The sequence below is a fragment of the Phyllobates terribilis genome, unplaced genomic scaffold (genome assembly GCF_046119375.1).
Source record: "Phyllobates terribilis strain yellow unplaced genomic scaffold, ASM4611937v1 Scaffold_12__6_contigs__length_324123572, whole genome shotgun sequence".
Taxonomy (NCBI): Eukaryota; Metazoa; Chordata; class Amphibia; order Anura; family Dendrobatidae; genus Phyllobates; species Phyllobates terribilis.
In genome coordinates this window covers 305930544-306218901 of record NW_027362772.1, presented here as the reverse complement: position 1 = coordinate 306218901, position 288358 = coordinate 305930544, and the positions used below count along the sequence as shown (strand labels likewise).

General features: G+C 49.5%; 6 protein-coding genes across 12 annotated transcripts in view; 3 read left to right on the top strand and 3 right to left on the bottom strand.

Annotated features, from left to right (window-relative positions):
* NCAPD3 (non-SMC condensin II complex subunit D3) overlaps positions 1 to 4826 on the bottom strand; it is a 17935-nt gene extending 13109 nt beyond the window's left edge. For both annotated transcript variants that reach the window (XM_073657324.1, XM_073657325.1), the window contains exons 1-9: positions 4661 to 4826; positions 2834 to 2988; positions 2513 to 2675; positions 2202 to 2386; positions 1899 to 2066; positions 1665 to 1726; positions 1023 to 1110; positions 623 to 756; positions 226 to 298 (exon numbers count right to left, since the gene is read on the bottom strand). In XM_073657324.1, the coding sequence (XP_073513425.1) occupies positions 226 to 298; positions 623 to 756; positions 1023 to 1110; positions 1665 to 1726; positions 1899 to 2066; positions 2202 to 2386; positions 2513 to 2675; positions 2834 to 2988; positions 4661 to 4727 (1095 nt within the window). In that variant the 5' untranslated portion in view covers positions 4728 to 4826. The remainder of the gene's footprint in view (positions 1 to 225; positions 299 to 622; positions 757 to 1022; positions 1111 to 1664; positions 1727 to 1898; positions 2067 to 2201; positions 2387 to 2512; positions 2676 to 2833; positions 2989 to 4660) is intronic.
* Positions 4827 to 4993: 167 nt separating this feature from the next.
* VPS26B (VPS26 retromer complex component B) lies at positions 4994 to 22729 on the top strand. Its single transcript, XM_073657329.1, has 6 exons — positions 4994 to 5394; positions 11581 to 11737; positions 12062 to 12226; positions 12820 to 12995; positions 13242 to 13384; positions 20111 to 22729. The coding sequence occupies exons 1-6, from the start codon at positions 5172 to 5174 to the stop codon at positions 20255 to 20257; spliced, it is 1011 nt and encodes a 336-aa protein (XP_073513430.1). The 5' UTR covers positions 4994 to 5171; the 3' UTR covers positions 20258 to 22729.
* A 2188-nt stretch (positions 22730 to 24917) lies between these two features.
* On the bottom strand, positions 24918 to 30348 carry THYN1 (thymocyte nuclear protein 1). 2 transcript variants are annotated; one of them, XM_073657331.1, is made up of 8 exons: positions 30276 to 30348; positions 28711 to 28768; positions 28012 to 28184; positions 27551 to 27619; positions 27384 to 27476; positions 26893 to 26988; positions 25234 to 25384; positions 24918 to 25124 (listed from the first exon to the last, which is right to left on the bottom strand). In XM_073657331.1, exons 2-8 carry the CDS (start codon positions 28751 to 28753, stop codon positions 25063 to 25065), a joined length of 687 nt encoding a protein of 228 aa, XP_073513432.1. In that variant the 5' UTR covers positions 28754 to 28768; positions 30276 to 30348; the 3' UTR covers positions 24918 to 25062. The 2 variants fall into 2 exon arrangements, with proteins under 2 accessions (XP_073513432.1, XP_073513431.1); XM_073657330.1 differs by having other exon boundaries at positions 25000 to 25124; positions 30177 to 30289.
* A 61-nt stretch (positions 30349 to 30409) lies between these two features.
* Positions 30410 to 49875, top strand: ACAD8 (acyl-CoA dehydrogenase family member 8). 2 transcript variants are annotated; one of them, XM_073657328.1, is made up of 11 exons: positions 30410 to 30571; positions 30820 to 30920; positions 31100 to 31269; positions 34045 to 34154; positions 36019 to 36095; positions 36340 to 36477; positions 37083 to 37218; positions 44904 to 45001; positions 45083 to 45235; positions 49005 to 49107; positions 49397 to 49875. In XM_073657328.1, exons 1-11 carry the CDS (start codon positions 30466 to 30468, stop codon positions 49447 to 49449), a joined length of 1245 nt encoding a protein of 414 aa, XP_073513429.1. In that variant the 5' UTR covers positions 30410 to 30465; the 3' UTR covers positions 49450 to 49875. The 2 variants fall into 2 exon arrangements, with proteins under 2 accessions (XP_073513429.1, XP_073513428.1); XM_073657327.1 differs by having other exon boundaries at positions 49354 to 49875.
* A 9869-nt stretch (positions 49876 to 59744) lies between these two features.
* GLB1L2 (galactosidase beta 1 like 2) lies at positions 59745 to 86191 on the top strand. 2 transcript variants are annotated; one of them, XM_073657319.1, is made up of 19 exons: positions 59745 to 59890; positions 71283 to 71480; positions 71872 to 71940; positions 72446 to 72541; positions 72828 to 72936; positions 73618 to 73710; positions 74981 to 75062; positions 75192 to 75256; positions 75909 to 75993; positions 76069 to 76206; positions 76529 to 76609; positions 78568 to 78674; positions 78948 to 79094; positions 79452 to 79523; positions 80056 to 80134; positions 80547 to 80634; positions 84572 to 84683; positions 85041 to 85157; positions 85421 to 86191. In XM_073657319.1, the coding sequence occupies exons 1-19, from the start codon at positions 59820 to 59822 to the stop codon at positions 85505 to 85507; spliced, it is 1896 nt and encodes a 631-aa protein (XP_073513420.1). In that variant the 5' UTR covers positions 59745 to 59819; the 3' UTR covers positions 85508 to 86191. The 2 variants fall into 2 exon arrangements, with proteins under 2 accessions (XP_073513420.1, XP_073513421.1); XM_073657320.1 differs by lacking the exon at positions 59745 to 59890 and adding an exon at positions 71061 to 71158.
* B3GAT1 (beta-1,3-glucuronyltransferase 1) lies at positions 86027 to 166548 on the bottom strand. 3 transcript variants are annotated; one of them, XM_073657322.1, is made up of 7 exons: positions 166120 to 166543; positions 110346 to 110479; positions 110090 to 110236; positions 90673 to 91181; positions 89025 to 89321; positions 88642 to 88742; positions 86027 to 87671 (listed from the first exon to the last, which is right to left on the bottom strand). In XM_073657322.1, exons 3-6 carry the CDS (start codon positions 110199 to 110201, stop codon positions 88656 to 88658), a joined length of 1005 nt encoding a protein of 334 aa, XP_073513423.1. In that variant the 5' UTR covers positions 110202 to 110236; positions 110346 to 110479; positions 166120 to 166543; the 3' UTR covers positions 86027 to 87671; positions 88642 to 88655. The 3 variants fall into 3 exon arrangements, with proteins under 3 accessions (XP_073513423.1, XP_073513422.1, XP_073513424.1); XM_073657321.1 differs by having other exon boundaries at positions 110363 to 110479; XM_073657323.1 differs by lacking the exon at positions 110090 to 110236 and having other exon boundaries at positions 110363 to 110479; positions 166120 to 166548.
* Positions 166549 to 288358: the final 121810 nt, after the last annotated feature.

The following is a 288358-nucleotide window of genomic DNA, read 5'->3' as shown; positions in this document are numbered from 1 at the left end:
TGCGGTGACATTGATAACGGGGCGCGGGTGCTGCATCCGGACTATTCCTGGAGGACCAGGAGCCCATGGCTCGTGTTCACACTGAAACACGTCCAAGTGGGTATTCTGCGGCGCCGCACTTCTGCATCTGGAGGCAGCAGCTAAAGATACGTGCCGGACCGTATGCGCCAACGACAGGTGCACAATAAGTGACGTCGTCGGCCATATGTGGACGCCGCGCATTACCTTCACACACATGTGCTGTAACAAGATGTGGAGAACGGGGAACGACGCCTCCTTCAACTCATCCACCAGGAAACTGCGGGAGAAAACAATCAGAAAAGAAATATCAGGACACTGGTCAGACATCGCCATCTGGTGGATGAAAAGCAAAATGCAGATCACTATGTAAATCACGTACGACTGTATAAAACTAGCGTAAGAAATGACGGTTCCAAACTTCAGATGTGACTGTAAATTACCCCAATTACCTGTAACTCCTCTAATGACTTTCTCATTGATTTAAGAAGGGAAGATACAGATATTAATTATAAATATTTGGCATCTATCTTGTGCTTTTCTCTGTTGAATGAGGAGGGATACAAAAAAAAAGTTCTTACACGTCACGGATAAAGATTCTAACCTGACAAATCGGATTGCCTGGTCCCTGGCACCGGTGACTGGAGCGGTGACGCTGAGCAGGGTGGGGTGCGACCCTTCGCCTCCCTTCATCATGAGAATGACGCTCAGCAGCCGCTGGAAAAGACGGCGAAGAGTCTGAAAGGGAAAAAGAAGTAAAAGAGTGTAAAAGGCGACGGCAGCAGGATTGTGAAGAGTCCAGAAGTAGCACGGAACCTAGAAGTGGAGCGGCCGGGCCGTTACTGACGCCTTAGGCGAGGGCCGCCCCGGTCCCAGTACGTGGTGCCGGGTCTGATCCATTGCTGCTCCGTGGTTTCCCCCATCTACACATTTTCCTGTTGCAGCGACTGCAGGAAATAAATCACCGTAGGGAGAAGTTACTGGAAGCAGAAAGTTTCCCGCACCTGATTGCCGTCTCCGTGCAGGGGCAGACACAGCAGCCATAGGCCATGGTACGCCAGCTGCGGCACATACTGCATCCGGGCGGGTGAACTGCAGATACAAGACGTGAAATGTCAGATACAACCTGCACATCTCAAGGAAGGAGCGATTGTTAAATTTTATAGTTTATTGCTCATTGCCAAGGTTACTGGTTTCCTCTGCAGGCTATCAGAGGTGGCCGGGTCCAGTGAAAGGAGCGCAGCACTTACAAGCTCTACAGCAAACTGCTTGTAAGTGCTGATGAGAATCTGTCCGGATCTCGCCATCATTAGTGCCCACGCTCCTCTGATGCTTCCACCATTGGAGAAGACAATACTGACCAGCGATGCTGCCTGATCCTTACTGAATCATTATTGTAAGTTATCCTCTAATTCACCGATTACCGAGAGGACCACCCGAAACCTGGAGAAGGGGGCTCTGCACTGCAGGTCCGACGAGCACAGCCGCCCACCACTTACTGCCTATGTGACTGCTGGAAACACCCAAGTGCAGCGCTCCACTATCTCCGGGAGTCTCGCTGTGCTCAGGACCACCTCCGCTGTCTTCAGGTTTGGTGGGACCCCCAGCAATCAGTAAAATTAAGGGTTAACTGCAGAAAAACTCACCTGGAACTGGAAAAAGCTAAAACTTGTGGGACCGTCTCAAAGCTGGTGAGATTGATGAAGGTCTGCGAAGAAAAGAGGAGGGAGCAGCCGTCACTCATGGGAATGATGGGATTCCCTGACAGGCGCCCGAATCTCAGGAAGGAGCTGTAATAAACGGTCGTGCCCCACTGTGCCCACGCCAGCCTCGCCCTCTGCAGGGTGAGCGACCGCGGGCAGACGGCGGCCGCTCCTCACCTGCATGCAGTACAGCACGCTCTGCGACTGCTCCTTCAGGGAGAACTTCAGCAGGAGACGCAGGAAGTTGTTCAGGAGGAGAATGATGGCGTCTCGGATGTTCTTCAGGTCGTGGGTAGAGAAGAAGACGTCCTCCCCCTCCGGCTCCTCGTCCAAGAAGTCACTTATCTGGCAACACAACATGGAGACGAGAGATCACACGGGTCCGACGGTTCTGCAACTCACTGCCCCGCCGGCCTATCTCACGGCGCCACCCTGCCCGCCCCACGGCACCTCGCCAGCCGGCCCTCTCTCTGGTCATACCTCAGCGTCGTTCCGCCGGGGTGGTCTCGGCCGCTTCCTTCCTCCGCGGTTGCTCCCCTGGGAGCTTTTCGTGGAGTCCTTCTTCCTCTTCCGACTGCTCTCCGGGTCCTGGGGCCAGCACTTCTCCAGGCAGCTCACGCACTTATCAAACAGCACGGTGTGAAACACGCCATTGACAACACTTCCTGCCACAGAAAAGAGCGGCAGCGCCTCCCGCCGTGTTAGTCTGAACAGAACCAGGAGCCCCAAAACTAATAGACCTCGCAGGCTCACAGGGCACTGGGATGATACCGGGGGCAGGGGGCACTCACCTGGGATTTCCAGCAGAAGGAAGTACAACCCGGCCGCAGTGAGGCCCAGAGTCTTCTGCATGGCCCCCGCCGCCTTCTTCTCTGCCGCCTGGATGAAGTGGTAGAGCACGGCCACCAGCGACTGACAGCCGAGGTCGCTCCGCGAGAACAGGACACAGGCGCTCTGCAGGAAGCGACAGCAGTGAGAGGCGCTCTGCGGCAGAGGGCTACACGAGGAGGCGGCCGCGAGAGGGGCTCTGCGGCAGAGCGCTACACGAGGAGGCAGCCGCGAGAGGGGCTCTGCGGCAGAGCGCTACACGAGGCGGCAGCTCAGATCCTCACCAGCGAGTTCTCCTGATCGTCAGATGCAAACGGCAGAAGAGCCTCATACAAGCAATTCAGCACCTCCAGCCCGTTCTCCACAATATCAGACTCCACACGGGGGTCCAGCGGCTCCGTCTCTGTGAAGTCCACGTCCCAGACAGACTCCACCCAGGCTGCAAGAGGAGGAACACCAGCGTAATGTATGTACAGGGCGACAGAATGCTGAGTGCAGCTCTGGAGTATAATACAGGAGGTAACTCAGGATCAGTAATGTAATGTATGTACACAGTGACTGCTCCAGCAGAATAGTGAGTGCAGCTCTAGAGTATAATACAGGATGTAACTCAGGATCAGTAATGTAATGTACACAGTGACTGCACCAGCAGAATAGTGAGTGCAGCTCTGGAGTATAATACAGAAGGTAACTCAGGATCAGTAATGTAATGTATGTACACAGTGACTGCACCAGCAGAATAGTGAGTGCAGCTCTGGAGTATAATACAGGAGGTAACTCAGGATCAGTAATGTAATGTATGTACATAGTGACTGCACCAGCAGAATAGTGAGTGCAGCTCTGGGGTATAATACAGGAGGTAACTCAGGATCAGTAATGTAATGTATGTACACAGTGACTGCACCAGCAGAATAGTGAGTGCAGCTCTGGAGTATAATACAGGATGTAACTCAGGATCAGTAATGTAATGTATGTACACAGTGACTGCACCAGCAGAATAGTGAGTGCAGCTCTGGAGTATAATACAGGAGGTAACTCAGGATCAGTAATGTAATGTATGTACATAGTGACTGCACCAGCAGAATAGTGAGTGCAGCTCTGGGGTATAATACAGGAGGTAACTCAGGATCAGTAATGTAATGTATGTACACAGTGACTGCACCAGCAGAATAGTGAGTGCAGCTCTGGAGTATAATACAGGATGTAACTCAGGATCAGTAATGTAATGTATGTACACAGTGACTGCACCAGCAGAATAGTGAGTGCAGCTCTGGAGTATAATACAGGATGTAACTCAGGATCAGTAATGTAATGTATGTACATAGTGACTGCACCAGCAGAATAGTGAGTGCAGCTCTGGAGTACAATACAGGATGTAACTCAGGATCAGTAATGTAATGTACACAGTGACTGCACCAGCAGAATAGTGAGTGCAGCTCTGGAGTATAATACAGGATGTAACTCAGGATTAGTAATGTAATGTATGTACACAGTGACTGCACCAGCAGAATAGTGAGTGCAGCTCTGGAGTATAATACAGGATGTAACTCAGGATCAGTAATGTAATGTATGTACACAGTGACTGCACCAGCAGAATAGTGAGTGCAGCTCTGGAGTATAATACAGGATGTAACTCAGGATCAGTAATGTAATGTATGTACACAGTGACTGCACCAGCAGAATAGTGAGTGCAGCTCTGGAGTATAATGCAGGATGTAACTCAGGATCAGTAATGTAATGTATGTACACAGTGACTGCACCAGCAGAATAGTGAGTGCAGCTCTGGAGTATAATACAGGAGGTAACTCAGGATCAGTAATGTATGTACACAGTGACTCCACCACCAGAATAGTGAGTGCAGCTCTGGAGTATAATACAGGATGTAACTCAGGATCAGTAATGTATGTACACAGTGACTGCACCAGCAGAATAGTGAGTGCAGCTCTGGAGTATAATACAGGATGTAACTCAGGATCTGTAATGTATGTACACAGTGACTGCACCAGCAGAATAGGGAGTGCAGCTCTGTGGTATAATACTGGACACTATATATGAGCAGCGCTGAGCCTTCAGGCTGGAGCTGCAGTTACACAGTCGCAGGTCGGCCTCACCTTTCCTCAGGCTCTGGAGCCCGCACCGGCCCAGGGCGTCCAGCAGTGCCGCCTCCTTATCCGCCATCTCCCGATACTTTCTGCAGACACCGCCGCTTCTCTGTTAGCTGCTGCCCAGCGCCAAAACCCAACACGAACTTACCAATCAGAAACTGATACGTCATCACTATGCTTCGCCTTCAACCAATGAGAAGCAAGGACTTGAATGGACGCGTATCGGCCATCTCTTTTACTGGCAGAAGCAGCGAGTTAATGAAGGTTGCCCAAAACCAATATGGCATTCCGCATTCTACGTCATTAGCTTGCTGCCTTTGCCTCTGACGCCTGCGCACTTGCTCTGGTTGGCGATACCGGGCTCATATTGGTGTCTGGCAGTACAGTGACGTACGGCGTCATCCAGGCCGAGCTGTGCGCCTGCGCACTGTACTGGACATCAAGGAGCGGAGACCGGGATCTGTGGAGATTCGGTGCTGTCAGCCGCCTGGTTCCGGCCCTCGTCTCCGCCGCAGCCATGAGCTTTTTCGGCTTCGGGCCGGCAGCGGAGCTGGACGTCACGCTGACGGATGCGGAGAGCCGCCGGCGGGTGGAGCACAAGACGGAGGACGGCAAGAAGGAGAAATATTTCCTCTTCTACGACGGAGAGACCGTGTCCGGCCGCGTCACCGTCACCCTGCGGAGCCCGGGCAAGAGGCTGGAGCACCAGGGGCTGAAGATCGAGTTCATCGGGCAGATCGGTGAGGAGGGCGGGGCTGAGCGAGCACTACAAGGCCCAGCAGTGACAGGGGGTGCAGCCGGGGGACCACAGGTGCCAGCAGTGACAGGAGGTGCAGCCTGGGGACTACAAGGCCCAGCAGTGACAGGGGGTGCAGCCGGGGGACCACAGGTGTCAGCAGTGACAGGGGGTGCAGCCAGGGGACCACAGGTGCCAGCAGTGACGGGAGGTGCAGCCGGGGGACCACAGGTGACAGCGGTGATCGGGGGGGCACTACAAGGCCCAGCAGTGACAGTTGATGCAACTGGGGGAGCACAGGTGCCAGCAGTGACAGCGGTGAGCAGGGGGACTACAAGGCCCAGCAGTGACAGGAGATGCAACTGGGGGAGCACAGGTGCCAGCAGTGAGCAGGGGGGACTACAAGGCCTAGCAGTGACAGGAGATGCAGCCGCGGGAGCACAGGTGCCAGCAGTGGCAGGGGGTGCAGCCGCGGGAGCACAGGTGCCAGCAGTGGCAGGGGGTGCAGCCGCGGGAGCACAGGTGCCAGCAGTGGCAGGAGGTGCAGCCGGGGGAGCACAGGTGCCAGCAGTGGCAGGAGGTGCTGCCGGGGGAGCACAGGTGCCAGCAGTGACAGGAGGTGCAGCTGTGGGAGCACAGGTGCCAGCAGTGGCAGGGGGTGCAGCCGGGGGAGCACAGGTGCCAGCAGTGACAGGAGGTGCAGCTGGGGGAGCACAGGTGCCAGCAGTGGCAGGATGTGCAGCCGGGGGAGCACAGGTGCCAGCAGTGGCAGGATGTGCAGCCGGGGGAGCACAGGTGCCAGCAGTGGCAGGGGGTGCAGCCGGGGGAGCACAGGTGCCAGCAGTGGCAGGGGGTGCAGCTGGGAGAGCACAGGTGCAGCAGGGGGAGCACAGGTGCCAGCAGTGGCAGGGGGTGCAGCCGGAGGAGCACAGGTGCCAGCAGTGACAGGAGGTGCAGCCTGGGGACTACAAGGCCCAGCAGTGACAGGGGGTGCAGCCGGGGGACCACAGGTGCCAGCAGTGACAGGGGGTGCAGCCGGGGGACCACAGGTGACAGCGGTGATCGGGGGGACTACAAGGCCCAGCAGTGACAGTTGATGCAACTGGGGGAGCACAGGTGACAGCTGTGAGCAGGGGGGACTACAAGGCCCAGCAGTGACAGGAGATGCAACTGGGGGACCACAGGTGCCAGCAGTGACAGCGGTGAGCAGGGGGGACAACAAGGCCTAGCAGTGACAGGAGATGCAGCCGGGGGAGCACAGGTGCCAGCAGTGGCAGGGGGTGCAGCCTCGGGAGCACAGGTGCCAGCAGTGGCAGGGGGTGCAGCCGGGGGAGCACAGGTGCCAGCAGTGGCTGGGGGTGCAGCCGGGGGAGCACAGGTGCCAGCAGTGGCAGGGTGTGCAGCCTCGGGAGCACAGGTGCCAGCAGTGGCAGGGGGTGCAGCCGGGGGAGCACAGGTGCCAGCAGTGGCTGGGGGTGCAGCTGGGAGAGCACAGGTGCAGCAGGGGGACCACAGGTGCCAGCAGTGGCAGGGGGTGCAGCCGAAGGAGCACAGGTGCCAGCAGTGGCAGGGGGTGCAGCCTCGGGAGCACAGTTGCCAGCAGTAACAGGAGGTGCAGCCGGGGGACTATAAGGCCCAGCAGTGGCAGGAGGTGCAGCTGGGGGAGCACAGGTGCCAGCAGTGGCAAGGGGTGCAGCCGGGGGACCACCAGTGGCAGGGGGTGCAGCCGAGGGACCACAGGTGCCAGCAGTGGCAGGTGGTGCAGCCGGGGGACTACAGGTGCCAGAAGTGACAGGGGGTGCAGCTGGAGGACCACAGGTGCGAGCAGTGACAGGGGTGAGCTGGGGGACTAAAAGGCCCAGCAGTGACAGGGAGTGCAGCTTGGGACCACAGGTGCCAGCCAGCAGTGACAGGGAGTGCAGCTTGGACCACAGGTGCCAGCAGTGACAGGGGTGAGCCATGGGGACTACAAGGCCCAGCAGTGACAGGAGGTGCAGGCGGGGGACCACAGGTGACAGGAAGTGCAAGCCGGGACCAGAGGTGCCAGCAGTGACAGGAGGTGCAGCCGGGGGACTACAAGGCCCAGCAGTGACAGGGGGTGCAGCCGGAGAGGACCACAGGTGCCAGCAGTGACAGGAGGTGAAGCTGGGGGGACCACAGATGCCAGCAGTGACAGGAGGTGAAGCTGGGGGGACCACAGGTGCCAGCAGTGACAGGAGGTGCAGCCAGGGGACCACAGGTGCCAGCAGTGACAGGGGGTGTAGCCGGAGAGGACCACAGGTGCCGGCAGTGACAGGAGGTGCAGCCGGGGGACCACAGGTGCCAGCAGTGACAGGGGGTGTAGCCGGAGAGGACCACAGGTGCCGGCAGTGGCAGGAGGTGCAGCCGGGGGACCACAGGTGCCAGCAGTGACAGGGGGTGTAGCCGGAGAGGACCACAGGTGCCGGCAGTGACAGGAGGTGCAGCCGGGGGACCACAGGTGCCAGCAGTGACAGGGGGTGTAGCCGGAGAGGACCACAGGTGCCGGCAGTGACAGGAGGTGCAGCCGGGGGACCACAGATGGTGCAGACGTTGCGGCCTTATTGGTTGTCAGCCGCTGGTCCTGGTCGTTCTCCGGCCTGTGAGATCTCGGGGGGCTCAGTTTCCGCGTCCCGTGTGGTTCAGGCTCAGTCCCTGTATTATGTGGCACCTCTGCTTGTGGTCAGTGAGTTGACACCTTCCCTCCAGAAGGCTGAGGGTTTGTTACAATGTATTGGGGGCTCCTCCTCTGATTTGTTACAATGTATTGGGGGGCTCCTCCTCTGATTTGTTACAATGTATTGGGGGGCTCCTCCTCTGATTTGTTACAATGTATTGGGGGGCTCCTCCTCTGATTTGTTACAGTGTATCGGTGCAGAGATCAGAGTCCGCACTGGTGGCACAAAGGTCTCCTAGAAGACGCCTGCCGGATCTCGGCCGCCTGTAGGAACAATCACAGCCGAGATTCAGATATCGGGAATGTTGTGACTGATTTCTGAACCCAACCACAACTCCCAGTGAGTCCAGGCTGTCACATGCTGGGAGTTGTAGTTGATTTCTAGATGGCAGCACTGGGTCTCCAGGGTTTGGCCGTCTCTGTACACTTCCGCCGGGCCCCCGGGCTCACAGCGGGCCCCTGTGCTGAGCTCAGGACTGTTTGAGTCCTGTTGATAGAGGAAGACGTCCTGTTATTCTTCGCTGGTAAACATCTCCCACCTCAAAGAGTGACCGTTCCCGGACCCTCGGCCCCCCGCTGGGCGCCCCCTCCTCCACCCGAGAGAAGGGAAGCAGCTGCTGATAAAAGGTCACGGGTGGAATGGACCCGCAGGCCACTACGTCCTCTGCGTCATCCGTCCATCCAGCAGTCTGTGCTCTGCTGCATCTCCTGTGTGGAGCGCTCTGCTCATCCTGAGCTGGCTGATTCAGGAATAGGATACCAGAACTACAGTGAAGACTGACACAAAGTAGAGGAAAAATACTACAGGTGTAGATGGCATTCAGGCTCTATGGAAAGCTGGGTGACACTATGGGCACAGTACGGGCATTCATGAATGGTGTCAGCCAGCTGAGGAGAATACTCCATATATCATGTAGAAGGACTCAGGATAGGAAGTGCAGCCGCTCCTCACATAAATCCCCAGTGTCAGGAGATCAGTATATGGCCCCGGCCCCACTATCAGTATTTGGTCAGTATTCGGTCAGTATTTTTTCTCAGGAGTGAGAGCCAAAACCAGGTGAGGAACAATCAGAGAAAAGGTAGAATAGAAACAAGTCACCAATTCTGCATTTATCACCCACTCCTGGTTTTGGCTCCCACTCCTGAGAAAAAATACTGACCGAATACTGATAGTGGGGCCGTGGCCTTAATCATATATGCAGAAGTGACACCGCTGACAGGAAACACTGAAACCTCCAGCTCTGCTAGTCTGTGTGGCTGCCCTGCAGTCAGTAGTGGATTGCGACTCAAGCAGGATTGGGTATCTCCTCTGCATATTACTCCATGTTAGTGAATAGATGCCTCTTCTCTATCCCTCCTCTTTCTCCTCCTCCCCTTTCTCCTCCTCCTCCCCTTTCTCCTCCTCCTCCCCTTTCTCCTCCTCCTCCCCTTTCTCCTCCTCCTCCTCCTCCCCTTTCTCCTCCTCCTCCTCCCCTTTCTCCTCCTCCTCCTCCTCCTCCCCTTTCTCCTCCTCCTCCCCTTTCTCCTCCTCCTCCTCCTCCCCTTTCTCCTCCTCCTCCCCTTTCTCCTCCTCCTCCTCCCCTTTCTCCTCCTCCTCCCCTTTCTCCTCCTCCTCCTCCTCCCCTTTCTCCTCCTCCTCCTCCCCTTTCTCCTCCTCCTCCTCCTCCCCTTTCTCCTCCTCCTCCTCCTCCCCTTTCTCCTCCTCCTCCTCCTCCTCCCCTTTCTCCTCCTCCTCCTCCTCCTCCTCCTCCTCCCCTTTCTCCTCCTCCTCCTCCTCCTCCTCCTCCTCCCCTTTCTCCTCCTCCTCCTCCTCCTCCCCTTCTCCTCCTCCTCCTCCTCCTCCCCTTCCTCCTCCTCCTCCTCCTCCTCCTCCCCTTTCTCCTCCTCCTCCTCCTCCTCCCCTTTCTCCTCCTCCTCCTCCTCCTCCCCTTTCTCCTCCTCCTCCTCCTCCTCCCCTTTCTCCTCCTCCTCCTCCTCCTCCCCTTTCTCCTCCTCCTCCTCCTCCTCCCCTTTCTCCTCCTCCTCCTCCTCCTCCCCTTTCTCCTCCTCCTCCTCCTCCTCCCCTTTCTCCTCCTCCTCCTCCTCCTCCCTTTCTCCTCCTCCTCCTCCCCTTTCTCCTCCTCCTCCTCCTCCCCTTTCTCCTCCTCCTCCTCCTCCTCCTCCCCTTTCTCCTCCTCCTCCTCCTCCTCCCCTTTCTCCTCCTCCTCCTCCCCTTTCTCCTCCTCCTCCTCCTCCCCTTTCTCTTTCTCCTCCTCCTCCTCCTCCTCCCCTTTCTCCTCCTCCTCCTCCCCTTTCTCCTCCTCCTCCTCCTCCCCTTTCTCCTCCTCCTCCTCCTCCTCCCCTTTCTCCTCCTCCTCCTCCTCCTCCTCCCCTTTCTCCTCCTCCTCCTCCTCCCCTTTCTCCTCCTCCTCCTCCTCCTCCCCTTTCTCCTCCTCCTCCTCCTCCTCCTCTTTCTCCTCCTCCTCCTCCTCCTCCTCCTCCCCTTTCTCCTCCTCCTCCTCCCCTTTCTCCTCCTCCTCCTCCTCCTCCCCTTTCTCCTCCTCCTCCTCCTCCTCCCCTTTCTCCTCCTCCTCCTCCTCCTCCCCTTTCTCCTCCTCCTCCTCCTCCTCCCCTTTCTCCTCCTCCTCCTCCTCCTCCCCTTTCTCCTCCTCCTCCTCCTCCTCCCCTTTCTCCTCCTCCTCCTCCTCCCCTTTCTCCTCCTCCTCCTCCTCCCCTTTCTCCTCCTCCCCTTTCTCCTCCTCCCCTTTCTCCTCCTCCCCTTTCTCCTCCTCCCCTTTCTCCTCCTCCCCTTTCTCCTCCTCCCCTTTCTCCTCCTCCCCTTTCTCCTCCTCCCCTTTCTCCTCCTCCCCTTTCTCCTCCTCCCCTTTCTCCTCCTCCCCTTTCTCCTCCTCCCCTTTCTCCTCCTCCCCTTTCTCCTCCTCCCCTTTCTCCTCCTCCCCTTTCTCCTCCTCCCCTTTCTCCTCCTCCCCTTTCTCCTCCTCCCCTTTCTCCTCCTCCCCTTTCTCCTCCTCCCCTTTCTCCTCCTCCCCTTTCTCCTCCTCCCCTTTCTCCTCCTCCCCTTTCTCCTCCTCCCCTTTCTCCTCCTCCCCTTTCTCCTCCTCCTCCTCCTCCCCCTTTCTCCTCCTCCTCCTCCTCCCCCTTTCTCCTCCTCCTCCTCCTCCCCCTTTCTCCTCCTCCTCCTCCTCCCCCTTTCTCCTCCTCCTCCTCCTCCCCCTTTCTCCTCCTCCTCCTCCTCCCCCTTTCTCCTCCTCCTCCTCCCCCTTTCTCCTCCTCCTCCCCTTTCTCCTCCTCCTCCCCCTTTCTCCTCCTCCTCCCCCTTTCTCCTCCTCCTCCCCCTTTCTCCTCCTCCTCCCCCTTTCTCCTCCTCCTCCCCCTTTCTCCTCCTCCTCCCCCTTTCTCCTCCTCCTCCCCCTTTCTCCTCCTCCTCCCCCTTTCTCCTCCTCCTCCCCCTTTCTCCTCCTCCTCGCCCTCACACTTCTCCCTCTTCCTCCTCAGAGTTGTACTACGACCGGGGGAACCACCACGAGTTTGTGTCGCTGGTGAAGGATCTGGTGCGGCCCGGGGAGCTCTCGCAATCACAGAGTTTTGACTTTGAGTTCACTCACGTGGAGAAGCCGTACGAGTCGTACACGGGGCAGAACGTGAAGCTACGGTACGGGGGGCCGGGAATTCACAAATTAAAGGGGCTGTCCATAAAAAGAAAGAAAAGTTCTGTAACTTTGGATCAACATCTCAGCTTGTTGTCATTGAATGGGAACATTCTTGATTCCATCCAATCCTTCTCACAGCTGAGGGTCTGGTACAGTTGTACCCAGTGTTGTGCTGTCCAGTCCTGACACTTTGTTGCAATGTGTCAGCGCAGGACTGATGATACAGATGGATCCAGAGTGCAGTAATGGCAGCGGGGGCCGGTGGTGCAGGGCGGGCGGGTGCTGTGTATTCTGCCGGTGTCATCTCTGCCGTCTCGTCCGCCCAGGTACTTCCTGCGCGCCACCCTCAGCCGCCGGCTCAATGACGTCGGGAAGGAGCTGGATATCGTGGTCCACACGCTGAGCACCTACCCCGAGATGAACTCTTCCATCAAGATGGAGGTGGGGATCGAGGATTGTCTGCACATCGAGTTCGAGTACAACAAGTCCAAGTAAGTCTGCGCCCCTCGCCCTCCTCGGAGTAACGTCCGCTCATACGGCTTAATCCACAACTTTCCAGACTATTGGAACTTTAGAAATGCCAAATAATCCAGAATCATAGGTGTCACGTGGCATAGCCGCCTCGTACCCCACCCCCCGCGTCAGCACCCCCCCGCGTCAGTGCCCCCCGCATCAGGGGCCGCCTCGCCTATCCCCCCCCACCCTGCCCGTTTCTGTAGTGCTGATGTTTTGCCATTCACCCATGTTCAGACATTTCACAATATTTCGGCTCAGTTTTGCTGCGATGCTCCATCAGTCGGGTGTAACACTTCCTAGACTCCATTCACATGCTGCTTATTTTTGGTGCAGCTTTCACCCTCCGGCCGTATTCACACTACAGTCACATCGCTGTTTATCTCGCTAAGGTGGCCCTGGATATTTTCTGCCGATTCCCGCTGTGTGAAAAGTAAAATGCTGCAGAATTTGGAAACATAAAACCCACCCGAATACGAGACGTGTGACCCCGGCGATGGGCTGCAGCGGTTTTAGCCTCAGTTTTGCGATCAGCGTACGGCAGACGTCTCCACGTTTTCTCCTGTTACAGATATCACCTGAAAGACGTCATCGTGGGGAAAATCTACTTCCTTTTGGTGCGGATCAAGATCAAACACATGGAGATCGACATAATCAAGCGCGAGACCACGGGCACCGGGCCGAACGTTTACCACGAGAACGACACCATCGCCAAGTACGAGATCATGGACGGAGCGCCGGTGCGAGGTACCGTCCCTGCCCGCCGGTGACCACCAGGGTGGCTGCTCATGTGGCACAGACACGTGGGAGGCGGCACCCAGCTTTTCCAAGCTCCTGAACTGCACGTCTGCCCACCGGTAATGAGCTCAGGAGCCTGGAAAAGCTGGGTGACGTGCAAAACCAGCTGCCACCTCTAATATACCCACAGGCCCCTGCAACCATCTTTATTCTCCGGCTGATCAGACTTTCTGCCTCGTCTTCCTCGTCCTGTAGGTGAGTCCATCCCCATCCGGCTGTTCCTGGCGGGATACGAGCTGACCCCAACCATGAGGGACATCAACAAGAAGTTCAGCGTGCGCTATTACCTCAACCTAGTACTGATCGACGAGGAGGAGAGGCGCTACTTCAAACAGCAGGTGAGCGGCGCCCCCCTGTGGTAGGAGTGAGGGGCTGTTCATACATCGCAGGCACACGAGGGACAGAAACCAAAGTGTGAACCGAGGCAGATTTATCTCTTCTCAGTAGCGATGAGCGAGCATGCTCAAGATGATCGGCGCTCGTCGAGTATTTCCGGGTTGCTCGGCGGAAACTCGGGTCCCCTCCCTGCATGTTTGGCGCTCTTTAGAGAGCCAATAAACATGCAGGGATTGCCTGCCACTCACTGTAATGCCGCAGCCATGTTGGTTGTGGCATTACAGTGATTGGCTGGCCGCACAGCGTCATCAGGTCTATATCAGACCTGGCGCCGCCATGCTCGTCACAGTCACTCCGGGTCAGACAGTGTAGGGAGAGGTGCTGCTGAGCTAGGGAAAGATTTGATCGTGTATTAGGTAGTGTAGGGAGAAAAACCGTACATTACACATATCCATCTCAACAAACAGTTCTTCTGAGGACTAATCCATCTGCAGAGATATCAGGCAGGCAGTGTATATAGGCAGGCAGGCAGTGTATATAGCACAAGAGGCTCCATTCCAGTTCTGCCTTCTGCTGCTGTTAGATATTTCTATACAAGGCCCAGGTCTCAGGGGCCAGGAATACTTTTCTTTGGATCTTAATCCTGATTATTTGCTTAAAAAGCAATCCAGAGAACACCATTTTTTCTGCGCCATTTGCTTGTTGGCACTGCAGAATACAGCCAGGTCCTTTCCATATTACAGCGCTAAAAATCCAGCTATTTAAAACTGTGTTTTCTCAGTCACACGGATCACATATAAGTTCGCTCCAAACTCAGTCATTTGTAGTGAGCGTGGAAGATACTGTCCTCCATTTAAAATGGGCAAGGGACAGGGAACTAGACGTGATGGTAATGGGGCATGCAGAGGCCGAGGACAAGGCTGTGGGCAAGCTGAAATTGTGCCACAACAAACACCCACATCTTCTCGCCCGACCTTCCTGTCCCAATTTCTAGGGGACCGCAGCACACCACTATTGAACCCAGAGCAGTGTCAAAAGGTTGTTGGTTGGATAGCGGATAATGCTTCCAGTCACTTAGCCACCACCACCACCCTGTCTTCCACATGGTCAAGTCTCAGTAGCCGTGAGTCTGGACCGCATAGTCCTGATCCTCCTTTCTCCCACCATGCCGAGTATCCAGACACAACTGATCCCACACTTGGACACTCTGAAGAGCTGTTCACTTTTCCATTTATACATTCGGGCCTCTCGCCCGGTTCACTTGAAGCGGGGCAAGAGGAGATCGCGTGTAGCGATGCCCAAATATTTGAGCAGCCACGGTCACACGAAGGTGACGGTGGGGAAGTGTCACAAGAGGTGGACGATGATGAGACACAATTGCCAGAAAGTCAGGAGGGGGACCAGGGTGCGGAAGTGGAAGACGAGGTGGTGGATGATATAGTAACTGACCCAACCTGGCAGGAGGACATGCAGAGCGAGGACAGCAGCACACAGGGGGAGGGAGGCAGAGCACCCCAACAGGCAGGAAGAAGCAGTGTGGTGGCCACAGACAGAAGGCAGGCAACCGTTCCCCATAACACCAACAAGAAGGAAGTTGCCTGTACAACTGTTAGGTCTTCCTGAGTCTGGTTGTTTTTTAAAGAATCTGCCGATAACCCCAAAAAGGCCATTTGCACCACCTGCCAGGCCAGCATCAGCAGGGGTGGCAAAACGACCAGCCTGACCACCACCAGCATGATCAGGCACATGGCAGCAAAGCACTCGACTTTGTGGGCCGAACCCGAGGGTCCAGGAACAGTGTCTGCGGGTGGCACCATTGCTTCCTCCGCTGTTGTGCATGCAAGCCAATCCATGGTGCATGCGAAGACGCCTCCTGCCCTGCACCTGTCGTTGCACACTCTCAAGTAGCAGCATCAGGAAGCACGTCCATGTCCTTGTCCCAGTGCAGCGTTCAGTTGTCCATACCCCAGTCCTTGGAACGCAAGCGCAAATATGCAGCCAACGCCCCACAGGCCACACTACTAAATTCTCACATTTCACGACTGCTTGCGCTCGAAATGTTGCCTTTTAGGCTTGTGGAGACGGAAGCATTCCGCAAACTGATGGCGGCGGCCGTCCCTCGGTACTCGGTCCCCATCTGCCACACTTTCTCCCGGTGTGCCGTCTCCGCATTACACAAGCACGTGTCCCAAAACATTAGCCGTGCTCTCAACAACGCAGTTACCGATAAAGTCCACCTAACCACGGACACATGGACAAGTGCTTGTGGGCAGGGACGGTACATCTCGCTGACGGCACACTAGGTTAACATAGTGGAAGCCGGGACCCAGTCGGACCTTGGGACGGAACACGTCCTCCCGACGCCAAGGATTGCGGGCCCTAGGTCAATCAGGGTTGCCCCCACGGTCTACAGCTCCTGCACATCAGCCTCCTCCTCTTCAGCCTCCATCTCCGAAATGACCACATCAGTCACAAGCTGGAAGCACTGCCTCGGCCAAGCGGCAACAGGCTGTGCTGAAGCTTAGGTGAAAAACCACACAATGCTGAAGAGTTGTGGACAGCTCTGAAAGAGCTCACACCGCTGTACCTACAGCCAGGCATGGTCGTGTGTGACAATGGCCGGAACCTGGTGGCGGCCCTGAGGCGAGGCGAGCTCACACACTTACCATGCCTGGCCCATGTGCTTAACCTCTTGGTTCAGCGGTTTCTCAAATCCTACCCGGAGCTGCCGGATCTTCTTGTTAAAGTACGCCGCCTGTGTGCCCATTTTAGAAAGTCACCTACAGCTTCCGCCGCCCTTGCCATGTTTCAGCAGCATTTGCAGCTTTCCGGCTCACAGACTGGTGTGTGATGTCCCCACGCGTTGGAACTCTACACTGCAGATGTTGGGAAGGATTTGTGAGCACAAGAGGACAGTTTAGTACCAGCATCAACAAGGCCGTCGGTATTCAGTTCAGACTCCACACATAAGACCTCAGGAGTGGACATGGATGTCAGACATATGTACCATCCTCCAAAACTTTGAGGACTCCACCAAGATGGTGAGCGGCAATGACGCCATAATTAGCGTCACCATCCCGCTTCTGTCTTCTGAAACGCTCTCTGCTCACAATCAAAGAGGATGCATTGCAGGCGGGGCATGATGAGATGGAGCAAGGAACCATACAGGGTGATTACACACAACCCAGCCTCATCTCATCCCAACGTGGATTGAGGGACAATGAGGAAGAGGAGGAGGAAAAACAGGAGCTAGTTTCATGCGCTATAGAGGGTACTACCTGCACAGCTGTCATACCGTCTGTTCAGCGTGGATGGCCAGAGGACAGAGAGGAGGAGGAGGAGAGCATGGTCAGTCATCCTCTTGGTGAGGACACGGAAGTCTTGCCTGTTAGTAGTCTGGCATTCATGGCCGAGTTTGTTACGCTGCCTTTCCCATGACCCTCGCGTTCTCAAAATTTTGGGTGACAGTCATTACTGGTTGGTGACACTTCTAGACCCACGCTACAAGGAGAACTTTATATGTCTTATTCCTGAGGCGGACAGGTCTACAAAAATGGGGCAGTACCAGAAAGCCCTTGTTGCAGAACTGTTAAAGAAATTCCCATGTGAAATCGTTGGCGGCAGAGGGCACACTTCGTTGGACAACCAAGGAGTACAGGCGAGAGAGACACAACTTCAATCCAGCAGAGGCAGAAAACACTGTCAAAGTTCTGGGAGAGTTTTCTCAGACCCTCCCATCGCACAGGCCCTGAGGCGCGGAGTACTCTCACAAGGAGTGGAAAGTTTGGGAAGATGCTGAGGGAATACCTTGCCTACCGTACCAACGTCCTCCGTGATTCCGCTGTGCCTTATAATTATTGGGTATCCAAGCTGGATACCTTGAATGAATTGGCTCTCTATGCCTTGGAGGTCCTGGCCTGGCCTGCCGCCAGCGTTTTATCAGAGCGGGTTTTTAGTGCCGCTGGTGGAATTATAACTGATAACCGCATCCGCCTGTCAACTGAAAATGCTGACAGGCTGACTCTTATAAAAATGAACAAGGGCTGGATTGGGCCAGACTTCTCAACACCAACGAATGATAGCAGCGTAACATAAACTCAAATCCAGTGTCTTTTCTTGGGAGGTGTCTTCCCATGCACCTCTTCACACCCACACATGGGTATACGCTTCCTGATTTTGGCTATTTGCTCTTGTCGTCCTCCTTCTCCTCATCCTCCACCACCATATCACCAGGGTGACCGTGGTCCGTGTTGCAACACCCATATAATTTTTTTAAAGGGTGTTTATGATGCCCGTGAAATTTTTTTTTATACAGTATGTTCATGTATACCCCCCAGGGGTAAATGTTTGTCAGCCCATACACTTAGTGCATGGGCATTACAAGTATAGGAGGCCCACTCCTTTCTAATGGGAACATTTTTTTTATGAGGCCCTCCTCCACGTCTCTTCCAAGGGGCATTGAAGTGCCTCCAAATTTTTGGCAGCTCTTGCATTCACTGCATAGGCCAACACTATGGGAGACTCTCTCCTTTCCTAATGGGAATTTGTCATTACTGTTTCCCTGCTCCATGTGTCTTTAAATTCTTAGTGGGGTTTTTCCTAAAATTGGTCAGCCGTTGGACTCACTGCATACCCTATAACTGTATAGCAGACCCTCTCCTTTCTAATGGGAACATGTCGTACCTTGTTACTGTGGCCCTGCTCTATGTGTCTTTAAATTCTTAGTGGGGGTTTTTCCCAAATTTTGGCAGCCCTTGCAGTCACAGCATGGGCATTACCACTATAGGAGACCCGCTCCTTTATAATGGGAACATTTTTTTTTACTGAGACCCTCCTCTATGTCTCTTCAAAGGGGTATTGGGTTGCGTCCAAATTTTTGGCAGCCCTTGCAGTCACTGGATACGCAATAACAGTATAGGAGACCCACTTGTTAATAATGGGAACAACAAAGCATAGCCGGCTGATGGCTCTCTAACAATAGCGAGGGCCGACTGCTGGCCTTTTAAGAACAGTAAGGGCCGTCTGATGTCCCTGTAAAAATAGGCTTTGTGACTTTCCGAGTCCCTCCATCATAAATAAAACAGGATGTGTCTGATGATGTGTCACACACCACATTGCCAGGTAAGGTTGTAAAATGTTAAAATTACATTTCCCGGTGAATGCATTTGTCGTAAAAAAAACAAAAACAATAGGATCTTTCTTTAGTATAAAAAACAGCGTCACCAATTTAACAACAATGTAATCACATTGTTCAACTCCTGCACCTCCTCCTCCATCTCCGAAATGACCACATCAGTCACAAGCTGACAGCACTGCAGCACTGCCTTGGCCAAGTGGCAACAGGCTGTGCTGAAGATAACATGCTTAATTGACAAACCGCCCAGCGCTGCAGAGTTGATGAAAGCTGTAACACAGCAGCTTGATCTGTGGCTCTCACCACTGAACATACAGCCAGGCATGGTCGTGTGTGACAATGGGCGGAACCTGGTGACGGAGAAATGACAGCCAGGATAGATACGGTTTCCCTCTATGCCAGTCCTTTCACTGAGCTAAAGAATATGGCTGTGGTGAAATACAACTCCCACTGAGAAGCTGTTTCAGATTGAAAAACATTGTGCCCACCAGAGGATTTGATTCTGAGGGCTCACCTTTCTCCCCCGCTCAAGAGCCCCATAGCAGCTGCAAAGTTAGTGCTATCATGAACTTTCCTGAGGTGGAAGCCAGGGCCCACCAGAGGATTCTTTGGTGGGACCGTCCAACCCTGCCGAGATGCAGTCCTGGCTAAGAAAAGTGTGTGGAAAGGTTCCCAGACACTCTGGCTGCTTTTTTACTGAGGAGGAAACACACGCAAACACGGGGAGAACATACAAACATACTAAAATGGATTTTCCTGTGAAATATGTTAAGGAACATCCTTTCCAGGGTAAAGACTTGTATATAAGGCAAAATAAATAACCAAAACCAAAAATACTCGTCCACAACTTGGGCTATGTTCACAAGTAGCATTTTTGATGCGTTTTTGCACTTTTGAATTGCTTTCAACCGTGACAAATGCATTCACCGGGAAATGTCAATTTAACATTTTACAACCTTATCTGGCCATGTGCTGTGTGACACATGCATACAGTGCTGAAAAGACATGGGAACAGCATGGGGAAGACCCCTGGAAGCATCTCTGACTCCCAGGTCATTGCCTAAAAGTGTGCCCATCAGAAGTGATCCTTGGCGCATGCGAAGATGCCTCCCGCCATGCATCTGTCGTTGCAGACTTGCAACAATCACCGTCCTTGTCCCAGGGCAGCGTTCAGTTGTCCCTACCCCATTCCTTGGAATGCAAGCGCAAGTATGCAGCCAGCCACCCACCCACCCACAGGCTGCAATACTATACTGCCAAAATTTTGACAGCTGCTTGCACTTGAAATATGGCCTTTTAGGCTCGTGGAGGCGGAAGCTTTTCACAACCTCATGCCGGTGGCGGCCGGGTGTCCATACTCGGTCCCCAGCCGCCACTATATTTCCCGGTATCGCCTCCGCCTTCCACAAGCACGGCTCCTATCTCTGGGGACCCTACTGTGCAGGGGCTGCAGCTCCTCGGCCTCCATCCCCAGCATCGGTCAGACCCCCAATGTGATGGCGTGTGCTGGCGATACACAGCTAGGCGGGACGTCTGCCCCTTGGCCGCACCGGACGGCATACCACTGATCCTTCTCCTCTCCTCTTTCCTCCAGGAGGTCGTGTTATGGCGTAAAGGAGACATCGTGCGGAAGAGCATGTCCCACCAGGCCGCCATCGCCTCGCAGAGATTCGAGGGGACGCACCCCGACAACCGGCCTCAGCTGAGCGGAGCGGCCGCTGGAGACCCGGAGAACGAGTGACGGCCTCATTAGTGACTGCAGAGACTCTCGGAGCCTCCGTCCACCCCCCGGACACTCAAGCCTGCAGAGGGCGAGGCCGGCGGCCTCTTTCCGGGCCACCCGTTCCTCTTGCTGCTACTTGACATTGTGTAATATAGGGGTGGGGGAGGGAGGGGATCGCGCCCCTTAACCCTTTGTGTTTATACTTTTTATGCTCTCATCAGCTTGTCCTTGTCGCACTCGATGCCCCCTCACATGGGGCTGGAGACCCCGAGGGTCGGCCTGTGCACACATATACGCACCCTTCACCCCGTGGTTGTACTTAGTGCTGACCTCCGACTATCGGTGCCCGTATAGGACCCCCGCCCATCCATCCAAGCGCCCCTCACCGGTGTAGCTCTGCCCTGACCACTGGGGGCGTCGTCGCTCAGTTTTACCCCCTCCCTGGAGTCGGACACACGGGACGGACCTCCGTTATATAGACAGTATATACAAAGGAAGGAGGAGATGCATGCTGGGAAGAAGCCTCGCAGGTACGGTAGCTGGACTTTAAAGGGACCGACACACGACGGACTGCAGGGAAGTCACAAATGTTCAGTTGTGGGATTTTCTGTCGCCGGTCACAAGTCGCCCGGACTCGATCTGCCGTAGACGTCACCGCACGAAGTTATCTGCGATTTTTGCAATGTTTTGACCAGTGCCGCAAAAGTTTTTGGTTGCAGGACTTGTCTGAGAATTGCTGCCACGTGACAGAAGTCGCCGCACGGCCGCGGCCATCTCCGAGGAGCGGCTGATGTCAGTCACCAGTGGATGGAGATATCCAGGAGGGGCCATACAGTAGTGAGTGGGGGCCGAGAGGGTCTGCACCGCATATACACCATCAAACTAAAGGACACTTCTGTGGTGGCTGATAACAGAGAGCTGGAGTTTTGGACATTGAGGTTGCAGTGATCACGCGGTGTAATGCTAATAGTCGGCCACCAGTGGGCGCCTTGAGCAGCAAGGTCCCACGGTTGATTGTCACGGCTGTGGTACCCCGCGGGTCGCATCTCCACCCCATTCGCTTGCATTATGCTGCCATTTGCGTCCTGGCCGTATACCGGTGCCCGTATGCCAGCGGTGTGGTGTCATTCGCGGAGGTTCTGAGCCCGGAGTCCTGGTCCATCGTGTGACGGCGCTGGTATCTCATTCATGATCTGGTTTTATATAAGCTAAAAGGGGGGGATCCCATATCCTTAAGTGAATGGCAGTGGGGGGTGGTGGTGACCTATGGGACCCCTGACAGATCCAGAGTGAAGCATAGCCTTTCCGGTTCAGTGCTGCGGTGCCTTCATGGATTTCCGTGCACAATGTGGCCCCGGGAACAGCCGTGCCATCTCTGGGGCCCCGCTGTGCAGGGAATCACTGGCTGAATTGGCACCGCTGTCCCTTTAATCTCTGGGTGGGTGATGGTCCCAGAGATCGGACCCCCACTGTCATAAAGCACTTACTTTATATGATTGACATGCCTCTTTACCAGAACTGGGAGGGGGGGGGGGATATTCTAGAATACGTTGTACAATGTGGAGACCCCCGGTTTCTGTACGGATCCAGACTGTAAACCACAGCCGCCGCCCAGCGACCTGATGCACCGGGATGACCGTCCTATAGGTGTGAAGGAACTGAAGAGGTTAAATTAAAGGGGCACATCCCTTCTGGCTGCACATCCCATTGGTGGAGGGCGTCTGTGTATCGGCTTCTCTTCCCTATAGGACAAGAAGACATCCGGCAGCGCCGTCCTCTGCGCGCTGCAACCACAACGTGCGACCACCGCTTTTCTATACAGTAGGGCATTAATCTGTGTTCTCGATGAAGGTCGGCCGCTCTCCGGACAAGTCTGCGCGAGCAAATGCTGGAATCCCCATGAAATAACCGTTCTGGAGAAGATTTCCATTGTGCCGCTCCTCTGTTGTCCCTCCTGGAAATGGTATAACACATTGTGACAATTTGTCTCCTATAACAGTCGGGGTAAAGTTTCTACTGAGACCACGTAGGGACACGGCCCAGTAACAGTGGGAACGCCCAGCTGGTCATGAATTTCCACGAGGGGTAAAAGAGGATCAACACAGAATTTCCAATTTTTATTTATTTTTTTTAAACGTGGAATATAAGTATTTATTAGATTAGACTGTCGATCATCCTACAGACTTCAATCTCCGCGCGCCACAACACCGCCATCTTTACTTATCCTCCACCTCTCAGTATTCTTTTGTAGCTGCCATTTGTGTTTACAAAAAAAATCTCAACTGAAAAACGTTAATTTTCTTTTCACTTTGACAAATCAAATCCGTTGCGAGGACGGCAATGGACCAAAATAGGGAGAGGAGTGAGCAAAGCCCAGTGTATACAGTATACAGCTGGCACGCCCATCCCACACGTAAGGTAAGGGTTAAAGGCTGCAGTATCAGTATTTTTCGTTTTACGTTAAAATAATAAAAGATGTATAAAAATGTAGTCCCAGTATTTCACGTTTTCCCGGGGTACTGTAATGGGTACGGCCGCTGCCCCTGGTACATGGTATATTGCAGTCTATTTATTAGGTGGGCACTGATGTATTGCACTTTGCACCCATGGCCGTGCCTCTAACCCCACTATTAGATTGTAAGCTCTTGGGAGCCAGGCTGCGGCACTACAGATATGATAAAAACATTTGGATACATTGCAGAGAGGTTAAAGTTCACCCTCAATCCAGAAATCGACCTCCATTCCGACTGCAGTGTTTATTTCCCATGGATCATTGTGTTATAAATGTCTATTTTACATTGTTTTTATTAGTCTCAAATTATATAACAATGTCTCAGAACAAAGAGGGGTGCTCGTTATGTGAAGCGGCCGCTGCTTGGCCGAAGGGGGGCTTCTGGGACGGAGAGGGCACTCCTCGCGCAGAGGGGTGCTCGTTATGTGATGGGAACGCTTATTGTACAGAAGGATTCTCATTGGCTGCAAGGGGTGCACCTTGGGCAGTGGGGTCTCTCCTTGTGCAGGGGGACGCTCCTTGTGCAGGGGGCTGCTCCTGAGGGGTCTCTCCTTGTGCAGGGGGCTGCTCCTGGAGCCGTGGGGTCTCTCCTGCAGGGGGCTGCTCCTGGGGCCGAGGGGTCTCTCCTTGTGCAAGGGGCTGATCCTAGGGGCCGAGGGGTCTCTCCTTGTGCGAGGGGCCCCTCCTGGGGCCGAGGGGTCTCTCCTTGGGCAGGGGTCCGCTTCTGGGGCCTCTCCTTGTGCAGGGGGCCGCTCCTGGGGCAGAGGGCCGCGGGGTCTCTCCTTGTGCAGGGTGCCGCTCCTGCGGCAGAGGGGTCTCTCCTTGGGCAGGGGGCCGCTCCTGGGGCCGAGGGGTCTCTCCTTGGGCAGGGGGCCGCTCCTGGGGCAGAGGGGCCTCTCCTTGGGCAGGGGGCCGCGGGCCGCTCCTGGGGCAGAGGGGCCTCTCCTTGTGCAGGGGGCCGCGGGGTCTCTCCTTGGGGAGGGGGCCACTCCTGGGGCCGAGGGGCCGCTCCTTGAGCAGGGGGCCGTGGGGTCTCTCCTTCTGCAGGGGGCCACTCCTTGAGCAGGGGGCCGCGGGGTCTCTCCTTCTGCAGGGGGCCACTCCTGGGGCCGAGGGGGTCTCTCCTTGTGCTTGGGGCCGCTCCTGGGGCCGAGGGCTCTCTCCTTGTGCAGGGGGCCACTCCTGGGGCCGAGGGGTCTCTCCTTGGCAGGGGGGGGGCGCTTGAGGGGCCTCTCATTGTGCAGGGGGCCGCTGCCAGGGCATCCAATGGCTGGACTACACCAGACCTGGGGTCGCATCTTCACCCTGCACTTATGATCTCACATTTTCTACTTTGATAGATTTGTGCGAATGTCCTGTAACCAGAGAGCAATGCATTGTGGGAGCGCAGGTAAGTTATGGAGCATTTATACCAGTAATCGGCCATTGAGCTTTGTTAGGAAATTCTGCGGTGTTGACGCTCGTTAGTCGGGTGATTTGATCGTTTATACTGGTTGAAAAAAAAAGGTCTCCGCCGATCCCGAGCTTCTGCATCGATCATTCTGTCCCCATCGGTAAACGAGCGCCGACATTTGTGCAGCCGATCGGCGCTCGATAATGGAGCAATGGTGGCTGAAGTCCGCAGCGGATCTGACAACAGCGGAGACCACCCCCCCTATTAACCCCCTATTACCCCAATTCAGTATTGCATTCGAGCTTCTTTTATGGACCTTCTTCTTCGCTTTTGACTCTTCATCACTTTTTGAAGATTTGCACCATTTTTGCGCCATTGTTCTCTAGCACCTTGTGAGGATAAAACTTTCTAACTTTTGTTTTTTGGGCGCAGTTTGTCTATCGTGCGGCGTTTGAAAGGATCGGCCGCTTCTTACTCTATAAAAAGTCACAAAATAAAGCATCTTTGATCTTGGGCCGAGTCCTCAAGCGTTCTGTGCTCATTATAATGAACGCGGTGCAGAATCTGACCAATCAGAACAGTATGGCATCACTAGCAGAGGGAAGGGGGTCTGACGCCCGGCCCCCAGTGTATGGAGTAGGACAGCACAGCTCCATACACCATAGTGGCCGTTATTGGTACTGCATCTCAACTATTGAATGTGATCTGAGCTGCAGTACAGAGAACGGCCACTGCATGGCGCTATGGACATTCAGCCACTGTGTGGGACCCCAGATCTCCATACAGAGCCCCCGCATTTGGGATCTCCACTCATGGACCACAACCACAAAACTAACAAACTTTTAATACTATAGAAAAAGTAGGAAAAAAAAAAGCAAAGAACGTGGTCAGAGCCGCAGCAGCCGGGGGGACGGTCGTTCAGTCCTCGCTGTCCTGCTCCGGGGTCTTCTCTTCCAGGCTCAATATAAAGTCAAACTCTTCTGTAAAGAGGGAAAACTACATTTATTTAAAGCCACGGTGTACCCCAAAGCCCGCAAGTGCCGGCAGGCAGGAAATGGGGGCACATTACAGCCGCGGCTTCTCACCCACCTGGTGTCAGCGGCTGCACGGACAGCCTCGCTCGGGTGAAGAGCGCCGCGGCTCGGAGGGGGCCGCCGTCCACCTTGTGCTTTTGGTGCAGGGTCTTCAGTTCCGCCAGAGAGATGTAACGCTTCAGCATTCGGACGAACTGCACGTCCACCTGTGAGGGGCGGGGGGCACGGATTATGGTTTATCAGAAAGCAGTGCATTGTGGGAAATGACATGACAACCGCCCGGTCAGCTTCTTTCTGAATAGGTGGCGCCACCCCTGTGTACAGTTCACACGATCAGATAAATAATGTGGTTGTCTGTACAGAAGACGATCACGCCGGATCAGGGTCTTTCACACGTCAGTAGCTCCGGTACGAGTGGTGACAGTTTCCACACGTACCGGAGACACTGACGCACTTAGACCCATTAAAATCTATGGGTCTTCGCACATGTCAGTGCGTTTCCATGGACCGTGTGTCCGTGGGCAAAACACGCTGACATGTCTGTTTTTTACCTGCAGCACAGGCCGCAAAACATCCCACACTGACACATGGATGAAATCCGAGTGTCATCAGCGTGACACGTACCGGCGCCTGGGAATCTGTACAGTTGGCTCTGTTCCCAAGCGCCGGTGCTGCAGGCATCTCATCATTGTCCCCTGGCAGTGCTGCGATCAGCGCAAACAAGGGACAATGATGACAGTAGTATTCTGCCCCCTCTGTGACCCTCCAGTGAGCGGGCCCCTGAACTACGCTGAGCTCAGTGAGTGACATGACACCACTCAGTGAGCTCAGTGCAGGTCAGGAGCCTGCTTGCTGCGAGTCATTCTCCTCTGCTCCTCAGTGTGTGCGGCCTGATGGATTACAACGTGGGACACTTATTTCATCTTCGGACAGGTGAGTATAAGGATTTTTTTTTATTTTATTATTTTTACACCAGGACACAGAATACTACTCTCAACATTGTCCCTTGCTCTCGCTGATCGCAGCACTGGCAGGGGACAATGATGAGGGCAGCAATCAGCACCCAGCGCTTGGGAAGAGCGCTAACTACACTGATTCCCAGGCGCCGGTGCATGTGATACTGATGCGGCACACGGGCGTCTCCGGCACTGGTTTTTCCAGTACCGGAAATATCCGGACGTGTGAAAGAGGCCTTAGTTCACCTCTAGGTTGCTAAGAGTGTTACACACCTTGAGCGGAAGGGAGCGTGTGTATACTGACGTTACTCTCTGGTATGCTCGTCACCGACACTCTAGCACGCCAGCCGCATCTGTGTATTTATTTGCAGTCAACAGGAGAGACTGCGTGCAGGTGTGTCAGCCGCAAGCGCGGTCTCCCTTGCTGAGTGAACACTCTAATCCTGCACCGCTCACTATTGTCAAATACACAGCAACTAAGGCCCCTTAGAAAAAGCCGGTATTCCCGTAAAAAAAACGCGCGTCAGGGACATATGTCCCAAATATATACTAGATAGAGAATGAATAGGGTCAGAGCGCCAGTTATTAGATGTTAGTGTACGCCACTGATCATTGCATGCGCTGTGTATTTGACAATAGTGAGCGCTTGGGGGGGGTGACTGAGCTGTAATACCAGACACTACCTCCGATAAGGGGTGGCGCCACACAGTGCAACCCCCATTAACCCCTTAATAGCTGTGATATTGGTGCACACCCACCATGGACCATTTCGGGTTGTCCTTATCGCTGGCGGGATCATAATGCGGATTCTTCGGATCAAACTGTGTGTGGTCGGGGTGGGCTTCCTTCACAACCTAGAGAAAAAAAAAAAAAAGGCATGATGGAAAACCAGTGACGAGCTGCGGTGCCTCGCTCCTGTCACCATCCATCCAAAAACGTGATGGTACCGACCGTTATCTCGCTCCATAGAAAAACAGAAGGTAATTTGTCTTTTTTTTTCAGCCATACCGTTTTGTGTATGCAGCCCCCATGCACAACTATTCATAACCTGATCCTGCAGTCACATGCTTGAGGGGGCAGAGGGAACGGAGTGACGTGGGATCAGACAGACACATAGCTTTGCATAAGAGCTGTGTACATAAAACGGTAAAGTGTTTCTACTGCTGTAATAGGTCAGGCGTCCACTCTGTGATGGGTTATTATGATCCTGACATTATCGGCTCACAGACCCCCCCGCCCGCCAGCCCACCTTGACAATTCCCGCGATGCCGGGCTCCTTGCAGTTGCTGTGATAGAAGAACGCCTCCTGCCCGATCTTCATCGCTCTCATGAAGTTTCTCGCCTGGAGGGATAAAAGTATAAAATAATCAATGATGGACCCGGTTCTGCCGCCGGTTTCATCCGCACGTCCCGGACCTGGTAGTTCCGGACGCCGTCCCAGCTCGCCGTCTGCTTCGGCTGCGCCTTCAAATCCTCTATACCAAACTGGAAAACATAAAAAAAAATGAAAATGTGACCCGTTTTGTACATACAGCTCCTATGCAGAGCTATGTGTCTCCATGGTGACAGACTACAAGCCCCGTGTAGTCTGATCATCCATTCGAACTCTCAACCTAACAATCAAAGGAGGATGCGGGTGATGCTGCAGGATCCAACTACACACAGGATTGGTCTGTAACCATGGAGACACATCAGGTCTGCAGAGGAGCTGTGAACACAAAACGGTTAGGCCTACAAGCCTATTGTACAGTTACTGGGCCCGCACAATGAATGGCCGCAATCATCATGTGACATCACTACCTGGAAGATGATGGGCGAAGACTTTTTTGTTTGTTTCTTTTTGAACCCCCTTTAATTCCCCCTCCCCCGCCCCTGACCTTCATGTCCATGCCCTTCTCCATTCTGCTCTCTGGCTCAGACTTCATCAGCCAGCAGTGATATTCTCCCTTCTGACTGTCAGCAGAGGTGGACGGCCCGACCACTTTCTTTCGAGTCCTCCCAACCTTCTTTGCCCCCGGATCGCCCCCTGGGTCACGTATATCTTTTTCATCTGTGCAGTAATAAAAGATTTTTCTGAAATATTCTGTTTTTCTTACTTTTTGGCTAATTTCTACTTTACATGGCCCAAGAAAAATATAAGGATTCAACTTGGAAACCATCAGCGAGCTGCTGCCGTTTAGTAGTGGTGCTGTGAATGGTGTCTGTTAGTCATAAAGCCAACCCATGGGCTCCACCGAGGGGGTCGCCTGCTCTGGACCCCTCTATAAGTCATGGAGCGCCCCCCTCGGGTGACCCCAGCTGCCCAATATCTAGTCACAACAGCTCCACTCCACGTGAGGATTTTACAGTACAAGAAGCACAATTGTATGAACTATAAAACCCAAATCGGATCCATCAGCAGCTGCTTGTTGATGGTTTCCAGACCCCATAGAGGAAAGCAAAAAGGCAATAAGAAAACACAGCGCCGTGTTGGGCTCTGCAGCCGCCAATGTCGTCCCGGGCACTTCTGTCTGTAGTCCGGACTGGTGACCGGAGCAGCGCCCAGGGGAGAATGGCGGAGCCGAACGCCGACTGACCTGCAGCCGGAGACGCCGCGCGCTTCCTCTTACTCTGACGCATCGGTAACTGTGATTCCTGGATCAGAAAATATGAGAAATGCAAAGAGAAAAGTGACATCAGTTATAACACGGCGGCCAGAGGGGGGCGACGCTGCAACAGCTGCACGGCGGCCAGAGGGGGCGACGCTGCAACAGCTGCACGGCGGCCAGAGGGGGCGACGCTGCAACAGCTGCACGGCGGCCAGAGGGGGCGACGCTGCAACAGCTGCACGGCGGCCAGAGGGGGCGACGCTGCAACAGCTGCACGGCGGCCAGAGGGGGCGACGCTGCAACAGCTGCACGGCGGCCAGAGGGGGCGACGCTGCAACAGCTGCACGGCGGCCAGAGAGGGAGACGCTGCAACCGCTGCACGGCGGCCAGAGAGGGAGACGCTGCAACCGCTGCACGGCGGCCAGAGAGGGAGACGCTGCAACTTCTGCACGGCGGCCAGAGGGGGCGACGCTGCAACCGATGCACGGCGGCCAGAGGGGGCGACGCAGCAAACGGTGCACGGCGGCCAGAGGGGGCGACGCTGCAACCGCTGCACGGCAGGAAATGTGGGGGGGTATACGGCTGGTCTTGTGGGGTGTTCACTGTGTACGGAGTGGTCTTGGGTGGGGCGCTCACACTATAAGGGGGGTCTCGTGGAGCCTTCCCGCTATACGGGGGTGGTCTCGTGGGGCGCTCCCGCTATACGGGGGTGGTCTCGTGGGGCGGTCCCGCTATACGGGGGTGGTCTCGTGGGGCGGTCCCGCTATACGGGGGTGGTCTCGTGGGGCGTTTCCCGCTATACGGGGGTGGTCTCGTGGGGCGTTTCCCGCTATACGGGGGTGGTCTCGTGGGGCGTTTCCCGCTATACGGGGGTGGTCTCGTGGGGCGTTTCCCGCTATACGGGGGTGGTCTCGTGGGGCGTTTCCCGCTATACGGGGGTGGTCTCGTGGGGCGTTTCCCGCTATACGGGGGTGGTCTCGTGGGGCGTTTCCCGCTATACGGGGGTGGTCTCGTGGGGCGTTTCCCGCTATACGGGGGTGGTCTCGTGGGGCGTTCCCGCTATGCGGAGGTGGTCTCGTGGGGCAGTTCCGCTATGCGGGGGGGGGTCTCGTGGGGCGCTCACGCTACACGGGGGGTCTCGTGGGGCCTTCCCGCTATACAGGGGGGGGGGGGGTCTCGTGAGGTGCTCATGCTATACGGAGGGGTCTCGTTGGGCCTGCTATACGGGGGTCTCGTGGGGTCCTATGATGGTGCTGGGGGGCTCAGTGATCCGGGTGGGGGGTGCAGCTTTCCTCTGCTCTCACAGAGGGGCGGCCGGACCGGATCACTGATGGCTGCAGGGGGTGTGAGCGATGTACTGCGGCAGATGGGGAGGGTTAGGCAGGTGCTGAGGGATGTTCTGTGATGTGAAGGACAATAATCTGCTGCTGCAGTGTCTAATGTTACACACTGACAAGGTAAATGATAAGGTCAGGACTACAGCTCCCAGCATGCCCGCTCCTCCGCAGGACAGTGCCGCCGCCGCCGCCGCACGCTTCTCCATTCATAGTTACCTAACAGCGACGGCTCCTTTAAGACGCGCCTCTGAGCCTGGCCAATCAGAATATTATATACCACAGAGCTCCGCCCTCCACTGCGCGGGCTGCTGGGAATTGTAGTTTCCTCGCTTACCTGTACAATTGTGTGTCTCCTGCACATAAACTACATGTTCCGTGATGCCCCGCGGACTGGCCGCGCACAGACATGGCGCTCGGGTGCAGGCTCGGGTCTCTGCTCTCTCGGTCTGTCAGAAATGTTCTCAGCGGGATGAGCGCGGCTCCCAGCAGAGGGACGGCTTCAGCTGTAGATCGTAAGGACATGAAGGGTTAACACAATCGATGGGCGGAACGAGCGGGAGTGTTAGTGCACACGTGACTGATGTCAATCATCGACTGCAGGGAAGGTCATGTGACTAGAATGCTGTAGTCTGATTGGTTAGAATGGAGACCGCTCTGCTCAGGGCTGGGGTTGCCCATGGCAACTAATAATAGCTGTGACATTGTAAGCAGGGCATGCTGGGAGTTGTAGGACTGATGTGATGTTTCCTGTGTTTTGCAGCTTCTATTGGGCTGAGTGAGGAGCAGAAGGAGTTTCAGAAAGTGGCCTTCGACTTTGCCTCCCGAGAGATGTCCCCAAACATGGCGCTGTGGGATGAGAAGGTGAGGAGCGTATGAGAGGCGCCAGCTCCGCGCCGGGATGTGTGTGGTGCAGCGGCTCAGCCCTAATGACGGGCGTGGGCTGAGCTGCAGTACCGCACACTCCCTGCCGACAGCGGCGGCGCTCTACCTGTGCATGTGACCAGAGGCTGATGTCTCATCCTCCTCCTCCTCCCTCACAGGAGATCTTCCCGGTGGAGACCATGCGCAGGGCGGCACAGCTTGGCTTCGGTGGGATCTACACCCGTCCGGATGTGGGAGGATCCGGCCTGTCTCGCCTAGACACCTCCATCATATTCGAGGCGCTGTCTACAGGCTGCGCCAGCACCACGGCGTACATGAGCATCCACAAGTAGGGGGCGCCGCTGTACAAACCGCGCTGCCCCCCCCCCGGCACAGACCGCGCTGCCCCCCCCCCGGCACAGACCGCGCTGCCCCCCGGCACAGACCGCGCTGCCCCCCCCCCCCGGCACAGACCGCGCTGCCCCCCCCCCCCCCGGCACAGACCGCGCTGCCCCTTCCCCGGCACAGACCGCGCTGCCCCCCCCCTGGCACAGACCGCGCTGCCCCCCCCCCGGCACAGACTGCGCTGCCCCCCCCCCCCCGGCACAGACTGCGCTGCCCCCCCCCGGCACAGACTGCGCTGCCCCCCCCCGGCACAGACTGCGCTGCCCCCCCCCGGCACAGACCGCGCTGCCCCCCCCTGGCACAGACCGCGCTGCCCCCCCCCCCTGGCACAGACCGCGCTGCCCCCCCCCCTGGCACAGACCGCGCTGCCCCCCCCCCCGGCACAGACCGCGCTGCCCCCCCCCCGGCACAGACCGCGCTGCCCCCCCCCCGGCACAGACCGCGCTGCCCCCCCCCCGGCACAGACCGCGCTGCCCCCCCCCCGGCACAGACCGCGCTGCCCCCCCCCCGGCACAGACTGCGCTGCCCCCCCCCCGGCACAGACTGCGCTGCCCCCCCCCCGGCACAGACTGCGCTGCCCCCCCCCCGGCACAGACTGCGCTGCCCCCCCCGCCACAGACCGCGCTGCCGCCCACCCGCACAGACCGCGCTGCCGCCCACCCGCACAGACCGCGCTGCCCCCCACCCGCACAGACCGCGCTGCCCCCCACCCGCACAGACCGCGCTGCCCCCCACCCGCGCAGACCGCGCTGCCCCCCCCACAGACCGCACTGCCCCCCGCACAGACCGCGCTGCCCCCCGCACAGTCCGCCCCCCCCAGGCACAGACCGCGCTGCCCCCCCCAGGCACAGACCGCGCTGCCCCCCCCCGGCACAGACCGCGCTGCCCCCCCCGGCACAGACCGCGCTGCCCCCCCCGGCACAGACCGTGCTGCCCCCCCCGGCACAGACCGCGCTGCCCCCCCCGGCACAGACCGCGCTGCCCCCCCCGGCACAGACCGCGCTGCCCCCCCCGGCACAGACCGCGCTGCCCCCCCCGGCACAGACCGCGCTGCCCCCCCCGGCACAGACCGCGCTGCCCCCCCCGGCACAGACCGCGCTGCCCCCCCCGGCACAGACCGCGCTGCCCCCCCCGGCACAGACCGCGCTGCCCCCCCCGGCACAGACCGCGCTGCCCCCCCCGGCACAGACCGCGCTGCCCCCCCCGGCACAGACCGCGCTGCCCCCCCCGGCACAGACCGCGCTGCCCCCCCCGCACAGACCGCGCTGCCCCCCGCACCGACCGCGCTGCCCCCGCACAGACCGCGCTACCGCCCCACCCGCACAGACTGCGCTGCCCCCACCCCCCGCACAGACCGCGTTGCCCCCACCCCCTGCACAGACCGCGCTGCCCCCACCCCCCGCACAGACCGCGCTGCCCCCACCCCCCGCACAGACCGCGCTGCCCCCACCCCCCGCACAGACCGCGCTGCCCCCACCCCCCGCACAGACCGCGCTGCCCCCACCCCCCGCACAGACCGCGCTGCCCCCACCCCCCGCACAGACCGCGCTGCCCCCACCCCCCGCACAGACCGCGCTGCCCCCACCCCCCGCACAGACCGCGCTGCCCCCACCCCCCGCACAGACCGCGCTGCCCCCACCCCCCGCACAGACCGCGCTGCCCCCCCACCCGCACAGACCGCGCTGCCCCCCCACCCGCACAGACCGCGCTGCCCCCCCACCCGCACAGACCGCACTGCCCCCCACCTCGCACAGACCGCGCTGCCCCCCTTCACAGACCGCGCTGCCCCCCCTTCACAGACCGCGCTGCCCCCCCTTCACAGACCGCGCTGCCCCCCCTTCACAGACCGCGCTGCCCCCCCTTCACAGACCGCGCTGCCCCCCCTTCACAGACCGCGCTGCCCCCCCTTCACAGACCGCGCTGCCCCCCTTCACAGACCGCGCTGCCGCCCCACCCGCACAGACCGCGCTGCCGCCCCACCCGCACAGACTGCGCTGCCCCCCACCTCGCACAGACCGCGCTGCCCCCCTTCACAGACCGCGCTGCCGCCCCACCCGCACAGACCGCACTGTCCCCCACCCGCACAGACCGCACTGCCCCCCACCTCGCACAGACCGCGCTGCCCCCCTTCACAGACCGCGCTGCCCCCCCTTCACAGACCGCGCTGCCCCCCCTTCACAGACCGCGCTGCCCCCCCTTCACAGACCGCGCTGCCCCCCCTTCACAGACCGCGCTGCCCCCCCTTCACAGACCGCGCTGCCCCCCCTTCACAGACCGCGCTGCCCCCCCTTCACAGACCGCGCTGCCCCCCCTTCACAGACCGCGCTGCCCCCCCTTCACAGACCGCGCTGCCGCCCCACCCGCACAGACCGCGCTGCCGCCCCACCCGCACAGACTGCGCTGCCCCCCACCTCGCACAGACCGCGCTGCCCCCCACCTCGCACAGACCGCGCTGCCCCCCACCTCGCACAGACCGCGCTGCCCCCCACCTCGCACAGACCGCGCTGCCCCCCCCTTCACAGATCGCGCTGCCGCCCCACCCGCACAGACCGCGCTGCCCCCACCCCCCGCACAGACCGCGCTGCCTCCCCCCGCACAGACCGCGCTGCCCCCCACCCCCCCACACAGACCTGTCAGTCCTGTTGATGCAGGGCTGTGTGTTAGTGGGGTCTTTGTACGGTGGTCTGTGACTCACGCCCATGCTCTCTTCCCCCCTCAGTATGTGTGTTTGGATGATCGACACGTTTGGGGATGACGAGCAGCGGCACCGGCTCTGCCCCGCTCTCTGCAGCATGGAGAAGTTTGCGTCTTACTGTCTGACAGAACCCGGTGAGGCCGATCACAGTGTATGTATCTACACTACAGACCAAAAGTTTGGACACAGCTTCTCATTTAAAGATTTTTCTGTATTTTCATGACTATGAAAATTGTACATTCACACTGAAGGCATCAAAACTATGAATTACCACATGTGGAATTATATACTTAACAAAAAAGTGTGAAACAACTGAAAATATGTCTTATATTCTAGGTTCTTCACAGTAGCCACCTTTTGCTTTGATGACTGCTTTGCACACTCTTGGCATTCTCTTGAGGAGCTTCAAGAGGTAGTCACCGGAAATGGTCTTCCAACAATCTTGAAGCAGTTCCCAGAGATGCTTAGCACTTGTTGGCCCTTTTGCCTTCACTCTGCGGTCCAGCTCACCCCAAACCATCTCGATTGGGTTCAGGTCTGGTGACTGTGGAGGCCAGGTCATCTGGCGTAGCCCCCCATCACTCTCCTTCTTGGTCAAATAGCCCTTACACAGCCTGGAGGTGTTTGGGGTCATTGTCCTGTTGAAAAATAAATGATGGTCCAACTAAACGCAAACCGGATGGAATAGCATGCCGCTGCAAGATGCTGTGGTAGCCATGCTGGTTCAGTATGCCTTCAATTTGGAATAAATCCCCAACAGTGTCACCAGCAAAGCCCCCCCACACCATCACACCTCCTCCTCCATGCTTCACGGTGGGAACCAGGCATGTAGAGTCCATCCGTTCACCTTTTCTGCGTCGCACAAAGACACGGTGGTTGGAACCAAAGATCTCAAATTTGGACTCCTCAGACCAAAGCACAGATTTCCACTGGTCTAATGTCCATTCCTTCTGTTCTTTAGCCCAAACAAGTCTCTTCTGCTTGTTGCCTGTCCTTAGCAGCGGTTTCCTAGCAGCTATTTTACCATGAAGGCCTGCTGCACAAAGTCTCCTCTTAACAGTTGTTGTAGAGATGTGTCTGCTGCTAGAACTCTGTGTGGCATTGACCTGGTCTCTAATCTGAGCTGCTGTTAACCTGCGATTTCTGAGGCTGGTGACTCGGATAAACTTATCCTCAGAAGCAGAGGTGACTCTTGGTCTTCCTTTCCTGGGGCGGTCCTCATGTGAGCCAGTTTCTTTGTAGCGCTTGATGGTTTTTGCAACTGCACTTGGGGACACTTTCAAAGTTTTCCCAATTTTTGAGACTGACTGACCTTCATTTCTTAAAGTAATGATGGCCACTCGTTTTTCTTTACTTAGCTGCTTTTTTCTTGCCATAATACAAATTCTAACAGTCTATTCAGTAGGACTATCAGCTGTGTATCCACCAGACTTCTGCACAACACAACTGATGGTCCCAACCCCATTTATATGGCAAGAAATCCCACTTATTAAACCCGACAGGGCACACCTGTGAAGTGAAAACCATTTCCGGTGACTACCTCTTGAAGCTCATCAAGAGAATGCCAAGAGTGTGCAAAGCAGTCATCAAAGCAAAAGGTGGCTACTTTGAAGAACCTAGAATATAAGACATATTTTCAGTTGTTTCACACTTTTTTGTTAAGTATATAATTCCACATGTGGTAATTCATAGTTCTGCTGCCTTCAGTGTGAATGTACAATTTTCATAATCATGAAAATACAGAAAAATCTTTAAATGAGAAGGTGTGTCCAAACTTTTGGTCTGTACTGTGTATGTGTGTGTGTATGTGTATATATGTATGTGTATATATATATATATATATATATACATACATACATACACATATATATATATATATATATATATATATATATATATATATATATATATATATATATATATATATATATATATATACACACCCTGTACCTGCTCGGGATGACATTACTGACATGCTCCTCTCTGGCTCTTCTGCAGGCAGCGGAAGTGACGCGGCGTCTCTGCTGACATCTGCAAAACGGGATGGCGATCACTACATCCTGAATGGATCTAAGGTGCCAAATGTGACCACGGACCTGTCCAGTAGGGACCCGGGGAGCTGAGATATGTGGGGCTGTTTGTAGCGTCCTCAAACGCACTTGAGTCCTCACTGGTAGATCTATGGCTCACCCTACAAACAGTGCCTTATATCTCAGCTTCCCGGCCACAGTGATGAGGAGGAGGAGGAGGGTTTTCCACTCCAGTCGTCAGGATTTGAGTGGTGTTCAGCTCATTCTCACTCCCATCATCATCCTCCAGGCTTTTATCAGCGGCGGTGGAGACACAGACGTGTATGTAGTGATGTGCAGGACGGGGGGCAGTGGATCGCGGGGCATCTCCTGCCTGGTGGTGGAGAAGGGGACACCAGGGCTCAGCTTTGGAAAGAAAGAAAAAAAGGTGAGGAGGCAAATCAGATCTGAGTGGAAAATAAGGGAGTGTCACCTGGTGCTGATGCTGTGTACTGGTACTGATGCTGTGTACTGGTACTGATGCTGTGTACTGGTACTGTTACTGTGTGACCATGCAATCACCCTCATGACACTCACAGTCATCATCCAATCTGCTGAGCGCAGCACTGACAGTGTAGTCACCCAGCTTTTTGCAGATAAAATCTGCCATTCAGGATCTATATGCAAAATAAGTGAGTGGGACTGTATAGCGTGACCTGGTACTGTGTACTGTTACTGATACCAGTACTGTTACTGTGTGACCATGCAATCACCTGCACAACCTCACGGCACTCACCCTGTGACACCATCATCTACTTAGCACAGCACTGGCAGTGTTGTCCTTCATGGAGTTAAATCTGCCATTCAGGATCTGTAGAAAGCTGGGTGACAGCCCCTGAGTTTCGCGGCCATCTCTGTATATAGACCTGCATTGGATTGGATGTGCTGAGGTATTCCAGTGCTGATTTGTAGGCCATTCCGGGTCTGTGGAAAGCTGAATGTTTCTGGTCTTATCTACTCCTTTGTGACCCGCCCCAATGATTTCTGCTGCAGGTCGGGTGGAACTCGCAGCCAACAAGAGCGGTGATATTTGAGGATTGTGTCGTCCCCGTAACAAACCGGCTCGGTGAGGAAGGCCAAGGATTCGGGATTGCAATGAAAGGACTGAATGGAGGAAGGATAAACATAGGTGAGAGCCGGCAGATCTGTGCGGTGTCGGCTGTAAGGTGGTATCGGTGGCATGCCTATTATTAGTATTATTAATAGTAACTTTGCCATACAGTTGTAGAGATATGGGCCTTTTCATTCAGTGTTAATTTTTATAGTCTTTACACTGGGGCGTGGTTCACAGATCCTCAGGGGCGGGTCTGTAGGATGCTCTTGCAAAGGGGTGTGGTTCACAGATCATCGGGGGCGGGGTCTGTAGATGATCTTGCAAAGGGGCGTGGTTCACATATCCTTGGGAGGCGGGGTCTGTAGATGATCTTGCAAAGGGGCGTGCTTCACATATCCTCGGGGGCGAGGTCTGTAGGATGCTCTTGTAAGGGAGCGTGGTTCACAGATCCTCGGGGGCGGGGTCTGTAGGATGTTCTTGCAAGGGCATGGTTCACAGATCCTCAGGGGTGTGGTCTGTACGACGCTCTTGCAAGGGGGCGTGGTTCACAGATCCTCCGGGGCGGGGTGTGTAGGACGCTCTTGCAAGGGGGCGTGGTTCATAAATCCTCGGGGGCGGGGTGTGTAGAATGCTCTTGCAAGGGGCGTGGTTCACAGATCCTCGGGGGCGGGGTCTGTAGATGCTCTTGCAAGGGGGCGTGGTTCACAGATCCTCGGGGCGGGGGTCTGTAGATGCTGTTCCAAGGGTGCGTGGTTCACAGATCCTCAGGGGCGGGGTATGTAGGACTCTCTTGCAAGGGGCGTGGTTCACAGATCCTCAGGGGTGTGGTCTGTACGACGCTCTTGCAAGGGGGCGTGGTTCACAGATCCTCCGGGGCGGGGTGTGTAGGACGCTCTTGCAAGGGGGCGTGGTTCACAAATCCTCGGGGGGCGTAGGATGCTATTGCAAGGGGGCGTGGTTCACAGATTCTCGTGGGCGTGGTCTGTAGATGCTCTTGCAAAGGGGTGTGGTTCACACATCATCGGGGCGGGGTCTGTAGATGCTCTTGCAAGAGGGCGTGGTTCACAGATCCTCGGGAGGCGGGGTCTGTAGATGCTCTTGCAAAGGGGCGTGGTTCACATATCCTCAGGGGCGAGGTCTGTAGAATGCTCTTGCAAGGGGGCATGGTTCACAGATCCTCGGGGCGGGGTCTGTAGCATGTTCTTGCAAGGGGCGTGGTTCACACATCCTCGGGGCGGGGTGTGTAGGATGCTCTTGCATGGGGACGTGGTTCACATATCCTCGGGGACGGGGTGTGTAGGACGCCCTTGCAAGGGGGCGTGGTTCACAGATCCTCGGGGGCGGGGTCTGTAGATGCTCTTGCAAGGGGGCGTGGTTCACAGATCCTCGGGGGAGGGGTCTGTAGATGCTCTTGCAAGGGGGCGTGGTTCACAGATCCTCGGGGCGGGGGTCTGTAGATGCTGTTCCAAGGGTGCGTGGTTCACAGATCCTCAGGGAGGGGGTATGTAGGACTCTCTTGCAAGGGGCGTGGTTCACAGATCCTCAGGGGTGTGGTCTGTACGACGCTCTTGCAAGGGGGTGTGGTTCACAAATCCTCGGGGGGCGGGGTGCGTAGAATGCTATTGCAAGGGGGCGTGGTTCACAGATTCTCGTGGGCGTGGTCTGTAGGATGCTCTTGCAAGAGGGCGTGGTTCACAGATCCTCAGAGGCGAGTCTAGATGCTCTTGCAAAGGGGTGTGGTTCACACATCATCGGGGCGGGGTCTGTAGATGCTCTTGCAAGAGGGCGTGGTTCACAGATCCTCGGGAGGCGGGGTCTGTAGATGCTCTTGCAAAGGGGCGTGGTTCACATATCCTCAGGGGCGAGGTCTGTAGAATGCTCTTGCAAGGGGGCATGGTTCACAGATCCTCGGGGCGGGGTCTGTAGGATGTTCTTGCAAGGGGCGTGGTTCACAGATCCTCGGGGCGGGGTGTGTAGGATGCTCTTGCAAGGGGGTGTGGTTCACATATCCTCGGGGCGGGGTGTGTAGGATGCTCTTGCATGGGGACGTGGTTCACATATCCTCGGGGACGGGGTGTGTAGGACGCCCTTGCAAGGGGGCGTGGTTCACAGATCCTCGGGGGCGGGGTCTGTAGATGCTCTTGCAAGGGGGCGTGGTTCACAGATCCTCGTGGGCGGGGCTCTGTAGATGCTCTTGCAAGGGGAGTGGTTCACAGATCCTCAGGGGCGGGGTATGTAGGACGCCCTTGCAAGGGGCGTGGTTCACAGATCCTCAGGGGCGGGGTATGTAGGACGCCCTTGCAAGGGGCGTGGTTCACAGATCCTCGGAGGCGGGGTCTGTAAATGCTCTTGCAAGGGGGGTGGTTCACAGATCCTCGGGGGCGGGGCTCTGTAGATGCTCTTGCAAGGGGCGTGGTTCACAGATCCTCGGGGGCGGGGTATGTAGGACTCTTTTGCAAGGGCGTGGTTCACAGATCCTCAGGGGCGTGGTCTGTAGGACGCTCTTGCAAGGGGGCGTGGTTCACAGATCCTCCGGGGCGGGGTGTGTAGGATACTTTTGCAAGGGGGCGTGGTTCACAGATCCTCGGGGGGGGCGCGTCTGTAGGATGCTCTTGCAAGGGGGTGTGGTTCACAGATCCTCGGGGGGGCGGGGTCTGTAGGATGTTCTGTATTATTACCCTGTGAGCACCGTCCCCTTGTAAAGACCATAAGGCTCCAATCTCTGGAACCATATGTCAGGTTTTCAAAAAACAAACAAAAAGCGGAATAATCAGCGGAAAGAAATGAAGAGCATTCGCTGTCCGCTTCTGTCCTGGTGACAGGTCCTCTGTACTGATTGTTGGGAATCCGACATCTACGACCAGCGCAGGTCCTGAGAGTGACAGCCCCGCTGCGACTGCACTCCTGTATCGCCTTATCACCCATGGTTCCTGCATCGCAAACACCATAATGTAGAGACAAGTGTAGACAAACCATTGACTGGAATGGAAAGAAAAAAAAAAACAATTAAGGGGACACCGAGCTGAGGTCCCATCATTTATAAGATCCGTGAGGGTCCCAGAGGTTAGACCACCACTGCAGCACATCCTAATTATATGTCATAATATATGGGAAGAGATGGGAATACCCTGTGAAATCTCAGGCCTTCAGGTGCGCAGACACAGTTTTCAGTGGGGAGAGTGGCGAAAGCTGCAGCCAGACACCACTATCCTCCTCCCTCCTGCCCCTTCGGTTCTCCCTCCTTCCCTGCCCCTTCCATCCTCTCTCCTTCAATGACCCTTCCGTCCTCTCTACCCTCCTTCCCTTCCCCTTCCGTCCCCTCCTCCCTCCTTCTCTGCCCCTTCCGTCCCCTCCTCTCTCCTTCTCTGCCCCTTCCGTCCCCTCCTCTCTCCTTCCCTGCCCCTTCCGTCCCCTCCTCGCCCCTTCCGTCCCCTCCTTTCCCCCTCCATCCCCTCCTCCCTCCTTCCCCTCCTCCCTCCTTCGCTGCCCCTTCCTTTCCCTCCTCCCTCCTTCCTTGCTCCTTCCGTCCCCTCCTTCCTTGCCCCTTCCGTCCCCTCCTCCCTCCTTCCTTGCCCCTTCCGTCCCCTCCTCCCTCCTCCCCTGCCCCTTCCGTCCTCTCTTCCCTCCTTCCTTGCCCCTTCCGTCCTCTCCTCCCTCTTTCCCTGCCCCTTCCGTCCCCTCCTCCCTCCTTCCCTACCCCTTCCGTCCCCTCCTCCCCTGTCCCTTCCGTCCTCCCTTCCCTCCTTCCTTGCCCCTTCCGTCCCCTCTTCCCTCCTTCCTTGCCCCTTCCGTCCTCTCCTCCCTCTTTCCCTGCCCCTTCCGTCCCCTCCTCCCTCCTTCCCTACCCCTTCCGTCCCCTCCTCCCTCCTTCCCTGCCCCTTCCGTCCCCTCCTCCCTCCTTCTTTGCCCCTTCCGTCTCCTCCTCCCTCTTTCTTTGCCCCTTCCGTCTCCTCCTCCCTCTTTCTTTGCCCCTTCCGTCCCCTCCTCCCTCCTTCCCTGCCCCTTCCGTCCCCTCCTCCCTCCTTCTCTGCCCCTTCCGTCCCCTCCTCCCTCCCTCCCTGCCCCTTCCGTCCCCTCCTCCCTCCTTCCCTGCCCCTTCCGTCCCCTCCTCCCTCCTTCCCTGCCCCTTCCGTCCCCTCCCTCCTTCCCTGCCCCTTCCGTCCCCTCCCTCCTTCCCTGCCCCTTCCGTCCCCTCCTCCCTCCTTCCCTGCCCCTTCCGTCCCCTCCTCCCTCCTTCCCTGCCCCTTCCGTCCCCTCCTCCCTCCTTCCCTGCCCCTTCCGTCCCCTCCTCCCTCCTTCCCTGCCCCTTCCGTCCCCTCCTCCCTCCTTCCCTGCCCCTTCCGTCCCCTCCTCCCTCCTTCCCTGCCCCTTCCGTCCCCTCCTCCCTCCTTCCCTGCCCCTTCCGTCCCCTCCTCCCTCCTTCCCTGCCCCTTCCGTCCCCTCCTCCCTCCTTCCCTGCCCCTTCCGTCCCCTCCTCCCTCCTTCCCTGCCCCTTCCGTCCCCTCCTCCCTCCTTCCCTGCCCCTTCCGTCCTCCCTCCTTCCCTGCCCCTTCCGTCCTCCCTCCTTCCCTGCCCCTTCCGTCCTCCCTCCTTCCTTGCCCCTTCCGTCCCCTCCTCCCTCCTTCCCTGCCCCTTCCGTCCCCTCCTCCCTCCTTCCCTGCCCCTTCCGTCCTCCCTCCTTCCCTGCCCCTTCCGTCCTCCCTCCTTCCCTGCCCCTTCCGTCCTCCCTCCTTCCCTGCCCCTTCCGTCCTCCCTCCTTCCTTGCCCCTTCCGTCCCCTCTTCCCTCCTTCCGTCCCCTCTTCCCTCCTTCTTTGCCCCTTCCGTCTCCTCTTCCCTGCCCCTTCCGTCCTCTCCTCCCTCTTTCCCTGCCCCTTCCGTCCCCTTCTCCCTCCTTCCCTGCCCCTTCCGTCCCCTCCTCCCTCCTTCCCTGCCCCTTCCGTCCCCTCCTCCCTCCTTCCCTGCTCCTTCCGTCCCCTCCTTCCCTGCCCCTTCCGTCCTCTCCTCCCCTCCTTCCCTGCCCCTTCCGTCCTCTCCTCCCCTCCTTCCCTGCCCCTTCCGTCCTCTCCTCCCCTCCTTCCCTGCCCCTTCCGTCCTCTCCTCCCCTCCTTCCCTGCCCCTTCCGTCCTCTCCTCCCCTCCTTCCCTGCCCCTTCCGTCCTCTCCTCCCCTCCTTCCCTGCCCCTTCCGTCCTCTCCTCCCCTCCTTCCCTGCCCCTTCCGTCCTCTCCTCCCCTCCTTCCCTGCCCCTTCCGTCCTCTCCTCCCCTCCTTCCCTGCCCCTTCCGTCCTCTCCTCCCCTCCTTCCCTGCCCCTTCCGTCATCTCCTCCCCTCCTTCCCTGCCCCTTCCGTCCTCTACTCCCCTCCTTACCTGCCCCTTCCGTCCTCTCCTCCCCTCCTTCCCTGCCCCTTCCGTCCTCTCCTCCCCTCCTTCCCTGCCCCTTCCGTCCTCTCCTCCCCTCCTTCCCTGCCCCTTCCGTCCTCTCCTCCCCTCCTTGCCTGCCCCTTCCGTCCTCTCCTCCCCTCCTTGCCTGCCCCTTCCGTCCTCTCCTCCCCTCCTTGCCTGCCCCTTCCGTCCTCTCCTCCCCTTTTTCCCTGCCCCTTCCGTCCTCTCCTCCCCTCCTTGCCTGCCCCTTCCGTCCTCTCCTCCCCTCCTTGCCTGCCCCTTCCGTCCTCTCCTCCCCTCCTTGCCTGCCCCTTCCGTCCTCTCCTCCCCTCCTTCCCTGCCCCTTCCGTCCTCTCCTCCCCTCCTTCCCTGCCCCTTCCGTCCTCTCCTCCCCTCCTTCCCTGCTCCTTCCGTCCTCTCCTCCCCTCCTTCCCTGCCCCTTCCGTCCTCTCCTCCCCTCCTTCCCTGCCCCTTCCGTCCTCTCCTCCCCTCCTTCCCTGCCCCTTCCGTCCTCTCCTCCCCTCCTTCCCTGCCCCTTCCGTCCTCTCCTCCCCTCCTTCCCTGCCCCTTCCGTCCTCTCCTCCCCTCCTTCCCTGCCCCTTCCGTCCTCTCCTCCCCTCCTTCCCTGCCCCTTCCGTCCTCTCCTCCCCTCCTTCCCTGCCCCTTCCGTCCTCTCCTCCCCTCCTTCCCTGCCCCTTCCGTCCTCTCCTCCCCTCCTTCCCTGCCCCTTCCGTCCTCTCCTCCCCTCCTTCCCTGCCCCTTCCGTCCTCTCCTCCCCTCCTTCCCTGCCCCTTCCGTCCTCTCCTCCCCTCCTTCCCTGCCCCTTCCGTCCTCTCCTCCCCTCCTTCCCTGCCCCTTCCGTCCTCTCCTCCCCTCCTTCCCTGCCCCTTCCGTCCTCTCCTCCCCTCCTTCCCTGCCCCTTCCGTCCTCTCCTCCCCTCCTTCCCTGCCCCTTCCGTCCTCTCCTCCCCTCCTTCCCTGCCCCTTCCGTCCTCTCCTCCCCTCCTTCCCTGCCCCTTCCGTCCTCTCCTCCCCTCCTTCCCTGCCCCTTCCGTCCTCTCCTCCCCTCCTTCCCTGCCCCTTCCGTCCTCTCCTCCCCTCCTTCCCTGCCCCTTCCGTCCTCTCCTCCCCTCCTTCCCTGCCCCTTCCGTCCTCTCCTCCCCTCCTTCCCTGCCCCTTCCGTCCTCTCCTCCCCTCCTTCCCTGCCCCTTCCGTCCTCTCCTCCCCTCCTTCCCTGCCCCTTACGTCCTCTCCTCCCCTCCTTCCCTGCCCCTTACGTCCTCTCCTCCCCTCCCTCCCTGCCCCTTACGTCCTCTCCTCCCCTCCTTCCTTGCCCCTTACGTCCTCTCCTCCCCTCCTTCCTTGCCCCTTACGTCCCCTCTTCCCTCCTTCCTTGCCCCTTACGTCCCCTCTTCCCTCCTTCCTTGCCCCTTCCGTCCCCTCTTCCCTCCTTCCTTGCCCCTTCCGTCCCCTTTCCCTGCCCCTTCCGTCCTCTCCTCCCCTCCCTCCCTGCCCCTTCCGTCCTCTCCTCCCCTCCCTCCCTGCCCCTTCCGTCCTCTCCTCCCCTTCCGTCCTCTCCTCCCCTTCCGTCCTCTCCTCCCCTTCCGTCCTCTCCTCCCCTTCCGTCCTCTCCTCCCCTTCCGTCCTCTCCTCCCCTTCCGTCCTCTCCTCCCCTTCCGTCCTCTCCTCCCCTTCCGTCCTCTCCTCCCCTTCCGTCCTCTCCTCCCCTTCCGTCCTCTCCTCCCCTTCCGTCCTCTCCTCCCCTTCCGTCCTCTCCTCCCCTTCCGTCCTCTCCTCCCCTTCTGTCCTCTCCTCCCCTTCCGTCCTCTCCTCCTCTCCCTCCCTGCCCCTTCCGTCATCTCCTCCCCTCCCTCCCTACCCCTTCCGTCCTCTCCTCCCCTCCTTCCCTGCCCCTTCCGTCCTCTCCTCCCCTTCCGTCCTCTCCTCCCCTTCCGTCATCTCCTCCCCTTCCGTCCTCTCCTCCCCTTCCGTCCTCTCCTCCCCTTCCGTCCTCTCCTCCCCTTCCGTCCTCTCCTCCCCTTCCGTCCTCTCCTCCCCTTCTGTCCTCTCCTCCCCTTCCGTCCTCTCCTCTCCTCCCCTTCCGTCCTCTCCTCCCCTTCCATCCTCTCCTCCCCTTCCGTCCTCTCCTCCCCTTCCATCCTCTCCTCCCCTTCCGTCCTCTCCTCCCCTTCCGTCCTCTCCTCCCCTCCCCTCCCTCCCTGCCCCTTCCGTCCTCTCCTCCCCTCCCTCCCTACCCCTTCCGTCCTCTCCTCCCTCCTTCCCTGCCATCCTCCTTGTAGTGGGCGGTCAGGTGGACTGCTCGGGTCATCCGTGGCTTCGCCTCTATTCGTGGACTCACTGCAGTCATGTGCTCCTCAGCCTCGTGCTCGCTGGGTGCGGCCCACGCCTCGGTCTTACTGTCCCGCGATCACCTTTCTGTGCGGAAGCAGTTCGGGGAGCCGCTCGCTAATAATCAGGTAACGTCACTGCGTTTACCGGTTACCGGCAGAAATCATCGTCATTCTCGGGTTTCATTGTGCGTCGTTTGTTTCCCTCAGTATCTACAATTCAGATTGGCGGAGATGGCGACGCAGCTGGTTACTGCGCGGCTGATCGTACGCCATGCAGCGCAAGCTCTGCAGGAGGAGCACAGAGACGCCGCAACGCTCTGCGCTATGGCCAAATTGTACGCTACTGACGAATGTTTTAAGGTGAGCGACATAAGAAACTGTAAAACCGTAAAAATACACCCAGAAATGTTATAAAACTCACCAGCGCCCAGACCATCTGGTATGGTCTTCATCTGCTTTATGATTAACTCACATCCTGTATTATCCTCCAGAGCTGCACTCACTATTCTGCTGGTGCAGTCACTGTGTACATACATTACATTACTGATCTTGAGTTACATCCTGTATTATACTCCAGAGCTGCACTCACTATTCTGCTGGTGCAGTCACTGTGTACATACATTACATTACTGATCCTGAGTTACCTCCTGTATTATACTCCAGAGCTGCACTCACTATTCTGCTGGTGCAGTCACTGTGTACACACATTACATTACTGATCCTGAGCTACATTCTGTATTATTCTCCAGAGCTGCACTCACTATTCTGCTGGTGCAGTCACTGTGTACATACATTACATTACTGATCCTGAGTTACATCCTGTATTATACTCCAGAGCGGCACTCACTGTTCTGCTGGTGCAGTCACTGTGTACATACATTACATTACTGATCCTGAGTTACATCCTATACTATACTCCAGAGCTGCACTCACTATTCTGCTGGTGCAGTCACTGTGTACATACATTACATTACTGATCCTGAGTTACATCCTATACTATACTCCAGAGCTGCACTCACTATTCTGCTGGTGCAGTCACTGTGTACATACATTACATTACTGATCCTGAGTTACCTCCTGTATTATACCCCAGAGCTGCACTCACTATTCTGCTGGTGCAGTCACTGTGTACATACATTACATTACTGATCCTGAGTTACATCCTGTATTATACTCCAGAGCTGCACTCACTATTCTGCTGGTGCAGTCACTGTGTACATACATTACTGATCCTGAGTTACCTCCTGTATTATACTCCAGAGCTGCACTCACTATTCTGCTGGTGCAGTCACTGTGTACATACATTACATTACTGATCCTGAGTTACCTCCTGTATTATACTCCAGAGCTGCACTCAATATTCTGCTGGTGCAGTTACTGTGCACATACATTACATTACTGATCCTGAGTTACATCCTGTATTATACTCCAGAGCTGCACTCACTATTCTGCTGGTGCAGTCACTGTGTACATACATTACATTACTGATCCTGAGTTACATCCTGTATTATACTCCAGAGCTGCACTCACTATTCTGGTGCAGTCACTGTGTACATACATTACATTACTGATCCTGAGTTACCTCCTGTATTATACTCCAGAGCTGCACTCACTATTCTGCTGGTGCAGTCACTGTGTACATAAATTACTTATCCTGAGTTACATCCTGTATTATACTCCAGAGCTGCACTCACTATTCTGGTGCAGTCACTGTGTACATACATTACATTACTGATCCTGAGTTACCTCCTGTATTATACTCCAGAGCTGCAATCACTATTCTGCTGGTGCAGTCACTGTGTACATACATTACATTACTGATCCTGAGTTACATCCTGTATTATACTCCAGAGCTGCAATCACTATTCTGCTGGTGCAGTCACTGTGTACATACATTACATTACTGATCCTGAGTTACATCCTGTATTATACTCCAGAGCTGCACTCACTATTCTGCTGGTGCAGTCACTGTGTACATACATTACATTACTGATCCTGAGTTACCTCCTGTATTATACTCCAGAGCTCCACTCACTATTCTGTTGGTGCAGTCACTGTGTACATACATTACATTACTGATCCTGAGTTACCTCCTGTATTATACTCCAGAGCTGCACTCACTATTCTGCTGGTGCAGTCACTGTGTACATACATTACATTACTGATCCTGAGTTACCTCCTGTATTATACTCCAGAGCTCCACTCACTATTCTGCTGGTGCAGTCACTGTGTACATACATTACATTACTGATCCTGAGTTACCTCCTGTATTATACTCCAGAGCTCCACTCACTATTCTGTTGGTGCAGTCACTGTGTTCATACATTACATTACTGATCCTGAGTTACCTCCTGTATTATACTCCAGAGCTGCACTCACTATTCTGCTGGTGCAGTCACTGTGTACATACATTACATTACTGATCCTGAGTTACCTCCTGTATTATACTCCAGAGCTCCACTCACTATTCTGTTGGTGCAGTCACTGTGTACATACATTACATTACTGATCCGGAGTTACATCCTGTATTATACTCCAGAGCTGCACTCACTATTCTGCTGGTGCAGTCACTGTGTACATACATTACATTACTGATCCTGAGTTACATCCTGTATTATACTCCAGAGCTGCACTCACTATTCTGCTGGTGCAGTCACTGTGTACATACATTACATTACTGATCCTGAGTTACCTCCTGTATTATGCTCCAGAGCTGCACTCACTATTCTGCTGGTGCAGTCACTGTGTACATACATTACATTACTGATCCTGAGTTACCTCCTGTATTATACTCCAGAGCTGCACTCACTATTCTGCTGGTGCAGTCACTGTGTACATACATTACATTACTGATCCTGAGTTACCTCCTGTATTATACCCCAGAGCTGCACTCACTATTCTGCTGGTGCAGTCACTGTGTACATACATTACATTACTGATCCTGAGTTACCTCCTGTATTATACTCCAGAGCTGCACTCACTATTCTGCTGGTGCAGTCACTGTGTACATACATTACATTACTGATCCTGAGTTACATCCTGTATTATACTCCAGAGCTGCACTCACTATTCTGCTGGTGCAGTCACTGTGTACATTACATTACTGATCCTGAGTTACCTCCTGTATTATACTCCAGAGCTGCACTCACTATTCTGCTGGTGCAGTCACTGTGTACATACATTACATTACTGATCCTGAGTTACCTCCTGTATTATACCCCAGAGCTGCACTCACTATTCTGCTGGTGCAGTCACTGTGTACATACATTACATTACTGATCCTGAGTTACCTCCTGTATTATACTCCAGAGCTGCACTCACTATTCTGCTGGTGCAGTCACTGTGTACATACATTACATTACTGATCCTGAGTTACATCCTGTATTATACCCCAGAGCTGCACTCACTATTATGCTGGTGCAGTCACTGTGTGCATACATTACATTACTGATCCTGAGTTACATCCTGTATTATACTCCAGAGCGGCATTCACTATTCTGCTGGTGCAGTCACCGTGTACATGCATTACATTACTGATCCTGAGTTACCTCCTGTATTATACTCCAGAGCTGCACTCACTATTCTGCTGGTTCAGTCACTGTGTACATACATTACATTACTGATCCTGAGTTACCTCCTGTATTATCCTCCAGAGCTGCACTCACTATTCTGCTGGTCCAGTCACTGTGTACATACATTACTGATCCTGAGTTACCTCCTGTATTATCCTCCAGAGCTGCACTCACTATTCTGCTGGTCCAGTCACTGTGTACATACATTACTGATCCTGAGTTACATCCTGTATTATCCTCCAGAGCTGCATTCACTATTCTGCTGGTGCAGTCACTGTGTACATACATTACATTACTGATCCTGAGTTACATTCTGTATTATACTCCAGAGCTGCACTCACTATTCTGCTGGTTCAGTCACTGTGTACATACATTACATTACTGATCCTGAGTTATATCCTGTATTATACTCCAGAGCTGCAATCACTATTCTGCTGGTGCAGTCACTGTGTACATACATTACATTACTGATCCTGAGTTATATCCTGTATTCTCCTCCAGAGCTGCGCTCAGTGTTCTGTTGGTTGCATTGCCGTCTGATGCTTTTCTGTCTGCAGGTGTGTAATCAGGCTCTGCAGATGCACGGAGGTTACGGATACCTGAAGGATTACGCCGTTCAGCAGTTTGTTCGGGATATCCGCGTCCATCAGATCCTGGAGGGTGAGTTTTGCAGTGCACATACTGTAATGAACTGCACTACTGCGGCAACCTGATGACATCACGTGAGGTGCAGTGATGTCACTACTTACCTCAGGACGCAGCCATAGATCCGGAGAGCGCTGCTCCGGACAAATCTTAGCAGGATGTGTTGTCTACATGTCGCAGTAGTGCAGCCTCAGGCTTCGGGCCTGTAACTTCTGTAGATAATATCTTCGCACTTACAAATGTTCTTTCCTACAAGCTCAGGACGAGGAGGAGACCATAATAAATGTTTTGTTTCCGGGACCAGGAACCAACGAGGTGATGAGGATGATCGTGGCCAGAAACATATTACAGGGATGAAATCTCCATCATCACATGAGCCTCATTACTGCTGCAGAGCAGCGCTCCTTCACCTCTGCTGCCTGCACCGTCCTGAGGAGCAGCAACCTGGAGCCACCGCAGACTACGGACTTCTCTACTGATTGATTTCTGTTCTGCTGTCTGAATTATATTTATATTCTGTGAATGTAACAAACACAAAGTAGACCTCCATGTCTGCTGTATATACCCTGCTGAAAAAAATACAGGGAACAGAATACAACTCCGAGTAAATGAAACTTCTGTGGAATCAAACCGTCCACTGAGGAAGCAACACTGATTGACAATCAATCTCACCTGCTGTTGTGCAAATGGAATAGACAATAGATGGAAATTATTGGCAATTATCAAGACACCCTCAATAAAGGAGTGGTTCTGCAGGTGGGGACCACAGACCACATCTCAGTACCAATGCTTTCTGGCTGATGTTTTGGTCACTTTTGAATGTTGGTTGTGCTTTCACACTCATGGTAGCATGAGACGGACTCTACAACCCACAGAAGTTGCTCAGGTAGTGCAGCTCATCCAGGATGGCACATCAATGCGAGCTGTGGCAAGAAGGTTTGCTGTGTCTGTCAGCGTAGTGTCCAGAGGTTGGAGGCGCTACCAGGAGACAGGCCAGTACACCAGGAGACGTGAAGGGGGCTGTAGGATGGCAACAACCCAGCAGCAGGACCGTTACCTCCGCCTTTGTGCAAGGAGGAGCACTGCCAGAGCCCTGCAAAATGACCTCCAGCAGGCCACAAATGTGCATGTATCTGCACAAACAGTTAGAAACCGACTCCATGAGGGTGGTATGAGGACCCGACGTCCACAGATGGGGGTTGTGCTCACAGCCCAACACCGTGCAGGACGCTTGGCATTTGCCCCAGAACACCAGGATTGGCAAAGTGGCCACTGGCGCCCTGTGCTCTTCACAGATGAAAGCAGGTTCACACTGAGCACATGTGACAGACGAGACAGAGTCTGGAGACGCCGTGGAGAGCGATCTGCTGCCTGCAACATCCTTCACCATGACCGGTTTGGCAGTGGGTCAGTAATGGTGTGGGGTGGCATTTCTTTGGAGGGCTGCACAGCCCTCCATGTGCTCGCTAGAGGTAGCCTGACTGTCATTAGGTACCGAGATGAGATCCTCAGACCCCTTGTGAGACCATATGCTGGTGCGGTTGGCCCTGGGCTCCTCCTAATGCAGGACAATGCCAGACCTCATGTGGCTGGAGTGTGTCAGCAGTTCCTGCAAGATGAAGGCATTGAAGCTATGGACTGGCCGCCCGTTCCCCAGACCTGAATCCGATTGAGCACATCTGGGACATCGTGTCTTGCTCCATCCACCAACGTCACGTTGCACCACAGACTGTCCAGGAGTTGGCGGATGCTTTAGTCCAGGTCTGGGAGGAGATCCCACAGGAGACCATCTGCAACCTCATCAGGAGCATGCCCAGGCGTTGTAGGGAGGTCATACAGGCAATTGGAGGCCACACACAATACTCAGCCTCATCAGGAGCATGCCCAGGCGGTGTAGGGAGGTCATACAGGCACGTGGAGGCCACACACAATACTCAGCCTCATCAGGAGCATGCCCAGGCGTTGTAGGGAGGTCATACAGGCACGTGGAGGCCACACACAATACTCAGCCTCATCAGGAGCATTCCCAGGCATTGTAGGGAGGTCATACAGGAACGTGGAGGCCACACACAATACTCAGCCTCATCAGGAGCATGCCCAGGCGTTGTAGGGAGGTCATACAGGCACGTGGAGGCCACACACAATACTCAGCCTCATCAGGAGCATGCCCAGGCGTTGTAGGGAGGTCATAGAGGCACGTGGAGGCCACACACAATACTGAGAGTCATCAGGAGCATGCCCAGGCGTTGTAGGGGGGTCATACAGGCACGTGGAGGCCACACACAATACTGAGACTCATCAGGAGCATGCCCAGGCGTTGTAGGGAGGTCATACAGGCACGTGGAGGCCACACACAATACTGAGCCTCATCAGGAGCATGCCCAGGCGTTGTAGGGAGGTCATACAGGCACGTGGAGGCCACACACAATACTCAGCCTCATCAGGAGCATGCCCAGGCGTTGTAGGGAGGTCATACAGGCACGTGGAGGCCACACACAATACTCAGCCTCATCAGGAGCATGCCCAGGCGTTGTAGGGAGGTCATACAGGCACGTGGAGGCCACACACAATACTGAGCCTCATCAGGAGCATGCCCAGGCGTTGTAGGGAGGTCATACAGGCACGTGGAGGCCACACACAATACTGAGCCTCATCAGGAGCATGCCCAGTTGTTGTAGGGAGGTCATACAGGCACGTGGAGGCCACACACAATACTCAGCCTCATCAAGAGCATTCCCAGGCATTGTAGGGAGGTCATACAGGAACGTGGAGGCCACACACAATACTCAGCCTCATCAGGAGCATGCCCAGGCGTTGTAGGGAGGTCATACAGGCACGTGGAGGCCACACACAATATTCAGCCTCATCAGGAGCATGCCCAGGCGTTGTAGGGGGGTCATACAGGCACGTGGAGGCCACACACAATACTGAGACTCATCAGGAGCATGGCCAGGCGTTGTAGGGAGGTCATACAGGCACGTGGAGGCCACACACAATACTCAGCCTCATCAGGAGCATGGCCAGGCGTTGTAGGGAGGACATACAGGCACGTGGAGGCCACACACAATACTCAGCCTCATCAGGAGCATGCCCAGGCGTTGTAGGGAGGTCATACAGGCACGTGGAGGCCACACACAATACTCAGCCTCATCAGGAGCATGCCCAGGCGTTGTAGGGAGGTCATACAGGCACGTGGAGGCCACACACAATACTCAGCCTGATTGTGACTTGTTTTAAGGACATTACATCAAAGTTGGATCAGCCTGTAGTGTGTTTTTGCACTTTAATTTTGGGGGTGACTCCAAATCCAGGCCTCCATTGGTTAATAAATGTGATTTCCATTGATGATTTTTGTGTGATTTTGTTGTCAGCACATTCAACTTTATACAGAACAAAGTATTCAATGAGAAGATTTCATTCATTCAGATCTAGGAGGTGTTATTTCAGTGTTCCCTTTATTTTTTGAGCAGTGTACAATACAGACCAAAAGTTTGGACACACCTTCTCATTTAAAGATTTTTCTGTATTTTCATGACTATGAAAATTGTACATTCACACTGAAGACATCAAAACTATGAATTAACACATGTGGAATTATATACTTAACAAAAAAGTGTGAAACAACTGAAAATATGTCTTATATTCTAGGTTCTTCAAAGTAGCCACCTTTTGCTTTGATGACTGCTTTGCACACTCTTGGCATTCTCTTGATGAGCTTCAAGAGGTAGTCACCGGAAATGGTCTTCACTTCACAGGTGTGCCCTGTCAGGTTTAATAAGTGGCATTTCTTGCCTTATAAATGGGGTTGGGACCATCAGTTGTGTTGTGCAGAAGTCTGTTGGATACACAGCTGATAGTCCTACTGAATAGACTGTTAGAATGTGTATTATGGCAAGAAAAAAGCAGCTAAGTAAAGAAAAACGAGTGGCCATCATTACTTTAAGAAATGAAGGTCAGTCAGTCCGAAAAATTGGGAAAACTTTGAAAGTGTCCCCAAGTGCAGTTGGAAAAACCATCAAGCGCTACAAAGAAACTGGCTCACATGAGGACCGACCCAGGAAAGGAAGACCAAGAGTCACCTCTGCTTCTGAGGATAAGTTTATCCGAGTCACCAGCCTCAGAAATCGCAGGTTAACAGCAGCTCAGATTAGAGACCAGGTCAATGCCACACAGAGTTCTAGCAGCAGACACATCTCTTCAACAACTGTTAAGAGGAGACTTTGTGCAGCAGGCCTTCATGGTAAAATAGCTGCTAGGAAACCACTGCTAAGGACAGGCAACAAGCAGAAGAGACTTGTTTGGGCTAAAGAACACAAGGAATGGACATTAGACCAGTGGAAATCTGTGCTTTGGTCTGATGAGTCCAAATTTGAGATCTTTGGTTCCAACCACCGTGTCTTTGTGAGACGCAGAAAAGGTGAACGGATGGACTCTACATGCCTGGTTCCCACCGTGAAGCATGGAGGAGGAGGTGTGATGGTGTGGGGGGGCTTTGCTGGTGACACTGTTGGGGTTTTAATGAAAATTGAAGGCATACTGAACCAGCATGGCTACCACAGCATCTTGCAGCGGCATGCTATTCCATCCGGTTTGCTTTTAATTGGACCATCATTTATTTTTCAACAGGACAATGACCCCAAACACCTCCAGGCTGTGTAAGGGCTATTTGACCAAGAAGGAGAGTGATGGGGTGCTACGCCAGATGACCTGGCCTCCACAGTCACCAGACCTGAACCCAATCGAGATGGTTTGGGGTGAGCTGGACCGCAGAGTGAAGGCAAAAGGGCCAACAAGTGCTAAGCATCTCTGGGAACTCCTTCAAGATTGTTGGAAGACCATTTCCGGTGACTACCTCTTGAAGCTCATCAAGAGAATGCCAAGAGTGTGCAAAGCAGTCATCAAAGCAAAAGGTGGCTACTTTGAAGAACCTAGAATATAAGACATATTTTCAGTTGTTTCACACTTTTTTGTTAAGTATATAATTCCACATGTGGTAATTCATAGTTTTGATGCCTTCAGTGTGAATGTACAATTTTCATAGTCATGAAAATACAGAAAAATCTTTAAATGAGAAGCTGTGTCCAAACTTTTGGTCTGTACTGTATGTGCACAGTGAGCGCACCAGCAGAATAGTGAGTGCAGCTCTGGAGTATAATACAGGATGTAACTCAGGATCAGTAATATAATGTATGTACAGAGTGACTGCACCAGCAGAATAGTGAGTGCAGCTCTGGAGTATAATACAGGATAAGTGATGTATGTCAGTGACTCCTCCAGTAGAGGCAGATCTTATATACTGTATAGAGGATTATCGGGTGTGTATCAGTTTCCCTGCTCATTAATACGCATACAGCACTACTATTCCCTGCGGAGCTGTCTCTCGGAGCGGTGCTGACCCCTTGTGTTTGGGTGAGATATGGGTGTTGTATCGCGCTCACATAGAGCCGGATCTGCTGCAGGTTGTGGACTGCGGATGCATTATACATTATATTGTTTTATCTGCAGCAGAATGTACAGTGGGTACAAAAAGTACTCAGACCCCTTTACCTTTTTCACTCTTTGTCTCATTGCAGCCATTTGGTAAATTCTAAAAAGTTCATTTTTTCTCATTAAAGTCCACTCTGTTCCCATCTTGACTGAAAAAATCCAGAAATGTAGAAATTTTTCCAAATTTATTAAAAAACAAAAACTGAAATATCTCCTGGTCATAAGTATTCAGACCCTTTGCTCAGACACTCATATTTAAGTCACATGCTGTCCATTTCCTTGTGATCCTCCTTGAGATGGTTCTACTCCTTCATTGGAGTCCAGCTGTGTTTAATTAAACTGATAGGACTTGATTTGGAAAGGCGCACACCTGTCTATATAAGACCTCACAGCTCACAGTGCATGTCAGACCAAATGTGAATCATGAGCTCATAGGAACTGCCCAAGGAGCTCAGAGACAGAATTGTGGCAAGGCACAGATCTGGCCAAGGTTACAAAAGAATTTCTGCATTACTCAAGGTTCCTAAGAGCACAGTGGCCTCCATAATCCTTAAATGGAAGAAGTTTGGGACCACCAGAAGTCTTCCTAGACCTGGCCGTCCAGCCAAACTGAGCAATCGTGGGAGAAGAGCCTTGGTGAGAGAGGTAAAGAAGATCCCCAAGATCACTGTGGCTGATCTCCAGAGATGCAGTAGGGAGATGGGAGAAAGTTCCACAAAGTCAACTATCACTGCAGCCCTCCACCAGTCAGGCCTTTATGGCAGAGTGGCCCGAAGGAAGCCTCTCCTCAGTGCAAGACACATGAAAGCCCGCATAGAGTTTGCTCAAAAACACATGAAGGACTCCCAGACTATGAGAAATAAGATTCTCTGGTCTGATGAGACGAAGATAGAACTTTTTGGTGATAATTCTAAGCGGTATGTGTGGAGAAAACCAGGCACTGCTCATCACCTGCCCAATACAATCCCAACAGTGAAACATGGTGGTGGCAGCATCATGCTATGGGGATGTTTTTCAGCTGCAGGGACAGGACGACTGGTTTCAATTGAAGGAAACATAAATGAGGCCAAGTACAGAGATATCCTGGATGAAAACCTCTTCCAGAGTGCTCTGGACCTCAGACTTGGCTGAAGGTTCACCTTCCAACAAGACAATGACCCTAAGCAGACAGCTAAAATAACAAAGGAGTGGCTTCAGAACAACTCTGTGACCATTCTTGACTGGCCCAGCCAGAGCCCTGACCTCAACCCAATTGAGCATCTCTGGAGAGACCTGAAAATGGCTGTCCACCAACGTTCACCATCCAACCTGAGGGAACTGGAGAGGATCTGCAAGGAAGAACAACAGAGGATCCCCAAATCCAGGTGTGAAAAACTTGTTGCATCATTCCCAAGAAGACTCATGGCTGTACTAGCTCAAAAGGGGGCTGCTACTCAATACTGAGCAAAGGGTCTGAATACTTATGACCATGTGATATTTCAGTTTTTCTTTTTTAATTTGCAAAAATGTCTACATTTCTGTTTTTCTCAGTCAAGATGGGGTGCAGAGTGGACTTTAATCAGAGAAAAAAAGAACTTTTTAGAATTTACCAAATGGCTGCAATGAAACAAAGAGTAAAGAATGTAAAGGGGTCTGAATACTTTTCGTACCCACTGTAGATGAAAACATCGAGCGCTGGAGTCTGAAGCGTCGACATTTGGAAACTTCCCTCCTTCCGCTAGGCAGTATATCAGATATACCAGACGCCGCTGCCGCGCGCCATGTCTCAGCATTTCTCCTCTTCTTGCTATCTGATCTTCTGCGCTCTGGTGGTTTTCCCTCGGTGATCTTGGTCTCTGGAAACCGGTGTCACTTGTTTTCCTGGCACATGCCGGCATCTGAGACTGGAGCTGGCACTGCCGTCTGTGTACTGTGCCTGCTGCGTACCTTAGGGTTAACCCTTTACATTCCTGCCCACCGCTGAGGAATATAATGGCTGCAGTCCTGTGACGCAGCGGGCAGCAGATGCCCCTCTGGATCCATGGAAAGCTGGGTACCTGCACCTGGCGGGTTTATTCTGGCGGACTTTCGTAGGTTGGAAAACTCTTACGTATAATTGCATCATAATCTGCACCATTCTCCGTGACCCTCAAGTGTCTCCTGCGAGTGGTCGAGGGTCCGTGCACGGATTGTCCAGCGGAGCAAGTCTTCATGTGCTCATACAGAAGGATCTGGAACAATCATCCTGGCTTCACAGATTTCCAATTGCAAAAAATAGGGTTGTTTTCAAGTGGATTTTGGCTCTGAATACATGAAAAAATAAAAAGCCTGCACAGGTCGTCAGGGTCTGAAAATAAAAGCATCAAACAAAGAACTTTACGCTGGAACTGTTTTGCTGCACATTACTCCATTTTTTTAAATTAACCCTTGGATGTACTGGTCGGGTGCCTGTGTACGGCACGGGCTCAGGAGATGCTATACATCCAATATTAGCCACTAATAGTAGCGATTGGAGTTAACCCCTTTAAATTCCACAGTCGGTCTCTGACTGCGGCATTTAAGGCGGGTTATTTCATGCATCCGTTGCTCAGCCCCTGCGATGCAATCATGGCGTGCTATTGGCTTGCTATGGTGGCTGGGGGCCTACTAAAAGTCCTTATGGCTGCCCTGTCCTTCATAGGATACTGTGATTTTAGCCATATAGCAGTTTCTTATCACTGGACTGTAATATCACAGGATTATTAAAATAATAAAGAAAAAAAGTCTAAAAATATAAAATAAAGATGTAAGCAATTTCTTCTCGCTGGACTGTAATACCACAGGATTGTTAAAATAATAATAATAAAGGGGAAAAAAGTTTCTAAAAATATAAAATAAAGAAGCAATTTCCTATCACTAGACTGTAATATCACAGGATTATTAAAATAATGGGAAAAAAAGTCAAAATATAAAATAAAGTAATCAATTTCTTATCGCTGGACTGTAATATCACATGATTATTAAAATAATAAAGAAAAAAGGCTAAAAATATAAAATAAAGATGTAATCAATTTCTTCTCGCTGGACTGTAATACCACAGGACTGTTAAAATAATAATAATAAAGGGGAAAAAAAAATTCTAAAAATATAAAATAAAGAAGCAATTTCTTATCACTAGACTGTAATATCACAGGATTATTAAAATAATGGGAAAAAAAGTCAAAATATAAAATAAAGTAAGCAATTTCTTATCGCAACACTAATATCACAGGATTATTAAAATAATAATAAAGGGAAAAAATGTCGAAAAATATAAAATAAAGATGTAAGCAATTTCTCGCTGGACTGTAATACCACAGGATTGTTAAAATAATAATAATAATAAAGCGGAAAAAAAGTCTCTAAAAATATAAAATAAAGAAGCTATTTCTTATTGCTAGACTGTAATATCATAGTATTCTTAAAATAATGAGAAAAAAAAGTCAAAATATAAAATAAAGTAAGCAATTTCTTATCGCGAGACTAATATCACAGGATTATTAAAATAATAATGAAGAGAAAATATGTCTAAAAATATAAAATGAAGATGTAAGCAATTTCTCGCTGGACTGTAATACCACAGGATTGTTAAAATAATAATAATAATAATAAAGGGGAAAAAAAGTCTCTAAAAATAGAAAATAAAGAAGCAATTTCTTATTGCTAGACTGTAATATCACAGTATTCTTAAAATAATGAGAAAAAAAAGTCAAAATATAAAATAAAGTAAGCAATTTCTTATCGCAAGAATAATATCACAGGATTATTAAAATAATAATAAAGGGAAAAAATGTCTAAAAAATATAAAATAAAGATGTAAGCAATTTCTCTCTGGACTGTAATACCACAGGATTGTTAAAATAATAAAGGGGAAAAAGTGTCTAAAAATATAAAATAAAGTAATCAATTTCTTATCGCTAGACTGTAATATCACAGGATTATTAAAAGAGAAAAAAAAATTGTCAAAACAAAATAAAGAATTTCTTATTGCTCTACTGTACTATCACAGGATTAATTAAAATAATAAATAAAAAAAAAGTCTAAAAATATAAAATAAAAAAGTAAGCAATTATTGATGGACTGTAATATGACAGGATTATTAAAATAAAAATAAAGGGCAACAAAAATGTGTCTAAAAATATAAATAAAAGTAAAAATGTTAATCCCCCCTTTAGTAAAGATACTAAAAAAACATAGAGGGACTTTTGCGGATGTTAATCAAATTATAACATTCGTTAACTCGTGCGGTAAAAGACGTAAAGAGAAGAAAAACGGCAGCTTGCCGCGCCATAACACGGCCCTCACACCGTCCACGGGGGGTGTGTGTGTGTGGGGGGGGGAATAAAAACTTTACGGGTGTCGGAAAATGGCGAAAAAAAACAAGTTTATTTTTGGAATATTTGAGTTTTTTCATCACTGACATAAAGAATAAGCTCCATGTTGGGTATCGCCGGAATCGTCCTGCCCTGGAGAATCGCGGCGGCGGCGCAGTTTTGCTGTCAAATGAACAGCGTAAAAATAAAACCCAAAAGACGAAGGCGGAGGGGTGATTTTTTTCACCATTCTGCCGAACTGAGATTTTTTCCTTCCGTTTTTCACTATATTATGTGGTAAAATGAACGGCGTCATTCATAACAACAACGAACCAGGCGCATACGGCAACGGAGACCGGAAAAGGATAAAGGTCTTGGAAGAAAAACGGAAGTGTAAAACTAAAACAAAAATGTCCGTTTGTCACATTATTAGGGGTTCGTATTATGGGAGACCTCCCCGCCTGCTGTTTTCGGGGTCTTTACCCCCTTTGGAGATTTAGATTAGAAAATGTCTAAAATAAAAATGGTCCTTGTTGCCCATAGCGACCAATCACAGCGCAGCTTGCATTTCGTATTCTGCTCTTGAAAGATGTAAGCTGCGCTGTGATTGGCTGATTGACGGATTGGTGGTATAGTCTAGTGACAGGGCGCCGGCAGCTGCAGGGTGAGGCTGCTCCTCTCCGCCACCGGCCGCGGCATTTATAACACTTGGCACAAAGTCCTTTATTGACAATGACAGCTGCAGGCCACATACATCCTTTCAACCAATCAAAGCGGCGCTTTCATCAGAACAGCCAATCACACCTTTCGCTTTGCTTCGAGGGGGACGGACTGATGTATCCAATCAGCAACTGTTGTGAGAGGTCCGCTTGGAGTTGCCATGGTGACCCGGAAGTGGCGGTTTTCGGCGGCGGTGGCGGTGGCGGAGAGATGAGGCGGGAGCAGCGCCGGCGGCTGGGCGTCCTGTGCCTGCTGCTCCTGGCGGCCTTCGTGGTCCTCAGGTAACACGGCTGCCTCTGCTGGGGGTTGTGCTCCGGGCAGTGACAGCAACAACCCCCATCATCAGTCTCCCCACAGGCTCCGGGCAGTGACAGCAACAACCCCCATCATCAGTCTCCCCACAGGCAGTTATGGGGGTCGCAGGAGGCTTTAACCCCTTCATGACCAGTGTGTTTTAGTTGTTTTTTTTTCCCTCCTTTTCTGGAAATTGTGCGGTGATAATGACTCGGATTCTCCAGGTCAGGGCGACTACGGCGACACCAAACTTGTGGGGTTTTAAAGGTGGGGGGGGGGGGCATTTTTATTTTTTTTAATTTATAAAAAAAAAAAAAAAAATTCCTCCTTTTGTCCCCGTAACTTTCTTTGCGGAGCTGAGGTTCTTAGTGATAGGACGGCGTGTAGACTATAGACAGGACCCCCCACCAATCATCTGGAGCTATACGGTTAATCCCCCACAATTTAGGAATTTAGGTTGCCAAATCTGAACTGCTCCTTTTAAATGGTCACTGTCGTCATGACAACCTGCTCCACTGATGTGTTTTGGATTGTTGCTTGCTGTCAGTGAATGTCAATATATGAAAAACCTGTGCAGAACGTGTATTTCTCACAGCTGAGGGTTTGTTACAGTTGTAGTAATGCCGTGCTTGCTGCTCAGTGCATCGGGGACAGAAGACTCCACTCTGGTAGGCGCCCTTCGTCTTGTCAGGTGGTGGGCGCGTCCTCTCTGTTGTTAGTGACATATTGAGCGAGGAGCGCCCGCTCCGGTCACCTGAATTCAGCTCCTCCCCAGATGCGAAGATTCTTGTTAAAACTAATATCAATCCATCCAATCACCGCTGACACGAACAGGACTGGCGGGATCATTTCCGTACGGCTTTTTGTCTGCATTGTGGAGATTTGCAGCGTGAGATTTCCTGCCCCGCCGCCCACCTGTGCAGAAATCAGTGTCCTCTTTCCCTGCACATTTTGTGTTTATGCCGATGTGTAAACAGAGACCTACAGAGCAGAATGGATCCGGCAGTTCGGTCATTCCCAATTTATTCCCCTGATTAGCGGCTGTTACACTGCATGAAAACATGTAATCTAATGTGACCTCACTGGCGGCAGTCCGGTGACCTCACTGGCGGCAGTCCGGTGACCAGTGTACTGTATGTCTTGAATGAGGGTTTATATGTTCTATGAACCCAAATGGATTATGTGGCAGAGAATTGTCCGGACTGGATACAATTGTACCAAACCCTCAGCTGTGAGCAAGACTAAATCAGGACTGTAAGCAGAAAAGTGCTTCTTGACTGACCGCAATCAGAGATCTTGTAATCAGGAATTGATTGGTTGTTTTGGATGACACATGCTCCTGTATCATGGATGAGCCCTCCAGTCCTCCGATATTAGATGATATTGTCTTGTTTAACCCCTTGTGGTGGAGGTTGGATTTTGTGCTGGGCTGGGTCCTTGTATGGGGGAGAGGCTGCCTGTCCTCTGTCCTATGACCCTTCCTGTCACCCCCCCCCCCCCATTATCGCTGTGACCTGTGATCTGTTCCTGCCGGATGCTCTCTGCACCAAAGTGTCATGTAATCCCATGCAAATGTCGCAGGCGGAATTTGCATCTGGTCGATGGTGCAATAGATTTACTCATAGGGCCCCTAAAAGGAGATCTCTAGGATCATAGCCCCACAGACCACCACAGAGACGCAGAGCCACCATGGCCCGTATGCTGCCCGCCCCGATCACGCCGCCCTTTGTTAAAGAAAAAGGTAATTTTTGATATGCTGCAAAATTCACAAGCCGCTTGCACGATTTTGAGGAATTTAGTGCAAAAAACAACAAAAACCACAAGTTCTAAAAAGAAAAGTTACTTAAAAAAAAAGTTCTCTCTGTGGTTTGTTATAAATTATTTCATGGTTGTTTTGCTCCTGGGGGTCTGTGGCATATTGGAAGGTCTGCCTGCGGCCGGCTGCCCGGTGTCACTGTGTTTGTATCCCCACATGCTGCGTATTTTCTCCAGTGCGCGGTGTGGGCTCTGCTGCATCCGTCATCCTTCTCCGCAGAGCGCCCTCCCGGGGGGACACCGGCTGCTGCTTCCACCAGAGACGTTCTCACACCTGCTACCTCCATAATTACATCCCCGGGAATAAGCGTTTTCCCTTCACCCAAGACAGCACAACCTGAGCGAGGATCCGCTCATCCAGTACAGTAAACCCACTGAAATAAAAGGCCGGCACCTCTCCCCTAAATCAGTTTGGTTTTGAGACCTTGGGAGACCTCAAGATGATAGAAGGTCCCAGGCCTGACCCAGTGGCTGGAAGAGCGGTTTACCTGGCCGTGGCACCAGTGTGCTGGGTCCCGGAGGCGTCACCACAGGGCTTGAATGCTGGTGCTGTAGGCGAGCGGCGGAGGCTCCAGGATGATCTCTGTCCGTCATGCCTGCTTGGGTCTGTGCACAGCACGCCACAAGATGGTGCATCCTGACGATGAGCGCGCCAAGTGAAGGGGAACTGGCAGTAGAGGGTTTTGGTCCTCCGAGCCAGCTCAGTTATGCATACAGCCCACGATGATGATGAGCGTGCCGAGTGAAGTGGACTGGACGTGCCACAAGATGACGTGTCCTGATGAATAGTGTGCCGAGTGACCTGAACCGAAAGTGATATCTTCGCTTCCAGTGGAGGCAGAGAGAAGGCTGTGCGGGACGCCTCATTTGAAAATGAGAGTGGACTGCGGTAAGAGCATTCATGCTCCAGCCCTCCCCAACATTACATGGAGAAACCGAACCACGGCAGCAGCAGCGGCAAAGCAGACGCATCAGTAGCAGGCGCAGCAGCGGCAAAGCAGACGCATCAGTAGCAGGCGCAGCAGCGGCAAAGCAGACGCATCAGTAGCAGGCGCAGCAGCGGCAAAGCAGACGCATCAGTAGCAGGCGCAGCAGCGGCAAAGCAGACGCATCAGTAGCAGGCGCAGCAGCGGCAAAGCAGACGCATCAGTAGCAGGCGCAGCAGCGGCAAAGCAGACGCATCAGTAGCAGGCGCAGCAGTAGCAGGCGCAGCAGCGGCAAAGCAGGCGCAGCAGTAGCAGGCGCAGCAGCGGCAAAGCAGGCGCAGCAGTAGCAGGCGCAGCAGCGGCAAAGCAGGCGTAGCAGGTGCAGCAGCGACCTAGCAGGCGCAGCAGTAGCAGACGCAGCAGCGACCTAGCAGGCGCAGCAGTAGCAGACGCAGCAGCGACCTAGCAGGCGCAGCAGCGACCTAGCAGGCGCAGCAGTAGCAGGTGCAGCAGCGACCTAGCAGGCGCAGCAGTAGCAGGCGCAGCAGCGACCTAGCAGGCGCAGCAGTAGCAGGCGCAGCAGCGGCAAAGCAGGCGCAGCAGTAGCAGGTGCAGCAGCGACCTAGCAGGCGCATCAGTAGCAGGCGCAGCAGCGACCTAGCAGGCGCAGCAGTAGCAGGCGCAGCAGTAGCAGGCGCAGCAGCGACCTAGCAGGCGCAGCAGTAGCAGGCGCAGCAGCGACCTAGCAGGCCAGCAGTAGCAGGCGCAGCAGCGGCATAGCAGGCGCATCAGTAGCAGGCGCAGCAGCAGTAGCAGGCGCAGCAGCGGCAAAGCAGACGCAGCAGTAGCAGGCGCAGCAGCGACCTAGCAGGCGCAGCAGTAGCAGGCGCAGCAGCGACCTAGCAGGCCAGCAGTAGCAGGCGCATCAGTAGCAGGCGCATCAGTAGCAGGCGCAGAAGTAGCAGGCGCAGCAGCGACCTAGCAGGCGCAGCAGTAGCAGGCACAGCAGCGGCATAGCAGGCGCATCAGTAGCAGGCGCAGCAGCGACCTAGCAGGCGCAGCAGTAGCAGGCGCAGCAGTGGCATAGCAGGCGCATCAGTAGCAGGCGCAGCAGCGACCTAGCAGGCCAGCAGTAGCAGGCGCAGCAGCGGCATAGCAGGCGCAGCAGTAGCAGGCGCAGCAGCGACCTAGCAGGCGCAGCAGTAGCAGGCGCAGCAGCGGCAAAGCAGGCGCAGCAGTAGCAGGCGCAGCAGCGGCATAGCAGGCGCATCAGTAGCAGGCGCAGCAGCGACCTAGCAGGCCAGCAGTAGCAGGCGCAGCAGCGGCATAGCAGGCGCAGCAGTAGCAGGCGCAGCAGCGGCAAAGCAGGCGCAGCAGTAGCAGGCGCAGCAGCGGCATAGCAGGCGCAGCAGTAGCAGGCGCAGCAGCGGCATAGCAGGCGCATCAGTAGCAGGCGCAGCAGCGACCTAGCAGGCGCAGCAGTAGCAGGCGCAGCAGCGACCTAGCAGGCGCAGCAGTAGCAGGCGCAGCAGCGACCTAGCAGGCCAGCAGTAGCAGGCGCAGCAGTGGCATAGCAGGCGCATCAGTAGCAGGCGCAGCAGCGGCATAGCAGGCGCATCAGTAGCAGGCGCAGCAGCGACCTAGCAGGCGCAGCAGTAGCAGGCGCAGCAGCGACCTAGCAGGCGCAGCAGTAGCAGGCGCAGCAGCAACCTAGCAGGCCAGCAGTAGCAGGCGCAGCAGTGGCATAGCAGGCGCATCAGTAGCAGGCGCAGCAGCGGCATAGCAGGCTCATCCGTAGCAGGCGATGTTTTCACTGTTGTTCACCGGACCAGCACCAGTCTGACTGCTCCATCCATGGGACGACACATGGTGCTAATACAGCACATGGTCTCTGGGAGGCTGCCCTCCGCATCATTACTTGGCTCCTTCGGATGGGGCTAGTCTAGCAATTGAGATGTATCACTCAGGGTGGATGTTTATCCTGAATTCAGAGGGATTACTTTTTTAAATGAAAGTCTGATTCTGTGCCTCGCTGCGCCTCATAGTAAAAGTACTGGTTGCATAACTAGTTAAGGTCTGACAAAACAAAGTTCCGCGACCGTTCACTGCACAGTTGCCAGATTCAGGGGGTTAGTGGCCATCAGATGCTAAATATTAAGACAGCAGGTGATGAGATCCCACCCACCATTACTATGAGACTGAGGGCGGCAGCGTTCCTGGCTGATGCTCGGTGAGATACCTGTTGGACCAGTATTGGATGATGATTGGAGAAGCAGGTGATAGAAGAGCTTCTCCACTCTGACGTAGGAGGCATTAGGTAGCTTTCACACAGCCAGTATGGGTTTGTGCCAAACAAGTGCAGTTTTTTGCTTTCCACAGGTTGCACAGAGGTCATAAACATAAAATCCTGGCCTTTTCCAGGTATTAACTGAACAGAGCAGATCCTGACTACTCATACACGGCTGAGCTAGCCCCAGCGTGATCACACTCAACAGCTGTTGTCCATAGCAACCACTGATACTAGTTCTCTGCACACGTCGCTGTGTAGACTGTGCTCAGGGAAAGTCTCTGGTATGTCTCTCTGTTGAGCTCCAAGACACATCCAGTGTGCTCTGCTTTTCAACAGTCTGGCTAAGATGAGCTTGTATAGAGCCGAGGCCATGCCCTGTCTAGTGTATGGAAGCGAGGATGCGCCCACTGGCCGAGAGTAGTATAACTCATGCATACCTTCCGTTCTGGGGTCTGAAGCCGGCGAATCCCTGCAGCCCACAGTGCACTGGGGGATTCATAAGTCTGCAGTCACACAGAGGGACTGCAGACTTATCGGTTTGGACTGGACAACCCCTTTGAAGGACGTGTACTATCACGATCCAATTCACATGGAACACCAAAGTTTCTGAGACTAGTTCTCAGCATAAAATGAGAAATCAGGCTTTCATTTTTGGGTCTTTCCCTTCAGTTGCCAGTGGGCCCTTAAGGCTTTAGGGAGATTATAGAAGGAAGAAGCATTGGTGATAATTTATCTCAACGATTTCTTGATTATGGGCACATCGTGCAGAGCTCAGCAGAGTTGGGGACAAAATCAAGATTAGAACCTAAGCGTGCTGGTCTTCCCTCGTGCTGGTCTTCCCTCGTCTTCTCATAGACTCACTGAATCAGAGTTGTTGTCTCCCAAGGGACAAGATGTCCTGTCCTGCTAAGTGTCAAAATGATTAAGCCGTCTGGCCACAACCCTAAGGAAGGCAATATCGGCGTTAGATACTCTGACCTCCTACTTTCCAGTACTGCGCGGTTACAGCCGTGAGTTGCAAGGAAAGATGCAGTTCCTCTAACCCAAAGAAGCTCTTGGCAATAAGGCAGTATATGAGAAAGCTCCTTTCATCTATACAAGGTCACCTTGTAAAGGTCTTGTCATACAGTAGGGTAACTGTAGCTTACATAAACCATTAGTGGGGGGAACTCTGCCGAGATCTGTTATGACACTGTCTGATTAGATATTTCGGATGGCGGAGTCTCACCTTTTATCTTTTAAACAGCGCCTCATCTAAAGTGGGAATTTCTGAATCAGTGTCCAACCTGCATTTAACAGCATGGAATCTGAAAGTGAGCTTTGGATCTAGGCCACTTCCAATCCAAAGATGGGATCTGAATCCGGTGGGATCTAACAAGTCTTCGTTTGAACCCATGGATTGGACTTCTTCATACTAAAGACTTTCGTCCTGGTGGCCCTGACTTTGTCAGTCAATCCTCTGCTTACAGATATCCTAGAAGATAGGCAGACTCTGGAACTACGCTATCTTCCTAAGGTGGCTTCCAAGTTCCATGGTAGTTAGAAAGATGTGAACTAGCTTTGGTAAGTCCTGTGATGGGACTAGGGACTGGTTAAGACCTAAGAGTCCTCCCTGGGATTGAATTTAGTATGGGAAGCATTGACCAAAAGTCCCTTTGAGCCTTTGCAGGAGTTCTCCTTTAAGACTCTCACCTTAAATGCAGTGATCCTGGTGGCATTAACAGCAGCAGCTCGTAGAGTCAACGACATTTAGGCTTTAGCAATTAATCCCCCATTTACTCAGAAATTTGAGGATAGAATAGTTTGAAACCCCATCCTTCCGATCTACCAAAAGTGGGCAGGAGATTCCATAGGAGTCAGGAGTTTGTACTTCCCTCCTTTTTTGACTAAGAACCAAAGGGAGGAAGAAATCCAGGAGCTGGACTATAGAAGGACTCTAATTAAATACTTGGAAGCAACTAAAAAAGAGGAGGAAGAGCCAATCATTGTTTGTTTCTTTCCAGGGGGACCAGGGAAGGGTTTAAACTCTCGAGGGGCACCTTAAGTGAGGTATGTTAGGGTCGCTTATTATGCTAGTAATGTGTCCGTTCCAGAAGGATAACCTGTCATTCCACTGGAGCAATCGTGTCCTCTTGGGCAGGGAAGGTGGAGGTGTCCATTCAGCAGATGTGTAAAGCAGCAATTTGGTCCTCTCCTTCTACAGACACTACAAGCTGCACTTATCCTCCTCAGCAGGCGGTGGTCCTTCCCTAAGGTGGATTGTTATTCTCTATAAATCTCTCAGGTGGTGCTATCACTGGGGAAGGGAAAAAAAGGGAAAAAAAGTTACTCGTCGGTAATGGGATTTTCCAGAGCCCTTGACAGCCCCCTTACATCCCCCCCCTGTCACCGGTTTTGGGTGCCCTATCTAAGTTAAATGATTGGTTTTAAGAGTGTGGGGATAATTTTGTGCCTGTATGTGCCTATTACTGTTTAGGGGTCCTCTCATGCTCTGTAACCCATCTGATGCGGGGCAGGATGCCAGCCTTTTATTTCAGTGGGTTTCCTATCCTGGGTGGGCGACTCCTCTATCAGGTGTGCTTTCATGGGTGAAGGGAAAATTTCATAACCGGTGAGTAACTTAGATTTTTTTTTTACCTTGAGATTGCGTCACTCTTTAATATCACCCCTTGAGAAAGGAGCTGATATTGCACAGGTGCCATTATCTCTCCCCACCGTGACACTTCATGGTGTCTACTTCTGTTTATCCAGAGCCTCCTGCTTCATGAATATGCAAAAGACTTTCTTTACACTGCTATACACTCTTTATTCCACCTGCTGTGGAACTACAACTCCCAGCATGCCTGGACAGGCTACAGCTGGGGCGCTGAAGGTTGCTGACCGCTTTGCTAGGTGATCGGTGGTATATGAACACTACAACCCCCGCCATCCCTTCCTCCCTGGGTTTAGGGATGGTACAGATCAGTCTGTCCCTTTGTCTTCCTTCCCATCTTCAGGGACCACGCTCGTTATACCCACAGATCCTGCTCTCTGCGTGGAAATGTATTAATGACAGGAAACCATATATATGTCTCCTGTATACGGCGTCCCTGGGTACAAGTCACAATAGAAGGGGGCAGTGACCGGGCACAGAACCAGGCTGACCCCCGTAATGCTGACTGCCAACCAGGGAGAATGGAGACTGTCACTGACCTGTAATCACCTGTCAGTAGCGGCTGCGGACCCTCTGGACTTAGAGGGCAATTACATAAACTATTCATATTTATCTCCACACCTCCCTGGACTGCGTGCCCCTTCTTCCCCCGCCCCCATCACTGCTCGTTGGGTCCCGCCCCCCCCACTCCTGACATTGCGTGTCGGGTCCCCTCCTCCTCCCCCACGCTCCCGTCAGTACGTGTCGGCTCCCCTTCTCTCCCCCCCCTTCTCTCCCATCAGTGCGCGTCGGCTCCCCTTCTCTCCCCCCCCCTTCTCTCCCATCAGTGCGCGTCGGGTCCCTTTCTCTCCCCCCGCTCCAGTCAGTGCGCGTCGGGTCCCCTTCTCCTCCTCCCCTGCTCCCGCCAGTGCACGTCGGGTCCCCTTCTCTACCCCCCGCCCCCGCCAACAATGCGCTTCAGGTCCCCTTCTGTCCCCCCCCCCGCTCCCTTTAGTCTTTAGTGCGCGTCAGGTCCACTTCCCCCCCCCCCTCGCTCCCGTCAGTGCGCGTCGGGTCCCCTTCTCTCCCCCCCTTCCCTCCCCGCTCCCCTCAGTGTGTGACGGCTCCCCTTCTCTCCCCCCCCCCCCGCTCCCCTCAGTGTGTGACGGCTCCCCTTCTCTCCCCCCCCCCCCGCTCCCGTCAGTGCGCGTCGGGTCCCCTTCTCTCTCCCCCCCCCGCTCCCGTCAGTGCGCGTCGGGTCCCCTTCTCCCCCCCCCCCCCACTCCCGTCAGTGTGCGTCGGGTCCCCCGCTCCCGTCAGTGCGCATCGGGTCCCCTTCTCCCTCCCCCGCTCTCGTCAGTGTGCACGTCGGCTCCCCTCCCTCCCCCCCTGCTCCCATCAGTGCGTGTGGGGTCCCCTCCGCTCCCGTCAGTGCGCGTCGGGTCCCCTCCCCCCCCCTCACTCCCGTCAGTGCGTGTGGGGTCCCCCCCCCCCCCCTCCGCTCTCGTCAGTGCGCGTCGGGTCCCCTTCTTCTCCCCCCCCCCCCCACTCCCGTCAGTGTGCGTCTGGTCCCCCGCTCCCGTCAGTGCGCATCGGGTCCCCTTCTCCCTCCCCCGCTCTCGTCAGTGTGCACGTCGGCTCCCCCCCCCCCCCGCTCCCGTCAGTGCGTGTGGGGTCCCCTCCGCTCCCGTCAGTGCGCGTCGGGTCCCCCCCCCCCACTCCCGTCAGTGCGTGTGGGGTCCCCTCCCGTCCCCTCCGCTCCCGTCAGTGCGCGTCGGGTCCCCTTCTCCCCCCCCCCACTCCCGTCAGTGCGCGTCTGGTACCCTGATCCCGTCAGTGCGCTTCGGGTCCCCTTCTCACCCCCCACTCTCGTCAGTACATCAGTCCCCGCCAGCCTGCGATCTGTGGCCCCCCGGAGAGGCATGTAATGTGTTTATACGTCGTACTCTGTAATTTGGATATTTTCTCGCTAATAATGGTGCTTACGCTCGGCCGCTGCGCACAAGTCTCCCCTCCTCCAGTATTAGTCTGCCTCTCTTCCAGCCCTCATGCTTCACAGCTGATGCTTTGTTGCACTTGAATCCCGGCTCAGCACTGCTTTCTCTAGCCGTTCTATGAAGCGGATCTTTCCACTGGAAATGTCAATATTCGCGCTGCTGGTCACCGCCTATCACCACCAGGGACGGCAGCGCTGGGAAATCGCCTGTACGGTTGACCTCGTGACTGGAGGGGTTAATATTGAACATTAAACCGCAACGTAAAAGACTTCTGGCCAACGCTGGAGACCAGACAGAAGCTTTATGTGATGGTGTCCGGGTGCTGAGACCCCACCGGTGGCCAAAACAAAGGCGGCTCTGATGTCTATGTATTAGGCTCATAGCCGGTGAGGAGCGCCGTGCTCCGCTATCTCCGGCAGGCCCATAGTCGGTGAGGAGCGCCGTGCTCCGCTATCTCCGGCAGGCCCATAGTCAGTGAGGGGCGCCGTGCTCCCCTATCTCCGGCAGGCCCATAGTCAGTGACGGGCACCGTGCTCCGCTATCTCTGGCAGGCCCATAGTCAGTGAGGGGCGCCGTGCTCCCCTATCTCTGGCAGGCCCATAGTCAGTGAGGGGCGCCGTGCTCTGCTATCTCCGGCAGGCCCATAGTCAGTGAGGGGCGCCGTGCTCCGCTATCTCCGGCAGGCCCATAGTCGGTGAGGGGCGCCGTGCTCCGCTATCTCCGGCAGGCCCATAGTCGGTGAGGGGCGCCGTGCTCTGCTATCTCCGGCAGGCCCATAGTCAGTGAGGAGCGCCGTGCTCCGCTATCTCCGGCAGGCCCATAGTCGGTGAGGGGCGCCGTGCTCTGCTATCTCCGGCAGGCCCATAGTCAGTGAGGAGCGCCGTGCTCCGCTATCTCCGGCAGGCCCATAGTCGGTGAGGGGCGCCGTGCTCTGCTATCTCCGGCAGGCCCATAGTCGGTGAGGGGCGCCGTGCTCTGCTATCTCCGGCAGGCCCATAGTCAGTGAGGAGCGCCGTGCTCCGCTATCTCCGGCAGGCCCATAGTCAGTGAGGAGCGCCGTGCTCCGCTATCTCCGGCACGCCCATAGTCAGTGAGGGGCGCCGTGCTCTGCTATCTCCGGCAGGCCCATAGTCAGTGAGGGGCGCCGTGCTCCGCTATCTCCGGCATGCCCATAGTCCGTGAGGGGCGCCGTGCTCTGCTATCTCCGGCAGGCCCATAGTCAGTGAGGGGCGCCGTGCTCTGCTATCTCCGGCAGGCCCATAGTCAGTGAGGGGCGCCGTGCTCTGCTATCTCCGGCAGGCCCATAGTCAGTGAGGGGCGCTTTGCTCTGCTATCTCCGGCAGGCCCATAGTCAGTGAGGGGCGCCGTGCTCTGCTATCTCCGGCAGGCCCATAGTCAGTGAGGGGCGCCGTGCTCCCCTATCTCCGGCACGCCCATTGTTACTGATTTTGCCTCTGATTAACCTGTTAATGTCTGGGAGGCCATAGACGCCTTGGACATTGACTTCCAAGATAAGAAATGAGTTGAATAGTGCAGAGTCCTTGGCGGTGCAGATTGTGTGCGCTCGGTGCAGGCCGGGGGCGTCTCCGCTTACAGTAAGGTGACATACTGTACTGTATATGGGGCAGTGATGTGTCCAGAGCGCTGATTCGTGTACAGGGGAGCAGTGTGGTTCCCAGCAGCACAGAGTATTTCCAGTAACGCTGTGCTCGCCCGCAGGCCGTACCTCCAGGACTCCTTCTCCTTCAGGATGTGGAGCCACCATAAGGGTCTGCGGGCAGAGAATGGGCAGTTCCTGCTGGAGGGCGAGCCGCTGAGGATTCTGGGAGGGTCTATGCACTATTTCCGGACCCCCAGAGAATACTGGAAGGATCGGATGATGAAGATGAAGGCCTGCGGGCTGAACACGCTCACAACGTACGTACCACATGGCGGCATATGGGGAACGCAGCCAATGACAGGCTAGCACGGTGTCACATGGTCATCAGTCCTCCTCTCCGTTCACTTTTTTGGAAGTTTGGTCTCCGATCTGATACGAATTCTGGTCCAGATTCTGTCTGTGACCTATGAACTTATGGCCCCCGTACACATGAAGGTGACCAGCCGGGCTGCCCAACCATCTGGTGTACGGTGACCCCCCAACTCCCCAGAGAAGGAGCCTTCATGTGTATGGGGGGAGTGAGGAGACCACGGACCGCTGCTGAGGGATAGGGGCATCTTTAGCTCCCACAATGCACTGCTGTGTGATACCACTCCTGTATCTCTTGTGATGTATCCGATCAGTAACCGAACCCTTTATGTGCCCTAGGTACGTGTCCTGGAACCTGCACGAGCCGCAGAGGGGCAAGTTTGACTTCTCTGGAAATCTGGACCTCAGGTAATGTCACATCCGCAGCCGTCTACCTCCCGTCTCATCTGTGTACAGTCTATTGTACTCTGTTATCAGCCATTAATGCATGAACCGAGGAGACAGTGAGGCCAATCCTGCCAATATCGGGGGATCAGACAACAGTCTAATGTGTATGGGGGTCTCCGGACTTTTCTCATATATCGCCTCCCCCTCGCTGGTCTCCTCCGCTTTCCTCCTCCTGTACAGGTCAACGTTCCTCTCCTGTAGCAGTGACACAGGAGGCGCAGAGGTCTCACCCGTCCCTCCCTACAGCCATCACAGGAGGCTCGGACTAGACGCACCTCTGGAGCCGGAGGAGAAGCCGAGGACACCAGCAGGGGGCGACACATGAGAAGCGTCCAGTCGCTCGTCGGTCACTTTACGAATCGACCAGAATTTCTGATTTTCCTCCTCCGCTTCTGATCTCCACATATTAGTCATATAATGGCTCGTTGCAGTGACTCAATATCGTCATCTCCTCTGCCCCCTACAGGTCATATTTGGACACAGCAGCTGAGGTGGGATTATGGGTGATTTTACGTCCGGGACCCTATATCTGTTCAGAATGGGATCTCGGGGGGCTGCCGAGGTGAGTTCACGCGCAGAGATCAGCTGCGACGCTGAGTATCCGACAGCCATGTGTCTGCCCCCGGAGAAGGCCGGACCCCCAGGGCAGCCAAGTGCTCGAGGTGATATCACCACAGGACCAGATATTGAGATGGAAGCAGGAGAGACTTTAGGGCTCTGGGGACGTCCAGTCGTTTCTTCTCGGGGCAGAACAATCTGAGCCAGGACCCCCAGAGTTTGTAAATGAGATTCCCGGTGTTCAGGTCCCGGTGCAAGGTCCGGTAACGCTCACTGTCTGTGTCTCCCAGCTGGTTACTACAGGACAAGGACATGCAGCTGCGGACCACCTACAAGGGCTTCGCTGAGGCCACCGAGGCTTACTTCGATCATCTGCTTCCCAGGGTGGTCCGACATCAGGTGGGTGCACATTCATCATATTGACGGCTCTGGGATAAGGGAGCCGCTTTCCTTCTGGTGACTGGTATTGGGGTACGCTCCCCCGGGACATGTCCTCCGCACAATTTCCCGATGCAGATTTTGCGGTCGGAAATTCTGCAGCACATCTCACTTTTTGCTGCGGATCTCGGTTTTGTGCAATCTCATCCACTATGCTGCTATCGTAATACACAGCGAATTTTCCACCCATAAAATCCACTGCATATAAATCCACTGCTTATACATCCTGTGTGCGCCGACCCTTACACCTTACACTTCCCTCTGAAGAATTTTCTCCTCCAGGCCGGGGGTCGGCACTGGCTAGTTTGGGGGCCAAATCGATGAATCGTCATCATTCAGCTCCCTCCTATGTCTGTACATCAGCTGTGATGAAGAAGGGGGCTGGCTTGGCCATTAACATCAGCAGCCAGCCCCCTTCACACACCTTTCTGATGATGTATGTATGGATCGGCAGTATACGGTTGTAGTATTTTCCATGATGGGGTCCGTTCATGTCTCTCGATTATCAGAGCAGGGGGACGGGGCTTATTCACATCATGTCCCCCCCCCCCCCCCACTGTTCAATCCTAAATCTGCCCAGGATGGAAGAGACGGGATATTTTATATGAATTGTAAATGTAAACCGCGTCTCTGCCTCCGCAGTACACCAGAGGAGGCCCGATAATCGCGGTGCAGGTGGAGAACGAGTACGGTTCGTACGCCAAGGACGCCAACTACATGGAGTTCATAAAGACGGTGAGTGCGGCGTCCTACTGTCATGGCGTCCAGCCTCTCCGTCAACGCCATCATCTGTGACCTTTAATCCCTTCTGCATTTTCAAAATCCCCGATTGCTGTCAGTGTATCAGACTCCAGCCCCGATCTCAGCTGAGAAGTAGCACAAGTGTCCAGTGTGGAGAAAGCGCTGATGGTTTGCTGCAATGTGTCAGGCAGATTTATATAGGAATCCACAAGAAAAGTTTATTAGAAAGTTGTAGAACTTTTTGCTTGGGAGGACGAGATAATGACGAAAGCAGCTTTACTTACCTGCTGAATCCCTTCCTGCCGCTCCGGTCTTCATGTACGTCACCTCAGCAATGATCTGCCACACGTGACCGCTGCAGCCGAGCCCTGACCGCTGCAGCCGAGCCCTCGCCCGCTGCTCTTACACCCGACGGCGGTATTTAATAGGCAGTAACTGCGGCGTACGTCCATTCTGTCGCCCATCGTGTGGCCGGGGATCGTCACTTTTACATTACACTGTAAGATTACAGCATTGCAGTGTATTGTGAATAAGTGATCAATTCTTCCAGGGGGATTAATAAAAAAAAAAAAATAAAGAATATATTTAGTATCACCACATGCATAATTGTCCAAACTAATTAAACGGCGAATGTCACCATTCCAGATTCACTGTTCTTCGTAACTCTGCCTCCTCCTAAAAAAAAAAAGATCAGAATACGGACCCCGAAATGGTATCCGTAAAAACGACAGCGCAAAAGAAGTCCCTCACATAGCTCTGGGAAAATAAAAAAGTTATAGCTCTAAAAATATGATGAAATACTCTATAAACTTGGTTTTATAAGCGGACTCACCCGTAGAACAAAATGTACAAAGGGACAAACAAAGTTACCAGGTTATTGTAACTGCGAGGTGAACGCCGTAAAGCAACGCCCAATAAACAAACAGTATAATATAGATATTTTAACAACGGTCTTGTGGCCGTAGGGAAGGTAAAATGCAAAAGTTACAGCACTTAGTAGTCAGAAAAAAATAAAAAATGGCCGCATCTCCAAGAGGTAAAGTAGCCGGGTGGAGCACTGAATTGTCTTATTGTTTTGCTTTTTTTCCTCATTTCTTTTATGTGCATATGAAGTTGGGAATTAATAACGATTATAATAAATAATAACTTCCCAGCCCCATATGCACATAATAATTTTATACTTTTACAAGCATTCAATATGGCGACATCCATTCGTTTTCAGTAAATATCAGGGTTCTCCTTAATATGCACATTGTCGCTGCAGGCTCTGCTACGCCGCGGCATTGTGGAAACGTTACTGACCTCCGACAATAAGGATGGGATCAGCTCGGGCAGTATGGAAGGAGGTAGGAGGGGACGTCTAGATTTTACTTTTTACTCCTAATGGCGACTTTGGTTTGCAATAAATTCCCCCGTTACCTTGATGGTGCAGATGTATTTCTCCTTTTTATAACTTTTGCTTTTCTCTTGCACAGTCCTGGCCACCATCAATTTCCAGAAGATTGAGCCTGTCCTCTTCACCTATCTGGAGTCCATCCAGGTAACGCACTCGTGTCGGGCGCTTCCTACTGAACGCAGGTGGAAAATGTACAAGTGGTCGGCAAACATTGCAGCACATGAGTACACAGGGATGACGACAGCTCCGCCGGCCGACCAGAGATCGTATCCGCAGTTCTGCTATATACCTGCTGGCGTTTAGCCCGTGCTTGCGCTATCAGCCGTATTATGACCACAAGCCCTGACTATCAGCGTCGCGTATAGTTGTGGTCGGCCTGGACTTACAGCAGTAATATGGCCATCACATTCCCATGAGTTAACTCTTGCACACTTTGTCTCCTGACGCGTCTCTCTTAGTAAATACTTGCAGAGGCATCTTATCTCAGGACTTTGCTTTCCTCTGTTATTACTCCTGGAAATGTCGGGAGAAAGATTGAAACCAGGGTGTTACCATTCCCCTTGTCAATATGGAAAATGGTCGCACTCTTGTTTGTTCATTCATTTCCAGGAGGAGTAATGGAGGAACTGCACAAGACATCATTGTGCTGGTAAAAACAGGGCAAATAGCAGATTGTCCTGCCACTCCAGACAATACTAATGTCTATCGAACCCTAAGACGAGGAGACTCGCTACCTCCTCCCCACAGATGTAGGGTCGCCTCGGTGAGTGTAATGACGGCTCTCTCGCCCTTACAGGGTAACAAGCCGGTGATGGTGATGGAGTATTGGACCGGGTGGTTTGACTACTGGGGAGGAGATCATCACGTCTTTGATGTTGACCGTGAGTAGCGATTCTGTGATCGTTGGTCCATTTACAGAGGTCCGAGTCCGTTCAGTACAAGTTCTGTCTTTCCAGAGATGGTTTCCACCGTGTCCGACGTGCTGACTAAAGGGGCCTCCATTAACCTCTACATGTTTCATGGCGGCACCAACTTTGGATTCATGAACGGAGCGCTGCACTTCCACGAATACCGCGCCGATGTCACCAGTTACGGTGAGGACGAAGTGCTGGAGGGACGGCGATCCCGGAGGGTGGGACGCCATCTATCACACTTACTAGGGCTCTGTGTTACCTTCATGAACATTTAGTTCTCCCCAAAATCCCCGGCTCCCTACACTCCGGACCGCTCCCCCACAGTCATTATCAAACATGGACAGGAGCGCGGCACTGATATCAGGGGAGAAGTTGCATGGGATTAAGAAGTCCTTCTGAATACGATCAGTGATAATTGTGCATAAAGGGTTAATCCCCGATAGGAGACCACATTATATGGCGCTATGTTATATGATATGTTATTAATGCCTCTTCTGTCCAGATTACGACGCTCCGCTGACCGAGGCCGGAGATTACACCTCCAAGTACTTCAAACTGCGGGAATTGTTCAGCAAACAGTATAGTAAGTAAGGCCTCCCTCCTGCCATGTTGGGGGGAGTAGTTCTACCTGGCGCTACATTAATACATAGAAGATAGCTGTCGGCCAAACACTCGGCAAAGACAATCCGCTGCCGGACCCTTCAGTCTCCCTTCCGTCCCATCCTCCCTCTGTGCCCTCATTCCTTTGGACCCTTTGTCCTATCAGCTCACTTTCCCCTCTGCCTCCTTCAATCCTCCTTCCAGATCCCTCCTCTGTCCCCTCTGCCTCCCTCACTCCTCAGTCCGAACCCCTCCCCCATCTCCTCTGTCTCACTCACTCCACCGGACCCCTCCTCCGTCCCCTCTGCCTCCCCCACTCCTCCGTTCGGACACCTCCTCCATCCCCTCTGTCTTCCCTGACCTCTCCTGTGTCCCTTCTGCCTCCGTCCCCTGACCTCTCCTCTGTCCCTTCTGCCTCCGTCCCCTGACCTCTCCTCTGTCCCTTCTGCCTCCGTCCCCTGACCTCTCCTCTGTCCCTTCTGCCTCCGTCCCCTGACCTCTCCTCTGTCCCTTCTGCCTCCGTCCCCTGACCTCTCCTCTGTCCCTTCTGCCTCCGTCCCCTGACCTCTCCTCTGTCCCTTCTGCCTCCGTCCCCTGACCTCTCCTCTGTCCCTTCTGCCTCCGTCCCCTGACCTCTCCTCTGTCCCTTCTGCCTCCGTCCCCTGACCTCTCCTCTGTCCCTTCTGCCTCCGTCCCCTGACCTCGCCTCTGTCCCTTCTGCCTCCGTCCCCTGACCTCGCCTCTGTCCCTTCTGCCTCCGTCCCCTGACCTCGCCTCTGTCCCTTCTGCCTCCGTCCCCTGACCTCGCCTCTGTCCCTTCTGCCTCCGTCCCCTGACCTCGCCTCTGTCCCTTCTGCCTCCGTCCCCTGACCTCTCCTCTGTCCCTTCTGCCTCCGTCCCCTGACCTCTCCTTTGTCCCTTCTGCCTCCGTCCCCTGACCTCTCCTCTGTCCCTTCTGCCTCCGTCCCCTGACCTCGCCTCTGTCCCTTCTGCCTCCGTCCCCTGACCTCGCCTCTGTCCCTTCTGCCTCCGTCCCCTGACCTCGCCTCTGTCCCTTCTGCCTCCGTCCCCTGACCTCGCCTCTGTCCCTTCTGCCTCCGTCCCCTGACCTCGCCTCTGTCCCTTCTACCTCCGTCCCCTGACCTCGCCTCTGTCCCTTCTGCCTCCGTCCCCTGACCTCGCCTCTGTCCCTTCTGCCTCCGTCCCCTGACCTCGCCTCTGTCCCTTCTGCCTCCGTCCCCTGACCTCGCCTCTGTCCCTTCTGCCTCCGTCCCCTGACCTCGCCTCTGTCCCTTCTGCCTCCGTCTCCTGACCTCTCCTCTGTCCCCTCTGCCTCCGTCCTCTCTGCCCCCTTCCCTGACGTCTCCCCTTTGCCCCCCTCCCTGACCTCTCCCCTGTCCCCTCTGCCTCCTCTGTCCCCCTCCCTGACCTCTCCTCCAACCTCTCTGCCTCCCCCACTCCTCCGTCCTCTCTGCCTCCCTCCCTGACCTCTCCCCTGTCCCCTCTGCCTCCTCCTTCCCCTCTGTCCCCCTCCCTGACCTCTCTGCCTCCCCTACTCCTCCGTCCCCTCTGCCTCCGTCACCCCTCCTCCGTCCAGACCCCTCCTCAATCTCCCCCTCGCTACCCTCACCCGCTCTCCTCTGGAGGTGGCTCATCTTCCTGGGGAACAATATTAATCGGATGTTTGAATCCACACTGCCCACTTTTGATCTGCTGGGGAAATTCTGGGACCCCCACACATCGGACAGTCATCTTTTCCCCCAGAGATTGGCAGGTTTGGCCGCCATAGTTGCATGTTCCTGTAGTTGTGGCGCAATCTATAGAATAGAGTAACGACCTCGGATGTCATCTTTGGGGTATAACTCGCAAGTTGGGGTCCCATAGTCTCTGTCCTCTCACCATTAACAATGAAGACTGTAATATATATTTTTTTCCTCGCAGCCGCACCTCTGCCTCCGCCGCCGGCTCTGATCACGAAGTCCACATATGGGGCCGTGACTCTGAAGCGCAGCCTGTCCTTGTGGGACTCGTTACATCTGATCGGAGAGGTAGGAGATCTGTGCGGCCCGGCACACAGGATATATATATATACTCCACCCGCTGGGGTCGTCCGTTATATATACCCAGGATGTGACGGTAGAGGAGACGCCGCCCCGGTGCGGACTTATGTTTCCTGGCACGGTGTGGTCTGATCCTGCTGACTTAAGCGGCTCCTCTCCCTCGGCTCCTGGATTCTATAGATGGTGATGTTGGAGCTGTGTACACAAAACGGTGGACAGTTTATAGCACAAGATATAACCCGGTGACTTCTGTATCTGCAGCCGTATAAATCTGAGCTCCCAGTGAACATGGAGAACCTGCCGGTGAACGAAGGAAACGGCCAGTCCTACGGCTACACCCTGTACGAGACCGTCATATACGGCGGCGGAAAGTTCCAGACTAGAGGAAATGTCCGTGACCGTGCTCAGGTGACGACTCACTTCACATTTTAACCCCTTAAAGAGATTTCTGGTATCGTAAAAAGTTTTGTTTTGAGGCGCAGTTCACAGTAAAATACTAACTCCACTGTGCTTTACTCATCCTCCCCGGGTCCAGCACTGAATGTCTGGGGCTGCCACTGTCTCTGTTATTGATAACGATGTGATTATGTCACAGCAACAGCGCTGCTGCCAATCATTCAGCTCAGCGGCTTGTGCCATTTACAAGGGCTCAGCTCAGTGATTGGACTGGTGTCTCGGCCGCTCTGGCTTCTTGGCAGCGTTCCTGCACCATCTAGTGGTCGTCCTGTGCATATTCAGTGTGACAGGTCCCTCTTGGTTTTGCAGGTTTTTGTCAGCGGTCAGTCGGTGGGATTTGTGGATTATAAGAACACGGAGCTGGACATCGCGGAGGTCCCGGTAAGTCTGCGTCCGTCACGTCTGTGTGTGTGTACAGGACCAGAGGTGTGTACGACAGCCGCAGCGCACCGACAGCCCCTACCCCTGTTTCAGCCTCTCAAGCATATAGTACGGCATCATGGCCGATTCTCCGCTGCGGCCACAATGGCTGCACAATGCTGCAGGAATACTGAGGTATTACTGGATATTGCACGGCCATTGTCCTCCGCGTGCACGGCTGGGATCTTCCTTGTGCTGCAGAGAGTGAACCCAGAGGTGTGAGCCGAGTGTTTCCATTCAGTGACTGCAAACACCGTGTATGGTGACCAATGGCGGCACAGTCCTATAGGTAATACCGCTGAATATGGAAGCCCGGCCCTACAAGCCATGGTGCCATACTAACGAGCAATGGCCACGGTGGGGTGTCCGCCTCTGCTTGCCGTCAGTGAATGGCACCATTCCTCTTGAGCAGTTGGAGCCGGTGTGACGGAAGTCGCAGAGTTTTATATATATAACATCATGAGAACTAATTCTGATCTCACTTCTGCTCCAGGGCTACAGAAAGCTGCGAATATTAGTAGAAAACTGCGGACGAGTCAATTACGGAGTCAGAATAAATGATCAGCGCAAAGGTATCTAAGGAAGAAGCAGCGTACGGCTGTCTGGGGGACTACAGGTCCCTGTAGTTCTAGAGGTCATCCCTGTACATGCATCATCTGGATATGAACAACTCTGCCCATCATTTCATCTACTGATAACTCCCATCCTCTGTCTACCTGTAGTCACCCCCTGGGGGGCACTCCCTGCTCACACTTGTTATTAAAGGGGTTTAAAGTCATCAGGATTGGTGACAGCCCGGCTCCTGACCGATCCGTGATTAAAGGGACTGCGGAGCATCGGCGGTGGCACAGCGCCTACATGTTATACCCACCCCGTTCCCCTAGGCCCAAAGGTCCCTGCAGGAGCAGAGTGAGGGCGCAGCCGCCATCTGACGGTCCGGCATTAATCTTCTTCCTCGTCTCTCCTTTTGCTCGCCATTCTCAGGTCTTGTTGGTGACGTTTTTCTGCGAGATGTTCCCCTGAGGAATTATAAGATCTACAGTCTGGATATGAACTCGACCTTCATCAGCAGGTGAGAGCGGTGACCGCCCGTGCCATACATGGACCCCGCGCTCTGCTTTTATCCCATTCCCTGTTTCCAAGTGCTGGAGCCGCCTTTTCTAGGACCAATATGGCGGCTGCAGTGGCGGGTAAACGGCAGGGATGATTACCCGCCACTGGGTCAGTGGATGGTTCTGAATTTCCACTGGGCTGCCCATCCCAGAGAAATTAATAGCATAAAATCCAGATACATGATGGCTGGAGGTACATCAACGCCTATAGGCGGTAGTGTGCCACTACAGCAGCATAACTCCAAAATGCATGTGAAAGCAAGAGGCAACTGGAGCTTTATAAATGCAAGTAGAAAAGTTCTTTATTGAATACATATTTAAATCATAAAGAGTCATATAAAGTACATTAAAATGCGATGTGCTCAGAACAGAAGCAGACACCCCGACCAGTATCCAGCCCAGGGAAGAAGAAATACTACAATGCAAAGCAGTAGTAAGACACTTACCCAGAGGCTGGAAACCCCCCAATGGAATGGAAAGGTGCTGTTTAGAGCTTCCCAACGCGCGTTTCGCGTTGACCGTGCGTTGCTTTTTCAAGGGAAGGTACTAAAATCGCCCCTCCAGGACCTTTAAGTAACCGAGGCAAACGGTCACATGAATTGTCACGTGACCGGTAACAGGCCAATGGCGCTGCTTGGAGTGGCGCATGCGCGTCCGGCAGGCGACGCCCACCCGCCGCACTCCCAGCAGTCAAGCCCGTGGGGTGCTCGCACCGCAGCCAGCCAGCAAAGCCAGCTGGCGCAGTGCACGCGCGGGCATAGAGACACCGACAGGCGGCAGGGGGACGCGACCGCAGGAGGCGCATGCGCTCCACAGCGCCACCAATGGTAAACAAAAACATTATCCATAAAATATAATTGCACTGACAGTGCATAACCGGAACAAAAACCCCATTTATATTAAAAGTGGAACAAATAAATAGAAAGAAATACAAAATAAGAGCATCAATTCTTGATTTGTTCCACAGAACGGGGAGAAAATAGGTATCAATCTTGAAGAATGGTTTATGAACCCCCTCAAAGTCGATCATCCCGGAGGTGATCTACAGTGTGAGAGGGAATACTGGGTTGCTTGTAAAGACCAATAATCGGAGACAAAAAAGGTCCTAAATGAAAGAGATTAAAAATATTAATCAACAGAAACCCTCATAAAAAAACAATACATAAAATGGGGCGATAACACAAAGAAAACGGACCCCAAAACCACAGATAATAACGAAAAAGGGAGAAAAATAGAATACAAACCAAAAGAAAAAATGCAAGATATGTAAGTAAGGAAAGGGAAGAGAAAAACAGGGGGACAGGAGAAGGGAAATAACATAAAAATGGTCAATTTGGTAAAGGACTCTCGGTGTCTCTATGCCCGCGCGTGCACTGCGCCAGCCGGCTTTGCTGGCTGGCTGCGGTGCGAGCACCCCACGGGCTTGACTGCCGGGAGTGCGGCGGGTGGGCGTCGCCTGCCGGACGCGCATGCGCCACTCCAAGCAGCGCCATTGGCCTGTTACCGGTTACGTGACAATTCATGTGACCGGTTGCCTCGATTACTTAAAGGTCCTGGAGGGGCGATTTTAGTACCTTCCCTTGAAAAAGTAACGCGCGTTGGGAAGCTCTAAACAGCACCTTTTCATTCCATTGGGGGGTTTCCAGCCTCTGGGTAAGTGTCTTACTACAAGTCCAATTTTGCTTACACCCTTGGCACCACACTTTTTGAGGGTCACTATTTTTTGCTCCTTAGCTCTGGCCATCTGTGGGGCATTATAGCAGCATTGACTGCCCCTCTTCATAGACTTCATTCAAAAAGTTTTTTCTGTGCTAGCTTGTTATGTGTGGACTTGCAGACTTTAAAACTTTTATACTGCTTTGCATTGTAATATTTCTACTTCCCTGGGCTGGATACTCGTCGGGGTGTCTGCTTCTGGTCTGAGCACATAGCATTTTAATGTACTTTATACGACTCTTTATGATTTTAAATATGGATTCAATAAAGAACTTTTCTACTTGCATTTATAAAGCTCCAGTTGCCTCTTGCTTTCCCAACCCAGAGAAAGCGGCACCGGTATATGGAAGCTGCCGTGGATCTACAGACTGGCACTAGCATACAGTCGCATGTAAAAGTTTTTGCACCCCCTGGTCAAAATTCCTGTTTTTGTGAACAGTTAAGCAAGTTGAAGATGAAATGATCTAAAAGGCCTAAAGTTACAGATGACACATTTCCTTTGTATTTTGTACCAAGGTTTCAGACCTTAATTAGCCTGTTAGGGTATGTGCCCATGATGAGGAGCTGCTGCGGCTCTGACGCTACAGAGCAGCCACACGGCTTCCCCCCTCATTATGCAAATGAGTGGCTGCGATTTTTTTTTTTTTTTCTATAAGAAGATAGTAAATCTTTTAAGTTGCTCTTTCCTCAGTTCGAAATGTATTTAAGAAATGGAAGTTACCAGGAACAGTGGAGGTCAAGATAAGGTCTGGAAGACCAAGCAGAATTTCAATGAGAGCTGCTCGTAGGATTGCTAGAGAGGCAAATCACAACCCCCACTTGACTGCAAAAGACCTTTACAAAGATTTAGCAGACTCTGGAGTTGTGGTACATTGTTCTACTGTTCAGAGACACCTGCACAAATATGGCCTTCATGGAAGAGTCATCAGTAGTGATGAGCGAGCGTGTTCTGCTAACGTTTTCGGCGAGCACGTTCGGGTGCTCGCCGAGTATTTTGGCGCGCTCGGCGTTTCATTCATTGTCGCTGCGCCTGCAAGTGACACTTGCAGGCGCAGCAATAATGAATAAAACGCCAAGCACACCAAAATACTCGGCGAGCACCCGAACGTGCTCGCCGAAAAGGTTAGCAGAACACGCTCGCTCATCACTACTGATGACTCTTCCATGAAAGCCATATTTGTGCAAAGCTGAAGATGAAAAGAGGATGGCTTCTACAAATGGAGAATGATCCTAAACACAGGTCAAAATCCACAATAGACCTCAAAAGGCGCAAGCTGAAGGTTTTACAATGGCCCTCACAGTCCCCTGATCTGAACATCATTGAAAATGATGCAAGACGCCCCGGGAATCTCACAGAACTGGAAGAATTCTCCAAGAAAGAACGGATGAAAATCCCTCAAACAAGAATTGAAAGGCTCTTGTCTGGCTACAAAAAGTGTTTACAAGTTATGCAAAAGGGGGCGCTATTAGGTGCTAACCACGCAGGGTGCACAAACTTTCACATTGGTCCATTTCCCTTTTTGTAATTTTTAAAATGTAAAATATGAAAATTATTATTTTATTTTTTTTTGCCTAAAATACAAAGGAAATGTGTCATCTTTACCTTTTAGGCCTTTTACAGATCATTTAATCTTCAACTTGCTTAAAGGGGTATTCCCATCTCAAGGATCCTATCCCAATATGTAGTAGGTGTAATGATAATATTAGCAAATGCCTCCAATTAGAAATGTAGTATAGTTTTTCTAATTTGCTAGGTCTCTTTACTCATGTGCAGCCATTGCAGGACTTTAGGTATCCAACGGTTACGACCACTGATATAGTGATAGTTAGCTAGTTGCTAGTGGTCGTAACCATGGATACCTAAGGTCCCACAGTGACTGCACATGAGGAAAGAGACCTAGCAAATCAGAAGAACTGTACTACATTTCTAATTGGAGGTATTTGCTAATATTATTATCATTAGGATCTTGGAGATGGGAATACCCCTTGAACTATTCACAATAACAGTGATTTTCACCAGGGGTGCCCAGACTTTTACATTCCGCTTTATGGAAACTGCGGCGTGGCTTTACGGCAGGGCACCGGGCGCAGGGTCTGTGCCGCTCTATGGGGGTATTGCAGCTGGATCGCAGGGCAGGTCCACACTACATGGTGTCACCTTCTCCCTTTGTTTTGTACAAGTCTGGACGACATCCAGTGGTCGGATGTGAGCGAGGAGAAGACGGGTCCGGTGTTCTGCCAGGGAGCGCTGCAGGTGAACTACGCCCCGGGGGACACCTTCCTGTCTATGAAGGTAAATCTGTGAATTATCTGCAGGGGTCAGTAACTCCCCTGATCCCCAGAACACGGTGCAAAGGTGACAAGGGGGTCCTGAAATCTGACCCACTGAGATGTGGCCTTTATTATTTGGTGGTTGGGTCCAGCACTCAGCGGTGTGACCGGGCCGGGCTCCAATATACATGATCATTCTACCGCTATACAATAATTCAGTGCACAGGACGGATATGCATCAGTCTCCGGCTACGTGCGTCCCCCTCGTGTCTGCTCTCCTATATGCATAGATTTTCTGACCCGATGTGACCTCCGTCCTGTCCTCCCCATTCTTGTATGTTCTGACCCGAGCACTCGTCTGCTTTGTTCTCTGTTGCAGGGATGGAAGAAAGGAGTGGTGTTTGTAAATGGGAAGAACCTGGGCCGATACTGGGATTTCGGCCCCCAAGAGACGCTTTATCTACCAGGGTCCTGGCTATGGCTAGGAGTCAATGCAGTGAGTAGCGTCATATTCTCCGGACACCGGTCCCCCCCTCAAAGTCGGGGTCATGGGTTCATGTTACACCTCTACATAGAGTATCTAAGCTCTCGGGGGTCTCAGTCTCCTGGCCCCAGCTGGCTTTTTAAAGCAGTGACCCTCCAGTCTGTGCACTGGGGGCAGGGACAGATGTGAGCGCCTTCCTGTAAATTCCCAGACAGATCACTAGAGAACCCAATGAGGACCCCTAATAAGATTGTCACCCCACCTGTGTTTTGCAGATAACAATGTTTGAAGAACAAGAAGTCGGCAGCTCGTTATATTCTGTGGATTCACCTCATCTAGGAAGGACCCAGTATGTGGATTAACTGGAGCAACTGGTCTTGTACGAGGAGCAACTGGGAAGTAGTGAAAGACAGCCAGTGTGTTCTGTCCGCCCAGCCGACCTCCAGTTCCTCCATCTCTGTCCGTCCAGCCGACCTCCAGTTCCTCCATCTCTGTCCGTCCAGCCGACCTCCAGTCCATCCATCTCTCTGTCCGCTCAGCCGACCTCCAGTCCATCCATCTCTCTGTCCGTCCAGCCGACCTCCAGTCCATCCATCTCTCTGTCCGCCCAGCCGACCTCCAGTCCATCTCTGTCCGTCCAGCCAACCTCCAGTCCATCCATCTCTCTGTCCGTCCATCTCCTCTATACCCCGGACTACGGCAGGTCCGTGGCTTAGTTGTTGCCACACTGGTAAGAAAACTAAATCCCACCCCGCAGGACACGGTCGCTGCCCTCCATGATGTCGTCTTCCTGACAGGTTCCGGTCTGGGGTTCTGATATCACTCAATAAGAAACAGAAGAACAAGAACAATCCAAACTCAGACGTCTTCCTAATATCTGGAACTTTTTTTTCTTTTTTTTTTTTTAAACAGATTTTTTTTTAATAATTTTAAAAGCAAAAAAATCTGCTGCTCTCAGGGTCCAGTGGGTAAAATGTGTGCAATGATTATGTAATATTGTATTTTATAAGTTATTTCTAGATAAAAGGGTCGTATTTAATGATGAACGTTGCGTCGTTTCCAGTCATTTTATAGTAATAAAAAGGGTTTTCCCTTTTTTTTTTTTTAATTTATAAAGTCGCCGAGTTCAATTCTTGGTCAGAAATGAACGTCCCCCGGTAGACAACTCTCATCAGATCCTATCAGTCCACTGCTGTGTTCTGTCGGGGACGTTTTAGAGACCCAGGATCGGTGGGGGTCCCACGAGTGACCACTTTATATGTTGGGTTTTAACCTTTTTAAAGTCAATCAGGTTGAATACTACTAACACCTGAGGGTTTGTTACAGTTGTCCCCATTCTGGGCAATGCAGCACAAATCTCTGTCCTGCCCTGATTGTCTGCTCCAACGTATCAGCCACATGCTGGGGGTTGTAGTCCCTGGAGCGCCGCAGGTTTCAGACCACCGATAATACCCCACACTGCTCCATGATTGCCTCTGGCACTGCCCCCATATCGCAGCCCGGTATCGCCGCAACCCTGAAGATTTGCATTCTGATTATTTCTAGAACCTTTTCATACAATTTGCAGCAAACAAGAAACTTTGCACAAACTTTTTTTCCATTTGAAATATGCATAAAAAAAAAAATAATCTTTTCCAAAAAAAAACTAAATAAATACTTGTCGCATCTGCACAAGGACGGCTGGCAGAAAGGTCTCTCGGTTTTTTTTTTAGGATCAGGAAGAAAATTGATCATTGTAGCCAAAAGGGGGTGCAAGAAATCTAGTAGTGATAGCGCCCTCTGATGGCGGTCACTTATCGGCAAACACTGCGGCTGGTTACTGAGCGAGTAGGATTACTCCATGGTGGACGCTTCGTGCTTCCAACACTAAACGAGGGGCCCCACAGCAAGACCTAGACTGGGACCCCCAGGCCTTGATCAGGACTTCATTAGTACGGTCTCTGCCCTCCACCCGCTGGTTCCAGCCCGGCCAATAGTTGGAATTATTATATCGTTTGCGCTGGTCGTTTTATCAGGATGAAAGGTTTCACGTCTGCATACTGAATCATTTTTTTTTTTTTATTATTTGCTGCAGTAAATTGATATGAGCTTGGAGAATCATTGGTAAATATTACCAAAGCTAGGAAACCGTCAGTAAGGCGATAATCCAGGTAGAAGTGATGAATTCAACCATTTCATGGAATGACCAGCAGATGGCAGCACCTGCAGTAAGGTCAGTGAGCAGCGCCGCTGGTGATGGGGTGGACACGGACGTGGGGGGCTCAGTCTGGAGGACGTCACTGACCAGCGGGAGCACAGAGTGGGACGGGGGGGGGGGGGGGGGGGAGGGGGTCCTGTGCGAGAGGACGCAGCTTCCTCCTTTCTCCGCGTTTGTCTTTCATCACATGTGCTGTGCTTGTAGGAAAATATAACATACACATGGAGTCCTGTGCAAACCGGGGGGCGATCACTGCGGGAGGAGAACTCGTCCTCAAAGTTTCCTTCTTTAGAGGCCCGGGCGGCGATCAGTAATCAGGAATTCTGCCCCTATACGGAGAGAGAATACGGGGGGGAGACGTCAGAACCCAGCGAGAGACCCCCGCTATAGATAGGTCTCATCATCCAAGAGTAGGATGATGGGCATTACTGTCCTGGGATGCTAATAAGAAAGGTTGCCTTTATGTGACGGTCTTACACTTGTGCTACTATGTCTATAGGGACTGATCTATACAGCTGCAATTATCCCACCCCAGACCCCTCCATTCAGTGTAAGAGCAAAATTCACAAACTTTCTGCTGTTTCCAATAAATCAATGAAACAAGAACCATGTAAATATCAGAAAACGACTTATAACATGAGGTTTAAGCAAATTCAGTGCAAAATGCCACTTTTCCTGACTGCTGCATTCGCGGGATTATTCAGTCCTTCATAACCAGCATCTTTAGTACCTAGTAGAGCCCCTCTGGCTGTTGTGAGCTGCCGCAGAAATGATGCATAGCCCGACATCTATAGTACTTGATAGAGCCCCTCTGGCTGTTGTGACCTGATGCAGTCATGATGTATAACCAGACATCAATAGTACTTGGTAGAGCCCCTCTGGCTGTTGTGACCTGCTGCCATTGTGATGTATAACCAGACATCGGCTTCTAGCAGCGTTTCTGAGGGGTCTTAGCCCATTCCTCGTGGGCACTGGTCTCCCAAGTTACTAATATTGCCCATGAGGAATGAGATAAGATCCCTCCGAAACATTGCTAGAAGCCGATGTCTGGTTATACATCACGTCTGCAGCAGGTCACAACAGCCAGAGGAGCTCTACCAAGTACTATAGATGCTGGTCATGAAGGTGTTAGGAAAGTTGACCTTTTATATAGAATTTGGAGAATCCTCTTGTTTCTAGTTGTGATCAGATATTTCCAATCAATGTAAACGGCAGAAAGTCGGTAAAGTTTCCATAGTGGGGGGGTAACTGATTGCTGTACTCCAGCGTTCCCGGGACGTCCCCCCGGGCCAGGCTCACCTGTGTACGCGTCCTCAGATCTCCACGTTGGGGTCTGTGAATCCTTTCTTCCCCTCGTTCACCAGCACGGGCTTCTCTGTCCGCGTGTGCCAGACCAGGATCTGCAAACAGGAGCAGATTGTATACAGCCTGGACCCTCCACGGTATACAGCGCATCCTAGGGATCGATGCAAGGGGTTTCTGGTTCTAGAGACCCTCGTAGAGGTCTGACCTCTGGTTCCCCCAGTAATCCGGGGGTGCAGGCGCTACACTTGGCACTTTCTACATCTCCCATGGGGTGTAATGGAGTTGGGGTGCTCTTGGTTCCACCCCCACAGTTGTTGGACCCCCCATTACACTATTTCGATGCTGACTGGCGCCCCTGCCCCCATTTCCCCACGTACCTTAGTGCAATTATCGGCTTTGGGCTCCAGGTCGTTGAGGGTGACGAGCTCCCGCAGTAAGCTGCTCTCCTGGTAGCCGCCCTTCACTCCCCGCAGCTTGAAATACGCCTGCGGTCGCTGCAGAATAAGCCGCAGGTTGACGGAGAAGCCCGCCATGTCTATCGCGAACGGCCGGTGCGGATCGAACACCGTCTTCCATCCGTACACTCTCCCGGCACCGTTGACCTTCGGCGACTCGTAGCGCAGGCCTCCGACGAAAGCCACCGGCCACACCGACACCTTCCTGGTGTTCCGCATCTAGAGAGAAAGCGTCAGTGTATCCTTCACGTCACACTCCAGAGCTGCGCTCCTAATGCTGCAAAGTTCACATTCAAAAACCTCCCACCATAGTGTCTAAGGTAAGATCTGCATCGATTTCTCCTCCACGTTTTCAATATCTCTGCTTTCTGTCAGTGAATCCAAAGGCTGACAACCCTCCACTGACCAAACACCTCTCACAGCTGAGGGTTTGTTACCATTGTATCCCTTTGTGCACCGCGCCCTCATACTCCGGACCGGACGCTGATTGCAGTCATTGTGTTTGCGGCTGTCAATCACACACTGCGCTGCTGACTCCGTCCCCCCCCCCCCTCTTCCACATAACTCCTGGATGTGAGTACAAAGCCCCCCGAACTTTGTTCCTGACCACCCACCTTGGGCGCCAGAACGTGTCTCTTTTCGCTGTAATCACGGCTCCATTACAAGCTGTTAACACGATATTTTCCATCATGGAGAAACCCCTGACTCCACCGAGGACGAGTCCTGCAGATGCACCGACGCCGCGGCTGCACCCAGACTTTGGTCGCACGACTTGCAGATGACGTTGTCTTGTGCCCCTCACACTTTTGGGGGCTTTGTATTCACATCCAGCGATTTTACAATTGCAATTTAGCTTTTAAAAAAAAAAGTCGCACAACAGCAAATGTTTTTAACCCGACAACTTGTTTAAGAGTTTCTTGTTGCCCTCATCTATGTGAGATTAAAGGGGATGTCCAGGACTTATTATTAATGAGCTTTAGTATTTATAGGACAGCAAAATCTTATCAGATCAGTGGGGTCCCACACCCAGTACCCCCTCTATTGTCTGTTACCAGCTCCAGCCTGATGTACACCATTCAGTGGCCATTTTCGGTACTGCAACTCAGCACCCGTGATCGGAGCAGCAGCACCGAGAACGGCCACTACATGGTGTACAGTGCTGATCCTAATCGTGGTGGTCCCAGGTGTCCGAACTTCTCCAATCTGAGACCACCGCCAATGTAACAAGAGTTCGTGCATTACTGTCGCTACTGCCAGACCCCTAATATTGCAGCTCATCAATCCCACTGGAATATTGGGGTCTGTGCCCCCTACTGCGCTGTGCTTTCCACGCCCCTAATCTCAACACTCCCCGGGTAGTAAAGTTAGAAGTTGCTGCAAAGCAAAAACCCCTCTAATTTCTATGGTTGCAGCTCAATGTTTCCCCCATACTTTACACTGCAGCTCTGCCATAATTAGGCACAAGTCCACGAATATCAGCAGGAAGTGATTAGATGCAGAGTAGGGACTGTAGTCCAGCAGTCCCATGTAACGGCCCGCACTAGGGGGCTTCACCAGTCCATAGACTCACCTCCTCGAACAGATCCAGGCTGTACGTGTTATCGTCATCGGCGAAGTACACGACTCCCGGCAAACTGCTGTTCTTGTTAAAAGTCTCCCTAAGCCATCGCAGGGCGAGGTTCCTCTGCATAGTCCCCCGGGGTATTCGGGGGTCCCGGGTGTCTCCCCTCAGTTTATAGTTTCGGGGGGTCTCCACATTGAGGTGGGTGTAGTTGAGACCAGACTCCTGCAGCAGCCGGGTGACCAGCGGGGTGCGGCGCTGCGAGTCCTCCACCAGGACCCAGTGCAGATTGGGCACGTGCAGTAACGTGTTGGACAGACGGGTCAGCTCTGCCTTCTGCACCGGCCGGCTGTAGGTCGGGGTGATCACGTGGATGGTGGCGAGGTTGCCCATCCAAGGCGGCGGCCGCGTGTACACATACTCAGTCCTGACAACTTCTACTATATCCCGTTCAGACGAGCAATACTCCCTGGAGTCGGAGCCTGGACTTGCATCTCTGCGGCCGTCGCTGCCGTCCTCTGCGGAGACAGAAAACAAGATAATCTCAAGGAAGTCAGAGGAAGTAACCAAGAAGTTCTGCAGCAGACTCGTCTGTATGCGCCCGGGGGAGGATGGGATGAGCTTCATTCTACCCCACTCGCCTTCACAAAGCCTCATCGGATTTACGGGATTTTCTCGCCGTCGTGGGACGAGATGTTAAACGACAACAATTCAATCAAAGCGAAAAACGGGGGGAAAAAGGGATTTAACGGTAAAAATGAAACCGATTTTGTCGTTTTTAGGTTTTACATTTATTTTTTAATTATTTTAAGTTTTTTTTTTTTTTTTGTCCTCGTTAGGGGACATGTACCTGTTATCACCCATACGGGTATGTACTGTCCTGATGGAGCTTGCCTAGGACCCTCTCCCCGCCTGCGGGGGTCTGGACAGATTTTATATGGGGGGCTTAGGCTATAACCCTGCAATCGAGCAACGATCTAATAGAACAAGATGGACACGAACCGATCACAGAAAGCAAAAAAGTCACAAGCGGATCCAGAAGGCGGATGATGATGATGATGATGATGAAGATGAACGTATCGCATTGGTAAAAATGGCGACTTGCGGCTGATGTGACGTCTATATGGGAAGCACAAGGTGGGAAATAATATCCGAGGGTGGGCGCAGCTAGGAAGGGGCAGAGGGGGATATAAGTGACAATATTATGATGGTTGATGGGGGTCCTGCGGAGTCCAGGGGCTGCAGCTCAGGTCTATTATACCTATACATTTTACATTAACAGGAGCAGAACTCCTCCGGCATTACAGTTACTATCTCCTGACTTCATTACCTATAGAGACCGGGACTGACCTCCCCGTGCACCGACCCGTTATTACTGGGCTCCGAGGCGTCAGTGATTTCTATAATGTATCATCAGCTCAATGGGAGCGGAATAAACGCAGGAGCCGCCTCCGCTCCGACATCGGCAGCGACGTGACTGCCAAGTATATAAACGAGACATTTACTCCGGGAAATCTGCGCTTTGTGAAGGGGGTTATAGCTGCATTAATAAGAGAAATCCTGATAAATCCATGAGCTGCAGCCGCCCAGAGGCAGAAAGTGCAACATGGAAGAAAGAAAGGCGGCAGCACAAAGAAGCTCCGAGGAGCCCACTGAAAGTAATCCAGAATATTCACAGGCGACGGCACCCAAACCCACATGACCCCATACAGCTAAGGGAGAAACGGCACAATACGTTTTTTTAGCTCTACACCCGGGATTTGGACATTGTCTATAGTGAATATACATAGAAATTGCAGTCACTGTCTACATACATTACTGATCCCGCATTATACTCCGGAGCTGCACTCACTATCCTGCTGGTGTAGTCACTGTGTACATACATTACATTACTGATCCTGAGTTACATCCTGTATTATACTCCAGAGCTGCACTCACTATTCTGCTGGTGCAGTCACTGTGTACATACATTACATTACTGATCCTGAGTTACATCCTGTATTATACTCCAGAGCTGCACTCACTATTCTGCTGGTGCAGTCACTGTGTACATACATTACATTACTGATCCTGAGTTACCAACTGTATTATACTCCAGAGCTGCACTCACTATTCTGCTGGTGCAGTCACTGTGTACATACATTACTGATCCTGAGTTACCTCCTGTATTATACTCCAGAGCTGCACTCACTATTCTGCTGGTGCAGTCACTGTGTACATACATTACATTACTGATCCTGAGCTACATCCAGTATTATACTCCAGAGCTGCACTCACTATTCTGCTGGTGCAGTCACTGTGTACATACATTACATTACTGATCCTGAGTTACCTCCTGTATTATACCGCAAAGCTGCACTCACTATTCTGCTGGTGCAGTCACTGTGTACATACATTACATTACTGATCCTGAGTTACATCCTGTATTATACTCCAGAGCTGCACTCACTATTCTGCTGGTGCAGTCACTGTGTACATACATTACATTACTGATCCTGAGTTACCTCCTGTATTATCCTCCAGAGCTGCACTCACTATTCTGCTGGTGCAGTCACTGTGTACATACATTACATTACTGATACTGAGTTATCCCCTGTATTATACTCCAGAGCTGCACTCACTATTCTGCTGGTGCAGTCACTGTGTACATACATTACATTACTGATCCTGAGTTACCTCCTGTATTATACTCCAGAGCTGCACTCACTATTCTGCTGGTGCAGTCACTGTGTACATACATTACATTACTGATCCTGAGCTACTTCCTGTATTATACTCCAGAGCTGCACTCACTATTCTGCTGGTGCAGTCACTGTGTACATACATTAAATTACTGATCCTGAGTTACATCCTGTATTATACTCCAGAGCTGCACTCACTATTCTGCTGGTGCAGTCACTGTGTACATACATTACATTACTGATACTGAGTTACCTCCTGTATTATACTCCAGAGCTGCACTCACTATTCTGCTGGTGCAGTCACTGTATACATACATTACATTACTGATCCTGAGTTACCTCCTGTATTATACTCCAGAGCTGCACTCACTATTCTGCTGGTGCAGTCACTGTGTACATACATTACATTACTGATCCTGAGTTACCTCCTGTATTATACTCCAGAGCTGCACTCACTATTCTGCTGGTGGAATCACTGTGTACATACATTACATTACTGATCCTGAGTTACACCCTGTATTATTCTCCAGAGCTGCACTCACTATTCTGCTGGTGCAGTCACTGTGTACATACATTACATTACTGATCCTGAGTTACCTCCTGTATTATACTCCAGAGCTGCACTCACTATTCTGCTGGTGCAGTCACTGTGTACATACATTACATTACTGATCCTGAGCTACTTCCTGTATTATACTCCAGAGCTGCACTCACTATTCTGCTGGTGCAGTCACTGTGTACATACATTAAATTACTGATCCTGAGTTACATCCTGTATTATACTCCAGAGCTGCACTCACTATTCTGCTGGTGCAGTCACTGTGTACATACATTACATTACTGATACTGAGTTACCTCCTGTATTATACTCCAGAGCTGCACTCACTATTCTGCTGGTGCAGTCACTGTATACATACATTACATTACTGATCCTGAGTTACCTCCTGTATTATACTCCAGAGCTGCACTCACTATTCTGCTGGTGCAGTCACTGTGTACATACATTACATTACTGATCCTGAGTTACCTCCTGTATTATACTCCAGAGCTGCACTCACTATTCTGCTGGTGGAATCACTGTGTACATACATTACATTACTGATCCTGAGTTACACCCTGTATTATTCTCCAGAGCTGCACTCACTATTCTGCTGGTGCAGTCACTGTGTACATACATTACATTACTGATCCTGAGTTACCTCCTGTATTATCCTCCAGAGCTGCACTCACTATTCTGCTGGTGCAGTCACTGTGTACATACATTACATTACTGATCCTGAGTTACATCCTGTATTATACTCCAGAGCTGCACTCACTATTCTGCTGGTGCAGTCACTGTGTACATACATTACATTACTGATCCTGAGTTACCTCCTGTATTATACTCCAGAGCTGCACTCACTATTCTGCTGGTGCAGTCACTGTGTACATACATTACATTACTGATCCTGAGTTACCTCCAGTATTATACTCCAGAGCTGCACTCACTATTCTGCTGGTGTATTCACTGTGTACATACATTACATTACTGATCCTGAGTTACCTCCTGTATTATACTCCAGAGCTGCACTCACTATTCTGCTGGTGCAGTCACTGTGTACATACATTACATTACTGATCCTGAGTTACATCCTGTATTATACTCCAGAGCTGCACTCACTATTCTGCTGGTGCAGTCACTGTGTACATACATTACATTACTGATCCTGAGTTACATCCTGTATTATACTCCAGAGCTGCACTCACTATTCTGCTGGTGCAGTCACTGTGTACATACATAACATTACTGATCCTGAGTTACATCCTGTATTATACTCCAGAGCTGCACTCACTGTTCAGCTGGTGCAGTCACTGTGTACATTACATTACTGATCCTGAGTTACATCCTGTATTATACTCCAGAGCCGCACTCACTATTCTGCTGGTGCAATCACTGTGTACATACATTACATTACTGATCCTGAGTTACCTCCTGTATTATACTCCAGAGCTGCACTCACTATTCTGCTGGTGCAGTCACTGTGTACATACATTACATTACTGATCCTGAGTTACATCCTGTATTATACTCCAGAGCTGCACTCAATATTCTGCTGGTGCAGTCACTGTGTACATACATTACATTACTGATCCTGAGTTACCTCCTGTATTATACTCCAGAGCTGCACTCACTATTCTGCTGGTGCAATCACTGTGTACATACATTACATTACTGATCCTGAGTTACATCCTGTATTATACTCCAGAGCTGCACTCACTATTCTGCTGGTGCAGTCACTGTGTACATACATTACATTACTGATCCTGAGCTACATCCAGTATTATACCGCAGAGCTGCACTCACTATTCTGATGGTGCAGTCACTGTGTACATACATTACATTACTGATACTGAGTTACATCCTGTATTATACTCCAGAGCTGCACTCACTATTCTGCTGGTGCAGTCACTGTGTACATACATTACATTACTGATCCTGAGTTACCTCCTGGATTATCCTCCAGAGCTGCACTCACTATTCTGCTGGTGCAGTCACTGTGTACATTACATTACTGATCCCGAGCTACTTCCTGTATTGTACTCCAGAGCTGCACTCACTATTCTGCTGGTGCAGTCACTGTGTACATTACATTACTGATCCTGAGTTACATCCTGTATTATACTCCAGAGCTGCACTCACTATTCTGCTGGTGCAGTCACTGTGTACATACATTACATTACTGATCCTGAGTTACCTCCTGTATTATACTCCAGAGCTGCACTCACTATTCTGCTGGTGCAGTCACTGTGTACATACATTACATTACTGATCCTGAGTTACCTCCTGTATTATACTCCAGAGCTGCACTCACTATTCTGCTGGTGGAATCACTGTGTACATACATTACATTACTGATCCTGAGTTACACCCTGTATTATTCTCCAGAGCTGCACTCACTATTCTGCTGGTGCAGTCACTGTGTATATACATTACATTACTGATCATGAGTTACCTCCTGTATTATACTCCAGAGCTGCACTCACTATTCTGCTGGTGCAGTCACTGTGTACATACATTACATTACTGATCCTGAGTTACCTCCTGTATTATACTCCAGAGCTGCACTCACTATTCTGCTGGTGCAGTCACTGTGTACATACATTACATTACTGATCCTGAGTTACCTCCAGTATTATACTCCAGAGCTGCACTCACTATTCTGCTGGTGTATTCACTGTGTACATACATTACATTACTGATCCTGAGTTACCTCCTGTATTATACTCCAGAGCTGCACTCACTATTCTGCTGGTGCAGTCACTGTGTACATACATTACATTACTGATCCTGAGTTACCTCCTGTATTATACCGCAGAGCTGCACTCACTATTCTGCTGGTGCAGTCACTGTGTACATACATTACATTACTGATCCTGAGTTACATCCTGTATTATACTCCAGAGCTGCACTCACTATTCTGCTGGTGCAGTCACTGTGTACATACATTACATTACTGATCCTGAGTTACCTCCTGTATTATCCTCCAGAGCTGCACTCACTATTCTGCTGGTGCAGTCACTGTGTACATTACATTACTGATCCTGAGCTACTTCCTGTATTATACTCCAGAGCTGCACTCACTATTCTGCTGGTGCAGTCACTGTGTACATACATTACATTACTGATCCTGAGTTACATCCTGTATTATACTCCACAGCTGCACTCACTATTCTGCTGGTGCAGTCACTGTGTACATACATTACATTACTGATCCTGAGTTACCTCCTGTATTATACTCCAGAGCTGCACTCACTATTCTGCTGGTGCAGTCACTGTATACATACATTACATTACTGATCCTGAGTTACCTCCTGTATTATACTCCAGAGCTGCACTCACTATTCTGCTGGTGCAGTCACTGTGTACATACATTACATTACTGATCCTGAGTTACCTCCTGTATTATACTCCAGAGCTGCACTCACTATTCTGCTGGTGGAATCACTGTGTACATACATTACATTACTGATCCTGAGTTACACCCTGTATTATACCCCAGAGCTGCACTCACTATTCTGCTGGTGCAGTCACTGTGTACATACATTACATTACTGATCCTGAGTTACCTCCTGTATTATCCTCCAGAGCTGCACTCACTATTCTGCTGGTGCAGTCACTGTGTACATACATTACATTACTGATCCTGAGTTACATCCTGTATTATACTCCAGAGCTGCACTCACTATTCTGCTGGTGCAGTCACTGTGTACATACATTACATTACTGATCCTGAGTTACCTCCTGTATTATACTCCAGAGCTGCACTCACTATTCTGCTGGTGCAGTCACTGTGTACATACATTACATTACTGATCCTGAGTTACCTCCATTATTATACTCCAGAGCTGCACTCACTATTCTGCTGGTGTATTCACTGTGTACATACATTACATTACTGATCCTGAGTTACCTCCTGTATTATACTCCAGAGCTGCACTCACTATTCTGCTGGTGCAGTCACTGTGTACATACATTACATTACTGATCCTGAGTTACATCCTGTATTATACCCCAGAGCTGCACTCACTATTCTGCTGGTGCAGTCACTGTGTACATTACATTACTGATCCTGAGTTACATCCTGTATTATACTCCAGAGCCGCACTCACTATTCTGCTGGTGCAATCACTGTGTACATACATTACATTACTGATCCTGAGTTACCTCCTGTATTATACTCCAGAGCTGCACTCACTATTCTGCTGGTGCAGTCACTGTGTACATACATTACATTACTGATCCTGAGTTACATCCTGTATTATACTCCAGAGCTGCACTCACTATTCTGCTGGTGCAGTCACTGTGTACATACATTACATTACTGATCCTGAGTTACCTCCTGTATTATACTCCAGAGCTGCACTCACTATTCTGCTGGTGGAATCACTGTGTACATACATTACATTACTGATCCTGAGTTACACCCTGTATTATACCCCAGAGCTGCACTCACTATTCTGCTGGTGCAGTCACTGTGTACATACATTACATTACTGATCCTGAGTTACCTCCTGTATTATCCTCCAGAGCTGCACTCACTATTCTGCTGGTGCAGTCACTGTGTACATACATTACATTACTGATCCTGAGTTACATCCTGTATTATACTCCAGAGCTGCACTCACTATTCTGCTGGTGCAGTCACTGTGTACATACATTACATTACTGATCCTGAGTTACCTCCTGTATTATACTCCAGAGCTGCACTCACTATTCTGCTGGTGCAGTCACTGTGTACATACATTACATTACTGATCCTGAGTTACCTCCAGTATTATACTCCAGAGCTGCACTCACTATTCTGCTGGTGTATTCACTGTGTACATACATTACATTACTGATCCTGAGTTACCTCCTGTATTATACTCCAGAGCTGCACTCACTATTCTGCTGGTGCAGTCACTGTGTACATACATTACATTACTGATCCTGAGTTACATCCTGTATTATACCCCAGAGCTGCACTCACTATTCTGCTGGTGCAGTCACTGTGTACATTACATTACTGATCCTGAGTTACATCCTGTATTATACTCCAGAGCTGCACTCACTATTCTGCTGGTGCAGTCACTGTGTACATACATTACATTACTGATCCTGAGTTACATCCTGTATTATACTCCAGAGCTGCACTCACTATTCTGCTGGTGCAGTCACTGTGTACATACATTACATTACTGATCCTGAGTTACATCCTGTATTATACTCCAGAGCTGCACTCACTGTTCAGCTGGTGCAGTCACTGTGTACATTACATTACTGATCCTGAGTTACATCCTGTATTATACTCCAGAGCCGCACTCACTATTCTGCTGGTGCAATCACTGTGTACATACATTACATTACTGATCCTGAGTTACCTCCTGTATTATACTCCAGAGCTGCACTCACTATTCTGCTGGTGCAGTCACTGTGTACATACATTACATTACTGATCCTGAGTTACATCCTGTATTATACTCCAGAGCTGCACTCACTATTCTGCTGGTGCAGTCACTGTGTACATACATTACATTACTGATCCTGAGTTACATCCTGTATTATACCCCAGAGCTGCACTCACTATTCTGATGGTGCAGTCACTGTGTACATACATTACATTACTGATCCTGAGCTACATCCAGTATTATACCGCAGAGCTGCACTCACTATTCTGATGGTGCAGTCACTGTGTACATACATTACATTACTGATCCTGAGTTACATCCTGTATTATACTCCAGAGCTGCACTCACTATTCTGCTGGTGCAGTCACTGTGTACATACATTACATTACTGATCCTGAGTTACCTCCTGGATTATCCTCCAGAGCTGCACTCACTATTCTGCTGGTGCAGTCACTGTGTACATTACATTACTGATCCTGAGCTACTTCCTGTATTGTACTCCAGAGCTGCACTCACTATTCTGCTGGTGCAGTCACTGTGTACATACATTACATTACTGATCCTGAGTTACCTCCTGTATTATACTCCAGAGCTGCACTCACTATTCTGCTGGTGCAGTCACTGTGTACATACATTACATTACTGATCCTGAGTTACCTCCTGTATTATACTCCAGAGCTGCACTCACTATTCTGCTGGTGGAATCACTGTGTACATACATTACATTACTGATCCTGAGTTACACCCTGTATTATTCTCCAGAGCTGCACTCACTATTCTGCTGGTGCAGTCACTGTGTATATACATTACATTACTGATCATCAGTTACCTCCTGTATTATACTCCAGAGCTGCACTCACTATTCTGCTGGTGCAGTCACTGTGTACATACATTACATTACTGATCCTGAGTTACCTCCTGTATTATACTCCAGAGCTGCACTCACTATTCTGCTGGTGCAGTCACTGTGTACATACATTACATTACTGATCCTGAGTTACCTCCAGTATTATACTCCAGAGCTGCACTCACTATTCTGCTGGTGTATTCACTTTGTACATACATTACATTACTGATCCTGAGTTACCTCCTGTATTATACTCCAGAGCTGCACTCACTATTCTGCTGGTGCAGTCACTGTGTACATACATTACTTTACTGATCCTGAGTTACATCCTGTATTATACCCCAGAGCTGTACTCACTATTCTGCTGGTGCAGTCACTGTGTACATTACATTACTGATCCTGAGTTACATCCTGTATTATACTCCAGAGCTGCACTCACTATTCTGCTGGTGCAGTCACTGTGTACATACATTACATTACTGATCCTGAGTTACATCCTGTATTATACTCCAGAGCTGCACTCATTATTCTGCTGGTGCAGTCACTGTGTACATACATTACATTACTGATCCTGAGTTACATCCTGTATTATACTCCAGAGCAGCACTCACTATACTGCTGGTGCAGTCACTGTGTACATACATTACATTACTGATCCTGAGTTACATCCTGTATTATCCTCCAGAGCTGCACTCACTATTATACTGGTGCAGTCACTGTGTACATACATTACATTACTGATCCTGAGTTACATCCTGTATTATACTCCAGAGCTGCACTCACTGTTCAGCTGGTGCAGTCACTGTGTACATTACATTACTGATCCTGAGTTACATCCTGTATTATACTCCAGAGCTGCACTCACTATTCTGCTGGTGCAGTCACTGTGTACATACATTACATTACTGATCCTGAGTTACATCCTGTATTATACTCCAGAGCTGCACTCACTATTCTGCTGGTGCAGTCACTGTGTACATACATTACATTACTGATCCTGAGTTACATCCTGTATTATACTCCAGAGCTGCACCCACTGTTCAGCTGGTGCAGTCACTGTGTACATTACATTACTGATCCTGAGTTACATCCTGTATTATACTCCAGAGCCGCACTCACTATTCTGCTGGTGCAATCACTGTGTACATACATTACATTACTGATCCTGAGTTACCTCCTGTATTATACTCCAGAGCTGCACTCACTATTCTGCTGGTGCAGTCACTGTGTACATACATTACATTACTGATCCTGAGTTACATCCTGTATTATACTCCAGAGCTGCACTCACTATTCTGCTGGTGCAGTCACTGTGTACATACATTACATTACTGATCCTGAGTTACATCCTGTATTATACCCCAGAGCTGCACTCACTATTCTGATGGTGCAGTCACTGTGTACATACATTACATTACTGATCCTGAGCTACATCCAGTATTATACCGCAGAGCTGCACTCACTATTCTGATGGTGCAGTCACTGTGTACATACATTACATTACTGATCCTGAGTTACATCCTGTATTATACTCCAGAGCTGCACTCACTATTCTGCTGGTGCAGTCACTGTGTACATACATTACATTACTGATCCTGAGTTACCTCCTGGATTATCCTCCAGAGCTGCACTCACTATTCTGCTGGTGCAGTCACTGTGTACATTACATTACTGATCCTGAGCTACTTCCTGTATTGTACTCCAGAGCTGCACTCACTATTCTGCTGGTGCAGTCACTGTGTACATACATTACATTACTGATCCTGAGTTACCTCCTGTATTATACTCCAGAGCTGCACTCACTATTCTGCTGGTGCAGTCACTGTGTACATACATTACATTACTGATCCTGAGTTACCTCCTGTATTATACTCCAGAGCTGCACTCACTATTCTGCTGGTGGAATCACTGTGTACATACATTACATTACTGATCCTGAGTTACACCCTGTATTATTCTCCAGAGCTGCACTCACTATTCTGCTGGTGCAGTCACTGTGTATATACATTACATTACTGATCATGAGTTACCTCCTGTATTATACTCCAGAGCTGCACTCACTATTCTGCTGGTGCAGTCACTGTGTACATACATTACATTACTGATCCTGAGTTACCTCCTGTATTATACTCCAGAGCTGCACTCACTATTCTGCTGGTGCAGTCACTGTGTACATACATTACATTACTGATCCTGAGTTACCTCCAGTATTATACTCCAGAGCTGCACTCACTATTCTGCTGGTGTATTCACTTTGTACATACATTACATTACTGATCCTGAGTTACCTCCTGTATTATACTCCAGAGCTGCACTCACTATTCTGCTGGTGCAGTCACTGTGTACATACATTACTTTACTGATCCTGAGTTACATCCTGTATTATACCCCAGAGCTGTACTCACTATTCTGCTGGTGCAGTCACTGTGTACATTACATTACTGATCCTGAGTTACATCCTGTATTATACTCCAGAGCTGCACTCACTATTCTGCTGGTGCAGTCACTGTGTACATACATTACATTACTGATCCTGAGTTACATCCTGTATTATACTCCAGAGCTGCACTCACTATTCTGCTGGTGCAGTCACTGTGTACATACATTACATTACTGATCCTGAGTTACATCCTGTATTATACTCCAGAGCAGCACTCACTATACTGCTGGTGCAGTCACTGTGTACATACATTACATTACTGATCCTGAGTTACATCCTGTATTATCCTCCAGAGCTGCACTCACTATTATACTGGTGCAGTCACTGTGTACATACATTACATTACTGATCCTGAGTTACATCCTGTATTATACTCCAGAGCTGCACTCACTATTCTGCTGGTGCAGTCACTGTGTACATACATTACATTACTGATCCTGAGTTACCTCCTGTATTATACTCCAGAGCTACACTCACTATTCTGCTGGTGCAGTCACTGTGTACATACATTACATTACTGATCCTGAGTTACATCCTGTATTATACTCCAGAGCTGCACTCACTATTATGCTGGTGCAGTCACTGTGTACATACATTACATTACTGATCCTGAGTTACATCCTGTATTATCCTCCAGAGCTGCACTCACTATTCTGCTGGTGCAATCACTGTGTACATACATTACATTACTGATCCTGAGTTACATCCTGTATTATACTCCAGAGCTGCACTCACTATTCTGCTGGTGCAGTCACTGTGTACATACATTACATTACTGATCCTGAGTTACATCCTGTATTATACCCCAGAGCTGCACTCACTATTCTGCTGGTGCAGTCACTGTGTACATACATTACATTACTGATCCTGAGTTACATCCTGTATTATACTCCAGAGCTGCACTCACTATTCTGCTGGTGCAGTCACTGTGTACATACATTACATTACTGATCCTGAGTTACATCCTGTATTATACTCCAGAGCTGCACTCACTGTTCAGCTGGTGCAGTCACTGTGTACATTACATTACTGATCCTGAGTTACATCCTGTATTATACTCCAGAGCCGCACTCACTATTCTGCTGGTGCAATCACTGTGTACATACATTACATTACTGATCCTGAGTTACCTCCTGTATTATACTCCAGAGCTGCACTCACTATTCTGCTGGTGCAGTCACTGTGTACATACATTACATTACTGATCCTGAGTTACCTCTTGTATTATACTCCAGAGCTGCACTCACTATTCTGCTGGTGCAATCACTGTGTACATACATTACATTACTGATCCTGAGTTACATCCTGTATTATACTCCAGAGCTGCACTCACTATTCTGCTGGTGCAGTCACTGTGTACATACATTACATTACTGATCCTGAGTTACATCCTGTATTATACCCCAGAGCTGCACTCACTATTCTGATGGTGCAGTCACTGTGTACATACATTACATTACTGATCCTGAGCTACATCCAGTATTATACCGCAGAGCTGCACTCACTATTCTGATGGTGCAGTCACTGTGTACATACATTACATTACTGATCCTGAGTTACATCCTGTATTATACTCCAGAGCTGCACTCACTATTCTGCTAGTGCAGTCACTGTGTACATACATTACATTACTGATCCTGAGTTACCTCCTGGATTATCCTCCAGAGCTGCACTCACTATTCTGCTGGTGCAGTCACTGTGTACATTACATTACTGATCCCGAGCTACTTCCTGTATTGTACTCCAGAGCTGCACTCACTATTCTGCTGGTGCAGTCACTGTGTACATACATTACATTACTGATCCTGAGTTACCTCCTGTATTATACTCCAGAGCTGCACTCACTATTCTGCTGGTGCAGTCACTGTGTACATACATTACATTACTGATCCTGAGTTACCTCCTGTATTATACTCCAGAGCTGCACTCACTATTCTGCTGGTGGAATCACTGTGTACATACATTACATTACTGATCCTGAGTTACACCCTGTATTATTCTCCAGAGCTGCACTCACTATTCTGCTGGTGCAGTCACTGTGTATATACACTACATTACTGATCATGAGTTACCTCCTGTATTATACTCCAGAGCTGCACTCACTATTCTGCTGGTGCAGTCACTGTGTACATACATTACATTACTGATCCTGAGTTACCTCCAGTATTATACTCCAGAGCTGCACTCACTATTCTGCTGGTGTATTCACTGTGTACATACATTACATTACTGATCCTGAGTTACCTCCTGTATTATACTCCAGAGCTGCACTCACTATTCTGCTGGTGGAATCACTGTGTACATACATTACATTACTGATCCTGAGTTACACCCTGTATTATTCTCCAGAGCTGCACTCACTATTCTGCTGGTGCAGTCACTGTGTATATACATTACATTACTGATCCTGAGTTACCTCCTGTATTATACTCCAGAGCTGCACTCACTATTCTGCTGGTGCAATCACTGTGTACATACATTACATTACTGATCCTGAGTTACCTCCTGTATTATACTCCAGAGCTGCACTCACTATTCTGCTGGTGCAGTCACTGTGTACATACATTACATTACTGATCCTGAGTTACATCCTGTATTATACTCCAGAGCTGCACTCAATATTCTGCTGGTGCAGTCACTGTGTACATACATTACATTACTGATCCTGAGTTACCTCTTGTATTATACTCCAGAGCTGCACTCACTATTCTTCTGGTGCAGTCACTGTGTACATACATTACATTACTGATCCTGAGTTACCTCCTGTATTATACTCCAGAGCTGCACTCACTATTCTGCTGGTGCAGTCACTGTGTACATACATTACATTACTGATCCTGAGTTACCTCCAGTATTATACTCCAGAGCTGCACTCACTATTCTGCTGGTGTATTCACTGTGTACATACATTACATTACTGATCCTGAGTTACCTCCTGTATTATACTCCAGAGCTGCACTCAGTATTCTGCTGGTGCAGTCACTGTGTACATACATTACATTACTGATCCTGAGTTACCTCCTGTATTATACCGCAGAGCTGCACTCACTATTCTGCTGGTGCAGTCACTGTGTACATACATTACATTACTGATCCTGAGTTACATCCTGTATTATACTCCAGAGCTGCACTCACTATTCTGCTGGTGCAGTCACTGTGTACATACATTACATTACTGATCCTGAGTTACCTCCTGTATTATCCTCCAGAGCTGCACTCACTATTCTGCTGGTGCAGTCACTGTGTACATTACATTACTGATCCTGAGCTACTTCCTGTATTATACTCCAGAGCTGCACTCACTATTCTGCTGGTGCAGTCACTGTGTACATACATTACATTACTGATCCTGAGTTACATCCTGTATTATACTCCAGAGCTGCACTCACTATTCTGCTGGTGCAGTCACTGTGTACATACATTACATTACTGATCCTGAGTTACCTCCTGTATTATACTCCAGAGCTGCACTCACTATTCTGCTGGTGCAGTCACTGTATACATACATTACATTACTGATCCTGAGTTACCTCCTGTATTATACTCCAGAGCTGCACTCACTATTCTGCTGGTGCAGTCACTGTGTACATACATTACATTACTGATCCTGAGTTACCTCCTGTATTATACTCCAGAGCTGCACTCACTATTCTGCTGGTGGAATCACTGTGTACATACATTACATTACTGATCCTGAGTTACACCCTGTATTATTCTCCAGAGCTGCACTCACTATTCTGCTGGTGCAGTCACTGTGTACATACATTACATTACTGATCCTGAGTTACCTCCTGTATTATCCTCCAGAGCTGCACTCACTATTCTGCTGGTGCAGTCACTGTGTACATACATTACATTACTGATCCTGAGTTACATCCTGTATTATACTCCAGAGCTGCACTCACTATTCTGCTGGTGCAGTCACTGTGTACATACATTACATTACTGATCCTGAGTTACCTCCTGTATTATACTCCAGAGCTGCACTCACTATTCTGCTGGTGCAGTCACTGTGTACATACATTACATTACTGATCCTGAGTTACCTCCAGTATTATACTCCAGAGCTGCACTGACTATTCTGCTGGTGTATTCACTGTGTACATACATTACATTACTGATCCTGAGTTACCTCCTGTATTATACCCCAGAGCTGCACTCACTATTCTGCTGGTGCAGTCACTGTGTACATTACATTACTGATCCTGAGTTACATCCTGTATTATACTCCAGAGCTGCACTCACTATTCTGCTGGTGCAGTCACTGTGTACATACATTACATTACTGATCCTGAGTTACATCCTGTATTATACTCCAGAGCTGCACTCACTATTCTGCTGGTGCAGTCACTGTGTACATACATTACATTACTGATCCTGAGTTACATCCTGTATTATACTCCAGAGCTGCACTCACTGTTCAGCTGGTGCAGTCACTGTGTACATTACATTACTAATCCTGAGTTACATCCTGTATTATACTCCAGAGCCGCACTCACTATTCTGCTGGTGCAATCACTGTGTACATACATTACATTACTGATCCTGAGTTACCTCCTGTATTATACTCCAGAGCTGCACTCACTATTCTGCTGGTGCAGTCACTGTGTACATACATTACATTACTGATCCTGAGTTACATCCTGTATTATACTCCAGAGCTGCACTCACTATTCTGCTGGTGCAGTCACTGTGTACATACATTACATTACTGATCCTGAGTTACATCCTGTATTATACCCCAGAGCTGCACTCACTATTCTGATGGTGCAGTCACTGTGTACATACATTACATTACTGATCCTGAGCTACATCCAGTATTATACCGCAGAGCTGCACTCACTATTCTGATGGTGCAGTCACTGTGTACATACATTACATTACTGATCCTGAGTTACATCCTGTATTATACTCCAGAGCTGCACTCACTATTCTGCTGGTGCAGTCACTGTGTACATACATTACATTACTGATCCTGAGTTACCTCCTGGATTATCCTCCAGAGCTGCACTCACTATTCTGCTGGTGTAGTCACTGTGTACATTACATTACTGATCCTGAGCTACTTCCTGTATTGTACTCCGGAGCTGCACTCACTATTCTGCTGGTGCAGTCACTGTGTACATACATTACATTACTGATCCTGAGTTACCTCCTGTATTATACTCCAGAGCTGCACTCACTATTCTGCTGGTGCAGTCACTGTGTACATACATTACATTACTGATCCTGAGTTACCTCCTGTATTATACTCCAGAGCTGCACTCACTATTCTGCTGGTGCAGTCACTGTGTACATACATTACATTACTGATCCTGAGTTACCTCCAGTATTATACTCCAGAGCTGCACTCACTATTCTGCTGGTGTATTCACTGTGTACATACATTACATTACTGATCCTGAGTTACCTCCTGTATTATACTCCAGAGCTGCACTCACTATTCTGCTGGTGCAGTCACTGTGTACATACATTACATTACTGATCCTGAGTTACATCCTGTATTATACCCCAGAGCTGTACTCACTATTCTGCTGGTGCAGTCACTGTGTACATTACATTACTGATCCTGAGTTACATCCTGTATTATACTCCAGAGCTGCACTCACTATTCTGCTGGTGCAGTCACTGTGTACATACATTACATTACTGATCCTGAGTTACATCCTGTATTATACTCCAGAGCTGCACTCACTATTCTGCTGGTGCAGTCACTGTGTACATACATTACATTACTGATCCTGAGTTACATCCTGTATTATACTCCAGAGCTGCACTCAATGTTCAGCTGGTGCAGTCACTGTGTACATTACATTACTGATCCTGAGTTACATCCTGTATTATACTCCAGAGCCGCACTCACTGTTCAGCTGGTGCAGTCACTGTGTACATTACATTACTGATCCTGAGTTACATCCTGTATTATACCCCAGAGCTGCACTCACTATTCTGCTGGTGCAGTCACTGTGTACATTACATTACTGATCCTGAGTTACATCCTGTATTATACTCCAGAGCTGCACTCACTGTTCAGCTGGTGCAGTCACTGTGTACATTACATTACTGATCCTGAGTTACATCCTGTATTATACCCCAGAGCTGCACTCACTATTCTGCTGGTGCAGTCACTGTGTACATTACATTACTGATCCTGAGTTACATCCTGTATTATACTCCAGAGCTGCACTCACTGTTCAGCTGGTGCAGTCACTGTGTACATTACATTACTGATCCTGAGTTACATCCTGTATTATACCCCAGAGCTGCACTCACTATTCTGCTGGTGCAGTCACTGTGTACATTACATTACTGATCCTGAGTTACATCCTGTATTATACTCCAGAGCTGCACTCACTATTCTGCTGGTGCAGTCACTGTGTACATACATTACATTACTGATCCTGAGTTACATCCTGTATTATACTCCAGAGCTGCACTCACTGTTCAGCTGGTGCAGTCACTGTGTACATTACATTACTGATCCTGAATTACATCCTGTATTATACTCCAGAGCTGCACTCACTGTTCAGCTGGTGCAGTCACTGTGTACATTACATTACTGATCCTGAGTTACATCCTGTATTATACTCCAGAGCCGCACTCACTATTCTGCTGGTGCAGTCACTGTGTACATACATTACATTACTGATCCTGAGTTACATCCTGTATTATACTACAGAGCTGCACTCACTATTCTGCTGGTGCAGTCACTGTGTACATACATTACATTACTGATCCTGAGTTACCTCCTGTATTATACTCCAGAGCTGCACTCACTATTCTGCTGGTGCAGTCACTGTGTACATACATTACATTACTGATCCTGAGTTACATCCTGTATTATACTCCAGAGCTGCGCTCACTATTCTGCTGGTGCAGTCACTGTGTACATACATTACATTACTGATTCTGAGTTACCTCCTGTATTATACTCCAGAGCTGCACTCACTATTCTGCTGGTGCAGTCACTGTGTACATACATTACATTACTGATCCTGAGTTACATCCTGTATTATACTCCAGAGCCGCACTCACTATTCTGCTGGTGCAGTCACTGTGTACATACATTACATTACTGATCCTGAGTTACCTCCTGTATTATACTCCAGAGCTGCACTCACTATTCTGCTGGTGCAGTCACTGTGTACATACATTACATTACTGATCCTGAGTTACATCCTGTATTATACCCCAGAGCTGCGCTCACTATTCTGCTGGTGCAGTCACTGTATACATACATTACTGATCCTGCATTATACTCCAGAGCTGCGCTCACTATGTGTGTGATACAAGTTTCTGGATGTGAGGGAATTCCTGGTACTTGTAGTGTTTTGCACTGATGATGACAACGGTTCATGGTTCGGCACACTGACATCTGTGGTTACTGGATGGGACTCTGTCCTTGGACTTTGGAGGGTTCAGCAGGTCATGTTATGATGAAGCCATGCAGGATGGAGGGGTCAGGGGTGATGGGCATGAGGTCAGAGGTTATGTCAGGGTCATGGGATGGGGGTCACAGAGTCTCCTCACCCTTGTGTGCGGTGAGCAGCGGGGGCAGGGTGCTGTGGTGCCATACTGTGATGAGTAAGGTCCAGGGCAGAACGATGAGTACAATAGCCAGAATGTCCCTTCTCTTCAGCATCTCCAGGGTTGGCTGACCCCAGTGCTCCTCATTACCTGAGGGGGGCGCCCCGACAGCACAGAGAACAGCAAAGCAGACAGGAGAGAGGTCAGTATACAGAAGAGTCGCAGGAGGCAGCACACAGCTCACACAGTCACCTCTTACCAGCGCTCAGAACCCACCCATTGCAGCAGGCTGGGGGTCCCAGGCTCTGCCCCCAAGGGAAGGCAGGTCACAGAGAAGCGGGGCCCGGGCCCCTCACTGGCCACGTCCTGCAGAGGATCTGCCCAGAAGGAAGCCTGCGAGACACAAAGAGAAAGCCGAGGTTAGTGCGAGAAGCCCAGCAAGGCAACAACTGAGTGTACCCTAGAAGTGTACCCGAGAAGTGTGCCCTAGAAGTGTACCCTAGAAGTGTACCCCAGAAGTGTACCCCAGAAGTGTGCCCTAGAAGTGTACCCGAGAAGTGTACCCCAGAAGTGTGCCCTAGAAGTGTACCCTAGAAGTGTACCCTAGAAGTGTGCCCGAGAAGTGTACCCGAGAAGTGTACCCGAGAAGTGTGCCCCAGAAGTGTGCCCCAGAAGTGTACCCGAGAAGTGTGCCCGAGAAGTGTACCCCAGAAGTGTGCCCCAGAAGTGTACCCCAGAAGTGTACCCGAGAAGTGTACCCGAGAAGTGTGCCCGAGAAGTGTACCCCAGAAGTGTACCCCAGAAGTGTACCCCAGAAATGTACCCGAGAAGTGTACCCCAGAAGTGTACCCTAGAAATGTGCCCCAGAAGTGTACCTGAGAAGTGTATCTGAAAAACATCCGAGAAGTGTAGCCAAGAAAAGTATCCGAGAAGTGTATCCCAGAAGTGTACCCGAGAAGTGTACCCGAGAAGTGTGCCCGAGAAGTGTACCCCAGAAGTGTACCCTAGAAATGTACCCCAGAAGTGTACCCTAGAAATGTGCCCTAGAAGTGTGCCCCAGAAGTGTACCCGAGAAGTGTATCTGAAAAACATCCGAGAAGTGTAGCCAAGAAAAGTATCCGAGAAGTGTATCCACCAATGACCCCAGGTAACAGGAGAAACCTCTGGAAGCAGCTCCACCACTTCCTAAAGTGTCCAGTCATTATTAGCAGCCGCGGGCCAATGTCTGGGGGGCACAGCCTATGAGCAAGGGGGGCCGATCCGGGGCAGCAGTCACCCCCAGGTTCTGGAGCTTAAAGGGACCCAAAAGATCTATTTGGGTCATAAGAAGAGATCAACAGCATCAAAGACTTTGTGACTAGGGATGAGCGGACCTGTGGAAGTTCAGGTTCTGGTACCTGACCCGAATTTTATTCCAAAGTTCGGTTCTGGTACCAGAACTGTACCCGAACTTGAACCCCATTGAAAACAATGAGGACACAAATTTTTGAGCTGCAAAATTCTCTCTCTCCTGGACTTTCCCCGGAACTCGGAACATTGCAACGGACTTCCGGGAAAAGCCCGTGTTCAGCGTTTAGCACCGGACAGTAACGTTTAAGTTCGGGTTCGCTCATCTCTGACAGTTAGTGGAGGGGGGGCTTTTCGAGATTTTGCATTGGGGTCCATGAGCTTCAAGAGACGCTTCTGTGACCGATATTACCCCTCACTGACAGCGGCTGTCCGGCCATGAAAATCCCCCCCATGTGAGACCTCAGAAAATATATCTGCCAGAGATGACAAGTTCGCTTTACATTGGAAACTATGGGGATACTTGACAATGATAAAAATTGAGCACCACCACACTCCTCACTGAACATCAGGGGTCTGGGTGCCCCCCATATTTATTACAAGTAGATTCTCCATGGCAGTAACTAACATCACGGTGCAGGGTCTCCGATCATTAATATGGCACTCGCCCTCCATTGCTGGAGCCAGAACTGCTGTGATGAGAAGTTCTAGAGGTTTATGGGTGTAACTCCATTCTCTCTTTGGTGGGGAACTAAACTGAGACAACTGGATTCCTTGTGGACCATCAGCGCACAGCCCGGGCTCACATCCGCACCCCCATGGTGGGAATATGACATTGCGGACCTCCAGTCCCCACCTGCATTAGTTGGTTTCCCACAACTGCTGCCAGTTCACCCGTTGTCCTAGCTTGAATCCACTTTTGGAAGGTACCACAGTATCCTAGAAACACGCCATGCGACCTGCTGTATACTGAGTGTACACCATGAGATATACTGTATACCAGGGACACAAGATCCACCATATACCGGTCACACCCCACAAGACCTGCCGTATACCGGTCACACCCCACAAGACCTGCCGTATACCGGGAACACCCCACAAGACCTGCTGTATACTGGGAACAACCCACAAGACCCTCCGTATACTGGGAACCTCTCACAAGACCTGCTGTATTCCGGAAACATCCCACAAGACCTGCCGTATACCGGGAACACCCGATAAGAGCTGCTGTACATCGGGAACACCCCACAAAGACCTGCCGTATACCGGGAACACCCCACAAGACCTGCCGTATACCGGGAACACCCGATAAGAGCTGCTGTACACCGGGAACACCCCACAAGACCTGCTGTATACCGAAAACACCCCACAAGACCCTCCGTATACTCTGAACACCTCACAAGACCTGCTGTATACTGGGAACACCCCACAAGACCTGCCGTATACTGAGAACACCCCAAAAGACCTGCCGTATACCGGGAACACCCCACAAGACCTGCCGTATACCGGGAACACTCCACAAGACCTGCCGTATACCGGGAACACCCCACAAGACCTGCCGTATACCGAGAACACCGCACAAGACCTGCCGTATACCGGGAACACGCGATAAGAGCTGCTGTACATCGGGAACACCCCACAAAGACCTGCCGTATACCGGGAACACCCCACAAGACCTGCCGTATACCGGGAACACCCGATAAGAGCTGCTGTACACCGGGAACACCCCACAAGACCTGCTGTATACCGAAAACACCCCACAAGACCCTCCGTATACTCTGAACACCTCACAAGACCTGCTCTATACTGGGAACACCCCACAAGACCTGCCGTATGCTGAGAACACCCCAAAAGACCTGCCGTATACCGGGAACACTCCACAAGACCTGCCGTATACCGGGAACACTCCACAAGACCTGCCGTATACCGGGAACACCCCACAAGACCTGCCGTATAACGAGAACACCGCAAAAGACCTGCCGTATACCAGGCACACCCCACAAGACCTGCCGTATACCGTGAACACCCCTGCCGTATACCGGGAACACCCCACAAGACCTGCTGTATACCGAAAACGCCCCACAAGACCCTCCGTATACTCTGAACACCTCACAAGACCTGCTGTATACTGGGAACACCCCACAAGACCTGCCGTATACTGAGAACACCCCAAAAGACCTGCCGTATACCGGGAACACCCCAAAAGACCTGCCGTATACCGGGAACACTCCACAAGACCTGCCGTATACCGGGAACACCCCACAAGACCTGCCGTATACCGGGCACACCCCACAAGACCTGCCGTATACCGGGCACACCCCACAAGACCTGCCGTATACCGGGAACACCCCACAAGACCTGCCGTATACCGGGAACACTCCACAAGACCTGCTGTATACCGAGAACACCCCACAAGACCTGCCGTATACCGGGAACACCCCACAAGACCTGCCGTATACCGGGCACACCCCACAAGACCTGCCGTATACTCTCAACACCTCACAAGACCTGCTGTATACTGGGAACACCCCACAAGACCCGCCGTATACCGAGAACACCCCACAAGACCCTCCGTATACCGGGGACACCCCACAAGACCCGCCGTATACCGGGAACACCCCACAAGACCTGCTGTATACCGAGAACACCCCACAAGACCCGCCGTATATCGACAACACCGCACAAAACCTGCCGTATACCAGGCACACCCCACAAGACCTGCCGTATACCGGGAACACCCCACAAGACCTGCCATATACCGGGAACACTCCACAAGACCTGCTGTATACCGAGAACACCCCACAAGACCTGCCGTATACCGGGAACATCCCACAAAACCTGCCGTATACCGGGAACATCCCACAAGACCTGCGTATACCGGGCACACCCCACAAGACCTGCCGTATACCGGGAACACCCCACAAGACCTGCCGTATACTCTGAACACCTCACAAGACCTGCTGTATACTGGGAACACCCCACAAGACCCACCGTATACCGAGAACACCCCACAAGACCCTCCGTATACCGGGGACACCCCACAAGACCCGCCGTATACCGGGAACACCCCACAAGACCTGCTGTATACCGAGAACACCCCACAAGACCCGCCGTATACCGGGGACACCCCACAAGACCCGCCGTATACCGGGAACACCCCACAAGACCTGCTGTATACCGAGAACACCCCACAAGACCCGCCGTATACCGAGAACACCCCACAAGACCTGCCGTATACCAGAAACACCCCACAAGACCCGTAATTTTGGAGATGCTCTGACTTGAATATCACAATATGTCGCTTGTCTCGGTCGCTCAGGGTTTTACATTTGCCCATTTTTCCTGCTTCCAACACGTGAACCTCAAGAGCTGACGGTTCACTTGCCGATATCATCTTCCACCACTGACAAACGCCATTATCAGAAGTTAATCAGTGTCCTTCTCTCCACCGGTCAGTGGTATTACTGTTATCGGTGATCAGTGATGGAGCTTACGACAGAGAAGACTCCATAGAACGGTTATAAATATGTAATAATGTAACAGATTCATCAAGAGGTAATGACAATTACAGCTAATGCCCCCCCGGGCCGGACAGTCCCTGACGGTATCTACACCGGGATAAAGACCTGGGAAATAATAAACCTAATGAGAAGAAACAATGGAAAGAGTCAGCACACAACACATAGCCGGCAAGCAGCGGCCATCAGCACCGTCCGCCCCCAGCATGATGCAGCATCGGGGTCCCGGAGGTCTTCCCCATTTAATCCTCAGTTCTGTCATGGAAGTGACAACCCAGCAGTGAAGCATTAAGAGGACTGGGAGCAGTTGTCAGCCCTGGGTTGGAACCAGCGCCCGTTGCTTTCATGTTGGTATTTCTTAGCTTTTTTTTTTTTTTGAAGACGCTCAACCCATCGCCCAACCACCAATCTGCACGATGTGGAATAAATCTACTTTGACATTCGGACCTAGGGGCCATTATGTGCGGGTCAGCGGCTCATAGACTCACAGTAACTAGTCACAGGCAGCAAGCGGCCCCGGCACAGTGAGAAACCTCCTAATATTCCCCGTGTGAACGTCATCTCCACTGATTTCTATGTCTAAAGCAAAAAAAAACTGGAGACTTCAAAGAGAGACATAACACGGCCACGATTACAGAGAGAGTCAGCAAATCACTGACCTCAATCCTCTAGACTCATGACCAGATCATGAAGGGTCCAAGGGTCTCGCCTTCCTATGAGGGCCTTTCCTGGTAGGAACTCTGGATCATGGTGCATTGGGCCAGCATGAGGCGGGGGCACTTACTTTATTTGCAATGCAAAAATTACAAACACTCATCTGTACATTTGTCCATTTCTATTTATTTTTTACTCTCTCTGTAATGCAGATCCAATAATGTGCATCCAACCCCGTCAAAGCAGCACAACCAGGAACATGGACTTCTCAATGGGCATCCAAAGGGCATGTGCCAGGAGGCACCAGAGAAGAAGAGATATGAGGCGGGTTGTGCAGCATATAATTCCAGTCCACAACTCAACTCCCAAAAGTCTGCCATAGACCCTGCCCAATAAACCGGAAAGCCACAGCCCCCCGCGGGTATTAACATGCAACACTAGGCTGAAAACATTTATGGAAGAAGAACCAGAACCTGTGTAAGGAGCTCCATCATGGGTATGGGCACTGCTGGAGACCACGCACCTGCGCCTCCCCCCACCTGTGGGTACAAGCCTCTTATTTAATGGGAAATCTGGCTCAACCAATCCACGGAATGGGGTGTCGTGTCCCCTTTTTGACCGCGAAAAGGTGGAGTAAATTGTAACATCAGGTTGCCCATGCGACCTGCTGCTCCGCTAAACACTAAGACTCTGATGATAATAGCAGAGCCCAGCGCTCGTCTCCACTACCTTCAGAGTCCTAGATGGGAACTGAGCGGTAGGACGCATGCGCGAGCTGCCACTATGCTCAACTCCACCCAACCACAGAGTGAAGCACAAAACCTGTGGGGTCCCAGTGGTGGGACGTACGCCAATCTAACAGATAATCGCCTACACCCCTTTAATGGGATGACCCCGTCTGTTGTGGCTGTTGCAGCTCTGGGGTCTTGGCCGACATTTGGACGGAGCTGATGTGTGCTCTGCTTTTTCTCACCGGTCTCAGCTGGGGGGCTCACGTTACCCACCCGTATGGTAGATTCATTGGCTGAAATTAGAGTGTAAGCTCCTTGGGCAACAGAGCAATGTGACCACAACCTCCATACAACGCCGCAGAATAAGGTGGAAATGACACAATCCTTTCCCCAATGCTGATAATGATATGTATACATGTAGATGCCCGGGACGTGGCAGCGCGGCCTCTCTGCCGTCATATACATCTCTGCACATTGTTACAGCCATTTTTATAGCTGTCATAATTAATGGAGCCGGATTTCTTGCTGCAGTAGAGACTCCGCTTCCCCTATAAGATGCTGTGTATATAGGGCAGGTCCCCGAGCGTCAGTCCTACAGCGTCCCATAGGGAAAGCTTCCAGACTCCCCAATTAACCTGTAACTAACCCAAAGACGCCCAACGCAACTCAGAGATCGTCATCGGGAACGTTCTGACCTGGAAATGGGACCTAAAGTTGACGACCGAAGTCTCAGCCGAATATTAAGCTGAAGGAAATACCTGAAATTAAGGATAAAATGGGAGAACGGCGACGTTCACCGACACAGAAAAACACAGTGACCGCACGACTCATGTCTGATCGAACGTTCACTTGTGTAGCTCCAGATTCTCTCGTTATATAAAAAAAAATCTGAATATTATTTATATTATAAATATAATCTGTCTCAGACATTCACCACTCTACATACATTACATTACTTATCCTGTATTATACTCCAGAGCTGCACTCACTATTCTGCTGGTGGAGTCACTGTGTACATACATTACTGATCCTGAGTTACATCCTGTATTATACTCCAGAGCTGCACTCACTATTCTGCTGGTGCAGTCACTGTGTACATACATTACTGATCCTGAGTTACATCCTGTATTATACTCCAGAGCTGCACTCACTATTCTGCTGGTGCAGTCACTGTGTACATACATTACATTATTGATCCTGAGTTACACCCTGTATTATACTCCAGAGCTGCACTCACTATTCTGCTGGTGCAGTCACTGTGTACATACATTACATTACTGATCCTGAGTTACATCCTGTATTATACTCCAGAGCTGCACTCACTATTCTGCTGGTAGAGTCAGGATGAATTAGGGCAGGTGCACATTGCCGTACATGGACAGGGCGCAGTAAGGCTAAGTGCCCACGATGCAGAAATGCTGCATATTTTTTCTGCATCTCCCTGGCAGGAAAAACGCATGCGGATTGTACATGCGTTTTTCCTGCCAGGGACTTGCAGATGTGAAGCGTTTGTCAAGCGTTCTTCACATGCATTTCCGCATGCGGGTTGTCAAGCGATTTTAGCATCATAGAATCATAGAATCATAGAATCATAGAATGGTAGAGTTGGAAGGGACCTCCTGGGTCATCTGGTCCAACCCCCTGCTCAAAGCAGGATTCACTAGATCATCTCAGACAGATGTCTGTCCAGCCTCTGTTTGAAGACGTCCATTGAAGGGGAACTCACCACCTCTCGTGGCCGCCTGTTCCACTCATTGATCACCCTAACTGTCAAAAAGTTTTGGAAAGTGCTTGACAACTTGGTCACACTATATAAATCCATGCAACCGGCAACCGGCATATATAGTGTGACCAAGTTAATAGTTAAAAAAATAATAAAAATGGTAAAAAAAAAAAATACATTATACTTACCTTCTGATGGCCCCCGGTCTCCTTCGCCGGTGCTCCCGGTCTCTTGTGTGGCCCGCGGTTGTGTAAAAGGACCTTTCATGATGTCATTTAGTCATGTGACAGGTCACGCGACCGCCGATGTCAGCAGTCGTGTGACCTGTCACATGACTAAATGACGTCATTGAAGTTCCTTTTACACAACCGCGGGCCACACAAGAGACCGGGCGCACCGGAGAAGGAGACCGGGGGCCATCAGAAGGTAAGTATAATGTATTTTTTTTAATTCTTTGTTTTACAGGTACCATGTAGAGTCTCCTCTTCTCCAGACCCGGGTACCATCCGCACATTGAATCGCTTAATATCCACATGAGCACATGTAGTGATGCGGATATTATGCGATTCAATGCAAGTCAATGGCGGCAATTACGCTGCGTGTCCTCAAAATTAATGGACATGCTGCGTATTTTTCCGCAATGATAATCCGCAGCGGAAATTTCCACAGCATGTGCACAGCATATGGGGATTATCATTGGGGACCATGGGGCACGTATTATCGAGCGGTTTTTTAAGCGTTTTCTCTGCGGGAATTCCGCGACAAAAACGCTTGAAAAACGCATAGTGTGAACGCAGCCTAATATGTCACCTCTTTCCTACTTCCATAACGCCGACGCTACACATGTCAGAGGGAGTCCTGTGAATATACTCCGGACATCGGCAGCCGTGTAATCTACCACCGGAGCCGGCTCCACCAATGAGCGATTCCTATAACACATCCCATGTGTTGTTTTCCCCTCTGCCTGATGATGGCGCTGTTGCTGAAGATAAAAAGCAGCATCGATGTAATGCATAAACCTTCCCCTTCCAGAGACAACACCCAGCGCGAATAATGAAGGTAAAACAATATATATTACTTTAAAATGAGGGAAATTAATTCCAAAGGCACCTTATTAGTTAACTCATCAAAATTTCCATTAAGTCAATTAGAGGCCCAAATGAAATACCTGTGTAGTGTTCACTCCACATCCGCAATTCATTTCACAATTAGCCTTATAATGAGTTCCCAGATGTCATTGAAACATGTTTCACTTTTCTCGAATTTCCATTGTGATGCAAATGAATCAATTACTATCGCACAATGGACGTAATGTAGAGGAGCTTCATGTCCCAGAGACCCGCAGAAGGGGACGAGGCCAGACCCTGTGCCCCCCCACCATCCTGGGAAGTGACATGATCCCAGCCAGGTCACGGGTATGAATAATCCACAGGTAGTATGGGCTCCACAGGATATACAGTATATCACGTATACACACACACACATATATATATGTATATATATATAACACACGTGACTGGGGTATAGTCAATATTCAACCCTTTAATGACACAACCAGGGATAAGAGCCAAGCCGGACTGCTGTTTCGGGGCACTGGCCTCTCATCAGTGCAGAGCAGGGATGGACTCGTTGAATGAGATGCTCTTGACACAACTTTAGGGAGAGACCGACTGTCGTTAAGGACTCCATACCCAGCTAATCTTATAGAGGGGTCAACACCTCCACAAATCTGCAACAAGGACGGATCTTTCAGCAAGCCAAACCTGCACTACACTGATGAGGGGAGAGTTCCCGAAACAGCTGCCTGCGCATGGACTTCTGGTTTTATCCCTGGTCATGTTGCAGGACTCATTAGAACATGGCACTGCCTCTAATCTGTGACACTTGTGAGATCGTTTTCTTTCATTCTTTGCAAACAATGAAAAGAGTCAAATATGGACTGGAACAAGGGACAAATGTGCCACGGGCTGGTTATGGGCAGCCGAGCCGCCCGTAGGGAAATAGTTCGATGTTCCCCTCGTGCAGTTTGTGATGGTTCTTTCTATTAATCTGGACATAACATGCACAGAAATGAGATGTCTGCATTCTAGGATGGGAAGCGCTCGCCAATACGACAGGAACCCAGAATATTTCAGTCCCAGCGGACAGGAAAGTCTGAGGCTGTCAATCACAGTGACTGAAAGCAAGGCTGCGGGAGACAAGCTACCACGGGCTCTGACAGCCAGGGGACAAGTCATATAGGTGGAAGGAGAAGGCGAGAAAAGGGTATGTCATCAGTGTCAGGAAACAATGTATCCTCCAGTGCGGATCTATCACACGACCCCATAGAAACAATGTATCCTCCAGTGCAGATCTATCACAAGACCCCACAGAAACAATGTATCCTCCAGTGCGGATCTATCACAACACACCACAGAAACAATGTATCCTCCAGTGCGGATCTATCACAAGACCTCACAGAAACAATGTATCCTCCGGTGCGGATCTATCACAAGACCCCACAGAAATAATGTATCCTCCAGTGTGGATCTATCACAAGATCCCAAAGAAACAATGTATCCTCCAGTGCGGATCTATCACAAGACCTCACAGAAACAATGTATCCTCCAGTGCGGATCTATCACAAGACCCCACAGAAATAATGTATCCTCCAGTGTGGATCTATCACAAGATCCCACAGAAACAATGTATCCTCCAGTGCGGATCTATCACAAGACCTCACAGAAACAATGTATCCTCCAGTGCGGATCTATCACAAGACCCCATAGAAACAATATATCCTCCGGTGCGTATCTATCACAAGACCCCACAGAAACAATGTATCCTCCAGTGCGGATCTATCACAAGACCCCACAGAAACAATGTATCCTCCAGTGCGGATCTATCACAAGACCCCACAGAAATAATGTATCCTCCAGTGTGGATCTATCACAAGATCCCACAGAAACAATGTATCCTCCAGTGCGGATCTATCACAAGACCTCACAGAAACAATGTATCCTCCAGTGCGGATCTATCACAAGACCCCATAGAAACAATGTATCCTCCAATGCAGATCTATCACAAGACCCCATAGAAACAATGTATCCTCCAGTGCGGATCTATCACAAGACCCCACAGAAATAATGTATCCTCCAGTGCGGATCTATCACAAGACCTCACAGAAACAATGTATCCTCCAGTGCGGATCTATCACAAGACCCCATAGAAACAATGTATCCTCCAGTGTGGATCTATCACAAGATCCCACAGAAACAATGTATCCTCCAGTGCGGATCTATCACAAGACCTCACAGAAACAATGTATCCTCCAGTGCGGATCTATCACAAGACCCCATAGAAACAATGTATCCTCCAGTGTGGATCTATCACAAGACCCCACAGAAACAATGTATCCTCCAGTGCGGATCTATCACAAGACCCCACAGAAACAATGTATCCTCCAGTGCGGATCTATCAAAAGACCCCACAGAAACAATGTATCCTCCAGTGCGGATCTATCACAAGACCCCACAGAAACAATATATCCTCCGGTTCGGATCTATCAAAAGACCCCACAGAAACAATGTATCCTTCAGTGTGGATCTATCACAAGACCCCACAGAAACAATGTATCCTCCAGTGCGGATCTATCACAAGACCCCACAGAAACAATGTATCCTTCAGTGCGGATCTATCACAAGACCAGATAGAAACAATGTATCCTCCAGTGCGGATCTATCACAAGACCCCACAGAAACAATGTATCCTCCAGTGCAGATCTGTCACAAGACCCCACAGAAACAATGTATCCTCCAGTGCGGATCTATCACAAGACCCCATAGAAAAAAACATGTATCCTTCAGTGCGGATCTATAACAAGACCCCACAGAAACAATGTATCCTCCAGTGCGGATCTATCACAAGACCCCACAGAAACAATGTATCCTCCAGTGCGGATCTATCACAAGACCCCACAGAAACAATGTATCCTCCAGTGCGGATCTATCACAAGAATCCACAGAAACAATGTATCCTCCAGTGCGGATCTATCACAAGAATCCACAGAAACAATGTATCCTCCAGTGCGGATCTATCACAAGACCCCACAGAAATAATGTATCTTCCAGTGCGGATCTATCACAAGACCCCACAGAAACAATGTATCCTCCAGTGCGGATCTATCACAAGACACCACAGAAACAATGTATCCTCCAGTGCGGATCTATCACAAGACCCCACAGAAACAATGTATCCTCCAGTGCGGATCTATCACAAGACCCCACAGAAACAATGTATCCTCCAGTGCGGATCTATCACAAGACCCCACAGAAACAATGTATCCTCCAGTGCGGATCTATCACAAGACACCACAGAAACAATGTATCTTCCAGTGCGGATCTATCACAACACCCCATAGAAACAATGTATCCTCCAGTGCGGATCTATCACAAGACCCCACAGAAACAATGTATCCTCCAGTGCGGATCTATCACAAGACCCCACAGAAACAATGTATCCTCCAGTTCGGATCTATCACAAGACCAGATAGAAACAATGTATCCTCCGGTGCGGATCTATCACAAGACCCCACAGAAACAATGTATCCGCCAGTGCAGATCTATCACAAGACCCCACAGAAACAATGTATCCTCCAGTGCGGATCTATCACAAGACCCCACAGAAACAATGTATCCGCCAGTGCAGATCTATCACAAGACCCCACAGAAACAATGTATCCTCCAGTGCGGATCTATCACAAGAATCCACAGAAACAATGTATCTTCCAGTGTGGATCTATCACAAGAATCCACAGAAACAATGTATCCTCCAGTGCGGATCTATCACAAGACCCCACAGAAACAATATATCCTCCAGTGCGGATCTATCACAAGAATCCACAGAAACAATGTATCCTCCAGTGCGGATCTATCACAAGACCCCACAGAAACAATGTATCCTCCAGTGCGGATCTATCACAAGAATCCACGGAAACAATGTATCCTCTAGTGCGGATCTATCACAAGATCAGATAGAAACAATGTATCCTCCAGTGTGGATCTATCACAAGACCCCACAGAAACAATGTATCCTCCAGTGCGGATCTATCACAAGACCCCATAGAAACAATGTATCCTCCAGTGCGGATCTATCACAACACCCCATAGAAACAATGTATCCTCCAGTGCGGGTCTATCACAAGACCCAACAGAAACAATGTATCCTCCAGTGCGGATGTATCACAACACCCCATAGAAACAATGCATCTTCCAGTGCGGATCTATCACAAGACCCCACAGAAACAATGTATCCTCCAGTGCGGATCTATCACAAGACCCCACAGAAACAATGTATCCTCCAGTGCGGATCTATCACAAAACCCCACAGAAACAATGTATCCTCCAGTGCGGATCTATCACAAGACCAGATAGAAACAATGTATCCTTCAGTGCGGATCTATCACAAGACCCCACAGAAACAATGTATCCTCCAGTGCGGATCTATCACAAGACCCCATAGAAACAATGTATCCTCCAGTGCGGATCTATCACAACACCCCATAGAAACAATGTATCCTCCAGTGCGGATCTACACAAGACCCCACAGAAACAATGTATCCTCCAGTGCGGATCTATCACAAGACCCCATAGAAACAATGTATCCTCCAGTGCGGATCTATCACAACACCCCATAGAAACAATGTATCCTCCAGTGTGGATCTATCACAAGAATCCACAGAAACAATGTATCCTCCAGTGCGGATCTATCACAAGACCCCATAGAAACAATATATCCTCCGGTTCGTATCTATCACAAGACCCCACAGAAACAATGTATCCTCCAGTGCGGATCTATCACAAGACCCCACAGAAACAATGTATCCTCCAGTGCGGATCTATCACAAGACCCCAGAGAAATAATGTATCCTCCAGTGTGGATCTATCACAAGATCCCACAGAAACAATGTATCCTCCAGTGCGGATCTATCACAAGACCTCACAGAAACAATGTATTCTCCAGTGCGGATCTATCACAAGACCCGATAGAAACAATGTATCCTCCAATGCAGATCTATCACAAGACCCCATAGAAACAATGTATCCTCCAGTGCGGATCTATCACAAGACCCCACAGAAATAATGTATCCTCCAGTGCGGATCTATCACAAGACCTCACAGAAACAATGTATCCTCCAGTGCGGATCTATCACAAGACCCCATAGAAACAATGTATCCTCCAGTGTGGATCTATCACAAGATCCCACAGAAACAATGTATCCTCCAGTGCGGATCTATCACAAGACCTCACAGAAACAATGTATCCTCCAGTGCGGATCTATCACAAGACCCCATAGAAACAATGTATCCTCCAGTGTGGATCTATCACAAGACCCCACAGAAACAATGTATCCTCCAGTGCGGATCTATCACAAGACCCCACAGAAACAATATATCCTCCGGTTCGGATCTATCAAAAGACCCCACAGAAACAATGTATCCTTCAGTGTGGATCTATCACAAGACCCCACAGAAACAATGTATCCTCCAGTGCGGATCTATCACAAGACCCCACAGAAACAATGTATCCTTCAGTGTGGATCTATCACAAGACCAGATAGAAACAATGTATCCTCCAGTGCGGATCTATCACAAGACCCCACAGAAACAATGTATCCTCCAGTGCAGATCTGTCACAAGACCCCACAGAAACAATGTATCCTCCAGTGCGGATCTATCACAAGACCCCATAGAAAAAAACATGTATCCTTCAGTGCGGATCTATAACAAGACCCCACAGAAACAATGTATCCTCCAGTGCGGATCTATCACAAGACCCCACAGAAACAATGTATCCTCCAGTGCGGATCTATCACAAGACCCCACAGAAACAATGTATCCTCCAGTGCGGATCTATCACAAGACCCCACAGAAACAATGTATCCTCCAGTGCGGATCTATCACAAGAATCCACAGAAACAATGTATCCTCCAGTGCGGATCTATCACAAGAATCCACAGAAACAATGTATCCTCCAGTGCGGATCTATCACAAGACCCCACAGAAATAATGTATCTTCCAGTGCGGATCTATCACAAGACCCCACAGAAACAATGTATCCTCCAGTGCGGATCTATCACAAGACACCACAGAAACAATGTATCCTCCAGTGCGGATCTATCACAAGACCCCACAGAAACAATGTATCCTCCAGTGCGGATCTATCACAAGACCCCACAGAAACAATGTATCCTCCAGTGCGGATCTATCACAAGACCCCACAGAAACAATGTATCCTCCAGTGCGGATCTATCACAAGACACCACAGAAACAATGTATCTTCCAGTGCGGATCTATCACAACACCCCATAGAAACAATGTATCCTCCAGTGCGGATCTATCACAAGACCCCACAGAAACAATGTATCCTCCAGTTCGGATCTATCACAAGACCAGATAGAAACAATGTATCCTCCGGTGCGGATCTATCACAAGACCCCACAGAAACAATGTATCCGCCAGTGCAGATCTATCACAAGACCCCACAGAAACAATGTATCCTCCAGTGCGGATCTATCACAAGACCCCACAGAAACAATGTATCCGCCAGTGCAGATCTATCACAAGACCCCACAGAAACAATGTATCCTCCAGTGCGGATCTATCACAAGAATCCACAGAAACAATGTATCCTCCAGTGTGGATCTATCACAAGAATCCACAGAAACAATGTATCCTCCAGTGCGGATCTATCACAAGACCCCACAGAAACAATGTATCCTCCAGTGCGGATCTATCACAAGAATCCACAGAAACAATGTATCCTCCAGTGCGGATCTATCACAAGACCCCACGGAAACAATGTATCCTCCAGTGCGGATCTATCACAAGAATCCACGGAAACAATGTATCCTCTAGTGCGGATCTATCACAAGATCAGATAGAAACAATGTATCCTCCAGTGTGGATCTATCACAAGACCCCACAGAAACAATGTATCCTCCAGTGCGGATCTATCACAAGACCCCATAGAAACAATGTATCCTCCAGTGCGGATCTATCACAACACCCCATAGAAACAATGTATCCTCCAGTGCGGGTCTATCACAAGACCCAACAGAAACAATGTATCCTCCAGTGCGGATGTATCACAACACCCCATAGAAACAATGCATCTTCCAGTGCGGATCTATCACAAGACCCCACAGAAACAATGTATCCTCCAGTGCGGATCTATCACAAGACCCCACAGAAACAATGTATCCTCCAGTGCGGATCTATCACAAAACCCCACAGAAACAATGTATCCTCCAGTGCGGATCTATCACAAGACCAGATAGAAACAATGTATCCTTCAGTGCGGATCTATCACAAGACCCCACAGAAACAATGTATCCTCCAGTGCGGATCTATCACAAGACCCCATAGAAACAATGTATCCTCCAGTGCGGATCTATCACAACACCCCATAGAAACAATGTATCCTCCAGTGCGGATCTACACAAGACCCCACAGAAACAATGTATCCTCCAGTGCGGATCTATCACAAGACCCCATAGAAACAATGTATCCTCCAGTGCGGATCTATCACAACACCCCATAGAAACAATGTATCCTCCAGTGTGGATCTATCACAAGAATCCACAGAAACAATGTATCCTCCAGTGCGAACCTATCACAAGACCCCACAGAAACAATGTATCCTCCAGTGCAGATCTATCACAAGACCTCACAGAAACAATGTATCCTCCAGTGCAGATCTATCACAAGAATCCACAGAAACAATGTATCCTCCAGTTCGGATCTATCACAAGACCAGATAGAAACAATGTATCCTCCAGTGCGGATCTATCACAAGACCCCACAGAAACAATGTATCCTCCAGTGCGGATCTATCACAAGACCCCACAGAAACAATGTATCCTCCAGTTCGGATCTATCACAAGACCAGATAGAAACAATGTATCCTCCGGTGCGGATCTATCACAAGACCCCACAGAAACAATGTATCCGCCAGTGCAGATCTATCACAAGACCCCACAGAAACAATGTATCCTCCAGTGCGGATCTATCACAAGACCCCACAGAAACAATGTATCCGCCAGTGCAGATCTATCACAAGACCCCACAGAAACAATGTATCCTCCAGTGCGGATCTATCACAAGAATCCACAGAAACAATGTATCTTCCAGTGTGGATCTATCACAAGAATCCACAGAAACAATGTATCCTCCAGTGCGGATCTATCACAAGACCCCACAGAAACAATGTATCCTCCAGTGCGGATCTATCACAAGAATCCACAGAAACAATGTATCCTCCAGTGCGGATCTATCACAAGACCCCACAGAAACAATGTATCCTCCAGTGCGGATCTATCACAAGAATCCACGGAAACAATGTATCCTCTAGTGCGGATCTATCACAAGATCAGATAGAAACAATGTATCCTCCAGTGTGGATCTATCACAAGACCCCACAGAAACAATGTATCCTCCAGTGCGGATCTGTCACAAGACCCCATAGAAACAATGTATCCTCCAGTGCGGATCTATCACAACACCCCATAGAAACAATGTATCCTCCAGTGCGGGTCTATCACAAGACCCAACAGAAACAATGTATCCTCCAGTGCGGATGTATCACAACACCCCATAGAAACAATGCATCTTCCAGTGCGGATCTATCACAAGACCCCACAGAAACAATGTATCCTCCAGTGCGGATCTATCACAAAACCCCACAGAAACAATGTATCCTCCAGTGCGGATCTATCACAAGACCAGATAGAAACAATGTATCCTTCAGTGCGGATCTATCACAAGACCCCACAGAAACAATGTATCCTCCAGTGCGGATCTATCACAAGACCCCATAGAAACAATGTATCCTCCAGTGCGGATCTATCACAACACCCCATAGAAACAATGTATCCTCCAGTGCGGATCTACACAAGACCCCACAGAAACAATGTATCCTCCAGTGCGGATCTATCACAAGACCCCATAGAAACAATGTATCCTCCAGTGCGGATCTATCACAACACCCCATAGAAACAATGTATCCTCCAGTGTGGATCTATCACAAGAATCCACAGAAACAATGTATCCTCCAGTGCGAACCTATCACAAGACCCCACAGAAACAATGTATCCTCCAGTGCGGATCTATCACAAGACCCCAGAGAAACAATGTATCCTCCAGTGCGGATCTATCACAAGACCCCAGAGAAACAATGTGTCCTCCAGTGCAGATCTATTACAAGACCCCATAGAAACAATGTATCCTCCAGTGCAGATCTATCACAACACCCCATAGAAACAATGTATCCTCCAGTGCGGATCTATCACAAGACCCCACAGAAACAATGTATCCTCCAGTGCAGATCTATCACAAGACCTCACAGAAACAATGTATCCTCCAGTGCGGATCTATCACAAGAATCCACAGAAACAATGTATCCTCCAGTTCGGATCTATCACAAGACCAGATAGAAACAATGTATCCTCCAGTGCGGATCTATCACAAGACCCCACAGAAACAATGTATCCTCCAGTGCGGATCTATCACAAGAATCCACAGAAACAATGTATCCTCCAGTGCAGATCTATCACAACACCCCAGAGAAACAATGTATCCTCCAGTGCAGATCTATCACAAGACCCCATAGAAACAATGTATCCTCCAGTGCAGATCTATCACAACACCCCATAGAAACAATGTATCTTCCAGTGCGGATCTATCACAAGACCCCACAGAAACAATGTATCCTCCAGTGCGGATCTATCACAAGACCAGATAGAAACAATGTATCCTCCGGTGCGGATCTATCACAAGACCCCACAGAAACAATGTATCCGCCAGTGCAGATCTATCACAAGACCCCACAGAAACAATGTATCCTCCAGTGCGGATCTATCACAAGACCCCACAGAAACAATGTATCCGCCAGTGCAGATCTATCACAAGACCCCACAGAAACAATGTATCCTCCAGTGCGGATCTATCACAAGAATCCACAGAAACAATGTATCCTCCAGTGTGGATCTATCACAAGAATCCACAGAAACAATGTATCCTCCAGTGCGGATCTATCACAAGACCCCACAGAAACAATGTATCCTCCAGAGCGGATCTATCACAAGAATCCACGGAAACAATGTATCCTCTAGTGCGGATCTATCACAAGACCCCACAGAAACAATGTATCCTCCAGTGCGGATCTATCACAAGAATCCACGGAAACAATGTATCCTCTAGTGCGGATCTATCACAAGACCAGATAGAAAGAATGTATCCTCCAGTGTGGATCTATCACAAGACCCCACAGAAACAATGTATCCTCCAGTGCGGATCTATCACAAGACCCCATAGAAACAATGTATCCTCCAGTGCGGATCTATCACAACACCCCATAGAAACAATGTATCCTCCAGTGCGGGTCTATCACAAGACCCCACAGAAACAATGTATCCTCCAGTGCGGATCTATCACAACACCCCACAGAAACAATGTATCCTCCAGTGCGGATCTATCACAAGACCCCACAGAAACAATGTATCCTCCAGTGTGGATCTATCACAAGACCCCACAGAAACAATGTATCCTCCAGTGCGGATCTATCACAACAACCCATAGAAACAATGCATCTTCCAGTGCGGATCTATCACAAGACCCCACAGAAACAATGTATCCTCCAGTGCGGATCTATCACAAGACCCCACAGAAACAATGTATCCTCCAGTGCGGATCTATCAAAAAACCCCACAGAAACAATGTATCCTCCAGTGCGGATCTATCACAAGACCAGATAGAAACAATGTATCCTTCAGTGCGGATCTATCACAAGACCCCACAGAAACAATGTATCCTCCAGTGCGGATCTATCACAAGACCCCATAGAAACAATGTATCCTCCAGTGCGGATCTATCACAACACCCCATAGAAACAATGTATCCTCCAGTGCGGATCTACACAAGACCCCACAGAAACAATGTATCCTCCAGTGTGGATCTATCACAAGACCCCACAGAAACAATGTATCCTCCAGTGCGGATCTATCACAAGACCCCATAGAAACAATGTATCCTCCAGTGCGAATCTATCACAAGACCCCACAGAAACAATGTATCCTCCAGTGTGGATCTATCACAAGACCCCACAGAAACAATGTATCCTCCAGTGCGGATCTATCACAAGACCCCAGAGAAACAATGTATCCTCCAGTGCAGATCTATCACAAGACCCCATAGAAACAATGTATCCTCCAGTGCAGATCTATCACAAGACCCCACAGAAACAATGTATCCGCCAGTGCAGATCTATCACAAGACCCCACAGAAACAATGTATCCTCCAGTGCAGATCTATCACAAGACCCCACAGAAACAATGTATCCTCCGGTGCGGATCTATCACAAGACCCCACAGAAACAATGTATCCTCCAGTGCGGATCTATCACAAGACCTCACAGAAACAATGTATCCTCCAGTGCGGATCTATCACAAGACCTCACAGAAACAATGTATCCTCCAGTGCGGATCTATCACAAGACCTCACAGAAACAATGTATCCTCCAGTGCGGATCTATCACAAGACTTTACACCAGCTTCTTGTCTCCATTCTGAGATGGTGACACTCAGTATCAGTGCACTTTTTCTCATATCCAGAATCTGCAGCTATTTATTACATGAAGCTGATATTCTGTATCCGGTGGACGACATGAACTGAGGAGTTAGATGTTGCAACGTATCATGACCGGCATTAATGAGAATCACTGCAGGACATCGTATTGTTTCACTGTAGCAGATTAAAAGGCAACGAGAGGTCAGAGAAGGACTTACTGTTTAAATCAGGCTTTTTTGTTCCATGCAATTTCTCAAAATATTTTAGCAATTTTTTTCATATCACGATTTGTGTTAAATAAAATGAGTAATTTTGCTATTTTGTCTATAGACAGTAGATGACGCAGGATCCACCATTCACAATAGGTGATGTCACAGCTCACCTCCTCCTCCTGTATAATGACAGATAACACCTCTATATACAGCAGATAACACAGGATCCACCATTCATAATAGATGTCACAGCTCACCTCCTCCTCTATAATAACTGATAACACCTCTATATACAGCAAATAACACAGGATCCACCATTCACAATAGGTGATGTCACAGCTCACCTCCTCCCCTCCTGTACAATGACTGATAACACCTCTATATACAGTAGATAACACAGGATCCTCCATTCACAATAGGTGATGTCACAGCTCACCTCCTCCTGTACAATGACTGATAACACCTCTATATACAGCAAATAACACAGGATCCACCATTCACAATAGGTGATGTCACAGCTCACCTCCTCCCCCTCCTGTACAATGACTGATAACATCGCTATATACAGTAGATGACACAGGATCCACCATTCACAATAGGTGATGTCACAGCTCACCTTCTCCTCCTCCTGTACAATGACTGATAACACCTCTATATACAGCAGATAACACAGGATCTATCATTCACAATAGGTGATGTCACAGCTCACCTCCTCCTCCTTTACAATGACTGATAACACCTCTATATACAACAGATAACACAGGAGCCACCATTCCCAATAGGTGATATCACAGCTCACCTCCTCCTCCTGTACAATGACTGAAAACACCTCTATATACAGTAGATAACACAGGATCCACCATACACAATAGGTGATGTCACAGCTCACCTCCTCCTCCTGTACAATGACTGATAACACCTCTATATACAGCAGATAACACAGGATCCATCATTCACAATAGGTCATGTCACAGCTCACCTCCTCCCCCTCCTGTACAATGACTGATAACACCTCTATATACAGCAGATAACAGGATCCACCATACACAATAGGTGATTTCACAGCTCACCTCCTCCTCCTGTACAATGACTGATAACACCTCTATATACAGCAGATAACAGGATCCACCATACACAATAGGTGATGTCACAGCTCACCTCCTCCTCCTCCTGTACAATGACTGATAACACCTCTATATACAGGAGATAAGACAGGATCCATCGTTCACAATAGGTGATGTCACAGCTCACCTCCTCCTCCTCCTGTACAATGACTGATAACACCTCTATATACAGGAGATAAGACAGGATCCATCGTTCACAATAGGTGATATCACAGCTCACCTGCTCCCCTTCCCAATGACATTTGAACACGCTCATTTGAAGCGTCAGTACCCAACATTGAGTCTGTCCATTGCTGCTAATGCACATGTGAATATTCTGAATGCACAGGACGTTAGAGTTTAGAATTACTCCAGTGATCGGTGTGAAAATTGCAAGATTTATAATATACAGATTGTGACCAGGATAAAAAAAATCTAAAAAAACTTACACACTCCATCACAACATCAACTCAATGCCAGGAACGTAATTACAAGTTATTTCCAGATGGTATAAAACCCCAGATAACCTGCATAAAATTGATAAGTCCTATACAGAGGAAATACCAAGGTTATACCAGCTGTACATATATAATTATATGCAGGAGATGCCCAGGTTATACCAGCTGTACATATATAATTATATACAGGAGATGCCCAGGTTATACCAGCTGTACATATATAATTATATATAGGACATGCCCAGGTTATACCAGCTAGTACATATATAATTATATACAGGAGATGCCCAGGTTATACCAGCTGTACATATATAATTATATATAGGACATGCCCAGGTTATACCAGCTGTACATATATAATTATATACAGGAGATGCCCAGGTGATACCAGCTGTACATATATAATTATATACAGGAGATGCCCAGGTTATACCAGCTCTACATATAATTATATACAGGAGATGCCCGGGTTATACCAGCTGTACATATATAATTATATATAGGACATGCCCAGGTTATTCCAGCTGTACATATATAATTATATACAGGAGATGCCCAGGTTATACCAGCTGTACATATATAATTATATATAGGACATGCCCAGGTTATACCAGCTGTACATATATAATTATATACAGGAGATGCCCAGGTTATACCAGCTGTACATATATAATTATATACAGGAGATGCCCAGGTTATACCAGCTGTACATATATAATTATATACAGGAGATGCCCAGGTTATACCAGCTGTACATATATAATTATATACAGGAGATGTCCAGGTTATACCAGCTGTACATACAGAATTATATACAGGAGATGTCCAGGTTATACCAGCTGTACATATATAATTATATACAGGAGATGCCCAGGTTATACCAGCTGTACATACAGAATTATATACAGGAGATGCCCAGGTTATACCAGCTGTACATATATAATTATATACAGGAGATGTCCAGGTTATACCAGCTGTACATACAGAATTATATACAGGAGATGTCCAGGTTATACCAGCTGTACATATATAATTATATACAGGAGATGCCCAGGTTATACCAGCTGTACATACAGAATTATATACAGGAGATGTCCAGGTTATACCAGATGTACATATATAATTATATACAGGAGATGCCCAGGTTATACCAGCTGTACATATATAATTATATACAGGAGATTTCCAGGTTATACCAGCTGTACATATATAATTATATACAGGAGATGCCCAGGTTATACCAGCTGTACATGTATAATTATATACAGGAGATGCCCAGGTTATACCAGCTGTACATACATAATTATATACAGCAGGTGCCCAGGTTATACCAGCTGTACATATATAATTATATACAGGAGATACCCAGGTTATACCAGCTGTACATATATAATTATATACAGGAGATACCAAGGTTATACAAGCTGTACATATACAATTATATACAGGAGATGCCCAGGTGATACCAGCTGTACATATATAATTATATACAGGAGATGCCCAGGTTATACCAGCTGTACATATATAATTATATACAGGAGATGCCCGGGTTATACCAGCTGTACATATATAATTATATATAGGACATGCCCAGGTTATACCAGCTGTACATATATAATTATATACAGGAGATGCCCAGCTTATACCAGCTGTACATATATAATTATATATAGGACATGCCCAGGTTATACCAGCTGTACATATATAGTTATATACAGGAGATGCCCAGGTGATACCAGCTGTACATATATAATTATATACAGGAGATGCCCAGGTTATACCAGCTCTACATATATAATTATATACAGGAGATGCCCGGGTTATACCAGCTGTACATATATAATTATATATAGGACATGCCCAGGTTATACCAGCTGTACATATATAATTATATACAGGAGTATATATAGGAGATGCCCAGGTTATACCAGCTGTACATATATAATTATATACAGGAGATGCCCAGGTTATACCAGCTGTACATACAGAATTATATACAGGAGATGTCCAGGTTATACCAGCTGTACATATATAATTATATACAGGAGATGCCCAGGTTATACCAGCTGTACATACAGAATTATATACAGGAGATGTCCAGGTTATACTAGATGTACATATATAATTATATACAGGAGATGCCCAGGTTATACCAGCTGTACATATATAATTATATACAGGAGATTTCCAGGTTATACCAGCTGTACATATATAATTATATACAGGAGATGCCCAGGTTATACAAGCTGTACATATATGATTATATACAGGAGATGCTCAGGTTATACCATCTGTACATATAGAATTATATACAGGAGATACCCAGGTTATACCAGCTGTACATATATAATTATATACAGGAGATGTCCAGGTTATACCAGCTGTACATATATAATTATATACAGGAGATTTCCAGGTTATACCAGCTCTACATATATAATTATATACAGGAGATACCCAGGTTATACCAGCTGTACATATATAATTATATACAGGAGATGTCCAGGTTATACCAGCTGTACATATATAATTATATACAGGAGATGTCCAGGTTATACCAGCTGTACATATATAATTATATACAGGAGATGCCCAGGTTATACCAGCTGTACATATATAATTATATACAGGAGATGCCCAGGTTATACCAGCTGTACATATATAATTATATGCAGAATATATCCAGGTGATACCAGCTCTACATATATAATTGTATACAGGAGATACCCAGGTTATACCAGCAGTACATATATAATTATATACAGGAGATTTCCAGGTTATACCAGCTGTACATATATAGTTATATACAGGAGATGCCCAGGTTATACCAGCTGTACATATATAATTATATACAGGAGATGCCCAGGTTATACCAGCTGTACATATATAATTATATACAGGAGATACCCAGGTTATACAAGCTGTACATATATGATTATATACAGGAGATGTCCAGGTTATACCAGCTGTACATATATAATTATATACAGGAGATGCCCAGGTTATACCAGCTGTACATATATAATTATATACAGGAGATTTCCAGGTTATACCAGCTCTACATATATAATTATATACAGGAGATACCCAGGTTATACCAGCTGTACATATACAATTATATACAGGAGATTTCCAGGTTATACCAGCTCTACATATATAATTATATACAGGAGATACCCAGGTTATACCAGCTGTACATATATAATTATATACAGGAGATGTCCAGGTTATACCAGCTGTACATATATAATTATATACAGGAGATGTCCAGGTTATACCAGCTGTACATATATAATTATATAGAGGAGATGCCCAGGTTATACCAGCTGTATATATATAATTATATGCAGAATATATCCAGGTGATACCAGCGCTACATATATAATTATATACAGGAGATGCCCAGGTTATACCAGCTGTACATATATATTTATATACAGGAGATTTCCAGGTTATACCAGCTGTACATATATAATGATATACAGGAGATGCCCAGGTGATACCAGCTGTACATATATAATTCTATACAGGAGATACCCAGGTGATACCAGCTGTACATATATAATTATATACAGGAGATGCCCAGGTTATATCAGCTGTACATATATAATTATATACAGGAGATGTCCAGGTTATACCAGCTGTACATATATAATTATATACAGGAGATGTCCAGGTTATACCAGCTGTACATATATAATTATTTACAGGAAACGCCCAGGTTATACCAGCTGTACATATATAATTATATACAGGAGATGCCCAGGTTATACCAGCTGTACATATATAATTATATACAGGAGATGCCCAGGTTATACCAGCTGTACATATATAATTATATACAGGAGATGCCCAGGTTATACCAGCTGTACATATATAATTATATACAGGAGATGCCCAGGTTATACCAGCTGTACATATATAATTATATACAGGAGATGCCCAGGTTATACCAGCTGCACATATATAATTATATACAGGAGATGCCCAGGTTATACCAGCTGTACATATATAATTATATACAGGAGATGCCCAGGTTATACCAGCTGTACATATATAATTATATACAGGAGATGCCCAGGTTATACCAGCTGTACATATATAATTATATACAGGAGATGCCCAGGTTATACCAGCTGCACATATATAATTATATACAGGAGATGCCCAGGTTATACCAGCTGTACATATATAATTATATACAGGAGATGCCCAGGTTATACCAGCTGCACATATATAATTATATACAGGAGATGCCCAGGTTATACCAGCTGTACATATATAATTATATACAGGAGATGCCCAGGTTATACCAGCTGTACATATATAATTATATACAGGAGATGCCCAGGTTATACCAGCTGTACATATATAATTATATACAGGAGATGTCCAGGTTATACCAGCTGTACATATATAATTATATACAGGAGATGTCCAGGTTATACCAGCTGTACATATATAATTATATAGAGGAGATGCCCAGGTTATACCAGCTGTATATATATAATTATATGCAGAATATATCCAGGTGATACCAGCGCTACATATATAATTATATACAGGAGATGCCCAGGTTATACCAGCTGTACATATATATTTATATACAGGAGATTTCCAGGTTATACCAGCTGTACATATATAATGATATACAGGAGATGCCCAGGTGATACTAGCTGTACATATATAATTCTATACAGGAGATACCCAGGTGATACCAGCTGTACATATATAATTATATACAGGAGATGCCCAGGTTATATCAGCTGTACATATATAATTATATACAGGAGATGTCCAGGTTATACCAGCTGTACATATAGAATTATATACAGGAGATGCCCAGGTTATACCAGCTGTACATATATAATTATATAAAAGGAGATGCCCAGGTTATACCAGCTGTGCATATATAATTATATACAGGAGATGCCCAGGTTATACCAGCTGTACATATATAATTATATACAGGAGATGCCCAGGTTATACCAGCTGTGCATATATAATTATATACAGGAGGTACCCAGGTTATACCAGCTGTACATGTATAATTATATACAGAGATGCCCAGGTTATACCAGCTGTACATATATAATTATATACAGGAGATGTCCAGGTTATACCAGCTGTACATATATAATTATTTACAGGAGACGCCCAGGTTATACCAGCTGTACATATATAATTATATACAGGAGATGCCCAGGTTATACCAGCTGTACATATATAATTATATACAGGAGATGCCCAGGTTATACCAGCTGTACATATATAATTATATACAGGAGATGCCCAGGTTATACCAGCTGTACATATATAATTATATACAGGAGATGCCCAGGTTATACCAGCTGTATATATATAATTATATACAGGAGATGCCCAGGTTATACCAGCTGTACATATATAATTATATACAGGAGATGCCCAGGTTATACCAGCTGTACATATATAATTATATACAGGAGATGCCCAGGTTATACCAGCTGTACATATATAATTATATACAGGAGATGCCCAGGTTATACGAGCTGTACATATATAATTATATACAGGAGATGCCCAGGTTATACCAGCTGTACATATATAATTATATACAGAATATGCCCAGGTTATACCAGCTGTACATATATAATTATATACAGGAGATGCCCAGGTTATACCAGCTGTACATATATAATTATATACAGGAGATGCCCAGGTTATACCAGCTGTATATATATAATTATATACAGGAGATGCCCAGGTTATACCAGCTGTACATATATAATTATATACAGGAGATGCCCAGGTTATACCAGCTGTACATATATAATTATATACAGGAGATGCCCAGGTTATACCAGCTGCACATATATAATTATATACAGGAGATGCCCAGGTTATACCAGCTGTACATATATAATTATATACAGGAGATGCCCAGGTTATACCAGCTGCACATATATAATTATATACAGGAGATGCCCAGGTTATACCAGCTGTACATATATAATTATATACAGGAGATGCCCAGGTTATACCAGCTGTACATATATAATTATATACAGGAGATGCCCAGGTTATACCAGCTGTGCATATATAATTATATACAGGAGATGCCCAGGTTATACCAGCTGTGCATATATAATTATATACAGGAGATGCCCAGGTTATACCAGCTGTACATATATAATTATATACAGGAGATGCCCAGGTTATACCAGCTGCACATATATAATTATATACAGGAGATGCCCAGGTTATACCAGCTGTACATGTATAATTATATACAGGAGATGCCCAGGTTATACCAGCTGTACATATATAATTATATACAGGAGATGCCCAGGTTATACCAGCTGTGCATATATAATTATATACAGGAGATGCCCAGGTTATACCAGCTGTGCATATATAATTATATACAGGAGATGCCCAGGTTATACCAGCTGTACATATATAATTATATACAGGAGATGCCCAGGTTATACCAGCTGCACATATATAATTATATACAGGAGGTGTCCAGGTTATACCAGCTGTACATATATAATTATATACAGGAGATGCCCAGGTTATACCAGCTGTACATATGTACTTATATAAAGGTGATGATGAGGGTGACACGCGGCTCCTCTACCTCGCGCGGGATCCTGCAGCTGCCGGGCAGATCTATTAGTGATGACGGAGCGGAGGACGAGTGCGCCGGTCACCGGAGTCAGGAGGTAACGGAATTACACAAAGTCAATCAGTGATAATAATTCCTCACCCATAAATCATGTTAAATAGCTCCGGGAAAGAGAAGAAACAATTAGCATCGGATCAGGACAACGCTCAGAATTATCTGCAGAATCCTCCAGTGCCAGAGACCTCCACAGAGGAGCAGAACCCGACACTGATACTCGGGGTGCAGGATAATGACGCTGACACTCGGGGTACAGGATAAGGACGCTGACACTCGGGTACAGGATAATGACGCTGACACTCGGGGTACAGGATAAGGACGCTGACACTCGGGGTACAGGATAATGACGCTGACACTCGGGGTACAGGATAAGGACGCTGACACTCGGGGTGCAGGATAATGACACTGACACTCGGGGTGAAAGACACTGACACTCGGGGTACAGGATAATGACGCTGACACTCGGGGTACAAGATAATGACGCTGACACTCGGGGTACGGGATAATGACGCTGACACTCGGGGTACAGGATAATGACACTGACACTCGGGGTACGGGATAATGAAGCTGACACTCGGGGTACAAGATAATGACGCTGACACTCGGGGTACAGGACAATGACGCTGACACTCGGGGTACAAGATAATGACGCTGACACTCAGGGTACGGGAGAATGACGCTGACACTCGGGGTACAGGACAATGACGCTGACACTCGGGGTACAGGACGCTGACACTCGGGGTACAGGACAATGACGCTGACACTCGGGGTACAGGACGCTGACACTCGTCTGAATACTTTGTAGCGTTTTCTGATGGTGGCACCTCCAGCATTTCGCACTGTGTCAGCGGCCTTGCTGTTGCGGCTGTTTTCTGCACTCACTTCCTCCACTTGTGTGCTGTCTCTTGTGATACATGGAGATTTCCCGCGCTCCTATTTGGATGATGCATCGTCCTCCCCGTTGCTGTTACAATAGACGTCTCGTGGATTAGCAGCAGAGTTATTGCAGTATATGGCGGCACAATTTGCACCGTATCACGCTCCGGCCGGGGTGATGGACACTGAGCGGTGACGCTGCTTCCGTTCTTTCACCTTTCATGATAAAGTTATGGGGACGTCACATATGCCGTCTGTATCACTACAGTCTGCTCCTCCTGTGTCCTTCTGTCTCGCTTGTCCTATATACAGTTGTGCTCAAAAGTTTACATACCCCGACAGAATTTTTCCTTTCTTGGCCTTATTTCAGAGAATATGAGTGATAAGAAAAAAACTTATGGTTATTGGTTGGGTGAAGCCATTTATTGTCAAACTACTGTGTTTTCTCTTTTTCAATCTTAATGACAACCAAAAACATCCAAATGACCCTGATCAAAAGTTCACACACCCCAGTTCTTAATACCGTGTATTGCCCCTTCTAAAATCAATGACCGCTTGAAGTCTTTTGTGGTAGTTGTGGATGAGGTTCTCTATTTTCTCAGATGGTAAAGCGGCCCATTCTTCTTGGCAAAAAGCCTCCAGTTCCTGTAAATTCCTGGGCTGTCTAGCATGAACTGCGCGCTTGAGATCTCCCCAGAGGAGCTCAATGATATTGAGGTCAGGAGATTGAGATGGCCACTCCAGAACCTTCACTTTGTTCTGCTGTAGCCAATGACAGGTCGACTTGGCCTTGTATTTTGGATCGTTGTCATGTTGGAACGTCCAAGTACGTCCCATGCGCAGCTTCCGGGCTGATGAGTGCAAATTTGCCTCCAGTATTTGCTGATAACGTGCTGCATTCATCTTTCCTTCAACTTTTACCAAGTTTCTTGTGCCTTTGTAGCTCACACATTCCTAAAACATCAGCGATCCACCTCCATGCTTTACTGTAGGAATGGTGTTCCTTTCACCATAAGCCTTGTTGACCTCTCTCCAAATGTAACATTTACGGTTGTAGCCAAAAAGTTAAATTTTGGTCTCATCACTCCAAATTACATTGTTCCAGAAGTTTTGAGGCTGGTCTCTGTGCTGTTTGCCGTATTGTAGGTGAGATACTTTGTGGCATTTGCTCAGTAATGGCTTTCTTCTGGCGACTCGACCATGCAGCCCATTTTTCTTCAAGTGCCTCCTTATTCTGCATCTTGAAATAGCCACACTACTAGTTTTCAGGGAGTCCTGAATTTCAGCTGATGATATTTGTGGGTTTTGCTTTACATCCCCAATTCCTTGGATATTTTTTTGTATCCCTTTCCTGTGTTATATAGTTCAACTACCCTTTGCCATAGATCCATTGACAATTCTTTTGCTTTCCCCATGACTCACAATCCAGAAACGTCAGTAGCTGGATGAAAGATGCAAGAGTCTGTCTGGATCCCAGAAACTCACTCAGCTTTTATGCACACACACTGATTACAAGCAAACAGGTCACAGGTGAGGATGTTACCTTTAGTAGCCATTCAAACCCATTGGTGTCAAATTCTGTTCATGTTATCAGGCCAAAATCACCAGGGTATGTGAACTTTTGATCAGGGTCATTTGGATGTTTTTGGTTGTCATTAAGACTTAAAAAGAGAAAACACAGTAGTTTGACAATAAATGGCTTCACCCAACCAATAACCATGAGGGGAGAAAAAGTTTTTTTGTTATCATTTATATTCTCTGAAACAAGGCCAAGAAAGGAAAAATTCTTCAGGGGTATGTAAACTTTTGAGCACAACGGTACATATTTCAGTCTTCTGGTCAGCCGCCTCCTCGCTCAACACTGTGTACCCTGCAGTTCATTTCTGGGTCTCCTGACTGTCCCTGTGACTCCGCCACTAAATAATGTAACTTTACAACTTTGAATTTTTGTATATATGACCTGAAGGAGGCCATGATGTGGCAGTGAGACTTACAGTAACTAAATAAACATTTCTCTTTCTTTTCTTGAGATCTTGTCTCCGCAGGAATTAAACCCACATCTTGCAGCATCGCAGACAGCAGCTAAAGCGATGAGCCACAGCCGCCAGTGACATTACTGGGAGGATTGTCTATACCTAAAGCTGCAGTGCAGACTCTGAACCCACAAGCTGATGATACTGGTACATAGAGATGCATCTGTACACAGCAGTGCATTTCTATGTCCCTGTATTCTAGAGGGAAATTTTTTTCTATAAAATTACTAAAAAATAATTAAAAACAATTACAATATTGTCATTATTACTGCGCTTTAAAAAAAAAAAAAAATAAATAAACATCACAAAACAGAAAATAACAGACATATTTGTGTCCCTGTAATCGTAATGACCCGCACAACACAGTGATCAGATTATTTATGGTGATCGGTAAATTGTGTGAAAAAATGGTGCGATTGATTTTTTTTCTCCGTTAAACCCATTAAAAAATGTAATAAAAATGTAACGCTGAGACCGTGTTCTGCACAGTAACTCTGCTGTGTTTAACTGTCCAAGAAAAGTAAATGTGATTTCATGAAAACTGCGCTAAAGACGCCGCTGAACTGTGAGGTTTGGTGATTTTTTTTTTCCTCTAGAGGTTTCTATGTGAAGCCTAAAAAACACGTAAAAAACGGCAGGATATTATTTTTTTTTTAGAAAGGAATTGGAAATGGGTGCGGCCAAAATATGCGGCGGAGCGATGACACTAAATCTATGGATATGACGGCCCTGGACGATCACACAAGGAATGAAGGTGGAGAATCACCAGATTGTATCACCAGATACATTGTATCCTAGAGCACGGAACAGCGGAAGTGAAAGGTTTTCTTTCATGGTAAGATGGAAGCATTATATAAGATGTGATCATTATGTAACGCAGTACCCGGGACCTCCCAGGACGGAGCCTACAGATTGCACCCTCCCCCGTACGCACCCTCCCCAGTAAGCACCGTCCCCAGTACGCCCCCTTCCCCGTACGCCCCCTCCCCAGTACACACCGTCCCCCGTATGCACCCTCCCCCGTACGCGCCCTACCCAGTACGCCCCCTCCCCAGTACGCCCCCTCCCCAGTACGCCCCCTCCCCAGTACGCACCCTCCCCCGTACACACCCTCCCCAGTACGCACCGTCCCCAGTACGCACCGTCCCCAGTACGCACCCTCCCCCGTACGCACCCTCCCCCGTACGCACCCTCCCCCGTACGCACCCTCCCCAGTACGCACCCTCCCCCGTACGCACCCTCCCCCGTACGCACCCTCCTCCGTACGCACCCTCCCCCGTACGCACCCTCCCCCGTACGCACCCTCCCCAGTACGCACCGTCCCCAGTACGCACCCTCCCCCGTACGCACCCTCCCCCGTACGCACCCTCCCCCGTACGCACCCTCCCCAGTACGCACTCTACCCCGTACGCCCCCTCCCCAGTACGCCCCCTCCCCAGTACGCACTCTACCCCGTACACCCCCTCCCCAGTACGCCCACTCCCCCGTATGCCCCCTCCCCAGTACGCCCCCTCCCCCGTACGCACCCTCCCCAGTACGCACCGTCCCCCGTATGCACCGTCCCCCGTACGCACCGTCCCCCGTACGCACCCTCCCTAGTATGCACCCTCCCCAGTACGCACCTTCCCCAGTACGCACCCTCCCCAGTACGCACCGTCCCCCGTACGCACCGTCCCCCGTACGCACCGTCTCCCGTACGCACCGTCCCCAGTACGCACCCTCCCCAGTACGCACCTTCCCCAGTACGCCCCCTCCCCAGTACGCCCCCTTCCCAGTACACCCCCTCCCCCGTACGAACCCTCCCCAGTACGAACCCTCCCCCGTACGCCCCCTCCCCAGTACGCACCCTCCCCCGTACGCACCCTCCCCGGTACGCACCCTCCCCCGTATGCACCCTCCCCAGTACGCACCGTCCCCCGTATGCACCGTCCCCCGTACGCACCGTCCCCCGTACGCACCGTCCCCAGTACGCACCCTCCCCCGTACGCACCCTCCCTAGTATGCACCCTCCCCAGTACGAACCCTCCCCCGTACGCACCCTCCCCCGTACGCACCCTCCCCCGTACGCACACTCCCCAGTACGCACCGTCCCCAGTACGCACCCTCCCCCGTACGCACCCTCCCCCGTACGCACCCTCCCCAGTACGCACCCTCCCCCGTACGCACCCTCCCCAGTACGCACTCTACCCCGTACGCCCCCTCCCCAGTACGCACTCTACCCCGTACACCCCCTCCCCAGTATGCCCACTCCCCCGTATGCCCCCGCCCCAGTACGCCCCCTCCCCCGTACGCACCCTCCCCAGTACGCACCGTCCCCCGTATGCACCGTCCCCCGTACGCACCGTCCCCCGTACGCACCCTCCCTAGTATGCACCCTCCCCAGTACGCACCTTCCCCAGTACGCACCCTCCCCAGTACGCACCGTCCCCCGTATGCACTGTCCCCCATACGCACCGTCCCCCGTACGCACCGTCCCCCGTACGCACCGTCCCCCTTACGCACCGTCCCCCGTACGCACCGTCCCCCGTACGCACCCTCCCTAGTACGCACCCTCCCCAGTACGCACCCTCCCCAGTACGCACCCTCCCCAGTACGCACCGTCCCCCGTATGCACCGTCCCCCGTACGCACCGTCCCCCGTACGCACCCTCCCTAGTATGCACCCTCCCCAGTACGCACCTTCCCCAGTACGCACCCTCCCCAGTACGCACCGTCCCCCGTATGCACCGTCCCCCGTATGCACCGTCCCCCGTACGCACCGTCCCCCGTACGCACCGTCCCCCGTACGCACCCTCCCTAGTATGCACCCTCCCCAGTACGCACCCTCCCCAGTACGCACGCTCCCCCGTACGCACCGTCCCCAGTACGCACCCCCCCCCGTACGCACCGTCCTCCGTCCGTGCTGCCTGGGTTATAGATCCTCATTCCCAGATAGAAGCCGCAGATCCCGGCCCCGAGCGCCGCTGATCTGCGAGGATTGCTATTTCTGGAATCAGCACATTACACGTAGGTGTCAAACGCTAGAACGAGGCCTCCTGTCAATAAAGACGTCTCAGCCGAGGACTGCGGCTCAGATACACCTGGAAAAGCTGCAAAACCGCCGCAGCACGAAAAACCTGCAGATGCCGCACAACATCCTGCTCTACCAGCACAGAATCCTGCGGAGGCGCCAAGAATGAACATCAGAGAATATAACCCTGCGCAAATGTGACAGCAATGATAAACACAGTAATCGCCCCAATCTCCGACCTGTCACCGGGGTCCAATTGTCCTCCCCTGGAGCACGGTAACAACTACTGAATACCAGGAACACCCATAAGACCCTCCGTATACCGGGAACACTCCACAAGACCTCCGTATACCGGGAACACCCCACAAGACCTCCGTATACCGGGAACACCCCACAAGACCTGCCGTATACCGGGAACACCCCACAAGACCCGCCGTATACCGGGAACACCCCACAAGACCCGCCGTATACCGGGAACACTCCACAAGACCTCCGTATACCGGGAACACCCCACAAGACCTCCGTATACCGGGAACACTCCACAAGACCTCCGTATACCGGGAACACCCCACAAGACCTCCGTATACCGGGAACACCCCACAAGACCTGCCGTATACCGGGAACACCCCACAAGACCCGCCGTATACCGGGAACACTCCACAAGACCTCCGCATACCGGGAACACCCGACAAGACCCGCCGTATACCGGGAACACCCGACAAGACCCGCCGTATACCGGGAACACCTCACAAGACCTGCCGTATACCGGGAACACCCCACAAGACCTGCCGTATACCGGGAACACCCCACAAGACCCGCCGTATACCGGGAACACTCCACAAGACCTCCGCATACCAGGGACACCCCACAAGACCTGCCATATACCGGGGACACTCCACAAGACCTCCGCATACCACGGACACCCCACAAGACTCGCCGTATACCGGGGACACCCCAGAAGACCTCCGCATACCAGGGACACCCCACAAGACCCGCTGTATACCGGGAACACTCCACAAGACCTCCGCATACCAGGGACACCCCACAAGACCCGCCGTATACCGGGGACACTCCACAAGACCTCCGTATACCGGGAACACCCCACAAGACCCGCCGTATACCGGGGACACTCCACAAGACCTCCGTATACTGGAAACACCCCACAAGACCTCCGTATACCGGGAACACTCCACAAGACCCTCCGTATACCGGGAACACTCCACAAGACCTCCGCATAACAGGGACACCCCACAAGACCCGCCGTATACCGGGGACACTCCACAATACCTCCGTATACCGGGAACACCCCACAAGACCCGCCGTATACCGGGGACACTCCACAAGACCTCCGTATACTGGAAACACCCCACAAGACCTCCGTATACCGGGAACACTCCACAAGACCTCCGTATACCGGGAACACTCCACAAGACCCTCCGTATACCGGGAACACCCCACAAGACCCGCCATATACCGGAAACATCCCACAAGACCCTCCGTATACCGGGAACACCCCACAAGACCCGCCGTATACCGGGAGCACCCCACAAGACCCGCCGTATGCCGGGAACACCCCACAAGACCCGCCGTATACCGGGAACACCCCACAAGACCCGCCGTATACCGGGAGCACCCCACAAGACCCGCCGTATGCTGGGAACACCCCACAAGACCCGCCGTATACCGGGAACACCCCACAAGACCTGCCGTATGCCGGGAACACCCCACAAGACCCGCCGTATGCCGGGAACACCCCACAAGACCCGCCGTATACCGGGAACACCCCACAAGACCCGCCGTATGCCGGGAACACCCCACAAGACCCGCCGTATGCCGGGAACACCCCACAAGACCCGCCGTATACCGGGAACACCCCACAAGACCCGCCGTATACCGGGAGCACCCCACAAGACCCGCCGTATGCTGGGAACACCCCACAAGACCCGCCGTATGCTGGGAATACTCCACAAGACCCGCCGTATGCTGGGAATACTCCACAAGACCCGCCGTATGCTGGGAACACCCCACAAGACCCGCCGTATGCTGGGAACACTCCACAAGACCCGCCGTATGCTGGGAATACTCCACAAGACCCGCCGTATGCTGGGAACACCCCACAAGACCTGCCGTATACCGGGAACACCGCACAAGACCCACCGTATGCTGGGAACACCCCACAAGACTTGCCGTATACCGGGAACACCGCACAAGACCCGCCGTATGCTGGGAACACCCCACAAGACCCGCCGTATACCGGGAACACCCCACAAGACCCGCTGTATGCTGGGAACACCCCACAAGACCCGCCGTATGCTGGGAACACCCCACAAGACCCGCCGTATGCTGGGAACACCCCACAAGACCTGCCGTATACCGTGAACACTCCACAAGACCCGCCGTATGCTGGGAACACCCCACAAGACTCGCCGTATACTGGGAACACCCCACAAGACCTCCGCATACCGGGAACACCCGACAAGACCTGCCTTATACCAGGGACACCCCACAAGACCCGCCGTATACTGGGAATACTCCACAAAATTACCTATTGTTTAAATCAGATTTTTGCTATTTTTTCCCCCATATCACAATGTGTATTGAAATATTTGAAGAATCTTGCAATTTTCTCACGGACCATTATAGAGAATCTTTAGACTCATATTTCCTTCTTTTTTTTTTAAGAAATCGACATGCACAGTAAGAACTATGAACAGACGCTGACCCTATGTATTGAAGCATCTAATGAGTGTGCGCAAAGGACATTGTACAGGAGGAGGAGGTGAGCTGTGACATCACTAATTGTGAATGCTGAATGCTGTGTTATCTACTGTATATAGAGGTGTTACCAGTTATTGTACAGGAGGAGGAGGAGGTGAGCTGTGACATCACCTATTGTGAATGATGGATCCTGTGTTATGTACTGTATATAGAGGTGTTATCAGTAGTGTTGAGCGATACCTTCCGATATCAGGAAATATCGTATCGGATTGGATCGGGCCGATACCCAAAAAGTATCGGATATCGCCGATTCCGATACCGGAAACCAATGCAAGTCAATGGGACACAAATATCGGAATGAAAATAAACCCTTTCTTTCCTTGTAGGTTAATTCTACATGAAGTAAAACAACTAAGAATAATGTAGAATGACATGAAAAGCCGGCAATTCATCAGCGGCATACACCGGTACCCGACAATTTACAACAGAAAGAATAGAGCTTCACACATAGATTAGATAGATAGAAACATGTCAGTCACATATATATGAAGTACAGTGACAGTGTTGCTTACTGTACTTGTCATTTAGTGTAAAGGATTTATTAAAAAAAATATTAGTGTTTTCGTGCACCGTCTCTTTAAAAAAGCCGGCCGGCAATTCAGCATCTGTACCCGACAATTTATAACAGACAGAATAGAGCTTCACACATAGATTAGATAGATAGAAACATGTCAGTCACATATATAAGAAGTACAGTGACAGTGTTGCTTACTGTACTTGTCATTTAGTGTAAAGGATTTATTTAAAAAAATAATAGTGTTTTCATGCACCGTCTCTTTAAGAAAGCCGGCCGGCAATTCAGCATCTGTACCCGACAATTTAGAATAGAAGGAATAGAGAATCACACATAGATTAGATAGATAGAAACATGTCAGTCACATATATATGAAGTACAGTGACAGTGTTGCTTACTGTACTTGTCATTTAGTGTTAAAATAAAGGATTTATTTAAAAAAAAATTGGCGTGGGGTTCCCCTTAATTTTAGGCTCTAGCGGAGGTTAAGCAGACAGCTGGGGCAAATGTTTGAAGCCTGGGAAGGGGGTAATACCCACGGAGCTTCCCAGGCTACTAATATCAGCCCCCAGCTGAATACCTAGCCTTTACTAGCTATTAAAATGGGGGACCCCCCCAAAAAAATGACGTGGGGTCCCCCCTAATTTAATAGCTAGCACAGGCTAGGCAGACAGCTGGGGGCTGATATTAATAGCCCAGGAAGGGTGCCATGAATATTGGCCCCCTCCCAGGCTAGAAACACCAGCCGTCAGCCGCCCCAGAAATGGCGCATCCATAGGATGCGCCAATTCTGGCACTTAGCCTCGCTCTTCCACGCTGCCCTGGTGCGGTGGCAGGGGGTAATAGGGTTGGGGTTGATGTCAGCTTATAATGCCAGCTGACATCAAGCCCAGGTTAGTAATGGAGAGGCGTCTATAAGACACCCCCATTACTAACCCCATAGTCAAAGTTAAAAGAAAACACAAACACCCAGAGTAAAGTCCTTTAATTGAAATAAAGACACAATTCTTTATTGTTCTAAATTAAACCATACTTACCATCACGCCCATTCCAGCTGAAGCCAACGATCTCCTGCAATAAAAGAAAAATAATAAAGCAACCTCATCCTTACCTTTCGATGGTTCCCAGGACAGCTCCAGCTCTGCTACATCGAGATGACAGGCTGGACCGCAGCAGAACGCTGCCATCCAGCCTGTCATCCCGCAGACACTGAGAAGCGCAGGCATACTTCCACTCCTCAGTGTCTGGCTGTGACGGCATCCAGATGAGCCGACAATGAACTCGGCTCACCTCATGTACGTCACTGACAGCGTGGGAGAATTCTCCTGCACTCAGCGCTTCAGCGTGAGAATTTTCCCACGCTGTCAGTGACGTGCATGAGGTGAGGTCATGTCCCATGAACTCGGCGCACCTCATGCACGTCACTGACAGCGTGGGAGAATTCTCACGCTGAAGCGCTGAGTGCAGGAGAATTTTCCCACGCTGTCAGTGACGTGCATGAGGTGAGCTGAGTTCATTGGACATGACCTCGGCTCATCTGGATGACGTCACAGAAAGACACTGAGGAGCGCAAGCATGCCTGCGCTTCTCAGTGTCCGCGGGATGACAGGCTGGATGGCAGCGTTCTGCTGCGGTCCAGCCTGTCATCTCGATGTAGCAGAGCTGAAGCTGTCCTGGGAACCATGGAAAGGTAAGGATGAGGTTGCTTTATTATTTTACTTTTATTGCAGGAGATCGTTGGCTTCAGCTGGAATGGGTGTGGCGGTAAGTATGGTTTAATTTAGAACAATAAAGAATTGTGTCTTTATTTCAATTAAAGGACTTTTTTCTGGGTGTTTGTGTTTTTTTTAAATACTTTACTAGAAATTCATGGCGGTCATGTCTAATATTGGCGTGACCCCATGAATTTCGGGCTTAGGGCCAGCTGATAATGCCAAGCTGGCCTTAACCCCTTTATTACCCAGTGAGCCACCGCACCAGGGCCCTGGATGAGTTGGGTACAGCGCCAGAAGATGGCGCTTCTATGAACGCGCCATTTTCCGGGGCGGCTGCGGACTGCAATTTGCAGCGGGTGGGACCCAGAAAGCTTGGGTCTCCCTGCGCTGCAGATTCCAGCCCCCAGCTGCCTAGTTGTACCTGGCTGGACACAAAAATAGGGCGAAGCGCCACACATTTTTTTTTTTAATTATTTCATGAAATTCATGGAATAATTAAGAAAAAAAGGGCTTCCCTATATTGTTGTGTCCGGCTAGGTACAAATAGGCAGCTGGTGGTTGGGGGCAGCCCGTTCCTGCCTGCTGTACCTGGCTGGACACAATTATAGGGCGAAGCCCCACATCATTTTTTTTTAATTATTTCATGAATTTCCTGAAATAATTAAAAAAAAATTGACGTGGGGCTTCACACTATATTTGTGTCCAGCCAGGTACAGCAGGCAGGAACGGGCTGCCCCCAACCACCAGCTGCCTATTTGTACCTAGCCGGACACAACAATATAGGGAAGCCCTTTTTTTCTTAATTATTCCATGAATTTCATGAAATAATTAAAAAAAAAAAAACGTGGAGCTTCTCCCTATTTTTGTGTCCAGCCAGGTACAACTAGGCAGCTGGGGGATGGAATCTGCAGCGCAGGGAGGCCCAAGCTTTTTGCCCTCCCCCCCCCCGCTGAAAATTGCAGTCCGCGGCCGCCCCGGAAAATGGCGCGTTCATAGAAGCTGGATGCTGTACCTGGCTGGCATACAAAAATATGGCGAAGCCCACGTCAAAAGTTTTGGGAAAAATTTATTAAAAAATAAATAATAATTTAGGGACTGCATCTTTATTAAGTCCTCAAATGTCATTTAGTGTTAAAATAAAGGATTTATTTAAAAAAAAAATGGCGTGGGATCCCCCATAATTTTAGTCTCTAGCGGAGGTTAAGCAGACGGCTGGGGCAGATGTTTGAAGCCTGGGAAGGGGGTAAAACCCACGGAGCTTCCCAGGCTACTAATATCAGCCCCCAGCTGAATACCTAGCCTTTACTAGCTATTAAAATGGGGGACCCCCCAAAAAAAAATGACGTGGGGTCCCCTCTATTTTAATAGCTAGCAAAGGCTAGGCAGACAGCTGGGGGCTGATATTAATAGCTCAGGAAGGGTGCCATGAATATTGGCCCCCTCCCAGGCTAGAAACACCAGCCGTCAGCCGCCCCAGAAATGGCGCATCCATAGGATGCGCCAATTCTGGCACTTAGCCTCGCTCTTCCACGCTGCCCTGGTGCGGTGGCAGGGGGTAATAGTGGTGGGGTTCATGTCAGCGCCAGCTGCCATGAAGCCCAGGTTAGTAATGATGGCCGTCTATATGACACCCCCATTACTAACCTACAAAGTGTTAAAAAGAAAAAACACACTACACCCAGAAAAAAATAATTTATTTGAAATAAAACACCATTTTATTTAATTCTTAGTTTACTAAAAAAAAAATAGTTACCTGTCCACGTTCCTGCGCTGATCTCCCATGCACAGCTGTCACATCTGGAGATGGTGACAGCTGTGCATGGCTGCTGTAAGCTCACGCTGCCGGGAACACGTCCGCTCCCGGCAGCGGGAGCCACTGACTGAGGTCACCGGAGTGCATTCAGGCAGCGCAGCTCCGGAGACCTCCTTTACGGCAGTGCTGTACCGTGGGAATTTCTCACGATACAGCAGTGCCGTAAAGGAGCTAACCGGAGCAGCGCTGCCTGAACTCCGGTGAACCCTTACGGCCCCGTCATTCTAGCGGCGGCAGCGGTTCAGAGCGGTCACATTCTATGTGGCTGCTCTGAACTGGAGATCTTCGTGGGACACTCGTGGACTACTACGGAGGGGTAAGGATAAGGTTGTGGTTTATTATTTTATATTTTATTACAGGAGATCGATGGCTTCGGGGAATTAGGTGTCTTGGTGAGTATAGGTGTAGTTTTTTATTTTTTACTTTATTTTAGGTGGCGATCGGCGGGGACAGGTAATGTATGAACTAATTTCTTTTAGGTAACCACTGGCCACCAATGACATGTATTTAACATTTATTGGGGACACAGTAGGGCAATTTAAATAGCAGGATCAGGCTGATGGGAACTACTGCTCCCATCGAGCTGATCCTGCTGGCAGGAGTGGACGGGGGACAGACATAGGCCGATGGGAGTAGTAGTGTCACATCGGCCTATGTCTGCCCGCACACACACCCGCACACACACCCGCACACACACACCCCGCACACACACCCGCACACACACCCCGCACACACACCCCGCACACACACACACCCCGCACACACTAATCATGACGGGTCCGGGAGGTGAGGCTGACCTGTGCGGCCGTGGGAAAGTTGATGTGAGTTCATGCAGTCAAGCATGAACTCACATGAACCCTCTGAGGGCACCGCGGCTACTTCAAATGAACAGCTGATCGGCATCACCTGATACCTCAGCTGTTCATTTGAAATAACCGGCGGGAAAGCGCAGCACAGAACGGGAAAGCCGGCGGTGAAGTCTTTTCACTGCCGGCTTCCCCGCCCGGGTCCTTCGCTCCTTGGTGCTGCGCTCCCCGCCCGGTCCTAATTTACGATCGGGATGGGAGGTGGCGAGGGGAGCGGAGGATCGGGGTGGGAGGCTGCGGGGAAGCAGTATGGGGCTGCGTGATTGTTTAAAAGCCGGCGGCTTTTTACCGCGCGCCGGCTTTTAAACAATCAGGAGAATTCTCCCATGCTGGGATGGCATTCTGATGACAAGCTGGATCGCAGCTGAGCGCTGCCATCCAGCTTGTCATCCTTCAGAGACACTGCAGAGCGCAGGCATTATGGGAACTTCCGATTCCGGTATTCGATATTATAAAAGTATCGGAATTAAGTATCGGAATTCCGATACAGTGAATATCGGCCGATACCCGATATTTCAGTATCGGAATGCTCAACACTAGTTATCAGTCATTGTACAGGGGGAGGAGGTGAGCTGTGACATCACTAATTGTGAATGGTGAATGCTGTGTTATCTACTGTATATAGAGGTGTTACCAGTTATTGTACAGGAGGAGGAGGAGGTGAGCTGTGACATCACCTATTGTGAATGATGGATCCTGTGTTATCAGCTGTATATAGAGGTGTTATCAGTCATTGTACAGGAGGAGGTGAGCTGTGACATCACCTATTGTGAATGATGGATCCTGTGTTATCTACTGTATATAGAGGTGTTATCAGTCATTGTACAGGAGGAGGAGGAGGTGAGCTGTGACATCACCTATTGTGAATGGTGGATCCTGTGTTATCTACTGTATATAGAGGTGTTATCAGTCATTGTACAGGAGGAGGATTAGGTGAGCTGTGATATCACCTATTGTGAATGATGGATCCTGTGTTATCTACTGTATATAGAGGTGTTATCATACATTGTACAGGAGGGGGATGAGGTGAGCTGTGACATCACCTATTGTGAATGGTGGATCCTGTGTTATCAGCTGTATATAGAGGCATTATCAGTCATTATACAGGAGGAGGAGGTGAGCTGTGACATCACCTATTGTGAATGATGGATCCTGTGTTATCTACTGTATATAGAGGTGTTATCAGTCATTGTACAGGAGGAGGAGTAGGTGAGCTGTGACTTCACCTATTGTGAATGATGAATCCTGTGTTATCAGCTGTATCTAGAGGTGTTATCAGTCATTGTACAGGAGGAGGTAAGCTGTGACATCACCTATTGTGAATGGTGGATCCTGTGTTATCAGCTGTATTTAGTGGTGTTATCAGTCATTGTACAGGAGGAGGAGGTGAGCTGTGACATCACCTATTGTGAATGGTGGATCCTGTGTTATCAGCTGTATATAGAGGTGTTATCAGTCATTGTGCAGGAGGAGGAGGTGAGCTGTGATATCACCTATTGTGAATGGTAGATCCTGGGTTATCAGCTGTATATAGAGATGTTATCAGTCATAGTACAGGAGGAGGAGGTGAGCTGTGACATCACCTATTGTGAATGATGGATCCTGTGTTATCAGCTGTATATAGAGGTGTTATCAGTCATTGTACAGGAGGAGGTGAGCTGTGACATCTATTGTGAATGGTGGATCCTGTGTTATCTACTATATATAGAGGTGTTATCAGTCATTGTAGAGGAGGGGGAGGAGGTGATCTGTGACATCACCTATTGTGAATGGTGGATCTTGTGTTATCAGCTGTATATAGAGGTGTTATACATTGTACAGGAGGAGGAGGAGGTGAGCTGTGACATCACCTATTGTGAATGGTGGATCCTGTGTTATCAGCTGTATATAGAGGTGATACCCATCATTGATTTCCTGCCTCTCATGATAAGGAGTCTGCTGAAAACAGTTGAAGTCTATAGCCTCAGTGCCAAGTGTGAAAATTGGAAATTACTATTTTGTTCTTATTCTTAAGAAAGTCTGTAATATGAAATGATGATAACTTCCCTTATGCTGCATTATTGCGGTACAGCCTGTACTCTGCGCGCAGCAGACACTATATCTTGGCGCGCACAGCGGCTGCTGCCCTCTCCCGGTGTAAACTGTATACAGCAGTCACAGCCCCTGTTCACACTTGCTTCATTCTTTATCACATATAAATATTTACAATACACAGAGATATACAGTGCCTACAAGTAGTATTCAACCCCCTGCAGATTTAGCTGGTTGACACATGCGGAATTAACTTGGCATTGTGACATTTGTACTGTAGATCAGCCTGGAAGTGGGAAATGCACTGCAGCAAATTTTTTTTTTTTTTTTTTTAAACGTTAAAAGTTAATTCAGAGTGTCATTTATTATTCAACCCCTCAAACCACAAGAATTCTGTTTGGTCCCCCTAAAGTATTAAGAAGTAGTTCAGGCACCAAGAATAATGAGCTTCACATGTGTGGATTAAAGATCTCTTTTGCCAGCCTTTTCTGACTATTTAAGACCCTCCCCAAACTTGTGAACAGCACTCAGACATGGTCAACATGGGAAAGACAAAGTAGCATTCCAAGGCCATCAGAGACAAGATCGTGGAGGGTCACAAGGCTGGCAAGGGGTATAAAACCCTTTCCAAGGAGTTGGGCCTACCTGTCTCCACTGTTGGGAGCATCATCCGTAAGTGGAAGGCTTATGGAACTACTGTTAGCCTTCCACGGCCTGGACAGCCTTTGAAAGTGTCCTCCCGTGCCGAGGCCAGGCTTGTCCGAAGAGTCAAGGCTAACCCAAGGACAATAAGGAAGGAGCTCAGGGAAGATCTCATGGCAGTGGGGACATTGGTTTCAGTCAATACCATAAGTAACGTACTCCACCGGAATGGTCTCCGTTCCAGACGAGCCTGTATGGTACCTTTACTTTCAAAGCGTCATGTCAAGGCTCGTCTACAGTTTGCTCATGATCACTTGGAGGACTCTGAGACAGACTGGTTCAAGGTTCTATGGTCTGATGAGACCAAGATCGAGATCTTTGGTGCCAACCACACACGTGACGTTTGGAGACTGGATGGCACTGCATACGACCCCAAGAATACCATCCCTACAGTCAAGCATGGTGGTGGCAGCATCATACTGTGGGGCTGTTTCTCAGCCAAGGGGCCTGGCCATCTGGTCCGCATCCATGGGAAGATGGATAGCACGGCCTACCTGGAGATTTTGGCCAAGAACCTCCGCTCCTCCATCAAGGATCTTAAGATGGGTCGTAATTTCATCTTCCAACAAGACAACGACCCAAAGCACACAGCCAAGAAAACCAAGGCCTGGTTCAAGAGGGAAAAAGTCAAGGTGTTGGAGTGGCCTAGTCAGTCTCCTGACCTTAACCCAATTGAAAACTTGTGGAAGGAGCTCAAGAATAAAGTCCACATGAGACACCCAAAGAACCTAGATAACTTGGAGAAGATCTGCATGGAGGAGTGGGCCAAGATAACTCCACAGACCTGTGCCGGCCTGATCAGGTCTTATAAAAGACGATTATTAGCTGTAATTGCAAACAAGGGTTATTCCACAAAATATTAAACATAGGGGTTGTATAATAATTGACCCACACTTTTATGTTTAAAATTTAATAAAATTCAACTGAGCAACATAACTTTTTGGTTTGTAAGATTTATGCTTCTGTTCATAAAACCTACTCTCGTTTGCAGTTTGAAGGCTCTAACTTATTTGCATCTTATCAAACCAGCTAAATCTGCAGGGGGTTGAATACTACTTGTAGGCACTGTACGTCCTTAGATACAGAAATACACAAGATACATGAAGAACAGCAAGAATCATGGAGTCCTGTCTATCATCAACCTCCTCTCAGACCAGGGGCGTAACGACAGCAGTTGCAGAGGTCACGACCGGACCCATGTGGGCGAGGCACCCGCCGACACCAGCGCAAACTTCAACTTGATGTGCATCCTCGGACAAATGTTCAGCTGAAGTGTATTGTGACGCAGAGACATGTCAGGTCCGTGCGCAGCAACACACGCTGCTGGCGCATGGCAGTGACATCATGCGCCCCCATCGCTTCCACGCTGAAGTCAGCTGCCGGCTTCAGAAGAAGACGCTGCGCGGCGGGGGAGCGGAGGGAAGGCGAGTAGATCATTTATTTATGTTCTATGCATTAAATAGCGACATATATACCAGGATGGGGGAACATATATACCAAGATGGGGGGGGGATATATATATACCAGGATGGGGGCATATATACCAGGATGGGGGAACATATATACCAAGATGGGGGGCATATATATATACCAGGATGGGGGGCATATATTCCAGGATGGGGGCATATATATACCAGGATGGGGGGAACATATATACCAAGATGGGGGGCATATATATACCAGGATGGGGGGCATATATACCAGGATGGGGGAACATATATACCAGGATGGGGGAACATATATACCAGGATGGAGGGCATATATATACCAGGATGGGGGAACATATATACCAAGATGGGGGGCATATATGTACCAGGATGGGGGGCATATATACCAGGATGGGGGAACATATATACCAAGATGGGGGGCATATATATACCAGGATGGGGGAACATATATACCGAGATGGGGGGCATATATATACCATGATGGGGGAACATATATACCAGGATGGGGGAACATATATACCAAGATGGGGGGCGAATATACCAGGATGTGGGAACATATATACCAAGATGGGGGGCATATATGTACCAGGATGGGGGGCATATATACCAGGATGGGGGGCATATATATACCAAGATGGGGGGCATATATATACCAGGATGGGGGGTATATATACCAGGATGGGGGGCATATATACCAGGATGGGGGAACATATATACCAGGATGAGGAAACATATATACCAAGATGGGGGCATATATATACCAGGATGGGGGGCATATATACCAGGATGAGGGAACATATATACCAAGATGGGGGGCATATATATACCAGGATGGGGGGCATATATACCAGGATGGGGGGCATATATACCAGGATGGGGGGACATATATACCGAGATGGGGGGCATATATACACCAGCATGGGGGCATATATATACCAGGATGGGGGAACATCTAGTTTAAACCAGAAGTTTCCATACACTATATAAAAAGACACATCTGCAGGTTTTTCTCAATATCTGACATGAAATCAGAATAAACCTTTCCCGTTTTAGGTCAGTTAGGATTACCATCATTTTTAATATTTGCCAAATGCCAGAATGAGAGAGAGAGAATGTTTTAAGGCATTTTTATTACTTACTGCAAAATCAAAAGTTTCCATCCATTTATTAGTATTTGGTCCCATTGCCCTTAAACTGAATGACTTGGGTCACACGTTTGGGATATCCTTCCACAGCTTCTCACAATAGTTGGTGGGAATTTGGGCCGATTCCTCCTGACAAATCTGGTGTAACTGATCTAGGTTTGTAGGTCGCCTTGCTCGCAGCCTTTTCAGCTTTGCCCATAAATTTTCAATAGGATTGAGGTCAGGGCTTTGTGATGGCCGCTCCAAAACATGGACTTTAGACATCCTTAAGTCACTTTGTTACCATTTTGGCAGTTTGCTTCGGGTCATTATCCATTTGGAAGACCCGTTTCCGCCCAAGCTTTAACTTCTTGGCCGATGTCTTGAGATGTTGCTCCAGTATTGCCACATAATTTTCTTTTCTCATGATGCTATCTATTTTGTGAAGTGCATCAGTCCCTCCTGCAGCAAAACAACCCCACAACATGATGCTGCCACCCCCGTGTTTCACAGTTGGGATGGTGTTCTTAGGCTTCCAAGCTTCTCCCTTTTCCCTCCAAACGTAACAATGGTCCTTATGCCCAAAAAGTACAATTTTAGTTTTATTAGACCACAGGATGTGTCTCCAAAAATTAAGGTCTTTGTTCCTGTGTGCATTTGCAAACATTAATCTGGCTTTTTTATGTTTCTTTTGGAGTAATGGCTTCTGCCTGGCAGAGTGGCCTTTCAGCCCATGTTGATACAATACTCGTTTCACTGTGGATATTGACACAATCTTACCAGCTTCCGCCATCATCTTCACAAGGTCTTTTGCTTTTGTCCTTGGGGTTGATATGCACATGTCGGACCAAAGCACGTTCATCTCTGGGACACAGAACCCGTCTCCTTCCTCAGCGGTATGATGGCTGGACATTCCCATCTTGTTTGTACTTACATATAATTGTACAGATGAACGAGGCACCTTCAGGTATCTTGAAATTGTACCCAAGGATGAGCCAGACTTGTGCAAGTCCACAATTCTCTTCCTGATATCTTGGCTGATTTCTTTAGACTTTCCCATGATGCTACACAAGGAAGCAGTGTGTTTCAGGTGTGCATTAAAATACATCCACAGGTGTGTCTCTAATTAACTCAGATGTTGCCAAAAAAACTATCAGAAGCTTCCACACACATGACATCATCATATGGGCAGTCCAGGATTGTTTAAAGGCATAGTGATCTTAGTGTATGTAAACTTCTGACTTTGCAGTAAGTAATAAAAATGCCTTAAAACATTCTCTCTCTCATTATTCTGGCATTTGGCAAATATTAAAAATGATGGTAATCCTAACTGACCTAAAACGGGAAAGGTTTATTCTGATTTCATGTCAGATATTGACAAAAACATGCAAATGTGTCTTTTTATATAGTGGATGGAAACTTCTGATTTCAACGGTATATACCAGAATGGGGACATATATACCAGGATAAGGGACATATATACCAGGATGGGAGACATACAGTGGCGACCAAAAGTTTTGCATTTTTTTTTTACTTGTGATTACTTCTCTCTGGTTGTTGCCATTTTCTTGGTGATTTTAGTAAACCGGAAGCAAAATGGTTGTCAGCTATAAGGACGAAAATTGTGTCGTACATTGATTTATCCCTTTATCACCAGATATCAGGAAACTAATTATTCTGATAGTGAAGTCAGGAAAAGCCAAAAAGAGGGAGTTGTGGAATCACCTGTTCTCAGAGTCAAGTGTCACGTATATTAAAAGAAAGAAAAAGAAGGTTCTGGAACAGCGGACAAACCTAGAAGTGGACGACCACGGAAAACTTCCTCCAGAGCTGATCACATTATTAAGAAAAAGTCAATATCTGATGTCCATAAAAGTGCTGTACAGATTTCACATGAAATGAACGAAGAATATGGGGTCAAAGTGAGTCGCCAAACTGTGGTGTGAGGGCTAAGAGCAGTAGGGTGAATGCACGAGGTCCAGTCAAGAAACCTTTCATGTCTACAAAGAACCGGAACAAAGAACGCGGCCAATGGGAAGAGGCAGAATGGACTCAGGTGTTGTGGTCAGATGAATCCAAGGTAAATCTGTTTGGTAGTGCTGGCAAGCACTATATATACCGCCCAATGTGAAAACGTAATGATGTAAAAGTACCAAACACCTACAGTGAAACATGGTGGAGGCAATGTCATGGTTTGGGGCTGCTTTTCTGCATAGAATTGATGGAAATATGAATGCTACCATGTACAAAAAGATATACTGGAGAATGTAATGCAGCCACATGATAAAACCAAAGTAGGCAGGGGGTGGACAATGATCCTGAGCACACATCCAATTTAGTCAAAAATTGGTTAGCAAAGAAAAATATTCGCCTGTTGCAATGGCCGAGCCAATCACCTGATTTACACCCTATAGGGCACCTATGGGATGGGTTGGGACGACGAGTTGGGGCCCGTACCCAGAGCAATAAAGATGAATTATTTGCAGATTTGCGAATGGATAGAGATCCCAGAAGATGTCTGGAATACCGGAGTGGCTTCAATGCCCCGTCGGTGCAGGAATTAAAGCAAGAGGTACTGCTACAAAATACTAAGTTATGGCATTGTAAGCGATGAATTACTCTCTATGTTGTGATCAATAAATAGTAGATGCAAAACTTTTGGCCTCTAGTTACACCACGGTCTCAGATGCCTCCTATGTCTAGGAAAACCTTGTGTGAGTACTGACAATTGTAGATGAGATTTGTCCCCCGACTACCATCACAGTCATCATGGCCACCTATACAGAAAGAGTCCGTACAGTGAAAAAGTTTTGCTAATTGATAAAAAATAAACTATTAACTCTTCTATTTCTGACAGCTTCTAACTCTGCAGCATTCTTCCACACCTGCACATATAATCCATATATTATGCATCCAGCTCTTGGGGACCTGGCAGAACGGTAGATCAATGGCCGGGAATAAATCGTTGACTCCAGGGACTCGGATATAAATCGTATTACCAGGATGACGTTCGCACCGTCGCGTCCGGCGGAGGAGCAACTACCTGTATCCCATCCATCTACCCCACAGTACAGAAGTGATCCGGGCTCAGGTCAATTTCCAAAATTCAGTCCCATCAGCGACGGAGGAGTCCGTGCAGCGTCCAAAATTTACTAAGCACAGATCTCACGCACATCTGTAGATAAAATATGCGCCCCCTCCTAATTCTAATTATTTGACCTATCGGGGAACCCGGAGTAATCACATATGTTACTGGACCATGCTGCAAATATATCACACATGTGAAAAGTAAGTGCACCCTTATCCGCAGCTGGAGTGTGTTTGCCGGCTACTATACAGACACATTGTTACTATGTGAGGACATGAAGAGGAAAGAGCTGCAAAACCCAACACTATAATGGAGTCCACTTTACTGTTCTCTATTGGACCCCTGATCTTGTCAGTACGTCACAGAAACAGCTGCATGTCACCCAGGGTCCGGCACTACAACTACCAACATGTGAGACTGGTGGGGATTGTATTCTCATATTCCGCCATCATATCACCCAGCTGAAGCGGTGCTGCTCCTCTTAGACAGCAGAGGGTTTTCTCTTTGTTACTTTCCAATGAATCCCATTTTTACTCGGTCACTTTCTCCGTCTTGTCCTTAGAGGTCCTGGATGAGTTTCCTTTACACCTGGATCACATTTTAGCAGATCATAAACTCCTGGGAAACTTCCCCTCTACGGCAAAGTCTTGTAGATTTAGTGATAAAGTCACTTTCTGGAGTTTGGAAGAACCCGAAAGACTTTTAGCAGTAACTTTTATTCCAGCCTGATACTTCGCAGCAATGTTTTCTCTTAGAACTTCTGGACGTTCAGAAGAAACTTTGTAACAATTAATCCAAGTTAAAAAAAAAAGACGTCAATTTTTGTAGGAAATATTGAGCAGCGATCATCAAGGTGGAGCCCCCCGGTTATTCAGTCTAGGGGGGGCAGATACTTTCCCCGTATGTAGTAGAGATGTCGGCAGCGGGAATAACAGAGAATGTGATTAATTAGTGACCACAGTGTGACAATAATGCAAACACAGGAGGCGCAGACACGTATTTATGCCGCGCGCTCACATGAAACATATTAGCGGTTAGATTTTAATGATCTCCGGAGTATCGGCTCATTAATCTCAATGGCAGGGGCAGAGCGTTCACTTTAAATAATATATGAAGAACTTCTGAAGGGTCACGTTAACACACCATCACGAAGAAATGGCTTGTTTCTTCCTGCCTAATTAGTAACATTTAGAGAAAATTGCAGCTAAATCAAAAGATTGTATTGTGAGATGTGCGATAGACGCTGAAATTATTATTACAGAGAATAATCCAAAACGATGGGGCGGTCACAGAACCCAAGTGATGGAACAGATGAGATCCGGGAATGAGAAAAGCAGAGACGGGAGCGACAGAACAATCCTGTGACAAGTCCTAGACTCTTCGAGGGGGGTGTCCATAATCAGAAAAAAGATGGCCCAAATTCTTCCAAGAACAGAATCGGAGGTCCAGAGGTTGTTTCTGAAACTACAGCTCAGACCTGTACTGCAATACCACACCCAACCTGTCAACAGTTGTGGCGCTGTTCCTGGAAGATAGCAGCCATGATTTTCTAATCCAACATAACCCTTATAACTCAAGCATCAAACTGTTGCAAAGGAACCTATGGTAGGTTTAGTCATGTCACCATTTACGCCTCCTGAATTCTATGGAGCCAACATTACACTATTATCATAAAAGGAACGGAGCATATCGCAAAACTACACGGTCGCTGCTGTTACAACAATCAATAATACAAGTGAATATAAGAAACTTTGTAATACATCTTATCGGAGAAATTTGCTTCTTTCTCCTCTTATGAGCCACTTCTCATAACGTCCTGAACTCATCATTCACTACAGCTCAAGACAAGACACTGAGGCAGCAGATTACAGCTGTTTATTGAAGTCTATATAAAGGGGAGGCTTGAAAAGGAGGGAAAAGGGGATAGTAAAGAGCAGCAGCGCAATCTGTAAGTGTTTTATCTCACACCAAAGTTGGATTCCACAGCTACACTGCTCAGTACTGCTGTATACCATCCTCCCTACTGAAGAAACTTTGTTAAGTGTTTTATCTCACCCCTTACAGCTATACTGCTCAGTACCGATGACTAATATCTTCTATTATGCTACACTAGAGCGTGTTTTATCTCACCACAGAGCAGGACTTACATCTACACTGCTCAGTACTGCATTATAATGTCCTCTATGCTGCTGCTTCTGAACCTGTGCTGTCTGTGTGTGCTGTGTATGGGAGACATCATAGCAGCTAGTCTCCCTCAACTAGCTCAGAGACAACTGAAAAATTGAGGGGAAATATTAAGGATACAAGTCATATAACAGACAAATATAGTATTATTCCTCATTGACACAAAGGACGGATAAATTCTGAAAAGTTTCCTGAAAGGACAGGTACTCTTTAAGTTCTTCTAATTATGCACAGACCAACTATTGTCTTGTTCATACAGAAGGGCCAAACTATTTCATCAGCATGACCAACTTTGCAAATATTTTTGCTTCCTCCGCTCTCTGCCTCTTCACTGGTCAGACATTGACTTGTCTTAAAGCAGCTGCAGAATAGATGTTCTGTGCCTGGTGATGACGCTACGCCCAGGCCAAGAAGATGCATCTCTGCTAGTTAAAACCCCGCCACCCAGCAATGGTTATTAGGATGAAATATGTCACCCGCTGCTCCCCCCGTCCATCATCCCCCAGGGCTGCCACAACTGTTTTCTTTAACACCTCAACAGCTTTTTCCAAATCTAATACAAGTTGATTTACCGGATGAAACATCAAACAAACTATCAAGAAAATGGATGTGTCCTGAGTCCATCTCTTCCCAGAGATCAGAACTGATTGAGGGGATGTAATGTTTTGTGATCGCTGTTATAATGTCACCACAGTGAAGGTCAATGAGAAGCACCAGGTTTGCTCCAGACCTTCCAGAGAGAGAAATATGAACCTGCAGATGAGAAGAGTCGGAGTGCGGAGAATGGATCTGATGGGGGTTAGATTCCTTATGCCATAATTTGCGCTTTCAGCTCCTGGATGTCGCTACATCTTATAATACTTAGAAGGTGCAGGGTGAGGAAATAAGTATCACCGAATCGAAGTCGGTGTCGCACAGGCCCCCCCGGTGTAACAACCCAGGATACATTGTGCGCATTTTACACATTACCGACAATGGTCGGCTGAAAAACGAGACGAGAAGCCGGACTGGACTCTATAGACCCAATGACACAGACTCCATCATACTGTTACCAATACGGGATGTTCACCGGGAAAGGAAACAGGAAGCACAATTGTATCTATTTACAAATAGAACAATTTATTGACAAACGTGATTACCAATACGGGATGTTCACCGGGAAAGGAAACAGGAAGCACAATTGTATCTATTTACAAATAGAACAATTTATTTACCAACGTGATTACCAATACGGAATGTTCACAGGGAAAGGAAACAGGAAGCACAATTGTATCTATTTACAAATAGAACAATTTATTTACAAACGTGATACAGAGACACCTTGTAATACTGCAACATTTACCCCATTCCTTATCATTCTTCAGAGCTCAGAAGTTTCAATTCTATATAATGTAGCGACTCATCTATGTAAGAACCATTCACTGAAGGGCAGCAGAGCTCTTACATTTATGGGTCAAACTAAAAAACAAAGTGCGGTCAGATCCTGGATCTGTACATTTATATCTGCAGGATAGTCACAACTATCGCTGGTCAGAGGCAGCGTCGACTTCCCAGTTCTGGCCTCTTTGGCCTGAAAGAAAATATCCCCCGGTCCCTTTCCAGTATCTATCCAGTCCTTACAAAAACCACAGCAACAGTGATGTAATTTAGACAAAAGTTTTTTTTTTTCTATGTGCAATGCAGCAGCTATAATCTGGGTTGTCAGGTCCATGGCCGTTGGCTCCTGCGGTTGTTTGGCTTTTTCCTCTTCTACTTATTTCATTTACTTAGTGGAAATCTGTTCCCAAACTTTTGCTCCAAGATGTTTCCCTTTCTTTGCCATGTCTGGGGTCTCTGATGACATATTAAATCCTACATTAAGGAAGGCCACAATCCCATTCACGGCTTCCAGCACGATCTGTGCCGTCTCTTTCGGCTCAGCAGTCGCTCATTGTGATTGCATTAAAATGTTGAAATCCTCATTAGATCGGGGGTCACTGAACTTCACATTCACGCTTTCAGGATGGAATCAGTCATCCAGCCCAGTTGCCCTCGCAGGAAGCAATTTCCATCTTCCCAGCAGTGGCGTTGTAATTCCCAAATCTAACCCTCTGTAATATCATCCACAGATGCACCAGGGGGCCAGAAATGGGCTTATAAACTCAGCATTGATTATGTGACACCCCCCCCCCCCCCCCAGGATTGCCTTACATGAAAAAAATCCATGGGCTGCAGATTGTCACAGGTGGAACTGAGACATGAGGGCAATAAAGTCTGCTACTGCTGCAGAAAACATTGGAAGCAGTTTGTATTTCTCAGTCCTGCTGCACAATCTCAGCACAATGAGTTTTCCAAGGGCCCCTCTGCAGATAAAGTCTATGCATCCGTAAACCACAGAGACCTGCTCTCTCCAGGTAGAAGATCATGAGACCAGATGCAACATAGTATTAGTGTCCTCCTAATGTCTAGACCTGTTGGATGAGACAGTGCCAACCTCATCAACTGATGCCAATCTGCCAAAGTCTGAGCAGCCCACACCGCACAATCATCTGGTCACGACAATGCAAACAATATGAGCCCCCAAAAGCACAATCGGAAAATTCTGCTCCCCCCTAATCAGAGCCTAAAGGTTGGGTATTGACCGTTCATTGCAGAACAGCTTATATAGCCAGGATGGCAGATGAATGCAGTTGCTAAGTGAGTCGTTTCGAAGCCTGGGGCTCATATCTACAATCAACTGATGCAAAACTAAAGCTAAAGTTATGGGGGGGAAGGAAAGGCTCATAATGCTCCTCTCCTCTGGCAGTGGTACCAGTGTGATGCAGGTGAAGAAAAGGAGAGGAAGCACAGGCTCTGAGCAAGCATCACAGGCATCATGGTGCACTTGGTAGTAGAGGGATGAAATGTATGGACCATACCTCATTGTGGAAGGAAGAGCGGCTTCATTCTCTCCACTGATCTCTGCCTCTCATTCATTCCTTAATCCTTCCTGCTCAGGGAACAGAGAGCAATTCACATCTGCTCAGTGCATCCTTTGTGTGTACCGCAGAGCTGCTCACAAGGATCCTGGCTCTCAAGGCACCAGATCCTCAATCAGATCACTCTGGGGTCTCGACAGGCTCATAGATATTGCACCGCAGTGGTCGCAGGGTTGCAGATATTCGCCCTCCTGGCCGGCTGTCAGTGATGCGCTTGCATGGAGCATGAGATGGTTATTGCATCCAAGACCCAGACAAAGCCCCAGCTCCTTACATGCAGCATCGAGAGCAAGCAGCGATCTGCACAGCGCTCAGCCTCTACCAATCTACCAGCGTTGTGGGGGGAAGCGGCAGGGAGGAACAATGCACTTGGTACAAGCTGCAACGCCTCTCGGAATCCAAAATACGTCTCCTTTCATACAGCAGGTGGTGAGAGGGGCAGGCGGCCCTCGCTGGGTTACACGCCAGCTCCCCAGGGGTCCGCCTCACAAGGGCGCTGACACTGGACAACCATCCATCTCATGGATCAGATCGCTGGCGATCACGAATCACGGGGGAAAATTCAGTATCATACGGATCCGCATGAACAATTATTTTACCAAATATCCCGCTGCTTCGATGCAAGAAGTCCCAAGCCAAGTCCCCCAAATGGCATCACAGTACCCCCCAAAACTACAGTCATACACTGTGCTATTAATCCACAGCATACAGGGAGTGCGAATACCCCCTAAAGACACGGCCTGAGCCCCCCGGGACACACATGATGTCAGGACACAAGCAAAGCAAGTGATTTATTTTATATACAACCGGACTATCTACAGAAACTCATGTAAGTCTGCGTGACAAGTCCTCGCTAATAACGGAGTCAGTGGAAAGAATCCTCCTGGTAAGAACCCAGACTAAATGTATTGTAGATTTGACAGCAAACATTCACCATACAGATTTATACAGTCACCACTAGGGGGAGCTCCCTACATACAGATTTATACAGCCACCACTAGAGGGAGCTCCCTACATACAGATTTATACAGTCACCACTAGAGGGAGCTCACTGCATACAGATTTATACAACCACCACTAGAGGGAGCTCACAGATTTATACAGTCACCACTAGAGGGAGCTCACAGATTTATACAGTCACCACTAGAGGGAGCTCACTGTATACAGATTTATACAGTCACCACTAGAGGGAGCTCACTACATACAGATTTATACAGCCACCACTAGGGGAGCTCACTACATACAGATTTATACAGTCACCACTAGAGGGAGCTCACTGTATACAGATTTATACAGTCTCCACTAGAGGGAGCACACTACATACGAATTTATACTGCCACCACTAGAGGGAGCTCCCTACATACAGATTTATACAGTCACCACTAGAGGGAGCTCACTACATACAGATTTATACAACCACCACTAGAGGGAGCTCACTGTATACAGATTTATACAGTCACCACTAGAGGGAGCACACTATACACGGATTTATACCGCCACCACTAGAGGGAGCTCCCTACATACAGATTTATACAGTCACCACTAGAGGGAGCTCACTACATACAGATTTATACAGTCACCACTAGAGGGAGCTCACTACATACGGATTTATACAGCTACCACTAGGGGGAGCTCACTACATACAAATTTATACAGTCACCACTAGAGGGAGCTCACTGTATACAGATTTATACAGTCACCACTAGAGGGAGCACACTATACACGGATTTATACCGCCACCACTAGAGGGAGCTCCCTACATACAGATTTATACAGTCACCACTAGAGGGAGCTCACTACATACAGATTTATACAGTCACCACTAGAGGGAGCTCACTACATACGGATTTATACAGCTACCACTAGGGGGAGCTCACAACATGCAGATTTATACAGCTACCACTAGGGGGAGCTTACAACATACAGATGTATACAGGCTCCACTAGGGGACCGCATTCCATACAAATTTATATAGCCACCACTAGGGGAGCTCACTACATACAAATAAACAGCCACAACTAGGGGGAGCTCACTACATACAGATGTATACAGACACCACTAGGGGACCGCATTCTATACAAATTTAAAAAGCCACCACTAGGGGAGCTCACTGCATACAGATTTATATAGTCACCACTAAGGGGAATTCACTACATACAGATTTATACAGTCACCACTAGGGGGAGAACACTGCATACAGATTTATACAGTCACCACTAGATGGAGCTCACTACATACAGATTTATACAGCCACCACTAGGGGGAGCTCACTACATACAGATTTATATAGTCACCACTAAGGGGAATTCACTACATACAGATTTATACAGCCACCAGTAGAGGGAGCTCACTGTATACAGATTTATACAGCCACCACTAGGGGGAGCTCACTACATACAGATTTATATAGTCACCACTAAGGGGAATTCACTACATACAGATTTATACAGCTACCAGTAGGGGGAGTTCACTGTGTATAGATATGTAAAGTCACAACTAGAGGGAGCTCACTGCATACAGATTTCTACAGCCACCACTAGGAGCCTGTAGTCTGTGAAGGAAGGTGTTGCTTTATTTGCTCCATAGGAGCCACCAGTTATTTTTGCACCCAGGAACCCCCCCCCTCTTTGACCCAGGGAAGAGAGGGGTCTAGTGGATGAACTGTGGGGCTGAGTCCCCGTCTCCCACCCCTTGGTCTAAGCCGGCGAGGGGTGTGAGCTCATTGCTACTGACAAAGAGGGTCAACAGATCCAACAAGGCCCAAGGCATGGAGGAGCCCAGGAAGACCCAGGAGGGCTGCAAAGCCCCTAAGGCTGAGGCGAGGGCCACAGTGGTGTCTCCTCCCGGAGGTGAGCGGAGTACTCGCAGAGGTGCGGCAGCGGCGGTGCAGAAGGATTGGGGCACTAGGGCCGCACGGGAGCTGGTTACCAACTATGGCTCCCGCATCTGACGCACCCCTGGGCCTGTGTCGCGCAGCGTTGCGCACGCGGGAGCTTACCCGGAGCCGGATCTGTTGAGGGTTGTAGTCTCGTGGCGGTGACCCGGTCCGTGCCCAGGGAGTCAGACTAAGTGGCGCTGTATTAGCGGTAGATGTTGTACGACTACGCCACCCGTTGAATGCAGCGAAGGAGCTGCCGCTGCAGGGCAGGCCGCTGAGGCCGGTGGTAGGATTGTGCAGCGTGATAATATCACCCCCAACGGGAGGGGTATGGCCTCAGGGCAGCCGACGTGGATGATGGGGGTAGCAGGAACCACTCGGAGACGGTACGGTGTAGTTCAGGGTCTTTACTGGTGACAAAGATAGACCCTCCCGGAGTACTGCTAGCGATTGGGGCCTGGTCAGTCCTTGAGCAGATCGGATCTCCCCTGGCCAGGCGGAGTTGTAGGCCTCCCAAACTAACTGTACTCTTCTGGCTACCTTGCTAGAGGCGGGTATAAGTAGCCCACGTCCCTGAGTGTACCGTGTGGTGCTCACCCGTATGGCCGGTGACTCGGGGCCTTCTAGTTGCGTCCGCTCCACGACGGCGGTGCTGGTCCCACGCGTGTGACCGTGCCTTCGGGTTTCTTGGCCAGAGGACCTGAAATCCCCTGCCGGTCGGTTTCTGCTGCTGGATAGGAGTTAGTCCCCACAGCCTCGGACTCCGGGTCCGGTGATAGCTTCTCAGTCAGGGCGAGCTCTGCAGCTGCCAGCCCCTGACTCCTTGTAGCACTGCGCCCACAGAGCTCCTGATGTTCTTTTCCTATATCTGCTTCTCTTCTCTGTCCCTACTTCTTCTCTACTCACTAACCCTGCCTCAGCCCCAGTTTTATATAGGGGAAGTTCTTCCCCTCCCAGGACTGGGCAGGAGGTGTGGCATGCACAGGATCCCTGACCAAGAGACCTCCCACCTGCTCTCAGACATAACATTGCTGTTACTGTGGAAACCAGACCCCTGGGGTGCCACATTCCCCCCTAGTGAAATTTAGTACTCCGGGACTAAACATATTTTTAGAAAAACATAACAAGGTATAAACAATAATAATACAATAAGAAAAACACATAAAGATGGTCACGGCGTGTCCGCAACCGGGTGCAGTTTTTGAAGAAAAGCAAGGTGTCCATTTCACCAAAACAGGGAGACGTAACCAGGTAGGGGTCTGTCCTGCCCCGAGTCCTTAACAGTCTTTAGTCCATTCCTAGGTTACGCTCCAACCATGTACAAGGATTCCCGGTAAATCCACCAAGGACTCCCATAAATAACTAGAAACACATAATTATACACAAGCAACAAGAAAAACAGGTAACCACAAATAAAACAATTTATACACTTCAAATCCTCCAACGTGCGGGTAACTGGCCTCTAGTGGCCCTAGTGGACCTACGGAGCTGACTGTCTAGCCCTGAACTACAGGGTGTAGGAGCTGTCAAGGGTAAACTGGGCAGCTGTCTACCGGCTCTTTGGCTCACTAGGGGTACGGCAGGCTCACTATAAGCAGAGGGTTGATCCTCCTGTTCTGCTTGTGTGGAGTCTTCTGCCTCCTGGACCGGCTGCTCTTCCAGCTCTACCTGTTGCTCCGTAGGCACTTGGGATGCTGGTTGGAGGAACGTGAGGACGGGTACCACAACTGCACCATTGACTTGAGTCCAGGACCGAGGGAAGTCTCCGAGCACAGTACTAACCATATCTTCCCTTTCCTCTACGGGTCGATGGTCTTCTTGTTCCTCTTCAGGGTTCCGTAGCTGTTCAGGACACTTTTTCAGGTGATCCCGGGATACAATGGCTATGGTCTCCCCTCCGTCTTTACTGATGGTACAGACTTTCGGGTTCTCGTGGCTTGAGGGCAGTACGGTGTACGGGTCCTTCTCCCACTGGTCGTCCAACTTGTGGAGCCGTCTTTTCCTCTTCAAGACCTGCTCTCCGGGTACCAGGGGAACAGCGGGAGCATACTGGTTGTAAGTTTTCTCTTGTCTTTCCCTAGCCTGACAGAGACTTCGCTCCACGCTCTCCTGTACTTTCCGGTACTGCTGCTGCCTCTCTGTGTCCCAGTCTGCTTCTGGTGAAGTGTCCTCGGGTGTCAGGACTCCCATTTCCAGGTCAACAGGTAACTTACCAGGTCTCGCCCTCATTAGGTAAGCCGGGGTACAGTTGGTGGAACCTACCGGGATGTGGTTGTATAGGTCCACTAGATCGGGCAGCTTCTCAGGCCACAGACTGCGTTCTTCCAGGGGCAACGTTTTCAGGAGATCCATTACCACCTGGTTCATTTTCTCACAAAGTCCATTAGTTTGCGGATGATAGGGTGTCGTCCTTATCTTCCGGCAGCCATACAGATTGCAGAATTCCTGGAAGACCTCCGCTTCAAAGGCAGGTCCCTGGTCCGTCAGCACTTGGTCCGGGTACCCGTGTGGACGGCAGAAGTGCTGCTGGAAGGCTCTAGCTGCTGTTTGAGCCGTTAAGTCCTTAACGGGGACGACAACCAAGAACCGGGAGTAATGATCCACAATGGTTAACGCGTAGACGTAGCCACTTCTGCTTGGGGTCAGTTTTACATGATCCAAGGCTACCAGTTCCAACGGCTGCCGGGTGACGATGGACTGCAGGGGAGTCTTCTGGCTGGCACGGTCCTTCCTTTTTAGGTTGCACGGGCCACAGTCTCTGCACCACCTCTCGATGGTTCCCCTCATGCCTACCCAGTGGAACCGCCCACGCAGCAGGAACTCCAGCTTCTTCCATCCGAAGTGTCCAGCCCCGTCGTCGTATGCCTCCATCACCATGGCTGCGTCTCTCCGTGGCACCACTACTTGCCAGATTAGTTCATGCGTCCGGGAGTTAACCATTCTGCGGCACAACTTCCCCTTGTAAAGGAACAGTCGACTCTTCTCAGCCCACAGTTGCTTGGCTTCCTCCGGAGCGTCTGGGTCAAGGCGAGCCTCTGGCCGAGTCAGCATCTCCTTTACCAGCCGGACGGCAGGCTCACTGTCTTGCGTTTCCTCCCAGTTGTAGTGAGGCAAGGGGTTAAACGTAGCGGCTTGCTTACTCCTTACCAGATGGGAATACTGGATAGTCCCATGACGGTGGAACGCGGGGAGTTCGACTTCTTCCAGTCCCTCTGGATCTTCTCCTACGTCCGGTAGGTTTGGCATCCTGGACAGGGCGTCCGCGTTGGTATTGGAGCGTCCTGCCCGGTATTTGATTGTGAACTCGTAGTTGGACAGACGGTCCATCCATCTCTGCTCTAGGGCACCGAGTCTTGCCGTGTCCAGGTGTGTCAACGGGTTGTTATCCGTGTACACGGTGAACCGGGAAGAAGCGAGGTAGTGCTTAAAGCGTTCGGTGACTGCCCACACCACTGCCAGGAACTCTAGCTTAAATGAGCTGTAATTCTCAGGGTTTCTTTCGGTGGGTCGCAGTTTTCGGCTAGCGTAAGCGATTACTCGTTCTTTCCCCTGCTGGATCTGGGACAGTACGGCTCCTAGCCCGATGTTACTTGCGTCGGTGTAGAGGATAAAGGGCTGGCTGTAATCAGGGTACGCCAGGATTTCATCCCCCGTGAGGGCCATCTTCAGCTGGCGGAAGGACTCTTCTTCTAACTTCTCCCATTTGAAGGGCGGCTTCTGGTTCTTGGCCTTCCGGGACTGGCCTATCAGGAGGTCCTGCATAGGAGCTGCCTTTTTGGTGAAACCGGGGATGAATCTGCGGTAATAGCCTACCAACCCGAGGAACTGCCGCACTTCCTTTACACTGGAGGGACTTGGCCATTCCTTAATTGCGGTGATCTTATCAGGGTCGGGAGCCACTCCGTCAGCGCTCACCACGTGTCCCAGGTACTGCACCTTTGGTTTTAGGAGGTGACACTTGGAGGGTTTTACCTTTAGGCCGTAGTTTGCCAGAGCTTCGAACACTTCCGCCAGGTGTTTCAGGTGGTCCTCATAAGTCTTGGAATATACGATGACATCGTCCAGGTACAACAGGACCGTCTCGAAGTTTCTGTGGCCCAGACAGCACTCCATTAATCGTTGAAAGGTTCCCGGTGCGTTGCAGAGTCCGAACGGCATGCAGGTAAACTCGCTAAGTCCCATCGGGGTGGTGAATGCGGTCTTCTCCCGGTCCGCCTCTGCTACAGGAACCTGCCAGTACCCGCTAGTGAGATCCAAGGTAGAGAAGAAGTTAGCAGATCTTAAAGCAGCCAAAGACTCCTCTATCCTTGGTAAGGGGTACGCATCCTTGTGTGTGATACGGTTAATTTTCCGGTAATCTACACACATCCTCATGGTGTTGTCTTTCTTTTTGACTAAGACTAGTGGAGCTGCCCAGGGGCTACAGCTATCCCTGATCACCCCAGCCTCCTTCATGTCCCTAAGCATCCCCTTGGCGTGTTGGTAGTGTGCAGGGGGTACGGGTCGATACCTCTCTTTTATGGGAAGATGGTCTCCCGTGGGGATGTGGTGTTCTACCCCTTTGACTCGCCCGAAGTCTAACGGGTGTTAACTAAACACTCTCTCGTACTCTTGAACCACCCGATAGACTCCCTGTTTCTGGTGTGAGGGAGTGGAGTCAGTACCCAAATGTAGTTGCTGACACCAGTCCTCCATTGTTTCCTTAAAGCCGTTACCTTCCTCCGGGGAAGATGGAGGCAAGGGTTCTACGGACTGTATGGAATTTTGATTGATGGTATACAATTTGGCTAGCGTGGCATACCGGGGCAGGTACACTTCCCTCTTCCCGATATTTATTATGCGAACGGGCACCCTCCCATGGCGTACATTGACCACCCCCCGTGCTGTCAAAATGGTGGGCCTACTATCTGAGTAAACTGGTTCTACCATTGCCTGGTAATCTCTACCTCTCAGACCAATAGCTGCCCGGCACCAAATCATCATTTCACTTTTTGGGGGCATGGCAATAGGGAAAGGGTCACACATTCTTACGCTACCAATCTCACCACCGGAGAGTTCTATCTGTTGCCGTCGCATCAGTGCCCGGATCTCTTTCTGGAGCACTCGCTGCTGGCCGGAGCTGGCGTTCTTGGCAACCTGTTGTAAAAGGAAAATCACCTCTGCAAGACAATTTTCAATTACATTAGTTCCTAGAGTTATCTTTGGGTGACTCTCGTGTTTGTCAATGTCTACAATGATCAGTCCCTGTGCTGCCAGTTCGACTCTACCGATTTTAATGGTCACCTCTTTAAATCCAATCTGTGGCACGGGCTGACCATTGCTGGCGATGATACTCAAGTCGTCGTCAGGGTAGCGGGTGATGTCCGAGTCATTCCAGTACTGCTTGAAGAGCACGTACGGGATAGTGGTGACCTGTGACCCGGTGTCCAATAGGGCACTCATAGGGATGCCATCCAGTACCACAGGCAAGACTGGACGTCCTCCCACATATCTGTCGCGCCAGTTCGATGGGCCTGATGATCTTTTTCCTGGGGGTTGGCCCTCTACCCCAGGTTGTGCCAGTTTAAAGGACAGTACCTTGCCATATGTCCGGGTTGATTGCAGCGGCGGCAGATGGGTTGTCCGTCCTCGTTGTATCGGTCGCTGGGTCTTCCTCTGGCCGGTGGGGTCCTCCTTGGTCGACGCCACGGGATGTCCTCCGGTCCGGATGCCAGCTGGATCTTCCCTGGAGTGGAAACCTGTAAAGACTGCACAGTTCGGGTTAGCGCAGCAACGCTTTTAGCTAGCTCTTGGACCTGATGGTGCAGGTCTGGAGCCGGGTCATTGTTCAAAGCCTGCGCATCAGCTCCCACAGGCCCTGCCGACAAGGGCGCCGCCTCCTGGTGGTAAGTGGTAGTGGGGCGTCTGTGGGTCACAATGCCACCTGGTGCTGGTTCTCGGAGCACCCGGATGGCTCTGTCCTTGAACTGTGCAAATCCCAGATGAGGGTCCTGTAAGGCCATTGCCCGCAACTGGGTTCGGTGGGCATTGCAATATAAACCCTCTATAAATTGTTCAGTCAACAGCCTGTCCTCGTCTCCCACGCCGTCAGGGTCGGTCTGCTTAATGGCTCTCAGGGCCTCTTGTAGGTTCAGGGCATAGTCCCTTATACTCTCATGTGCCCGCTGTTTGCACCCGTAGAATCTAAGCTTGATCTCGGCTGAGGTGCGGGTATCAAAGGTGTCCCTCAGCCGGGTTAGTATCTCTGCGACAGTCCTCCCCCCAGGTGGCCAGGACTTTACCTCCCTTTGGGCTGCCCCGGTTAATTGGGCCACCAGGATGCTCACTTTTTGCTCCTCTGTGAGGGGATACACCTGGAAGAGGCTATCCAGCTTTTCTCTAAAGTCATGCAGGGTATGTGACTCCCCTGAGTACTGGGGTAGCCAGGCTGCCCCCGGGATATAGGGCATGGTGAAAGGCATGACCGCAACAGCGGTGGCGCTGGCGGGGGTTGAAGCGGTGAAGCTCTCCTGCGTATCCGGCATCCTTCTCCCCCCTAGTGGACCGTGGCCTACCTTGCGATGATCCTCTTCCGTAGGCCGCGGCTCCGCAGTGGATCGTCAGGGTTGAGGACCTTCCGTCGCGCTCCTGTGACGTCGGCGTCTGCTGGGCTCCTTCCAGGACCTTACGCAACGTCCGGACGTGAGGCGGGGCTTCAGTTCTCGCGCGCTTTCGGAGTCCACGCCCCTCTTCTTCCCGCGCGGCGTCCTCAAGATGGCGTCCAATGGCGGGAAAACTCCACGTATGGCGGGAAGAAGGCCGAAGATGGCGCCGGATGGCGGGAAAACTCCACCGATGGCGGGAAGGAAGCGGAAGATGGCGCCGGATGGCGGGAATCTTCACCACAGGTAAGTTTGAACAGTCTTTTTCAGGCACGCAGTACCCGGTGGTTGCGGGCACGAAATCCTGCCGACTACGCCAAAAGTTGACGCACCCCTGGGCCTGTGTCGCGCAGCGTTGCGCACGCGGGAGCTTACCCGGAGCCTTATCTGTTGAGGGTTGTAGTCTCGTGGCGGTGACCCGGTCCGTGCCCAGGGAGTCAGACTAAGTGGCGCTGTATTAGCGGTAGATGTTGTACGACTACGCCACCCGTTGAATGCAGCGAAGGAGCTGCCGCTGCAGGGCAGGCCGCTGAGGCCGGTGGTAGGATTGTGCAGCGTGATAATATCACCCCCAACGGGAAGGGTATGGCCTCAGGGCAGCCGACGTGGATGATGGGGGTAGCAGGAACCACTCGGAGACGGTACGGTGTAGTTCAGGGTCTTTACTGGTGACAAAGATAGACCCTCCCGGAGTACTGCTAGCGATTGGGGCCTGGTCAGTCCTTGAGCAGATGGGATCTCCCCTGGCAAGGCGGAGTTGTAGGCCTCCCAAACTAACTGTACTCTTCTGGCTACCTTGCTAGAGGCGGGTATAAGTAGCCCACGTCCCTGAGTGTACCGTGTGGTGCTCACCCGTATGGCCGGTGACTCGGGGCCTTCTAGTTGCGTCCGCTCCACGACGGCGGTGCTGGTCCCACGCGTGTGACCGTGCCTTCGGGTTTCTTGGCCAGAGGACCTGAAATCCCCTGCCGGTCGGTTTCTGCTGCTGGATAGGAGTTAGTCCCCACAGCCTCGGACTCCGGGTCCGGTGATAGCTTCTCAGTCAGGGCGAGCTCTGCAGCTGCCAGCCCCTGACTCCTTGTAGCACTGCGCCCACAGAGCTCCTGATGTTCTTTTCCTATATCTGCTTCTCTTCTCTGTCCCTACTTCTTCTCTACTCACTAACCCTGCCTCAGCCCCAGTTTTATATAGGGGAAGTTCTTCCCCTCCCAGGACTGGGCAGGAGGTGTGGCATGCACAGGATTCCTGACCAAGAGACCTCCCACCTGCTCTCAGACATAACATTGCTGTTACTGTGGAAACCAGACCCCTGGGGTGCCACACATCCATGTGTACCTCTGTGAGTATGAGGAGGCTGGGAAGACCCTGAGAAGGCTCCGGGAGAAGATGAAGGAGGCGACAGAGCCTCCCGCACAGACAAGTCTGCCCTAACAGCCAGGATATCTATCCTGGGGATGTGAATTGAGGGCATGGAAGCCCGCAGAGCGGCCATATTGGACAACAACGGGCCCTTTCGGGAAAATCTGGAAAATGAGGACATGGCTGCCCAGGTGGAGGAGGTGGACCATGTGGAAATGGAGGAGGCACCATACCCACCTGGGGGCTTGGTAAGTGATCTCCAAGCTACACACAGCGGGATAGATCCAGTGCAGATCCCACTCCCATCAGACAATAGTATTTCAGAGGATGATGGGGGTGATGTGGATGATAGGAGCAGTGATAACCGCAGTAGTGGGGGTTGCCTCGTCATGCAGCAGATCCATCCGCTAGAGTCCCCAGTAAATTATGCCCACCTGAAGTTTGGGGATGAGGTCTGCGGGGACGAGGCAACCAGGAGGGGGAAAAAGAAAGGAAAAAAAGGAAGAAAACATCAGAGGAGAGGTTGGTGTTTGTCCCCATTCCTGGGACCCCCCGGTCCCGCTGTGTGGAGCCCGCGCTACCCACCCCGGCCCGGGCCCTGTAGTGGGTCCAGTGCAAGCGAGCGGGGAGAGTACAAACATAAGGCGCAGGTTGCCGTCTCTGCTGGCGGTAGCGGAGTGGACGAGTGTGGGCATGCAGCTGCAGAGCCGGACAATGTGCATGGTCTGGTGTGTGGCCCTGTGGCAGGCGGTAATAAGATCTGTGGAGGTGTCCAGGCCCGATCCGCAGTGAAAGCGGGGGACGGCCTGGCGTCTGCTGCACCCGCTGACCCTCGGGGGGGTGGAAACTGTAGGCACCTTGCCGGCGACCGCCACTCCCCGCAGTGTTGGCGGTGCGCTGTCAGCGGGGGCCGCATCATCGGCGGAGTGTGCTGTGGTGTCGGGGTCCCCCACATGCAGGTCCAATGCTGGGTCAAAGTCAGGGATCACGGCACCGGTTATCATCTCGGGTGCAGCTGTAATAGCTGCAGTAATGCCAGCCCGGACCGCACCCTCACCGGAGGGGGTCACCTCCTGTATCTGCGGGGGACCCGGCGGTGAAGTGCACACAGGAGCGTGGAGATGGTCTGCAGGAGAGGCCTTAAAGGGGCAGCTGCATTGCAAATAACCCCCCCAGCAGAAAGCAGTGTAAAAAATACAAATGAAAATGTAAATAAGAATGTAAGTGGTGCAAGTGGTGTGAATAGTGTCTGTGACAATGGTGTAGGGTCAGGTGTTGGCGGAGCGGTTTCTGCTGTGGGAAAGGGGGGTGTGAATGGTGTCTATGTGGTTTCTTCTGGAGGAATGGTTGGTGTGAATGGTGGCAGCGCTGGGACTTCTACTAGTGGAAATGGCGAGGCTGAGGTAAGCGAGGTGGAGATGGTTGACTGTGAGGTTGAGGTTTCAGGGAATTTAGGGGCTGGTCTATCGCCCCCCTCGCCTGCAGGTACCATTAGTTATGCGGCTGCTGCCGGTGGGGTTCTACGGGGGTCTTCCTCATCTCTGGACCCAGGGAATGATGCTTTTCGTCGCCGTTTCCTGGAGGCCCTCAAAAAATAGGAGCGGACGATCAATGTAGAGGGAAGAGAGGTGGAGTTGTCCTACTGGCTAGATAAGTTTGGTCTAGCTGGCTTCCAAGAGAAAAGGGGGGAGGGCCTGTGTGGTCCCTCCCGACAGCCGGACAGGGGGTCTCCAGGAGAAATGTGGTTCGTCTTCGCCCCCAGGGGCGATGAGGCGTGTACATCCAGGACAAATGTGGTGAAGCTCCTCATGAAGATTGATTTCAGGGCTATTGACATCTTTGCTCTGATACATCCTTTTGGGACCTCCACCTTTGATATCAGCTTTGTTCGGCCAGAGGCCTTGGAGCTCTTTTAGTCAAATTATGAGCTGGTAAAACAGGAGCCCCGCTGGCGAGGGTTTGTTGTGGAGGCAATTTCTGGCCAAAGTGAGCCGAAGAAAGTGACAGTTTTAACCTGTAATGAGTGTCTTTTTGGCATCGACATAATGACCTGGTTGAGCAGGTACGGCGAGGTTGTGGAGGTCCCTAAGAAGAACCGGGATGATTTTGGCACCTGGTCAGGAAGCTGGACCTTCATGGTAAAATTGAAGCGTTCAGGGGGCACTGTCACCCACATCCCTTCCTCGGCTTTCCTGGGAAGGAATCGGATTTTGGTCTTCTACCAGGGGCAGCCGAAGGTCTGCCACAGGTGCGGTGATCCTCGCCACTTCAGCGCGGGCTGCAAGGTGCAGAAATGTGCCTTGTGTGGCGAGGTGGGTCACCTCGCCGCATCCTGTGGTGTCATTCGATGTCATCTGTGTGGTGATGTAGGTCACCCGTTCAGCCGCTGCCCTCATTCCTTCTCTAATGCCATGGCCGGCCGGGCGGAGGGGAGCTGCGAGGAAGTTCTTGGTGGTGCAACTACTGCTGAGGTTGGAGGTGGCAGCAGGGGAGGAGCTGAGGGGCCGGAGAGGAATGGCAGGGCCTGGGGTCCCTCTTACCAGCGGAGACAGGCAAGGTGTCAGGAGGGCAGTGGGCAGGAGGAGCCTCGGGAAACTGGGGTAATGGCTGCCCCCTCCTCCGAGGCGGCGGCCCATGTCACTGAGACTCCGGGGGAGGAAACGGTGAATGAGGAGAAAGAGGAAGTGGCTGATCTCTCAGATGCCTCCCAATTTTGATGAGGACAGAGGGGAACAGCCAACGGAAATGGGTGACAAGGGTAGAGTGCCAAAAGTAAAAAAAAGAAGAAAAAGAAGGGAGGTTGGTCTCCCTCCCTGACCAAGGTGCCTAAGGAAGGTCCCACCGACTCCCCTCTGATCCCCCTCTCCAACTGGTTCCAAGCCCTTGACGACCCTGCTGAGACGGGGGTCGGGGGTGAGGTTCCAGAGGATGAGAAAGAGGTGGGAGGGATGGATACCTCGGTCTTTCTGAAAAGAGGGTGGGGTGGGGGCTTCATCGTCCGGAGATGAACAGGCTAGGAAAAAGGGTGGGGTGAAGAAAAAGACCATCTAACTCGATCGCTCATGATGGCGGCACCGACCCCGTTGACTCTGGCGTCCATTAATGTCTCTAGTATAAAGTCTGATGCGGCTAGATTTGCGGCCTTTAATTTTCTCACCCGATTTGAGGCTGAAATTTTGTTTTTGCAGGAGACCAGACTTATGGATATGGGGGCCATACACAAGGCGGAGAGCGAGTGGAGGTGCGGGTCCTCGTACTGGTCTCTTGCGGCTGAGCCGTGTAGCGGGGTGGCAGTCCTTTTTAAGACAACTCTCCGGCATTAAACCGATGTAAACGAGGTAAAAATGGGGAGGTGTCCGGTCTTAGACGTCTTCATGAGGGGACAGGAGCTTCGGCTCATTAACATCTATGGTTCACAGTCAAAGTGGGACCGTAAATGTCTCTTCCTGAAGATTAATCCCTATCTTTTGACGAGCCGGCAGGTGGTCTTTGGAGGTGACTTTAATACTGTCACAACTCTTCGTGATAGGGGTGGCTCCATTGATTGGCTGGCTTATGATAGTAATACTCTTAATAGCATTGCTAGTGACGCTCGCCTGGTAGATGTCCACATCCGGCACACCCAGGGGTCACTGTGGTTTCACCTTTCATAGACGTAGCTGCAGGTCTAAGATAGACAGGTTTTTTTGAAGGAGGAAGCCATCTCTTCAGCAGTATCCGTCGTTGAGGTGGAGTTCTCCGATCACTGTCTGATTTCTTTTTCTCTGAATGTTGCAGAAACCCCTCGGATGGGAAAAGGACTGTGGAAGCTGAATTCGTCCCTCTTGGAGGAAGCGGAGATAAGACAATCCTTTGAGGACTTTCTTCAGAGCCAGGTACCGCTTTTGGATCTCTGTAGCGATAAGTCAGATTGGTGGGAGATGTTCAAGGTACGGGTTGCGAGTTTCTTCCGCCAGCTCTCGAGCCTCAGGAGCCTGAGCAGGTACCGCCTGTATCAGGAACTGAGGAGGAAATGTGGCGCCCCTGAGGGTTCGACCGCCACAGGGATGCTGCACTTCTCTAATGGAGTGTAGTGTTCCTCCTCTGAGGTAAGAACAGTGTGATAGTCGGGACCCAACCTTTGCATCCAACACCACATTTCTCCACCAGAGGGGGCTTGAATGCACCAGGTGCTGCCCTCCTGGTTACAGGGAGACTGGGGAACCAAGAGTTAGGGGAACCAGTTAGTGGGTGAGGGTGGAGGACTCACAATTTAGTGACACTTTAAATTTCATATGTAATAAAAAGCCATCTTGGTTCTTGGTCTTTTGATGGTTCTTTGATCGTTCTCTGACTGACAGTGGTAGTCAAGCCTGGCACTGTGACCTCCCTCCCGGAGCGCAGATCCTGTGTGGGCCTGCATCGGATAGGGACACAGCCCTCGTGCCCTGGCCTTGGGACGAGGGGCAGGTTGCAGATGAGGAATGTCTCAACCCGGTCAAGAACCAGGACCAAGAAGGCCCGGAGCTTAAGAGTGTGGCTCCATAGAAAATGGATCCCAGGCAGGATGCAGACGGAGCGGTGTACGCCACCTGTCCTCGCCATGCTGATATATTCAGAGGGAGTCCGGCTGCAAGAGGGGTACCGGCCCCCGACACCCGACCTTGCTACTCCATGTCCTGGTCGGGAAAGCCCGGTAGGCCCTGAGGATCCCACCGGGTATCGGACGGAGCGGAGCTGCCACACGTGCCCTTGTTCTGAGAGGAGCTCAGAGGGAGACCCGGCCTATTCGCACACACACGGACAGGAAAGGATTCGGTCTGTAGTTCAGGAACACTCTGGTGAAGGGTCCCGACCGAACGCTGGACTTACTCGGAGGTTGTCGGATCCCCGTCCCTGGTGACCGCAGGACTCCGCAGGGAGCAGGGAGTCGCCTTCCTTCTGCCAACTCTAAAGTGAGTAAAGCCTTGGAAGCTCACCCCTATGGCCTCCGGACTGTTTATTCTGCGCCCGTCTTCCTTTACTACTACCCCCTCCATCCTGTCCCTCTGCCCTGAGGCCTTGCTCCGCCTGTGGGGAGTAGTAATAACTATGGCCGCCATTACACCAGGCCTCAGCGGACTGCAGCGGCGCTGGTGGCCTTCACCAGGTGCCACAGGTGGCGTAGTCGTAAATCAGCCACTCAACCCGGATAAGCCCACACCATCCTTTTTAATGTGACGGCCCTGAGCACGGGTCGGGTCCGGGCCACGGCTGCACCCCATCTCTCCATCATAGGACCCGACTCCGAGTCCCCCATCTCCCAGGGTAAATAAAAGGGCTTCCGAGAAGAGGCGTCACAGAAACTCGAACATCTCGTCTCGACTGGAGATGACCGTGAGGAGATCTCCAGAGTGAAGTCTTTACTCAAGAGGTGTCAGTATTATAGGCATACATCTTTGTTTTTTGAGAGGAATTTCGGGAGGTACCGCTCGCCTGACCCCTACAGAAACTGTAAGATGTCAGTGAATTGTAAGGTGGTGACAGATTTGGTCGACGGTACGGGTTCCCTGAACAGATCCAAATCGGGGATCCTGGATGTGATTAAATCTTTCTACTCACACCTCTTGGTGAAGAAGGATCTGGATCGGTCCGTGATGTCGGCTTTCCTGGCCGAAGCCATCCCTGAGCCAAGGGATGACCCCTCGCTTCACGTTTTAACAGAGGCAATCAGGGAAGAGGAAGTGCGACTGGCCATTGATGGGCTTCGGCCTAAGAAATCGCCAGGTCTGGATGGCTTAACATCCGAGTTTTATAAGACCTTTAGGGACTCCTTGGTCCCCCTCTTGACCCCTCTGCCGGCGGGGTCTGGGAATGTGGGAGTTCAGGACCATGTGAAGGAAATTCCTTGACAGGAGGGTTCTGTTGACCCATTTCCTGAAGCCTCTGATGCTCAAAGATTGCCCAGGTCGGGATCTGGAGGGCGGACTGAGGTAATTGAATTCTACACGGGTCCCCTTGAAGTTTTGGGACTTGACTTGGCACAGCTTCCATGGGAAACTGTATGTAAGGGACAACCTGAAGTGTAGGAACTCCGAAGACCGGGGTTGTCCCCGTGAGGAGTGTCGCGACGCGCTGGAAAGCATGGAGCACTTCCTCCTACAGTGTCCTTTTAATACTAGGGGTCTACAATGGGGTAGGTGCTTCCATAGGCTGGCCTCGGCTGGCACACCTTTCCAAGGCGGAGTGGGCGTATGGGTCATTCAGATCCCTAGGTGGCCGAGATCGGGGCACTTTATTTCTAGTCAGTTTAGTCGTCAGGTTACACGTGGAACACATGGTGCTTATTGTCAACTCAGCAGAAAATGCTCCCCCGGGACGAGGTTGTTAGGAACTTTCTGGATGGCCTGGTGAAGGTGCTCTCTTCTGGAGTATGACGGGCTCGGTGCAGCGAGGGCCTCTCTTCTCTGGAGAGGGTTCTCATTTAATGTACCCTAGGGCCTAGATAAGCAGGTAAGTGGTAGGGACAGGTAGATAGGTAGGGACGGGACAGGGACAGCCGAGGGACAGTTAGGTAGGCACGCGGTGAGTTAGGTAGGGCAGTAGGGTCAGACAGGGAAAGGTAGGTAGATAAATAGGGGCAGATGTCTAGACAGGTAGGGATGGCTGGTAGAGTAAGGATTGTTAGGATAGACGCCTGTCATCTCCGGTGTCCTGGTGGTGTCCTGGTGGTGGGCTGGAGGCTTTTCACTATCAGATTTTTGTTTTGCAGAAGGGAGATACTGATATATGGCTTACCGGCACCAATCCTGGCTCTGGGGAAGTGGTGTAATGTAGAGAGTTATGTAGCATTGTATTGTAAGGTGATGATCCTGTGGCTTACTGGGTTAATGCTCCTGTCTTGTAGGCAGGAGGTCATGAGTTCCTCGTTGAGCTTAGTTTTGTATTGTGTGGGGTTTTTTAGTGGTGGTGGGGGGGTAGTGTTAGGTTTGTTATAATTGTATTTGCTGTGTAACAAAAAAAAATAAAAAGTTGTGTGGTTTAGATAGATGTGTTTTAAGCCAGGTGGCTTTTATGTTTCTTTTTTGGGGATGGAGCAGAGTTTTCTTTGTCAGGTTTGGTATGATGTGTGTATTAATACAATGCTTCTACTCTCCTTGGGTGAAGTAACCTGGGGAGGAGGAGGCCTGGAAGGATCAAAAAGTGACAAGACAAGAGTAAAGGACAGAAAACAGGTAAGAGAGAAAGATGGAAGGAGGAAGCTTCTTGGGGACGGTTGCTTTGACTGGGGGTGGGAATGTGGGACTCGGACTTTTGCTTTGACTGGGGGGGGGTAATGCTGGACTTGGACTTTTGCTTTGGCTGGGGGAGGGGTAATGCTGGACTTGGACTTTTGCTTTGACTGGGGGAGGGGTAATGCTGGACTTGGACTTTTGCTTTGACTGGGGGTGGGAATGTGGGACTCGGACTTTTGCTTTGACTGGGGGGGGGTAATGCTGGACTTGGACTTTTGCTTTGACTGGGGGAGGGGTAATGCTGGACTTGGACTTTTGCTTTGACTGGGGGTGGGAATGTGGGACTCGGACTTTTGCTTTGACTGGGGGAGGGGTAATGCTGGACTTGGACTTTTGCTTTGGCTGGGGGAGGGGTAATGCTGGACTTGGACTTTTGCTTTGACTGGGGGGGGTAATGCTGGACTTGGACTTTTGCTTTGGCTGGGGGGGGTAATGCTGGACTTGGACTTTTGCTTTGACTGGGGGGGGTAATGCTGGACTTGGACTTTTGCTTTGGCTGGGGGAGGGGTAATGCTGGACTTGGACTTTTGCTTTGGCTGGGGGGGGGTAATGCTGGACTTGGACTTTTGCTTTGGCTGGGGGGGGTAATGCTGGACTTGGACTTTTGCTTTGACTGGGGGGATAATGCTGGACTCGGACGGTTGCTTTGACTGGGGGGGGTAATGCTGGACTTGGACTTTTGCTTTGGCTGGGGGGGGTAATGCTGGACTTGGACTTTTGCTTTGACTGGGGGGATAATGCTGGACTCGGACGGTTGCTTTGACTGGGGGGGGGTAATGCTGGACTCGGACTTTTGCTTTGACTGGGGGGGGTAATGCTGGACTTGGACTTTTGCTTTGACTGGGGGGGGTAATGCTGGACTTGGACTTTTGCTTTGGCTGGGGGGGTAATGCTGGACTTGGACTTTTGCTTTGGCTGGGGGAGGGGTAATGCTGGACTTGGACTTTTGCTTTGACTGGGGGGATAATGCTGGACTCGGACTTTTGCTTTGACTGGGGGGGGGGGTAATGCTGGACTTGGACTTTTGCTTTGGCTGGGGGGGGGGGTAATGCTGGACTTGGACTTTTGCTTTGGCTGGGGGGGGTAATGCTGGACTTGGACTTTTGCTTTGACTGGGGGGATAATGCTGGACTCGGACGGTTGCTTTGACTGGGGGGGGGTAATGCTGGACTCGGACTTTTGCTTTGACTGGGGGGGGTAATGCTGGACTTGGACTTTTGCTTTGACTGGGGGGGGTAATGCTGGACTTGGACTTTTGCTTTGGCTGGGGGGGTAATGCTGGACTTGGACTTTTGCTTTGGCTGGGGGAGGGGTAATGCTGGACTTGGACTTTTGCTTTGACTGGGGGGATAATGCTGGACTCGGACTTTTGCTTTGACTGGGGGGGGGGGTAATGCTGGACTTGGACTTTTGCTTTGGCTGGGGGGGGGGTAATGCTGGACTTGGACTTTTGCTTTGACTGGGGGGATAATGCTGGACTTGGACTTTTGCTTTGGCTGGGGGAGGGGTAATGCTGGACTTGGACTTTTGCTTTGACTGGGGGGGGTAATGCTGGACTTGGACTTTTGCTTTGACTGGGGGGGGTAATGCTGGACTTGGACTTTTGCTTTGGCTGGGGGAGGGGTAATGCTGGACTTGGACTTTTGCTTTGACTGGGGGGGGGGTAATGCTGGACTTGGACTTTTGCTTTGGCTGGGGGAGGGGTAATGCTGGACTTGGACTTTTGCTTTGACTGGGGGGGGGTAATGCTGGACTCAGACTTTTGCTTTGACTGGGGGGGGTAATGCTGGACTCAGACTTTTGCTTTGACTGGGGGAGGGGTAATGCTGGACTCGGACGGTTGCTTTTGCTGGGGTTTGGACTTTGCTATTTATTGATTGTAAGTTTTGTATTTTTATAATAAAAGAGTTCACTGTGTATAGATATATAAAGTCACAACTAGATGGAGCTCCCTGCATACAGATTTATACAGCGAACACTAGAAGGAATTCACTACATACAGATTCATATAGCCACCACTAGGGGGAGCCAACTATAGATTTATACAGCCACCACTAGAGGGAGCTCACTGCATATACAGAGCTCCCAACCATACCGTATTCGGAGGGACTGTCCAGATCCGTCTGTCCGTATTCGGAGGGACTGTCCTGCGTTCCGTCACGGTTCAGCTGTTCCCCGGCAAGTGCCAGGGCCCTGAGAAAGCGGAGGACCCACTCGCCATCGGGGACCCCGGCACGCTATGGGCCCGGGGTGTTGGGAGAGCCCGGTGCCAGCGCCCGTTAGTGAGCCCCCCCGGCTTCCTCAGGGCCCTGGCACTTGCCATAGTAACCTCGTAGCGTCTAGATCGGAGTTGATTTTTTAGGGAATGACGTCACTGGAAGGAGCGGAGTCTCCTCAGTCCAGGTCAGGTCTGATACCTGAGCGCAGCATTGTGCTGCGGCTGGCGGTGTTGAGGCTGTGTATACACGACCCTGCGTGGATTGAGGTCCGGCATACTGGAGCTGTGAGCAGATGGACATTGTGGCTTTTAATTTTTTTTACATATAGAACTAACTGTAAGTGTCTAAGATTGTATTTTGGGGGCATAAAAAGTGCATCATGTGACTACTTGGGGCTGCATGTCATTCTGAAGCTGCATGCACGGGGCTGATTGTGGGCTTGCACAGGAAAGGGGGGCATGTTTGGGGGCTTGCACAGGGGAAGGGGGGCTTGTTGCGGGGCCCATTATACTGTATGCAGCATTATATGGGACCCATTATTCTGTATGAAGCATTATATTGGGTCCATTATTCTATATGGTGCATTATATGGGGCCCATTATTCTGTATTGAGCATTATATTGGGTCCATTATTCTATATGGTGCAGTACATGGAGTTCATTATTCTGTATGGAGCATTATATTGGGTCCATTATTCTATATGGAGCATTATATGGGGCCCATTATTCTGTATGTAGCAATATATGGGGTCCATTATTCTGTATGTAGCAATATATGGGGTCCATTATTCTGTATGTAGCAATATATGGGGTCCATTATTATATATGGAGCATTGCATGGGGTCCATTATTATATATGGAGCATTACATGGGGTCCATTATTCTATATGGAGCATTACATGGGGTTCATTATTCTATATGGAGCATTATATGGGGTTCATTATTCTATATGGAGCATTATATTGGGTCCATTATTCTATATGGAGCATTATATGGGGCCCATTATTCTGTATGTAGCAATATATGGGGTCCATTATTCTGTATGTAGCAATATATGGGGTCCATTATTCTGTATGTAGCAATATATGGGGTCCATTATTATATATGGAGCATTACATGGGGTCCATTATTATATATGGAGCATTACATGGGGTCCATTATTCTATATGGAGCATTACATGGGGTTCATTATTCTATATGGAGCATTACATGGGGTTCATTATTATATATGGAGCATTACATGGGGTCCATTATTCTATATGGAGCATTACATGGGGTTCATTATTCTATATGGAGCATTATATGGGGTTCATTATTCTGTATGTAGCAATATATGGGGTCCATTATTCTGTATGTAGCAATATATGGGGTCCATTATTCTGTATGTAGCAATATATGGGGTCCATTATTCTGTATGTAGCAATATATGGGGTCCATTATTATATATGGAGCATTACATGGGGTCCATTATTATATATGGAGCATTACATGGGGTCCATTATTCTATATGGAGCATTACATGGGGTTCATTATTCTATATGGAGCATTATATGGGGTTCATTATTCTATATGGAGCATTACATGGGGTTCATTATTCTGTATGGAGCATTATATGGGGTTCATTATTCTATATGGAGCATTATATGGGGTCCATTATTCTGTATACAGCATTATATAGGGCCCATTATTCTGTATGCAGCATTATATGGGGTCCATTATACTGTACGGAGGACTATACTGTCCGGTCTGCACTGTGCGCTGTGAGGATTCTCCGGTTTTTGAACCATTGTAGAATTTCCAATAGATATCACTCATGTAATGTAAGAGGTAAGTGAAATTGTACTATATAGATATGTATAATATATATTTCTCTGCGGTATCTGTGCATCATGAATTGTGATATGCGTTAATGAGGCCACTGAGACTCTTTCGCCCGGGGCCCATGAAAACCTGAAGCCGGCCCTGGGAGAAAGAAAAGGTAAATGGGTGTAGATTGTGGTGTGGCCAAAATTTCCCACATAATATGTCACTCTTTCTCTTCTTCCAAAGTTGGAAGGTCTGCATATATTTTTATGCAGCTACCACTACAAAGAGCTCACTACATACAGACTAAATGTATTGTAGATTTGACAGCAAACATTCACCATACAAATTTAAAAAGCCACCACTAGAGGGAGCTTACTACATACAGATTTATACAGCCACCACTAGGGGGAGCTCACTACATACAGATTTATACAGCCACTACTAGGGGGAGCTCACTACATACAGATTTATACAGCCACCACTAGAGGGAGCTCACTACATACAGATTTATACAGCCACCACTAGGGGGAGCTCACTGTGTATAGATATATAAAGTCACAACTAGGATGAGCTCACTGCATACAGCTTTAGACAGCCACCACTAGAGGGAAATTTCTACGTACAGATTTATACAGCCACCACTAGATGGAGCTCACTACATACAGATTTATACAGCCACCAGTAGATGGAGCTCATTACATATAGATATATACTGCCATCACTAGATGGAGCTCACTACATACAGATTTATACAGCCACCAGTAGATGGAGCTCATTACATATAGATATATACTGCCATCACTAGATGGTTCTCACTACATACAGATTTATACAGCCACCACTAGAGGGAAATTTCTACATACAGATTTATACAGCCACCACTAGAGGGAAATTTCTACATACAGATTTATACAGCCACCACTAGATGGAGCTCACTACATACCGATTTATACAGCCACCAGTAGATGGAGCTCACTACATACAGATATATACTGCCACCACTAGATGGAGCTCACTACATACAGATTTATACAGTCACCAGTAGATGGAGCTCACTATATACAGATTTATACAGTCACCACTAGGGGAAGATCACTGTATACAGATTATACAGCCACCACTAGGGGGAGCTCACTACATACAGATTTATACAGCCACCAGTAGATGGAGTTCACTGCATACAGATTTATACAGCCACCACTAGATGGAGCTCACTACATACAGATTTATACAGCCACCACTAGATGGAGTTCACTACATACAGATTTATACAGCCACCACTAGATGGAGCTCACTACATACAGATTTATACAGCCACCACTAGAGGGAGCTCGCTACATACAGATTTATACAGCCACCACTAGAGGGAGCTCACTGTATACAGATTTATACAGCCACCACCAGGGGGAGCTCACTATATACAGATTTATACAGTCACCACTAGAGGGAGCTCACTACATACAGATTTATACAGCCACCACTAGATGAAGCTCACTACATACAGATTTATACAGCCACCACTAGATGGAGCTCACTACATACAGATTTATACAGTCACCACTAGGGGGAGCACACTACATACAGATTTATACAGCTACCACTAGGGGGAGCTCACAATATACAGATTTATATAGCCACCACTAGGGGGAGCTCACAATATACAGATTTATATAGCCACCATTAGATGGAGCTCACTGCATACAGATTTATACAGCCACCACTAGATGGAGCTCACTGCATACAGATTTATACAGCTACCACTAGGGGGAGCTCACAATATACAGATTTATACAGCCACCACTAGATGGAGCTCACTACATACAGATTTATACAGCCACCACTAGAGGGAGCTCAAGGGAGCTCACTACATACAGATTTATATAGCCACCACTAGAGGGAGCTCGCTGCATACAGATTTATACAGTCACCACTAGAGGGAGCTCACTGCATACAGATTTATACAGCCACCACTAGAGGGAGCTCACTACATACAGATTTATACAGCCACCACTAGAGGGAGCTCACTACATACAGATTTATACAGCCACCACTAGAGGGAGCTCACTGTATACAGATTTATACAGCCACCACCAGGGGGAGCTCACTATATACAGATTTATACAGTCACCACTAGGGGGAGCACACTACATACAGATTTATACAGCTACCACTAGGGGGAGCTCACAATATACAGATTTATATAGCCACCACTAGGGGGAGCTCACAATATACAGATTTATATAGCCACCACTAGATGGAGCTCACTGCATACAGATTTATACAGCCACCACTAGATGGAGCTCACTGCATACAGATTTATACAGCTACCACTAGGGGGAGCTCACAATATACAGATTTATACAGCCACCACTAGATGGAGCTCACAGCATACAGATTTATACAGTCACCACTAGAGGGAGCTCACTGCATACAGATTTATACAGCCACCACTAGAGGGAGCTCACTACATACAGATTTATACAGCCACCACTAGAGGGAGCTCACTACATACAGATTTATACAGCCACCACTAGAGGGAGCTCACTACATACAGATTTATACAGCCACCACTAGGGGGATCTCACTACATACAGATTTATACAGCCACCACTAGAGGGAGCTCACTACATACAGATTTATACAGCCACCACTAGAGGGAGCTCCCTACGTACAGATTTATATAGCCACCACTAGAGGGAGCTCGCTACATACAGATTTATTCAGCAGTCACTAGAGGGAGCTCCCTACATACAGATTTATACAGTCACCACTAGAGGGAGCTCACTACATACAGATTTATACAGTCACCACTAGAGGGAGCTCACTACATACAGATTTATACAGCCACCACTAGAGGGAGCTCACTACATACAGATTTATACAGCCACCACTAGAGGGAGCTCACTACATACAGATTTATACAGTCACCACTAGAGGGAGCTCACTACATACAGATTTATGCAGCAGTCACTAGAGGGAGCTCACTACATACAGATTTATATAGCCACCACTAGAGGGAGCTCGCTACTAACAGATTTATGCAGCAGTCACTAGAGGGAGCTCACTACATACAGATTTATACAGTCACCACTAGAGGGAGCTCACTACATACAGATTTATATAGCCACCACTAGAGGGAGCTCGCTACTAACAGATTTATGCAGCAGTCACTAGAGGGAGCTCACTACATACAGATTTATATAGCCACCACTAGAGGGAGCTCGCTACTAACAGATTTATGCAGCAGTCACTAGAGGGAGCTCACTACATACAGATTTATACAGCCACCACTAGGGGGAGCTCACTACATACAGATTTATACAGCCACCACTAGAGGGAGCTCGCTGCATACAGATTTATACAGCAGTCACTAGGGGGAGCTCAGTATATACAGATTTATACAGCTACCACTAGAGGGAGCTCACTACATACAGATTTATACAGCCATCACTAGAGGGAGCTCAGTATATACAGATTTATACAGCTGCCACTAGAGGGAGCTCACTACATACAGATTTATACAGCCATCACTAGAGGGAGCTCAGTATATACAGATTTATACAGCTACCACTAGAGGGAGCTCACTACATACAGATTTATACAGCCACCACTATGGGGAGATCACTGCATACAGATTTATACAGTCACCACTAGAGGGAGCTCACTACATACAGATGTATACAGCCACCACTAGAGGGAGCCCACTACATACAGATTTATACAGTCACCACTAGAGGGAGCTCACTACATACAGGTTTATACAGCCACCACTAGAGGGAGCTCGCTGCATACAGATTTATACAGCAGTCACTAGAGGGAGCTCGCTACATACAGATTTATACAGCCACCACTAGAGGTAGCTCACTACATACAGATTTATATAGCCACCACTAGAGGGAGCTCGCTGCATACAGATTTATACAGTCACCACTAGAGGGAGCTCACTGCATACAGATTTATACAGCCACCACCAGGGGGAGCTCACTACATACAGATTTATACAGCCACCACCAGGGGGAGCTCACTATATACAGATTTATACAGTCACCACTAGAGGGAGCTCACTGCATACAGATTTATACAGCCACCACTAGATGGAGCTCACTACATACAGATTTATACAGTCACCACTAGAGGGAGCTCACTATATACAGATTTATACAGTCACCACTAGAGGGAGCTCACTACATACAGATTTATACAGCCACCACTAGATGGAGCTCACAATATACAGATTTATATAGCCACCACTAGATGGAGCTCACTGCATACAGATTTATACAGCCACCACTAGATGGAGCTCACTGCATACAGATTTATACAGCTACCACTAGGGGGAGCTCACAATATACAGATTTATGCAGCCACCACTAGATGGAGCTCACAGCATACAGATTTATACAGTCACCACTAGAGGGAGCTCACTACATACAGATTTATACAGTCACCACTAGAGGGAGCTCACTACATACAGATTTATACAGTCACCACTAGAGGGAGCTCACTACATACAGATTTATACAGCCACCACTAGAGGGTGCTCACTACATACAGATTTATACAGCTACCACTAGGGGGATCTCACTACATACAGATTTATACAGTCACCACTAGAGGGAGCTCACTACATACAGATTTATACAGCCACCACTAGAGGGAGCTCGCTACATACAGATTTATATGGCCACCACTAGAGGGAGCTCGCTACATACAGATTTATACAGTCACCACTAGAGGGAGCTCACTACATACAGATTTATACAGTCACCACTAGAGGGAGCTCACTACATACAGATTTATACAGTCACCACTAGAGGGAGCTCACTACATACAGATTTATACAGCCACCACTAGAGGGAGCTCACTACATACAGATTTATACAGCCACCACTAGGGGGAGCTCACTACATACAGATTTATACAGCCACCACTAGAGGGAGCTCACTACATACAGATTTATACAGTCACCACTAGAGGGAGCTCACTACATACAGATTTATACAGCCACCACTAGGGGGAGCTCACTACATACAGATTTATACAGCCACCACTAGAGGGAGCTCACTACATACAGATTTATACAGCCACCACTAGAGGGAGCTCACTACATACAGATTTATACAGCCACCACTAGAGGGAGCTCACTACATACAGATTTATGCAGCAGTCACTAGAGGGAGCTCACTACATACAGATCAATACCGCCACCACTAGGGAGAGCTCACTACATACAGATGTATACAGTCACCACTAGAGGGAGCTCACTACATACAGATTTATACAGCCACCACTACAGGGAGCTCCCTACGTACAGATTTATATAGCCACCACTAGAGGGAGCTCGCTACATACAGATTTATGCAGCAGTCACTAGAGGGAGCTCACTACATACAGATTTATACAGTCACCACTAGAGGGAGCTCACTACATACAGATTTATACAGCCACCACTAGAGGGAGCTCACTACATACAGATTTATGCAGCCACCACTAGGGGGAGCTCACTACATACAGATTTATACAGCCACCACTAGAGGGAGCTCGCTGCATACAGATTTATACAGCAGTCACTAGGGGGCACTCACTACATACAGATTTATACAGCCACCACTAGGGGGAGCTCACTACATACAGATTTATACAGCCACCACTAGAGGGAGCTCGCTACATACAGATTTATACAGCCACCACTAGGGGAAGCACACTACATACAGATTTATACAGTCACCACTAGAGGGAGCTCACTGCATACAGATTTATACAGTCACCACTAGAGGGCACTCACTACATACAGATTTATACAGTCACCACTAGAGGGAGCTCACTACATACAGATTTATGCAGCTCCCATTGGCTTCAATAATACGCTTCTAATCTCCCCCTAGTGGTAGATACAAGGTGCAGATAATGTATCACTGCAATGGTCACATCCTTGTATTCTATGTCTGTTTCCCACAGAGAGGCCGAAGCGCAGACATGATTCAGAAGTGCCATATATTTGTGGGGCACCGGCCGCTCTCCCGGGTCACCGCTCTGATAATTGCTCTCTTATCTCGACTTTAGACATTATTTTCTATGGAGCCTCCGGCGAGCTCCTGACTGTGTCCACAGTGGAGAGGTAACACAGTAACAAGGCGGCGTCAGCGAATGTATTTCATCCTTTCCTGCCCCAGATTATCAGATGTGACAATAATGACTGAAGCTGCTTTAATTGACCAGGATCTGGCAAACCAAGCAATCTGTAATGATTTTAGGTTTGAAAAGCACTTAGCTGTGAAATGTCAGGTGGCCCCACAGTAAATCACTCATTTAAAGCCGTTAAGTAAGAAGTGCATTGTATGCTCAATAACCTCCGCTGCGCCGCTGCAAACACAGAACATGAATCACTCCTCATTGGGTTTTGGTTATTGCCCGTCCCCCTCCTGCTGTCACCCATGAACACATTATATTTCCAGATAAATAACCTAAACTTGCATCTTCAATTCTAAATTTACAAGACCGTCAGTCAGAACACGTGCGATGCAGCAGAGCCCGGCTTGTAGTTTGGCGCAGCTCATGTTCTGCAACTTTCTAATAGAACTTTTTCATTATTCTTAAGATCTGTGTTTGCTGGCAGTGAATTGGAAATATCCTAAATATCCTTTCGTTATACAAAAAAAAGTGCAAAGATTATCTGGCTCCTAGAGAGAAATCAGCTGAAATTGCTTCTAGTCTGAAAAATCCTGTGCGAGGCAAACGGTCAGAACTACACGAGCTGATACAATGTAACAAGCTGTCAGGACGGAGAGGGAGAGAGATCTGTGATACTTCTGTATTCATCTCACCCGGGATTCTCTAAATTGGATACAATTAGAACAAAGGTGTGAAAAAAGATGCTGCAAGGTCAGAATGCATTCAGAACTAGAAGGGTTAATAGTTTATGTTTATCAATTAACAAAATGCAAAGTGAAAGAACAAAAGACAAATGTAAAACCATCAGTATCTGGTGACCGCCCTTCGCCTCCATCATCACTATCTGGTGACCGCCCGTCGCCTCCATCATCAGTATCCTCCTCCATCATCAGTATCTGGTGACTGCCCGTCGCCTCCATCATCAGTATCTGGTGACTGCCCGTCACCTCCATCATCAGTATCTGGTGACCGCCCGTCGCCTCCATCATCAGTATCTGGTGACCGCCCTTCGCCTCCATCATCAGTATCTGGTGACCGCCCGTCGCCTCCATCATCATTATCCTCCTCCATCATCAGTATCTGGTGACCGCCCATCGCCTCCATCATCAGTATCTAGTGACCGGCCATCTTTTCCCTCATCAGTATCTGGTGACCGCCCGTCACCTCCATCATCAGTATCTGGTGACTGCCCGTCACCTCCATCATCAGTATCTGTTGACCGCCCGTCGCCTCCATCATCAGTATCTGGTGACCGCCCATCGCCTCCATCATCAGTATCTGGTGACCGCCCGTCTCCTCCATCATCAGTATCTTGTGACCGCCCATCTCCTCCATCATCAGTATCTAGTGACCGCCCGTCTCCTCTATCATCAGTATCTGGTGACCGCCCGTCTCCTCCATCATCAGTGTCTGGTGACCGCCCATCTCCTCCATCATCAGTATCTGGTGACCGCCTGTCTCCTCCATCATCAGTATCTGGTGACCGCCCGTCTCCTCCATCATCAGTATCTGGTGACCGCCCGTCGCCTCCATCATCAGTATCTGGTGACCGCTCGTCGCTTCCATCACTTCTTCTCATCACTTGTACATAGGTTATGGAGGGTCTTGGTAGGAGGTTGCTCCAAACATCCAATGAACTGCAGGCCTCACTTGCCTCAGTTAAGGTCAGTGTTCATGACTCCACCATAAAAAAGAGACTGGGCAAAAATGGCAGCATGGCAGAGTTCAAAGACAAAAAAACACTGCTGAGCAAAAAGAACATAAAGACTCGTCTCAGTTTTGCCAGAAAACATCTTGATGATTGCCGAGACTTTTGGGAGAATACTCTGTGGACTGAGGAGACAAAAGTTGAACTTTTTGCAAGGTGTATGTCCCATTACATCTGGCGCAGAAGTAACACAGCATTTCAGAAAAGGAACATCATACTAACAGTAAAACATGGTGGTGGTAGTGTGATGGTCTGAGGCTGTCTTGCTGCTTCAGGATCTGAAAGACTTGCTGTGGTAAATGGATCCATGAATTCTGCTGTCTACCAAAAAATCCTGAAGGAGAATGTCCGGCCATCTGTTCATGACCTCAAGCAGAAGCGCACTTGGGTTATGCAGCAGGACAATGATCCAAAACACACCAGCAAGTCCACCTCTGAATGGCTTAAAAACAAAATGAAGACTTTGGAGTGGCCTAGTCAAAGTCCTGACCTTAATCCGATTGAGATGCTGTGGCCGGACCTTAAATAGGCGGTTCATGCTGGGAAATCCTCCAATGTGGCTGAATTACAACAATTTTGCACAGATGAGTGACCAAACTTCCTCCAGAGCGTTGTAAAGGCTCAGCGCCAGTTATCACAAACGCTTGATTACAGTTGTTACTGCTAAGGGCCCAACCAGTTATTAGGTTTAAGGGGCAATCACTTCTTCACACAGGGCCCTGTAGGTTTGGATTTCTTTTCCCCTTAATAATAAAGACTGTAACATACCTGGCGGCGTCCTTGCATGGTGGTCCATCTCCCACTGTGCAAGAGCGCGCACTTGATCTCCAGTCCAGAATGTCTCTCTGGCTTCCCTCCATGCTGTCTGTTTGTGTCTGTTTCTAGCCTGCTCTGACTCCTTTGCTCACCGCTCCGGCGGTTCTAGCCTGCTCTGACTCCTTTGCTCACCGCTCCGGCGGTTCTAGCCTGCTCTGACTCCTTTGCTCACCGCTCCGGCGGTTCTAGCCTGCTCTGACTCCTTTGCTCACCGCTCCGGCGGTTCTAGCCTGCTCTGACTCCTTTGCTCACCGCTCCGGCGGTTCTAGCCTGCTCTGACTCCTTTGCTCACCGCTCCGGCGGCTCTAGCCTGCTCTGAATCCTTTGCTCACCGCTCCGGCGGTTCTAGCCTGCTCTGACTCCTTTGCTCGCCGCTCCGGCAGTCTCGCTCCGCTCTTATCCTTTTGCTCGCTGCTCCGGCAGTCTCGCTCCGCTCTTATCCTTTTGCTCGCTGCTCCGGCAGTCTCGCTCCGCTCTTATCCTTTTGCTCGCTGCTCCGGCAGTCTCGCTCCGCTCTTATCCTTTTGCTCGCTGCTCCGGCAGTCTCGCTCCGCTCTTATCCTTTTGCTCACTGCTCCGGCAGTCTTGCTCCACTCTTGCTCACCGCTCCAGGCGGCCTCGTCCTGCTTTACTCTTGCTCACTGCTCCGGCAGTCTCGCTCAGCTCTGACCCTTTGTTCACCGCTCCTGGCGGCCTTGTCCTGCTCTACTCTTGCTCACCGCTCCAGGCGGCTTTGTCCTGCCCTGTTCTCGCTCACCTCTCTGGGCGGCCTCACTCTGCTGTGTTTGTCCGCCACATCTGTGGTTCTGTTCCTGAGTCCCAGTGTGTACTGGGTCCTATCCCGCCAGTGTCCCTACCTGCTAGTGCCTCCATGTCTGCACTCTAGCTGTGCTTGCCTGTACCCCTCTGCCTGTATTGTTCCTGAGTCCCAGTGTGCACTGGGTCCTATCCCGCCTGTGTTCCTACCTGTTAGTGCCTCCCTGTCTGCACTCTAGCTGTGCTTGCCTGTACCCCCCTGCCTGCATACCCGCCTGCCTGCATACCAGTCGTGCCTGCCTATACCCACCAGTCTGTGTGCCAGCCTACCAGTCTGTTCCTGTATTCCCCTGTATGGGTCAACAGCCGTGTCCGGGGTCTGTCCTGGAGTAGCACCTGGTCCCTCTGCTCGGTTCCTCCTTGGTGCACTGGCGTCGTATGCCGTCGTGCGACCCTGGTCGGATCGGGTGAATACCTAGTTACGCCCCTCCAGGCATTCACTCTCCGGCACGGTCCAGTGGAATCACTACAATCACACGCACACGCCGCTCAGCCCGGGCGTGTGCATTACAAAGACCTTTATTTAAAAACGTCATTTTGCGGTTACTTGTGTTATCTTTGTCTAATATTTACATTTGTTTTGTGATCTGAAGCATTAAAGTGACAAGCATGCAAAAGAATAAGAAATCAGGAAGGAGACAAACACTTTTTCACACCACTGTAGGCTTTAGTACTGACAGGCAGCGACTGATCTGTCCGGGGACCAAAAGGACAATGGAAGCAGCCGGGGACCCGTAACTGCTTTCTGTGATCTGCCAATTAACCAAACTAATGGCAGCTACAATACAAGAGCTACCTACAGGGCTGATCTGCATCGGGGGGCCGCGCACAATAGAGCGCTGTGCACATTGTAACATAAAGCGGCGCGGTGCCTTCATCTCCTGCCCGCTGCTCCTCACTCAGTGCAGTCTTACTGTCGGTCTACTTTACCGGCGATAATCCTCGGATAAATGTCCCCAAGATGCATTAGGCTGAGCGGACTATGGGATATATATATGTATACATCTGCTGCAACATCTGGAGCTTAGGAGCATGGAGCTCTGCAGCGGAGCCGGCTTATTCTCATGGCCCTTTGTGGCTCTGACTCCCCCGGACACCGCTCCTCCCTGCTTGTCGTATCTCTAGTCGGCAATGAATATTTTGCATTAAAGGGTCATCAGGTCTCACAGATATATAGTGACTATAACCCCCATCATGTAAATACAGCATTACTGTGTGCATGATGACATACAGCGAAAGGGGGTCACTGGTCACCTCAGCCGACCACGAGGTCTTCACCCGCTTCTCAGATGCATCCTAGCCGGTGCGACCTCTGCTTCTTACTGACTGTCCCGAGGCTGCAGATACCGACGAGACAGCGGTCACTGACCCCAAGACACATGACCACTGCTATGGGGCCCGTAAGCCGGGAGGCCCCGAAGCAGCGGGGGAAGAGGAGGATAGGTGAGTGTTGGGGGGAGGGAGGTTGTGGCGGTGGAGGAGTGGGGCACACGCAGCAGCGGCTGCTGTAGCTACCACGTGGGCTCGCTGCTAAAAGGACATGAATATTCCCTCTTCTCCACTCCCATGGGCGCGGAGAAGAGGGAATATTCATTCTTGTTAGCAGCGGGCACGGAGGAACGCTGACAGTGCCGCTACTAAAGAGAATGAATATTCATTCTTCTCCACGCACATAGTCCCGGCGTGGAGAGGAGTGAATGTGCCGGCAGCAGCAGCTCACATCATTGTCTGAGAGTGCGCGCTGCTCAGATGCTGACATGAGCTGCTGCAGACAGGACGCATCGCTGGAGCAGAGGGGAGGAAGGTGAGTATAAGTGTTTATTTTTTTGTGTGTGAAGTGATGGTGCCATACATACTAAGATTGGTGGATGAGGGGTGCCATACATACTAAGATTGGTGGATGAGGGGGGCCATATATGCCAGGATTGGGAGATGAGGGGTTCCATACATGCCAGAATTGGGGGATGAGGGGGGCCACACATACCAGGATTGGGGGATGAGGGGTTCTATACAAACCAGGATTGGGGGATGAGGGGTCCTATACATACCAGGATTGGGGGATGAGGGGGGCCATACATGCCAGAATTGGGGGATGAGGGGGGCCACACATACCAGGATTGGGGGATGAGGGGTTCTATACAAACCAGGATTGGGGGATGAGGGGTCCTATACATACCAGGATTGGGGGATGAGGGGGGCTATACATGCCAGGATTGGGGGATGAGGGGGGCCATACATGCCAGAATTGGGGGATGAGGGGGGCCACACATACCAGGATTGGGGGATTGAGGGGCCACACATACCAAGATTGGGGGATGAGGGGTCCTATACATACCAGGATTGGGGGATGAGGGGTCCCATACATACCAGGATTGGGGGATTGAGGGGTCCTATACATACCAGGATTGGGGCATTAAGGGGGCCACGCATACCAGGATTGGGGGATTGAGGGGGCCACACATACTAGGATTGGGGGATTGAGGGGGCCACGCGTACCAGGATTGGGGGATGAGGAGGCCACGCATACCAGGATTGGGGGTACCATGCATACCAGGATTAGGGGGTGAGGCGTGCCATGCATACCAGGATTGGGGGATGAGGAGACCACACATACCAGGATTGGGGGATGAGGGGTCCTATACATACCAGGATTGGGGTATGAGGGGGGCCACGCATACCAGGATGGGGAAATTTAACAGTAGCTGCTGCATTTCCCATCCTAGGCTTATACTCGAGTCAATACGTTTTCCTATTTTTTTTGTGGTAAAATTAGGGGCCTCGGCTTATACTTGGGTCAGATTATTTTAAATATACGGTATTTTAAAATCAGTGAGTATGTGGTGCCCATAATACTGCAGGACTGTGGGGTGCATTATATTATATGGGGTTGCATTTTACCCTATGGGGTGTGTGATATACTGTATGGAGGACTATGGGGAGTGCATTATATTTTATGGAGGACCATGGGAAGGTCATTATACTATATGGAGAATTATGGGGGGCGCATTCTACTATATGGAGGATTATGGGTGGCGCATTATACTATATGGAAGGCTATGTGGGGCTATTATAATATTTTGAGGGCTATGTGGGGGGCCATTATACTGTATGAAAGCAATTATACTGAGTGAAGGTTTGTGTGGGGCCATTATACTGTATGGAGGGCTGTGTGGGAGTCACAGTTGGGGGATCATACTGTGTTGGGGTCACCATACTTTGCCCTGGGAGTTGAAGTGGGGTACAATAGGGTCATTATACTGCGCATGTGGAGGAACTCACCATGGGGGTATCATACTGTGTTTGGGGGGCACTTGTATTGGCATCATACTTTATGGGGGCAATGAAAGAGGAATCTAGGACTTCAGCAGGAGGAAAATTACTATGTAAAGGCTGGAAAGTTGTGAGATCTGCTCTTCTGTGACACAGACAAATATTAATTTATTTTTTGTGGGCGGAGAGGGGGACCCAATTAGAGCTTCTGCTATGGGGCCTCATGATTTATATGTACGCCCCTGTCTCTGGCCTCCTCCTCCAGACCCCTCTGTGCCCCCCAGACCTCTCTGCCCTTCTATTCCAGACTCTTCTTCCCTTCTCCTCTGGATCCCTCTGTTCTCCACCTCTAGACCCCTCTTCCCTTCTCTTCCAGACCACACTCTTCCACTCCAGACCTCTCTGCCCTCCTCCAGACCCCTCTGTGCCCCCCAGACCTATCTGCCCTCCTCTTCCAGACTCTTCTTCCCTTCTCCTCCGGATCCCTCTGTTCTCCACCTCTAGACCCCTCTTCCCTTCTCCTCCAGACCACACTCTTCCACCCCAGACCCCTCTGCCCTCTTCCAGACCCCTCTGCCCTCTTACAGACCCCTCTGCCCTCTTACAGACCATGTTCTGCTGTCTGTCCTGCACCTTAGCAATGTCTTCTAACCCCACTCTCCTGTCTCTGACATCTGATTGCAGAGTTTCCTACTGCTGACACCCCTTGTTTTCCTCCGTCCATGGTCCTCAGATTTAGTCTCCTCTGATTCCACTCCAGAAACCTTACTCCCCCTCCAGACCCCTCTATTGGGATCTCATTTCCATGTGACATTGCCATGGGGAGAGGTCAGTAGGTCCAGTACATAATGCAAGGCTTGGCACATCTTTGTTGCTGCAGAGCATCTGTAAGTCCAGATGTAGCTGATTGTCTTGCAGAATTGGATACAAATCTGCCTGCGCTCCACTCCTGGCCCTGATGCTGTCTGCTGCCCCTCACTCTTCTCTTGGTGTTACAGGTGGCAGCAGGGAAGAAGGAGGTTACACAAAGTAGATCAGGAGGATCTAGTTACTAGAGAGGGTAGATCACTTCGGCTGCAGATAGAAAAGCACATGATCCTTCAGAAGTTGTAGAAGAGGAAATCAGTCCAGGAATGAAGCTGTGCTGATACATGATATCTAGTGAAGACAGAAGCATACTGGACACACAGAACTCACATCCAGCCTGTATTACTAGAAGAAGACAATCTGAAATTAGGAGCAGGCTAAATACTAAGGGTCTGAAAATGAATTTTTACAGAAACTTATTGCTGTGTCTGATACAGTGTGGATCCCTCTTCCAAATCAATTTCCTAATTTGAAGAGTATCAAACCTGCCCATTCTTGTCTTACAGGAATGCTGCTAGGCAGAATTTTGAATGCAGCTCTAGAGTATAACCATAGGCAGATTATAATGAGGGCAATCTGGGCTACCGCCCGTGGCCTCGGGCCTCCAGGGGGCCTGGGGCTCCGGGGTGTCTATGGCCAGAATGCCCTCATTATATGTGCGGCGCCGCGGCACATACTGGCAGAAAGTGGCGGGGGGGCCCCCGGACCGCTCCCCCAGCAGCGGCGCACGGCCGCTACTTTTTCTCCGGCCGGGTCAGCACTGTAGCTGTTAACATCCCTGTGCTGGCCCGGCCGCATCACTGCTAGGAGACACGGCCCTGTGCGCGGCTGTGTCTCCTAGCTGTGACGTCACGCAGTGCGCGCCCAGCCTGCAGTGCTGCACCGGAAAGGAGCACTGTGTGAGTGTGTGTGTGTTTGTGTGTGTCTGTGTGAGTGTATGTGAGAGAGTGTGTATGTGTGAGAGTGAGTGTGTGTATGTGTGATTAAGTGAGTGTGTGTGTAGGCAGATATCATTGTGTGATGTCTGTTTATATGTATTTTTGTATTTCAAATGTGTTTGTGTGTGCGTGACTGCGTGCGGCCTCCCGCTGTGTGTAGATGGCTACCGGCCTCCCGCTGTGTATAGATGGCTACGTGCGGCCTCCCGCTGGGTATAGATGGCGCCGTGAGGCCTCCCGCTGTGTATAGATGGCGCCGTGCGGCCTCCCGCTGTGTATAGATGGCGCCGTGTGGCCTCCCGCTGTGTATAGATGGCACCGTGCGGCCTCCCGCTGTGTATAGATGGCACCATGCGGCCTCCTGCTGTGTATAGATGGCGCCGTGCGGCCTCCCGCTGTGTATAGATGGCTACGTGCGGCCTCCTGCTGTGTATAGATGGCTACGTGTGGCCTCCCGCTGTGTATAGATGGCTACATGCGGCCTCCCGCTGTGTATAGATGTCACCGTGCGGCCTCCTGCTATGTATAGATGGCTACGTGCGGCCTCCCGCTGTGTATAGATGCTACGTGCGGCCTTCCGCTGTGTATAGATGGCTACGTGCGGCCTCCCGCTGTGTATAGATGGCTAAGTGCGGCCTCCTGCTATGTATAGATGGCACCGTGCGGCCTCCCGCTGTGTATAGATGCTACGTGCGGCCTTCCGCTGTGTATAGATGGCTACGTGCGGCCTCCCGCTGTGTATAGATGGCTCCGTGCGGCCTCCAGCTGTGTATAGATGGCTCCGTGCGGCCTCCCGCTGTGTATAGATGGCGCCGTGCAGCCTCCTGCTGTGTATAGATGGCTACTTGCGGCCTCCCGCTGTGTATAGATGGCGCCGTGCGGCCTCCCGCTGTGTATAGATGGCTCCGTACGGCCTCCTGCTGTGTATAGATGGCTACGTGTGGCCTCCCGCTGTGTATAGATGGCTACATGCGGCCTCCCGCTGTGTATAGATGTCACCGTGCGGCCTCCTGCTATGTATAGATGGCTACGTGCGGCCTCCCGCTGTGTATAGATGCTACGTGCGGCCTTCCGCTGTGTATAGATGGCTACGTGCGGCCTCCCGCTGTGTATAGATGGCTAAGTGCGGCCTCCCGCTATGTATAGATGGCACCGTGCGGCCTCCCGCTGTGTATAGATTCTACGTGCGGCCTTCCGCTGTGTATAGATGGCTACGTGCGGCCACCCGCTGTGTATAGATGGCTCCGTGCGGCCTCCAGCTGTGTATAGATGGCTCCGTGCGGCCTCCTGCTGTGTATAGATGGCTAAGTGCGGCCTCCCGCTGTGTATAGATGGCTCCGTGCGGCCTCCTGCTGTGTATAGATGGCACCGTGTGGCCTCCTGCTGTGTATAGATGGCTATGTGTGCTCCATATTGAGTCATACAATTAATGTAAGGCTATGTGCCCATGATGCAGAAATGCTCCGGATTTTTTTTGAGCGTTTCTGCATCTCCCTGGCAGAAAAAATGCATGCAGATTGTACATGCGGATTGTACATGCGGATTGTACGTGCGGATTGTACGTGCGGATTGTACGTGCGGATTGTGCGTGCGGATTGTGCGTGCGGATTGTGCGTGCGGATTGTACGTGCGGATTGTGCGTGCGGATTGTGCGTGCGGATTGTGCGTGCGGATTGTGCGTGCGGATTGTGCGTGCGGTTTGTGCGTGCGGATTGTGCGTGCGGTTTGTGCGTGCGGATTGTGCGTGCGGATTGTGCGTGCGGATTGTGCGTGCGGTTTGTGCGTGCGGTTTGTACGTGCGGATTGTGCGTGCGGATTGTGCGTGCGGTTTGTGCGTGCGGTTTGTGCGTGCGGATTGTACGTGCGGATTGTGCGTGCGGATTGTGCGTGCGGATTGTGCGTGCGGATTGTGCGTGCGGTTTGTGCGTGCGGTTTGTGCGTGCGGTTTGTGCGTGCGGATTGTGCGTGCGGATTGTGCGTGCGGTTTGTGCGTGCGGATTGTACGTGCGGATTGTACATGCGGATTGTACATGCGGATTGTACATGCGGATTGTACATGCGTTTTCCTGCCAGGGACTTGCGGATGTCAAGCGTTCTTCACATGCATTTCCGCATGCGGGTTGACAAGCGATTTTAGCATCACTTGGAAAGTGCTTGACAACTTGGTCACACTATATAAAGCCATGCAACCGGCATGGATTTATATAGTGCGACCGAAAGAATGACAAAAAATAAAAAATATATACTTACCTTCTGATGGCCTGCCGACGTCAGCGGCCGCGTGACCCGTCACATGACTAAATGACGTCACGGCAGGTCCTTTTCAGACCATCGCGAGCTGCCGGCAAGCCAGGACGGATCGGATAAAGACACCGGGGGCCATCAGAAGGTAAGTAAAATATTTATTTTTTATTTTATTCTTTTTTACAGGTTCTATGGTACCCGGGTCCGAAGGAGAGTCTCCTGTCCTCCAAACCCGGGTACCATCCGCACATTGAAACGCATGGATTCTGCATGTACAGATGCAGTGATGCTGATTCCATGCGATCCAATGCAAGTCAATGGCGGCGAAAACGCAGCGCTTCCGCAAAACAATTGGTAGTGCTGCGTTTTTTTTCCACAATGATAATCCGCAGCGGAAATTTCCGCAGCATTTGGGGAACATGGCAGACCTTCTACCATGCGTTTTTTAAGTGTTTTTGAGGCGGAATTGCTTAAAAAACTAATAGTGGGCACACAGCCTAAAAAAATTATTATAATTAATATGGTGCCAAATTAATTTCACGTGAACTGTCACATGATCTATCACAGGGGATCATGTGACATGTGATACATCAGGTGTGTGTGTGTGTGGGGGGGGGCCGCGCCTTCTTACTGCCCGGGGCCCTTGCTACTCTTAATCCACCCATGAGTATAACACAGAATCAGCTGCATAAACAGCAGTAAATCCTTATATACCTTGAACGTAGGGTAAATATTGTTTCTACGTGTAGATGCCTAATGTCTGACGACCCCTAATGATCCACTTCAGGGAAGGAAGAGGAGGTTATTGTAACCAGAGACGTTTTTGTGGCCCTTCTTGGATGAATCCTTTAGCAGATCATAAACTAAATCTCCATAATCAGGGGCAGAAAGCCCGGAGCGGACCCCGCAGACCGTCGCACATCTTGATCCATTGAGGGTCTCAGTATCAGGAACCTAAACAATGGCGTCCGGCTCCCTCAGGGTAACGAGGATAAATAAAAGCAATGCTCATAATGATGTAGTAATTCTGCCTCGCGCTGCTGTGAGCGCCGGCCCAATATATACAGCCCTGCCGGCAAACCACACGGAGAAGCAACAGGAAAGACATGCAATTCAGCCCCATGAAAGAAATCAATCCCGGCCTCTTCATAAAAGGCCGAGGATCCAAATCAATATTCACCTAAAGCCACCGAGGCAAACAGAGCAGCAAAAGCCCAGGATACGGGATGATTGCAGCTCCGGGGATCTATACAGCTCTGAACTAATATAAGGCTACGTTCACACTGATTGCATTGTCTGCTCTGTGCATTTCTCGGCACGTGCGCCAAGGTTTCCACGGGGCCTCAATGACCTGACAGATGCGGGAAAAAAAAATGTCCATTTGGCATTTGATGTGAACCAGGTCGAGAAATAATCACACACGGAGCACTAACTGGTAGTGAAGGGGTTAATTTTAGGATACCTGGAAGAGGGCTGTGAAGGAGTGTCTCAAAGAGTTAATGCCAAAGTCCCTGGTAGACTCAAGGGTATTGTAGGAAATGGAGTCCTAGAACATCCATGGGTTTAATCTCAGGATCTCTGGTGGCCTAGAGCATTTAAGGGGGATGTCGGCATCTCTGGTGGTCTGCGGTATCAAAGGAACTAATGTCAGAATCCCTGGTGGTCCCGGGTACTGTAGGAATTAATAGCAGAATCCCTGGTGGTCTGCGGTATCAAAGGAACTAATGTCAGAATCCCTGGTGGTCTCGGGTACTGTAGGAATTAATAGCAGAATCCCTGGTGGTCTGCGGTATCAAAGGAACTAATGTCAGAATCCCTGGTGGTCTCAGGTACTGTAGTAATTAATAGCAGAATCCCTGGTGGTCTTGGGTACTGATGTAATTAATAGCAGAATCCCTGGTGGTCTCGGGTACTGAGGTAATTAATAGCAGAATCCCTGGTGGTCTTGGGTACTGTAGTAATTAATAGCAGAATCCCTGGTGGTCTTGGGTACTGATGTAATTAATAGCAGAATCCCTGGTGGTCTCGGGTACTGTAGTAATTAATAGCAGAATCCCTGGTGGTCTTGGGTACTGATATAATTAATAGCAGAATCCCTGGTGGTCTCGGGTACTGATGTAATTAATAGCAGAATCCCTGGTGGTCTCGGGTACTGTAGTAATTAATAGCAGAATCCCTGGTGGTCTTGGGTACTGATGTAATTAATAGCAGAATCCCTGGTGGTCTCGGGTACTGAGGTAATTAATAGCAGAATCCCTGGTGGTCTTGGGTACTGTAGTAATTAATAGCAGAATCCCTGGTGGTCTTGGGTACTGATGTAATTAATAGCAGAATCCCTGGTGGTCTCGGGTACTGTAGTAATTAATAGCAGAATCCCTGGTGGTCTTGGGTACTGATATAATTAATAGCAGAATCCCTGGTGGTCTCGGGTACTGATGTAATTAATAGCAGAATCCCTGGTGGTCTCGGGTACTGATGTAATTAATAGCAGAATCCCTGGTGGTCTTGGGTACTGATGTAATTAATAGCGGAATCCCTGGTGGTCTTGGGTACTGATGTAATTAATAGCAGAATCCCTGGTGGTCTTGGATACTGATGTAATTAATAGCAGAATCCCTGGTGGTCTTGGGTACTGATGTAATTAATAGCAGAATCCCTGGTGGTCTCGGGTACTGATGTAATTAATAGCAGAATCCCTGGTGGTCTAGGGTACTGTAGTAATTAATAGCAGAATCCCTGGTGGTCTTGGGTACTGATGTAATTAATAGCAGAATCCCTGGTGGTCTTGGATACTGATGTAATTAATAGCAGAATCCCTGGTGGTCTTGGGTACTGATGTAATTAATAGCAGAATCCCTGGTGGTCTCGGGTACTGATGTACTTAATAGCAGAATCCCTGGTGGTCTCGGGTACTGTAGTAATTAATAGCAGAATCCCTGGTGGTCTCGGGTACTGTAGTAATTAATAGCAGAATCCCTGGTCGTCTTGGGTACTGTAGTAATTAATAGCAGAATCCCTGGTGGTCTCGGGTACTGTAGTAATTAATAGCAGAATCCCTGGTCGTCTTGGGTACTGTAGTAATTAATAGCAGAATCCCTGGTGGTCTCGGGTACTGTAGTAATTAATAGCAGAATCCCTGGTGGTCTTGGGTACTGAAAGAATTAATAGCAGGTATCCTTGGTGGTCTTTGGTATTGAAGGGAGCACAGTCGGAATCATTAGTGGTCTAGAGCGTTGATGGGTTAATCTCAGGAGCCCTGGTGGTCTAGGGTATTGAGAGGGTTTGCTTGATCTTTATACCTGTGGTCCTGGGGTTAGTCATCTCTCCAGGCTCCAGCTATAACTGTTCAGCGGCTCTGTCCTCGCTGTGATGGGGCAGAGCGATTCAGGAGCACTCTGTCCTCGCTGTGATGGGGCAGAGCGATTCAGGAGCACTCTGTCCTCGCTGTGATGGGGCAGAGCGATTCAGGAGCACTCTGTCCTCGCTGTGATGGGGCAGAGCGATTCAGGAGCACTCTGTCCTCGCTGTGATGGGGCAGAGCGATTCAGGGGCACTCTGTCCTCGCTGTGATGGGGCAGAGCGATTCAGGAGCACTCTGTCCTCGCTGTGATGGGGCAGAGCGATTCAGGGGCACTCTGTCCTCGCTGTGATGGGGCAGAGCGATTCAGGGGCACTCTGTCCTCGCTGTGATGGGGCAGAGCGATTCAGGGGCACTCTGTCCTCGCTGTGATGGGGCAGAGCGATTCAGGGGCACTCTGTCCTCGCTGTGATGGGGCAGAGTGATTCAGGGGCACTCTGTCCTCGCTGTGATGGGGCAGAGCGATTCAGGGGCACTCTGTCCTCGCTGTGATGGGGCAGAGCGATTCAGGGGCACTCTGTCCTCGCTGTGATGGGGCAGAGCGATTCAGGGGCACTCTGTCCTCGCTGTGATGGGGCAGAGCGATTCAGGGGCACTCTGTCCTCGCTGTGATGGGGCAGAGCGATTCAGGGGCACTCTGTCCTCGCTGTGATGGGGCAGAGTGATTCAGGGGCACTCTGTCCGAGCAGCTCATGGGGTCTCTACAGGACGACCTCTACCTGAGCAGATGAAGCCTTCAGAGTGCAGCCATGGCTTAAAGGGCCCTGTAGTTACAGCCTGTATTCTGCTGCATTCATACTGAGATCATGACCGAAATCTAAAGACCCCTGGCATTATCCTGTGTGGATTCTCTGGGAAGTGACTGTATGCGGAGTTCGCTGCTGACCACTTCTGCATTCCTGACCACGGATCCTCGGCCACCTGATGAGATCCTTCCCGTCCTGAGGACGCTCAGCGCAGAACGGGATCAAAGAGGCTTCTGATTCAAACGCTCTTTTGATTCAGTAAATCTGCAAAGGTACAAACACAACAAAAAGTGTCGGAGACGCAAGGACATCAGCAGAATGCAGAGTCCGGCGCGGAGAGTGCAGCAGTGCTTGTCAGTTACCTGGGTGCTTTACTATTTTTGACAATGTTTTTTTCTCAGATCATCTTTATGAAAAAACAAAATTAATAATCTTAATGTCACAGCTCACCTCCTCCTCCTGTGCAATGACTGATAACACCTCTATATTTAGCAGATAATACGGGATCCACTATTCACAATAGGTGATGTCACAGCTCACCTCCTCCTCCTGTACAATGACTGATAACACCTCTATATACAGCAGATAACACAGGATCCTCCATTCACAATAGATGATGTCACAGCTCACCTCCTCCTCCTGTACAATGACTGATAACACCTCTATATACAGCAGATAACACAGGATCCACCATTCACATTAGGTGATGTCACAGCTCACCTCCTCCCCCTCCTGTGCAATGACTGATAACACCTCTATATACAGCAGATAACACAGGATCCTCCATTCACAATAGGTGATGTCACAGTTCACCTCCTCCCCCTCCTGTGCAATGACTGATAACACCTCTATATACAGTAGGTAACACAGGATGCTCCATTCACAATAGGTGACGTCACAGCTCACCTCCTCCTCCTGTACAATGACCGATAACACCTCTATATACAGCAGATAACACAGGATCCACCATTCACAATAGGTGATGTCACAGCTCACCTCCTCCTCCTGTACAATGACCGATAACACCTCTATATACAGCAGATAACACAGGATCCACCATACACAATAGGTGATGTCACAGCTCACCTCCTCCCCCTCCTGTGCAATGACTGATAACACCTCTATATACAGCAGATAACACAGGATCCTCCATTCACAATAGATGATGTCACAGCTCACCTCCTCCTGTACAATGACTGATAACACCTCTATATACAGTAGATAACACAGGATCCTCCATTCACAATAGATGATGTCACAGCTCACCTCCCCCTCCTGTACAATGACAGATAAGACCTCTATATTCAGCAGATAACACGGGATCCAACATTCACATTAGGTGATGTCACAGCTTACCTCCTCCTCCTCCTGTACAATGACTGATAACACCTCTATATACAGCAGATAACACAGGATCCTCCATTCACAATAGATGATGTCACAGCTCACCTCCTCCTCCTGTACAATGACTGATAACACCTCTATATACAGCAGATAACACAGGATCCACCATTCACATTAGGTGATGTCACAGCTCACCTCCTCCCCCTCCTGTGCAATGACTGATAACACCTCTATATACAGTAGGTAACACAGGATCCTCCATTCACAATAGGTGATGTCACAGCTCACCTCCTCCTCCTCGTTTCACAATGACCTTTGCACATGCTCATTAGATGCGTCAGTGCAATAGACTGGGTTGGGTCTGCTCATTGCCGCTCATGTACATGTGTTATTTCCTTAAATACCAGGATGTTGGAGTATAATAAGCCCCAGTGACCGGTGTGAAAACTCCATGATGACTAATAATTTGTGTTTTTCATAAAGATTGTATTATGGGGAAATACATTGATATTTTTTTGTAATTCTTTTTAACACAGAAGCCTGATATAAACAATAAGTCACGTTCTGATCACACCGCCCCATGGGGATCCTGTAACAGAAATTGTACAAAAAAGGCAAATATTTCTATTCCTGCATTTTCTGCATTTTCTGCATTTGTTCATTGAGGAGATGAAGAATCTGCCCCAACATTCAAGAAACCGCAATAAAGACCTATCAGCCCTATAGTTATACAGATCCCAGAGAGGAACCCGCACATTATTCACCATTTAGGATTTTAATTACTTTGTATCTGGACATTGTGATTACTATTTTGGTGTCTGTCTGGAGATTTATGCTCCTCTGTCAGTAGGTCGAATACAACCGCAAATGTATGATGGTTCTTCATTACAATTCACCCTTATAATATTTTACTGACTGTCATATTAGCATTGGCTGTAGCTCTCCTGATATTCATCAAAATTGTGCGCGATCTCATTATAGCATACAATACTGATCCTGAGTTACATCCTGTATTATACTCCAGAGCTGCACTCACTATTCTGCTGGTGCAGTCACTGTGTACATACATTACATTACTGATCCTGAGTTACATCCTGTATTATACTCCAGAGCTGCACTCACTATTCTGCTGGTGCAGTCACTGTGTACATACATTACATTACTGATCCTGAGTTACCTCCTGTATTATACTCCAGAGCTGCACTCACTATTCTGCTGGTGCAGTCACTGTGTACATACATTACATTACTGATCCTGAGTTACCTCCTGTATTATACTCCAGAGCTGCACTCACTATTCTGCTGGTGCAGTCACTGTGTACATACATTACATTACTGATCCTGAGTTACCTCCTGTATTATACTCCAGAGCTGCACTCACTATTCTGCTGGTGCAGTCACTGTGTACATACATTATATTACTGATCCTGAGTTACCTCCTGTATTATACTCCAGAGCTGCACTCACTATTCTGCTGGTGCAGTCACTGTGTACATACATTACATTACTGATCCTGAGTTACCTCCTGTATTATACTCCAGAGCTGCACTCACTATTCTGCTGGTGCAGTCACTGTGTACATACATTACTGATCCTGAGTTACATACTGTATTATACTCCAGAGCTTCACTCACTGTTCTGCTGGTGCAGTCACTGTGTACATACATTACATTACTGATCCTGAGTTACATCCTGTATTATACTCCAGAGCTGCACTCACTATTCTGCTGGTGCAGTCACTGTGTACATACATTACATTACTGATCCTGAGTTACATCCTGTATTATACTCCAGAGCTGCACTCACTATTCTGCTGGTGCAGTCACTGTGTACATACATTACATTACTGATCCTGAGTTACATCCTGTATTATACTCCAGAGCTGCACTCAATATTCTGCTGGTGCAGTCACTGTGTACATACATTACATTACTGATCCTGAGTTATATCCTGTATTATACTCCAGAGCTGCACTCACTATTCTGCTGGTGCAGTCACTGTGTACATACAATACATTACTGATCCTGAGTTACCTCCTGTATTATACTCCAGAGCTGCACTCACTATTCTGCTGGTGCAGTCACTGTGTACATACATTACATTACTGATCCTGAGTTACATCCTGTAGATCTTTTATTATAAAAATGAAAAACATAACAATAATAATAACCAGAAAATAAACAATGTAATGAACTGGTCCAGCCGCTCCCTCTCTCCTCACACACATATTATACATATATACACAATAATAACTACCTACACTGTGACATCTGGTCCGGTTACCTAACAAATAATAATAATATAATAAACAATAACCGACAAATTATATACAAACTAATATATACATTCTTTTTTTTTTTTTTTTTTTTTAAATTTTTATTTTTTAAATAAATAAAATAAATGCTAACTATACAAATATATACAAGACAAAACAAAACACCCCACACTCGAGCCCACCAGTCCCTCCCCGACACTGACCTGAGAGCTGGTCCTGCGCCTCATGCCTCAGTCCATGTCCATAGGCCAGATCAGGCAGTGCCAGTTTTTCACCCAAATAACCAGTGTCCCACAAGATGAACCCACCTCCCCCCTTTTCCCACCACCCAACCTAACACCTCCACCCAAACCCATATATACAATATATACAGAAACAAACAATACAATAACCACAACTGACAAAGCCCAAGTTCGGCGCCTGCAGCCCTACATCACTGTCTACTGATCAATAAAACAAAAATCTATGGTGTCAGCAGCAGCCCACCACCAGGAGAGGAGATGACCAGACTAGGGCACACTAAAAGAAAAGCCCCTCCAGAGGAGAGCGGCCCTCCGTGTACCCAGTCTCTCATACTCCAGAGAGCGCACCTTCACCAGGTCACCGAGTATGGTCCTAAACACATCGTCCACTAGGAGGATTTTCCACTGCGTCGATACTAAGCACCGTGCGTTCCACGTGTGATACCTATCCACTGCGCTAACTAGAAATAAGGTGCAGCGGTCCCGACCACCCAGATCCCCATTCCGCATAAGAGAGACCGGCCAGCCGGGGCCAGCCAATGGAGGTGCCCACCCTGTTGTACACCTCTGTGTTAAAGGGACAACGAAGCAGGAAGTGGTCTATGCTTTCAAGCATGGTACCACAATGCTCCCGAGGACAGTTCCTGTCCTCAGAGCTCCTACACTTCAGATTGTCCCTCACACACAGTTTCCCATGGAAGCAGCGCCAAGCCAAGTCCCAAACCTTCGAGGGGATCCTGATAGAATTCAAAAGATGCAGACCCACCCCAAGATCCCGACTTGGGCAATCCCTGAGCGCCAGAGGTCTCTGAAAATGGGTCAACAGAACCCTTTTGTCAAGGAGCTTCCTTGGCAGAGTCCTGACCTCCCACATTCCCAGACCTCACCGGCGAATTACCTTCAGAACCACGGTAGCGTAAGCCGGGAGATGTCCATGCGGTGTGCGGAGATCCTTCACTTGCCCTCCTGGCTCCCATTCCTGGAAGAAAGGCTGAAACCATCCCTTACAGGAGAATACCCATGGAGGAGCCCTCTCTTTCCAGAGGTCTGCAATATTGATCTTAATGAAGGTATTCACAAGGAATACCACAGGGTTGACCATACCCAACCCTCCTAGTCTCCTCGTACGGTAAGTAACCTCCCTCTTGACCAAGTTCAGTCTATTCCCCCATAACAGTTGAAAGAACAAACTGTAGACCCGAGTCCAGAGAGGCTCTGGCAAGATGCACACACTGCCCAGATAGATCAGCAAAGGGAGCAGGTAAGTTTTGATCAGGTTTACCCTTTCCCTTAGGGTCAAAGACCAATCCTTCCATTGGTTCACCTTCTGAGTGGCGATCTCTAGCCTGCTGTCCCAATTTTGTTTGGGGTAATCCCCCTGGCCAAATTCGATGCCAAGAACTTTTGAAGAGACTTTGGGTTCTGGAAGGGTGTCCGGGAGATCAAAACCATGATCACCTCCTCCCAGCCAGAGACTCTCACACTTATCCCGGTTGATCTTAGACCCGGATGCCTCCGAGTAGCGATTTACCTCTGACATCAGCCATTCTGCCTCCCCATCAGAGGAAACAAAAACGGTGACGTCATCGGCATACGCCACCACTCTCAGAGTGGCTTCCGGTGCTGCCCGGTCCATCCTGATCCAAGCCAACGGTCCACGCTCCACCCTCCTAAGAAGTGGGTCAATCGCAAACACGTACAGTAGCGGGCTCAAGGGACAACCCTGGCGAACACCACACCCAACCTCAAAAGAGCTGCCAATCCAACCGTTCACAAGCGGGAAACTCTCTGCCCCAGCGTACAAGGTCTTAAGCCAATCAACGAACCCCCCCGGCAGGCCATACCTCAGAAGGACAGACCAGAGGTACTCATGATTAACCCGATCAAACGCTTTTGCCTGGTCCAATGACAGCATGTACCCCTTCCAGTGACCAGCCCTACCCTGCTCCACCGCCTCTCGGACACAGAGTACAGCACTAATTGTACTGCGGCCTGGAACAGAGCAATGCTGGGCCCCCGAAAGGAGCTGGGGTACAAATTTCACCAGCCGATTAAACAGCACCTTTGCCAAAACCTTCCTGTCTGCATTGAGAAGCGCTATGGGACGCCAATTCTGCAAGATGGGTCCTTACCCTTTGACAAGATGATCAGGGCAGACCTCCTCATTGACTTTGGCAGAGTGCCCGAGGAAAGACACTCATTGAATACCTCAGTCAAGAGGGGAACCAAGGCGTCCTTAAAGGTCTTATAGAATTCAGATGTTAAGCCATCTGGACCGGGAGATTTCTTTAGGGCAAGCCCTTCAATCACCAACTTAACTTCCTCTTCCCTGATCATCTCTGTCAAAACACCAAGAGAGGGGTCTACCCCTGGTTCGGGGACGGCTTCAGCCAGAAAAGCCGACATCTCATCCCAATCCAGATCCCTCTTCCCCAAGAGGTGCGAGTAGAAGGATCTGACGACCTCCAGGATCTCTGATCTGGATCTTTTCAGGGACCCCGCAGTGTCAACCAGTCCTGTAACAACTTTACTATTCACTGACATCTTGCAGTTTCTGTAAGGGTCGGGCGAGCGGTACTTCCCGTAATCCCTCTCAAAAACCAAAGATGCGTGTCTATCATACTGACACCTCATTAGCAAAGATTTCACTCTGGAGATCTCCTCGCGGCTACCTCCAGTTGAGACAAGATGCTCGAGTTTCCTCCTCAGGCCCTGATACAGGCGGTACCTGTCCAGGCTCCTGAGGCTCGAGAGCTGGCGGAAGAATCTCGCCACCCTTTTCTTAAACATCTCCCACCACTCTGACTTACTACTACAAAGATCCAGTAAGGGTACCTGGCTCTGAAGAAAATCCTCAAAGGACTGTCTTATCTCCTCTTCTTCCAAGAGAGACGAATTGAGCCTCCAAAAGCCTCTTCCCATCCGGGGGGTCTCTGTAACATTCAGGGAAAACAAAATCAAACAGTGATCGGAGAACTCCACCTCAACAACAGATACTGCTGAAGAGACGGCTTCCTCCTTTAAATAAAACCTGTCTATCCTGGACCTACTGTTACCTCTATGATAGGTGAACCCCTCGTGGCCTGGGGTGTGCCGGATGTGGACATCCACCAGGCGAGCTTCACTAGCTATACTATTAAGGGTGACGTTATCATAAGTCAGCTTGTCTCTGTAACCTCCTCTATCCCGGGGCCTCGTGACAGTGTTGAAGTCCCCTCCAAAGACGACCTGCCGACTCGTAAAAAGGTAGGGCTTGATCCTCATAAAGAGACACTTCCGGTCCCACTTAGATTGGGGACCATAAATGTTAATGAGCCGAAGCTCCTGTCCCTTCATGAGGACATCTAATATCAGGCACCTCCCCATTTCTAACTCAATAACCCGTCGGCATTCTACCGGTGCGGTAAAAAGGACCGCCACTCCGCTATACGGCTCGGCCGCAAGAGACCAATAGGAGGGCCCGAGTCTCCACTCCCTCTTAGCTATAAACACCTCTGCCATATTTGGCAGCCTGGTCTCTTGCAAAAAGAAAATGTCAGCTTCAACCCGGCTGAGAAAGTCAAAGGCCGCAAATCTAGCCATATTTGACTTAATGCTGGCGACATTAATGGACGCCAGCGTCAACGGAGTGGGTACCGCCATCATTGGTGATTAAGTTAGACAGCTTTCCTCTTCCCACTCCCCTTATCCTCTGCCTCAGACGAGGAATCCTTCCCCCTCTTTAATAACATAGAGGTGTCCATTTTAGCATTTTTCCTTCTTTTCTCGTCCTCGTCTCCGGACTCTGGGCCAGTCCCTCCCCCCAAGGACCTTGCATCCCCAGGAGAAGGAGACTCGGCGCCCCCTGTAAGCTCCGCTGAAGCCGGAACCTCACCCTCAGCCTCCTCCTCAGAGGAAGAGATGTTATCAAGGGCTTGGAACCGGTTAGAAAGACCAACCAGAGGGGAGTCGGTTTTACCTTCCTTAGGTACCTTGGTCAGAGCGGGAGAAGATGTTTTATCTCCCTTCTTTTTGGTGCCGAGCTTACGCTTGTTCTCTAGCCACCGCTTATTATCCTCATCCATACTTTCATAATGGGAGGATTCTGAGGCAGAGGTGTTAGAACCTTGCTCTTAGGTTTTTTCCTTTGCTGGTCACATGACCTTGTTGGCCTATTTAATCCTGCTCCGCCCTTCTGGCTTTGCTGGACTTCATTGTATAACTACTTTCTAGCTAGCCTGTGCTCTGTATCTAACTCTGTTAGTTTGCTTGGTCTACGGACCTCTATGTTCTATATATTTTGTTTGTTCGTCTGTCTGCTACTATTTCTGTTAGGAGGTGTCCCATTTTCCTCCCAGTCCTTAGTACTTGTAGGGATTCCTTCCCCACATCTATAGGTCTCCGTACAGACTAGCTTAGGACTTTAGCAGGTCTGATCGCAGGATCAGGTTCCCTGTTACATCGTAGGGATTCAGCTGAGTTCTATCGTAGGGACAGATCTCCTCTCTTTCCTTAGCTCTGGTAGCAGAACATAACAAGAGGCAGTTTCCTCCCTGTGGATCCTCCTGACCTCCTCATCCAACTCATCATCCCTCGGGGCCTCAGCAGCAAGACTGGCATCCAGGACAGAGGCTGTGTTAGAACCTTGCTCTTAGGTTTTTTTTCCTTTGCTGGTCACATGACCTTGTTGGCCTATTTAATCCTGCTCCGCCCTTCTGGCTTTGCTGGACTTCATTGTATATCTACTTTCTAGCTAGCCTGTGCTCTGTGTCTTGCTCTGTTAGTTTGCTTGGTCTACTGACCTCTATGTTCTATATATTTTGTTTGTTCGTCTGTCTGCTACTATTTCTGTTAGGAGGTGTCCCATATTCCTCCCAGTCCTTAGTACTTGTAGGGATTCCTTCCCCACATCTATAGGTCTCCGTACAGACTAGCTTAGGACTTTAGCAGGTCTGATCGCAGGATCAGGTTCCCTGTTACATCGTAGGGATTAAGCTGAGTTCTATCGTAGGGACAGATCTCCTCTCTTTCCTTAGCTCTGGTAGCAGAACATAACAGTAAGTCCAGCCAGCAAATTCTCTAAGGAAAGATTTTTCTGTTCCATCATGGTGTCGGTTCAGGATTTGGTTCATCGCCTGCAGGGACTCTCTCTGGAGGTGGCCGAGCTCCGTCAGCACGTGAGTAACTGTCCTGGAGCACATTTCTTGGAGCCTAAGGTATGTTTGCCGGATTTATTTTTTGGTGAACACCGAGAATTTTTTTCATTCAAAAATGCTTGCTTATTGTATTTTCGTTTGAGACCTAAGTCCTCTGGGGATGAATCCCAGCGCGTAGGGTTCATAATGTCACTTTTGCGCAAAGAGCCTCAGGAGTGGGCCTTTTCTTTGCAACCTAGTGATACATGCTTCAGATCAGTGGATAGTTTTTTTTCTGCTTTGGTACTATTATATGATGATCCTGACCGTGTCGCATCAGCTGAGACTGAGTTCAGACGTTTAAAACAAGGATCAGGTAATGTGGAAAAATATTGTACTCATTTCCGTCGTTGGTCTACTCAAACAGGGTGGAATGATTCTGCTCTGAAAAGTCTATTTCTTGCTGGGCTCAGTGAAAGGGTTAAAGACCTGCTAATTGCTTATCCTACACCTGAAGATTTGCAACAGGCTATGCAATTAGCTATACGGGTGGATAGAAGACTGCGTGCAAGGGTTAATGAGAGCAAATCCTCTGCTATGTCAGTTTCTGGTTATGAGAATGTGTGTACTAACAGTGGTGAACCGATGGAGATTGGATCGGTGGCACCTCGCTCTCAAGAAAAAGACCGTCGATTTTCTGAAGGCTTGTGTTTCTATTGCGGAAAATCTGGTCATTTGATTAAAGGCTGTGAGCTTCGTATGAAGAAAGAAAAAAAAATGGTCAGTCACGCCCGTATTGCCTGTTTAAATTCCAAGGGTATATTTTTAGCTGCTTCCACGATTGCTCAGGAAAAATTAATGGAATTTCGGGTGTTTGTCGATTGTGGGTCTACTCTGAATGTTATTGATGGGGGATTCGTGGAAAGACTCAATTTAAAACCTGAACCTTTATCATCCCCCATTGCTGTGGTTTCTGTGGATGGTTCCCCTTTGAAGAATATTACTCTCAAGGTCTGTGAATTTCCTCTCACTATTAATGGTGTTCACCATGAGAAATTGGATTTGGTAGTGTTGAATAACTTGCCTTCTCTAGTAATATTGGGGTTACCCTGGTTAAAATTTCACAATCCTGTACTGGATTGGTCTACCAGTGAAATTAAATCCTGGAGCCATAAATGTTATGACAAGTGTTGTAATGGGCGTATTGCAGCTTTGGATAGGGGAGAATTGCCTGTTCCTATTCAGGATTTTTGGAGAGTTTTTTCTGAGAAGGAATCGCAGGTTTTGCCTCCCCATAGAGACTATGATTGTTCTATTGAATTTGTCCCTGGAGCGACTCTTCCTAAAAGTCGTTTATTTAACCTTACTATTCCTGAGAGGAAGGCTTTGGAGGAATACATACAGACAAGTTTGGCCGCCGGTCACATTAGGCCCTCTAAGTCTCCTGTGGCGGTTGGATTTTTTTTTGTAAAAAAAAAGGACGGCGGTTTACGTCCTTGTCTGGATTTTCGTGAGATTAACAAAATTACTGTACGCAATCCTTACCCACTGCCATTGATTCCTGATCTGTTTAACCAGTTAATGGGGGCCAAGTGGTTCTCTAAAATTGACCTTAAGGGGGCATACAATCTGTTGCGCATGAAGGAGGGTGATGAATGGAAGACTGCTTTTAACACTCCTGTGGGTCATTTTGAGAATCTGGTTATGCCTTTTGGTCTTACTAATGCTCCTGCATTTTTTCAGAATCTTATTAATGACATCCTTAGACCTTTGATCGGTAAAAATGTGGTTGTGTATTTGGATGACATTTTGATTTATTCGCCGGATCTGGAGTCTCATTGGCGGAGCGTACGTGAGGTATTACAATTATTAATGGACAATTCGCTTTTTGCTAAGCTGGAGAAATGTGAGTTCGCTGTACAGAGAATTAGTTTTTTGGGCTACATTATCTCCAGCGAAGGTTTTGAGATGGATCCGGTTAAGGTTCAGGCTGTGCAGGAATGGCCTAGGCCTATTGGTTTGAAATCGATACAGAGGTTTTTGGGTTTCGCCAATTATTACAGAAAATTCATAAAAAAAATTTCTAGTATTGTCAAACCTCTGACTGATCTCACCAGGAAAGGTGCTAATGCGGTTCAGTGGTCTTCTGAGGCCATTGAAGCTTTTGTGTATCTCAAGGAGAGGTTCACCTCTGCTCCCATCCTTATGCAGCCTGATGTTACTAGGCCGTTTTTGGTTGAGGTTGATGCTTCCTCTGTGGGGGTTGGCGCAGTATTGTCTCAGGATAACGGGGATGGATTACATCCCTGTGCCTTTTTTTCAAAAAAATTTTCGGAGACTGAACTGAATTACGATATTGGTAATCGGGAATTATTGGCTATTAAACTCGCATTTGAACACTGGCGCCACTTCTTGGAAGGTGCGGAATTTCCCGTTCAGGTTCTTACGGATCATAAAAATCTGATATATCTTGATGCTGCCAAGCGCCTGAATGCCCGTCAGGCTAGGTGGGCACTGTTTTTCTCGCGGTTTAATTTCTCCGTTACTTACATCCCTGGTACTAAGAATGTTAAGGCGGATGCCTTGTCTCGCAGTTTTTCTCCCATAGTCGGTGCTGAGAAAGAGGAGAACATTTTACAAGAAGGTGTTGTGATAGCTGCTTTGGACTCCGTTTTGGAAAATGAGATTCTTAAAGCACAGGAGAATGCCCCATCTAACACTCTTCATGGGAGGTTGTTTGTGCCTGGGACCTTTAGGAGAGATTTGTTTGTTGAGTGTCACGAATCTCGGTTGGCAGGTCATCCCGGAATCTCTGAGACCAAGAGACTGGTGGGTCGCAGTTTTTGGTGGCCTGGATGGCAGAAGGAAGTCATTAAGTGGGTGCGTCAATGTACTATATGTGCTAGATCTAAGTCCTCACATACTCCTGCTGCGGGGTTGCTTTGTCCTTTGGAGGTTCCCAGTGCTCCTTGGACACATTTGGCTATGGACTTTATAACTGACCTTCCCCCCTCTGAGGGTTTTACTGTCATCTGGGTGGTCGTGGACCGTTTTAGCAAGATGTGTCACTTGGTTCCTTTCGTCAAACTGCCCTGCGCTAAAACTCTCGCTAAGGCCTTTGTCAAGGAAATTGTCAGACTTCATGGCGTTCCTACTGACATTGTTTCTGATAGGGGTCCTCAGTTCGTGGCTCGTTTTTGGCGTGCCTTTTGTGATAGGTTGGGAGTTCATTTGTCGTTCTCGTCCGGATATCATCCTGAATCTAATGGCCAGACAGAAAGGAAAAACCAGGATGTTGAGCAGTTCTTGCGTTGTTTTGTGGCAGACAATCAAGAGGGGTGGTCTGAGTTTCTGCCACTTGCTGAATTTGCTCTGAACAATCATACATCTTCTTCTGCTGGTTGTTCGCCTTTTTTTTGTTGTTCTGGGAGACATCCGTCGTTTGGGTCGTTCTGCCGTGCCTGAGGAGGAGAATTTTTCCGGTGATTTGGAGAGAGTTTGGACGGATGTGCGTGGTAATCTTCAGGAGGCCAACAGAAAATCTAAAGACTACTTTGATAGGAAACGACAGGAGGTTTTGTTCGCTGTTGGTGACATGGTTTGGTTGTCCTCTAGGAATCTGCGGTTGAGGATTCCTTCAAAGAAATTGGGTCCCAAGTTTGTAGGGCCCTTTAAGGTGCTTAAGGTTGTCAACCAATCTGCTGTTAGGTTGGAGGTTCCTACCTCCTGGAGAATTAATCCGGTATTTCATGTCTCTCTGTTGAAAAAAGCTGTTGTATCGGATTGTGACGCCTCTGCCTCTGTTCCTCCGGTGGTGGAGGACGGGGAATATGAAATTTCTCGCATCCTTAACTCTAGACGGTATAGAGGTAGTTTGCAGTATCTTGTGGCCTGGAAAGGTTTCGGTCCCGAGGATAACTCTTGGGTGAGGTCGGATGATGTTTCCGCGTCCAGACTTATCAGAGCGTTTCACAGGAGATTTCCTGATAAGCCTGGTCCTAGGGGATCCGGAGGATCTTCTTAGAAGGGGGGGTACTGTTAGAACCTTGCTCTTAGGTTTTTTTTCCTTTGCTGGTCACATGACCTTGTTGGCCTATTTAATCCTGCTCCGCCCTTCTGGCTTTGCTGGACTTCATTGTATATCTACTTTCTAGCTAGCCTGTGCTCTGTGTCTTGCTCTGTTAGTTTGCTTGGTCTACTGACCTCTATGTTCTATATATTTTGTTTGTTCGTCTGTCTGCTACTATTTCTGTTAGGAGGTGTCCCATATTCCTCCCAGTCCTTAGTACTTGTAGGGATTCCTTCCCCACATCTATAGGTCTCCGTACAGACTAGCTTAGGACTTTAGCAGGTCTGATCGCAGGATCAGGTTCCCTGTTACATCGTAGGGATTAAGCTGAGTTCTATCGTAGGGACAGATCTCCTCTCTTTCCTTAGCTCTGGTAGCAGAACATAACAGGCTGCCCCGGTAGTCTGGGGGTCGCCCCGCTCCCTCTCCTGTCTGCGCTTGTCTAGACGCCTCAGCTGGGCAGGCGTCTTTTTATTGCTTTTCTTCCCTGGCCCCTCGGCTCCCCCACCCCTGCTAGTCCCCTCCCCAGCAAGAATCGGCCTCACGGCTTACTCCCACCGGGGTCTCGACTGCATTAGCGAAGGAGCGAGGACAACGGCTGAATGGGTGACCTAACTCACCACACAGGTGGCACCTAATCTCCACACAAGAGGCAGCAAGATGGCCGACACCCCCACACAACGCGCATTTCTGCACAGTGCAGTTTGCACTGAAGTGTGTGGGGTCACCGCACCTGTGACAGAGCTTCGGTTGCCCCTGGTAGAAGACCAGGATACGATCCCTACCCAGGAAGGCAGACGATGGAATGTGGGCAACCGTACCACCTGAACGCTTAAGTTTTACCATAAACGTCCAGGCCCCTGACCAGATACCAAACTCGTCGCGGTTTTTCTTTGGCATCTCCACCACCTCTCCATACCGACCAAGCCACGTCATGATGTCATAGCAAGAAAGCGACTCGTTACGAGTCATCACGGTCACTTTCTTGATCTGGTTTTGGCGAGACACTGCCTGAACGGCAAAGTCTCGCCAGCCGGGCTAATTTTTTGCCAACTCATAATTCGCCCAGAAGAGCTCAAGCCCCTCCGGCCGAACAAAGCTGACATCAAACTCAGGCGTGGAATAGGGATGTATCAAGGCGTAGATGTCAATCGCCTTGAAGCCCATCCTCAGCAGGAGCTCCACAACTTTAGACCTTGGAGGACATGCATCACTGCCCCTCCACCGAAGACGGACCACATTCCTACGCACACTGCCTGGCCCGGCTGTTGGGAGGGACCAGACTGTATCCCCCGCTTTTTGCTCTCGGAAGGCCCCGAGGCCATGCCTCTCTATCCAGAAGGATAGATCAACCTCTCGACCCTCTACCATTAGTGATCTCTCCCCCTTCTTTAGAGCCTCCAGAAGGCGCCGTTGCAACATGCCATCCCCAAAGCCCGGAGACGAGGAGGATGCCCTATTTGCCCCGGAGGTGACACTGGCATTACTCTGGACAGGTGTTGCCACCCCCGGGGGGGCAACCGGACCAGTGACCACATCAGCCCCAACAGCATCACCATTACCCACCTCCATCTCACCCTCCACCAAACCAGCAACCACACCACTAGACAATGAATTATCCTCATTCACCTCCACCACCACATTCATTCCTGCTGGACCAGTAACAATGGTGGATGACCTTTTGACCTCCGCATCAGGCACAAGGGGCTCAGGCACCTCCATGGAACTGGAGGCGACCTCACCCCCGGTCTTATGTGTACCCTCCACATCATTGGTCGTTAATTTCCGCTGTTTGGCATTCGGTATAATGTGCCGCTGATCTTTAGCTGCTGTTAGGCGCCGCTGATCTTTAGCATCAGGATCTTCCGGACCAGCGACGCCAACACAAAATAGCACTTTGGTGGGAGGACCGGAACGCTCAGCCCCGACAGCCCCCTCACACTGCCGCCGCTTCTCAACTAAGTGATCAGCGGCAAGAGCATTCAGAGGTGCCGAGGCTACCGGAGCTACCCCCGACACCGGGCTGCTCCCCCCTCCCACTGAGGAGCGCACCACAGCATCGTGGCCTGACGGAACGCCCGCCGCCGGGCCGCCCTCACTGTCCAGCCTCTCGGCTGATGCACCTCCTGCTGCGTCCCCGCTACTACAAGCAGAGACGGAGCTCTGCGCCTCACTACCGCGCTCTGTAATCTCCCCGCGCCTTTGCACCGGATCCACAGCAGAAACCGGGCTGGGCTGGGCAACGGGGCTTATACAGCAAGCTGAGCCTGCCGCCGACTCAGGGGGTACAGGGAGGGGGGCATATACGTATCTTACCGCTTCCTGCAGCTTTGGCTTGGTCTTCTTTGCCTTTTTGTGGCCCCCAGGTGCCTCTTCTGGTAGATCGTCACCAAGATGGAAGTTTTGGAGGCACACTGGGGACTCCAGAAGCTTAATCTCCGCCATTAGCGCCCCTCCCTGGCCGCTGCTGTCACTGTCCTCCCCAGAGCCGGCAGAACTGTGACCGGAAGTCACTATCTCCTGTCCTGCAGGGAGCTCGCTGCACGTGGCCTGCGGGTGACTTTGCAGGCTGCCAGGTGGGGCTTCCTGCTGGTCATCATCACTCTCATCATCCACCTGGCTCTCAGGCTGCAGCCCCATCTGCCTTTGCTCTCTGGTATCAGCCATTTCTCTAAAGCGGTCTTCATTTATTAGTTTTTCTTTGAATGGACCACTCTGCTCTCTGATGGTGGCTTTCCTTATTTCCAGCAGGTGAATCTCGCTGGTCAGCCTCTTTACTTCAGCCTGGAGCTTGGCCTTCCTTGGTTTGGAGGCCCCCGCAGCTTTTGCGCTTGTGCAGCGCAGCTCCTCCCGGAGCCTCCTGATGAGCTTACTGGCATCTTCATACTCACGGAGGTGGATCATGACCCGGGAGGCATAGGTGGACACAGACTCCCGGGGTCCCTGCAGCGCCCACCCCCCCTCAGGGAGGTCGGCCTCACCTCCATGAGCACTCAGCTTTCCTCCGGAAGGAGCGCCATCATGCACGCCGCTGTCAGGCTTTTTCTCCATGCTGGAAGCCTTGCGGCTTCTAGGGGTCTCCACAATCCCGGGGGGAGTAGGAGCCACATTGCTGTGACTCCTGGTGCAGCGTCTCACCCCCGAGTCCTCTGATGTGCAGGCCGGTTGCTGGTTTCTTCTGCCCCCCACCGGCCTGGTTCGGGGAGCAGAAGCCTGGGACTTGGCTCCTTCACTCATCCCAGAAACCCGCTCTCTCTCTGGGAAAGAGAGAGAGCAGGTCCCCAGGTGGAGAGGTGTTGGTTTCTCAGAGATCAGGAGCTCACAGCAGGATCTGCAGCCACCACACCCGTAATCAGCACACTGACTAGCAGCTGATCAGAGCTGCACCCAGTATGCTGCTGGTGCAGTCACTGTGTACATGCATTACATTACTGATCCTGAGTTACATCCTGTATTATACTCCAGAGCTGCACTCACTATTCTGCTGGTGCAGTCACTGTGTACATACATTATATTACTGATCCTGAGTTACATCCTGTATTATACTCCAGAGGTGCACTCACTATTCTGCTGGTGCAGTCACTGTGTACATACATTACATTACTGATCCTGAGTTACATCCTGTATTATACCCCAGAGCTGCACTCACTATTCTACTGGTGCAGTCACTGTGTAAATACATTATATTACTGATCCTGAGTTACATCCTGTATTATACCCCAGAGCTGCACTCACTACTCTGCTGGTGCAGTCGCTGTGTACATACATTACATTACTGATCATGAGTTACATCCTGTATTATACTCCAGAGCTGCACTCACTATTCTGCTGGTGCAGTCACTGTGTACATACATTGCGTTACTGATCCTGAGTTACCTCCTGTATTATACTCCAGAGCTGCACTCACTATTCTGCTGGTGCAGTCACTGTGTACATACATTACTGATCCTGAGTTACATCCTGTATTATACTCCAGAGCTGCACTCACTATTCTGCTGGTGCAGTCACTGTGTACATACATTACATTACTGATCATGAGTTACATCCTGTATTATACTCCAGAGCTGCACTCACTATTCTGCTGGTGCAGTCACTGTGTACATACATTACATTACTGATCCTGAGTTACATCCTGTATTACACTCCAGAGCTGCACTCACTATTCTGCTGGTGGAGTCACTGTGTACATACATTACATTACTGATCCTGAGTTACATCCTGTGTTATACTCCAGAGCTGCACTCACTATTCTGCTGGTGCAGTCACTGTGTACATACATTACTGATCCTGAGTTACCTCCTGTATTATACCCCAGAGCTGCACTCACTATTCTGCTGGTGCAGTCACTGTTTTCATACATTACATTACTGATCCTGAGTTACATCCTGTATTATACTCCAGAGCCGCACTCACTATTCTGCTGGTGCAGTCACTGTGTATATACATTACATTACTGATCCTGAGTTACATTCTGTATTGTACTCCAGAGCTGCACTCACTATTCTACTGGTGCAGTCACTGTGTACATAGATTACATTACTGATCCTGAGTTACCTCCTGTATTATACCCCAGAGCTGCACTCACTATTCTGCTGGTGCAGTTACTGTTTTCATACATTACATTACTGATCCTGAGTTACATCCTGTATTATACTCCAGAGCCGCACTCACTATTCTGCTGGTGCAGTCACTGTGTATATACATTACATTACTGATCCTGAGTTACATTCTGTATTGTACTCCAGAGCTGCACTCACTATTCTGCTGGTGCAGTCACTGTGTACATACATTACATTACTGATCCTGAGTTACATCCTGTATTATACTCCAGAGCTGCACTCACTATTCTGCTGGTGCAGTCACTGTGTACATACATTACATTACTGATCCTGAGTTACATTCTGTATTGTACTCCAGAGCACCACTCACTATTCTGCTGGTGCAGTCACTGTGTACATACATTACATTACTGATCCTGAGTTACATCCTGTATTATACTCCAGAGCTGCACTCACTATTCTGCTGGTGCAGTCACTGTGTACATACATTACATTACTGATCCTGAGTTACATCCTGTATTATACTCCAGAGCTGCACTCACTATTCTGCTGGTGCAGTCACTGTGTACATACATTACATTACTGATCCTGAGTTACATCCTGTATTATACTCCAGAGCTGCACTCACTATTCTGCTGGTGCAGTCACTGTGTACATACATTACATTACTGATCCTGAGTTACATTCTGTATTGTACTCCAGAGCACCACTCACTATTCTGCTGGTGCAGTCACTGTGTACATAGATTACATTACTGATCCCGAGTTACATCCTGTATTATACTCCAGAGCTGCGCTCACTATTCTGCTGGTGCAGTCACTGTGTACATACATTACATTACTGATCCTGAGTTACACCCTGTATTATACTCCAGAGCTGCACTCACTATTCTGCTGGTGCAGTCACTGTGTACATACATTACATTACTGATCCTGAGTTACATCCTGTATTATACTCCAGAGCTGCACTCACTATTCTGCTGGTGGAGTCACTGTGTACATACATTACATTACTGATCCTGAGTTACATCCTGTATTATACTCCAGAGCTGCACTCACTATTCTGTTGGTGCAGTCACTGTGTACATACATTACATTACTGATACTGAGTTACATCCTGTATTATACTCCAGAGCTGCACTCACTATTCTGCTGGTGGAGTCACTGTGTACATACATTACATTACTGATCCTGAGTTACCTCCTGTATTATACCCCAGAGCTGCACTCACTATTCTGCTGGTGCAGTCACTGTGTACATACATTACATTACTGATCCTGAGTTACATCCTGTATTATACTCCAGAGCTGCACTCACTATTCTGCTGGTGCAGTCACTGTGTACATACATTACATTACTGATCCTGAGTTACATCCTGTATTATACTCCAGAGCTGCACTCACTATTCTGCTGGTGCAGTCACTGTGTACATACATTACATTACTGATCCCGAGTTACATCCTGTATTATACTCCAGAGCTGCACTCACTATTCTGCTGGTGCAGTCACTGTGTACATACATTACATTACTGATCCTGAGTTACATCCTGTATTATACTCCAGAGCTGCACTCACTATTCTGCTGGTGCAGTCACTGTGTATATACATTACATTACTGATCCTGAGTTACATCCTGTATTATACTCCAGAGCTGCACTCACTATTCTGCTGGTGCAGTCACTGTGTATATACATTACATTACTGATCCTGAGTTACATCCTGTATTATACTCCAGAGTTGCACTCACTATTCTGCTGGTGCAGTCACTGTGTATATACATTACATTACTGATCCTGAGTTATATCCTGTATTATACTCCAGAGCTGCACTCACTATTCTGCTGGTGCAGTCACTGTGTACATACAATACATTACTGATCCTGAGTTACATCCTGTATTATACTCCACAGCTGCACTCACTATTCTGCTGGTGCAGTAACTGTGTACATACATTACATTACTGATCCTGAGTTACATCCTGTATTATACTCCACAGCTGCACTCACTATTCTGCTGGTGCAGTCACTGTGTACATACATTACATTACTGATCCTGAGTTACATCTTGTATTATACTCCAGAGCTGCACTCACTATTCTGCTGGTGCAGTCACTGTGTACATACATTACATTACTGATCCTGAGTTTCATCCTGTATTATATTCCAGAGCTGCACTCATTATTCTGCTGGTGCAGTCACTGTGTACATACATTACATTACTGATCGTGAGTTTCATCCTGTATTATATTCCAGAGCTGCACTCACTATTCTGCTGGTGCAGTCACTGTGTACATACATTACATTACTGATCCTGAGTTACATCCTGTATTATACTCCAGAGCTGCACTCACTATTCTGCTGGTGCAGTCACTGTGTACATACATTACATTACTGATCCTGAGTTACATCCTGTATTATACTCCACAGCTGCACTCACTATTCTGCTGGTGCAGTCACTGTGTACATACATTACATTACTGATCCTGAGTTACATCTTGTATTATACTCCAGAGCTGCACTCACTATTCTGCTGGTGCAGTCACTGTGTACATACATTACATTACTGATCCTGAGTTACATCCTGTATTATACTCCAGAGCTGCACTCACTATTCTGCTGGTGCAGTCACTGTGTACATACATTACATTACTGATCCTGAGTTACATCCCCCGTCTTCTCGTGGACTCACTATGTGATGACACTTTGTACTTTCGGTCCTGTGCACGTTATTCGCAGCAGATAGTATGGGGAGACTCTTCTGGACTGCAGCACATGGATGAGGAGGTTCAGGGCTCTGAGCTGGATTCACAGCTACACTCTCATGATCCAGCATACATTATATTGGGTGGTCACTTTCAGCCCCTACACATATTACACATTTGGTCACTTGCAGCCCCTGCGTGCATTATATCGTCGGCCACTTGCAGCCCCCAATGTAATGCATGGCTGTGCTGGATCTCCAGGGCCAGAGATGGTGATTGCAGCTGCTTTTTGCCATCACTAATGTACGAGGGTCCTGAACTCACCGTTTTCTTAATAGGGTGTTTATCAAACAACTTCCTGCACAACCTCTTTAAGGACCATCCGCTCAACCCCTTTAAGGGCCAACCACACAACCCCTTTAAGGACCATCCGCTCAACTCCTTAAAGGGCCATCTACTCAAACCCTTAAAGGGCCATCTGCTGAATCTATTTAAGGACCATCTGCATAACCTCTTTAAGGGCCATCTGGCCAACCCCTTTAAGAGCCATCTGCTAACCCCTTTTAGAGCCATCCACCCAACCCCTTTAAGAGCCATCCGCACAACCCCTTTAAGGGCCATCTGCACAACCCCTTTAAGGGCCATCTGCCCAACCCCTTTAAGGGCCATGCACACAACCCCTTTAAGAGCCATCCGCACAACCCCTTTAAGGGCCATCTGCACAACCCTTTAAGGGCCATCCACACAACCCCTTTAAGAGCCATCCGCACAACCCCTTTAAGGGCCATCTGCACAACCTTTTAAGAGCCATCCGGACAACCCCTTTAAGAGCCATCCGGACAACCCCTTTAAGGACAATCTGTTCTGTGTAACCTGGTTAGTTCCCCTTCTTTACGCCCGTTATGCTGGGTGACTCTCGTGGGCGGCCGTCGCTGTCACTCATAAACCCACTTTGCAGAATCAGCCCCCCGCGTCCCGTTCTCCGCCGCCCGCCCGTCTGCAGAGCGCTGGGAATATTGATTGCTGTTTTAGCATTAATGTAACGCTTCCGTCTTATTGTTCTAGAGAATTAAACATGAAGCGCAGCTTTTCTGGTAAAGACTTCGCGCGCTGTCACTCGGAGCGTCTTCTGACAGCTCTGACGCCTGCGATCCCTTTAATGTATTATTCCATTAGAAAAGCAGATGAGGAAGAATCGTCTCATATCTGACACCTTGTAATGACGGTCGCCCTGACTGCTGACGAGGGGACCGGAAGCTCCCGGGATGGAGAGGTGGAATCGGGGCGATGTGAGGTCTGCGGCCGGAGCGAGAGCTGCGATTACGGGCGGACGGCGCCTCTGCTCCTTACAAACAGGCATCTCGGAGACCCATTTTTTTGGGATTTGGGGATCCCAACGGTTGGCGGATAGGTGCTGCCTTAACAAATCGTGCCCATGAACTGCAGTTTGCAAAAGTTTTGGTTAGGACTGCAATGTGTGACTGCGCGCCAAACACTGCGCAAAGCCAAGTTCTGCAACATCCTTGTTGGGGGCGGATTTACTATGTTATGGCTTTATAAGGCGGGTTGTTCCTGGAAGGTAATATTGTTATGCACCAAAAAGGATAATCCGCTGCACCAGCTCGCCAACTTTAATTTCTAGGTCTTTTAAGCCCTTTAATTTTTATGCCGATCTGTGGGGTTCTGGCTCCTGAGACTCCATATCAAAGCGACAATCGCTGCAGACTGTAACAGTATCGGGATATTGTTACACGACGTGCGGCTCACGAGCAAATGCATTGATTAGTTATCACCGCTGCATTTACCGCCGTCCGTATATCTGCGGAAGATCTCACGTTTATTAAAGAGATGAAGATCTAAAAACCCATAAAAGCCAATCTGAGCGGAATATCATCAGAAAGTAACTGCAGACGTAAAGCTACAAAAGGGCAATCAGCGAAGATTAGGAAAGACTGAATCAAAACCAATGCGACTTTCTGGCACTAAAATATCCTCCCCTCGAAGCTGAAAGAGAGCGAGGTGTGTGATGAGCTCAGATTATATTAGGTAAACCATTATTACAGGATAGTCAATGACAACAAGGGGAAAACATTCACATTTGTGCACGATAAATACCTTTCTCTAAAGCCCTATGGCCAATCTTCATCCCTTCGTTCATTTCCAGACCCCCTAAAAAGTCTGAAACTTGGAGCAGACGACAAACTGCTTTTCTCTTAATGATGTGTCTCTCTCAGTAATACAGGCTGGATGCACAGACTTCACCTGCTCTCATCTATCAGCACAGCTTCATTACTTAAGTGATTTCCTCTTTTACTGCTCCTGAAGGATCTTGAAACTTGCTCCTTATCTACAACCAGTGTTGGGCCATGTGTGGTCATGTTGATGATGGGAACAGTTGATACGAGGGGCCTGATTTGGAAGGAAATTTTGTATGGGAAAAACAGAAATAGTTAGATAAGTGTGGGGAGGCGATAGGCCAGTCTAAAGAAATGGGTTTTTAGGCCACGCTTAAACCTGTGGGTATTGGGGATTAATCGAATTGTCCTGGGTAGTTCATTTCAGAGAATTGGCGCAGCATGCGAGAAGTCTTGGAGACAGGAGAGGGAGGTTCGGATGATTGAGGATGTTAATCTTAGGTCATTAGCAGAACGGAGGGCACGTGTAGGGTGGTAGACTGAGACAAGGGAGGAGATGTAGGGCGTTGCTGAAGCATGGAGCGCTTTGTGGGTGAGGGTGATGAGTTTATATTGGATTCTGTAGCGGATGGGTAACCAGTGCAATATCTGGCACAGGGTGGAGGCATCGGTGTAGCGGCTGGGAATGAATATGATCCTGGCTGCTGCATTCAGGACGGATTGGAGAGGGGAGAGTTTAGTAAGAGGGAGACCGATTAGGAGTTAGTTTCAATAGTCCAGACGAGAATGAATAAGTGATACAGTGAGTTTTTTTCAGAGTCAAACGTAAGAAAAGATCGAATTCTAGAAATGTTTATGACTTGTAGACGACACGAGCGGGCGAGTGATCGGATGTGAGGAGCGAATGAAAGATCTGAATCAAGTATGACCCCAAGACAACGGCATGTTGCTGGAGAGTAATGGTGGAAGTCACACACGAAAATGGCAATATCAGGCACAGGTAGTGGGTGGATGTAGCAGAGCACGACAGAGATGGGTATGCCAGGAGCCTCACAAGTAGAGATATAGCAGAGCACAGTGGCACAGCAAAGCTGGGTATGTCCTATGGTTCATTGTTAAACCAGAGTCCACTGGAGCGCTAGTAGTGCCGAGCACTCAACGTATCGGATTACTCAGGTGGAGTGACACAGCCTAAGCCTGTCTACAAAGCCTAGACACAGGACCTCAGTGGTTTATGCTTAGTTACCACGGTAACTCAAAACACCCAGAATGAGAGGAAGCTGCAGGGGGAGGAAAACAGTGAGGTGAGTAACACATTCCTGGAATGCTTTTTTCCCTATGTGCAGCCTGTTTTCTCTGCCCTCCCTAGGACTTAAATGCTTTCCCCCTCTCCACACACCAATCTACTGTGTACAATAATCCCCTCCCTGCTGCGACCTCTAAGGCTACGTTCCAGCGATGAGTATTTGGAGAGATTTTGAAGTTGCAGATTTTCTCAACCTATTAGGTAAATTAGCTTAGCTTACTTTTCTTACATGCATTTTTATTGCGCTTTTTTGTCTCTCTTGTTGGTCGGTTATGTCTTATATAAAGCTACTTTGTTTTTGATTCTTTTTGGTATTTGGCTTTGACAAAACTTTATTGTTACAGCCATGTGCGGATTACATGTGGGTTTTTTTTTACCTGGGAATTTTAGGCATCTAATTCAATTCTACTTGGAAAATCCATATAAAACTCAAAGCAACTCGCAAGAGAAATGTATAAATGTAATAAATATATAATCTGAAACACATCCTGACCCAGTTTCTGGGATTAGTGCAGGTATCAGAATGGCGTCCAGGATAGGAGAGAGATCTGCAGCAGCTACGACACTCGGCTCACAGACTAGTGCAGTGTAGCAAACGCTCAGCTGTGTGAACAGCGTCTGAATGTAAAACATCAACATTTTATTTGCTGACAACAAGCAGAGATCTGGAAAACGCTGAGAAATTGGAATCATGATGGAGCACTTATCAAGGCTGGGCGTTTTTTAGACCAGTCCAAAAAAAAAAAGCATAAACCCCCCCCCCCCCCAAAAGATCATTGGAGTAAATTGCACCAAATTTATTAAAAGGAGCAGGTCATCTCCAATAGCAGGTGCAGAATTGCACCAAAATATAGCTGAATAAATGTATCCTCCTCCACGTACTCCACACCCACTTTATCATCTTTTAGTGAGAATGGTGCAAAAATCATGAAAGTTTTTTTTTGAAAAATTTGTGATTTTTGGTGTCTGAGTTCATGGCAAAAAGTGGTATAAACTGCTTGATAAATATGGACCACCGTGTACCCGAAAGATGCACAACTTAGAAGTATAGAGTGGTCAAATTCTATTTACATAGAATAAATAAAAAAAATAAAAGAACATGGAACATAGAAAAAAAAACAATAGCCCAGCACGCCCTTATTCTTCTCCATTGATTTGCACTTATTTTATACTTAAATTAAAAATTGTGGAATGCATTAAATGCTCTTGTCAGAGAGCTGGCTGCAGCAGGAGCCTCTCCCCAGTTCACAGTGGGCAGATAAATTGTTAAGCCCCACCCTCCTGACTAAGCCCCACCCTCCTGACTGAGCCCCACTCTCCTGACTAAGCACCACCCTCCTGACTGAGCCCCATTCTCCTGACTGAGCCCCACCCTCCTGGCTGAGCCCCACTCTCCTGACTGAGCCCCACCCTCCTGACTAAGCCCCACCCTCCTGACTGAGCCCCACCCTCCTGACTAAGCCCCACCCTCCTGACTGAGCCCCACTCTCCTGACTAAGCCCCACCCTCCTGACTAAGCCCCACCCTCCTGACTGAGCATAACCCTCCTGACTTAGCCCCACCCTCCTGACTTAGCCCCACCCTCCTGACTGAGCCCCACTCTCCTGACTAAGCCCCACCCTCCTGACTGAGCCCCACCCTCCTGACTGAGCCCCACTCTCCTAAGCCCCACCCTCCTGACTGAGCCCCATTCTCCTGATAAAGCCCCACCTTCCTGACAAAGCATTCTAGCTTTTTCCCAGCTGAAAGGGGGACAGAGCAGCTGCGGATTAATTACCCCACAGAAACTTTTTTCAGGAACTTGTGCAAAATCTTGCCGCCTGACAAAGATTAAGGGAACGATGATTTTTTTTTTTTTACTTTTATCATTCATACCTAGGATTAGTGTTCCCTGAGCTTTACTTACCATCTGTTGAAACTTGTTTAGTATGTGGGATGATTGCTGGGGTCACAAAAGAAGTTTCCTTCGCTCCAAGGACCAGGAGAGAATTGTCATTTTTGTGAGTGCTGGGAGTTCCTGCTGTGAGAGAGGCAGAAAGAGCGGCCGTCTTCAGTGTCTGCAGTCTGAACTATTCACATAGCTGCTGTGATATATGTATTTTTGAAGGTAAATGAGAGGTTTCATTACGTACAACTTCAGTAATGCTACAAGTTAATTATGAATTGTGAATATTTCAAACAAAAAGCAATATCTTTATCAATAATTAGCTGACACGGTTAGTAAAAGTAACCAATCAGATCCCTTCTTGTTACTTGCACTGGAATAGGAGGTGATTGGTTGCCTTAAGCAAAGGTTCACCTTTAAGTTTGCAAATATTTATTAATTCAGTCTCTGTGACGCTAATCCTTCCTAGAAGCAGAGAAAGAAGCAGGAGTATCTCACACTAAATTAGAATATCATCAAAAAGTGAATTTATTTCAGTTCTTCAATACAAAAAGTGAAGCTCCTATATTATATAGAGTCATTACACACAGAGGGATCTATTATATAGAGTCATTACACACAGAGGGATCTATTATATAGAGTCATTACACACAGAGGGATCTATTATATAGAGTCATTACACGCAGAGGGATCTATTATATAGAGTCATTACACGCAGAGGGATCTATTATAGAGTCATTACACACAGAGTGATCTATTATATATTGTCATTACACGCAGAGGGATCTATTATATAGAGTCATTACACACAGAGGGATCTATTATATAGAGTCATTACACACAGAGGGATCTATTATATAGAGTCATTACACACAGAGGGATCTATTATATAGAGTCATTACACACAGGGATCTATTATATAGAGTCATTACACACAGAGGGATCTATTATATAGAGTCATTACACACAGAGGGATCTATTCTATAGAGTCATTACACGCAGAGGGATCTATTATATAGAGCCATTACACGCAGAGGGATCTATTTTAAGTACCTCTCCACTCTTCCTCCAGACTCTGGGACCTTGTGGAGTGTGTCAATGACTGCCTTCTGGACATCTGTCAAGTCAGCAGTCTTCCCCATGATTGTGGAGCCTACTGAAACAGACCAAGGGACCTTTTTAAATGCTTAGGAAGCCTTTGCAGGTCTTTTTTGTTAATTATTCTAATTTACTGAGATAATGACTTTTGTGTTTTCATTGGGTGTAAGCCATAATCATCAACATTAACAGAAATAAACACTTGAAATCGATCACTCTGTGTGTAATGACTCTATATAATAGATCCCTCTGTGTGTAACGACTCTATATAATAGATCCCTCTGTGTGTAACGACTCTATATAATAGATCCCTCTGTGTGTAATGACTCTATATAATAGATCCCTTTGTGTGTAATGACTCTATATAATAGATCCCTCTGCGTGTAATGACTCTATATAATAGATCCCTCTGCGTGTAATGACTCTATATAATAGATCCCTCTGCGTGTAATGACTCTATATAATAGATCCCTCTGCGTGTAATGACTCTATATAATAGATCCCTCTGTGTGTAATGACTCTATATAATAGATCCCTCTGCGTGTAATGACTCTATATAATAGATCCCTCTGCGTGTAATGACTCTATACAATAGATCCCTCTGCGTGTAATGACTCTATACAATAGATCGCTCTGTGTGTAATGACTCTATATAATAGATCCCTCTGTGTGTAATGACTCTATATAATAGATCCCTCTGTGTGTAATGACTCTATATAATAGATCCCTCTGTGTGTAATGACTCTATATAATAGATCCCTCTGTGTGTAATGACTCTATATAATAGATGACTCTGCGTTTAATGACTCTATATAATAGATCCCTCTGTGTGTAATGACTCTATATAATAGATCCCTCTGTGTGTAATGACTCTATATAATAGATCCCTCTGCGTGTAATGACTCTATATAATAGATCCCTCTGCGTGTAATGACTCTATATAATAGATCCCTCTGCGTGTAATGACTCTATATAATAGATCCCTCTGTGTGTAATGACTCTATATAATAGATCCCTCTGTGTGTAATGACTCTATATAATAGATCCCTCTGTGTGTAATGACTCTATATAATAGATCCCTCTGCGTGTAATGACTCTATATAATAGATCCCTCTGCGTGTAATGACTCTATATAATAGATCCCTCTGTGTGTAATGACTCTATATAATAGATCCCTCTGCGTGTAATGACTCTATATAATAGATCCCTCTGTGTGTAATGACTCTATATAATAGATCCCTCTGTGTGTAATGACTCTATATAATAGATCCCTCTGTGTGTAATGACTCTATATAATAGATCCCTCTGCGTGTAATGACTCTATATAATAGATCCCTCTGCGTGTAATGACTCTATATAATAGATCCCTCTGTGTGTAATGACTCTATATAATAGATCCCTCTGCGTGTAATGACTCTATATAATAGATCCCTCTGTGTGTAATGACTCTATATAATAGATCCCTCTGTGTGTAATGACTCTATATAATAGATCCCTCTGTGTGTAATGACTCTATATAATATAGGAGGTTCACTTTTTTGTTGAAAAACTGAAATAAATTTACTTTTTGATGATATTCTAATTTAGTGAGATGCACCTGTACATCAGTGAAACGATGAGATGGTTAAACGGTGCGACGATGGGACGGTGAAAAGGTGCAACGATACAATGGTGCAAAAGTGCAACAATACGATGGTGCAACAATATAACATTGTAACAAATCAATAATGCAACGATACAACGGTGCAAAAGTGCAGCAATAGAACAGTGCAACAAAACAATGATACAATAATACTACAATGCGACAATTCAACGATACAACAGAGCAACAATACAATGGTGCAACTATAGAACAGTGGAACAAAACAATGGTGCTATGAAACAATGGTGCAATTAAACAATGGTGCAAAGATATAACTGAAACGTTGTAGCAATGCAAAGGTGAAAAAGTGCAGGAATACAACTGTGCAATGAAACAATTGGTGCAACGATATAACAGTGGAACTGCGCAATGATGGAATCGTGAAAAAGTGCAACAATGCAATGAAACAATGGTGCAAAATTGTAACAATACAATAGTGCAACAATAGAATACTATGGGGCAACATTACAATAGTGCAACGATACAGTGATGCAATGATTCAGCGATACAGCGATGCAATGGTGCAGCAATGCAAACTTACAAAAGATACAATGATGCAAAGATTACCCAAAGATACAATGATCCATTGGTAAAATGGTGCACAGATACAATACAAGCTCCTGGAGAATTAGTCTGCGGCATCGTTACATCTCCCCCTATTTGTCTATATGGGGGGAGTGTTGTGCGCGGAGCGGATTAAATCTTTTCCAAAGGCATAAATATGCAACTCGACGTCCGTAAGCCATGCAGCGCGGTGGCGGCAAGCAATCACAATCGAATAGAGTGAAGTCACCGAGTATAAAAGCTTCAGACAGCAGCGGCTGATTTTTCTCAATTTGAGAGTTTAAAGCCAAGATTGACTTAACATGCAAAGTGGATCTCCGGATCATCATTATTCGCCGCAGAAAGTTCTCATTAAAATTTCACGGCGATGGAAGTGCTGCGTTAATCTGCAGGAATGTTTTATTCAGATGTGTTAAATGAATGCAGCTGAGACCCAGCAGATACATAGCACGGATCCCGGGGGGCTCCACCTTCTGTGTCTTCTCACCTGACTGTCGTAATCATCATGACAAACGCCCCTTTTCTGCTCGTTCTCTGCAGTTTCACCCCCACAGGACTATAATAAAGCTTTGCTGCCAATGGCCACATCACGGAAAGAATTCGCCCTGGACATTATTTCTCGGTGATAACCCCCTGTATGAGCCCACTTTATTCAGTTATTACCCATGATGCATCATGTCAGCTGCACTTGTTTTTTCATTTTTTTTTTTTAAATCTTTCCCTCCCTGATTGGAGCTTAGCGGTCACATGACTCATGTATGTATCAGCTCAAACTAGAGAAAGAATTAACAAACTGATACATTTCCTTCAATGTGAAAAGACCGACACAAATTGCTACAATGTACTGTAGATTGTAGACTGTAAATATACAGTCATGGCCAAAAGAGTTGGCACCCTTGATATACGAGGGGAGGTATGTGTCACTCAGGATGCTCTCCTGTGTGAACTGAAACCTACTGAATTTCTGCCAACATGTTATATGCTGAAGGTTAACTCTCTTAAAGGGTGTGGTTTTATGGGAATGGCAAAGAGAGTGGGAGGCCATTCACCCTACCTCCCCTCAGGGTGTGGCTGAGCAGGGTTAAATACTCAGTAAGTAGTTTGTTCTGTGGAGTGCTTGGTCTAGAGAGTGAAGTCTCCACGCCGTGTTGGGCTGAAGTCAGAGAGCAACACCGGAGGACTAGGGTTGCTGAGACTTCACTTTGCTACCTGGAGCGGGCAAAGCCTCGCTTGTTAATAGCCTCTGTTGTACTTTCTCTTTTGTTTTCCCGTTAACCCTGAGAGGGCCTGTTTTTTTTCATGGGACGCCGCTGGAGTTTATGCCACGCAATAAACCAGCAGGAAGTTAACCCGAGGCGTGTGTCCTGTGTCTGCCTCCGGAGAGCTGAGGAATTTGCTTTACCACAACATGTTTATTTCCTTTGTGTGTATTGAAACATCACAAAAAAACCAGACAAAAAAAAGGCAAAATGGACATTGTTGGCACCTTTCCAAAATTGTGGGTAAACAACTTTGTTTCAAGCATGTGATGCTCATTCAAACTCGCCCGTGGCAAGTAACAGGCGTGGGCGATATCAAAGTCACACCTGAAACCAGATATAAAGGGGAGAAGTTGACTCAATCTTTGCATTGTGTGTATTAGTGGGCCACACTAAGTATGGAGAACAGAAAGTGGAGAAGAGAACTGTCTGAGGACTTGAGAACCAAAATTGTTGAACAAGTCCATCTCCACAGATCTTGATGTTCCTTTGTCCACGACGCGCAACATAATCAAGAAGTTTACAACCCATGGCGCTGTAGCTAATCTCCCTGGACGTGAACGGCAGAGAAAAATTGATAAAGGTTGTAACGTAGGATAGTCTGGATGGTGGATAAGCAGCTCCAATCAAGTTCAAAGATATTCAAGCTGTTCTGCAGGCTCAGGGAGCTTAGGTGTCAGCACGAACTATCCATTTAGATTTGTTAAATCAGGAGAAATACACTATTATCTTTGTGTTGACTTTTCAATTTGTGTGTGTTTTTTTGGTGGGTCAAGAAGGACAGACTAGTATTTGTATAAACCTGAAAGTTGACTTCTCTTGGTCTGTGAACAATGAATGTTTGCTAAACATACTGATTAACCATTGTGTGGATCCTGTGGCTTGGTGAATCGCAGAGCAGAGGAGTAAAAGTTATGCAAATTAATTAAATGCTCAAACAATGAGACATGAGCCTTGCACCTTTCCCTCTGACCTGTGAATGATGACCTGAGCCACATATGTAAATATAAACAGGGATTTCTATCGAGCTGGAAAGAGAATCAGGTAGACTCTTCAGGACAGTAGTTTGGTAGCATGGCTTGATCCAGATAGACACAAATTTGGATTCTACAGGATTCCAGCCTAAGGGTACACCGCCCTGACTGGAAGGATACAGATCTGCTCCATTGACCATCAGAGAACCCATGGATACATTTGGAGATACCAGGTTGGGACAATGAAGTCACCTGGCCCCATGTATATGTTGTTTGGGGTTGACAGGTTGGGACCATCTGGTCACCTGGAACCCATGGAGACACTCGGAGAGAGCCAGGTTGGGACAATGAGGTCACTTGGAATCCATGGAGTTGTTTGGAGAAGCCAGGGTGGGAACCTCAGGTCTCCTGACCTTGTACCTCGATGAACTGTCATCTTCCTAAGCTTGTTGCTACCTTCTCCCTGTGGGGGCCCGCCAAAAGCAGGGGGCCACTGGTTGAGGTAGTTGGCCCTGGAAGTCCCAAATTCGCAGCTGATCTATTCTTGGTGGGCCATCGGAAGGGTGAGACTGTAATTTTGTACTATCTTGGGTATTTGCTGGGACTGTTCTATGTGTTTATTGTCCATTTGGTGGATTAATAATATATTGCTACGCTGTTTTTCCCTCACTCTGTGTTGTCTGAGTAGTATTAGGGCCACGGAAGACCCCGAGTCTTCACACCGTATAACTATATTTCACAATTGTGCATCAATTATCCTGTCACTGGTGGGCAAAGCTTCAATCACGCTGCTACCAGTTCACAGGCTCAGCGTCTGGTCCTATCTTTAGAACAAAGTTGCACTGATTGTACAGGGCAGATGATAGAAGAGAGAAAGCATTTAAAGTATAAGGGAGGGCAGCTCACTTAGACTGGAAAGCACATGATCATTAATGAGCAGTAGAAGAGGAAATCAGTTCAGGAATGAAGCTGTGTGGATGCATCCAGCATGTATTACTGAGAGGGACTAGTCCACAATAGAAGAGTCTGAAACTAGGAGCAAGCTGCAAACTGCTAATCAGGAGGTCTGAAAATGAATGAATAGATGACGATTGTTAAAACTGCACTATTTAGTCTGCAAATAATAACCATAAACATAATGAAAATCCACGTCAATGGTGTCCAAAGGCTGCAAAGCTTCTGAGAATCAAGAAATGAGAGAAGATGGGATCTGCAGCAGATGAGGAACACTGGGAATTATAGCAGTGTTAGGAATGATTAATGTCTGAGGGATAATGTCATCAGGATAATGGAAGAAAATGATAAAAGCCGGAAATCAGAGGACGATGATAACTGCGTCTGCTGGAGCAATCACTGTAATTCCAGAATTCCAGCCGGAGAATATGGATAATTACAACATACGGAGCAGAGACATGGAGTCCGCGCAGCGGTTACTACGAGGCTGAAGCTCCATATTCCCGGGATGGGAAGAGGCGACGTTATACATTCTGCTATCTGACCGCTGTAACGTAATGACGGCGCAGGGCGACCACTCGTATCCGATTATAAATGGTCGGAAGGACAGGAAAAGGCTTTCTAATTAGTCGTGGGCACACGTGGGAAGGTGGACGCCACTGATTTCCAGAGAGGTTAGATCCCTCTGCTCGGAAAGTTCTGTAGGTGAAACCAGACATTACCAGCAAGTTACTTTCACCATTGATACAGTGTTACACCAGTTTTTTTTTCACCCGCCTCCTGCTAAATGCCGCCCTAGGCACTGGCCCTCGAGTGACTCGTGAACACAGCCATGTTCACACTGTAAAAGCTGCGAGTTGTCAGAAGTGATCAGACCACATCTCTGCAGGTCTCTCGTTCCGTCACATGCTGTAATGAAGAAGATTTAGGTAACATGGCGCCATTTGGAGGAACCAAACTGTAGCAGAGCCATGTGATAATCAGCCGCGTCCACATCTGAGGCTCCGTCACACGTTACACAACGTTTCCGGGGAGGAGCGATATTCCTCCCGCTAAAGAACGGACCCCGCAACCGCACCCATGATCCTAAGCATTGGGGTCTATTGTGCACCGTTCCTGACCATCGCAGGAGGGATCCGGCATTGCATCAGAGCATCGCAGCTATGATAGAAAGGTGTCAGGAGATGCAGAACATCGCAGATATGTTAGAAAGGTGTGAGGACCTGCAGAGCATCTCAGCTATGATAGAAAGGTGTCAGGACATGCAGAGCATCGCAGCTATGATAGAAAGGAGTCAGGACATGCAGAGCATCGCAGCTATGATAGAAAGGAGTCAGGACATGCAGAACATTGCAGCTATGATAGGAAGGTGTCAGGACCTGCAGAGCATCGCAGCTAAGATAGAAAGGTGTCAGGACATGCAGAGCATCTCAGCTACGATAGAAAGGTGTCAGGACACGCAGAGCATCTCAGCTACGATAGAAAGGTGTCAGAACACACAGAGCATCGCAGCTATGATAGAAAGGTGTCAGAACACACAGAGCATCGCAGCTATGATAGAAAGGAGTCAGGACACACAGAGCATCGCAGCTATGGTAGAAAGGAGTCAGAACACACAGAGCATTGCAGCTATAATAAAAAGGTGTCCGGACAGGCAGAGCATCGCAGCTATGATAGAAAGGAGTCAGGACACGCAGAGTATTGCAGCTATGATAAAAAGGTGTCCGGACAGGCAGAGCATAGCAGCTATGATAGAAAGGAGTCAGGACACGCAGAGTATTGCAGCTATGATAAAAAGGTGTCCGGACAGGCAGAGCATCGCAGCTATGATAGAAAGGTGTCCGGACAGGCAGAGCATTGCAGCTATGATAGAAAGGTGTCAGGACACGCAGAGCATCGCAGCTATGATAGAAAGGTGTCAGGACATGCAGATCATCACAGCTATGATAGAAAGGTGTCAGGACATGCAGGGCATCGCAGCTATGATAGAAAGGTGTCAGGACACGCAGAGCATCGCAACTATGATAGAAAGGTGTCAGGACATGCAGAGCATCGCAACTATGATAGAAAGGTGTCAGGACATTCAGAGCATCGCAACTATGATAGAAAGGTGTCAGGACACGCAGAGCATCGCAGCTATGATAGAAAGGAGTCAGGACATGCAGAGCATCACAGCTATGACAGAAAGGTATAAGTATCAAATAGTTGTCAGAAAGGTGTCAGGACATGCAGAGCATCGCAGCTATGATAGAAAGGTGTCAGGAGATGCAGAACATCGCAGCTATGTTAGAAAGGTGTCAGACTTGCAGAGCATCTCAGCTATGACAGAAAGGAGTCAGGACGCGCAGAACATTGCAGCTATGATAGGAAGGTGTCAGGACACGCAGAGCATCGAAGCTATGATAGAAAGGTTTCAGGACACGCAGAGCATCTCAGCTATGAGAGAAAGGCGTCAGGACACGCAGAGCATTGCAGCTATGATAGAAAGGTGTCAGGACATGCAGAACTTCTCAGCTACGATAGAAAGGTGTCAGGACACGCAGAACATTGCAGCTATGATAGAAAGGTGTCAGGACACGCAGAGCATCTCAGCTACGATAGAAAGGTGTCAGGACACGCAGAGTATTGCAGCTATGATAAAAAGGTGTCAGGACATGCAGAGCATCACAGCTATGACAGAAAGGTATAAGTATCAAATAGTTGTCAGAAAGGTGTCAGGACATGCAGAGCATCGCAGCTATGATAGAAAGGTGTCAGGACACGCAGAACATCACAGCTATGATAGAAAGGTGTCAGGACGCGCAGAGCATCTTAGCTATGATAGAAAGGTATCAGAACATGCAGAGCATCGTAGCTATGATAGAAAGGTGTCAGGACATGCAGAGCATCGCAGCTATGATAGAAAGGTGTCAGGACATGCAGAGCATCGCAGCTATGATAGAAAGGTGTCAGGACATGCAGAGCATCACAGCTATGACAGAAAGGTATAAGTATCAAATAGTTGTCAGAAAGGTGTCAGGACATGCAGAGCATCGCAGCTATGATAGAAAGGTGTCAGGACACGCAGAACATCACAGCTATGATAGAAAGGTGTCAGGACACGCAGAACATCACAGCTATGATAGAAAGGTGTCAGGACGCGCAGAGCATCTTAGCTATGATAGAAAGGCATCAGAACATGCAGAGCATCGCAGCTATGATAGAAAGGTGTCAGGACATGCAGAGCATCGCAGCTATGATAGAAAGGTGTCAGGACATGCAGAGCATCGCAGCTATGATAAAAAGGTGTCAGCACATGCAGAGCATCGCAGCTATGATAGAAAGGTGTCAGGACATGCAGAGCATCGCAGCTATGATAGAAAGGTGTCAGGACATGCAGAGCATCGCAGCTATGATAAAAAGGTGTCAGCACATGCAGAGCATCGCAGCTATGATAGAAAGGTGTCAGGACATGCAGAGCATCGCAGCTATGACAGAAAGGTGTCAGGACACGCAGAGCATTGCAGCTATGATAGAAAGGCGTCAGAACATGCAGAGCATCGCAGCTATGATAGAAAGGTGTCAGGACACGCAGAGCATTGCAGCTATGATAGAAAGGTGTCAGGACATGCAGAGCATTGCAGCTATGATAAAAAGGTGTCAACACACGCAGAGCATCGCAGCTATGATAAAAAGGTGTCAGCACATGCAGAGCATCGCAGCTATGATAGAAAGGTGTCAGGACATGCAGAGCATCGCAGCTATGACAGAAAGGTGTCAGGACACGCAGAGCATTGCAGCTATGATAGAAAGGCGTCAGGACATGCAGAGCATCACAGCTATGATAGAAAGACATCAGGACACGCAGAGCATTGCAGCTATGATAAAAATTTGTCAGCACACGCAGAGCATCGCAGTTATTGTTTTTTGATTATAATATGATAGAAAGGTGTCAGAACATGCAGAGCATTGCAGCTATGATAGAAAGGTGTCAGGACATGCAGATCATCGCAGCTATGATAGAAAGGTGTCAGGACATGCAGAGCATCTCAGCTATGATAGAAAGGTAGAAGTATCAAATAGTTGTCAGAAAGGTGTCAGGACATGCAGATCATCGCAGCTGATAGAAAGGTATAAGTAGCATATAATTCGGCCCGCAAAAAATCTAAGATGTGATTAGAAACCAAATTGATTCAGCAAACTTAAAAAATGACAAAATTTTAGTAATGTTGAATACACACACAAGCATAAAAAATAATAAAAAAGTACCTCCAACTGTGAGGGACACTGGGTTACACCTAACATGAGGTATATGTTCACATAAAGGTGTGCTGCTAGTCTCAGGTATGCTAGAATGTACACAATCTCCCATACATTAACCTATGAGCATGTGCTAAAGAGGTAAGCGGGTGATATATAGTGACGCCCCCTGAGGAAGTCGGACGATGAAACGTACGTAGGGGAGAGGGACCTGGCATTACACTAGTACCATTACTGAGGCTGCATCACTACTGTATGTCATCACTATATATCACCCGCTTACCTCTTTAGCACATGCTCATAGGTTAATGTATGGGAGATTGTGTACATTCTAGCATACCTGAGACTAGCAGCACACCTTTATGTGAACATATACCTCAGGTTAGGTGTAACCCAGTGTCCCTCACAGTTGGAGGTACTTTTTTATTATTTTTTATGCTTGTGTGTGTATTCAACATTATTAAAATTTTATAAGTTTACTGAATCAGTTTGGTTTCTAATCATATCTTGGATTTTTTGTAGGCCGAACTATTTGGTACTTATGTCTTGACTTTGTCAGCAACTCTATACTGGAGTTTGTAGGACGATTATGGTTTTTTGATTATAATATGATAGAAAGGTGTCAGAACATGCAGAGCATTGCAGCTATGATAGAAAGGTGTCAGGACACGCAGAGCATTGCAGCTATGATAGAAAGGTGTCAGGACACGCAGAGCATTGCAGCTATGATAGAAAGGAGTCAGGACACGCAGAGCATTGCAGCTATGATAAAAAGGTGTCAGGACACGCAGAGCATTGCAGCTATGTTAGAAAGGTGTCAGGAGATGCAGAGCATCACGGGTATGATGGAAAGGAGTAAGGAGCTGCAGAACATCGCAGCTATGAAAAAAAGGTGTCAAGACCTGCAGAGCATCGCAGCTTCCTTTGTATGGGGCTGTGTAGCCGCAGACCAGTCACAGTTCCCTTGCTGATCTTTGTCCACCACCATGAAAGAAGAATGTTTATTAAAACATTGCTGGGATCTATATATGATGCACGCCGGACGATCCCCTGAGCCGGACGATCCCCGGAGCTGGATCATCCCCGGAGCCGGACGATCCCCGGAGCCGGATCATCCCCTGAGCCGGACGATCCCCGGAGCCGGACGATCCCCAGAGCCGGACGATCCCCGGAGATGGACGATCCCCGGAGCTGGACGATCCCCGGAGCCGGACGATCCCCGGAGCCGGATCATCCCCGGAGCCGGACGATCCCCGGAGCCGGATCATCCCCTGAGCCGGACGATCCCCGGAGTCGGACGATCCCCGGAGATGGACGATCCCCAGAGCCGGACGATCCCCGGAGCCGGACGATCCCCGGAGCAGGAGCAGACCTTGCTGTGTCTCGGACGTTGGTCTCTGTAGATGGCAGGGAATGAGCTTTCCTTCCCTGGCTCCTCTGCTGTCAGGTCCTGGTGAGCTCTTACTTTATGCCTTTGATTGCAGGATGGAGCAGTCAGCAGAGATCTGACCGGTCAGCAGTTAGCGAGGAGCAATGAAGCTGACGGATGGTTCTGACAGGGGTTCAGGATGGATTGGACTGGGGCAGGACGGATGATGATGGGACGCCGGGCACAGGAGCGAAGCAGAAATATTATAGAGCGGTGGAAGCAAAATCTGCAAGAATTGTAGATCATTCAGTAGATTCATTGCTTTATTAGATATCTGGAAACAAAATGTGTAAAATAAAAAAGTAGTAAATAAAGTTCAAACAATAAATAAAACTAAATTCTTCTTTCTGTAATATTTTGCTTCAGTTCATCTATTTCCATCATCTCTGCTGCTGTCAGCGAATAGAAACATCTTCCCTTCTTGTTGCACTGACGGTATCATAATTACCAATGCACAAAGACGGGGACACTCATGTATTTTGTTTCTTAAATGCATTTATTTTTGGCTAAAAATCATACTTACGTTAGGGTTTCAATGAAAATGTGGGAACTTTTGACTTCTGCACCCTCTATACATGACAGTACATAGACTGCAGAATGAGTTTACAGTGATCCATCAGTGAGCTCATCTGTGGATCTGTAAACTTTATCTCACTTCTCCATCCGCTATTTATCACTGTACATAAATTTTAGAATGAGTTACCAGTAATCCACCAGTGAGCTCATCCTTGGATCTGTAACCTTTATTTCACTTCTCCATCCGTTATTTATCACTGTATATAAATTTCAGAATGAGTTACCAGTAATCCACCAGTGAGCTCATCCTTGGATCTGTAACCTTTATTTCACTTCTCCATCCGTTATTTATCACTGTACATAAATTTTAGGAGTTTCCAGTGATCCACCAGTGAGCTCATCCCTGGGGTTGTAACACTTATTTCACTTCTTCTTCCCTGATGTATAAACTGTACACAGACTACAGAATGAGTTTCCAGTGATCCGTCAGTGAGCTCATCCTTGGATCTGTAGTCTATCTTTCACTTCTCCATCCCCTATGTATTAACTGTACACAGACTGCAGAATGAGTTAACTGTAAATCATTCAGTGAGCTCGCTCTGAAGGTCTGCAATCCTTTCTCTCTTCATCTGAACCATCTTCCCAGTGATTTATCACAACATTAAAGTTCAGCTTTCATTTGGCTGTAATTTAGCTATGACAAGAGTTACCGACTCTGCCATCACAGGACCTAGTTGAGTTTAGAAGAAGGTTCAGGAGATCAGGGTAACAAAACCAGAACGAACTCACTGAGTGATTCAATGGTAACTCATTCTACATTCTGCTATGTACTGTGATAAATGGAGGATGTAGAAGTAAAATGCACTAAAATTATTATTGAAACCATTTCGACAAAAAAAAAATTGGCAAAAATAAACGCAACAATAAAAAATGCCCTGAAAGTGTCAGATATCAATTTAAAAAGAAAAAAAAAAAGTGTCCCAAACCACAGAAAACCTCGCGTCCCCATGTAGTGGTGGTGTCGCTTCTGGTCTTTGCATCGTCTTCTGTAACGTTGTATCTTTCCGTCGTCCTTTGTATCCAGTTGTATCTTCCCATCGTCCTTTGTATCCAGTTGTATCTTCCCATCGTCCTTTGTATCCAGCTGTATCTTCCCATCGTCCTTTGTATCCAGTTGTATCTTCCCATCGTCCTTTGTATCCAGTTGAATCTTCCCATCGTCCTTTGTATCCAGCTGTATCTTCCCATCGTCTTTTGTATCCAGCTGTATCTTCCCATCGTCCTTTGTATCCAGCTGTATCTTCCCATGTCCTTTGTATCCAGCTGTATCTTCCCATCGTCTTCTGTAACGTTGTATCTTCCCATCGTCCTTTGTATCCAGCTGTATCTTCCCATCGTCCTTTGTATCCAGCTGTATCTTCCCATCGTCCTTTGTATCCAGCTGTATCTTCCCGTCGTTCTTTGTATCCAGCTGTATCTTCCCATCGTCTTTTGTATCCAGCTGTATCTTCCCATCGTCCTTTGTATCCAGCTGTATCTTCCCAACGTCTTCTGTAACGTTGTATTTTCCCATCGTCCTTTGTATCCAGCTGTATCTTCCCATCGTCTTCTGTAACGTTGTATCTTCCCATCGTCCTTTGTATCCAGCTGTATCTTCCCATCGTCTTCTGTAACGTTGTATCTTCCCATCGTCCATTGTATCCAGCTGTATCTTCCCATTGTCCTTTGTATCCAGCTGTATCTTCCCATCGTTCTTTGTATCCAGCTGTATCTTCCCATCGTCCTTTGTATCCAGCTGTATCTTCCCATCGTCCTTTGTATCCAGCTGTATCTTCCCATCGTCCTTTGTATCCAGCTGTATCTTCCTATCGTCCTTTGCATCCCGCTGTATCTTCCCATCGTCCTTTGTATCCAGCTGTATCTTCCCATCGTCCTTTGTATACAGCTGTATCTTCCCATCGTCCTTTGTATCCAGTTGTATCTTCCCATCGTCCTTTGTATCCAGCTGTATCTTCCCATCGTCCTTTGTATCCAGCTGTATCTTCCTATCGTCCTTTGTATCCATCTGTATCTTCCCATCGTCCTTTGTATCCCGCTGTATCTTCCCATCGTCCTTTGTATCCAGCTGTATCTTCCCATCGTCCTTTGTATCCAGCTGTATCTTCCCATCGTCCTTTGTATCCAGTTGTATCTTCCCATCGTCCTTTGTATCCAGTTGTATCTTCCCATCGTCCTTTGTATCCAGCTGTATCTTCCCATCGTCCTTTGTATCCAGCTGTATCTTCCCATCGTCCTTTGTATCCAGCTGTATCTTCCCATCGTCTTCTGTAATGTTGTATCTTCCCATCGTCCTTTGTATCCAGCTGTATCTTCCCATCGTCCTTTGTATCCAGCTGTATCTTCCCGTCGTCCTTTGTATCCAGCTGTATCTTCCCGTCGTCCTTTGTATCCAGCTGTATCTTCCCATCGTCCTTTGTATCCAGCTGTATCTTCCCAACGTCTTCTGTAACGTTGTATCTTCCCATCGTCCTTTGTATCCAGCTGTATCTTCCCATCGTCTTCTGTAACGTTGTATCTTCCCATCGTCCTTTGTATCCAGCTGTATCTTCCCATCGTCTTCTGTAACGTTGTATCTTCCCATCGTCCATTGTATCCAGCTGTATCTTCCCATCGTCCTTTGTATCCAGCTGTATCTTCCCATCGTCCTTTGTATCCAGCTGTATTTTCCCATCGTCCTTTGTATCCAGTTGTATCTTCCCATCGTCCTTTGTATCTAGTTGTACCTTCCCATCGTCCTTTGTATCCAGCTGTATCTTCCCATCGTCCTTTGTATCCCGCTGTATCTTCCCATCGTCCTTTGTATCCAGCTGTATCTTCCCGTCATCCTTTGTATCCAGCTGTATCTTCCCGTCGTCCTTTGTATCCAGCTGTATCTTCCCATCGTCTTCTGTAACGTTGTATCTTCCCATCGTCCATTGTATCCAGCTGTATCTTCCCATCGTCCTTTGTATCCAGCTGTATCTTCCCAACGTCTTCTGTAACGTTGTATCTTCCCATCATCCTTTGTATCCAGCTGTATCTTCCCATCGTCTTCTGTAACGTTGTATCTTCCCATCATCCTTTGTATCCAGCTGTATCTTCCCATCGTCTTCTGTAACGTTGTATCTTCCCATTGTCCTTTGTATCCAGCTGTATCTTCCCATCGTCCTTTGTGTCCAGCTGTATCTTCCCATCGTCCTTTGTATCCAGCTGTATCTTCCCATCGTCCTTTGTATCCCACTGTATCTTCCCATCGTCCTTTGTATCCAGCTGTATCTTCCCATCATCCTTTGTATCCAGCTGTATCTTCCCATCGTCCTTTGTATCCAACTGTATCTTCCCATCGTCCTTTGTATCCAGCTGTATCTTCCCATCATCCTTTGTATCCAGCTGTATCTTCCCATCGTCCTTTGTATCCAGCTGTATCTTCCCATCGTCCTTTGTATCCAGCTGTATCTTCCCATCGTCCTTTGTATCCAGCTGTATCTTCCCATCGTCCTTTGTATCCCGCTGTATCTTCCCATCGTCCTTTGTATCCAGCTGTATCTTCCCATCTTCCTTTGTATACAGCTGTATCTTCCCATCGTCCTTTGTATCCCGCTGTATCTTCCCATCGTCCTTTGTATCCAGCTGTATCTTCCCATCGTCCTTTGTATCCAGCTGTATCTTCCCATCGTCCTTTGTATCCAGCTGTATCTTCCCATCGTCCTTTGTATCCAGCTGTATCTTCCCATCGTCCTTTGTATCCAGCTGTATCTTCCCATCGTCCTTTGTATCCAGCTGTATCTTCGTTCTGATACATGAGAACGCCGGGACGTTTCGCCGCTTCCTGCTCCGCGTCCCGGCTGAGCTCTGCGGGACCATTTTTATCTTCTGACGTACAGGTGGTGACATCCTCGCTGGATGGATTCCAGCTCTGGTCATTAGATGCCACTTCTGTCGCATCATCCAGAGACCTAATTGTTTTATGAGCGCACTTACTCATCCCTAATTGGCTAATAATGTCATTAGGCGGCACTTTTTCCATCTCTCGGTCCCCTGTAATATTCAGCGAGAGCGGCACGGAGGCCTATTTACTTGAAGTGAGGACACTATATAAATACAATGTATAATTATTATTAATGTTCTCATTATGAAATCTAACAGGTTTTTCCTTATAAATAGAACTTAATAAGATGCAATGATGTAGAAGCCGGGGCATTAGCATGTAGGGCCGTAAATCATCCTATAAAGTCTGGATATAATTACAATGACTCCAAGTCACTTTCTTGCTTAATCAACAATGTGGCTGAGAAATTGCAGATATGACCAAGATGCAATCGCGGAGAAGGCGCGGGTACCCGATAGACATCATTCCTCACTGGTTCTTTAGTAATCTGTAAACTAGAAGCACAAGGTCCAGGCTGCAATAAAAATCATCCGTGACGTCTCACCTGGTCCAGATGAGCACTCGTAAGTCACAACGGACAGATGATGTTCAACCGGTTGGACTAAAGGAGGCTGTAGAGCATGAAGATTAAGAATAGCAAGACGGATGAAGCAGAGTCAGGACAATGGCACAGTAGAGTGGTCTCACTGATGTAGCAGAGCTGAGTAGTGATGAGCGAGCACTAAAATGCTCGGGTCGAGCACATTGGAATACTCGGGTGCTCGACCCGAGCAACGAGCCCAATGTAAGTCTATGGGAAACTCGAGCATTTTTCAGGCGGCCCCCCCCCCCCCCGGCGGTCTGCAGAAGCCTAAAAATTGCCCAAATCGATGGGAACAGTGCTCAAATGACATGGGAACAGCATGGGGAAGACCCCTGGAAGCATTTCTGACTCCCAGATCACTGCTGTCAACAACGTGGTCAGAGGTATTACGACACTTTTACGGATTCACAATAAAACATACAAAAACGAAACCAAAATGGATTTTCCTGGGAAATATGTTAAGGAACATCCTTTCCAGGGTAATGACTTGTATATAAGGCAACATAAATAACCAAAAACAAAAATACTCCTCCACAACTTGGACTATATTCACACGTAGCATTTTTGATGCGTTTTTGCACTTTTGAATTGCTTTCAACCGTGACAAATGCATTCACCGGGAAATGTCATTTTAACATTTTACAACCTTATCTGGCCATGTGCTGTGTGACACATGCATACAGTGCTGAAAATACATGGGAACAGCATGGGGAAGACCTCTGGAAGCATCTCTGACTCCCAGGTCACTGCCTAAAAATGTGCCCATCATAAGTGATCCTTGGCGGATGCGAAGATGCCTCCCGCCATGCACCTGTCGTTGCAGACTTGCAACAATCACCGTCCACGTCCTTGTCCCAGTGCAGCGTTCAGTTGTCCCTACCCCATTCCTTGGAATGCAAGCGCAAGTATGCAGCCAGCCACCCACCCACCCACCCACCCACAGGCTGCAATACTATACTGCGAAATTTTTGACAGCTGCTTGCACTTGAAATGTGGCCTTTTAGGCTCGTGGAGGCGGAAGCTTTTCACAACCTCATGCCGGCGGCGGCCGAGTGTTCATACTCGGTCCTCAGCCGCCACTATATTTCCCGGTATCGCCTCCGCCTTCCACAAGCACGGGTCCCACAACATTACCCATGCCCTCCCCAGTGCACTTACTAGGAAGGACCGCCTAACCACAAACACGTGGACAGGTGAATGTGGCCAGGGACGGTACGGAGCCAGTCCACAACTTTTTTTTGCTAAGAGTTGTATTTAGCTCGGTGAAAGGACTGGCATAGAGGGAAGCCGTATCTACCCCGGCTGTCATTTCTCCGTCACCAGGTTCCGCCCATTGTCACACACGACCATGCCTGGCTGTATGTTCAGCGGTGAGAGCCACAGATCAGGCTGCTGTGTTCCAGCTTTCAACAACTCTACAGCGCTGCACGGTTTGTCAATTAAGCATTAAGCATGTTATCTTCAGCACAGCCTGTTGCCGCTTGGCCAAGGCAGTGCTGTCAGCTTGTGACTGATGTGGTCATTTCGGAGATGGAGGAGGTGCATGAGCTGAACAATGTGATTACATTGAGGTTAAATTGGTGACGCTGTTTTTTATACTAAAGAAAGATCCTATTGTTTTGGGTTTTTTTACGTTATTTTTTTAAGATAAATGCATTCACCGGGAAATGTCATTTTAACATTTTACAACCTTATCTGGCAATGTGGTGTGTGACACATCATCAGACACATCCTGTTATATTTATGATGGAGGGACTCTGAAAGTCATAAAGTCTATTTTTACAGGGACATCAGACGGCCCTTACTATTCTTAAAAGGCCAGCAGTCGGCCGTAGCTATTGCTAGAGAGTCATCACCCGGCTATGCTTTGTTGTTCCCATTATTAACAAGTAGGTCTCCTATACTGTTATTGTGTATCCAGTGACTGCAAGGGCTGACAAAAATTTGGACGCAACCCAATACCCCTTTGAAGAGACATAGAGGAGGGTCTCAGTAAAAAAAATGTTCCCATTATAAAGGAGCGGGTCTCCTATAGTGGTAATGCCCATGCTGTGACTGCAAGGGCTGCCAAAATTTGGGAAAACCCCCCACTAAGAATTTAAAGACACATAGAGCAGGGCCACAGTAACAAGGTACGACATGTTCCCATTAGAAAGGAGAGGGTCTGCTATACAGTTATAGGGAATGCAGTGAGTCCAACGGCTGACCAATTTTGGGAAAAACCCCACTAAGAATTTAAAGACACACAGAGCAGGGCCACAGTAACGACAAATTCCCATTAGAAAGGAGAGAGTCTCCCATAGTGTTGGCCTATGCAGTGAATGCAAGGGCTGCCAAAAATTTGTAGGCACTTCAATGCCCCTTGGAAGAGACGTGGAGGAGGGCCTCATAAAAATTTTTTCCCATTAGAAAGGAGCGGGCCTCCTATACTTGTAATGCCCATGCACTAAGTGTATGGGCTGACAAACATTTACCCCTGGGGGGTATACATGTACATACTGTATCAAAAAATGTTTTCACGGGCATCATAAACACCCTTTAAAAAAATTAGGTGGGTGTTGCATCACGGACAGCGGTCACCCTGGTGATATGGTGGTGGAGGATGAGGAGAAGGAGGAGGACAAGAGCAAATAGCCAAAATCAGGAAGCGTATACCCATGTGTGGGTGTGAAGAGGTTCATGGGAATACACCTCCCAAGAAAAGACACTGGATTGGAGTTTATGTTACGCTGCTATCATTCGGTGGTGTTGAGAAGTCTGGCCCAATCCAGCCCATGTTCATTTTTATAAGAGTCAGCCTGTCAGCATTTTCAGTTGACAGGCGGATGCGCTTATCAGTTATAATTCCACCAGCAGCACTAAAAACCCGCTCTGATAAAACGCTGGCGGCAGGGCAGGCCAGGACCTCCAAGGCATAGAGAGCCAGTTCATTCCACGTATCCAGCTTGGATACCCAATAATTATAATGCACAGAGGAATCACAGAGGATGTTGGTACGGTCGGCAAGGTACTCCCTCAACATCTTCCCAAACTTTGCACTCCTTGTGAGAGTACCCCACGCCTCAGGGCCTGTGCGATGGGAGAGTCTGAGAAAACTCTCCCAGAACTTTGACAGTGTTCCCCTGCCTCTGCTGGATTGAAATTGTGTCTCTCTCACCTGTACTCCTTGGTTGTCCAACGAAGTGTGCCCTCTGCCGCCAGCGTTTTCAGATGGGAATTTTTTTAATAGTTCCGCAACAAGGGCCTTCTGGTACAGCCCCATTTTTGTAGACCTGTCCGCCTCAGGAATAAGACATATAAAGTTCTCCTTGTAGCGTGGGTCTAGAAGTGTCACCAACCAGTAATGACTGTCACCCAAAATTTTGAGAATGCGAGGGTCATGGGAATGGCAGCGTAACATAAACTCAGCCATGCGTGCCAGACTACTAACAGGCAAGACTTCCGTGTCCTCACCAAGAGGATGACTGACCATGCTCTCCTCCTCCTCCACCTCCTCCTCCTCTCTGCCCTCTGGCCATCCACGCTGAACAGACGGTATGACAGCTGTGCAGGTAGTACCGTCAATAGTGCATGAAACTAGCTCCTGTCCTTCCTCCTCCTCTTCCTCACTGTCACCCAATCCACGTTGGGATGAGATGAGGCTGGGCTGTGTGTAATCACCCTGTATGGTTCCTTGCTCCATCTCATCGTTCTCCGCCTGCAATGCATCCTCTTTGATTGTGAGCAGAGAGCGTTTCAGAAGACAGAGAAGCGGGATGGTGACGCTAATTATGGCGTCATCGCCGCTCACCATCTTGATGGAGTCCTCAAAGTTTTGGAGGATGGTACATATGTCTGACATCCATGTCCACTCCTGAGGTCTTATGTGTGGAGTCTGAACTGAATACCGACGGCCTTCTTGATGCTGGTACTCAACAACTGCTCTCTTCTGCTCACAAATCCTTCCCAACATCTGCAGTGTAGAGTTCCAACGCGTGGGGACATCACACACCAGTTTGTGAGCCGGAAGCTGCAAACGCTGCTGAAACACTGCAAGGGCGGCGGAAGCTGTAGCTGACTTTCTAAAATGGGCACACAGGCGGTGTACTTTAACAAGCAGATCCGGCAGCTCCGGGTAGGATTTGAGAAACCGCTGAACCACAAGGTTAAGCACATGGGCCAGGCATGGTACGTGTGTGAGCTCGCCTCGCCTCAGAGCCGCCACCAGGTTCCGGCCATTGTCACACACGACCATGCCTGGCTGTAGGTTCAGCGGTGTGAGCCACAGATCTGCCTACTCTTTCAGAGCTGTCCACAACTCTTTAGCATTGTGCGGTTTTTCACCTAAGCATATTAGCTTCAGCACAGCCTGTTGCCGCTTGCTAAGGCAGTGCTGCAGTGCTTCCAGCTTGTGACTGATGTGGTCATTTCGGAGATGGAGGCTGAAGAGGAAGAGGAGGCTGAGGAGGATGAGGTGCAGGAGCTGTAGACCATGGGGGCAACCCTGATTGACCTAGGGCCCGCAATCCTTGGTGTCGGGAGGACGCGTTCCGTCCCAAGGTCCGACTGGGTCCCGGCTTCCACTATGTTAACCCAGTGTGCCGTCAGTGAGATGTACAGTCCCTGCCCACAAGCACTTGTCCACGTGTCCGTGGTTAGGTGGACTTTACCGGTGACAGCGTTGTTGAGAGCACGGCTAATGTTTTGGGACACGTGCTTGTGTAATGTGGGGACGGCACACCGGGAGAAATAGTGGCGGCTGGGGACCGAGTACCGAGGGACGGCCGCCGCCATCAGGTTGCGGAATGCTTCTATCTCCACGAGCCTAAAAGGCAACATTTCGACCGCAAGCATTCGTGAAATGTGAGAATTTAGTAGTGTGGCCTGTGGGACGTTGGCTGCATATTTGCGCTTGCGTTCCAAGGACTGGGGTATGGACAACTGAACGCTGCGCTGGAACAAGGACATGGACGTGCTTCCTGATGCTGCTACTTGAGAGTGTGCAACGACAGGTGCAGGGCAGGAGGCGTCTTCGCATGCACCATGGACAGGGGATTGACTTGCATGCACAACAGCGGAAGAAGCAATGGTGCCACCCGCAGACACTATTCCTGGACCCTGGGTTTCGGCCCACAAAGTCGGGTGCTTTGCTGACATGTGCCTGATTATGCTGGTGGTGGCTAGGCTGGTCGTTTTGCCACCCCTGCTGATGCTGGCCTGGCAGGTGGTGCAAATGGCCTTTTTGGGGTTATCGGCAAATTCTTTAAAAAACAACCAGACTCGGGAAGACCTAACAGTTGTACAGGCAACTTCCTTCATGTTAGTGGTAAAGGGAACGGTTGCCTGCCTTCTGTCTGCGGCCAACACACTGCTTCTTCCTGCCTGTTGGGGTGCTCTGCCTCCCTCTGCATGTCCTCCTGCCAGGTTGGGTCAGTTACTATATCATCCACCACCTCGTCTTCCACTTCCGCACCCTGGTCCTCCTCCTGACTTTCTGGCAATTGTGTCTCATCATCGTCTACCTCTTGTGACACTTTCCTACCGTCACCTTCGTGTGACCGTGGCTGCTCAAATATTTGGGCATCGCTACACGCGATCTCCTCTTGCCCCGCTTCAAGTGGACCGGGCGAGAGGCCCGAATCTATAAATGGAAAAGTGAACAGCTCTTCAGAGTGTCCAAGTGTGGGATCAGTTGTGTCTGGGTACTCGGCATGGTGGGAGGAAGGAGGATCAGGGTGAGGAATATGCGGTCCAGACTCACGGCTACTGAGACTTGACCATGTGGAAGACAAGGTGGTGGTGGTGGCTAAGTGACTGGAAGCATTATCCGCTATCCAACCAACAACCTTTTGACACTGCTCTGGGTTCAATAGTGGTGTGCTGCGGTCCCCTAGAAATTGGGACTGGAAGGTCAGGCGAGAAGATGTGGGTGTCTTGTCTTCGGCCTCTGCATGCACCATTACTATCACGTCCAGTTCCCCATCTCTTGCCACGTACGTTGCCCATTTTAAATGGAGGACAGTATCTCCCACGCTCACTACAAATGACTGAGTTTGGAGCGAACTTATATGTGATCCGTCTGATAGAGAAAACAGAGTTTTAAATACCTGGCCTGTAGGTAAGTAGTTTGAACAGCAAACTGCTGTGAATTGCTTCAATGTCACACTGAAGGAAATTTTTAATGGAGGCCAGAAATGGCAGTATTTTCTGACAATGTATATGTGATCCGTGTGTTTAGATAGCTGGATTTCTAGCGCTGTAATATGGAAAGGAGCTGGCTGTATTCTGCAGTGCCAACAAGCAAATGGCGCAGAAAAAATGGTGTTCTCTGGGTTGCTTTCTAAGCAAATAATGAGGATTAAGATCCAAAGAAAAGTATTCCTGGCCCCTGAGACCTGGGCCTTTGTATAGAAATATCTAACAGCAGCAGAATAATAATAATAATAATAATAATGTTTATTTTTATAGCGCCAACATATTCCGCAGCACTTTACAAATTTTAGGGGGGACTTATACAGACAATACAGAATAAGCTTATCTCATATCGAAAGGAGTGAGGGTCCTGCTCGCAAGCTTACAGTCTATGAGGAAATGGGTGAGACACAAAAGGTAAAAAGTGCATATGACGCGCCCCTGGGCCTGTGCTGAGTAGCGTTGCGCATGCGGGGGCCTACCCGGAGCCGGATCTGAGAGGGGTAGTAGTTTCGTGGCGGTGACCCGGTCCGTGCCCAGGGAGTCAAACTGAGCGGCAGTATTTAGCAGTAGATGTTAGAATGTTCGACTACGCCACCCGTTGAATGCGGTCATGAGACCGCCGCTGCAGGGCAGACCGCTGAGGCCGGTGATACGGTTGTGCAGCGGGGATGGTATAACCCCCAACGGGAGGGGTATGGCCTCAGGGCAGCGGACAGGGATGATGAAACACTCAGAGACGGTGCGGTGTAGTTCAGGGTCTTTACTGGTGGCAAAGGTAGACCCTCCCGGAGTACTGGCTAGCGATCGGGGCCTGGTCAGTCCGTGAGCAGATGGAATCTCCCCTGGCCAGGTGGAGTTCTAGGCCTCCCCAACTAATCGTACTCTTCTGGCTACCTTGCTAGAGGCTGATAAAAGTAGCCCACGTCCCTGAGTGTACCGTGTGGTGCTCACCCGTATGGCCGGTGACTCTGGGCCTTCTGGCAGCTTCCGCTCCACGACGGCGGTGCCGGTCCCTTGCGTGTGACCATGCCTTCGGGTTTCTTGGCCAGAGGACCTGAAATCCCCTGCCGGGCGGTTTCTGCTGCTGGGTAAGGATTAGTCCCCACAGCCTCGGACTCCGGGTCCGGTAAGAACTCTTCAATCAGGGCGAGCTCTACAGCTTCCAGCCCCTGATTCCTTTTAGCACTGCTCCCACTGAGCTCCTGATCTTTCTTTCCTATAGCCGCTCCTCTCCAGACCAGACTGTGTCTCTGTCTGGGACTCCTCTTCTTCTTCTTCTCCTCTAACCCTGCCTCAGCCCTAGTTTTATATAGGGGAAGTTCTTCCCCTCCCAGGACTGGGCAGGAGGTGTGGCATGCATAGGATTCCTGACCAGGAGACCTCCCACCTGCTCTCAGACGTAATATTGCTATTACTGTGGAAACCAGACCCCTGGGGTGCCACATTCCCCCCTAGTAAAATTTAGTACTCCGGGACTAAACATATTTTTGTAAACATAACAAGTATAAACAGAAACAGCATAATAAAGAAAAACACATTAGGATGGTCACGGCGTGTCCGCAACCGGGTGCAGTTTTTGAAGAAAACAAGGGTGTCCATTTCACCAAGGAACAGGGAGCCGTAACCAGGTAGGGGTCTGTCCTGCCCCGAGTCCTTAACAGTCTTTAGTCCATTCCTGGGTTACGCTCCAAACATATGTACAAAGGATTCCGGATAATCCCTAAACGACACCTATAAAATAACTAAAAATACACAATTATTTACAGGCAACAATAAATAGGTAAATACAAATAAAGCAGTCTAAACACTTAGATCCTCCAACGTACGGGCAACTGGCCTCTAGTGGCTCTAGTGGACCTACGGAGCTGACTGACTGGTCCTGAGCTACGGGGTGTAGGAGCTGTCAAAGATAAACTGGGCAGCTGTCTACGGGCTCTTTGGCTCACTAGGGGTACGGCAGGCTCACTATAAGCAGAGGGTTGATCCTCCTGGTCTGCTTGTGTGGGGTCTTCTGCCTCCTGGACCGGCTGCTCTTCCAGCTCTACCTGTTTCTCCGTAGGCACTCGGGATGCTGGTTGGAGGAAGGTGAGGACGGGTACCACAACAGCGCCATTCACTTGTGTCCAAGACCGAGGGAAGTCTCCGAGCACAGTACTGACCATACCTTCCCTTTCCTCTGCGGGTCGAGGGTCTTCTTGTTCTTCTTCAGGGTTCCGTAGCTGTTCGGGACACTTCTTCAGGTGATCTCGGGATACAATGGCTGTGGTTTCTCCTCCATCCTTACTGATTGTGCAGACTTTCGGGTTCTCATGGCTTGAGGGCAGTACGGTGTACGGGTCCTTCTCCCACTGGTCGTCCAACTTGTGGAGCCGTCTCTTCCTCTTCAAGACCTGCTCTCCAGGTACCAGGGGAACAGCGGGAGCATATTGGTTGTAAGTCTTCTCCTGTCTCTCTCTAGCTTGACAGAGACTTCGCTCAACGCTCTCCTGTACTTTCCGGTACTGCTGCTGCCTCTCTGTGTCCCAGTCTGCTTCTGGTGAAGTGTCCTCGGGTGTCAGGACTCCCATATCCAGATCAACAGGCAGCTTACCAGGTCTTGCTCTCATCAGGTAAGCCGGGGTACAGTTGGTGGAACCTACAGGGATGTGGTTGTATAGGTCCACCAGATCAGGCAGTTTCTCAGGCCACAGACTGCGTTCTTCCAGGGGCAATGTTTTCAGAAGGTCTATCACCACCTGGTTCATTTTCTCACAGAGTCCATTGGTTTGCGGATGATAGGGTGTTGTTCTTATCTTCCGGCAGCCATACAGAGTGCAGAACTCCTGGAAGACTTCCGCTTCAAAGGCAGGTCCTTGGTCCGTCAGCACCTGCTCTGGGTATCCGTGTGGACGGCAGAAGTGCTGCTGGAAGGCTCTAGCTGCTGTTTGAGCCGTTAAGTCCTTGACCGGGACCACCACCAGGAACCGGGAGTAATGATCTACGATTGTGAGGGCGTAGACATACCCAGATCTGCTTGGAGCCAGTTTCACATGGTCCAGGGCTACCAGTTCCAGTGGCTGTCGGGTGATGATGGGCTGCAAGGGAGTCTTCTGGCTGGCACGGTCCTTCCTTCTTAGGTGGCACGGTCCACAGTCTCTGCACCACCTCTCGATGGTTCCCCTCATGCCTACCCAGTGGAACCGCCTGCGCAGCAGGAACTCCAGCTTCTTCTACCCGAAGTGCCCAGCTCCGTCGTGGTATGCCTCCAGTACCATAGCCGCGTCTCTTCTTGGCACCACTACTTGCCAGATCAGTTCATGCGTCCGGGAGTTAACCATTCTGCGGCACAACTTCCCCTTGTAAAGGAACAGTCGACTCTTCTCAATCCACAGTTGCTTGGCCTCCTCCGGAGCGTCTGGGTCAAGGCGGGCATCTGGCTGAGTCAGCATCTCCTTCACCAGTCGGACGGCGGGGTCACTGTCTTGCGTTTCCGCCCAGTTGTAATGAGGTAAGGGATTGAACGTAGCGGATTGCTTACTCCTTTCACGGTGGGAATACTGGATAGTCCCATGACGGTGGAACGCGGGGAGTTCAACTTCTTCCAATTCCTCTGGATCTTCCCCTATGTCCGGTAGGTTTGGCATTCTGGACAGGGCATCCGCGTTGGTATTGGAGCGTCCTGCCCGGTATTTGATCGTGAACTCATAGTTGGACAGGCGGGCCATCCATCTCTGCTCCAGGGCACCGAGTCTTGCCGTATCCAGGTGTGTCAACGGGTTGTTATCCGTGTACACGATGAACCGGGAAGAGGCGAGGTAGTGCTTAAAGCGTTCGGTGACTGCCCACACCACTGCCAGGAATTCTAGCTTGAATGAGCTGTAATTCTCAGGGTTTCTTTCGGTCGGTCGCAGTTTTCGGCTGGCGTAAGCAATTACCCGTTCTTTCCCCTGCTGGATCTGGGACAGTACGGCTCCTAGCCCGATGTTACTTGCGTCGGTGTAGAGGATAAAGGGCTGGCTGTAATCAGGGTACGCCAGGATTTCATCCCCCGTGAGGGCCATCTTCAGCTGGCGGAAGGACTCTTCTTCCAGCTTCTCCCATCTGAAGGGTGGCTTCTGGTTCTTGGCCTTCCTGGACTGGCCTATCAGGAGGTCCTGCATAGGAGCTGCCTTTTTGGTGAAACCGGGAATGAATCTTCGGTAGTAGCCTACCAACCCGAGGAACTGCCGCACTTCCTTTACGCTGGAGGGGCTTGGCCATTCCTTAATTGCGGTGATCTTATCAGGGTCGGGAGCCACTCCGTCAGCACTCACCACGTGTCCCAGGTACTGCACCCTTGGTTTCAGGAGATGACACTTGGAGGGTTTCACCTTTAGGCCGTAGTTTGCCAGGGCTTCGAACACTTCTGCCAGGTGTTTCAGGTGGTGCTCGTAGGTCTTGGAGTAGACGATGACATCGTCCAGGTATAATAGGACCGTCTCGAAGTTTCGGTGTCCCAGACAGCATTCCATCAATCGTTGGAAGGTTCCTGGTGCGTTGCAGAGTCCGAACGGCATGCAGGTAAACTCGCTAAGTCCCATCGGGGTGGTGAATGCGGTCTTCTCCCGGTCCGCCTCTGCTACAGGAACCTGCCAGTACCCGCTAGTGAGATCCAAAGTGGAGAAGAAGTTAGCAGATTTTAAAGCAGCCAAAGACTCCTCTATCCTTGGTAAGGGGTACGCATCTTTGTGTGTGATACAGTTGATTTTCCGGTAATCTACACACATTCTCATGGTGTTGTCTTTCTTTTTAACCAAGACTAGTGGAGCTGCCCAGGGGCTACAGCTGTCCCTGATTACCCCAGCCTCCTTCATGTCTCTAAGCATTCCCTTGGCGTGTTGGTAGTGTGCAGGGGGTACGGGTCGGTATCTCTCCTTTATGGGACGATGGTCTCCCGTAGGGATATGATGTTCTACCCCCTTTACTCGCCCGAAGTCTAACGGGTGTTTACTAAACACTCTCTCGTACTCTTGAACCACCCGATAGACTCCCTGTTTCTGGTGTGAGGGAGTGGAGTCAGTACCCAAATGTAGTTGCTGACACCAGTCCTCCATTGTTTTCTTAGAGCCGTTACCTTCCTCTGGATGAGATGGAGGCAAGGGTTCCACGGACTGTACAGAATTTTGATTGATGGTATACAATTTGGCTAGCGTAGCATACCGGGGCAGGTACACTTCCCTTTTCCCGATGTTTATTATGCGAACGGGCACCCTCCCATGGCGTACATCAACCACCCCCCGTGCTGTCAAAATGGTGGGCCTACTGTCTGAGTAGACGGGTTCTACCATTGCTTGGTAGTCTCTACCTCTTAGACCAATAGCTGCCCGGCACCAAATCATCATTTCAATTTTTGGGGGCATGGCAATAGGGAAAGGGTCACACATTCTCACGCTTCCAATCTCACCACCGGAGAGTTCCACCTGTTGCCGCCGCATCAGTGCCCGGATCTCTTTTTGGAGCACTCGCTGCTGGCCGGAGCTGGCGTTCTTGGCAACCTGCTGTAAAATGAAAATCACCTCTGCAAGACAATTTTCAATCACATTAGTTCCTAGCGTTATCTTTGGGTGACTCTCGCGCTTGTCAATGTCTACAATGATCAGTCCCTGTGCTGCCAGTTCGACTCTACCGACTTTAATGGTCATCTCTTTGAATCCGATCTGTGGCACGGGTTGACCATTGCTGGCGATGATACTCAAGTCGTCGTCAGGGTAGCGGGTTATATCCGAGTCATTCCAGTACTGCTTAAAGAGCACGTACGGGATGGTGGTGACCTGTGACCCGGTGTCAAGTAGGGCACTCATAGGAATGCCATCCAGTACCACAGGCAAGACAGGACGTCCTCCCACATATTTGTCACGCCAGTTCGATGGGCCTGGTGATCTTATTCCTGGGGGTTGGCCCTCTACCCCAGGTTGTGCCAGTTTAAAGGACAGTACCTTGCCATATGTCCGGGTTGATTGCAGCGGCGGCAGATGGGTTGTCCGTCCTCGTTGTATCGGTCGCTAGGTCTTCCTCTGGCCGGTGGGGTCCTCCTTGGTCGGCGCCACGGGATATCCTCCGGTCCGGATGCCAGCTGGATCTTCCCTGGAGTAGAAACCTGTAAAGACTGCACAGTTCGGGTTAGCGCAGCAACGCTTTTAGCTAGCTCTTGGACCTGATGGTGCAGGTCTGGAGCCGGGTCATTGTTCAAAGCCTGCGCATCAGCCCCCACAGGCCCTGCCGACAAGGGCGCCGCCTCCTGGTGGTAAGCGGTAGTAGGGCGCCTGTGGGCCACAACGCCACCCGGTGCCGGTTCTCGGAGCACCCGGATGGCTCTGTCCTTGAACTGTGCAAAGTCCAGATGAGGATCCTGTAAGGCCATTGCCCGCAACTGGGTTCGGTGGGCATTGCAATATAGTCCCTCTATAAATTGTTCGGTCAACAGCCTGTCCTCATTTCCCACGCCGTCAGGGTCGGTCTGCTTAATGGCTCTCAGGGCCTCTTGTAGGTTTAGTGCATAGTCCCTTATATTCTCATGTGCTCGCTGTTTGCACCCGTAGAATCTAAGCTTAATCTCAGCTGAGGTGCGGGTATCAAAGGTGTCCTTCAGCCGGGTTAATATCCCTGCAACAGTCCTCCTCCCAGGTGGCCAGGACTTTACCTCCCTTTGGGCTGCCCCGGTTAGTTGGGCCACCAGGATGCTCACTTTTTGCTCTTCTGTGAGGGGGTACACCTGGAAGAGGCTATCCAGCTTTTCTCTAAAGTCATTCAGGGTATGTGACTCCCCTGAGTACTGGGGTAGCCAGGCTGCCCCCGGGATATAGGGCATCGTGAAAGGCATGACCGCTGCAGCGGTGGCGCTGGCGGTGGCTGTGGCAGTGGAGCTCTCCTCCGTATCCGACATCTTCCTCCCCCCTAGTGGACCGTGGCCTACCTTGCGATGATCCTCTTCCGTAGGCCGCGGCTCCGCAGTGGATCGTCAGGGTCGAGGACCTTCCGTCGCGCTCCTATGACGTCGGCGTCTGCTGGGCTCCTTCCAGGACCTTACGCAACGTCCGGACGTGAGGCGGGGCTTCAGTTCTCGCGGGCTTTTCGGAGTCCACGCCCCTCTTCTTCCCGCGCGGCGTCTTCAAGATGGCGTCCAACGGCGGGAAAACTCCACGGATGGCGGGAAGAAGGCAGAAGATGGCGTCCAACGGCGGGAAAACTCCACGGATGGCGGGAAGAAGGTAGAAGATGGCGTCGGATGGTGGGAATCTTCACCACAGGTAAGTTTAAAAGTCTCTTTTTCAGGCACGCAGTACCCGGTGGTTGCGGGCACAAAATCCTGCCGACTACGCCAAAAGTTGACGCGCCCCTGGGCCTGTGCTGAGTAGCGTTGCGCACGCGGGGGCCTACCCGGAGCCGGATCTGAGAGGGGTAGTAGTTTCGTGGCGGTGACCCGGTCCGTGCCCAGGGAGTCAAACTGAGCGGCAGTATTTAGCAGTAGATGTTAGAATGTTCGACTACGCCACCCGTTGAATGCGGTCATGAGACCGCCGCTGCAGGGCAGACCGCTGAGGCCGGTGATACGGTTGTGCAGCGGGGATGGTATAACCCCCAACGGGAGGGGTATGGCCTCAGGGCAGCGGACGGGGATGATGAAACACTCAGAGACGGTGCGGTGTAGTTCAGGGTCTTTACTGGTGGCAAAGGTAGACCCTCCCGGAGTACTGGCTAGCGATCGGGGCCTGGTCAGTCCGTGAGCAGATGGAATCTCCCCTGGCCAGGTGGAGTTGTAGGCCTCCCCAACTAATCGTACTCTTCTGGCTACCTTGCTAGAGGCTGATAAAAGTAGCCCACGTCCCTGAGTGTACCGTGTGGTGCTCACCCGTATGGCCGGTGACTCGGGGCCTTCTGGTAGCTTCCGCTCCACGACGGCGGTGCTGGTCCCTTGCGTGTGACCGTGCCTTCGGGTTTCTTGGCCAGAGGACCTGAAATCCCCTGCCGGGCGGTTTCTGCTGCTGGGTAAGGATTAGTCCCCACAGCCTCGGACTCCGGGTCCGGTAAGAACTCTTCAATCAGGGCGAGCTCTACAGCTTCCAGCCCCTGATTCCTTTTAGCACTGCTCCCACTGAGCTCCTGATCTTTCTTTCCTATAGCCGCTCCTCTCCAGACCAGACTGTGTCTCTGTCTGGGACTCCTCTTCTTCTTCTTCTCCTCTAACCCTGCCTCAGCCCTAGTTTTATATAGGGGAAGTTCTTCCCCTCCCAGGACTGGGCAGGAGGTGTGGCATGCATAGGATTCCTGACCAGGAGACCTCCCACCTGCTCTCAGACGTAATATTGCTATTACTGTGGAAACCAGACCCCTGGGGTGCCACACATATATTGTATAATGCAGCCTTGATATACTAACTAGGATAAATAATAATACATGGACTGGTCGCCTGCCAGTATGTGTGCAGTCCTGACCGAGGCTATTATGTGCATGGTTGGTATGAACCTGAAATTGAAGAAGATTTTAATATGGGGAAAACTGGGATGGACAGGTAGTGTGTGGAGGCGATACGCCAGTCTAAAGAAATAGGTTTTTAGGGTCCGCTTGAAACTGTGGGTATTGGGAATTTATCGAATTGTCCTGGGTAATGCATTCCAAGGAATTGGCGCAGCACGCGAGAAATCTTGGAGACGGGAGTGGGAAGTTCGGATTATGGAGGATTTTAGTTTTAAGTCACTGGCAGAACGGAGGGCACGTGTAGGGTGGTAGACTGAGACAAGGGAGGAGATGTAGGGGGGTGCTGAAGCATGGAGCGCTTTGTGGGTAAGCGTGATAAGTTTAAATTGAACTCTATATTGGATGGGTAACCAATGCAATGACTGGCACAGGGAAGAGGCATCGGTGTAGCGGTTGGCGAGGAATATGATCCTGGCTGCTGCGTTAAGGATGGATTGGAGAGGGGAGAGTTTAGTAAGAGGGAGACCGATAAGTAGAGAGTTGCAGTAGTCCATACGGGAATGAATAAGAGCGACAGTAAGAGTTTTTGCCGAGTCAAAGGTGAGAAAAGTCCTGATTCTTGAGATGTTTTTGAGGTGTAGATGACATGAACGAGCGAGTGATTTGATGTGAGGAGTGAAGGAAAGATCTCAACCAAAAATGACCCCAAGACAGCGGGCTTGTTGCTGGGGAGTAATGGTTGAGCCACAAACAGAAATGGCAATATCGGGCACAGGTAGGTTAGTGGAGGGAGGAAAGACGAGGAGTTCAGTTTTTGACAGATTCAGTTTTAGGCACAAGGAGGACATAATGTTAGACACAGCAGAAAGACAATCACTGGTCTTTTGTAGTAATGCCGGGGTGATGTCTGGAGCAGAGGTGTATAATTGGGTGTCATCAGCATAGAGATGGTACTGAAAACCGAATCTACTGATTGTTTGTCCAATGGGAGCGGTGTATAAGGAGAAAAGCAGGGGGCCTAGGACTGATCCTTGAGGAACCCCGACAGTAAGGGGAAGGAGAGAGGAGGAGGAGCCGGCGAAAGACACAGAGAAGGAGCGGTCAGAGATAGGAGGAGAACCAGGAGAGAACAGTGTCCTTGAGGCCTATAGAGCGGAGCATAGTGAGGAGGAGCTGGTGATCCACAGTGTCGAATGCTGCAGAGAGATCCAGGAGATCAGCAGGGAGCAGTGACCATTGGATTTAGCTGTTAGTAGATCATTAGAGACTTTAGTGAGGGCAGTTTCAGTAGAATGTAAAGAGCGGAAACCAGATTGTAAAGGGTCAAGAAGAGAGTTGTGTGAGAGATAGCGGATTAGACGGGAGTGGACCAGGCGTTCCAGGAGTTTAGAGATAAAGGGAAGATTGGAAACAGGTCTGTAGTTGGCCGTGCAGTTCTGGTCAAGGGATGTTTTTTTAAGTAATGGTTGTATGCTGGCGTGTTTAAAAGAAGAGGGAAAGATACCAGATGAGAGGGAGAGGTTGAAAATTTTAGTTAGGTGAGTGGTGACAGCTGGAGCAAGGGACTGAAGGAGATGTGAGGGAATAGGGTCACTGGTACAGGTGGTAGGGCGAGAAGATGTAAGGAGCCTGATCACTTCATCTTCCGTGACTGGTTAGAAGTCAGAAAGTGAGCAAGATACAATGTGGCGGGGGGGAGCATGCATAATGTTTGGGGATTGGGAGAAAATTTCCTGTCGGATATGGTCAATTTTTTCTTTGAAATAATTGGCCAGATCGTCAGCGCTGAGGTCGGTGGTCGGGGCCTGTGCTGTTTGATTGAGGAGAGAATGAAACGTGTCAAAGAGGCGTTTAGGATTATTGGAAAGTGAGATGATGAGGTTGTTAAAGTAGGTTTGTTTGGAGAGGTGAAGGGCAGAGTTATATGTTTTCAGCATAAATTTATAGTGGAGGAAATCTTCGGGCAGATTTGATTTTCTCCACAGCCGTTCAGCGCACCTGGAGCACCGCTGGAGAAGACGTGTTTGAGGCGTGTGCCAGGGTTGTCGCCGTCTATGCCGAATTTTCCTTTGTGTAGGAGGTGCGGCTTCATCCAGGGCGCATAGTAATATTTTGTTATAATGCTTCAATGTAGAGTTGGGACACGAGAGGGAGGAGATTGGGGCCAATGATGATTGCAACTTTTTCATAAATTTCTGGGTGTTAATGGCGCGTAAATTTCTATAAGTGTGGAAAGTGTGGGGGGTCTTGAGTAGAGTCACAGTTCTTGACAGAGAGTGAAAGAAGATTATGGTCAGAGAGTGGAAGGGGAGAGTTAGTAAAGTCATGTACTGAGCAAAGCCGGGAGAAGATCAGGTCCAATGTGTTCCCGTCCTCATGTGTAGGAGAATTAGCAAGCTGTGAAAGGCCGAAGGAGGAGGTTAGTGATAAAAGGTGAGCGGCAGATGGGGAAAGAGGATCGCCAATTGGGATGTTAAAATCTCCCATGATTATCGTGAGGATGTCGCAGGATAGAAAATTTGGAAGCCAGGCAGCAAAGTGATCCAGGAACTGACGGGAGGAACCTGGAGGGCGATAGACAACCGCCACTCACAGGGAGAAGGGCCGGTAGAGTCTGACTGTGTGGGCCTCAAAAGAAGGGAAGATAAGGGAGGGTACTGGCGGGATCACCTGAAAAGTACATTTTGTTGAAAGAAGAAGACCAACACCTCCCCCTGATCTGTTGTCAGGTCTCGGAGTATGAGAGAAGTGTAGGCCACCATAGGAGAGAGCTGCGGCAGCGGTGGTGTCCGACTGCTGGATCCAGGTTTCAGTGAGAGCCAGAAGGTTGAGGGAATTAGAGAGGAAAAAGTCATGGATGTAAGCAGAAGGCAGAACTGGAATGGAGCCTCCTGTGCTATATGCACTGCAGTCTGCTATATACCCTGACTGCCTATATACCCTGCCTGCCTGATATCTCTGCAGATGGATTAGTCCTCAGAAGGACTGTTTGTTAAGATGGATATGTGTAATGTATGGTTTTTCTCCCTACACTACCTAATACACGATCAAATCTCTCCCTGACCCAGCAGCAGCTCTCCCTACACTGTCTGATCCGGAGTGACTGTGACGAGCATGGCGGCGCCAGGTCTGATATACACCTGATGACGCTGTGCGGCCAGCCAATCACTGTAATGCCCACAACCAACATGGCTACGGCATTATAGTGCATGGCAGGCAATCCCTGCATGTTCATTGGCTCTCTAAAGAGCGCCAAACATGCAGGGAGGGGACCCGAATTCCCGCCTGAGCAACCCGGAAATACTCGGCGAGCGCCAAGCATCTCGAGCAGTGAGATGCTCGGGCGAGCACCGAGCAGTAGCGAGCATGCTCGCTCATCACTAGACCTGAGTCATCCATTAAAAGCACGGTAGAGATGAGGAAATGTTATCAGTAGGTAGCAGAGTCCAGCGATACAGCAGAGCTGGTTATGTCAGATGACTCACTGTGATGATGCAGCAGAACCAAAAGGTAAACCAAATCTGAATAGGTGTTACGCTCCTAGGTGGAACCACTGTGCCACGATCCGGACTTACCCTAGCGAATCGGGACTAAGCAGCTACCTTGGTGTTCACTGGAGCCTCTAGTGGTGAGGTCAGGCTTGTGCGGCAGGTAGCTGCCAGGTACCACTCCAGGGCGACGTCTGGCTGTAGCTGCTGCCCCCTAAGGGCAGAGACGTACATCTGATTCACAATAGGGCAAGACGGACACTTCAGACAAGTTCAGACTGTGCCGACAGGGCGGCCACAGGGGCCGGTCCACACGGTGCAGACAGGATGGCCACTGGGACAGGTTCACATGGTGTAGACACAACGGCCACAGGGACAGGTTCACACGGTGCCAACAGAACAGCGACTAGGGACAGGTTCAGACTGTGCCTACAGGACCGCCACAGGGACAGGTTCACACGGTGCAGACAGGACGGCCACTGGGGCAGGTTCACATGGTGCAGGCAGGACGGCCACAGGGATAGGTTCACACGGTGCAGACAGGACGGCCACAGGGATAGGTTCACACGGTGCAGACAGGACGGCCACTGGGACAGGTTCACATGGTGCAGACAGGACGGCCACTGGGACAGGTTCACACGGTGCAGGCAGGACGGCCACAGGGATAGGTTCACACGGTGCAGACAGGACGGCCACTGGGACAGGTTCACATGGTGCAGACAGGACGGCCACTGGGACAGGTTCACACGGTGCAGGCAGGAAGGCCACAGGGACAGGTTCACACGGTGCAGACAGGACGGCCACTGGGACAGGTTCACACAGTGCAGACAGGACGACCACTGGGACAGTTTCACACGGTGCAGGCAGGACGGCCACAGGGACAGGTTCACATGGTGTAGACAGGACGGCCACGGGGACAGGTTCACACGGTGCAGACAGGATGGCCACTGGGACAGGTTCACACAGGCACTGCTCATCACCTGCTCAATACAATCCCAACAGTGTGTTACGCACACGCCCAGACTGACTGGCATGAGCATGATTAGTTATCCCACTGGACCATGAACCGAGGAGTACCTGGAGGGGCGTCACTAAGTAACAACTCGGTCCGACCAATGTCACACGGCAGCTCAGTCGACTCTGTGAACCAGGGAGGAACCGAGCAGAGGGACCAGGTGCTACTCCAGGTCAGACCTCAGTCACAGCTGTTGACCCACACTGGGGAATGCAGGAAAAGGCAGGTTTGGCTGGCATACAGACAGGTGGGTACTGGCAGGCATGGCATGTATGCAGACAGGTGGGTATTGGTAGGCACGGCTGGTATGCAGACAGGTGGGCACTGGCAGGCACGGCTGGCATGCAGACAGGTGGGCACTGGCAGGTAGGAACGCAGGCAGGATAGGGACCAGTACAGACTGGGACACAGGAACGGAACCGCAGGTGCGGTAGACAAGCAGAGCAGAGCAAAACCCCCAAGTGCGGTAGACAAGCAGAGCAGAGCAAAACCCGCAGATGCGGTAGACAAGCAGAGCAGAGCAAAACCTGCAGGTGCGGTAGACAAGCAGAGCAGAGCAAAACCCGCAGATGCGGTAGACAAGTAGAGCAGAGCAAAACCCGCAGATGCGGTAGACAAGTAGAGCAGAGCAAAGTCCGCAGGTGCGGTAAACAAGCAGAGCAAAACCCGCAGGTGCGGTAGACAAGCAGAGCAGAGCAAAACCTGCAGGTGCGGTAAATAAGCAGAGCAGAGCAAAACCCGCAGGTGCGGTGAAAAGCTGAGCAGAGCGAAACCGCAGGTGCGGTGAACAAGCTGAGCAGAGCGAAACCACCGGTAAACAAGCTGAGCGAAACCACCGGTAAACAAGCTGAGCGAAACTGCCGGTGCGGTGGACAAGCAGAGTGGAGTGAAACCGCAGGTGCGGTGGACAAGCAGAGCAGAGCAAAACCGCAGGTGCGGTGAACAAGCAGAGCAGAGTGAAAACACAGGTGCGGTGAACAAGCAGAATCAGATACACACAAGGTACTTACAATGAAGTAGCGAGTGTACACAAAACTCACAAACAGAAGTTCAGAGACTACGAATTGGAGTTAGGTGCAGGTTCAGACACTGCAGGAAAAGGGAAGGTTCGGACATAGAGAGAAACAGGTAACGGGCTAGGACTCAGTTCAGACAGGAACTGAACCAGGAACGAGCCTGGGAACTCAGCCCCCAGGGTGCCGGAGACAGACTAGAAGTCACAGATACAGGTAACAGGCCTGGGTATACAGCCCCCAGGGGCGGAAACAGACAAGATACAGGACAGGTCCTGCCAACTCAGTTCCACAGAACACACTGAATGAAAGTGATGCTCAGGCACCTCCTACTGGGTGGAGGGGGTATAAGTATCCAGTGACTCACAGCAATAGGCTGGGGACGCATTAGGACTGCGCACACTGTAGCTTTAAGAATCAGGAAGCAACAGCGCCGCCGCCCTAAGCCAGCAGACAAGAGACATACAAACAGCAGGTACTGGAGCAAAGTGTGCAGCCTGGCCTGATAGGTAAGATTGCGGTCTTGCATGGTGGGAGGTGGTAAGCCATGCCAGCACGCCGCCAGGGATGTTACAGTACCCCCCCCCCCTTTACACCCCCTCTTCTTTAAGCCTGCAAGGATTTCCTGCAGAGAATTTGGAGGCCGATCCTTCTCTTCAAGAAGATTACCACTTCTGTCCACTAGAGGGAACGAAACTGGTCTCAACATCTTGGTGACTAGGATGCTTCCTCCCATCGAGCCATCCTCAGCAACAGATGAAGTGGGTGAAGTACCAGGAACAGGACACAGGAAAGTCTCTCTCCATTTGTTAATATCGGGTAGTACCCCAAAGGATTCACGTGAGAACTGGAGGTCCTCCACCGGGTTGGAGGGGTGCAGAGACTCGGGGTTAACCACCACTTTGACGTACACTTTGCCAAGCTTACTGGATGAAGTGGGCGAAGTACCAGGTACAGGGTGTAGAAAAGTCTCACTCCATTTGTTATCAGGTAGAACCCCGGAGGATTCAGGAGACAACAGGAGGTCTTCCACCTGGTTGGAGGGGTGCAGAGACTTGGAGGTAGCCACCGCCTTGATGGACGTATTGCCAGATTTATTAGAGATAGAGGATCCTTGCTTAGGGACCAACCACAGTCTGGTTTCTGAGATGACACGTCTGCGAGGCGGGGCGGTACCTGAAGCCAGATCATTGGTACAATCATCAAGACTGTGTGGGGACATTGCCTCCGCTTCCCTTCCTTTGGAGACTTCAGCGCACAGCGAGTCAGCGACTAACAGATCTGGTGAAGAAGAAGAAGAAACTGCTGACTGTCCTGAAGATGTGGGGACTGGACACCCCTTGTACCTCAGCAGTCCCCCAGGAAACACCATGCAGGATCTCCAGACCTGAGCGGGCACTAGATCTCTCGGCTCTGGACGACCTGTGGGTAAACCAGACAGCACCTGGAATGTGAACTTCTTCATGTGTAATGCTCCAATCTGGAGCTTAATTTGTACAGACATATTTGACTGTTTCTGAGTAGGGCTCGTCCTTCCGCTGACAATGCCCAAACCGGCTTCTGGAGTTGTCGGACGGGAATCAGACACCGACTCTTCAAGGCTTTAAGCCTGAAAATTCCGGTCAATCCGAGGCCTTTACTTGCCACGGAGACAGTCATGGACATCTATGGAGAGGAAACACTAACGCCAAGGGCAGCCTCTCCTACAGGCCTAATGTCTTGGGATTCTCCAACCTTCGATGGACAAAGACCGTCAGGGGGTCCCAAACAGCCGCAGCGGGACTGCAATCCGATTTTGTGACTGTGTTCTGGCCTCTGCTTTGCCTGACGAACATAGTCATCCTTCATGTATTCTGTGCGGATAGCTGCCTCTACAGGCTGGGGAACAGGACGTCTTTGGGAGGACAGAACCTGGCGTGACGGTTAACCTCTACGCCTTGCACGTCTGGACTGCCTCTTGAGGTTGGGAAGAGAAGTATTATGTGGAGCATAGTCATCCTGCGTGGATTCTGGGTGGGCAGCAGTCTCTTCAGGCTGGAGAACTGGTAGGCTACCTACACACATTACCCATCGGGGCTGCTCCAAGATATTGGGAAGGGAAGCTTTAGCAGAAGCATCAGGATTAGGGTCATCGAAGACCATTAGAAAGGCCACCAGGAAGGCCTGCAGGTCCAAGACGATAGGATAACCATGCTTCCCATAGGGGGGTTATCCATTTCAAGGCATCACCCGCTAGGTAGGACATCAGAAATGCTACTTTAACCCGATCAATGGGAAAATAGTGAGCATAAAATTTGAAATGTAGCATACATTGCTCCACAAACGCATGGATTTGTTTTGGGTCCCCATAATACCGTGGTAGATCCGCAGGAACGAGTGCTGATAGCTCCATTTGGGCTGGTGCGTAAATCGCCTGGACCTCAGCTTGAGAAAATTTTTTTCCTTGGTGCATGTATTCACCAGACAAGAATTCAAATGTCTCTGAGAGCGAAGGGCCATGGGGCTCAACGGGAACCATGGCCTGAGAAAACTGTTACGCACACGCCCGGGCAGACTGGCGTGAGCGTGATTAGTGATCCTACTGGACCATGAACCGAGGAGTGCCTGGAGGGGCGTAACTAAGTATCAACTTGGTCCGACCAAGGTCACACGGTGGCTCAGTCAACTCCGTGAACCAGGGAGGAACCAAGCAGAGGGACCAGGTGCTACTCCAGGTCAGACCCCGGTCACAGCTGTTGACCCACACCGGGGAATGCAGGAACAGGCAGGTTTGGCTGACATACAGACAGGTGGGTACTGGCAGGCACGGCTGGTATGCAGACAGGTGGGCACTGGCAGGCACGGCTGGCATGCAGACAGGTGGGCACTGGCAGGTAAGAACGCAGGCAGGATAGGGACCAGTACAGACTGGGACAGAGGAACGGAGCCGCAGGTGCGGTAGACAAGCAGAGCAGAGCAAAACCCGCAGATGCGGTAGACAAGCAGAGCAAAGCAAAACCCACAGATGCGGAAGACAAGCAGAGCAGAGCAAAACCCGCAAGTGCGGTAGACAAGCAGAGCAGAGCAAAACCCGCAGGTGCGGTAGACAAGCAGAGCAGAGCAAAACACACAGATGTGGTAGACAAGCAGAGCAGAACCCGCAGATGCGGTAGACAAGCCGAGCAGAGCAAAGCCCGCAGGTGCGGTAAACAAGCAGAGCAAAACCCACAGGTGCGGTAAACAAACAGAGCAGAGCAAAATCAGCAGGTGCAGTGAACAAGCTAGGCAGAGCGAAACCGCAGGTGCGGTGAACAAGCTGAGCAGAGCGAAACCGCAGGTGCGGTGAACAAGCTGAGCAGAGCGAAACCGCCGCTGCAATGAACAAGCAGAGTGGAGCAGAGCGAAACAGCTGGTGCGGTGGACAAGCAGAGCGGAGCGAAACTGCAGGTGCAGTGGACAAGCAGAACAGAGCAAAACCGCAGGTGCGGTGAACAAGCAGAGCACAGCGAAACCGCAGGTGCGGTGAACAAGCAGAGCAGAGTGAAACAGCAGGTGCGGTGAACAAGCAGAGCAGAGCGAAACCGCAGGTGCGGTGAACAAGCAGAGCAGAGCGAAGCCGCAGGTGCGGTGAACAAGCAGAACCAGATACACACAAGGTACTTACAATGAAGCAGTGAGTGTACACAAAACTCACAAACAGAAGTTTAGAGACAACGAGTTGGAGTTAGGCGCAGGTTCAGACTCTGCAGGAAAAGGAAAGGTTCGGACATAGAGAGAAACAGGTAACGGGCTAGGACTCAGTTCAGACAGGAACTGAACCAGGAATAAGATACAGGAACGAGCCTGGGAACTCAGCCCCCAGGGTGGCGGAGACAGACTAGAAGTCACAGATACAGGTAACAGGCTTGGGTATGCAGCCCCCAGGGTGGCGGAAACAGACAAGATACAGGACAGGACCTGACAACTCAGTTGCACAGAACACACTGAATGAAAGTGATGCTCAGGCACCTCCTACTGGGTGCAGGGGGTATAAGTATCCAGTGACTCACAGCAATAGGCTGGGGATGCAGTAGGACTGCGCACACTGTAGCTTTAAGAATCAGGAAGTAACAGCGCCGCCGCCCTAACCCAGCAGACAAGAGACATACAAACAGCAGGTACTGGAGCAAAGTGTGCAGCCTGGCCTGATAGGTAAGATTGCGGTCTTGCATGGTGGGAGGTGGTAAGCCATGCAAGCACGCCGCCAGGGATGTTACACAGTGAAACATGGTGGTGGCAGCATCATGCTATGGGGGTGTTTTTCAGCTGCAGGGACAGGACGACTGGTTGCAATTGAAGGAAACATGAATGCGGCCAAGTACAGAGATATCCTGGATGACAACCTCTTCCAGAGTGCTCTGGACCTCAGACTTGGCCAAAGGTTCACCTTCCAACAAGACAATGACCCTAAGCACACAGCTAAAATAACAAAGGAGTGGCTTCAGAACAACTCTGTGACCATTCTTGACTGGCCCAGCCAGAGCCCTGACATAAGCCCAATTGAGCATCTCTGGAGAGACCTGAAAATGGCTGTCCACCAACGTTCACCATCCAACCTGACGGAACTGGAGAGGATCTGCAAGGAAGAATGGCAGAGGACCCCCAAATCCAGGTGTGAAAAACTTGTTGCATCATTCCCAAGAAGACTCATGGCTGTACTAGCTCAAAAGGGGGCTTCTACTCAACACTGAGCAAAGGGTCTGAATACTTATGACCATGTGATATTTCAGTTTTTCTCTTTTAATAAATTTGCAAAAATTTCTACATTTCTGTTTTTTTCAGTCAAGATGGGGTGCAGAGTGGACTTTAATGAGAAAAAAAATAAACTTTTTATAATTTACCAAATGGCTGCAATGAAACAAAGAGTGAAAAATTTAAAGGGGTCTGAATACTTTCCGTACCCACTGTATATTACAAAATCTTCTATACGTGTCCCAGGAGATCATCAATGTACCCACCACCACCTCAATGTCATCGTGTTTGTGGCTGGAAGACAACTGACTGCAGCAGGGGCCTCCTTCTTCTGTCATGTCCACAAGTGGGCAGTAGGTTACAAAGCCGTGCCAGCTTAGCTAAGGAGGCAGAGGCTCTTTTGACCTCCAGCTTAATGCAAAATTGTTCACAAGAGATTAAGCCCTTTGATCTCTGCAGGATTTCTACCAGAGACATGAGAGCTTCCGGCCTTTATTAGCGCATGTTCAGAAGCAGAGAGGAGGACGTTATTCAGCGGTACTGGCAGTGTGGCTGTGAAGTCAGCTCTTGAGTGAGATAAAACACTTACTAAACAGAACATGCAGGTTATTATACATCAGTACTGAAAATTGTAGCTCTAAATCCAGCTTTAGGGCGCAACATGGATGACATTAAACAGAAGTACTGATCAGTGTAGCAGTGAAAGCAGCACTGGGGTGAGTTAAAACACTTACTAGAAAGCAGCATGGATGACATTGTATAGCAGTACAGAACTCCATAGCTGTGAATACAGCACTAGGGTGAAATAAAACATGTACTATAAAGCAGCAGAATGGAGGACATTATACTGAGCAGTGTAAATGTGAATCCAGCTCTGGAGTGAGAAAAAACACTTACTAGAAAGCAGCAGCACCAGCATCTGTCTCTTTGCTCCTTTCTCTCATACCCCCCCTCTGCTTTCCATAGACTTCAGTAGGCGGCTGTAATCTGATAACTCAGTCCATACTATCTCTTGCAGGTTGGATTTTAGCAGTGATTCAGAGTTGAGATGAGTTCATGAAGTGGTGAGGAGGGGAGAATATTATATATTATAACGTTTCGAATGTTTGCTTGTAAAGTTCTATGTAACAACAGATCTGGTAAATATTCATTTTTAGGGTTTTGTTCCTTTAAGCAAAGAAGCCGGATTTCACTGATCCATCAGAGCGCAGTAATACAGGGATAGAGCCCTAATCAAAGACAACAAGAGGCTGCGGAGAGGGTGGTAATAACAGTGAGCGCTCCGTGTGATCGATACGTGAGGCAAAGAAACAACACAGGCCGCGCCAATAAAGCTTCACCCGCATCAAAGCCCCCGACAGTCAATAATAAATGAGGGGCCGAGACAACAAGGGGTCCGGACTGTACAAGGGTTGAAGCAAAAAGGAAGAAAATCAATGCTGTTAACCCCCAGCTCGGCAGGACAATAAATGTACAATAATGGTAAAAAAAAAACAACATAAAATAGCAGAAACAAAAGAAACAAATGTCTGGAGAGAAGCAGCAAATGATAAGAGGAGCTGCCTCCAATCGTGATGATTAAAAGATGGTGAGAGGGAGAATGAATTGCTGATTTTGGGGGTCACAAATTCCCTCCAGCCCCTAAAAAAATACAATAAAAAGCAATTAAACGTCAGATCTGCCCCATAATTGTATCAATAAAAAATTACATCTCGCTGCACAAGAAACAAGTCCTCAAACAGCTCGAGCAATGGAAAAGTTAAATGTTTGCAGCCCATTTCTGCGCCGTGACATAAGAAAATCCTGTGCGGCAGCATGCGGAGGAGCAGGGCCGCCATCAAGGCATTACTGCCCTTACTGGGGTATAGGGCCCGGTGAGCAGAGGGGGGCCCCAGCAAACTGAACTTGCGTTCTCGGACGCAGGTTCACTTTAAATCTATTACCATGCGGGAAGCTCCCGCATGGCAATAGTTAACAGCCGCCAGCCAATCACAGGCTGGCATCTGACGGCAGCGCGCACGTCGCCGGCGTATGACGTCACTGCCGGCCTGTGACTGGTAAGATAAGGAGGAACTTTTTTTAAATTTTTTTTTACCTTTTTGTAAATTGGATACATGGGGGCAGAATGGTGAGGAGACATGGGGGCAGAATGGGAGTTGAGACATGGGGCGGAATGAGAGTTGAGACATGGGGGCAGAATGGGAGATGAGACATGGGGGCAGAATGGGAGTTGAGACATGGGGGCAGAATGGGAGTTGAGACATTGGGGCAGAATGGGAGTTGAGACATGGAGGTAGAATGGGAGTTGAGACATTGGAGCAGAATGGGAGTTGAGACATGGGGGCAGAATGGGAGTTGAGACATGGGGGCAGAATGGGAGTTGAGACATTGGGGCAGAATGGGAGTTGAGACATGGGGGCAGAATGGGAGATGAGACATGGGGGCAGAATGGGAGTTGAGACATTGGGGCAGAATGGGAGTTGAGACATGGAGGTAGAATGGGAGTTGAGACATGGGGGCAGAATGGGAGATGAGACATGGGGGCAGAATGGGAGATGAGACATGGGGGCAGAATGGGAGATGAGACATGGGGGCAGAATGGGAGATGAGACATGGGGGCAGAATGGGAGATGAGACATGGGGGCAGAATGGGAGATGAGACATGAGGCAGAAAGGAGAGGAGACATGAGGGCAGAATGGGAGTTGAGACATGGGGCAGAATGGGAGATGAGACATGGGGGCAGAATGTTGAGGAGACATGGGGGCAGAATGGGAGATGAGACATGGGGGCAAAATGGGAGATGAGACATGAGGCAGAATGGGAGATGAGATATGGGGCAGAATGGGAGATGAGACATGGGGGCAGAATGGAGAGGAGACATGAGACAGAATGGGAGTTGTGACATCGGGCAGAATGGGAGTGGAGACATGGGGGCAGAATGGGAGTGGAGACTTGGGGGCAGAATGGGAGATGAGACATGGTGCAGAATGGGAGTTGAGACATGGGGGCAGAATGGAGAGGAGACATGGAGGAAAAATGGTGAGGAGACATGGGGGCAGAATGAGAGTTGAGACATGCAGGTAGAATGGGAGTTGAGACATGGGGGCAGAATGGGAGTTGAGACATGCAGGTAGAATGGGAGTTGAGACATGGGGGCAGAATGGGAGATGAGACTTGGGGGCAGAATGGGAGATGAGACATGGGGCAGAATGGGAGATGAGACATGGGGGCAGAATGTTGAGGAGACATGGGGGCAGAATGGGAGATGAGACATGAGGCAGAATGGGAGATGAGATATGGGGCAGAATGGGAGATGAGACATGGGGGCAGAATGGAGAGGAGACATGAGGCAGAATGGGAGTTGTGACATCGGGCAGAATGGGAGTGGAGACATGGGGGCAGAATGGGAGTGGAGACATGGGGGCAGAATGGGAGTGGAGACATGGGGGCAGAATGGGAGATGAGACATGGGGCAGAATGGGAGTTGAGACATTGGGGCAGAATGGAGAGGAGACATGGAGGAAGAATGGTGAGGAGACTTGAGGCAGAATGAGAGTTGAGACATGGGGCAGAATGGGAGATGAGACATGGGGGCAGAATGGTGAGGAGACATGGGGACAGAATGGTGAGGAGACATGGGGACAGAATGGTGAGGAGACATGGCGGCAGGATAAAGACATATGGAACCAGGAATGAGACATGGGGTCCAGAACGGAGTACATATGGGAGCAGGATGTGGGCCATTATTACTGCAGGGGCTATTTAAGGGATATTATTACTGCTGTCATGTATTTTATTTTTAGGGATACTGTTTTCAGTGAGGGCGGGGTCCTGTTACTGTGCAGGGCGACAATATGTAGCTTTTTTCTTCATCTGGTGTAGTATAGAAGTTGGGGATAAATTGGGGAATGTGCTCTGCAACCTGCTCTAGATAACTGTGTTATTTTCTGCAGAGACGAGTCCTGGCTGGAAGAAGTGATGGAGGTCTGTGCTAGATGAAGAGGAAAAGCGAAGATGAAGGACTTCACCTAGAGACGTCACTGGTGAGTCAGTATATTACCTGTACACTGACACTATACACTACATACTATACACAGGGCTCCTGTGTATAATGTCAATTGTGATCCCTGTATTATCTGTACACTGACACTATATACAGAGCTCATGTGTATAATGTCACTGGTGATCCCTGTATTACCTGTACACTGACACTATATACAGAGCTGCTGTGTATAATGTCACTGGTGATCCCTGTATTATCTGTACACTGATACTATATACAGAGCTCCTGTGTATAATGTCACTGGTGATCACTGTATTACCTGTACACTGACACTATATACAGAGCTCCTGTGTATAATGTACTGGTGATCCCTGTATTACCTGTACACTGACACTATATACAGAGCTGCTGTGTATAATGTCACTGGTGATCACTGTATTACCTGTACACTGACACTACATACAGAGCTCATGTGTATAATGTCACTGGTGATCTCAGTATTACCTGTACACTGACACTACATACAGAGCTCATGTGTATAATGTCACTGGTGATCTCAGAATTACCTGTACACTGACACTATATACAGAGCTCCTGTGCATAATGTCACTGGTGATCACTGTATTACCTTTACACTGACACTATATACAGAGCTCCTGTGCATAATGTCACTGGTGATCACTGTATTACCTGTACACTGACACTATATACAGAGCTCATGTGTATAATGTCACTGGTGATCCCTGTATTACCTGTACACTGACACTATATACAGAGCTCCTGTGTATAAAGTCACTGGTGATCCCTGTATTACCTGTACACTGACACTATATACAGAGCTCCTGTGTATAATGTCACTGGTGATCCCTGTATTACCTGTACACTGACACTATATACAGAGCTCCTGTGTATAATGTCACTGGTGATCCCTGTATTACCTGTACACTGACACGATATACAAAGCTCCTGTGTATAATGTCATTGGTGATCCCTGTATTACCTGTACACTGACACTATATACAGAGCTCCTGTGTATAATGTCACTGGTGATCCCTGTATTACCTGTACACTGACACTATATACAGAGCTCCTGTGTATAATGTCACTGGTGATCCCTGTATTACCTGAACACTGTACACTATATACAGAGCTCCTGTGTATAATGTCACTGGTGATCCCAATATTACCTGTACATTGGCACTATATACAGAGCTCTTGTGTATAATGGCACTGGTGATCCCTGTATTACCTGTACACTTACACTATACACTGTATACCATGTACAGAGCTCCTGTGTATAATGTCACTTGTGATCCCAGTATTACCTGTACACTGACACTATATACAGAGCTCATGTGTATAATGTCACTGGTGATCCCTGTATTACCTGTACACTGACACTATATGCAGAGCTCCTGTGTATAATGTCACTGGTGATCCCTGTATTACCTGTACACTACATACTATACACAGGGCTCCTGTGTATAATGTCACTGGTGATCCCAGTATTACCTGTACACTGACACTATATACAGAGCTCCTGTGTATAATGTCATTGGTGATCCCTGTATTACCTGTACACTGACACTATACACAGAGCTCATGTGTGTAATGTCACTGGTGATCCCTGTATTACCTGTACACTGACACTATATACAGAGCTCCTGTGTATAATGTCACTGGTGATCCCTGTATTACCTGTACACTGACACTATATACAGAGCTCCTGTGTATAATGTCACTGGTGATCCCTGTATTATCTGTACACTGACACTATATACAGAGCTCCTGTGCATAATGTCACTGGTGATCCCTGTATTATCTGTACACTGATACTATATACAGAGCTCCTGTGTATAATGTCACTGGTGATCCCTATATTACCTGTACACTGACACTATATACAGAGCTCCTGTGTATAATGTCACTGGTGATCACTGTATTACCTGTACACTGACACTATATACAGAGCTCCTGTGTATAATGTTACCGGTGATCCCTGTATTACCTGTACACTGACACTATATACAGAGCTGCTGTGTATAATGTCACTGGTGATCACTGTATTACCTGTACACTGACACTACATACAGAGCTCATGTGTATAATGTCACTGGTGATCCCTGTATTACCTGTACACTGACACTATATACAGAGCTCCTGTGTATAATGTCACTGGTGAGCACTGTATTACCTGTACACTGACACTATATACAGAGCTCCTGTGTATTATGTTACTGGTGATCTCAGTATTACCTGTACACTGACACTATATACAGAGCTCATGTGTATAATGTCACTGGTGATCACTGTATTACCTGTACACAGACACTATATACAGAGCTCCTGTGTATAATGTCACTGGTGAGCACTGTATTACCTGTACACTGACACTATATACAGAGCTCCTGTGTATTATGTTACTGGTGATCTCAGTATTACCTGTACACTGACACTATATACAGAGCTCATGTGTATAATGTCACTGGTGATCACTGTATTACCTGTACACAGACACTACAGACACTATATACAGAGCTCCTGTGCATAATGTCACTGGTGATCACTGTATTACCTGTACACTGACACTATATACAGAGCTCCTGTGTATAATGTCACTGGTGATCACTGTATTACCTGTACACTGACACTATATACAGAGCTCATGTGTATAATGTCACTGGTGATCCCTGTATTACTTGTACACTGACACTATATACAGAGCTCCTGTGTATGAAGTCAATGGTGATCCCTGTATTACCTGTACACTGACACTATATACAGAGCTCCTGTGTATAATGTCACTGGTGATCCCTGTATTACCTGTACACTGACACTATATACAGAGCTCCTGTGTATAATGTCACTGGTGATCCCTGTATTACCTGTACACTGACACGATATACAAAGCTCCTGTGTATAATGTCATTGGTGATCCCTGTATTACCTGTACACTGACACTATATACAGAGCTCCTGTGTATAATGTCACTGGTGATCCCTGTATTACCTGTACACTGACACTATATACAGAGCTCCTGTGTATAATGTCACTGGTGATCCCTGTATTACCTGTACACTGACACGATATACAAAGCTCCTGTGTATAATGTCATTGGTGATCCCTGTATTACCTGTACACTGACACTATATACAGAGCTCCTGTGTATAATGTCACTGGTGATCCCTGTATTACCTGTACACTGACACTATATACAGAGCTCCTGTGTATAATGTCACTGGTGATCCCTGTATTACCTGTACACTGTACACTATATACAGAGCTCCTGTGTATAATGTCACTGGTGATCCCAATATTACCTGTACATTGAGACTATATACAGAGCTCTTGTGTATAATGTCACTGGTGATCCCTGTATTACCTGTACACTTACACTATACACTGTATACCATGTACAGAGCTCCTGTGTATAATGTCACTTGTGATCCCAGTATTACCTGTACACTGACACTATATACAGAGCTACTGTGTATAATGTCACTGGTGATCACTGTATTACCTGTACACTGACACTATATACAGAGCTCTTGTGTATAATGTCACTGGTGATCCCTGTATTACCTGTACACTTACACTATACACTGTATACCATGTACAGAGCTCCTGTGTATAATGGTGTATAATGGCACTTATGGTATTATTAGTATTGTGTTTTTTTATTAATGATCAGTATTGTAGTATTCAGTCACTAAGTGGTGTTAATATGTGGTCTAGTCATGGTGTGACGGTATTTGTTCCTTGTATGTGGTATTATTTGGTCACTATGTGGTGGTAATATGGGGTCTGGTCATGGTGTGACGGTATTTGTTCCTTGTATGTGGCATTATTTGGTCACTATGTGGTGGTAATATGTGGTATGGTCATGGTGTGGTGGTATTTGTTCCTTGTATGTGGTATTATTAGTCATTTTTATAAAAAATGTAAGAAAAATAAAGAAAAATATATCAAAAAAGAGTATTGGGTATTATAAGAAATGTTTAATAGGTTAGAGTAGAGTAGGGCCCGGCCAGAAGAGTCTACCTTGTCATGGTGGCAGTTTAAAAAAATCTTTTGGTCAAAACAAAAGCTGATGGCTATGTATGTGATCTGGTGTTCAATGGGAACTGTTAATGTTTGATTGGTGAGGACGTGGTGCAGAAGTGGAGTTTTTCCAAGAGTGGGTGGTGGTACTGTGGAAGGTTCGAGGGGTGGAGGCCGAGCTGGGTGGAGCCTGGGCGGAGTCTCAAAGGGGCCCGAAAATTTTGCCAGTATGGGGTCCTGAAATTCCTGGTGGCAACCATGCGGAGGAGTCCACTGAATGCGTTGGAGTCCACTGAATGAGGAGGAGCCCAATGAATGAGGAGGAGTCCACTGAATGCGGAGGAGTCCGTTGAATGCGGAGGAGCCCGCTGAATGAGGAGGAATCCGTTGAATGCGGAGGAGCCCGCTGAATGAGGAGGAGTCCACTGCATGCGGGGGGAGTCCGCTGAATGAGGAGGAGTCCGCTGAATGAGGAGGAGTCTGCTGAATGAGGAGGAGTCCGCTGAATGTGGGAGGAGTCCGCTGAATGAGGAGAAGCCCGCTGAATGAGGAGGAGCATGGTGAATGAGGAGGAGTCCGCTGAATGAGGAGTCCCCTGAATGCGGGAGGAGTCCGCTGAATGAGGAGGACCCCGCTGAATGTGGAGGAGCCCGCTGAATGTGGAGGAGCCCGCTAAATGCAGAGGAGTCCGCTGAATGAGGAGGAGTCCGCTGAATGAGGAGGAGTCCGCTGAATGCGGAGGAGTCCGTTGAATGCGGAGGAGCCCGCTGAATGAGGAGGAGTCCGCTGAATGCGGGAGGAGTCCGCTGAATGAGGAGGAGTCCGCTGAATGAGGAGGAGCCCGCTGAATGAGGAGGAGTCTGCTGAATGAGGAGTCCGCTGAATGCTGGAGGAGTCCGCTGAATGAGGAGGAGCCCGCTGAATGAGGAGGAGTCCGCTGAATGAGGAGGAGCCCGCTGAATGAGGAGTCCACTGAATGCGGGAGGAGTCCGCTAAATGCAGAGGAGTCCGCTGAATGAGGAGGAGCCCGCTGAATGAGGAGGAGCCCACTGAATGAGGAGTCCACTGAATGCTGGAGGAGTCCGCTGAATGAGGAGGAGCCCGCTGAATGAGGAGTCCACTGAATGCGGGAGGAGTCCACTAAATGCGGAGGAGTCCGCTGAATGAGGAGGAGTCCACTGAATGCGGGAAGAGTCCGCTGAATGAGGAGGAGTCCGCTGAATGAGGAGGAGTCCGCTGAATGAGGAGGAGTCTGCTGAATGAGGAGGAGTCTGCTGAATGAGGAGTCCGCAGAATGCTGGAGGAGTCTGCTGAATGAGGAGGAGTCTGCTGAATGAGGAGTCCGCAGAATGCTGGAGGAGTCCGCTGAATGAGGAGGAGCCCGCTGAATGAGGAGGAGCCCACTAAATGTGGAGGAGCCCGCTAAATGCGGAGGAGTCCGCTGAATGAGGAGGAGTTCGCTGAATGAGGAGGAGTCCGCTGAATGAGGAGTAAGTTGAATGCGGGAGGAGTCCGCTGAATGAGGAGGAGTCTGCTGAATGAGGAGGAGTCCGCTGAATGAGGAGTAAGCTGAATGCTGGAGGAGTCCGCTGAATGTGGAGGAGCCCGCTAAATGCGGAGGAGTCCGCTGAATGAGGAGTTCGCTGAATGAGGAGGAGTCCGCTGAATGAGGAGGAGTCTGCTGAATGAGGAGGAGTCTGCTGAATGAGGAGGAGCCCGCTAAATGCGGAGGAGTCCGCTGAATGAGGAGGAGTTCGCTGAATGAGGAGGAGTCCGCTGAATGAGGAGTAAGCTGAATGCGGGAGGAGTCCGCTGAATGAGGAGGAGTCTGCTGAATGAGGAGGAGTCTGCTGAATGAGGAGGAGTCCGCTGAATGAGGAGTAAGCTGAATGCGGGAGGAGTCCGCTGAATGAGGAGGATAAATCCATAACTCCACCTCGGTTTTCTGGCACAGATTCCACTAGAAATCCACAGCGGATTGTCCTGTGAGCGCACGGTCATATATCACCGCTGAACTATCCAGAGGTCGTTACCTTCTGACACACGAGGAATAATTACAGGGAGGAGGATATTGAACCTCGAGGACTCGGCCCGAGAATAAACTGTATTTACATGAATTTCGTCCACGCAGAAACCGGACTACAACCCCCAGGTCTGAAGGCTTTGTGGGAACTTGTTGAACCAGATGGTGATCAGGAACCTGGTCTATTCAATGGCTTCAAAACTACAACTCCCAGCATGCCCGGAGCATTCTTCACTATTGAACAGCTGCAAAACTACAACTCCCAGCATGCCAACAGCCAGCAATATATTCAGCTGTCCTAATGGTCCAGATATATTCACGTTGCATTTCTCTCCGGCAGTAAATGTGCTCCTCATAATCGTCCAGTTCCCACATTCCCCCATTATTGTGCATTTCTGCCGCTCTCGCTCGCAGGGATTATTGATCCCAGTAACCTCACTCTCTGTGGCTACAACTCCAGCGATAGAAAGCTGGTGGCAATGTTCTAATGATGGAATTGATTGATTACGCCTGGACTGCGAGCGCGGAGCAGGGTTTTTAGCGACTGATTGATTAGGCCTGTCATTAAACCTGCTTCAGCTCCCGCTTACTCTCCATGGTAATATTTTGCTGAAGTCGGAATTCTAGTGGATTTCTCATTATTGAATATAATCTGATCTGCATCTATCTGTGGCGCAGACTGGACGGAGAACTCACTATTGCCGAAAGTCCCTGCGCCAAATTACAGAACACGACCTGTCACTCATCTGAAGGTTCCCAAAGAAATGTCATCTATGCAGTGCGGAGGCCGAAGTGTGCAGAAGAAAAGGAGCGCGAGCATTACCTGTACACCTTACCCACAAAACTGATCTACCGGGAAGTTCTGTCACTCACTAAATACATTTAACTACTTGTATTATACCCCAGAGCTGCACTCACTATTCTGCTGGTGCAATCACTGTGTACATATATTCCATTACTGATCCTGAGTTACATCCTGTATTATACTCCAGAGCTGCACTCACTATTCTGCTTGTGCAGTCACTGTGTACATACATTACATTACTGATCCTGAGTTACATCCTGTATTATGCTCCAGAGCTGCACTCACTATTCTGCTGGTGCAGTCACTGTGTACATACATTACATTACTGATCCTGAGTTACATCCTGTATTATACTCCAGAGCTGCACTCACTATTCTGCTGGTGCAGTCACTGTGTACATACATTACATTACTGATCCTGTACTGATCCTGAGTTACATCCTGTATTATACCCCAGAGCTGCACTCACTATACTGCTGGTGCAGTCACTGTGTACATAGATTACATTACTGATCCTGTACTGATCCTGAGTTACCTCCTGTATTATACTCCAGAGCTGCACTCACTATTCT

What these genes read in the sequence shown, in the direction of transcription:
- B3GAT1 (XM_073657321.1), bottom strand. An exon ending in GCTGCTCACCGCACACAAGG is followed by an intron (nt 91,182 to 110,089) that starts GTGAGGAGACTC and finishes CTGTCTCCGCAG; the next exon opens with AGGACGGCAGCGACGGCCGC. An exon ending in GCCTGGATCTGTTCGAGGAG is followed by an intron (nt 89,322 to 90,672) that starts GTGAGTCTATGG and finishes CTTTCTCTCTAG; the next exon opens with ATGCGGAACACCAGGAAGGT.
- ACAD8 (XM_073657327.1), top strand. Translation starts at nt 30,466, where the DNA reads ATGGCGCTCGGGTGCAGGCTCGGGTCTCTGCTCTCTCGGTCTGTCAGA. An exon ending in GACGGCTTCAGCTGTAGATC is followed by an intron (nt 30,572 to 30,819) that starts GTAAGGACATGA and finishes TGTGTTTTGCAG; the next exon opens with CTTCTATTGGGCTGAGTGAG. An exon ending in ACATCCTGAATGGATCTAAG is followed by an intron (nt 36,096 to 36,339) that starts GTGCCAAATGTG and finishes ATCATCCTCCAG; the next exon opens with GCTTTTATCAGCGGCGGTGG.
- THYN1 (XM_073657330.1), bottom strand. Translation starts at nt 30,269, where the DNA reads ATGAATGGAGAAGCGTGCGGCGGCGGCGGCGGCACTGTCCTGCGGAGG. An exon ending in CGCGGCGTCTCCGGCTGCAG is followed by an intron (nt 28,185 to 28,710) that starts GTCAGTCGGCGT and finishes ATTACTGCACAG; the next exon opens with ATGAAAAAGATATACGTGAC. An exon ending in GCATCGCGGGAATTGTCAAG is followed by an intron (nt 26,989 to 27,383) that starts GTGGGCTGGCGG and finishes TTTTTTCTCTAG; the next exon opens with GTTGTGAAGGAAGCCCACCC.
- GLB1L2 (XM_073657319.1), top strand. Translation starts at nt 59,820, where the DNA reads ATGAGGCGGGAGCAGCGCCGGCGGCTGGGCGTCCTGTGCCTGCTGCTC. An exon ending in ACATGGAGTTCATAAAGACG is followed by an intron (nt 73,711 to 74,980) that starts GTGAGTGCGGCG and finishes TTGTCGCTGCAG; the next exon opens with GCTCTGCTACGCCGCGGCAT. An exon ending in AACTCGACCTTCATCAGCAG is followed by an intron (nt 80,635 to 84,571) that starts GTGAGAGCGGTG and finishes GTTTTGTACAAG; the next exon opens with TCTGGACGACATCCAGTGGT.
- VPS26B (XM_073657329.1), top strand. Translation starts at nt 5,172, where the DNA reads ATGAGCTTTTTCGGCTTCGGGCCGGCAGCGGAGCTGGACGTCACGCTG. An exon ending in GGACGGAGCGCCGGTGCGAG is followed by an intron (nt 12,996 to 13,241) that starts GTACCGTCCCTG and finishes CTCGTCCTGTAG; the next exon opens with GTGAGTCCATCCCCATCCGG. An exon ending in GGCGCTACTTCAAACAGCAG is followed by an intron (nt 13,385 to 20,110) that starts GTGAGCGGCGCC and finishes TCTTTCCTCCAG; the next exon opens with GAGGTCGTGTTATGGCGTAA.